General features: G+C 42.0%; 5 protein-coding genes and 2 long non-coding RNA genes across 22 annotated transcripts; 3 read left to right on the top strand and 4 right to left on the bottom strand.

The window, feature by feature from the left end:
- Positions 1 to 11,819: 11,819 nt before the first annotated feature.
- Positions 11,820 to 17,260, bottom strand: LOC136290714 (uncharacterized). The gene is made up of 3 exons (XR_010721327.1): positions 17,157 to 17,260; positions 13,524 to 13,602; positions 11,820 to 12,239 (listed from the first exon to the last, which is right to left on the bottom strand). It is a non-coding gene; the product is annotated as an uncharacterized lncRNA (long non-coding RNA).
- An 18,857-nt stretch (positions 17,261 to 36,117) lies between these two features.
- Positions 36,118 to 42,199, top strand: LSM6 (LSM6 homolog, U6 small nuclear RNA and mRNA degradation associated). The gene is made up of 4 exons (XM_066185039.1): positions 36,118 to 36,204; positions 37,149 to 37,261; positions 40,386 to 40,499; positions 42,014 to 42,199. Exons 2-4 carry the CDS (start codon positions 37,168 to 37,170, stop codon positions 42,046 to 42,048), a joined length of 243 nt encoding a protein of 80 aa, XP_066041136.1. The 5' UTR covers positions 36,118 to 36,204; positions 37,149 to 37,167; the 3' UTR covers positions 42,049 to 42,199.
- Positions 42,200 to 48,936: 6,737 nt separating this feature from the next.
- On the top strand, positions 48,937 to 57,856 carry REELD1 (reeler domain containing 1). Its single transcript, XM_066185038.1, has 7 exons — positions 48,937 to 48,996; positions 50,200 to 50,420; positions 51,156 to 51,378; positions 52,969 to 53,120; positions 53,847 to 54,132; positions 54,768 to 54,831; positions 56,882 to 57,856. The coding sequence occupies exons 2-7, from the start codon at positions 50,201 to 50,203 to the stop codon at positions 57,473 to 57,475; spliced, it is 1,539 nt and encodes a 512-aa protein (XP_066041135.1). The 5' UTR covers positions 48,937 to 48,996; position 50,200; the 3' UTR covers positions 57,476 to 57,856.
- Positions 57,857 to 63,753: 5,897 nt separating this feature from the next.
- On the bottom strand, positions 63,754 to 67,196 carry LOC136290711 (acrosin-like). The gene is made up of 7 exons (XM_066185037.1): positions 67,126 to 67,196; positions 66,674 to 66,880; positions 66,079 to 66,344; positions 65,702 to 65,847; positions 64,931 to 65,220; positions 64,298 to 64,621; positions 63,754 to 64,180 (listed from the first exon to the last, which is right to left on the bottom strand). The coding sequence occupies exons 1-7, from the start codon at positions 67,194 to 67,196 to the stop codon at positions 64,063 to 64,065; spliced, it is 1,422 nt and encodes a 473-aa protein (XP_066041134.1). The 3' UTR covers positions 63,754 to 64,062.
- An 8,064-nt stretch (positions 67,197 to 75,260) lies between these two features.
- On the bottom strand, positions 75,261 to 214,242 carry SLC10A7 (solute carrier family 10 member 7). Of its 10 annotated transcripts, none has more exons than XM_066186519.1 (14): positions 214,066 to 214,242; positions 210,574 to 210,656; positions 206,416 to 206,552; positions 201,985 to 202,060; positions 167,736 to 167,774; positions 122,169 to 122,204; positions 111,676 to 111,759; positions 101,269 to 101,434; positions 98,279 to 98,330; positions 96,641 to 96,714; positions 81,209 to 81,354; positions 80,814 to 80,860; positions 78,425 to 78,522; positions 75,261 to 77,955 (listed from the first exon to the last, which is right to left on the bottom strand). In XM_066186519.1, the coding sequence occupies exons 1-14, from the start codon at positions 214,163 to 214,165 to the stop codon at positions 77,846 to 77,848; spliced, it is 1,248 nt and encodes a 415-aa protein (XP_066042616.1). In that variant the 5' UTR covers positions 214,166 to 214,242; the 3' UTR covers positions 75,261 to 77,845. The 10 variants fall into 10 exon arrangements, with proteins under 10 accessions (XP_066042616.1, XP_066042617.1, XP_066042619.1 ...); XM_066186520.1 differs by having other exon boundaries at positions 78,425 to 78,519; XM_066186521.1 differs by lacking the exon at positions 78,425 to 78,522 and having other exon boundaries at positions 77,874 to 77,955.
- A 1,783-nt stretch (positions 214,243 to 216,025) lies between these two features.
- LOC136291447 (uncharacterized) lies at positions 216,026 to 232,747 on the bottom strand. 5 transcript variants are annotated; one of them, XR_010721540.1, is made up of 7 exons: positions 232,614 to 232,747; positions 229,614 to 229,786; positions 227,108 to 227,267; positions 227,005 to 227,037; positions 223,100 to 223,411; positions 221,787 to 221,888; positions 216,026 to 221,076 (listed from the first exon to the last, which is right to left on the bottom strand). It is a non-coding gene; the product is annotated as an uncharacterized lncRNA (long non-coding RNA). The 5 variants fall into 5 exon arrangements; XR_010721539.1 differs by lacking the exon at positions 227,005 to 227,037 and having other exon boundaries at positions 216,027 to 221,076; XR_010721542.1 differs by lacking the exons at positions 223,100 to 223,411; positions 227,005 to 227,037 and having other exon boundaries at positions 216,026 to 219,876.
- Positions 232,748 to 241,850: 9,103 nt separating this feature from the next.
- On the top strand, positions 241,851 to 244,039 carry POU4F2 (POU class 4 homeobox 2). 3 transcript variants are annotated; one of them, XM_066185035.1, is made up of 3 exons: positions 241,851 to 242,083; positions 242,249 to 242,293; positions 242,737 to 244,039. In XM_066185035.1, exons 1-3 carry the CDS (start codon positions 241,992 to 241,994, stop codon positions 243,686 to 243,688), a joined length of 1,089 nt encoding a protein of 362 aa, XP_066041132.1. In that variant the 5' UTR covers positions 241,851 to 241,991; the 3' UTR covers positions 243,689 to 244,039. The 3 variants fall into 3 exon arrangements, with proteins under 3 accessions (XP_066041132.1, XP_066041130.1, XP_066041133.1); XM_066185033.1 differs by having other exon boundaries at positions 241,851 to 242,297; positions 242,747 to 244,039; XM_066185036.1 differs by lacking the exon at positions 241,851 to 242,083 and having other exon boundaries at positions 242,268 to 242,303; positions 242,747 to 244,039.
- Positions 244,040 to 260,425: the final 16,386 nt, after the last annotated feature.

The following is a 260,425-nucleotide window of genomic DNA, read 5'->3' as shown; positions in this document are numbered from 1 at the left end:
GTCCATGAATTCTTTCATTCCTGAATGGCACCACCTTTGGAGCAATAGATCATTGGTATGCATCACTCTGATAAGGTATTACACTAATATATCATTAAAGCAACAGATGTATTAGTGTAATACATCACTGGGACAAAGCACTCTGATGATGATGTATTCCTGAAAGGATGGCACCATGCAGAGGAGATGAGGCCCAGGAGAAGACTTTTGCTCTGTTTAATAGAATAAAAGGCATGCCTTCCTGGCACAAAAAATGTGATGCTCCCTATAAAGATACGGCACTGCTATTAATTGTATTCCCATTTGTACTGGTAATTTGAGGATCATATGGCCTGGAAAAAATTTACTGTGGATGAGGAAAAGATGTAATTTAAAAACATAACCTATCAGACTATTTCACAGTCTTTTCCCATAATGTCTGATCTCCTCAGCTCTCCGAACACCTCATCAGAATCCTCCCTGTGTTAAAAGCCTCAAGACGTCTATCCTGTTCTGGAGCAATGAGGCTGTGGGAATGGTTCAGGGTAGCTGGTGATAAAATGGCCTCAAAGAGTTTGCCTGAGGAATGGGGCTCTGCTAGATAAACAGGCCTAGGCCAAGGAAATCCCTAAAATTGGCCTTGAAAGCTCTTGCTGAGTCACTGCTTCTGGAGGCAGGGATTATGCCACAGCCCCCATGCCAGCCAGCACAGGGGTTGTATTTAAATAGATAGAGAGCCACATCCAGCTTGAGGCACAGGCTGGCCAGTTCTGTCACACCCTCTGTGTATCAGCCTGCCCCAACCCTTCCCACCTCTCTGGATTCCAGAAGTCCCAGGTTATCTCACTTACCAGTTCAGGGATATACTTCAAAGGAATCACATATATTTGATTGCAAAAGGTGTGTGCTGATGTATGAAACAGAGGGGAGGGCTGTGAACAATCCATCCTCTGAAGCAGTCAGAACAGAACAGAACACTTTGTGTTCTGTTCATTTTGAGCCCATAAAATTTCTCACACAAACTACAATTCAAATGATGAATTCATCTGAAAAAAAAAATTTGCTTAAACACAAGGTCCATATTACAAAACCTTTGGTTGTGTGGAGTTGGGCTGTATTCCTCAGCCCTTGTAAGGCAAGGGAAGGTTCAGGTTCAGTGGTGATCACAGTTGGGTCCAAAATGAAATTGAGATGTAAGGCTGAGCATATTGTCCAATTTCAAAACAACTCTGAACAACTGCAGTATTAAGTGGTAAGAGCAGGATGGCTATGGAGAAAGAAATAGAAAAATAAGAATAAAGAATAAAAAGAAAAGCTGTGGAAAGAAAGCAAACAGAAGAGATCAGAGAGGAGTTGGAATGGCAAGGATAGAAGAAAACAGGGCAGAATTCTTTCCCCCACCCCAATTTACAATGTCCATTTCATTATTCAAAAGTTATAGGCAAGCACACACTTTCCAAAGTATAATAGAAACAAATAGGCCCCCTGGACCCACTTTTACCATCTTGTCTCGTCTTATCATAAACTAACATTTATACAAAGAAGGGACAACGATCTACCAGATTAATATCAGAAAGTTTTGCAGGCCAAAATGACTACAGAGGGGATGAAGCAAATGGGAATCAGGATCAGGAAGATTTGGAAATCTTTATTCTAGCAGTGTGGTATTGTTTTGCTTAAAGGGTTTTATTTTCAAAATTATAAAGCAATAAGGCAGCAGTATTAAGATGAAAAAATAGCCTAACCAAATCTCTCTTTTTTTGTCTCTTAATAGGACTGTTGGGACTCTGTTAGTACTTTCACAGTCAGACCTATGTGCTCTAGTCTGGGGAAAGTGGGTGATGTAAAATAATTAATGTGTGGCATGTCTTTATATAATTTAGTTTTACAGTCAAATTATTATCTAATTCCTGTCTTTACCAAATGCTCTCCAGCAATCTTCTATTATTCTATTAAAAATATTAGCATAATTGTTGTATAGCAAAAGGTACAGGATTGTTTTTTCCTTTTAATTTTTTTTTATTTCTATTTTTTCAAGTGCATTTTTTTCCTCACATACGAAGTACAGCACCAAATTCTCACTCTCTGTAAATGAAATTGTCCTAATGGACGTATATTGATTTATTGTAGCTGAAGATCTGTTTCACAATTTGACTGGTATCACACACAGGGAAATAGATGGAATCATTATTTCTTATTTTTTGTTTGGGTTTGTGACCCATTTCACAAATGATGAAACCCAGTGCCTTGCAAGTTTGAGTTGAACAGATGCACTATGGGGGGAGATGATATGTAAGATCTGGAGCCTTCCCTTTGCTTTTCTAAACAGATGAGTATCTGCCAAAAAACCCTAAGCTCCAAAGTCAGCTATGTATTGCGCAACTACTCAGCTCTACAAAAGAAATGTTACTACAGCGTGACTGTTGGTATTATAATCTGGTCAGTGTCCATGCAGGTGTGCTCCCACTTTGCAGAAGGAATCTAGAAGTAGTTAATTTCCAAGGTGGTATCTTTTCTATAATACTTATCAACCTGTGGACTGCAAAACTCTGAGAGAGCTAAAGGAAATGCAAGGGGAAATTCAAAGAAGCAAATTTATTCTAAGTAGGTTAAATTTGCCACACACCTACACTGGAAATCAAAAAGGATTAAATCCCAGTGATTTATGTGAGATACAGTTTTAGATCTTATATCCATCCTAAATATTTCCCTCAACAGTTTCTTCTATGTCTTACTTGCCTTCTATCCAATACCCTATAGTTTTCTATTTCACTTGGAAACTGAGACCATTCTTTGAAGTTTTTCTTTTAAACAGAGGAACAAATTATGCAGTAAGTCTCTGTACAACCTGTCGCAACTTTTTCCTGGAATTTCAGGATGGCCAAGACTGCCACCAATAAAGGACCATTCAAACATAAGAATCATTCTCTGGGGTAAGACCAATGGATCCATTCAGTCTGGTATTGCGTCTCTGACAGCAGGGAAAAAAATGGGGAGGAGGGGGTGTTCCGGCAACTGCTTTCATTTTTCCATCCCTGGAGGTCCACGGGAAGTAATAGGCACACCTGGGGCTCCTTTTTCCTGTGTTTCCCTCCACTTGTCTATCTATATATTATTTATATTCTCACCCTCATACCACTTCCCCCTTTTTTTAAGATACTGCACCTGGAGCTGTTATTGCACCTCAAACAGTAGGGTTTTTCCTCTTATTTTTGACCTTAGACCTGTCTCCCTGGGAAGTTTAGGGGAGTGGGATAGTGGTGGCTAATGCCTGGCCCATAATAGAGAAGCCTGAGGGATAACAACAAAAGGAAAAATTGTTTCAGGAGGGCATGTGACTTTGGCAACAATTGGCAATGTATTCCTCTTCTACTGCTCCAACATCCACTGCTGCTGTAGAGGTTTTAGAGGTTACATTCCTCCCTAATCATTCCAGCATCCCTTCGTGCACATCCATGAAGTTGTCTAATTCCTTTCTGAGCTTTCTGATGCTAGGAAGATTTAGCTAATCCATTACATCGGCGATTTTGTAAACCTTTATCACATCTCCCCTCACCCTTCTCCCCAAAATGAAGAATATCAGGTTTTTTTCTCTCCTCACAAGGCTGTTGTTACATCATCACAAGCTTTTTGACTGGCCCTCTCTGTGTCTTCTTTGCTTTTACTGCCTCCTTCTTGGGAGGTGGAAAACAGAGAACTGGGAGCACCACAGCTTTGTATGGTGACAGAATATCACCTCCCATTTGTACTCAGTACTTTTCTTGCATTTGTTTTTTGTTTAGGTTGGGTTTTTGAGGGGTTTTTTCGCTGCCATAGCACCATGGGATCACGATTTCAGAGAATTGAGAGCAATCACTCCAAGATCTCTTCCTGAATTCAAGAGTTCAGCACCTCTCTTCTGAGTTCTACATCATGTAGGTAGGGATTAGATTATTTTTCATAAGATCACACTTATCCACACTAAAACTTGTGATGCAAAATCCATTAATATCACCTTCAAACTCCAAAATTTCACTTTTCATTATCTTTTCTAGCTCTTTGATGAAACACTGAATGAAATTGGTCCCAGGACATATTCCTGGGGGACCTTACTGTCAATTCTTTTCCATCTTGGAAAACACCCATTAATTCCTACTCTTTCCTTTGCTCAGTTTTCAGTCCACACAAGGACCTTTCTTCAAGGTCAACTTTACTTTCTGGAATAACCTTAGACAGCTGGACTTAGATTATGTAGGTTCCTTTCCAACTGGAACTATTCTATTCTATTCTATTCTATTCTATTCTATTCTATTCTATTCTATTCTATTCTATTCTATTCTATTCTATTCTGTCCTTTGGAACCTCAGCAAAGGCATTTTGAAAATCCAAATAGATTCTGTCCAATTGGTCCTGTTTGTTCATATTCTTATTTTCACCATCAAAGAACTTCAGCTTAGTGAATCTGTATTTCCCCTTACAGAGGCCCACCTGATCCCTTCTCAACAAGTCAAATTTATCCATTGCTTACCGATCTAATTTAGTATTACTATTATGACTACTAGAGACGGTACCTTACCATTATGCTAGGAATGAGGCTGTCAGGATCCATCCAGAGGCTTCTGGTAGATGGAAGTTGGCAATTTTGCAGATGGCTGTATACTACCCTCCAATACAGTGGCTCTTTGTTCTTGTATTCCACATCATGGCCAGCAGTTCTGCAATTTCATATTTGAGTTCCTCAGGACTCCTGGGTGGATGTTGTCTCGTCCTGATGACTTACTGACCTCTGACTTGTCTATTTGGATAAACACATCCCATGTATTTACTTCAAATTGATCTATTTTTCTGACTTGCCTGCTACAAAGAATGCAGCAGAATTGGGAATGAGACAGTTCCTGCTGTAACAAACAACTGAAAGAGTTCACACTGAGGTTCCTTCATCTGCTGCAGCCCCTTCTACACCCTGGTCATAGTGTTGTTCCACTAATCCTCATCTAGATTCCTGCTTCTGGTGTATTTAAAAATTTCCCTACTCTCAGCTACAGCATTCTTTGCAGGGCTCTTTTCACATCCTTTTTAGCTTTTTCTTTTTGAATTGTGGCCCAATTTTTACCTATGCTTCTAACAAAACTTTTAACAGCTTTTAGGTTTCTTTTAGATTTCTTTTTTTTTTTTTTTTTAAATTATTTGCAAGGGAGAACTGTTAGAACCGAAATACCTAAAACCTCAGAAAATTCCAGCCTCAGACTGGACAACTCACACTATGGAGTACATGATCACAGGACAACCCCAACACCTCTGGCAGCTCAAAAAGACATTCTTTATAATCCTCACTTTCAGCTTGCTGGACACCAGAAGTGAAAAAGGGTCCTGAATGAATCAGTGACTTGTAGGGATCCATGCAGCAGAGGAGAGAAATTAATCTAGTTAAAACACAGAGCAAAAACTACATCCAAAGAAAGATGGGGAATGGATTGGGAGAAATATGCCTGGATGTGAAACAAGAGTGAAGGTCAAGGGCGGACACTGAAAGGTGGCAGACAAATTGCTGCATCCCACTGCCAAAGCCAACAGTCACATAAAGGAAGATTATCATAAGGCAGACACTCTCAAAGGACTGAGATAAAGGTGTACTGCAGCACTGACACTGGCACTTCCCAATCCTGAAGGCTTCATTCCATTCCCTGATGGAACATGCTGCTCATATAGCTCTGTGTGGAGCAGACAGGGAGGTTGTCCTGCTGTCACTGCCGAAAGGAGCCAGGCCATGCCGGTGGTGAGGGACCGCTCTTGTTGAGCACCTGCCATTGGAAGAACTGGGCTGCACCTACTCTGAAAGTGTCACTCCCAGTTCAGAAGGGAAGTAAAAGTTTAAGGAACAATTAGGCTTCCTACCAAAGCTGGAGCATAACCAGTAGACTTGAAGAAGTCCCTGTAATTACACTGGTGCTCGCAATTTTGTTCGGGGCATTTTTTCCCTACCTGTCTTGAGTTGGTTGTCACCTTCATTTACTTATCTTTAATGATTAATATAATTTTAAAATTATATTAATTATAATAATATAGTTTTAAAAATTATATTATGAATATAAATTGCCACTCTTTTTTTCTCTTTCTTTGGCATGGTAAGTGAGTTTCTGTGTGGATATGACATTTTTACAGAGATGTTAAATAATCTGTTGGAGGGTTTTCTTTTTTCCTTTTCTTTTTGTGTCAGAAATGAATTAAAGTGAGAAACCTTCAGAGGTTAGTTACATAATTTTGAGGATTCATACACATGCACATACTACACTTTGTAAGTTCTACCATAATTCAGTGCATTCAAAAGTATGTAATGTTTCAGTGATGCATATTTTACCAATATGTATAAATCTAAGGCAATGTACATTAAAATGGGATGTCTCCTTGGTGAAGACTTGAGAGAAATAAAGTAGCAGCAATGGTTCCTTGACCTTTCTTTCTTATTTAAAGATTAAATAGGGACTATATGGCTCTTTTGAAAGCCTTTCTGCATCTTTCCCAGTGGCATAAGAGGTCAGTACAATCACCAGGACCTGACATCCTTTCCTCTGTTATGGAAAGTCCTTAATAATATGCATAGTTAATAAAACCTAATTGCATAATTCAACTGTAATCTCAGTCATGGTACTTGTCAGTGTGTCAAACCCATCTTTCATCATAGGTACTTCTGTGACATAAGTCCCCCAACTCTGTTTGACTTCTCTGTGAGTAAGAATGTGCACTTTTAAATATTCAGTAATTGTAGGTTCTTGTCTAAACCCAACCAAATTTGGCACCCTGTAATAAAGTGAAAGGTCATTTCTCATTGCTGCTTCTCTGAAGGTGACATTTCTTTGGTCTAGCTTCCTGACACTGTGTAATTCCTCCTTCTGTTTATTTTACCACTCTGGTACCTCATTAGCCATTGCAGAGAAGGAATTTCTTTGACTGTGGTTTGCACAGAGGACAGAACATATCAATATGCACTTAAAGAGTGTTAAAATGCAGACTATGTAAAAGCCAATGTTTAGGCACAACTTGGAAGTGTAACTTAATGAACCAACAGACCATAGCAGCTTCAAAGCACTGCAAATATAAGAACAGAATCAATACTGAGACTCAGGATTGTTGGTAGGTTGCTTTCATTCTTCTGCAGGGAACACAGTTGATTTCATTATGTCTAAATTCTTCCTAGAGAGATTCCAAATCTCAGCTCAACCATACCATTCTGCAGTCCCTGACAACCTCTCCTACAGAAATAAAGTGGGGCCAGAGTCAAGCTGTACCTGCCAGGTCTGCTGAAAACTGCCTTGCTCTCCCATAGATTCATAAGAAGGAAAATGAAGTAATTAGATTTTGCTGGCTAGGGACAACTTTGGGGTACCAACACAAAAATTCCACAGCAGGAGTGCTGTTCTCCTCCTGCCCTGCAAGCTGAATTCCTGGTGCCCTCCTTCGCCTGCTTGAGTTGAAAGACAGAAGGTGACTGTGTGCCATCACAAACCCTCACCCCAGCATCCAGCATTCCACTTGGTTTTTTCCTGGCACAACCCTCAGATGGAGCCAGCTACATTTCACCTAAATCTACAGTTTGGACAGTCCTTTTCTTCTTCATTGGCAAGTCTGAGTCCTCTTTTCCTTATAACATACGTTTTTAGTTATTTTTAAAATTATTACTTCAGCTTTGCTTTTTCTAGGTGAACCATGACAAAATTTCTTAGTCTCTCTTCAAAGGCTTAATTTTTCAACTTTTTGGAATTTCTGTTGCTGTCAACTAAACTCTTCCCAACATACTGAGGTAATTTTCAAACCTGGGCCCCACAACTCAGCACATCCTTGCAAATGAGGCTTGCAGAGGACTGTCAAATAGAAAAATTACCTTGCTTGTCTCTGCATATAATTCATTATCATAACTTGTACAATACTAAGCTTTTAAGGACAGTGTCTTGTTTTTAATTCATGGTTGGACTGTGGTTAGTTTTTTTTGTGTTAGTTTTAATTTAATTTTATCCTATCCTGTATTTTTTTCCTCAATTTCTTTCCAAGAGGTATCTAATAGTAACAAAATTATTATATCTTTTGCTCTCTGCATCAAGGATTTTGTTTTCTTCTAATTTTACTCTCAGCTGTTGTCTCCCATTAGGTCTCCCACACGTCTAACACTTAATTTCTACAGTAATTTCAGCTCCTAACAAAGTTCAATGTCAAAGATTGAGTCTTCAGTGAAACACGTTGAGAAGGAAAGGAAATTACAATGGATGGAGAAAAAGAAAAATCACCATTATTTCCCTTAAATTTTCTGTAAAATGAAAAATTTCTTCTACACTTCAAAACTGAGCAGGAAGGACAATTGAAAGAAAAAAAAAGTGATACTTTCTTTTCCTTATACTTACTTCTATTCAGAAAATCTGCCATTTTCTACTTCTTATACTACTTTCTGGGGAAAAAAAAGCTAAAAAACCAAGCGAAACACAAAACTATGTGGTTAAAAAAACCTCTAATGCTTTCATTAGAGAGAAATTAAAATCACAAGTTGTAAAGCTAGACATTAATAACCTGGTTTTTTTTAAAAATTTCAAGTCATATTAAAAAGCAAATAAAAGGTGTTAATCATGTACACCTTTTCTCTTCCCAAAGGGGCAAGGCAAGAAAAACCCCAACAACAACAACAAAAAAATCACACAGAAGGTCTTTTAAATTTAAATCTAGGAAAAAAAATAAAGTTATAAAATTTCTTAAGAGAGATCCATTAGAGTTTTTGGGGTGAAGAAAATAGAAAAATTTAAAAGATAAAAAAAAAAATCAACAAAAGAACCAAACCAAAACCCCACAAAATATTTACTTGCTAATATAAAGTAACTACTTGCCATCTTTTGTTATTTTGCAGAGTAGCCTACAGTGAAATGGAAGTACTGAAGAATGACTGGAGATTTATCTCATACCAGCCTGACTCCTACATTGCAGGTCAAATGAAGACCACTGTGTATTATTACCTTTAAAATAAAAATGGAGCCTGTAAACATACATTTTAATTAGGAGGCTCAGCTCTCCCTGCCTTGACTTCCACGACACGTCCACGATTGCAGACACCGGTGGAATGCTCAAATGAGATGTGTCACCTGAGAGATTCCCCTATTGCTTCCTGTGCTTGGTAATAAGGAAAGGTTAATTGTGATCCTTTGTATTTCCCAAGAGAGACCCAGGAAATGCAAAAGGTTCAGGTGTCTGTAAACACAGAGGTGTTTGGAAACCTGTGCCAAAGGTGGTTATTTTGCTGGCCTTGCCCCTTGTGTCCTGTAGTTCTCCACGCTGTCCTTCTGACAACATCCCCTGAAGTACCCATAAAATTATTTCACAGGACACTGGAGTGTCACCAAGGCTAATTGACTTGTGCTGCTGCAATGATCCGTGGCTGTATACATCCAGACAGCCAGCATTGTTCCCAGCCAAATGTATACACACATCTGGAAGTGGAAACTGGGATTTGAATCCATAACCTTTAGTTCCCCAAATGCAGGTCTTTATGCAGAGAGTTAAAAGAGCAGCTGTAGTCACACAAAAATACTGCCGTTCAGGAGGATGTTTACCCTGCCGAGGTAAGGAGCAGCAGCGTGTGCTCACTTTGGCCAAAGTGACAGATTTCCCAGGGAAATCTGCTTCTGGACAAATGCCACGGTTTCCTTACCTTCTTTGGGGAATCTGTGCCTGGCTACTACTGAATAGCAGATTCTGGAACCAGACTGAACTGCCTCTGTATCTTTTGCCTCTGTGCTTCATTTCCTGGTCTTCTCCTTGTACAGCCCATTCTTCCTTTCCCCCATGTTTTCTCTGACTTACACAGAAATACAGTTTGCAAGTACATTAAAGCTGCTTAGATCTAAGTATGAGGTGCACTGCTCACAGCACAATTACTGATATTTTGTTAATAAAGTGAACATGTTCATAATTGTTGTAACGTATCAGGCCTTAGTACAATTCATTGCTAAGCTCTCTATCTCATGTAATACTCCAGTCTAAGGAGATCCTTTAGGATTTAAATTTGTATTTAGAAGGATTTTCAATGCTTATACTTTTTAATTATATAATTAGGGATGAGGAGGAGGTGTTTGTAAAAACTTTCTGAAGGATTATACTAACACACTCCCTGTTGAGGCAAGATAACCTCACCTGTCACACCACCTGAATGAGGAAACTCGTGCAGTTACAGAAGCAATGCTTGTTACCTTCAGGAGCTTCCTCAGAAACCAGAAAAGCTGTTTGTATATGGCAGCAAAAATAGGCAAGTAGTGTTTCAAGTGTCCTTTAAAGAACTAGTCAAAGCATTTGCTCTGGTTATAGCACAACTACCCTATTGTTTGGAGGAAAGCAGGATTACCTGACAGGACTCTTTGGCTGATGTCCCAGGATCCAGATCTCCATCCCAGGAGCAAACACTAGGCAACCTGCTTATACATTCACTCATTTCCACCTCTGTGCACAGCCCAGGAATCACACTTGGAAACAAGTTGTCCCCATTTGTTCTCAAAGAGGCACAGAGATTCCTATTTTCAGTGACCTGCGTGGCATCTGCTGTGGTGACATGACACCAGGTAAACCAAAACCCTATGGCCAGTGCAAGAGAGGTGGTGCCATTTCTGTCATACTGTCCTCAATATGGCAGTTAGGGACTCAGTGGGAAGGCAAAGGATTGAACGTGTCTTCCTGGGGTGGAATACTGCACAGCCAAACCAGGAGACAGGTGATATCTCTGTAATATGATACAGAGATGTTAGAAATGAAACATGAGTCCATACCTTACCAACAGCTACAGCTGGGCAAGACTAGTACTGAACAAAAGCAAGATAGAAGAAAATGAGAAAGGTAATAATTAGCATAAATAAAGGCCTGTCCCACATAATCAAATGTCTTAAATATAAAAAATGGATTGTATACTGATTTTTATATTTTGCAAAGGTAGAACAGCTACAGTTATTTTGAAATCATTCAAGGACATGAGTCAGATTCCTTCAGTGTTGTTATTCCTATTTTTAATCAAAATGCCACAGTGTGAAGTGCAGATATCTTAGTTTTGCTTTCTCATAGTATAAGTGCAGAATAACAATCATTAAATCAAATTGTGCTTACTAGCTTTTACTGCCTTTCACATCTAAATAACCCAAAGCATTTTGCACATCAGAAGGGTCAGTGAGACCAGGCACTCAGCAACTGTCAGTGTGAAGATGCCTGTAGTGACATCAACCTGCTCAGGACAGGAAGCCAAATGATACTGAAATTTATGAAGATTGAACTTAATTACCTAAAAAGGCTTGAGACAGGCTAGGACTGCTACCCTTACAAAGAACCTTATGTGCCAAAAATGACACCTCTCTAACAGTTCAACTCATTTCAGAGCTAGGACTGCCAGGTATTTGCTAACTCCTTTTATCTCCTGGTGCATATGCGTGTGTTGCAATGATTTACCATTCGAATAAAATCCCTTTCCAGCTTAATGAAATCCAGATTTGTTGCAGCATCAAGATGGCCAGCTCATAAAATATCACTCTGGTTCTTTTTTCTCCAAACATAGGGCAAAAAGCTCAACTTGTACCTAACACTAAATACTGTACCTGGTACTGAGCAATTTCATGAATGCCTGTCCCCATTGCAGGGTGATTTTGACTCTTGCCTGTCTGTTGTCCACAAATAATGGTCCTAATGCATTGCATAGCTCTTCTATAAGCACTGAAGTACAGTTAAATACCAACATAAAAGATGTGACAAACACCATAAGAAATGGGAGAAGGGGAGGGGGGAAGAAACCGAAAAAAAGAAAAAAAAATCAATTTTAATAATGGCTTGACAATTACAATTAAGTAATCCAAAGCTCAAGCTGAGCATTTTTGTTACACACCACATGAATGATGTTTGTACTTTGGAACCTTTAAAATATTTAAGCAGAGAAGAAATGAAATGAACTGCAACCAGTTAAGGTCATCCATTTAGGACAAAATTGATAAAATATTAAAATGAAAGAAATAAATTTTCAAACAGAGATACTGAGGCTTCATAGAGATGTATTATTCAAAGCAGAGGAACATGTGTGACCTCTAGGCTATTACATAATGGAGAAAGGATATGACAGTTCAAATGTGCAGGAACAGCAGAGGCAGAGAGGGAAGATGGATTAACCATTCCATGAGGCAGTGCTAGGCTTCCAGGGTCCTTTAACTGGACCTCTGTATTACAGCATGGCACTCTCAGAGCCAGTTCCAGGACCCCGCTATTGCATTGGCCTTAAAAACCTGTGGAAAGATCATGGATTTTAACTAAGGATTGATTTTGTGTCTAGATGAGCTTGCTGGTTCCCAGGAGCTGCCATTTACAGCAGGGGTGATCCCAGGCTGCTGAGTTTCAGTGTGTCAGCTTCTTCAAAATCCTCCCTCTGTCCTTACACATCTTTCCATAGAACAGCCTGGAGTGAGGACAGCAGGGGCTGGCCAAGGTGTAATCATCACACTTCTCCCTTGCTGTGGTCAGCTTTGCTGGCTCACAGCCAGCCTTCTCCTCATCCATCTTTGCCCTAACAGGCCTTGAAGATGCCCAGTTTATGCTTGGGACATCTTCAAGTGGATTGATCAACTCTAGCAATAAATGTTTCCATTTTAATTTAAGGCCAGAGTCAGTATTTATTACACAGGGTTTATTATAAAATGGGGTTTTGCAAAGATCTCAACTCTTTTATATCTGAGGTTTTGGAGATAAATCTCCCCAAAAGAGATTTATTTATTTTTTTGAAGAAGGAGCTGCCTAAAATGAGATGTATTTTTAAATCCCAGAAAAATCTGCCTAACAGCAAGGTCTATGCTCCTTTGAAAAATTAATTTCCACCGAGCAGAGGGTTCTTGCCTTCAAGCTCAGTGCTCTGAGGCAACTCCATTGCTCTCCTGTTGGCAAAATGTGTCCAGTATTCACACAGCCAGAAAGGCTGTGCCTAACGTAAGGTTTGGAACTGCACGTCAGGTGCCAGGTATCAAAAAGTTAGGGCACATAATGCCAGAGCTTTTTCTTGGATGCGTCTTAGCCTCCCTAGAGGACATACAAAAGCACCTAAAACGGTAGGAAAATTAGTGTCACTGACAGTCATTTGTGATCTTGAGTCTTCCAAATGTTTTTGATCCTCTTCCCATTTTTACTCAGTTGCAATCACTCCATGTAAAAAAATAGATCTTTGCATTTGCAGAGTAAGCATTTATTTCTAGCTCTCAAAGCTCCTTCCAAAACTAAGTATAAACATTATTAGCTTGATTTTATAGCTGTCTTAAGTGGAGAGAGAGGGGCCATTTACAAATGAGCTTCTATGCAAGATTAGGCCTAACCTATGATACTTCTCTGCTCCTGGCACTTCAGGCTCTTATTATGACGAAGTGTTCCCTCAAATAATGTAAAACTCTCAGATTGAATTTTAGGTATCCATATATTTTACCCCAGAATTTGAAAATATGACCACATTGCTTGTGCTTATAAATTGTCAAAAGTGATCAGAGAATACGACCCTTTGAGTCAAAGTTAATTTTTTGTTGACATACCTGGGACAGACCAGGGTGATCAAATCAAAGGTCCAGGCCACCAGGTACCATTCCTCCAGCAGAAGCCAACAGCAAATGCCTAAGGAAGTGAATAAGAAGTGGCAAACATGCACATCCTATAGTTTCTAGTGATCTAAGATTCAGGGATCGTTTTTATAAGTATTTTTTAAAGAGTTACTATCTGTGTATATTTGAAAGTCCCTGATAGGCTTCACTCTCATTATGTTGTCTGATTACATTTTCAATATATACAAAAAAGTGAGATTCATAAAATCCCGTAGCAATGAGTACCACAGTTAATTACAAATTGTGTGAAAAAAACCCCTCCTCTCATGGTCTTTCTAGATTTCAGCTGGTATTCCTCCTTCTGCTTAATCTAGCAGAAAAAAACCCCATGGATATTGGTGTGTGGGAGACTGGTCTCAGAATTACCTAGAATAAAACCAAGAAATATGTTTTAATTAAACCAATCTGTCTCCCTTAAAAATCTGGTCAAAGGGATTTATATGGCATAACTGAAGAAAAAGTGAGCTACTCTTTTCAGATAATAGAGGAACAAAACTACAGGTAACTTGGGAAACTCAAACACCAACTTTTTTGAAATTCTGCTGAAATATTCAGCTATGCCTTCAGTGCAGACAGGAATTTTGCAGCCAACATAATTTTTAAAACGGAGATAAGTATGGGGGGGGGGGGGAGGGCGGGGGGAGGGAATAATAGAGCTTTCTATTAATGGAAAGCAGTCAGGCTGCAGCCTGAACTGTGGTGTCTTCCCTCCCCATAATCATGGCATTAATTACTTCATAGGTCAAATTATGTTTCTGTTTGAAAGAGTTTGGCCATCTACGTGAATCAGGGCATGCATATTTAGATCTACTGTATCCTCCAGCACGGGCTTTTATTCTTGTTTGATGCATGCAGGCTACTAATTTAGATTTTCATTGAAGATGGCTATTTTTTCCTCTCCTGCACAATGGCAGTCCAGTTCCAAAATACACAGAACAAGCACACATTAAGTGAATCTGAGGGCAAGTATACTTTCTCCTTTGACCATATGGATGGGATTTTTCTTTAAAATAAAAAGGCCAAAAAGTGACTGGAACAATGCCCAAAGGGGAGAATAGAGAGAGATATTTAAAGGTGAGCTCACTAGATTTATAATAGCAGGGGACACTATCATCCTTTCCAGCCAGCTACCCGGTTAGAAGCAATGCTTATTTCACAAGAAGGGCCCTGGAGATCCTTCTTTAGAAAATAATAGCTACAACTATTAATATATGGGGGAAGCTGTAGCAATCCACTTCAGATATTGATAATAAATTACATTGTTCAGATATGAGATTACACACTCCAGGCAGGCAAACAGAAGAGCAAGTTTTTTGTGTGTATCAGTGTTATTTAGAAGAGCTGCTTGGAAAAGTTTTAAGGAATTAGAGTGCTTCTGTCCAGAAAGAAGAGCCAAGAGCTTTGAACAAAAATACTGCTCATCATTTAAGCATATTAAGAGCCTGGATGAGGCACTAGCTCAGGGCTCACAGGGAAGGTGCTGCTTCTTGTGTTAAGCTGATCCCACTATTTGTGGGAACAACTTGTGAAATTACTTTGAATGTATCAGAAGACATAGAGAAAACATGAAAATATGGTAGCACATAGCAGGGCTTCTTCCGTCAATGAAAGCCCTTTCACAGCAGCATTAGACTCATCTTTAAGAGGGCCAGTAGTGGCCCAGCAAGCTATCCACTAAAAACCAAGACAAGCAGTCTTGGTCTCAGAACTTTTTAGAGGATTAGCTTGCTCCCATGTGCAAAGAGGTGTAGGAATTTTGTTGCTCAAAACTTAAAATAAGAAACACAATGGGGTAGCAGGAAATAAGCCTGAAAATGCCAGGATTGGTAAGTCTAAGCACATAAAAAAATACCATGAGCTTGTTTTAAGAATTACTGTACTTCAGAACCCTGTGATGTTTCAGTCATCTGTCTGGTTTACTGGTGTCGAGATAAATGGATTCAATGTTTTTACATTTTTCTCAGCCACAAAGATTACACATTTGTTTATCTGTGTAATGATATGCTCACATTACCACAGCTATGGGAGCTGAGAGCTGTACAAGCCCTTTAAAATAATGACTTTGTGGATAAGGTTGTGAGTGTTATCATGAGTGAGCTCCAGAGACATTTCTGAACTCTGTTCAAGATCCCTCTCTTCTGACTTCTGAGCATACAGTACAAGAATTCCCACTGAAGCCCACAGAAGTTAAAATCCCTTTTACTTGAGGTGTTCAGTGCTTTGTAGGATCAGAGCATAAGCAAGGCTTACAAATGAATACAATCAGAGATTGTTGGGGTTTTTTTAACTGTACCTTTTAAACTGTATTGCAGTCTTTAACACCACTTTTAAAAAAAAAGTCAGACTGTAAGAGGATAAGCATAATACAGCAAGTTTGAAAAATTCCTTGACTCCCTGGCACCACAGATTCAAGTCTTGGGGTCACTGAACCCTTCACCTTTCTCAGATAGATAAGATGACTACTGCAATATTTAATACAAGATAAGCCACACAAGCATTTGACTGGATTTGACCTCTCAAACAGCTTACAAACCCAAGAGCCTGTGTAACCTGAACCTCCGCAAGAAAATGGATATTTGTACATTTTCTGTAGCTCCAAGAACTGGAGACCGTGGAAACATCAAATATCATAAGACATGCTGAAGGTGCTATCCAGAAATACTGCTGAAGGCACTTCTTTAGCTGTATCTTCAAGTATCAGTGGCCAAAGCTGCTGCTCACCCAGGTATGAAGAGCAGGCTGAGCTTTAGGAGTCCATACATCTGCAAAGCTCCTTTCCAGAAGCAGTTGCACCTCAGAGACAAACACCAGGCACATGAACTGCAGGTCAGATCCTGCTCCTAAGTGACAAGAGACAGCTCTTTGCATGGGAAGCCTGGATGGGTTCCCTGTTGTCCCACATTATATCACCCCACTGCCATGTAACTTGGTGTGGCAAACACTCTGCATGGTCAGATATACAAACATAAAGTTATGTCCTTCACAACCAGAGAGGAAACCCAGAGAGCCAAGAACATCCCCCTCACATGATTTTGCTGTCCCAAGCATTGTCCTGGTGGTATGAGCTCTAGTCCACCAGAGAAGTAGGGCAGGAGGAGACAGAAGGCTGCAGGTGGGCAGCATGGACAGCCACAGGCCTGGCCACACTCCACTGACTCTGGCACTCTCCCTTAACCAGCTGACCAGGAATCCTCCAATTCTTCACCCAGCTTCTGTACAAATATTTCTACTCACGTGAAGCACATATACAGTTTTCGAGCACATTAACCCTGTCTTCCCATGTAGCAAGGTTTCTCTCAGTGGCTACTGTCACAAAGGAAAGGCACTCAAGGGTTTGCCTGCCTACTTAGCTCAGGTTTCTCATGCACCAGCAGATGCTGCCATTCACGCTGCTGTGGCATCCAAATCTGCTCTGGAAAAAGTTATCTGTTGGTAAGGACACACATGGCTTGTCTACAGCTGAGGCTCTGCTAGTGCCACATTCAGGCTAGCAATAGTGGAAAATTCTGAAGTGCAGGCAACCTCAGACAGACACAGAAATAAACCACCAAATGTCAACAAACTTACGCAAAGCGTTCCCATTTCAGAAGCAGTAATTCCTTAGGAAAGTATTTCCATTTTATACTTCATACTTCAGGGTTCACTCCACATGCCTCTGAAAGTCCACGATGAAAAATTCTTGTCTTAATCCAAATGTCCTCTAAATAGCAATGGAATTTTGAAAGTGCCTGTAAAATGTCAAAAACCTGGGAGCTTTTTTTCCCCTTCTGTCGTGGCATCAGCAGAAATGTAGATGACACAAATTCAAACTACGTAGGTGGAACTAAGGCCCCCCTCCTAGCTGAGTTTTAAACAACAGAGATGTGTGTCTTTTTTAACATGATTTACGAAGGCTTCTGGGGAAGTCAAACCACTTTGGCTAAGAAAAACTAAACCACTGCAAAAAAATTAGGAAGAAGTATTAAATTTAAATTATTGAAGAATTTTTATGTGTTCTTAATGCTGTGCTTATTTGAAAAAAAACATAGAAAATAATAATTAGCAAATCTATTATTTCATAATGTAATTGTATTTGTCTGTACAAATATATTAATTCCTGTTCCAACTCTGTCCTAACACAGCATTGTTTGTATTTGCAGGTGGTAGGAAAAAAATATGTTACTGTTTGTGATTGAAGCTATCTTATCAAGGACATATTTTTGGTACTGAAAACAAGTAGAGGAATAGAATTTTATCTAGCCCATAATTATTATTTTTTAAGAATGGAAAGTAGGGTACACTATAGATCGCATCCGGTTATGTGATCTGGAATGAACTGGAATAAACTCTTATTTGCATGTTTACTTTTCTTTTTACTAAATGATTGTCAGTGTGGTTTATTTTGCCTCATCCTGCCTGATGTTGCACAAACTCTTCCATGCATTATTGCAAATCAATTCAAGCGTTTTTGTCCAAACCATTTCACGTTACACAATTCAACATTTAAAAGATGTGGAATCAAACTAATCTATTGCTTCTGTAGTACTAAAGTTGGTGCTAGCTTGCACAATCCCAAATCTGAAAACACTTGCCTTAAGTTATGCAAACAGCCACAATTACTTCAGTGGGTCCTCTGACATACTTAATTATGAGTGGTTTCAGGTTCAGGAACCTGGTGAATCTTCACCATTTCTGTGCTGGTGCATCCTGCAGGTATCTATTGGCAGCAAAATGCTCCTGCAGAGGAAGAGATGAAATCCAAAGGCTAGGCAACTGCTTGCAAGATGGATAAATACAATCAACTTGCCAGAGGTACTTCCTTTGTGTCAGATTGTTGCAGTCAGGAAGACTTGACAACTTGTGCCTTCAAAGGCAACAGTTCAAGGTGGCTAAGATCAGTTTCCTCAATCTGACATAACCAGGTATTAGGGATTATTTCCCTGACAGAGACAACGAGCTGACCTAGATGCAGAGGCAAAGGTTTTTTATGTGCAAATGTTACATGTATTACTAAAGTTATAGGATGCTTTTAAAATCAGGATTAATATTGCATGGTAACGGTTCTAAATATGCGTGCAATGAAAAATAGGTAGCCGGTAACATCTGAGATCTGCTGACCCTGATGGCAGTGACAGTAAACTGCTGCTGAAATAGTCCAGGCTGACAAAGGCACAAATATGCCATTGCTAGGACCAAGTCACCCGGTCACTTCCTTCTTGTTGTTACCTGTAAGTCAGCACTAACTGGGTGTTACTGCCTAGTATGCAAATGCTGTGCTTCTATTATAAACACAGACACAAATATATATATTGCAGGTATAAAATACACACACACATACTTACATGAAAAGAATATTTTAAATGAGGATTCCTTGGCCTTCTAGAATTTGCAGAGACATCTCATTGCCTTCTTCCAAAATGCACATCTCGGAGTTAATTGGTTTCATTAATTTGACCCAAGCAAAGCTTTTTTTCCACTTCTGCTTGGGTGATTTTTTGAACTGAGCTTCTAGGTAAGCTCTGTGCCAGCCATGAATAAACCAGTTACAGTTAAATGCCGCCCTTTCTGTGAGCTGCTGTCCCATGGATTACTCACCAGATGGATTTGGTAGATGAAGTCCAGTATGATGACAGAGTTCCTGTGACAAGCAGAAGACAAGGCATTACTGAGTTAATTTCTACTGTGTTCCCCTCTAGGGAGTGGTGAACTCCTGTTTGAGCTGATGGTGGGACAGACTCCAGCTCTTCTCCTGTGAACATATTCCAAAGGACGAGAGACAATGTTTCCAACCTTTTATTACAAGGGGCTTCTTACAGCAAGGTTTAATTCTGAAATCTTTCATGTTAGCTCAGCGACTTCTTCTCCTGCAGTGTGGAGACTTTATGTTCTGTGGTGTCCTATGCTTTCTTAACCCTTTCTTTCCTTTTGACCAAGCTGGTTATGGCAACATTAACAAGGTGACGACACCCCAGAGCTGTGTCTCTTTCCCCTACATTATTTAAATTTCATGCAACAAATGGTATACATTAAAAATAAGGAAGAAATCCACTTTAAAATATTGCCCTAGGATGTTCACCTAAAACAATATTTCCTTCCAAAAAAGACAGGATGATGATTTTAATGTAATGGCAAGATCTGAGGAACTTAGTGATTATTTGATTTTACAGTGGCCAATAGCAATTGAATATTTCAATGTAGACATGCTACATTTTAATGTAGACATTAAATAGACATGTTCTCTGTCCTAAGGTCATAAAACAGAGAAGGGAAAGATAACTATGAAAGAGATTTCAAGATTTCAGAGTGACATTTAGGTGAGCAGCTTTTGTGCATGTTGAATATTTTTGTACATCTGGAAACGGTGCCTTTCATAAAACAATAGAGATTTTTTCAGATATCTTAATAATAGTGTGAATTAATTTTATTTGGGGTTTTCTTATTGAAAAATTAGCATATTTAGTTCTGATATACTTAACAATATGCCCTAGGGAGAAAAATTAAGGAGGCAAGAGCATGTGCAAATAGAGTCAAGCAGCATGAAAATTCTTTTTGACAACAGCGTTCTGGTGGAACCAGCTCAAGACACAGGAGAGGCAACCTGATGAATTTTGTCCCCAATAAGCAGCGTTCAAACATAACGGGAATCAGCAAACAGAAGCTTGAAAATATTTACACATATCCAGACAGAGATGGAAAGTTCACATCCATAATGAATGGTCATTAGGGAAAAAAAAAAATCAAAGCAAAACAGATTTTTAGACAAAGCCGAATTTAAACCAGGGCTGATTACAGCTGCTTTAATGGCTGAATCCAAAATTTGGCTCAACTCTAGTTAAACCGTAATCTGACAGACTCTTTCTATTACAATTCTCTGCTGAGTTGTTCAGTTTGTGGAAGAAGAGTGTTTCTAGCATTATAACTTAAATTATAATAACTACAAAATCACTCTTAAGATGTAAAAGGGTAATAGCAGGCTCATTTACTAATCTCCATAGTTTACCCAGGATATTTTTTGTCCAGGAAACACAAATGCTACAGAGTTTAGCAGCCTGTAAAACTTACAGGAGTGATAGTCCATCAGTTACCTTCTCAAAAAAACGCTGCAGTGTATGTAACCTTCTTAAATTCCCTGGGGTTTTTTTATTTTACAAATGGTGAGCCTGAGAAGGGTTTTGCCACAGACAATATTATAAAGGGTTCAGACTTGTGAGTGACATAAATAAATGGTTTCCAAACAGAAGTGCACATACAAGAAACTGTATATAGATGACTTCTGTGTGGCAGATAGTGTAAAGTTGCCACTGTCAATGAATGGACTTTTTAAAATGACAGTCTCCAAAGTGGTACACACAAGACAGACCACTGGGATGAGGGAAGACATTCTTTCTCTGTGCCTCATTGATAAATAATTTTTTAAAAATCACTTTATCTATTTAATTTTCAACTCATCCTTTTTAAATTTCTATTTTGTGCATGTTTTATAATATATAAAAATTAGCACAGTAGCACATGTATATCATTCATAAATAAATAATTGATTGTACATAGTGTGGGAGTGTATTTTTTTGCACATAGGGGCATATGATCCAAAAAGTTTGGAGACCAGCATTTAAGGATCAGCCCCTGACTGACCAAAGTGGCACTCCCATTATTTGACAATTCTTCTCTAAAATGTTGAAAAATGTCTGTTGGGACTTCTTGCAAAGATCAGTGAAACAAATGGAAGCCTTTTGTAAAAACTTCCAGTGGATTTGGATCAGACCTGTCAGAATTACAGCAGCAGAGGTCAGAGGAAGTATCTGTCACTCCTGAATCCTGTCCTACTGCACTGCTGACATTGCTCTCCACAAAGTATTGGATAGATGCAGAAGAAAGAAAAAGTGCTTATGTGTAATTCTGCAGAGCAAAGGAGTGGGTTTATGGTGAGCAAAGTATTGATATGGGGCAAGATAAACACTTCTTGGATCACAGTAAAGGTTACAGTTAGCAAAACAAATTTAGCTGCCAGCTCTGTACTTTTCCTAGCATTACACAACATAATCATAACACTCAGAACACTTGACACTGCTGTTACAAAACAGCTAAATGCACAGCCCACTAGTTTTGACAAATTGCATTATATCATCCTAAAAAAAGGAAGCCATCTTATTCCTTAGCCCATGCCTTGTCCACTCAGGGCACAGCATTGCTGCTAACAAGCAGCACTTTGTGGTGTGAGGCACAGCCCTCTCCTGCCATGGGCTTCCTTTATCACTGGCAGCTGTGTCTGGGTGGCCACTGATCAGCAGCAGCTTCTCACTGACCTCGGGCCCACAGCCTGGGCAGGAGGTGTGCTCATCCTTGATGCCAATCATGCTGTCCCTCAGGCTGCTCAAAGGCATGTTCTTTTCTTGGATCTGAATGATTAAGAAGGGCACCTGAAATACAGTTATTGCTGCCGCTGCACTCTAGAAACGTGGCTATGTAATGCAACACTTTTATGCACCAGAAACGATTCTATCGCTAGAAAAAAAGGAGATGCATTTATTCAAACGTCTAAAATCAATCATCAGCTACCAGGAATAGATCATGTCTGAAAAGCTATTGCTTGTCCTCCTCAGTTTCAGTAGTGACTTCACTGGAGGTCTGCCTCTAACATGCCTAAGTGGAATGGGCGGGTCAGAATGAAGACGTTTACAGCATCAGCATATTTTTCTTGCTGTGAACCTCCCTCCGCTAATTGAAACTTCTTTCCAGGTCTCTCAGCTGGCTTTTGGGTTCCATATGGATCTACTGCACCCCTCTCCATTGTACCATATGCAAAAAGATGACTGACACTTCCTGGACATTTTAATTTAATAAACCACATGGTTATTAGTGATAATTATAGAGGATATCATTGAAATTAGATTAGCTCTGGAAAAGTGCACACATATAAAACCAGGGAAACATTTAACACTGACACATTACCAGTCCATTTTTGTTAGTATACCAATAGGACTTTGACTGATAGGTCTGCACTGGCCTGTCCTCCAGGCACTGCCACACTTGTGCTGTGGCTGCTACTGTAATTTCAATCTATACTCCAGGGAGGGACTCAAATGATTTCACAGGGTGCAGAGGGGCTCATTCATTAGTCTGGCCTCATAAAAACTTACTCTACTGCAAACATCAAACTGGCTACACCTATTTTAATGCAATTAAAAGGCTGCATAAATCAATGTCGCATCAAGAATTCCCCTTTAGACACCCACTAATGATCTGAGCTCTTAGGAGGGAGCTTTGTTTTCCTTTCCTGAGTGTCAGCTCACTACATCTGATTGGCCTTCCAGAGGCAGCAGAGCCAGAGCCTGCATAGCCAAGTGGCTACAGGTACTCTCTGGCATCACCAAGGCTACGGTTAGCCTTGGAAGCTGTTCAACACACTTGCTTCTCTCCCCACTCCTGGCAGAGCAGGTGTGCTGGTTTTGCCTTGGGGGGCTTATTTTTTCCCACAGTTAGCTGATGAGGGTTTATGTTTTGGATTTGTGCTGAAAACAGTGTTTAAAACACAGGTATGTTTTTGTTATTGATGCCAGGGCTTACACAGAGCCAAGGCCTTTTCTGCCTCTCACCCCACCCCAGCAGTGAGGGGGCTGGGGCTGCACAATGAGCTGAGAGGGGACACAGCTGGGGCAGGTGATTCCAAGTGACCCAAGAGATATCCCATGGCATAGGGAGTCATGCTCAGCATGTAAAATAAGGGAGAAAAGAATCAGAAGGGGATTTACAGAGTTATGGAGTTTGCCTTCCCAAGTCCCCATTACATGTGATTGAGCCTGGATTTCCTGGGCATGGCCAAACAAGTGCCTGTGCTTGGGAAGTGGTGAATGAATTCCCTATTTGGCTTTGCTTGCAACTGGAGCTTTTGCTTTACCTCTTAAACTGCTTTTATCTCAACCCATGAATTTTCTCACTCTTACCCTTCCAATTCTCTCCCCCATCACACCAGGAGGGAGGGAGAGAGTGGGGCTGAGGTTCTGGCTGGGGTTACACCACAACAGCAAGCACTGCTGACCATTTCTGTATCTCACTGCTGCCCTGCCTCAAAGATCACTGCTACTGTTAGTGTAGCAAAGAGGCACTGCCTCCAAGCCCTTCACAATGACAATACATGTCCTATTATGCACTTTCTACAAAAGAGGAGTCACAAAACGTTTAGGTGGCTTATCCAGGATCCAAAGCAACATCAAAGTGGTAATTCTTACGTAGCTCTTGGGGAAAGGAGCATATTTGACTGAATCATGATGCCTCCCAACCATAAATTACAATACTTGGATTCAGCACTTTCAAAGCTATGAGCTGTTTGGTCTCTGACTGATGATTAATGAAATAAACTGCTTTTATCCTCCAAAACCTGAAGAGAAATGGGGTATATTGCAAGCCTGTTTTATGAGTGAGCCCATTGTGGAACAGATAAAAAAGGTGGTGGTTCCCAGGAAACTTTTCATTACAAGCCTAACCAGGTAATTTTCTGGAGACATGCATATGATATTAAAAACAGAAACTCCAAGGAAACAGAGACTGGCAGAATCACATCATGCATAAAAAAAGCTAGGTTAAACTCATACATCCCCATCCACAACCAAGAGCCCCCCACAAAGCCCCATGGGGTGCACATGAGGCAGGGCAAGGCTGCTGAGGCTTTGGAAGGTCTGCCACACAGACAGGGGGATCCCAAAGCACAGATCAGTTTCTACCCTTCCCTCTTCACCAACAGCACCCCAATCTGCTGCTCACAGAGGAGAACAAGGGGGAAGGGCACAAAACCCACTGGACGCCTTCAGAAGGCTTATGTTTATCTGAACATAGTTTCTATCATTGTTTTATAGTCTGGAGCATGTCAACAGGAGATAAAGAGGAAAGATGACTGAGGAATTAAATTATCTGTAGTGCTGAGCAAGCCTTTTTCAGCCTACTGTGGTTTAAATTTGTCACCTGACATGATAATGTAGAAGAGGTTATGTTACACTTCAGCTCAAAATGCACCTGCTTGGGAAGGCCTAACATCCCCCATTAAAGGGGACAGGGCTTGGCCCAGCACTGAGGTTAATACTGAAGTATTCCCCTGGAGCCAGGATTGTGGGTCCTCATTACCATCACCCTCTGAATGTTGCTCTAAACACTAACTGATAAACAGAATCAGTCTGTTTCAGACCTCAGAGACAAGCAGATAGAATTTGAGATGGCTGTCCTTTGATAGCCAAAGAGGGCAATTATAATTTTTTTTCTTGTGCGCATTAGGTGTCGGCAGAACTTTAATCAATCTTCATGTGATGCCAATAGTTCACAGACAGAGCTGCAGTGCTTGAAGGAAATAGGTTATCTTTTCCCACTGTGAACTGCTAGCTCTGAGGAGTGTTTGATGCAAGTCTGAAGAAAGTGCACACTCTGAATCAGGAAGGACCATTGAGCAGGAAAAATTAACAAAACACTTAGAAATGACTGAGCTCGGCTGGCCAGTTTTCCAGCTATGACCTTTAATTCTCCATAAAGAGAAGGTTCTTAAAAAAAAGAAAAATCAAACATTCTCACCAATATGGTTAATTAAACAGAATGGGGAATGTTATCACATGTGTGGAAGGAATCCAAAAACAGTTTGGGTAGAAGAAAAAAATTGCAGTTATAACCCAGTCTTATTTAAAGAAAAAAATATTTCAACATATGGTATAATATTTCATGAACCTGCGAGAGTAGTGTAAATATATAATTGCATTAAACATATATAAATATTGCAGTAAATATTTTAAATAAAAATAAACTGTGAATGAAATAATTTTTCCCTAAAAAATGTTATCAAAATACTCAGCATATACATATATATATATATTTAGGGAGAGAGTCAAAGGAGCCAAGTGTTGTAACTTGTAAGTCATATTAAGTAACTTATATGAGACTCACACTGATTAGTGCAGATTATCTGGCTACATCTGACTGTCCTGGTCTAGCAAGGATGTGGTCTGACTGTGCAGGCCAAGGGCAAATGAAACCATAGGCACTGCCAAGTCAAGACGTTAGCACTGGATTCTCATGGTAGCTTGCTGTCTCTAGAGGTGAAATTTGGAAATGAAATGTTCAAAAAAATGAAGCTTTGGTACAGGCGAACCAAGGAGGTTATGTCGAAAATAAGTGGTTGTCAGCGGGCTGATCCTAGTGATTAATTATAGGCTCAAATTAATTATATAGCTCAATTGAGTGCCCCTTTCCCTTAATGTCTTAAGAAGGACAACAGGAAAACAGTATAAAAAGCAATTGAAATTGGCCTATTTGCAGTCATTACCCTTAAACCTGACAGAGTGAACAGACAGGGTCTGGAGGTCCTGTCACAAATCTGAAATCTCTAAGTTATTACATCAGTTAGCTGTGTTCCATAGTAGCCCACCATAGCTAGTGTTCATAAATAAGAAGTTGTGTTTGTAGAAGTTAATTTCTATTAAGATTATTTAAGAGATCTCATGACAACTTTCATAACTTCACACAGGACATGATCTACTGCTGAACTCTAAAAAACAAGTCCTGCTTCTGACTGTACCCTCACACTGCCATGGCATCCCGCTGCTAATACTTACAGTGCTAAATCTAAGTTTAGGCTTGAAGAATTAGATCACACTTCCTTTTCCCTTTCATCACACTAGAAGGTGTGTCCTCCTTACCTGAGTACTTGGTTAAGTATCTCCTGGCTGTTCTTTCATCAGCAGAAAACGATGAGCTCCTGGTCCAATGTACAATTATTTAAATATTGTATTAGCATTGCACCTAATGGTCCCTTGCACTTGGCACTGGACAAGCACATCGCAGAGGCAAAGTACATTGCCAGATAATTTCCAATTCAGTTATGAATGAAGATACAATAGATGGACACATCATGGAAAGCATTAACAAACGAGACTGGTTAACGTAATATAGAAGATTGAAAAATGTTGCTTTGATGTGGCTCTTCTTCCACACTTCATTCTTCCAAGAAATGTTAAAAATAGCTAAAATCCCTTAATTTCTCCCCTAATAATACTCTCCCAGGTGACCATATGCCACAGGGATGCTGCATGATCACAAATGGGAAAAATACCAAAGATCGTAAGGGGAATGAGTCATGAAGCAGCAAGACATATTCTAAAAATATTTACAAATCCTTAGTTAGAAGAAAATAAAAAAAAGGCTGCTGCAAATAGCACTTCTTGGACAACAGGATCCTTTGTATAGACAAACAGCACACGTAACATAACAAATGGCCAGCTTTTCACGTGAGACCAATCTTCAAAGAGCTTCTGAATGTCTCTCTCCCGACTTTCTCCTTCAATTTTTGCCCAAACTATCTTGAGTCTTACATATGGAGAAGGAATAAGCTTAATCGGGGCAACTGCAAGCCTTTCATCAATTCAATTATCCAGTAAAGGGCTCACTCGTTGAACTCAGCCATAAAGTGTTAGAGTCGCGGTGCTGCTCCTGTCTATCAGCTTGTGTCCCTGAATTCTTTGTACCCTTAGGGATGTTTTATCTTTTGAAAAATGTGACAGTCTGCCTTTGGAGACTGGCCTCGGCACAGCTCCATAACCAATATATTGACAGATATAAGGCAGTGTGGAAAGAGAAGCAGTTCACGACTTGCGTCTGTCGAGCTGATTTCCTCTCTGGACGCAGGACTTTTAAAAGTTATTACAGGGCCTTTCCAACCATTACCTTACATTAACAACATCAGATTTATTTTTATAGGGATCTATGGATCTACAGCAGTATCACATTGGACCTCATTTCCCAGTATTCTTACTTTTTGGAAGGTGTAATTAAAATATTATCATAACTCTGAGCATACACAGGGCTTACATTGAAAAGGTACCTTTGCTGTTGGAATAACAGACTTAAAATGGGAGAAGAATTCATTAATATTGCCAGTATTTCTGACATTTTCTACTGAAATGTGACTTGATTGTTTTTATATGTAAACTTGAATTTGCAGTTTCTCTTCCCTCCATTTTCAAAGTAAATGAAAACCAATCACATCACCTCTAAGAACATATTCATCTATAAAAATTAAATTCAAAAGAACACAGGACTAGCAGTGGAATATTGCAGGCATCCTCATGAGGTCAACCATCATTTCTGATTTTGCAGGACACACAGATATGCAGCTGTATTGGCATTAAGTGCCTCATGTTAGGGATAACTATACTAATTGTTCAGTGCTGTGATCTTCTCCTTGTTTTACCTTACCTGACCATCACTGTTTCTGTGCCCCAGCACCCTGGTTAGGAGAACATGATGGTTCAGAGCCTCGTCTGAAAACCATTTTCATTTAAAATCAGGATTTCTGCAAAGATAATAGAAAACAAACTAATTACTTATGTTGTTCTTTCCCCTCCTAATTGCAATCCCTTCGAGATCGAACTGCCAAAATACCAAAGGACATAATATTCAAAGTTGGTTTTCTGAAATTTTAGTTTGGGGGAAGCAACTCTCTTGAGAAGATAGCTGTACCTATATATATGACAACGTATTTTAATTTCCTGTCTTTAATCAAAGTCACCAGCCCAATGCTACCACAATGTACCTATTGGACCTTGAGATTTCTTGCTATTTTATGGCCTTTTAATCTTATGCTCTTGTATATGATGTTTAAGAATGGTGCATCTTCAGAATGACATGATAAAAGCTTTCAGTCAGGAGCTAGGAGTGTGTTTAAGAAATGCACATTTAAAATCAGCATTTAAAATCATGGGCAAATATTTCCTAGACAAAGTAGTAAATTCTCTGGTCTAATGTAGAATGAAATAGGTTTTTGCTACTGGGTTCCTGTCCTTTCTCTCAATGAAATAATCATGTGTCCAGGTAATGGTGGACTATATTGCTGTCAATATCACTTTCAAGTTATTAGGTCCAATCAATGCTGGATAAAAGGAAAAAGGGTGGTCAACAGGCAATCTGGCTTTCAGTTTAACACTCCCTTGAGAATTTTCATTATCCTTTCCTTTTCTGTTCTCAAGGTTAGCTCGAGCTAGACTATTTGTAGCTTCAGCTTCCTGCAGATAATGCACATCCACAATAGCCTTGCTCCTCCAACGTCAGAGTGCCCTTCCACCTGAGTAAGCAGAGTCCCGTCTTTTTTCTATTATTTGTGACCTTTTCCTGGGTTAAAAGGTGACTCCTGAAGCAGACAGGTTTCACTTCTTATGGTGATTGCAGTGCAAAAAAAGCACGCTTCTACCTTGTTAGAAGTGACATCACTGTACATAAAAGACATCATATCTCCTTTCATATTAAAATGCCTGTCAGTTCTGCTGCTCGCCGGCTGTAAATCTGCCACAGCATCCTGGGCTTGGGAGCTTTCATTATGAAAATATGGAAGATAAGCACTCTGCTTTACTGTCAAAAGGAAAAAGTAGTCTGGTAGTAATGAGGTTAGTTTAAAAATAAATACACGATTCCTTAAACATAGATTACTTGATGTGGGGCAATTTTTGAAAGCAATCTTTTTTATTTGAATTCCTAAAAAATCAACTTTAAAATATAGTATGAGTGAAGCATGCATATACAGTCCTGTAGAATTTATTAATGCATAGATTTGGGATTGCTCATGCAGTAAATCATTAGATTTTCCTTTGACTTTGGCCCTCCAGCCTTGAGAGAAATGACATACTAGAATTTAACCTGTTTTCTATCTCTATATAATAGAGATACAAAAACACTTGTATGTTCTGCAAGGCAGTGACAACACTCAGCTGTTGTGCACTTGACTGTAGAAAATATAGTCAGTAGAAAAATACCTCCTAAACAGCAAAGAAAAATACAAATAATTATTGATCATTTTCTCTCATGGCATCTTTAGGATCTTCATATTACCTTCCTACAACATAAAGTTTTCATCCATTGATCTGAAAGCACTTTAGATATATCATTCTTATTGTTTTACAGAGGGGAAGATGAGACAAAGAGAGGTGAGATGATCACAGCATTTGAGAGCAGCTCGGCAGCAGAAGGGAGAACAGATCCTCCCTCTCTGGACTAACCTGTCCCACACTCAAGTTGCTAATTTCCAACTAGAAATTTGCACTGTTTGTTGGTGTAACCCTGAGGCGTTTACACAGCATGTGATTATTCATTTATTATTAATTATTCAATAATGGGATAGATTATCACAGATATTTATCATTACAAAAAACCAAATTAAAAGTCTCCTTATCCACTTTGTGTGGATTAAAAGTCTCCTTATCCACTTTTTTCACACTTTGTGTGAACACACTAATCCAGTGTTATTCCCAATTTCCACCAGAATTCCCTCCAGCTAAGGAAGCTTCAGCATGTGAGCATAGCACGTGTATTTCCACATTTCATCTTCCAAATGATATCCTCCATTGCTGATACTCTGTTTGAGGAGCCAAAATGAACAGCAGTTTAAGAGCTATTTACAGACAATGAAGTCTTTCACCTCCCAGGCATTGATTTTAATGTCCAAACCCTACATCCAGAGACAGGAATACATTTTTAGGTTGTTCTGGGTGCACTACGCGGAATCAATTGGTAACGTCAGTCCCAAGTAGACAAGCACACAGATGAGAGCCATGGGGGGAAAAATCCCCAACAAAATAAAAAACAGAAAAAGGAAAAAAAAAGAAAGGAAATTATTTGGATGAGGAAGGAGAATGCATAGGAAAAATGTAGTAGCTGAGGAGGTGACACAGTTAGGATATAACCTGGTGAGGCAAGACCAGAGGATTGCACACGTCATGTCACTCAATGGAGCTGGAAGCAAAACGAAACAAGAACCAAAGAACAGCACGTGAAGACAGTGTGCTTCTTCCTCTTCCACTTTCTCCTGGAAGGAGAAAGGATTTTCTTCCCCTTTGCAGCATGAAGTCCTGTGCTGTAGAGCAGACCAGAGAGAAGTAACGAGAGCTGTAGTTCTTCAACGATCCAAGTCATAAGGATTAATAACCCATTTTACAGCAACGTTGCCAACACCTTCCTGGCCACAAAAGCCTGCAAGGAATGATCAGGCTTTTGCATCATCCGTCTTCTGCTCAGAAGAAGCTTTTGAACCTTTGCAGTTCCACAGTCACAAAGCCTGTCTATGCTGAGTGCTTTCCTAGCATTCTCCACTATTTCCAACATCCACACAGGTCCAGCAGCAGCAGCAAGGGTGAGATTTCTAATGCCAGGTGGTCTGGATGTCTGCAGGCACTTTATGCTACTGCCCTCTCAATTTTCCAGGTAGGATCAGGTGAGTGAGAAAAGATGAGTGTTTTTTTTTTTTTTTCTTCCTCCCTAAAGCTCCTACAATTCCTGGGAGTGGTGGAGCTGCACTGATGGCACAGATGGCAGTTTTGCCTGAAAGGCGTGAACCAGACTGTGGAACAGTGAGTCAGTTGCCCTGCATCATTCTCCTCTCCTAGAAGATAACATTCCTCCAGACCTGTTATTGCAGATCTGGAAGAGTTAGTACCTAACCTTCTCATGTAATTTTTCCAGGAATGCATTTTTTCTTGTGAAAGCAGAAAGACTAAAGTATAGAGGAATATTTTCTGGCATGTGTGAACACCAGGGAATCAGATCTGAACACTGTGTTTGAGGTTATACTACATCTGAAACTGCAGGCCCCAGGGACTGGGCCACAGGAAGTCACATCAGATTGACAGATCTATATTTATAGATAGAATCTTTATTTTCTCTAGTGTATCCACTGAATTTATATTAGAGTTAAAAAGACAAGAGAGTTGTATAATGTATTCTGCGAAAAATTAACTTTTGACTTAATACAGAACTTCATACTATTGTTCTGTTCCTAGCAAAATAGTTTATTTCATATAGATATAACCTTCTAGTCTTCCCTTTTGATTTTACCCATTTTTGTTGTTATATTGCAAAAGAATTGCATTCTGTTTCATTCCCTTCACAAAATGATGAGTTTTTAGTCAATAGGCAGAAATTTGGGCCTATTGGAAAATACTAGCTCACAAATTCACTAGGAGTGGCCTAACATTGACATTAAATTGCATTTTATTTCTAAAGAAATTGAGCTCTCCTGTTAGTAAATGGTGATGGTAACACAATCCCCATTATTCTAAATGCTTAAGGTGGCTGAACACACTCAAACCTTCCTTTTTCACTGAAATTCAGGGCAAGGTATGTACTGTTATTACCACACTACAAATCTAAATCGTGTTTACTTCATATCCGCAAGTCTGCATCAAAACAAGATCTAGAGAGCTGGGAACCAACAATGTTCTGCAGCAGCAGGTCAATTTAAAGCGATCACTTCAACTCCTATCTGTGCTTAAACTTGATACCAAAGTTTTCAACCTGAAATTCTGAATCACCTTCATCAAACTGGACATGGGAAAGTTTACACTGAAATGTCATCTGGAATTGCTACTCCACAAGCAAAAAATATAGAATGTGTCTTTACCCTGATGTAAACATTCTATAGAGTCTAAGCACAAAAGGCTTTGCTCCAACTCCATCATATCTTAGAATAAAATCTAGCTATATAGTGCAAAAAGGAATTAAGTGGGGCTTCCAGCCTTTGCTTAATAGAAAGCACAAACCTGACATGATCTGTCGCACTATATTTTAACTGGCTAGAAAGTAGGAGAGACAAACATGTGACAAAAGGTCACAGTGTCACTTAATGGTCACTTAAGCCATATAGGAGGAGATGAACATCCCAAGGTGGTGAGCACAGTGTAAGAAGTTGAAGACAACTGAATTTTGTTAGGCTCTTCTATCTAAAATCTGTAGCACAAAGCCAATACTTTTTTGAGTAAGGTTCCATTCAAAACTACATTAACTTTTTAATTGAGAACATGGAAGGAAGTCAGTGGTTCTGATGGTCTTAGCACAGCATGGGAAATAATGCAGGATAACTAAGCCTCCGTTTACAGAGAAAAACATCTTTGAAGTTTTACTGCACAGGCACAGACAATCATCCACATGCTGAGAGGCCTGAACTCTCCCATCCAAATGCATGCAAAGGGGAATATCAGACCTCTTAATGCCCATGATAAAGCTGTGCCCTTGGGAAGCCAAGGAGTGCACTCCAGGAACTTGGAGGGGGTTAAGTGAACTCTGAAAGCTTCTGAGGATCTTCCTTTCTTTTTTGCAGAACTGAAAGTGTAGCAGACATAGAGAAAGCCTCAGGCTGAGTTCTTACATTTGTCTCCCCAGCTCCCTGGAAGAACTGCTGACAGTTCCTTGTCCACCAGGAAGTTTGCAGAGGTGGAAAAGGAGGAAGGTCCCAATACTTCCTTTCCTTCTCTTGCTTCTTCATGCACCCTTCAATCCCTTAATGTCCTATTCCTCGCACTCAGAGCATCAGAAGAAGACAGTTCTGAGAAGCGCAAATCACAGTGACAGAACACAGCTCCAGAAGGAAGGTTTTGAGACCTCAGGTGTATTTTCAGTGACTTACAGAGGCATCCTAAGTAATGGAGGAGTAATTAGCAAAACTTCTGCTGGCTTCAGTGAGAGCAGATTTTTGCCTCCTGCCTCTCAAACCCCAGAAAGGCACTATCATGTTTACTTCAGGGCCCTCAGGAAACCCTGCAAGAGCAGTGCTAATCTTGAATGGCAGAGCTTCTCCAACACTATTTCATGGAGGCTGACATCTCCTTCTACCGCCCCATTCTCAGAGGCACAGAACAAGAAGTGTTCCCCTGGATTTGGAACTTGATCTTAGCCTCTTACTTGATTACATATTTTTTAAAAAATGCTCTTTTTCTTATTTTCTAACCTACGAAGGCACCAAAATTAATTGTTAAAATCATGTGACATGCTGTGATTTGGGCCAGAGTGGATTTGTCCTCTGACACAAGTTTCAGGTGAGGACTGTGTAAAAGATTGTGGCTTTTATTCATCGACTGAGTGCAGCTGGGGATTGTTCAGCCTGAATTCAAAATGTGCCACAGACATTCTTTTGTCATCTGGATTGTTGTTCGTCTGCACTTAACTTATAAAAACGATGTGCAATTCTCAGGAAACGAGAAATTGGACACTCCTTCTGACCCACTCTGTGCTCTCTAGCCATTCTCACTCTGAAAATGCTTTTATTTCAAGTGGCTGGGAGAGAAAAACCTTCTTAACTTTGAAGTGGGTTTCATCACATTGATAGGGGGGAGAGAGAGTGAAATCCCAACACATTTTTAAAGTTAACGGCAAAGTTTTAATTACATCCTCTGAACAAGGATTCTGTGATGCTTTATGTTTAAGAGTTAGCAATAGTACACGATCCACAGACTTCCATCTTAAAGTTCAGTTGACAAAGGCCAACACAACTCTTTTCTTTGTAACTCTGTAACCATTTATGTTTGAGGTGAAGATGTTAATATGGAAATTTTGTGAGCTGGGAACGACTGCGAACTCTATCACTGTAATTTATGACCTTTCATCTGAGGCCAAATGTAAAGGCAATTGCAATTGTTCTATATCTCAAGGCCAGCACATAGCAGATGTGTGAAATTTGGAGTGCTAGACATAAACTTTTATTACCAAATTATAAATAATTTCTATCACTTACAATGTTCACCTTTCAAGTTCATCTTGATTAAAACGCAAGGGCAGCATCTCGCTGATTTCCATGAGCTACACAGCTGAGAAAGCTCTACCACGGTACACTAGGAAAGGATAATGCAATGCAGTATTTAAAACAATCTACTGAGAGCCAGGCGTGCAACATTTTAGATCAAAATACTTTTTCATCTAGAGGACAAGCAAACAAAAGATAGTAATTACCCAATGACATATGAATTCTAGTTTCACTCTTGTAGATTTGGAATCCATAAGGAATCCATTTAAGGTTAATTTACCTCTAGGAACAGCACATGAAACTGCTTTGAGATCTCTGGAAAACCAAGGAAAATTCCCCAAGATTCGGGCTCATGGTTTGGTCTCAAACTATGAAAGAAGGGAGCTAAGGATACAAACCTTGCCAATCTCAGTGCCCACGATTCAGATCTGATGTGCTTGTGAGGTTCACAGGCTGTGACGCAGGAAAATACAAGGATTTTGTTGACTGACAGCAGACAATCAAAGTGTCCACACACATAGAAACTGTAATTAAGTATAAGCCTCAGCTAGCTAGAAAGCAGCCCATTGAGCAGAAGGCATAACAGCTCATCAGTTTCTGATTGCTTGGAAAATAACGTTACAAGCTCTGAAGGTAAACTTGTAAGAAATGAAACAAAGGGGAAGGCTCACAAAACAAAGTGTCCCTGGTTTGACTTGCAAAATTGCCATGCAAATTCATCAGCCCAGACATGAAAGTTTTATTTGCCCAATCTTTCTACTGGAGATTGGTAACAATGAAAAGCAGAATATTCCATTATCAAAGCATTACTCACTGAAGCCAGGCAGCCAAATAAAACTTTGCAAGTCTGCTCCCCAGAGTAACTATTTTATGTTCCTTTTCTGCTTCAAGTACTAGATATAATCAAGCACAGTTGGATGCTCCTGATTAACATGACGGTTGCCTGGAAACACAGGCATAGTGTGGCCAAACTTCCCTGTCCACGTCTGTGATGGAACTCTGGGACAGGCAGGTGAATAAGGTTGGGTTTGCAGCTCTTGCCTCTTAAAAGCCTTGTAGTCCAAGCATTGGAGAAAAACTTGTTACTGGGCACATGTTCAAAAAGAGAAGATAACTCTAGAAAGAAGTGAGAATACAAATCTGTGTTCTGAAAAGCTACGGCATGTTTTCTTTGTATGATGAGAATTGAGAGGTTTGGAAAGATACTAAATCAATAATGGACAGATTAAAAAAAAAAACCCAACAAGACAAGACAGTCCAGAAGCTTTCACAGATGATTAACTCTTGACACAGCAGTAAATCCTAAAAAAAAAAAAAAAAAAAGAAAGAGATAGCTGAGGGAAAGGAGTGAGATGATGGGGAGAAGAAGAGTAGGTGAGCTCAGTTTCTTATTTTGCGAAGTTATTTCCAGGTGACTTTTTTTTTTTAAAAAAAAAACCCAAACTCTTACGTTTCTATGTTCATTGATTCCTCCGTGAAATGACCTCAGCACCTTCCTGTCTTGTCCTGGACAGCATGCCTGTGAGGTGCTCACCTTGTCTCCCATAAGGACAAGATCATTTGGGAATTACCAGGGTCTCATTAGAGTAGAAAACAATAATGTACTGGACCGTGTTGGACATTAGGAGGAATTCTTTCACAGAAATGTTGATCAGACATTGGAATGGGCTGCTCAGGGAGGTGGTGCAGTCACCATCCCTGGAAGTGTTTCAAGGAAAGACTGGATGTGGCACTCAGTGCCACGGTTTGAGTAATAGGTCTCTGAGGCCTTTCCCAACCTAACTGATGCTGTGGGGTTTTTTTTCCACAAGACACCTTTTTCCTGTAAGATTTCTCTCCGATGGGGTGTAATTTAGTGCGGAATTCTAAGCAAGACATTAAAACCCCGCGCATCTCCGTGAAGGGGCCGGGACTCCTCCCCGGCGACGCTCCAGGGTCGGGCGAGACTCGCCGGGGTCCCCGGGCAGGAGGGGCGCGGCCCCGCGGCGCGTTCCGGGCCCTGCGCGGGCTGTCCCGCCCGGCCGCCGTAGCGGGGCGGGGCCGCGGCGGGCGGGGAGCGCCGGGAAGGGGCGCGGGAAGCGCCGGGCGAGGCGGCGGCCGGTGGCGGTGAGTGCGGGGCCGGCCCGGGCCCGGCGGGCTCCCCGCGGTGGGTTGCCCTGGAGCCGCGGTCTCCGGCCGGCACCTCCCCCGGGGCGCTGGGGCCGGGCGGGAACGCGAGGGTTCCACGCGAGGAGAGCGGCTCCAAACGCGCGTGTGGTCCGGGAAAGGGACGCTGCCCTGGGGGGCCAGCATCGCTGGTGGCGGTGGGCGTTGATGGGGAAACTGGGGATCCCTGGATTCACGGCTGGAATTGCCCGTTGCCATTTGCCCCAGGAAGCAGCGAAATGAAGTCGGCACCGTGCGGGTGTTTTCTGCCTTTGGCTTAAAACGCGGAACAGAGCGATGTTAGAGCTGAAATCAAGCGAACACTGACTGAGAGCGGGTCTTGCACCAACCCGGGTGCGCCCGCTGCGTGTTTAAATCGCAGCATCTTTCCTCTGTAATCTAATCACAAGCCTTAGCTTAGTCTTTTCTACTATCTGAAGGCATGCTTTTAAATCCATGCTTTTCTTCTGTTTGTGAGCTGAGATCAAAAGTACTTTTGCTGTTCCCGCACCTGTATACTCCCGTGTACAGAGCAGGGACGGACTGCTCCCTCCGCCCCCCAAGACATGAGACACCTGTTCATGGCTTAGCCCTCTAAAACCACTTCAGCAAAAGGTTTTAGGGATGATGAGGCCTTTGGCACCGTCGAAATGTAAAAGATGCGCAGTGTAGCAAACAAGAATTCTTGGTAACACTTTGAGAAGTAATAAAAATCCCAAAGGGAAAGTTTAATGCAATGGCTATAGGAGCTCTGTCTCCCCACCTCAAGCCTTAAAGTTTTGCTTTCATCTCCTTCAGTATTTTCTCCTACTGAAAGTATTACAAATCCGGGGTCTGCCTGTCTGTACAGAGTATTTAAAACAATGTGGAAGCACATCTCTTACCCTAATGTTTTCACTTCTCAGCTTGCCAGAGAAGATCAAGATGAGTCTGCGGAAGCAAACCCCCAGTGACTTCCTAAAACAAATCATTGGAAGGCCAGTTGTTGTAAAATTAAATTCTGGAGTTGATTATCGAGGTAAGTTCTCCATCTGTCTCTCACAGTGAGTAAAGTAATTCATCGAGGAGGCTGGAATAGGTGCATTGATTTTGAAAAGAACAACGGTGTGATCCAGAATCATGGAGTATGAGAACAGCAATCTCAGAATGGTGACAGTAAAAATAGAAAATCAAGTCTGGAGAAAGTGATAAAAAGGGGGATAACAACAGTGGATTTAGAGATTAAAATAACTGATCTAAATCATTAGTGTTCTTGGTCACAGGTGATTAAACTGGATGATTCTGAGTTTCTAAACTGATACTTGGAAAGATTTTCTGGCACTGCATATAACTCCTGAAATAGCCAGAAACACCCCTTGTTGGAACTAGACCTTTCCTCACCTTTCTGTTCTCAATTTAGATGTAATACAGAACTTGATCCAGGAAAGCTTCAGAGTAAACCGTGCTGTCAGTCGTAATAGAATTCTTACACAAGGGATGAAAGCATTTTTAACGTTCTTGGTTAAACAATTGCCTAGACCTGTGTTGGATCAAGACTCACAGAGATACAGGAAAAAGTTTAGTGTAGCTTTTGTCAACTTCATTTTAACACAGCCCATCAGTTTTATCCCTGATTTCTCCAGCCTATCAGTGTACCTTCATGTATATAGGATTACAGATTTTTTTTAACCAGTAGATGAAACTTCTCTGTGCAGTGAAATGTCCTGGTCCCGCTCCCATTTAGAGAAGAGTATCAACCTGACCAATTTTTTATTAGTATCCAAACTCAATCATAACTAATCACATATCTTCTGTTGTGCTCAATTAAGAAATTTTACTCTGACTTACTGACTTCAACTATGGTTCTGCAGCAGCTCCCTTCTTCAGAGAGGTTTATGTCAAGTGGCTTAGCTTGGCACTTGTGAGAGGAGACTTGTTTGTGCTGTGACAGTTTTAAATTGTTACTGTTCAATGACAGAGCAACCAGGGCCTTCTTATCCCTTCCTGTTTCTCTTCAGTGCCACTCAGCTGACAAAATTTGCAGTTTCTCATTTCTTTGAGAACCACATTGTCTGAGCGCTTCAGGTGGGGCTGGGGGCTTACAAGGTTCTCTGCCTCTCTGTAAATTCTTTAGGGCAGGAGAATATTATAGAGAGAGCTCATTAAAGTCAATTAAAGCAAGTCATCGTTTACCTGAGGGGTACCCAGAAGGCAGGGCCAAACCAGATCTGGGTTTTGCTGCACTTTCTATTTTCTTTGAGACCGTTGCTACCTCTCCCTTGGTAAGATCCATTTGTAAATGCTGTAGATGAACTACTCAACCTTCCCTTCAGCAAAGCTAGGTTAATGTGCCTACAGTCAGATACCACACTAATTGAACAAGAATTCCTTATTTGTCCCTGGATTTTTCACCCCCCTTCCCCTTCATTATTTCCCTGCACTCCTTTGATCCAGTGACACAAAATCCGTGTAGTGTTTTAGGTTGAAAAATACGCACTTGGTTTGTTTTCTGCAGAAATGTGACCAGCAGTTGTAAAGGGCAGACATTTACAGAACAGCATCTTGGGCTATTGTTGCAGATATGTCCACATTCTCCCCCAGGGTGTGTTGATGATTTTTTGGTTGCCTCCACTCTCAGAGGCCCCACATGCACCAGCGTGGCCGCATGCAAGTATTGATGTGTCACTGAAATGTCTTGAACCATTGCCAAGTGCTGCAAATATCCAAGGCAGGAAGCCCTGGGAAACAATCAGGGATACATTAATGTATGATTTCTGTGTGTAAATATGGATATGCACATTAAAACATCTCCACATACAGATAAAACAGTAAATTGCTAGCCAGGAGGGGCAGTGATAATATTTGATGCCATTAGTGGTATAAGAGTAAACACAAAAAAAAAGGAGGAAGAGAATGAAACAACCACGAATGCACTGCACTCTAGGAATGAGAGTCTGAAAATACTGCATTTATGGCCTACTGAGTGTAGCTCAGGTAAATCCACATAAAGTCCAATTTGAATTTTGGACAAACTTTTTTTTTTTCTGCTGTTGTGTGTATCCCTTGGGATTACTAGAGTGGAAAAGAATCCTGACTTTGGTTTGGAGTTTTTGGTGCATTTAGTGGCACTTCATGAGCAGTTTTTCCTATGTCTGTGGAAGCAGAGGAGAGAAAAACAGAAAGGAAAACAATAATTATCTTTAAGCCATGACAAGTTGGCAGAAGATGTTGAATTCCTGATTATTATCTAGAAGATCCTGCAGTAACACTTCTGAAAAATGAAAGTGTGTCCTGAGTTTTCTCCCTCTTCCTAAGTACAGCCAAGATCCTGTATTTCAAGTTTTACTGCTAGGTAAATAGCTAGGTGTTATTCAAACAGAGGAAAAACATTATTTAAGTAGTATTGGCTGTGCAAGGATGAAGTCAGGCAAACCCACGTGCAAGAGGAAGAATAAAAAAAACAACTTGTAAAAAGCTGCATTACCTATGTGCTACTAAAATGCGTATTTTCCTGATCCAAAAAATCATCTAATGCTACAAATGACAGGGTTTTTTTCATTAACTGCATTATCAAAACAGTGTAATTTTATTTCTGTGGGAAGATTTCAGTGGCCTTTGTTGACAAATATGTAGAATTTTGTTGACATCAAAATAGAGACTTGCAGCCAGTGTTCTTCTAGCTCTGTAAGCATGAAGACAAACATGTGTATGCTGTCCTGTATTAAAAGGGTTGTTTTTTCAGCTATATCCTTCACAGAGTTCTGTTGACAACTCAGTTTACATAGCTTTGTCCTTAGGTTATGCAGTTACACTTAATGTCACAGGTGGTTTTTTGGTGTGTGCCCAAAACACAAGTGAGAAGGGACAGCTTAAACTTTCAAAGTGGAAATTGTCTATCTTTTGAAATAATGCCTTAATAATATCTTTTTTTTTTTTTTTTTTACTCCTACAACTCTTACACCAACTAATAACATTGCTACCAGAGTGCCTGGAATTCCTTTCTCCCAGCTGAATTCTTTGAAGAAGTCTGTCCATGCTTGGGTTTTTAGTTTGTTATAAGGATACAGGGGTGGGTTTTTTCCCCCTGTACTATTCAGACACAATGCAATTTTATTTTAAAATAAGTTCAAGCTGATTCTTTTTTAAACTGCCACTGTTTTCAGGTGTCCTGGCTTGCCTGGATGGATATATGAACATAGCTCTGGAGCAGACTGAGGAGTATGTAAATGGACAGTTAAAGAACAAGTACGGGGATGCATTTATCCGAGGAAATAATGGTAATTCCTAACTCCTTCTGTTACTGCACATTAGAAAATTGTCTTTTGATATTCTGATTTTGAGGGGTGGCTGAGGTGTAAGTAAGCTGCCTGTAAGCTTAAAAATACTCTTTCTTGGAAATCTTTACAGTGTTTGCTTTTTACAGTTTCACTTTCCAGGGTCTGTGCTCTTCTACATTCCTGTGGCCCTTTCTTCCTCTGAACCTGAAGTTCATTTAGAGAAGCATGCTCTTTTCTAGCCTTCTTGGAGCTTATTTTCTACTGTTTGACAGGCTTACTCTTTGCACTTACTAATGCTTGCTTAGATGGCCTCTGCACCATAAGAGTCTGTGTTTTTTAGGCAAGCTGCTGCAAAAATTCATGCTACAGTGCACATATTACAGTGACACAAATATTTTCTGGTGAAGCAGTTTTCCAGGACTGAATGAATGCTTATCCTTAGTCCCGGAGGCTGTTTTCATCTTTTGAGTAAAGATTTTACCACCAGTCAAAAAAATCACTCATGCTTTAATATCAAGCCTTTGAATATCTCAGTGCAGTAGGTGGATTTTAGTGCACTTCAAGGACAATCCCAGGCTCCTGAAATGACTCTCTGGTATCAGGCTGTAATAACAGGACATACCAGGGAGAAGAGTATCTAAAAATAGAAAAGGTTCACAAGTCAGATGTGAAGAGACTTGCAGAGGAGGTAAATGAAGCAGAGTTCGACCAAGTTGCCTGGGAAGAAAATGGAGCTCGGCAAGGAGAGATGGAATAAAAAGACGCAAGAACTGAATCCCATGTTAGAAAAAGAGTCAAAGAGAATGTGGCACCAGTGTAAAAGAGCATTTTGGGTGGAGAAATAATCCTTGAAATGAGGCCAGCCCTTGGTTTTTGCAAGGCATTTGGACTGTTAAGCTAGGGACTGGAGTGACATTACAGCTGGAGAATCAATTAAGGAAATAATCTGTTATGGAAGTTAAAACAAATGGATGAGAGGCAGAAGGCTCAAGAACAGGCTGAACAGAGAACTGAAGACATGTGGCAGGTTTAGGGGCACAGTATCATTTTATGTTGTTGCTGGATCTGTTCTGGGGATATCATCAGGCAGGCAGGAGGGAGATGCCTGTTCCTTCAAAACTAATCATTAGCTTTGCCTTAAGTGCTTGGGATTTCCAGCTTTTATGGAAAGATGACAGCATTAGTGACTGACACCTGTGTTTCTGCTGCTGAGGAACACTCTCATGCTCCCCTCAGTAACACTGCAGGGCACTGCCTTTGTTCCTGCTCTGTTCAGCCTACATCTGCTGGAGCGGAGTTGGGCTATGAATAAAATAAATACTGAACCAAAGTAATACATAATGTTTAGAGCTAATGGCATCTTTTGAAACTTGGATTTAAAGGTTGCCTAGCTTTATTCGTGCTGAATGGGATCTGTTACAGTGTCAATTTATATGCCATGAAAATAAGATGTTTTAAATAAAAAGGCTTCTGCATGTTATTTACCCTCTTCTGTGTGCCACTTTCTCTTTCAGTGTTGTACATAAGCACCCAGAAGAGGAGGATGTGAAGATGCCAGAAGGAGGCTGTTTTTTTTTGTACTTGTGAACCTCTTGGAAGTGATGAGCCCTATTTGATTTGTAGTTCAAAATCCACAGGTGAAATACACAAGTGTTTAAGTATTTTTTTAAAAATAAATGTAAATGTGAGTGTAAACTGCCTGAATGCTTTTGTTTCAAAGCATTGCTGTGTTCCAGTGTACAGAAAAAAAATTAAAAGTGAAGCATGTATTAGTGCTGCAAGACTAATTTGAAGCAACAGCTCATTTAATTGTGCTAACAGTTAAAAAAATACTGATTGGAAGGTAAGCAGGCATGGAGTAATTGCAAATCAGGGCCCTGTATTGATGGCAAAACAATAGTTTAACTGATGGTGGAAAGGGAAATACTGATGGTTTGGTGACAATGACCTGCCCCTTTTGGAAAACAGGGTCAGCTTTAAATGCCAGTCTAGTAAGAGTCATGGGCTAAAAAGTTCAGCTGTCCAAAAAAATCTTGAATTGTGGATTGAATCAAGGGATGTAACAGTGACACTTCAACAGTTAGGGGTGGGGAAAGAATTGAATCAAATGGAAGAAAAGCCTTAAGGGTGAAAAGAAAGCTCTGTGCCAGCTGAGGAAGTCAGTCAGAGGTGAAGAGCTCTCAGTTGGTGTGTCAGTACAGCCTAGTAGCTACTTCACCTCCTGCCTGTGTACCCCCCACCCTCCTCTCCTTGGGGTGACCTTTTTCTTGTGCTTCTCTACCAAACACAATAGACTTCTTCAGTAAAAAGCAATTTTAACTAAAACCTAAATCTACTCCTGAAAACACACGAGAAATCTGAAAGCTTTTGTAAACATACCACGTGTCCTCTCCAGCCAGTTCCTACTTTCTCCCATCCACTTCCCCCACAACCTGGTACCATCTCTATATTCCCTCTGTCCAGCCAGAAATGGGAACAAGTGCATTAGAGTATGGGGTATGCAGTAGGGAAGGGGAACCTCTGAGCCAACAGCAGGGAGGGAACCTGTATTTTTCAACAGCGTTTCCAGATAAAAAAAGCACAGTGAATAAATGCAGCTCAGTTTTACATGGAAACTTATTTCAATTTATAAAGTGTATCCTTTTACATGCTGTCAGCCAAGGAAAAAAAGAACCCAAAGCAACTCTGAAAATCCAGATACTCCTTCACCGGAGTGTTCCTGCACTTAATATCACACACTCAGAATGTTTTCTTCATGACAAAGTTATAAGTTAGGGTAATATACATCATGGTGAGGTTATTGCGTCAATTTTTTTTACACGAGCTTTCTGAAGCCTGGCTTTATTCTTTGGACAGTTTCTAATGCCTGCAGGAACAAAAGTACTTCTAGTTGTGGATGGATTAACACAAGACAACGGTGTGAAAATAGCATTGTCCCATTCTTCCCAAGTAGCAGTAACTCTGATGCAGGCAGGGAATAGTAACATTCCAGTTATCAAGGGGAGAAAATGTGAGCCGCAAATTTTTAATTTTACTGTTTTTTTTAAGATGAAGAAATAATTCTAAATTAGTTTGCAGTCAGTAGTTAACCTTTCCACATTAAGCACTTCAGAAGCCATGACAGAACACACAAATAGAGTTGCTACTGTACAATATGCTTCAATAATTTATCATTTTCTGACAAGGGTTGAAAAAGGTCCAGGATGTAAGACAAATCACCAACTTGCTCTTCTGTAAGTGACTTTTTTTAAAAAAATGAAGATGTACCTCCAAGTGGGGCATGCAGTTTTTCATTTGCCTTGTCATCTATATGTAGCTGGCAGGTAACTGTCTGCTTTCAGTTCTGGAGACTGTCTGGTTTTTGTTGTTTGTGTTTTTGTTTGAATGTAGGGGTTCTTTTCCCCCTCTCCACCTTTCCCTCCCCCTGCACACACCTTCCCATGTATAGCAACACACTTTGCAGACTTTGATTTAACATCGAGTTTGCATTAACTTTTTAACCGTGGTTCTGTTTCTACAAGTCTAGTTATAGAACATGTTTCAGTTGTAATTTGCTACTACTGGTGGTCTAATCACATACTGAACTCTATACAAATACTATGTTGTTTACACAAGGGTTTTTTTTTAATGTGTTTTAGGTCATGAAGTCACTATGTGAGGTAGACAGAAGATTTGCATTGAAGGTCAGCTGTTGCAATTCATATTTAAATTTTAAAGGTAGCAAAAGAAATGAAGCATTTACATCCCACAACCACTAACGTCCAGTTTATTTTACAAATTCTCCATGTGACATCCTTTTACCATATCCTGATGCTCTTGCCCCAACTCCTGTGAATAAAACAGTTTCACCTGGGGATCAAGCTCGTTTACATCAGAGCTGACCACGAAATGTTAATATCTTGAACAACCTGCAAGCATTTGTCCACCACTTTTCTTAGAAGCATGTACCCAAAATTAAGTTATCCAAAACTAACAAAGTTACTGAATTTCAAAGACTAAAGCCACGCTCATGTTGCCAGTCAGTACCTTTGTGCAATGAGATCACACTGTGAAACCACAGCCATTCAACCACTACCCCACCCTCAGCTACACATTCAGTTCACAGACACCCTAACAAGGGTAGTAACTGTAAATTAGCTACATGCCCACATCCAGCACAAGTGTCTTGCATTTGAAAAGCCAAACTGAGCCAGCTCTTAGAAACCTGTCTGGAAGCAGCAGCACAGCATACCCCATGGAAACTAGAGAAAGCCTAGAAGAAGGAAGCAGGTACTCACTGTGTGGTGGAGCAGCCAAAGCCAAGTCACTACTAAAACCTGCAGTGCCCTAGAGTTGCCCCTATATGAAGGGAGCAGAGCATGCTAGGAAGGTTTTCTTTTAAAGGTGTATACCCTGATGATCACTCACTTTTACAAATTGTTTCCACCTGGTTTCTAGTTCAAAGGGAATCTAATGCAAACCACTCCGAACATCATTCGAGTTCTCTCTATGTTTTTTGTGATGTTACAGTGACAGAACAGCTAGTGAGAGCCCTTCTGGGTATGACTTGGCCATTAGTTCCTCAGGCTTTTTCACAGCTCTGAAAACCAGCTGTGCCCCACGGCTGTGTTGTTCCTGGGAGATAAGAAAGCATGAAAGTGTTTGCAAAGTGACAGCCTTGCAATTTGTGACTGATGGTACCACAGCTGCCTGATCTTTAACATCCCAACTCACACCCATGGCCAGCTCCAGACCTGCGTTGGTTTTGAAAACAAGCAAGCTGTGGAGTCAGCAGTTTCAAACTCTCACATTCCTGTGCCAAACTGTTCTCCAAGGCTTGAAATCAGAAGGGAGGGGGCATTTCCTGGGCTGCTGGACTGACCCTGAGCAAGGGACCCTTGGCCACAGGATCCCCCAGCCAGGCCACCTTAAGGGAGCTCACGGGCAGCTCCCACTCTGTGCCATGATCACACCACCTGTCTGGCCTTGCCTTTGTCTAACAGAGAAGCAACAAGAGATCATTCTTTATCACAGAGGGTTTGGTTTGTGTGTGGAAATTGTAAAATAGCTCAAGTGGCGAAAAGGGAGAGCAGTTCTCCATGGATTGTTTGCATCTGCTCTGCGCAGCACACTGTGGGAAAATCAGTTCTGACTGATCCTTTGTGCATGTGGGGAGCCCAGCATCCGAGGGCATGTTCATTTTACCTGCTCTCTCTACTCCTCATCTTACTCAGTCTTATTAAAGCAATCATTGAGCTATTTGTTGCTAGGCCTTACCTCTCTCTTTGTCTCTCTCACTCTCTTCCCCCACCTCAACCCCTCCTCTAGAGCAGAACAGCTGCCCAGGTTGCAGTAGTTACCAAATAAAATAAAGGGTTATTTTGGCTTGAATTTGTAAGGGAAAGAGGCTCACAACATACGTTGCATGCATGTGTATGTGCAAGTTCATTGCCAGCAGTGACATTTTAGACATTATCACACTTTATAAAGTGACAGAAGAACAGCAAGAATAGTCAACTGGATAAAAGGGGAAGGACCTGCCAGTGCTTTTGCCGACGCCCTGCCTAACTAGCATCAGAAAAACATCCTGGTCTCCCCAAACACAGAGGCACAGACATGCATTGGTCAACCCTGAGGCGCCACTTTGCAGAGATCATTCTCCATTCTCCCTTGTGGGACCACCATGGCTTTTTAACCACTCATCTCACAGCTGGACACTGTTCCTTGTTTTAAAGACGACTTGAAATATCCTTATATAAGGTGGTGCTGCCAGCTTTGCTGGTTTAATGATCAGCTCCTTGTGATATGAACTGAACCGTTGCCACCTTCAAGTTGTCTACTTGATCAATCTGCCCACTCTTCTCTAAGCCCCCTCAAACTTTGTTCACAGGACTCAGGTGCCTGCCTGCTGACCAGGAGGGACTTCTAACTCGTTAAAATCCTTATTATCTTGCAGCAGCAAACTATTGCCCAACCTGTCAATGAAGCAACCATCTAGCTCTGGAGTGTCAGCTCTGAGTTTCTTACGTCCATGCCCATATTACATACTGAGCTCCACTGCACCTGCTCCACATCTGCTGTCCCTGTTGTGCCCTGCTGATGTGGAGATGTAGAAACAATCTGCAAGAAGGATAGAAATTCTGGTCCAGAGAACCTGCAATGTTATGGGGTTTATACTCCTCCTGTGCATTTATCAGTGACATTTCAAGTTATATGGTTTATACTCTATCTTAATTATCAAGTCATTACAGAGCATACACAGTTGTCCTCAGTGTTATTTCCAATTCCCAGCTGTAGTCTGTGGGTATTTTTTTCTTCTAGAAATCCACTACACAAATGCTGCTGGAAAAACAAAAGGCAGGGTGGAAGTTGTCTTATGTCCCCTTCTCCTGACAGCTTCCTACTAGCAAAGACATTCATGACAAGAAAAAGCAAACCTCTCTCCAGCTCCAGCAGTGCCACGTGGTCTGTCTGGGCCCGGCTGAGCTCAAGTGACTCCAGCAGGTCACAGCCCTGGCCAGAGAAGGCTGAGGCAATGCTGTCCTGGTGGGTGATGCAACCAAAGGCTCGGAGAGGGCTGTATTTCTTACTGGAAACATCTGCCTGTCACTGGGCATTTGAATGAGCAGTTCTGACACTGCTGGTAGGTGCTAGTGTCACGGTACTGACTGTGACAGGCTTTTTCCATCTCTGAGGAGGAGATGGCTGTGACATTTGCTTTGACTGTGGCCTTGAAGCCACTGAGTTCCTGTGCTTGAGAGCAGGCAGTGAGGATGAATGCTGTGTAAGGCCGTATTTCAGATCAGCCCAGCAATTAACACTGTCCGGGCAGTGCCATCTGACTGGTGTTGCTGAACCTGTGAACAGCAGCATGCCATGCCCTGCCCTGCCAGAGGCTGCTGCAGCCTTGAAAGTGAGCATGGACAGTTCAATGCTGCCCTACATCCTCTGCTGTTACACATGGGTTGGATCTGTTTGAGCATCTTCTCTCCACAGCTTTGCTCCAGGAAACACCGAACACTGCTGTTTCAGGGTCTGCACTTGGCTGAGTTTCCCCCTTTTCCAGGTGGGAGTCAGTGGACAAATAGACCTCACTGATTTTAGGAATAAGTTAGGAAGGAAAAGCCATAAGAGACTGGCTGGTTTCAGGAAAGGATTAGTCATAATACAGCATAAAGGTATTCTCTTTTGTGTGTGAAGGATGGGCAATTACAAGCTGGAACAGAATCAAGAATGCAAACTTGTCCTCCCTCCCCCTGAACTATGCTCTGCTTCCACTGAGAAAAGGAAAGAAAGCGACAAGACTTACATTATATCTTGAAATTCAGTGATTTTAAGGTGTCTTTCAAATGCAGAGGAGAGCAGATTGATGAGAGCCCAGTACCACCAGTTTCCACATTTTCCAACCAGTTTAACAGCTGAGAGCTCAGCTGTCCGCAGCAGAACTTCAGTGCCAGCCCAGCATTTTGTATCTCTTCCAAAAGACAGGCTGTAGAGCAGGGCAGGCTGATAGGAACAGCACTCATATGGGAAGCATTTGCAATTTTGCCCCCAGTTTTTGGGGGTGTCCTAGGCAGAGGTCAGGATGCCCCCTCTGGACAGACTCACACAATGGTCAGATCGCAGGGAGGATTATAGATAGGCACCACTGGCAGAAACGAGCCACTGGCAAGGAGCAGGGCAAGCCTGGTGACAGTGGCCAGGGTCATCAGAGAGCCCTGATCACCAGAGCAGTCTGCAGTGACAAGGGACAGGATCAGCTCTGCCACCGACTGCCAGCACAGCTGCAGCAAAGTTCGGGCAAAGGAGCAGGGCTGACAGCCTGGACATGAATACAGCTCGTGTGCTGGGGGACAGTCGCACTTAACAGATGTTTGGTCCCCTGTGCCAGCTTCGGGGGATTTGTGGGGTGTTGATGACTCCTTATGGCAAGGCTGGCACATGGGATGAACCTTCCCAGCCTGTGTTGCAAAATTCTGCTTTGACTGCCAAAATTAATCCCATGTAAGCATGAGAGAGAGGGCACACTGCTCGGGGGTCATGGAGGGAGCTGATGTGGCTTGGCTTTGCTTTCTTCAGTATGGACGAGGGGATGTGTGAGGTGGGTCGGTAAGAGGGAAGAAAATGTCCCATCATCCTGCACCTCTGCAAAGGAGTTTCAGGGGGTCCCACACAAACCCCACGATTTGCTGTGGGTCTCCCCCTTCCCTTCCCCGATAGTTGTCTTTGTTTTCATTGAAGAAACTTGGAGATTTAACACACACACACAAGAAAAAAGAAGGAAAAAAAAAAGAAAAAAAAAGAAAAAAAAAGGGGTAGGACGTGAAGAAAAAAACTAATATGATTAATGCAGGATTTGGGCGCTGGCAGAGAGCTGCTGTGGGTGGTGGGTATTAGCAGTAACAGCTGCTGCGCTTCCCATTAGAGGAGCATGCGAGGAAGGTCCCTGAAAGGATGGCTCTCCGGCAGGCTGGCAGGGCAGTGGTGGCAGCGAGCCCGGCAGCGAACGTGTCCCAAGGTAAGCGCCGGCGGCACCGGCAGCCTGAGCCCGGGCAGCCCCGGGAGCAGCGCCGCTCCCCCGCGGGGATGGGCACAGGAGGACGGTGGGGCTGGGATGGGAAACGGCACAGCCGAGGCAATACCCAAGGAAAAGAGCTGCTGCTCGGGGCTACTTCCGTGAGCTCCTGCGAGAAATCTTATCCAGCAAGGGATGTTTAGGTGTGCCCAGAAGGGAGGCTGGCTCCATGAAGAGGAGATAATCTTGCCGCTAGTCCAGCAGGGCTGGGAGAGTTAGCAAAGGCTCCTGTGATTCTCACGAGCATCTTCTGGCACTCAACTAGTTGGAGTGGCAGGAGGCTTGGCTGTGGAAGGTTAAACTGCATCCATCTGCTTGCTGCTTTAGGCTGGGCATAAACTGTTTCGCATGCGGCGGTGCTTCATTAGTCGGCTGGCAAGTTTCAGAACTGCTTGAGAGGGAGGGAGCTAGACCTCCTCAGCCTCTGTTTCCTCTGATTTATTTATGTTTACTCATTGATTAAGTGTAATGACATCTCATCTAAGGCAGGAAAGGCTGCATGTTGAAAAGACGGTAGAAAGCACTACATTAAAATCAGGAGCACCTGCTTTGTGTTATCCATTACAAAGAATGTCACACACTCATCCTTCAGCTTCACTTTGAAAAGTGCATTTTGAGAAAGCAGAAAGGCACAATACTCTGTTCAATCTGGAAATGTGTTTTGTGCTGTCAGCGCAGGGATGTGGCTCTGTGATGGCAGGCAGGGACAGGCTCTGCCCTGGGCCGCAGCCCCGTATGTGATGGTGCCTGCAGCGGCTCTGCAGGTCCAAGGGGCAGATGTTTCCCCTATTGATCAGGCTGTACATTTGGGCTGGGAGCGGTGGAGGGTGCTGACTGGCTGCACAAAGCCTGTTCCTCCTCCTAAAACCCACAAGACTTTTGACAGCAAATCTTCTCCAGCCGCTCCCTCCATTGGGAGCCTCACAAGAAATACATCTTCTTGTGGGGGGCTCTTCCCTCTCCCAGCCTGAACGGTTCATTTCAGAATGTAAATAGTGGATTCCCAAAGTGGCTCCAGGTGCCACAGAGATCACGTACTCCCTTTTGTTTAAAGACAGTGGGGAGGGCGGCTCTGGAGATCAGCTGAATCAATGGCAGCATTTGGGAAGCCATTTGAAGTGAACTCCCCGTTGTTTCCTGCTGTAGGATGGAGGATGGTGGGAGAGCCCACACTGCCATTGTTGGCTGGGCCTGCACCACCCTGTGCTTGGTCTCCTGCGCGGCCGCCTTCTCGCAGGGCGCGAGCCTTTCCGCCTGCACCGACATGATGCCCAGGCACCTGAGGGTGCAGCTGCACAGCTCCAACAGCAACTACGTCACTGTCCACACCAACACGACATTCTACTTCCCGGGAGACAAGGTGCCAGGTAAGGAACAGCTTCTCATTCCTGCATCTGAAAAATACACGGTAACTTATCACAAGAGACGGAATTAATCCCTGCGAGGTCTGGGAAGAGGGATAACTGCTCTGAGTGACTACAACACCTCTCTTGTCATGAGGACATATTTACAGAGGAATTCTGTTTGCAGCATGGGTGCTTTGGGTGGGAGTTGTTTGTTCACACATGAAAGGCACAACCAGTGCATAAAGTCACCTTCCCAGCCCCTCTGCACCACTCAAAGGGGTCTGGGTGACTCACCTGACTCTTGGGCATGGTTGGCAGCATTCCCCATCCCTGGCATTGCTGCTCCTCAGGCAGATGCAGACAGAGCTGAGAGGCACCATTCCCCGGCTTGGCCATTTGCCCATCTACCCCTGTGCTAAACAAAATCCCTCTGAGAGCAGAACATGAGCTTTTGCATACGGACAGAGCGGTGTCCAAACCTCCCTCCTCAAAAATGGCTGCATGCTGCCTGATCTAATGTGGTTAACAGCTTAGCATTAAGGAGGGATGGGGGGAAGACTCCGGGGAATCCTGTGTGCAATTACATATTGCGAAACCAAAGGTAAAAGTCTGGCCTTCTGTATCCAGCATGTCCGAGACAGTAAGGTGTTTTCAGTAGTGTTGCCCAAGGTTTTTTTCTGGGAACTCCATTGCAGTCAATTCCCTCCATAACAGCAAGACAAATCCCTTAGTGTCCTGTGTTTTGTCTTCCAAAAGTGACAGTAAGAAGCACCCGGGATTACATGGGCTTTATGCTGCAAGCTCGCAAAGTGTCCAACAACGAAATCGCTGGCACCTTCATCTTCCTGCCTCCCGGTTCCAAGCTGCTGACTTGTTCTGAAGATGGTGACACTGTCACACACTCGGACAAGTCACTGAAGAGAAACCTGTCCTTCGTATGGAAAGCGCCAGACCAACCCATTGGAGACATCAAATTTTTGTAAGGACATGCTGGTTCCCAATCAGAATTTGTGTTTTCTCAGTTGCAGGCTGTCCAACACAGTGGTTTATGTATCTTGAACCCAATATAGCTAAATCCTTACCAAATGCCACAACAGTATCCCAGCTGGTACATAAATCACCATTAAAATCTGCTGCCTAGTGCTGCTTCGTATTTACATGGTCACTGTTCTCTCAAAATAGATACACTAGAAGATGACAGCTTAAGCATTTTAGGAAACAGAAATATTAAGGCATAAAGAGAGAACCGTGACCATGTTGCCTGTCTTTGTCAATAATGCAGCCCATAGGACTTCCCTGCCTGCGGGATAATCTTGTATATCGCTTCTTCTTAAAAAAAAAAAAAAAAAATTCAATGTAAACAGAATTACTCAAAATAGAGAGAGAGTGAGCACTGTGTGTCAAAACTTGACATCTCTATTTTGCACCAAAGTCCCAAGCTGTCCAAGTAGGTTGGTTCTGATTTGGTATGAAATTAAACATCTTCTAACTGACTGCCTTAGAGAAAGCACAGTGGCTTTTCATTTCAAAAGAGATTAAATTGTTGTACTTCAACTTTACAAAACCACTTAGAAACTGCTTGGCCAGATCCTTGGCTGCTTCCCAATACCTAAGTGTCCTGTTGAGTGTTGTGGCTTGAGCATCTCATTGTGATTTGAGAAAATTCATTGAAACAGAAATATTGCTGCTTGGAATTTCCAATCTTTGGCCATTGTTTTAGATCAGAAAATGCTATTAAAGTTTAAAGAAATATTATTAAACTCACAAAAGTACCCCCAAATAAACCCAAACAAATCCCAACACGAACTAGTCCTAGCCACCCACTCTGATACTTCCTTCACACTCTGGCTTTTGACCCTCCAAGCTGATATCTGATAGAGTCTCCCTTTTTACCCTGTCACAGCATCTGGAAAAACACCTTGTAATGCTTAAAAATGCCTTGTAAGTGTCACCTGGCACAGGAAAACCCAGGTTGGTTTCCCCTTAGATAATTCTCAGAAGCAGCTGAGCAATCTGAGCTGAAATTCTCTCAAAATCTCCAGCTTAAATAAGGCTCTTGGAGTGAAGTTAAAGGTTGGCCAACACAGTTTTGGCACCTGACAAAAAGCAGAGGATTAGGCAGGCTCAAATATCAGAGGGCTGAGAAGAGGGACTTTTTCTTCCCCTTACCTTTTCTGCTGTTTGTACAAGTGACATTGGCTTGTTTTAATTAATAAATGCCACTGTTGTTTCCCTGCCTACAGAAGATCATAAGCATAGCTAGTCCAAGTTTTACAAATCTACTTCTATCAGCATGATGGATGTAATACAGCTTTTTAAATATTTTTTTAAGTTCGTACACATTTTTTGGCCGAACTTAATTATTAATTGAGTGGTGATTCTTCACCCTGAATCTTTCTTATGGGACATGGTACCTTTTATTTGTAATAGAGAACGTACAACAGGCTAATATTGTAAAATACTTTTGCATTGGTTCTCTCTTCAGATTAAAGCAGTCTTCGTGATTAGCTAAACAGTCAGATGTTATTAATGCTATAGAGCCAGTACATTCTTGATTATATTTTAACAGCATCTCCATAGTCCAGTCATACTTCGTTTACTGGGCAAAGATTGAATCTGCTGTTGTGGCTCAGGGAGGGCAAAACAAGACTCTTGCTGACAAGAAGCCCGACACCATAGCCCCTGCACCCCCACAGGGACCAGCTGACCCTCACCCCACAGGTACGGTGAGCAAACCTTGTTGCTTCTTACTAACAGCCCCTGCAGAGTAGTTTTACAGCTTATTCTGGGCAAGTGTCCAACACAAATGGCCCAAACAAGCTGGGGGGACCCATGGAACTCCTGTGTCCGTTGAGGAGATCAGTGATGGCCAGGGGGAGCTCCCTGAAGTGAAGCTGTGGGCCAGTATTTGACGTGTGGGTCAGTACATGAAGAGCCAGTTCCAAGGGGGGCACCAGACAGTTAAATGGGGCTGCCAGATCTCATGATTTCAATGCAAATCTTAAAATACTTTACCCAAAACCTCAGGTCTTGAAGAGAAGGAACTGCAAGCAGCAATGTTGCCTAAACAGAGGAACGTATTTGTCTCTTAATGTGATTATTGCCCTCCAGGTATATATTTAGTTGTATTTATGCAGCCTTTGGTCAGTAAGATGCTCCAAGAATTTACTTATATCCAAATCAGATGTACTTCTCAGCAGTTCTGGCATGGCACCAAGGCTGAGTTTTAATTATTTTACTTGATCATTACACAGGCAGCGAGCTTTGCTTCTTTAATTTCCATGTGGGTTCCCTCTTAAAAACAAGTGATGTGAAAATAAAAGAGTCACTGTTACAAACCTTCCTGGCAAAGCTTGGCACCGAGTGGGATTTGAAACAAACAAACCGAAGACAATAGACTTCTGCTTCTGTCTCCCTGATTTTTGTTTTGTCTCCCTGCTGGACAAGGTCCCATGTCTCCTGCAGCTGCCACTGGCTCCCTGCTGCCTGCCAGCCCCACTGGCATCGTGGCAACACCAGCACCGGAGCCAGGTTTTGGTGTGGGGTCGGACACTCACCCCATCGCTGAGCCAAAGCAGCTGGCCCGGACATCGCGAGCTGTGTCCGGCAGGAGCATCCGCTCCAGAGGTGGGGGCCTGGAGCCATCGCTTCCCACCCAAGATGTTGGAATGGTGGATGCCTTGCAAGGTTCCCTCTCCCAGGACAATGCCTCCAGCTACAGCACCTTCAACGGGTAAAAACTAGGTGGTGGGAAAAGCTGTTTCTTCAGTCCTTGTGGGCAAGGAAAATAGTACTAGTTACCCTGCAGATGAACAAGGAAGATACAGGAAGGTGTCTGCGTGTAGGGGGAAGTGAGAGGGTGTTTGTTTGCTGAGATTTTGAGAAATAATCCTTTGGATATTGCACATGAAATCCAAAATTCCTAAGAACCCAACACTACGTTGCTCGGCACAGTGGGGGACTGGCCAGGTGGTGGGAAAATGTGATAAAACCTATCGATTGTTACAACAGTTTACTGAAAGTGCATACAAATATTCAGTGAAACAGTGAACTCTGCAGACCTATTTCACCATCTGAAGGGAAAAGGGAAAAAAAAGGATGCAAAGCAATTATGAAATTTGGGCTTGAGGATGTCCGCTCAGAAGTCTTAGAAGGTTTGGGCTGCATGAGCTTTCATGCAACATTTCATACTGTGGGTGAAAATGATGGGGATAGGAATCAATGATCAGGCATAATTCAAAATACAGCTTGTATGATCTACATTGACTGCATGCATTCCAAAACCGCTCTAAGGAGCAGCACTTCTTGGAGTGGTGTGAGCCACAGGTGTCACTTGCTAACCCTGCCTTTCCTCTGTCCATATTTCAGAGCAGGAAGCAATGCCAGTGCTGCCACCCTACGCTTGTGTTTGATGTGTACGGACAACAGGAAGGTAAGCACCAGGGGCAGGGAGAATGCCCTAGCAGCCATGTAGGTGTCATAAGTGGCTAAAACTACATCCAGACTGTTAATAGTTTTAAATTATTTTTCCTTAACTGGAAATTGGGGTTTATATCTCTTTCTAGTTTGTTTGGGGGTTGTTTTTTTTGTTGTTGTTGTTTTGTTTTGTTTGTTTTTTTTTTTTATTATTTTTGAGCCCACTGCCTGGGTTTTTAAGAAGCCCATCTTTCCCTTATGTAGATGGGACTACAGGTTGCTGGAAATGTGTGTGCTTAGAGATACAGGACACAGAGTTAACAGGGTAACTCCACTATGCAGGTGATGGAGAGAAGAAAAATACAAGGAGCAGAAAGAACTAGACCTTGTTTCCAGGATGCCAAAGGAGGAAGAGAAATAAACTCTCAGAAAGCAAAAAGGAAAGGAGACATACACCACAGAATGAGCCAGAAATATTTAGGAAGGAGCAAAGGACAGAGAACAAAGTAAAGGAGGAATGTGTACCATGAGCACCTGGCATAGCCATGAAGAGAAGTGGAGAACTGGGAGTAGATGGAAACCAAAGGGAAGGATGAGTTATTGCACAAGGCAAGGTCAGAAGAACATAATGAACCAAAACACTGAGAAATTAGGCAAGAATGGAGAGGAGTATGAAAAGAAAGAAATGAGTTGAGAAAGGGCAAGGACTTGTGAGGCAGTTCCATTTTCTATCCCAAAGTCCCAAATCCTGCAGTATATCCTTACAGTATGGCATTTGCATTTTAAGGGCAAGTGATCCATACACATGCAATCCTAACTTTGCCAGCCTGCTACTTTACTGTTTGCAGTTCAGCCACTGAAAGTCTTCTATTTACTACTGTATTTTAATAGTGCCTTCAGAAACCATCCCTTCCACAAAGGATGCTCTGACCCTCCACTACTTTGCTTCAGAGCTTGCCAGGGCTCCTACCTCAGCTTTGTGCTCCTGTCACACTGTCTTCCCAGGAAGCTTTAGAAATCACTAATGATGGTAGAGGGTGAGAGTTTCTCTGGTGTAATTAATGGATGTGTGAAAAAGCCTGCTGGGCTGGACAGGCTGGAGATGTGCCAGCTACTGAGGGCCAGATCCAAATCTCAGTGGAACCAAATTAAAAACTCCAGCACATTTTACGGGTTTTGGATGGGGGCTCAGGTGCATAGTGGGAATGGAAAAATTCATTGGGGGCCTCCTAAATTGCATGCTTGTTCCCCAGTTAGTCTTGGTTGATACCTGCAGCAAAGCCTGGGCTGTAGAACTGGCGTGGAGCAGCTGGCATTTTGTGACAGTTAAAATAAAGTGCATGGAACCAGGCAGTCCCCAGAAACAGGCCCAGACAGGAACTGTCATTCCCACTAAAATGGGTGGCTAAGCAACACAGAGGGGCAGAAGATTTAAGACTGGCTGTGTAAACTGAGAAAGCAAGACAGGCTTTGGGGAGAGTTTATAGGTTGTATGTGAACGCTCCAAAACAGCTGATGGCAAAGGCCATCCCAAGTCTCCTGTGTCTGTCCACTCCACAGCCTCAGAAGGGCAATATTGAATCCCAGTGGGGCTGTGAGCCTACATAGGCAGCTTGGCTGGGAAGATCACACCTGCCCTTTCAGCATGACCCTGGTGGGCCCCTCAAGGTGGCAATTGCTTATTAAGTGATATTATTTTGTGATAATGATGCCTGTGAAAAATACCACCACCACAACAGAAATGGCAGACGTTTAGTTACACAAAGCAGTGACCTTCCTCTCTACCTGTGCCCCTCCAACCCACACTGCCTTTACCCCTGGGACCAACTTGAGTGCTTTTGTTCCTCCCGTGGCAATTTTGGTATGGATGGAGCAGGGTTACATCGGCTTCATTTTCTAAAAGCTCCTGAGTAAACAGGGAATAGAGAAGAGTTAATCTAAAGCCAGAGGGACACATGGGCATCAGAAAAAGAGCTGAAGTGTTCCATGAGGCAAGTAGCGAAAACTTAATCAGCCACCTTTTCTCTTCCCTCACTGCACGTTTTGGCATGTTTTTACTTTCTAAGGGCAGTACCGAGAGTGGGACCATCTCGAAAGCCTCCCTACGTGTGACAGCATCTCCCTCTGCCCCGCACATACCCACTCACCCGGGTGACATTGCTGCAACCACATCCTGGCTCGGTGAGGCCAACGCTGCTGGCAATTTGTCCTCGGCTTCAAGGCAAATGGCAGAAAGAGAGCTGGCACCGCAGCCAGAGGAGGCAGGCACCAGGGGTGAGGAGGACAAGGATGAGCAGGAGGCAGCTGGGAATACCCTGCCATGGGTGACCAGACCAGCTCCCCAGTCTGCTGTTCCCGGCAAAGGGGAAGGCCCTGGCAGAGGAACCCGACTCCTTGCAGCCCAACTTGGCCTCCTCCTGGTCTGCACGGCCGCGCTGGGGCTGGCGCTGGCGGCTGCCGTGCGCTGTGTCTGCGCCCAGCACTGCCACAAGCGGGCCGAGGTGTCCTTCAGCGAGCCCGATCCCGACGTCATCGCCATCACGGAAAACGGGGAGGTGATGCACTTCCGAAAGATCCGGGAGAACAGCTTCGTGCTGGTGCAAGCTGAGTACAACTGGGTCAGCCCCTCGAGCAGCGGGAAGAAGACAGTGGTGGTTTAATCCCTCTATGTGCTGCCATATAGGCAAACAAACCCAAAGCAGCCGGCTCAGACAGAGGTGTTCGGCAAAAGTATCTAAACTGCAGCTGCTGAGAAGATAGAAGCTGATAGATTGCTCAGTGTGTTACACTTACTGCAATTAGTATTGTATATCTGCTCATTAGCTGTCACTGTGGCAATGACATGCACTTCCTCTGTTGCCTTAAGGGTGTGGCCAAAAATAGAAAATCTTCCTCTGCACTGTGGGATTGACTCCTGTTTAACCTCAGAAAAAAAAGTTTCTAGTGTTATATTTCTTTCTAGGAACTACAAACCCAACCATTCCCATTTAAGAGCTTACAGGTTTGACTCTGCGCACTTGGTATCCCTCAGCTGACAAATATTTGCCACAAGATTTCAAGTTTCAATTTGAAAATAAAAAGCAGTAACTCATTAGTGGAGAACATTGATCCCAAGAACGCTGAATTGATCCATGGAGTGGAACGCAGGATGGCAGACACCAGCTTTTGGGGGAGAAACATGCCTCCTCATCAGGTGCAAATGGAAGAAAATCTTTCCTGTCCATTTGCACCTGATGAAGAAGCTTGTTGAAGCCTGACAGCCAACATTTATTTAGTCTTTTATTTTGAATCAGCTTAGTGACACTGTGCAGAAACACAGACTGAGAAGTACCCTTCGCAGGTCACTTTGGAGATGCCCTGCAAAGGCTGCATGGGAAGTTAACACATTTTTGTGTTCTGAGCTTGTGCAAACTTCTCTCTGACCGTGTGGTTTTCTGCAGGAGACCCCTAAAGCAAACCTTGGAAAGCAGCATGATCCTGGACACTACCTAAGAAGGAGAGCTGATAACAGCAAGGGTAAAGTTTTATTTTACTGCAGCTTTAAAAGAGCCAGAAATAGACCTGATCATGATCCTCTTGAGATGTACATTTTAGAGCCTTTCAGGGAGCAGGAATTGACACTTCTGGTGTCCTTTTCTAAGGTGGATCTGTTCAGAGCTGATCATTCCCAAGCCACACAGTGGGGGACAAACTTACATTTTGGTGCTGCAGCCTAATTCACAGCCCACAGCAATGCCCCTGAACCAAGCAGGCAATGGCAGGACTCTGATGCTTCACCCAGCCTTCCTGGTGACAACTTCCCCTCTGTCAGGAGGGCCCTGTGGCCATCTCCATGCTGGATAGTCAGTCAAAGCCCTGCTCTCACATCCTCCCTTACCTCACCACTGCCTTCAGAGGAGGCAGGTGGGACATGGGTTCTCCTGCTCCAGCTCCAGCATGATGCACAGAGTACAGCTTTTGCTAACAGTGCCTTCCATTAGCATTCAGAAAGAGCTGGTTTCTGACCATAGTGCTGCACTGTGATCAGTGACATTTGTGCTGCACACATGGACAAATTTTTATCAACTTCACTTCTAGGCCCAGTGAGCCCTGGGCAAAATAAATGAGTAAGAAAAGAAGTGTACTCACAAATGCAGCTTGCAGAGATGAGCTTGATGCTCTTAACCATTGCACTTTGATGAGAAGGGCAACTGCACCATAGCCCTTTGCTGCAGGAAAAAACAAGGATAGTGCTGTAATTGAAAAGACAAAAGTTTGGTTTAGGACTCAGAAGGATGCCAGGTGAATGGTTTATATTCACTAATTGAGCTTATGCCTTACCTTCCAGTAAGTCTCCAGGTTGTTAAGCACACATCTAGACACTTGCAATGGCTTTCCTCTCCAGCGTCATGTGCCTTAGAAAGAAATCATGTTTCTGCAACCCAGTGTAGCTGAACTGTGCAGTGACTAAAACAGACTGCATTCAAGTCATTGTTAATGCAGCAAAAAAAAAAAAAAAATTCTAATTAACTGAGAAAATAGGTCAACAAACCCTTAAATATTTAAAGAACTATCACATATTATTTTAAAAAGTTTCTTATGATGGCGTAGCTGTTTATGAATAAATTACAAACACCTATAGCCTCTTCCACTGTCTCACTAGGATTAATGTTACCAGACTGCTCCTAGCCATAAAACCAGAACCTTCCTCTCCTCAGCTCTTTCCCCACAACCCAGCACTGCTTCTTTCTAGGCTGACTAGAGCAAGGGAGGGCCTCATGGAGGTGTTTGACTGGGAGAGTGGCACTTCAACCCCATTCTGCCTTCTGCCAAATTGATGTGCCCCAGTATTATTAGTAGTAAGACCAGTAATGGTGGGATCTGAGGGATACAGCTCCTCTGAATTAGTAATGAGTTTTGCTACTTTGCGGCTCTCTTGGCTGAGACCTAAAGTGCCTCTGTTTTTTTCTTGACTTCTGAATGATGTTCCTTTTGTTGTAGTTGCCATGATGGGAGGAATGGAGGTCTTACATCTTCTTAAAGTTGTTAAAAACACGAGCACTGGTTAATTTATTAAAAGGCAAACCACCCAGACATCCCCATTCTTAACTGACTTGCCTTATACGGAAATTAGTCTGTGCTCATGCTTGTAACAGATTTCTGAGAAAAAAAGAGTCAGAATTAAGAGAACAAAGGCACAAACCATTCTTTTTACTGGAGAGGCAAGTGAAAGACTTGCCTTGTTTCCCTTTCCAGGTGCATGACTGTGCTGGTCACAGATGTTCTGCTGGAACTGGGGATCTCAGTTCCTCCAGGGCAGCTCAGCCTGCAGTCACCCGTGGTCCACATCAGGCTGTGACTTCATCCCCCAGTGAAGTGTCTTGGTTTGGGGTCAGAAGTACTGAAAGCAGCTAATGCACACCTATCCTGAGCCTATCTCCCCACCAGCCAAACAGGCATCAAACACAGTTTTGGCAGTAAAAATGTCCATGGCTATGGCAATGCTTGAGCTATCCTAACTCTGGGAAAAAAAAAAAATTAGAAATAACAAAATGCAATGTAGAGAGGTTGCACTAAGCAAGACAATTGATCCAAAGCTTAGACATCACAGACATTTCCTGCATTGGTTGAATTGCCACTAGTAAGCAAAAAACGTCAGATATGCACAGATTTGGCCAGCTCCAGAAAGGGTGACAAGACTCACAGGAGAAGCTCCAGGGCCCTGTGGGCCCAGCAATCATGGTCAGCAGAGATGTGCAAGCTCAGGCCCTCCCAGATCAGGGTGGGATGCAGCCCCAGGCATTTCAGAGATCTGGCTGGCTGGCTTGGCCAGCCCTTTTGGCACAGTTTCTGCAACTACTCAGGACCACAAAAACCAAGGAAAGCAAAGCAGCAAGGTCAGGAACCCAGACAGTAAAACATTCAGCAGATGCATGTGTTATTTATTCACTCAGATTTAAATAATAATGACAAATGCCTGCAAAAAACAAAAGGAGATACTCTAACAATTCCTGCAACATTCAGCTCCAAGAAGACAGCTGCTTAGCAGCAAAAACAAATAACAAAGTAGCAGCCTGACCTGCAAAGCTGATGAACGGCGCTACAGACTCCTCGCTCCTCCTGGCAAGCTGGACCTTTTCACTGCCCCAGCCAGGCTCTTTAGGGTCTTTGTGTCTGGACAGCTCTACAGGGCTCCCTTCCTTCCTTCGCCTTCCCTTCTCTCTCCTGCCAGCTCATCTAAGGCTACGAGAGGGCAGAGAAGGACTTGGGGAGTCACAACTTCCCCTGGACCAGGAGCTGCTCAGAGATCTCTCCCAGCCCCTTCCTGCCACCGAACTGCTTCCCCTTCACAGGTCTTGTCTTGGCAGCCCTCTTTCCTCACTAGTGTGTGTGTGTGTGTGTGTGTGCGCGTGTGACTCTCGCAATAAAACATTTTGCTACATGATGTATGAAGGACCGTGTCTCAAACCACATTTTACTGTATATTTAAGTGCCTGTTTTGCTGATTTACTACTGTTCTAGAGAACGTCTCCCTCCCCGAGCAGGGCAGGCCCGTAACGGATACATCAGCTCTGACTAATGATTATTAGTACATTCCAAGGTTATGTCCCACTATCAAATAATGTGTAGGAGGGAAGAGAGACTCCAGCTTACTCGGCTGAGGACAAAGATCACAGATAGTCTCTTTCAATCTTCAGATTGCAATATCCATTACAGATTGCCACCTTCTAATGTCAAAGCATAATTTGTTGTGGAGAAAATGTGTCGCTGTTCCAAAGGTGAGTCAAAGATCAGCCTGGCTGTATATCAGCGCATGTTGATGTACATTAAGAACTGATGGCCAGGTACCAAGGACATCGGGCAGCTGGTGCAGAGGGAACGGCAACAGACGTGACTTGCTGATCCTTCCTGAGCAAACACACGGCCCGGAGTGGGAAAATATTTAACCCAGTCAAAGTGAGGTGTCACCAGTAATTGCCAGTGTCTAAGGCAGCACCAACGCGACGCGTCAGAGGCAGCGGCTGCCTGCAGCGGTCTCTGCCCGCGCGGCTGCGGGCAGGAATCGTGCAGTACCTGCGTTCCCGGGCACATCCGTGCGGGCCGGGCCGCGGGATCCATGCCCAGGTGTTCCCGCAGGGCAGCGCCGGCCGGCCCGCGCTCCCGCCGCCAGGGGGCAGCCTTGTCCCGGCGATGGCGGCGCCGCGCTCCGGGCCGGGCCCGGCGAGGCGGGAGCGCTCGGGCGGAGGGAGGGTTTGTAATCCTTCCCTGCACTTCCCGGAGACATTTCAACCTACGTGGTCTACATTCTGTCTTAATTATCAAGCCACTACAGAGCATACACAGTTGTCCTCAGTGCTATTTTATATTCCCAACTGCAGTTTGTGGGGACTTTTTCTTCTAGAAATCCACTACACAAATGCTGCTGGAAAAACAAAAGGCAGGGTGGAAGTTGTCTTATGTCCCCTTCTCCTGACAGCTTCCTACTAGCAAAGACATTCATGACAAGAAAAAGCAAACCTCTCTCCAGCTCCAGCAGTGCCACGTGGTCTGTCTGGGCCCGGCTGAGCTCAAGTGACTCCAGCAGGTCACAGCCCTGGCCAGAGAAGGCTGAGGCAATGCTGTCCTGGTGGGTGATGCAACCAAAGGCTCGGAGAGGGCTGTATTTCTTACTGGAAACATCTGCCTGTCACTGGGCATTTGAATGAGCAGTTCTGACGCTGCTGGTAGGTGCTTGTGTCACGGTACTGACTGTGACAGGCTTTTTCCATCTCTGAGGAGGAGACGGTTGTGACATTTGCTTTGAGTGCAACTTTTAAGTCACTGAGTTCCTCTGGTTGAGAAGTATTTCTTCCTAATATCTATACTAAACCTACCTTCACTTTAAAGCCTCTTACTACTTGTCCTTGTAAAAAAGTCCCTCTCCAGCTTTGGTTTAGCCCCTCTGCAGAGCTCCCAGAACTTCCTGCTAACCATTTGCAGGAAAATAGCCTACGTGGCATCGTGGTCTCTTTGGGAGGTTCACTGGCACCCTGCTCTCTGCAGCTGCTTTGCAGCAGCTCCTTCCCAAAAAACACCCACTAGAGCTCATGGCTCCTGCAGATAGCATGCATGTGTCAATCTGGTGACAGCCATGGCAGGTGAGCAGTGCAGCACAAGTCAAATATGCCAGAGATACCCAAGCAGCGTCACCCTTCCCGTGCAAAGCATGGATGCAGCACAGTCCATGCTGGCCACAGCAGCCGCCTCTGGGAGGCTCCCTGTCCTGGATATCTACAGGAGCTAGTGCTGTTCTGGGCCCACACTGACAAGGGCACTTGCGGACCTGGAATGCAAGGCCAAGGCCTCAGCTTGTGAGACTGGCTCCTTGATCCTCCCTTCTTCCTATCTGCCATGATTACACATCCCCCTCATCTTTCTCGACTCCCCTCTTTCTCTGCCCTTCTGTCCTCCCAGCTATCCTTTCCCCCTGAATCCAAGGTTTGTCCTACCCGTGAACAGACTTGGTGTTGCAGGTGCTGTTAACTAGCTCACCTTGGCCTTCCATGGCATTACAGATGCAGTTTCCTGGGTCCTTCTGCTCCTACCCGGTTCTTCTCCCCAGAAAGACCCCAACTCTTCCTTCAAGCATCTCTTAAGTGTGGCCACCTCACACGTCAATGTCCCTTTGCTACCTGTGAAATCTTGCTCTACCTTAGGGCACTGTAGCTCCTGTCAGCTTCTCCCTACCTTTGTGACAGTCAGCAATTTTGCTTGCCATGCTCAGGAGCTTTCCCAGGTCTGCTACATTAGCTAAGGCTTTTGCCAGGCCCTAGTCACCAGCCTGTGTGCCTCAATGTGTTCCCCCCAAGGTGTCTGCATGTAGCATTGTCTTCTCCTGTCCTCTTCCTAGCCTTGATATGCCAGTCTTCTCCATCCTGTGGTGGCTCTGAGCATTCTCCTCTCTGACCAGGCACAGTTCCAGCCCTTTGGAGTGACTCCCTTTGTGCCCAAGTGTTCCAGTGCAGCCTCATTTTGCAGGTTCTGGGCAAGCAAGAACCAGCCTTGCCCAGGAGACCAAACTGGACTGAAAGCACGGTGAATGAAAAACATATGCAACTTTATTTCAGCAACTAAGTCAATGTTTGCGTTTGCATGCACGCAGAGGAACAATGTGGGCAGGACAGAGCAGGCCTTCAGTGCTGAGGTGGCCTTTGAATCAGCAGGCTTTGCCTCAGCAGGAAAGTCACAGTCCCATGCAATCTGCACTGGATCCTGTCCATTCTCCTGTTCAAACTCTAATTCCCTGCAGGCTCTTCAGGAGCTTCTGCATCTGAGTGAAGAACTCCATCAGCTTCTTGAGTGGAAATGGGCAGGTGTTAATCTCTTCCGCTGGTGGTGGTATTGAACTTGGCTTCTGAGTGGGCAGTGTTGGCTGTGGCCTAGGAGTGGGGAACACTGTCGGCCTCGGCTTCTGAGTGGGGGGTGGTCTTGGCCACGGCTTCTGAGTGGGGGGTGGTCTTGGCCACGGCTTCTGAGTGGGAGGTGGACTTGGCGACGGCTTCTGAGTGGGGGGTGGTCTTGGCCACGGCTTCTGAGTGGGAGGTGGACTTGGCCACGGCTTCTGAGTGGGGGGTGGTCTTGGCCACGGCTTCTGAGTGGGAGGTGGTCTTGGCCACAGCTCCTGAGTGGGAGGTGGTCTTGGCCACGGCTCCTGAGCGGGTATTGGTCTTGGCCACGGCTTCTGAGTGGGAGGTGGTCTTGGCCACGGTTCCTGAGCAGGGATTGGTCTTGGCCACGGCTTCTGAGTGGGAGGTGGTCTTGGCCACGGTTCCTGAGCAGGGATTGGTCTTGGCCACGGCTTCTGAGTGGGGGGTGGTCTTGGCCACGGCTCCTGAGCGGGGGGTGGTCTTGGCCACCGTTCCTGAGCAGGGATTGGTCTTGGCCACAGCTCCTGAGCGGGGGGTGGTCTTGGCCACGGCTCCTGAGCGGGGATTGGTCTTGGCCACGGCTTCTGAATGGGGGGTGGTCTTGGCCACAGCTCCTGAGCGGGGGGTGGTCTTGGCCACCATTCCTGAGCAGGGATTGGTCTTGGCCACGGCTCCTGAGCGGGGATTGGTCTTGGCCACGGCTTCTGAATGGGGGGTGGTCTTGGCCACAGCTCCTGAGTGGGGGGTGGTCTTGGCCACGGCTTCTGAGGGGGCCATGGGGTGTTTTTCTGATGAGCCCAGGGTTGTGAGGTCGTTGTTTCATGACCCCATGCCCGAGAAGCCTCTACTTGTGGAAGCTGTTCCATCTGGACCAGAATCCAGTCATAGAAGTGCTGAACAGAAGTGTATACTCCAGGCCGTTGTGCTCTGGCGCAGCCTCTTCCCCAGCTGGTCACGCCAACAACCCAGAAGAAGTCAGCACTATTGTCTCTGCACATGAGTGGACCCCCACTGTCGCCCTGCAGAGGAGCAGAGGGGATTAATGTGGGGCTGTGTGGCCCCTGTCAGCACTGGGGCTGCCTACTTCTCTCTCACAGCCCCCACCAGAACTGTATTCCCAGCAGAGCAAGGCTCTGCTCAGGTGCTGGAGCCTCCAGAAGCTTGGTTGGGAGCAGGCTGGGGGCCTATGAAGTCAGGCTCTCTTCTCAGCTCTGCACAGTGATCCTGGATCCTGATCCTGGACAAATGTTCCAGCATTGGCATCTGGATCTCTGGCCTGCCAAGAGCACTAGCAGGGCTTTCTGGGCAGAGTGCCAGGCCTCTGGGACAAGGGAGGCCCTGGGCTAGGCCTTGCAGATGTGGGGAATGGGTGGGAAGCCCCAGTAAGGATGGAGAGCCGGGGCTGAGAGAGTGACTAGCCAGGGAAAGCAGGGGGTGGGCTCTGTTGGGGCAGTGCTGCCTGCACTGCTGCGCGCTGGGTGACTCGTCACACACTCCTACCTGGCAGGTGTCGATGCCACCCTCCGGGTAGCCAGCACACAAGTTGTGGTTGTGGATGTCCCCGTCGTACCACTTGGTGCTGTTGCACATCAGGACACTGATAAGGCGGACCTTGGCCTCCTGCAGGACATCACTTGTGCTTTGAGCTGTGAGCAGAGAAAGGAATGAGGACCCAGCAGCTTGCTGCCACTTTCCCCATCTGGGGGTGATCCCCTTCCCAAGGGCTTGGCTTTGCTTCTACAGAGGGGCTGGAGCTCTCCGTCCCTGCTGTCTGCCTTTAGGGAGTGGGCAGCCTGACTGGCTTTGGCCTTTACTGTCAGGAAGCCTGACTTATCTTCCCAGCATATCAAGCTTGCCCTCCATTTTTGGAAACTCACATCTTGCAGTGGTGGCCCCCCATCCAGCGACATAGCAGGTGTCCAGCTGTGCCACGTTCACCGTGACGTTGGGCACACAGGCCAGCTGGATGTAGGGGCTGCACTGGACAGGCTCGTTCAGCTCCAGCAGCGCAATGTCGTTGCTCTGGTCGGCAGGATTGTATTCCTCGTGAACCAGCAACCGCTTGATCAGGCGCACCTCGGCCCCAGGGCCCGGCTCAGTCAGCTGGGTGGCCCCGATCACCAGGCGCATGGTGCGGATGTTCCTGCACACGGAGAGAGGGGTGAGAGGGAGCAGAGCCTGGAGCTGTGGCAGCCCAACAGTGACCAGCCTTCTGCTTCTCAAGGCAGAGAGGAAGGCAGCACTATGAAGGTGGTGACTGCTCTAGCATGCCTTAGGCTCTAGGAATACCAGCTGGAGGCTGCTAAGAAGCAGTGGCATGTGCCCAGCCTTCTCCTAAGCAATTTCCCAGCTGGGGTCTGCATTGCCCAGGCTCTGGGCACACTGCAAGGAAATGAGAAGGGAGAAGCAAATGGCACTGCTGATAGGGCACCTGCTGATGTGGGGATGTCCCTGTTACCTGCTCCTCCTTACCTGGAGTCAGCAAAGCAGTGGGCTGCTGTGAGGACCCACTGTACACTGATGAGGGACCCTCCACACAGATGCCCCGTGCCAGCAATCGAGGAATCTTGGATGCTGACAAGCCAGGGCCAGGCCCCTGCCTCAGCATTCGTGCCACCCACGACGCGTGTCATGGCTTGGTCATCATCAGTCGTCAAGGCCGGGATCCCACAGCTCCCTCTGCAAGTAGAAAGTCATTTCCATCCCGCTCCGTGGCCTGCTGCTGCTCCAGCAGAAGCTCCCCACAAGGTGTGCAGAGACAGCAGGCCAGGGAAGGCCGCGGGGCGCGCGCCTGTCCACAAGGAACTGAGGCCTCCCCACGGGGTTCAGGAAGCTGTGGCCTGTCCACAGAGGACAAGCGGGCCCTCTCCAGGGAGCCCCCAGAGTGCCGCCCAAGCTCCCTCCCAGAACCCGGGGACACTTACTCGCAGGTGTTCCACAGGCCCTGCAAAGGCCTACACGTGGCCAGGAGGACAAGGAGGTAGAGCAGCAGCATCGCTGCCCGCGGCTTGTGTCAGCTGCAGAAGTGAGACCTCTGTGCGCCAGCACAGCCACAACTGCAATGCCCACAACGCCTGCTGAGTGCCCTCAGCCCTGGGCTGATGTCACAGAGCAGCCGGGTCCGCGTTGTGAGCGCCACGCCCTTGGAAACAACACGAAACTTGAGAACGGTTTTCAACGCCTGCCACAGGCGGGGACATCTCACAGCACACCAGGCTGCTCAGAGCCCCATCCAACCGGGCCTTGAACATTTCCAGGGATGGGGCAGCCACAGCTTCTCTGGGCAACCTGGGCCCGTGCCTCAGCACCCTCACAGAGAATTTCTTTCTCATACCTATACTAAAAAGCTGCTGTCTTTCAGTGTGAAACCATTCCCCCTTTTTCTACCACTACTTGCTCTCACAAAAAAATCCCTCACCAGCTTTTTTTTAGGCACCTCTGCTTGCGGGATGAGGGTGTGCAAGCCCTGAGGCACGGGGAAGTGCAGATGCATTTGTCAGCAAGGTGGAAAATTTTGCTTTCATTCCTTAAAATGACAATGCAACTGACTTTAGGTATTGCTATCATGTCAAAGTCCATTTGGTCATGTATGTGTATCTAAAATGGAGAATACCTGGGTCCCTGCTCTCCAGGACGACTTCTCAGCTGCAGTCAGCACTCTCTGTGAAGGACAATAAAGTGCTAAGTGCTGCCTACAAAGAACAAGGCATAGAGAAAACACTGATGAAAGCACATGGTATTAAGAAGCATTGAGATATATCTGATAAAATCTAGCTTTATTTTCCACGCCAGCCCATATATTCTGGAAGCCTCCTGAAATGCTTAACCAACTAAACAGAAAAGAAAATATGTAATCAAAATGGCACCTAAATATTAACCTGCTGACTGATACAGATGTACACAATTAATCTGTGTACTATATTATAATATGTGCATTATATATTACATTATTTTAGTTGCATAGAGCTTTCCATGTCTTTCTCTGTTTTCAGACAGAGCAAGGAAAAGACACACACAAAGAAGAAAAAAATGAGAAACTTGAAAAAGAGTCAAAATCTGTATTTGCAAACCAAATTAAATTTTTGGACACCTCAGTCTTCAGGCACTTTTTTTCCAATCTTATTAAAAGTGCCCAGTTTTCAGAGAGTACTTATCCTCCCAGAGTGATGGTTACCTGATGTGTCAGTGCCAGCTGAGCATCTGCCATCATTTCTTATTTTGGGAAATGTAGGCCCCATGTGTTTACACTTCCTCAATCTCTTTCAAGGACTTGGCAAAAGGTTTGCACGTGCATTGGTTTTACTTTTCTGAGTTGTTTTCCCATTCTTATGATCACCCTTTTTCTCAGTGAGAGGTTGAATTTCTGGTGTAGTAATATCCATCCACATAAAAATGAGGGCTCAATACATTTTAAAAGGGAGGGTCATTTAATCATTGATGAAGGTACAATATTCTGAGTAAGTCTTAAAACCACCAGGGGTCACACATGGGTTTCTTCCTTCCCCTTTTTCTCTTCCAGCCTTTAAAAAAATTTTAATTTGTTTGTTTTTTTGCCAGTACAGCTGGATTTTTGATTAAAAAGGGAGCTAAACTTAAGGTATGGAAGATGCTGAAAAATAATTGCATTCAATGTTTGAACAGACCTAGAGATTCTAAACACTAATATTTAGAATCATCTAGTGATTCTAAATATTTTCCTGTGAAAATTAATGGTGTGCCCAGAATATGAAAGGATGCTGGTTTACGTGATTTGGTAGATTTATAAGGTATCATTTTAATGACAAACAGGAGAAATTAAAAGTATGTGAGTGTTTTTGGTTGTTGTTTTTTTAGGGGATTTTTTGGTTGGTTGGTTTTGGGGGTTTGTTTGTTTGTTTGTTTTCTTTTAAGATGGATACAGCAGTCAACAGATTTGGAGAACTCTCATACAGTGTTAACTGAGTAATGTCAGCTAGAACCACAACTTCTGCTGCCATAAGGGTCATTTCATTGTTCCTGTCTTCTAATTTCAGACTGTAGCAGCATCCTCTGTGTGTGGGTACAAATACTGGTATCTAGGACAGATGTTAAGTACATATTAGTATTTGTTAATTCATATAGTTTTGAGGTATTATGTTTTGCCATCATATGTTTTGGGACACATTTCAACTCTAAATCAATTCCCAAACAACAATCAAAAAAGTAACCAAGGGTACTTAAAAACTAACTGGAAGTGGGTGATCAGACTCTTCCATTAATTAGAAAAAAAATCAAAGAGATGATGGAATGCGTGCTGCAGAAGCACCAGTGACTGCACCAAATAAGCTCAAATCAACAAAGAGCTAATTAAGTAAATACAATAATTACCTACAATGTATTCTTGAAAGATAAGAAGAGCACAAAGTATCTACAAATTCCAGAACAGAGGGACATGAAACAGTGGAGGATGCTGGAATATTTGAGGACCTGGTCAGAGCCCTGGGCCATGACCGACATATAGACAGACACACGGAGACAAAGGGTGTCCAAGTTGAAGAGGTTCAACTCCACTGTCAGCTCTGGCTCCTCAGGAGACTTGGGGTGCTCCATAATACTGGGGAGGGATAAATAACTGAGCCATTCATAAACACAAACCAGTTACCTCCAGTCTCCAGGTGTAGTCAAGCTCCCTAGAAACTAAGACTCCATGCCTGCCAGCCCCCTCTCATTTTCCAAACTGCAAAAAGTCAAACAATAATAAGGCCCAGGACAACTGTCAGTCCAAATTTTTCACTTCAAGTCGAAGGACTGATTTGACTTTTGATTTTTAAAGGACAACTATCATGGCTTTGAAGCAATAATCTGCAGAAGAGATGAATAGCACACTTAGGATCTGCATGATTTATTTGGCAAAGCCTATTAGTTCTTTCTGGAGAAAATTAATAATAATTCTCATCGGTTTGTCAGTGGGAATTTAATGTAGGCTAAAAAGTCACTGAGAGTTTTCTTCAGATGGAAGTCTGTTCAAAACAGAACAAAAAAGATGAGTTTGAGAAAAATGCCTAATAAAGTCTTCTTTAAATGAAAACTACTCAAGACTTGACTGTTAATCAAAAGAACATTACTTATCTTACTCAGCATCGCTGTACCAGAATCTGGCAGCAAGTTTTAAAAAGGAACCCTTTTCTCTTTCTTTACAGACATAATTCATAACAGCTGAGTTATTGGCCATGAGAACTCTTTCTACCAATGTATTATGCTTCTGGGATTGTTCAGAGCAAATATTTTGTCACTAGGAGAATAAGCTCCTACATTGAGGCTTCTGGAAAAAAAAAAATTAAACCACATTCAAAGTAGCAGCTATTCAAAGAATATCACTGTGCCATCTTAACAGACTAAATTTTATTTTCACTAGTATTAAAACATCCTGAAATTTCTCACTAAATTTATTTTTTAAACTTAGGAAGCTGCTGCCTGCCATACAAGCAAGCATATTTATACATATACCAAAATTCAAGGTTCACATTCAATTCAAATATAAAAATTCGAATGGGATGAGTTAGCAGAGGGAGTTTGCTTTGAAAGTGGAGAGTTAGATAAGGAAAATACATTCGTAAAAATACGGGAAATATCAAATTATAGAACACAGAAGATAATAGTTTAATATACATCATGACACACATGGAGGAGTTTTTCTACATGTACTATGCACCTTACTTTAAAACAACACAAAAAATCCCTACCAAAAAAATCTTCTGAAAACTGATACCAGCAAGATTTGAATTTTGTTGGGTTTTTTTTGAAAATGCCCTGATAGATACTTAAAATGAGATGGTTTGGAGCATTTATATGTGATAGTGTAGGTATATACAGCTCTTTATGCCTTTTATAACCAAAGAGGTTCCACGTTAGCGTTCTGTGTCACAAATAGGCGTTACCTGATCACAAACACAAGTCGGGCAGCGCTTCTGTTCTGTTCCCTGACTCACACAAAAATCTCACATATCACAATTCCCTCTGTGTTTTTACACCTGGAGAGGCCAGAGGGAGGAAGTTTGTGACCACAGGATGGCACGGTACTGTGGGATTTGGCTCTGGCTCCGGGAGAGATCCACGCGCAATGCTCACAGCCAGCTGGGCTGGAGAGATACAGGCTTCTCACATTAACACTCCGTGAGCTGCAGCAAAGAGAGTTACCTGGCTCAAAGAGATTAACTGGCTCAAATTGTGTCATACTCTTATTTTTAGCATGCTATTATGTCTCTGGGATATATTTTATTTATCAGGAAATCGGACCTAAACAGATGTTGTGGCTGTTTTCTAAAAAAGGGCTTTATGCAACTCACTGTGAGATACCTGAAAGACTGTATGTTTTGGGGAAGGGGCAGAGTGAATGTGTGAGGCAAATATAGTAGTCCTGAGCTGCTTTGGGGAATTACAGTTAATTTTTCAGACAAACAGAGACCTAAAATAGCTCAAAAAAGGGTTTTTTTGTAATTTTTATAAAGAAAAATAGAGGTTCTCCCAATATTTCTCTAATTTGGAAGCAATATTATGAAACAGAAAAAGTGAGAGTTTGTTGGAGAACTTGGAAAAATTTGTCAACAGCAGTATGGGATTGCCCAAAGGACTGACAGTGACTCTAATGGATCCAGCAGTGAGCTTCAGGTCTGCATCATGTGGGTGTTCCCCTCCAGGGGAGCTGTGAGTAAGGACTCACAAAGAACACAAGAACTGTAATTTACATGGGTTAAGTTGTTCGGCGTCAGCACAAAAAGCTGACTTCTGCTTCCTCAAGCATCATCTTGGAAGGCTGCCCTGGTTTCTTGGCTACAGGACAGGGTCTCTAAGAGAGCTTGGAGAACAGATGAGAGCATCATCTTAGCGATGACACCAGGTTCAGTTAGGGACAGCTAACTGGGAGAAGCTAGAATAAGGAGCAAAAAATTAAAAAAGGGAAAAAGATACTTTATCACTTCATCAAGCACTGTTGACAAGAAGTGGCAAAAGTACACAGGGAAGGCACTGGGAAATAAAACAGTTTTGTGACATCTTGGGTGTGGGCGGTGCAGCAGACAAAGGATAGAAACAGGGAAAGACTCCAGTCACAATGCAAAGGAACAGAGGGAGCACAGAACTGTAAAAGCGTTTGTCAATAAGATTTCATGCCCAATTATTGTCACAGGACTCTCAAATTTTATTTCCTGCATTTGTCCTGGCAGAAGGCCAGTTCTCACATGACCTCCATAATGTTTTAATCCTATCAATGAAATTGTCTTTCCTTCAAGGAAGCCCATTTTCTTCCCTTTCAAGACAGCTGATTTCTCTTAGAAGTTGGAACTGTTTCATAAGAAAACTGACCACGAATAGTAAGTTTTCTCTTACACAGATGAACCAGCACCAGCATGCCAACATCTACAAGTCTTTGATTCTCTGACTGTTATACTACATGTAGCCCACCCACACAGGATGCCACGCAGAAGCTTTTTTCCTTTTTCTTACCTGGGTATCAAATGGTTGTGCCAGGTGAAGTTTGGAACACAGGCAAAGAGCAGAAGAGATGCACCAGCGCAGGATCCTTAGGAGATGCGTGGCCTCTTCCATGGGCTGCAGCTGCTGGCTATGGGCTGTCCCTTGGAGCACAGATCACAATCAGCTCCTAATCTCACACCTGCTTCTGGCTGGGGCTAGCAACACAGTCAAAGTTCATCTGAACTTACCTGGCAGCCTAAGAATTCACAGGTTATTTCGTGACTTAACCAATCCAGGTGTTCCTATCAGCTCAGCAGGGCTCTTTTCTGCATAATAATTCCAAATAATTCCTTTGATTTACCTGCCCTCCCTGCCCCTGACTATGGTCAGAAGGGTAGGTGGCAGGGAGCAAAGCCTGATTCAGCAGCAGCTATTGCTCATTTTCTTGTCACTCTATAGGTCAGTGGCTGGCAGAAATCTCTGTGCAAATGCATCTAAAAATATTTTGAAAACTTGGCCTCCACTGATGAGAAAATTAAATGGTGACTCATGCTCCCATCAGCTCCAGACTCCATTACTGCAATCTGATGGACTGAGAAGCTGATGTCCCACCGAGACTGCAATTTGCTTGGGGAGCAGCTGAGAGGCCTCATCGGCATTCCTTGTTTCCAACACATCTCTCTTGTCCTTTTAATCACTAACAAATTTAATTTCACTTCTCACTGAAGATCTCACTCTCCACCTTTCTGGCAAGAGGAGCAATCCAGAGGCTGCTTTCATGACCTCTGCTGCAGCTTTAGATGCCAGCACAAAGCAGACTTGCCTGGAGCAATGCCTCCAACCTGCATTTCCCAGCATTGCTTTCTCTAGTCCTGCACAGCTTGTCCATGCAGCTCCAGAGGATTCCCTACCATCCTGCAAGGTGCTCTCTGTTAAATGAGAATTTTACAGGAACAGGACACATCGACTTGGAGGAATTTAAGTCAGAGTGCCTCCTCGTAGAAGCTGCAGTCTAATGATCATGAGCAATAATGTGGTTGAAGCAAGAAAATGGCAAAGAGGAGAGTACATCCCTCTCCTGGCATTGTTCTGACAGGATGCTGGAAGTTTTGGTCTGGGAGACTGGGCATACCCCACAGAAATGGGAACGAAAGACAATCAGTTTGTAAGATGCTGGAAAGGGCAGGCCATCAAATCTAAAGTAAAATACTCTTCATTTACTCTCATCATGTGCTACATTATCCTCGAGCTTTGTTAGAACGATGGCAGGGCTCTTCAAACAGCTTCCCTGGGGAGACTGCTCTGCAGCTTAACAACCTTGCACTGGAGATGTGCAAGTGTAACCAAGGGCAGAATTTAGTCTCTTGTCTATTTAACGTGTTTGCAAGGGACTGCCTTGTGTTCCTAGCACTTTATAATAATAGTAATATAAATGCATTTGGATTATAACCAAATGGAGAAACTATGATTTAGCCCTTTACTGCGTTGTAATTCCCAAACGCATCAACATCTATTTAAGTGCAAAACAGTCTACAGTTTACAAATACAAAGCTGCGATTGTCTGCTGTAAAGGTTCTGTATGAGATTATGATTCAATACAAAACACAATTCAGTGTCTGAAATTTCATTTTTAATGGCAGAATAACATCAAAAAAAGTAGCTCTTTCTCCATATGCAGTCTTGCAAAAAAAAAAAATGTATCCCAGGGACTTGGCCCTTTCTAGTCATTTCTACATATATAACTGCTCATCTCTTATGCACGTATGCACTCGCACATAAATCAATGTGCTTGCAGACAGACCATATTTCATCTTGCCTTCTAACCTCCCGCTGTCAAGATATTTCCACAGAAAAATGTACACAAATAAAACTAACAGCTCCTTTTTCCCTGACTGCCAGAGTAATGTAGGGGACTACTTCTGTAAAACCAAGCTCCTTCTGCTCTGTGAACAAGCACAACTGTGCAGCTTCTGCTGAGAACTGCCTTTCTACCACACAACCTGTTCACATTAACTAAAGGATCAACGAGAAAAAACACAACCACATCTTTGATTTTAACTACATTACAAATTGTTTACCTTGGTAAGTTACTGGATTCAACAAAACCTCTTCAATTTAATGCACAAAAAGGGAAATAAAATGTTTGAGTAACTCAACACAAAGTGCTAACATAGCCCATGACCTCTGAAGTGCTGTTTTATTGTTTGGGTGGGTTTTTTTCCACCGTTATCATTAGCTGGGATTATAGAGATGCAGAAATAGGAAGTGTTGATGACCAAGAAAATCTTCATGTTGTAACATGGGCAAAGTTCTCATTTGCCATCAGTTTTGTCTGATTATGTGTAATATCAGTTACATTTAAAGACAAGGAGTTGAAATATTCCCAACTGTTCTGTCTTTACTGAAAACCTGGTTAGGTTCAATGCATTAATTTTCAATTGATAACAACTAGCAGTATTCTGAGGACTTCCTTTCCCCACGTTCATAAAGTATTTCCAGACAGTTAATGGATTTTTTTTAAAAAACCCACCAAAAACCAAAAAACCCACCAAAAACCAAAAAACCAAACAAACAGTTTAAAAGCTCACCCACAAAAGAATAAAACAGATAACAGAGGTAAAAACGTGACTTAGAGGATAAATAATTTTATCTTGTTTTCCTTTTAACAAAATTGAATTCAAAACGATTCTGTTTATTAAAGACATATAACAAGTCATAAAACAAACATCTTAACAGTCTTAACAGAATTGATGTGCACAATTCAGTTTCATTAAGTATGGATTTAAAATATGCATTTCAGTTTAGCTTGATATTCCCTTTAGACCAACACCTCCAACACTCATACACAATATTTAAGCTGCCCCAAAGCAATCAACAAGGACTTTGTAAAGACTCTAACAAAACTACATTGTAAAACAGTTTGAAATATTCTTGAATGTAGAAAAAAAGCTCCCCAGAACAAAGGATGCGTTCAATGGAATCTAAGCAAGTTGTTGGAAGTACCGAAAGGCAGAGATTCAGTACACAGAGGTAGCTCAGTAAGGGTACTCGCAGTGTTCTGACTATTTAGCATTGACACAACCACAGTCAGCTACTGTCTGCTTGAACTCTTCCTATGTATTTTAAAAAAGGGAACACTGCCTCTGGGCCTGTTGTCTCACCATTCAAAACCAACAGAAAGTCACTGATTTCAGTGGGATTAGGTTTAAGTCTTTATGTTCTCTGGAAATTCAGGTTTATGGAAGCAGAACAAAAAGAAACTGTCCTGAGTTTGGAAGCAGTCCCCTGCTGCAAGTGGGGTTTTTAAACCAAGAGGAACTTTTTCCCATATGGAACCAGTTACCTCTTAGAATGCTTAAGGAAGTGGAACGTTGAATTTGGCCCAGGAACTCCAGTTCCTTGAAGGCCTGTTGGTGGATCAGCCTGTGCTATCTAGGGATGCACTGATGAAACTGTGAGCTCACTGCCCACTGCCCAGTGGGAAGAGAGCAGAGCCCTGGGGACATGGGCAATGGACAGTGTCCTCAGCCCTCTCAGCTACTCAGCAGGGAGAGCTTGATCCCCCTCCAGGGAAGGAAGGAATTCAGCATGTGCCACCTCCCATACCTTTGTCACATGGTCCTTTTACTGGTGTGCCAGTTCTGAACAGGGTGATGCTGTCAGCTCCCCATAGTTTCTCATACAGATGGCGACAGGGAGTGGCCATCAGGTAAAGCACCAAGGATTGGTACCAGATTACTTTTTTCCTGTTGATCACAGGACTGGAAGTAACAGACTAGGTAAACCAAGCACAATTTTTTTTTTTTTAAATAAGGCAAAAGGATATGAATTTCACATGCCTATTGTCACACAGAAGATCTTCAGCTTATGTAAAGGGTTACAGCCTTATCAGAGCTCCAAAAATCTCCATTTGCTAAAGATTTGCTCTGAGGTGTTTGTGCTCAGCCACACCGTTAGCTGCAGCGTTAACCATGACACACACGGAAGCTCTGCCTTTATATCAATCCCACATTGACCTATTTCTTTCCTTACTTAATATTTTAATGCACATTTGCCAGCACAATTTTTGCAGATGGGCACACCTCCCAGTCTGGACTAGAGCACGTTCCTGAAATCTTCATCTCCCAGGCAAGATGTAGTGCTGGCTGCATATTTAAATATATGCCTGTATTCCTTTCTCTTCAACACCTAGAAATAGTATTTTGTATTCTTTTTTTTAATAAGTTTATCAGAAAGAGTAATACTATTTTTTCAAAAGTTGTGATTGATTGTCAAATGAATTAGGATAGGGTTTCTGTTACTATAAGGATCATTTTAATTAGCTAAAAAAAAAAAATATTCTCAACTTTCTTGTCCTCATAAGTTACTATTCATTACCAAGGCAGCAATAGAGAAAATATAGCTCGGCTTACTACAATAAAGGCTCTGTTTCAGCATCCTAAATTCTCTGTGCAGGTTTCTGTGCATTGCACAGGGGGAAGGAAAAGAAAAAAAAAAGAAAACCAAAAATTTGTGATCTTCAGGGGTATATTATAAAACCGTCTCCTAGCTGCAAACACAAATACTTCACTCATAACCCAAGCACCAGACCATTTCTTTGAAGAAGCTTATGAGGCATTTAAGATATACAATGGCACAATATCATACAATGGAATTGAAAGAATTTTCTTGAGAAACCATTAACTTTGAAGGAATGTCTAGACAACTGTGTCAACAAATGCAAATAATTCATGCTTTTCAGCTTCTATCCATTGGATGGCCCCATGCTGAGTATACACAAACTCAGAAGAAAAAGGCATGTCACAGTCATATGACTAGGGAGTGTAACAGAGTCACACAGAAATTCAAGTCAATCTCAGAAAAAAAACCTTCAGAAAGCTCTTCCCCAGGGTAAGCCAGCAGTGGGATAGGCTTCTGGTCATTTTGGCTAGTTTAAAACAGAGACTTGCAGCTGGTGCACCCTGGCTTCAAAGCAGGGGCAATGGAAGAACCAGCTGTCAGTCATGACCATTCACTTGGTTAGAAAAATAAACTAAAGGACTCCAAAATACTGTACAACCTCTTGCAGAATCCAACAAAGTGGCTTCTGAAAACAACACTTTTGCCAAAAATGCATCTGTAAGGCACTTAACAGGTATCTTTTAATATATATATATAGATATAGATAAAAAAATAAAATATGCACTGAAGCAACATTCACAAAACCCAGCTGTGTCAATTGTCCGTGTGTACAGTATAGTACATATATACATTCACTGTGACACAGGCCATCTCCACAATTATACCTTCACGGGTGCTTTGGGCTGCCTGGTTAATTTCAGTGCCTGTGAACAGGAAACAAGACAGTCACTTTTTTATACCCTTAAAAGACAAGCAACAGCACAAGGTAAGATTCTCATTTATAAGGGGCAACAAAACACTGCGTGTACTTCTGAGAGGCTGAGAGAGGAGTCAGCGTGCAGCTGACAGGCTGTGGGTTCTGAGATGATGTTTTGGTCTCTTACAGCCCATCACAACCTCCACTTACACAGACAGCCCTAACAGAAGAACCGCAAGGACTGTGGCTGCAGTGCCAGTGAAGGAAGCAGAGATGGGTCTCAGATGCCTTTTAGAAAGCAACTATTTGAACCCCACTCAAACCACTCGTGACACAGATAGAAGAGCTTCAGCCCCACTTAAGGAAAGACAGTGAAGAAAATTTGTGCCCCCTGCTTCCTTCCACACGGCTCAAAGCCTGCTCAGAGGATAACCACTGCTGTAGCGGTGGATGGCATGCACCTCTGATGTTTATACCTTCCTTTCTGAGAAAAGGTAAGAATAAGCCGAAGTCCATCAGTCCAGAGGTGACCTTATGCCAAGGGACACCTGACATCTTTGTAGCTCTATCGCTGCTGAGGAAGAAAGAAACCCCTTTCATTTTTGACAGCAGAGTCCAGCTCCATGCTCCTCACAGGGCTGGCCAATTCTGGTGGCTGAGCTGTTTATTCAGTGTGGGTGACAGAAGTACAACTCAGTGCTCATGCTTCCAGTTTGGCAGGAAGCAGCCTCTCTAACTAAGGAGAGAATCGTGATACGCCTTAAGAAGGTGTTGGCTTTTCAGCTGCTCCTGTGCAGCAGTGTGGTCACTGGGAAGGGTGCTGGCTGTTGGCGTGCTCAGCAGCAAAAAAAGCTCCATGCCTTCTTAGGTGGGACAAATTGGCCCAGGTGAGAGAAAATTAGAGAAATTAGCAAATTCCTGAAATTTGGAACCTTTGTTTTTCGGAAGTTTTTTGGGTGAAGAGCCCTGACAGGCTGGCATTTGTCTGACTTCTCGTTTCCAGCAGGTTGGCTACACAAGCAATTTTCAGTCTGAGAGATGCCTGATGGGGCTTCCTATTGTAGATATTAACCTTTAATATTGTACACTTAAAGCTTGTAAGCACTGCTTGAAAATCACTCCAGCACAAATGTAAACCCTTAAAAAAACCCCAAACCTTTAAAAATAAATGGGCTATATTCTCTCAGAAACACCAGCATTTAACTATTGTTAAATCCAGCCCTTTGAGATTAGTCTTTTGGATATTATTCAGCAAGAGACTTTGGAGAGAGAGACATCATTCCACACTTTGTTTGGGGAAACAATTTTTTAACTTTGTAGTTTGGCAGATTCTGCTGCCATATTTACAAAGTAGAAATACCTTAGTGTAGATGAACCTCTAAATATTTAAATTCAATTTCATACAACCGGATCACATGTACTATCATAATTAAGTAAGAATGTCACTGCAGTTGAGTACTGTGACTGGATAACTGCCTCCCCCTGCAAGAGAGATGCCAAAATGAAGCCAAGGTGTTTGTAGAAAATAAACATCAAGGGTGATGATGACATGTTTATTTTCAAAGCAGGAGACCATTATCCAGTCACAACATTCACTTCTATTATACTTATTGCAACTGTACCAGACCCAACCTCATTGATTTTTTTCAAAGAGTAATTAAAATAACATTTGTGAATAATACAGAAGACCAACTGAAGAAACCGCTGCAACAGAACAACAATCCCCCAAAGTGGTTCTACAGTGGCATTACAGTCTGCTTAGCACAGGAGGTTTATTTGATGCTTAATGAATAAGAAACTAGTGCTGGTGAACTGTAAATCTCTCCAGTACTGATTGACTGTTCTGATGCTCTGTTTAAAGGCTGTTTTAACTTGCAGCAGCTGACAGCAGCCCCTGAAGGCCATTACTGCCCTGAGAATCAGGGAGGTCTGGATGAGCTCCAGCCCCACTCCTGAGATGCTGAAGACAAGTCAGCATTGCAGGGATTGTTCTGTCACAAGCAGCACTAACTTTAGGCTGTCTTTCTACAGGAACAGCATGCAATTTTCTTTATACCACCTGTAAAGTCTCTTGATAATTTCTGATAAAAAGAAAACCCATGATTTTCATACTGATGGATAATTGCCACTGGATTCTCAGACTTTCATTTTCAGATACTCAGATCAGTATATGTTAACAACGCCTGATTTCTGAACACAGTTTCTGAAAACAGAGATTTCCTGCTTTTTACAGTTCAGGCAACACATGAAAATCACTGATTTGGGGAATTTTAGCATTCAGGATAGCATGGTTACTTCAGTGGTGTGAAGCTGTAAAATGACAGCCACTGAGTTTTGCTGAAAATTGAAAATGTGAGCGTTAGCAATAAAATTTCTCCACTGCTAAAGGAGAATGCAGGGCGCTGATGGGGCTGGGCTTCCCACAGTAGGTCTCAACCATCACTGAAAATGGCTGCCAAAGGTTGCTTCAGTTGCTGCAGCTTCTTGATTTTTATTATCTCAGAACATTAAAAGACAGCATTAAAGTCGATTTCATGGACTAGCTTTTTGCAGGGTGGTTATTCTGAGAACCTGGCTAAAACTACCGCTATTATTTCACATAGATCACAGAATGGCTGTCAGATGTCAATACCTTCAATTTGTACTGAAATAAGCATAATTTGAATCAGTGATGTTGATTTCAAACCCTCTAGTTTATAGTCTGTAATCTTACAAGTTGTCCCATACTTCAATTTCGGCATGAAATGGGATGCCACAGACTGCTGTAGACTTCTTGGTATTGTAAAGGGTGACCCAAGTGGAGGGGAAGGGGAAAAAAAGGTCTCATCCTGCTTCAGTCCAGTTCAGAAACTGTCTTTATTTTACCTCATTTCCCCAGCTCCCGTGCCAGCAAACACATCTTTGTCGCTTCTCTACAAAGGAGATCCAAAGCTGTGATTATTAGTCAGCTAATGGATGGAGACATTCTTATGGGACATATTCTGAATTCATAATTTGATTGAATTTGAAATTTGAATTAACTGTAGAGGTCTAACTTCATGCTTTGAACTTTTCCAGAAATTTTTTCAATCCCCTTTTCAAGTGGGATAAAGTTCTGCACTTTTAATTTGATTCTGCTGTGATTATCACTGTTATACAGGAAGCAAGGAAATAAAAAAATCCCTACCATAGAAGGAACCCCAGGAGTTTAGGACATGTGTTTAGGTACTTTTCCCCTCACAATACACTTGCCATTATAAATCAAATCCAGCAATTCTTACCTTTTGCCTAGAAACCATCCAGGATTTTATTGTTGGTACCAACAGACTGCCAAGAAGGATCTGAGCAGGATGATAGATGAGCAAAGGGACGGAAATTAAGGACAGGTGTTCATAACCTGCAAATACTATCTTCAGCATGGGAATCCCTGCAGGCAGAAAAACAGGAGACAGACTCTCACCTCAGACTTTGAGCTTCAGATAAAAGCAAAGCATTTTATGCTGCACTGACATTTAAAAAAAAAAGAAAAGAAAAGAAAAAAAAGAAAAAAGATCCCAAAAATCCCAAAATTAACTGAAATGTTTTATACAATAAAAATCCAACCCAAACGAGCAAGAACATGAAAACAAAAATACATGGCAGGGAAAGTTCTGTGGCAGAAAGGGAGAAGTAGGGAATGCCATAAAAGATCTTTTCTAATTTTGCTAATATTGCAGCAAATAAAAACTGCTGCTGAAGACTTGATATGCAATGCATTCTGCTATAGCATGACTGTTCAGTTGCTGAGCAGAGTTCTAAACTGCTTATTAACTACTTCCTCTCACTGGGCTGTTCTGTGTTCACATGATTGTCCTCCATCCAAGCTGCCCCACTCCTGCTTGTAACCCCTGCAACCTTTTGTAGGTCATGTTTTCCTTGTACATTCCCTCCAGCTGGTGAGCATCCCAATGAGAGCCTTCCCTGCCTTGACTGATCCATGAGACAGAAAAGGTTTAGTCAGCTGGGTGAGAAATGTGAAGCGATCCTGCCCACGAAGAGTTAGGCAGCAGCTGGAGTTCAGAGGTTGCTGGATGCTGGAAGAAGTCAGTGCTAAGACCTAGAGATGGGCCATTTTTCCTAATTAGCACTCAACAGTGCTAATTCTATCAGACATCTCCAGGCACAATCTTCCTGCTTGATGATGTGATCTGTAAAATTAAGTTTCATTCCCTTTTGCAGTAAGGAAACTAATTGTGCCTACTTTGAGCACATTACTGCTCAAAATAATCTGTTTAAATCTTGGAACTTTGCTACTATGCTCCACACAGTACAGGTGTGGGCAAAACCTGCAACCAGCTCTGTCCTGCCTGACCAGATATTTGCACAGCTGCCGGCAAGAGCAGCTGTGATTCCTCAGGGGCTGCCTGAGAATGCACCTTATTTTCTCTCTCATCTTAAATGTCACTCTAGGAGTCCTATCCCAGCATCAACCTTGAAGTGAAGCAGACTACACACAGTTTTCACAGAGCTCATCCAAGTGTCTCATAAAATCACAGAGTGGTTTGGGTCGGAAGGGACCTCAAAGACCATCCTGTTCCAGCTCCCTGCCACAGGGACACCTTCCTCCAGACCAGGTTGCTCCAATCCCCATCCAACCCGGCTCTGCCTTGTCTCCTTTCTCAGTACTGACAAAACACTGAGCTTTGTGCCACACACCTTCCATTTCCCTAGGAGATCAGCCAAAGCTGTCATATTCATGGAAACTTTTCTTTATATCTTGGATAAACTCCCATTCTCAACCCCATTTCAGCTTTCCTTTAATCAAGTTGATGCCTCCCTACGTGAGCAAACAGCTTATTTGTTGAATATTACCACTTCACCAGTGCCCCACTGTTGTTGACATGTGTCTAGGCTTGCTGAATCTTCATGGTGTTTCCACAGTACCATTTCTTGTAATTATTATTAGCTTCACCACATTACACCACTAAGAAATCTCATGCCTATGCTAGTAGCCTTTACCTATATAATTTCCTTCAAAACAACATCATGGACCTATCACACAATTGCTTATTATTAACAATTGTAATTTCTGGGGCTTGGGAATAAATAGTATTTAGATAGAAATTAAATGGGCATTTGCATTATATTAAGGCATATAATTTACCTCAAATGCCCATCATACTGTTTTTGCAAATAGAATGAAGTTTTATTGCCTATTTCTACATCTCAAGTTGACCCTCGTAGGTCCTTTTCTATTTTCTAATCCCAGAAATACACACTAGAGTCCCAAGCTATGAACATGCTGTATTTCTGTTTGTAAGACAGTACCTGGTGTTTTGGTAGTGCAATTTTATCCACACTAAAACATTTTAGAAAGCTGAAGAGGGCTCCTACAGAGAACCCGAAACACTACAATGACTAGCCTAAGATCACACAGAAACTAATGGCAGAGATGTGAACAGAATGCATCCGGAGTGACTGAGACATGCTTTAGATAACTGTACATTTTCTGAAAAATATAAGAAATTCCATCCTGAAAGGTAAATTCTCTAGAGAAAAACTATTTCTGTAAACTAGGAAAAGAAAATTAAAGTTGTCAAATATAAATACAAAATACTATAATTAGCATGACAATATAATTAGATCACTGGGTAGAGAGGGGTTCTTAATTCACAGCTTGTTTAAATACATGTCACAACAATAGGTTCCTGGAAGCTACTAATGTGCAATTAAAGTTCCTATTATTTACCAGGAAATGCTAACTGGTGAAAAAAAGAGGTAAAAATCATTTTTGCAGGTAACGACTAGTCTAATGGAAAGAAAAAACCCAACCTTGTTGCCTTTTTATGCACTTTCTGATCTTTGTAATTCTAACTTTGCCAGTGTGTAACTCTCTCAGAAGAGATTTCGTGACAGAGATGCCCATAGTGTAGTCACAAATGCTTGTGTCAGTAACATTACCACAAAGCTAAACTGAACAGGATGAGCTGTATTTATTTTTAAAAATGCCATCTAAACTCTTTAGTAGCAATGTGCAGTAGCTGCAAGCATCAGTATGACTGCTAATGTTTTCCAAACATTTAAAACCCATGCAAATATCTAATTAGGAAAAAAACATGCCCTAATAGTTACCTTTACCTCTTTTAAAATGAAACACAGAAACAACTACATTTTTCTCATATATATATATATATATATATATATATATATATATATGTATATGTATATGTATATATGTATATTTATATACATATATAAACACTTGGAAAAAACCAAACACTGAAGGCTCCTCATGCCACAAACCCCCATTCATGCTGCTGTGGTTTATGGAGTTACAAGCTTTCACCAATCTGATTCAACTCTCTGCCAAAGACCTTCACTCACTGAATATCACGAGACCTGAGTAACAAATTTCTCTTTGTGCTTTGGTGCTAAGTTGGTCAGTTTTGCTCAAAGTGGGAGTTTAACAGGTATCCCATCCTCCTCCAAAGAAAGCAGTGGGATGAGACAGCAGCACCCCACCTGACTTGAACTACAGAGAGCTGCAGCAGAAGGAAGAAAATCCAAAGATGGTTTTACAGGTATCCCTTTCGAACAAGATCATCGATATTCCCAGCTTTTTACCCCAAATTTCCCTCTTCCCCTCTGTTTGGGTATGTTTCTCCTACCAGTGCACCCCCATGTTCCCATCTTCCTCCTTGCTCTTTGGCCCTGGTATTCAGAGACTTTTTCTGTTTGTATTTTCTCCCTCCCTCCTTTTCCCTCCTCCACTCCCATGCTTCCAGCCTCTGAGGGTTTGCTTCCCAAGACCTTTGATTCTACTCATTGCAGCCATGTAAGTTTTGGGTACTTCCACTAAAATCATTCAGCTCCACTAAGGGCAGGGGAACCAACATCACAGCCCCACTGCAGCTGAGAGAAGACAGGCCTGTGACAGGGAGCACAGTTCAGTTTTCTCCCTTTTTCGTGTCCTCACTCAGCCCTTTTTTTTTCCACATTAAGCACTTTGCAAACCTGAGGAAAACAAAGGAAACACTGTTTATCCATGACCTTCAACAGCAGCAAGGAAGAGTGAGAGGACTGCTCTTGCAGGCCAGTACAGGAAAGGCCGCTTTGCTCTCTGTTGCTCCAGGGTGTTCCAGGTTGGCTCCAAGGCTGTAGGTTATCTGCCCTGGCCGAAGGTCACTGCTTCTCTAAAAACCTGCTCAACTGAAAGCTACTTCATCCTTCCCCCAGTTTGCACCCAGTATAGCCCCCCACATCCTCCCCTTTCCCCTTTGCTACTTTCACTACTTTCCTAAAAGGCCCATGAAAATATTATGCTGCACTTCACTACATTTAGTTAACTGTAAAATAATAATAATAAAAAAACCCTAAAAGATTTGAAGGTATTTTTAAGATAATTTAAATATAGGACTCTTTTCATCTAGCTATCACTGCAGTAATATAAATGAAGCAAATTAATTTTAATGCTCCAAGGTACTGATTCTGTGTCACTGTCACTGACAGGATCCAACTAGACTTTATGAGATGGCATTTGACTTTATGGAAGTGAGCACTATGCACGCATTTACAATTTTACAGGGACTTTAAGCTGTCATGCTGAAAAATGTTTATAAAACATTAATCAAAAAATGCCTCTTTAATACAATGCATTGTCTGAAAGATGTTAGAAGGCACATATTGTAAATGGATTCTTTTTCTGACTAAAGTAATTTCTACCAAAAGCCTTTCCCCACTGCTATACAAGTACACAGTGTGGAGAGATAAAGAGCACTTTCTCAGCACATTACTACCTGATCCAAACACTTGGGAAATCACTAATGTACAGCATGCCATATTTCCATGTCACACATGACACATTTGTCTAAAATTACCCAACAGAGTTTGACATTGCAGCATATTCCTTAGCAGAGCTTTCAACTGACATCTGCCAAGCAAGAACTTCAAGTAGGAGCTTTCTTCTTCTAACAAGCAAGTAAGAGTTTTCTTTTATCCTATACCCATGATGGAAATGATAAAACAATAAGTACTGGAAATCAGGGTGGTTTTTTCTATTTTAATATGTTTATTTTATGCTCGCTGGATGTGTAAGCTCCCCTTAAAGCACTGTTTCATCATTTGCTGTTTTCTCTCACATTGCAGTGGGTTCAGAGAGCTTAATAGAACATTTTTATTACCACCAAGACACAGGCCATTATCTCTCACACCCAAAGCAGAATTATTGCTAGTGCTCTACTTCCATACTTCACTGTATAGGTTTTTTCCCTTCAATGTCTTCATAACAAACAATTTATCCTAAACCCTGATTGCCTACATTACTGAAACACATTCCACATCACAAAACACTGGAGGCGTTTCTTCTCAGGAAAGGAGATTTGGGGCAAAACAAAGAGGTCATCCTAGGGCTGTGGAACCACCAGGCATTCAGGAATCAGAATGCCAAAGAACCCTTACTAAGAGGCAGTGGAAACACTTGGAAGAAAAGCTTTAGCCTCTCAGTTTTCACCTCTTCCTTGCACTTGTCAATGCATTTGAGAACTCTCAATTGCCATAATCTTCAAGTGTAATACACAAAATGAATCAAGTGTACAATGGTAGCTTCTCTGATGCTCTCCATGCTACTCTCCTTCTGAAGGATCCTCTCAGGGACTGATGTGAAAGGAACATTACTGGTCAAACAGCTATTTTTTTTTTCATCTGAGAAAAGGCCTGTAAAGAGGGGCATAATACTGCACTGAACCTCTCCCAAGCTGCCAGAGCAGGGGGGTTCTGAACTCAGGCTGCAAAGACAGAGCCAAATGAGCACCTGAAATTTGACTGCCAAGTTTCAGAAGAGCTCTGCATGGAACCCAGTGACTGCACGGTGGTGGGAAGGGCTGGTGAGATTCAGGACAAATTCCCCAGTTTAGAGGATTAGAAGAGAGTTGCTCATGCAGAGAGCTGCCAGAACAGCACAACACGGCTCATCTCACTTGAAAACTTTCTTAAGGGTTTCCCTGTTTCTTCCCAGGCTGTGGTTAGTTTTGAGGAAGCAGAAGGTCACACACTATGCCTGTCCCCAATGAAGCCAAACCAGGGATAGATGTTTCTTGCCCTCGTTCAGACTGAGCTATGACATACTGAGATCACGATAGAAGAAGATGCTTTTGACAAATTCACTGTTTTCTTTTTCCTACATCCATGCCCTCTCCAAAGCACACCCTGAATTCAAGTTAAATGCTTTTCCCTAAGGACCAATTTCTTTCAGGTATGGGAATAATTAATGATACCTGACAACCTCTAAAAATGCAAACATGTGTTTGCTCTTGAGTATTCCTGTTCCAGCCAAAGAAAGCACCTTTCAATGTGAGATCACCTTACGTTGCAGGGAGAATTGTGCCCTTTTGCCCACATACATGCTGTATGAAGAAGACTCATGCCTAAAACATTCTCAGGGGGGAAAAAAAAAAAAGACATTTTTATTTTCCAGTATGTTTTCATATTTCAGGTCAGTGACAAGTGTAATGGAAAGCAAAAACCAGGCTCATGGAGTGGTAAAAACAAACATCAGAGGGGGAGATTACACAAGGGACTGTGGGATGTTAAGAGACTCTGGAAGAACTGCAGGGGAAAACTGCAAAATGGAGGCTGCCCTCACTCAGTTTGGAGGTGTGGACCCTAATCTTCAAAACCATTTCCCTCTCTTTGGGAAAGAATAATCCCCTTGCATTACATTGACTAATTTACCTCTTTGCAGGACTAGAACTACTGGAAAGGCTCTGCCCTTGATCAATGATGTGGCCCCATACTGGCCATACAGTTCTGTGGGATTCAAGGATTTATGCTATGTAATAAGAGACTGGACTGCTCTAATATTTAAGTAAAGGATGAAGAGGAAGAGAAAATAATGAGGAAGAGGATTTTCCTTTTGCTGTAACTCTAACAAGAATTAAAAAAAAAAAAAAGAAAAAACCTAATATGCTTTGAATGCTTTTGCTCATTCTTTATCTTCAGGTAACTACACTCACACAGAAAACAGTAATTCAAGTGCAGTGTACGTACCGTTACTAGGGAACAGCATATCTTGATACTATCAAGGTTTTAAGGAAATAAAACTGCAAAAGCTGGGAGGAAGAGAAAGAAAGTACAGTTTGTCTGTTTCTGGGGTTTCACCGGGTGCATTCAGATTGGAAGTGATGTTTAATGAACAGCATAGGCAATCTTACCAGCCTCTAACAATGAAACATTTAACACCAACAACTGAAGACTGGTGCCTGAGACTCCAGAACACCTCCACCTGGCTGGCAATATGGTGGTAGGAATTAGTTAACAGGGAATTCAGGAATGATTTGAACCACCATAAGTCATTTTTCAGATGTGACTTACTCTTAATTTGGCATCACAATGTGGACCTACAACGTTGCAAACCCACACTCACACTTCAGGGCTTTTTTATTGCTTGGATATCAGCTCACTCTTCATACACATGCCCTACTCAAAGCACAGGCAGCAAATTGATAATGAATTGCAAATTTGCTAACAATAACTAAGTTACAAAGCTAAAATTAATAGAATTTAAAATCCTTTTTAGAGGTTCAGTACAGGAAACCTACTAATGAAAGGAATTCTGGACAAAGGGATGGACAAGCAACCTAAAGCCAGGGAGCTGAGATGTGATGATTTCCTTGAAGACTACTGCCCTTCGACACACTGCTGAGACTAAGATTTCACAGTATTGAAGTTTTGATTATCTAGATTTATCTACACATATTATTTAAAAAAAAACATTGAAAACATGTTTAATAGTTCTGATTATATTTGTAAACACAGGCAGGAAAGGTTTATGCTCCAACCTATTTCATACTGTCTTTTCATCAGATTTTTTTAAAAAAAGCTTTTCTCCACCTATAACCTTGATGCAAAGGAAAACATGATACACAAATTCATTCTAAATGGCAAACAAGGAAAACCTTTCTTTTCATAAAGGAAAAACCTATAATTTTTCCTTTATTCATCTAATTTCTGTAGCCAAAAAATAAGAATATATGAAGCCAGAAAACCTTACTGCTCCGTTTGGGAAGGCATTTTAAGAAAACAGCTCCCTACACCTTGAAATCCTATGGGATACTATCTCCTATTCTAAAACTCTGGGGATAGGGTTACGTGCTTGCAGTGGTCATGGCAGCTTTTAGAGCTGGATCCCTGTTCCAAACTCCCAAAGTATCCTGCAAATAGGAGATTTCTAGATTTCGCTGCTGCTGTCGATTTCTCCCGTGTTTGCACCCACTGCTTTAGAAGCGTCTGGAGTGAGCAGCTCAGACTGGCTGCCAGAAGGTGCACTGAGAGCAGCAAATGCAGATACAACTCTCTTAGGGAGACTCAACATCATCTTCAACAGTCGCCAGCTTTAGTATGGGTGACACTTGTAGCCTCTGCCAGCTTGAGGTGGTAAAAAACCCCAACTTGAGTCATGTCCAAACATGGATCTTCCCAAGGGTAACCTGTCAGCTGTCTGCTGAATATAATGTAGTTTCTTGAAGTAGATAAATTAACTTTAACTGTTTTAGGTGGGAAGGCAGAGCTCCCGTGTCATTATCATTTTACAGACGGATATGTGTGTTTACTTTTTTTTATTTCATTATAAAGAGGTATGACCTTGCTGTCATTAAAAACCTGCAGTCTGGTTTTTAGTGTCTGATCCAATTACGTGTGCTTCTGGAAAGACACACAACCAAATAAATAATTGGAGAGGTGCAGCTCTGAAATGACAATTGTTATTCATCGATCTCTTTCTGCAAGTCGAGATTGAGAGATGTAAACTTCAAGTGAATGAGATCTCCTGGGTGAGATTCTTCAGTTCAAACACAGTAAACAACTGTTGTCCTCTGATGCACATTTTAGTACTGCTGCAGGCAAACTTTCTAAATATTAATAGAAAACCTATACAGATGAAAAGGAAGCCCTGGGAGCTGGCACAGAGTTTCTTGCCACAGTCTAGGTCTAATCAAAGAAACACATGTTTCAGGTCAGAAAGGAAAGGAGATTCCCTAATTTGCTCTAGTATTTCCCCTTCTGGAATCACAGAGAGGTCAAAATTGACTAAACTGCAACAGATTAAATGTACTAGATTGTGATACTTGTGGTTAAAAAAAATCAAACCAAGGGAGAGCCAGGTATTCTGTGCCCAAAAACCACCATAACTCACTGGATTATGCCATTTCCTACTGTCAGACTGGCTTGCCAGCACATTTCCCTCTGCCAAGTTCAGACCCAGGGATGCTCTGCTCTGAAAGAGGCAAACAGGGGCCAGTCACATATGAGTAACGAGAGAAAATAAGAGAGATGCTGTGGCATAGATGATCCCAGTGACCACAGGCTACCCAAAACTGTCAGTTTGACTTCCTGTGAAGATAGTCCCTCCACATGAGGGATAGTGTAAGTATTGCAGAAATGCTTTCATGTGCAAGATAGCATCTCACCCTGCGGAGACTGGTGTGTGCAAGCAGGAAACACTCACCCTATCCCCAGTTACAGAAATCTTCTGTCTATATTTCAGTTTGCTAATATTCTGATATAGATAAACGTATCTATATAAAACCTTGTATTTTATATATCAGATATACATGGGTTTGCAGCTGTACTGAAAATAGGTAGCAGCATTTCCCAGGCATTTTTTGGGGTCTGCTGAGAAAGAAGACTGACAGTTTCTTGGTGATAACCTGACTGATAATAGGGTGGGTAAGAAGCAAATGTTGGCCCTAGAAGACTGCCAAGCTAGGAAACGTAACTCGCCTCCCTACAAAAGAAAGATGCAAACAGGAGAAAAGGGCAGTAGATCAAGATGCTTCTGTTCTCCCCACTACCATCTCATGTAACACAAATCCCTTGGTTCTTATTTTCCAGAGACAGAGAGGAGAATCACAGAGCTGAGGAAAAAGCACACACAATAACTTGCTGTTCCTTCCAAGCAAATGCTGGGAAAAGACTGAAGTGATGAGAAAAATATTTCATTTTGGCCTAAAGAATCACTGCATCAAAACCTAAAAAAAGTTCTAGCAGTCACTAAGCCTACTCCTGAGGGATCTCAGAAGCAGAAATGAGAGAGTTCCTAACAGCAGCAATGAGGGGTCCAGACACAGCCTTTAGAAGACACTCATTCTTTGAAGCATTCTCCTCCCATCAGCTTCCCTTCTGCCCTGAGGGACAGCACCCACAGTTCTAGGCAGAGGAGTAGCCAGATCATTTTTACTTACATTTTACTTACCCTATCAGACACCTGGGGAAGGAATGAGACTAAAAGCCTGTAAAAGATACAAATGCAAATGCAAGAACTACCATCACCAAGAAGTATGACAGGATGCAGTAACGTCTCCTGTCCAACACTCATGGGAAAATTCTGAAGGTAAAAAACAGCATCAAAAGTCTTACTCTTGGAAACTTTCAGAGGGTAGTTAACCAGAGTTATTTTCTATATCTTTATGTGAAAGGCAGAGGACCTTGATGAATAACTGCCTTAGAGGAAAGTTCTCTGCCAGGAGCAGAGAAAAGCCTCTACACTCCAAAAATACCAGAGAATAGCCTGAATACTTGCTTAGGGCAACACACATGATCCTGCCATCTTACCTTTCTATTACAGAATGATTAAGAGATGCCTCCTTTTCAAAATCATCCACCTTTTATCTTAGCACAAGTTAGAACACTTTAGCATTTTTCTGTTTAAAGGAGAAAAGTGATTATCACCATACAATAAAAAGAATCTACAATGGACTACTACAGCATTTCAGTATATTATTTATCTTGAAAAGTCTTATGAGGTGATATCTGTAGAAAGCACGATAGAAAACTATAGATAGCTGGAAGCAGATTGGAGCTATATGTGAGCATGATGCCCTCTGTCCCACTGTGCAGCTGGGGAGCTCGGGGGAAGGCATGGGCTGATTAATCCACAGCCTGGATGAGCCCCTCACAGACATTCTCCTCTGAATCTACTTGTGCACTACATCAGGCTTGTAAGAATTGTTCAAGTACAGGCCATTGCTCAAATACTTGAGCAGTAAAAAGCTGAGTATTTAAAAAATAAATTTAAATTAAATTAAAACGAGCCAAAAGAAAGTTGGTGTTTCGGCATTTATTTCTAGAATGAACTCTATTCTTGCCTGAAAGTATTTGGTAGGCTAGAAACTTTGATTGTATTACTTGAAGGGCTTCATGGTGAGAGAACTGCTACATTGCTGAATCCTAATGAGGAAAAATACATCCTCCATCACAAACAACACCCTGATCTTACTACTAGGTAGGGTTATTTTTGCTGTTTTGTTTTACCAGTCTGCTGTTCATCATACCTCCAGTACCAATATTTGCCCTTGAGGTAGCCAAAATAGGCAACAGTACTTTGATCTTTTACTGATAAAATAATCTTTACATAGTAAATACCAAGAATTAAAGCAAACATACATTTTCTGACAATCCTGAATTTTCCTTTCAGAATTGTAACTTCTAGGTAGGAATTCACTCTGAAAAAAATAAAATAACATTCTGTATTTGGCTGCAACTTTTGTGCAAGTGCAAGCAACAACTGCAGTATTTTTTTAAATGAGCTACAGTGATAGCTTTGCACTTCCTTGAGGCCTCTTCTCTTCTCGCTGAATGAACTCCAGGGAATGGCATCATGTCGGGCTTTCCAGATGGATTATGTGAAGCCATAGCTCAATGTCATTTTCAATAGCAAGGCTCATAATTAAAGGTCAAATAGTCACTTCATCTGCAATCAATCAATAGAAGAAGTACTAATACTAAGTACTAATCAATCAATGGCAAATGCACTAATAAAAGCCATGCATCAAATGTCTGCATATGTGTGTGCTCACATGTACCATGCATATATGTGAGCAGGGAGAAGGAGAGAAAGGGAACAACACGGGGGTGAAAATGCCAGAGGCCATTGTGGATACTATATTTATCTTGGCTTCCTTGCAAGTTTATATCCTGCCTCACTCATTAGGTGAAATGCAAATAAACATTGCTTTTTTCTGCTTGTGTGATGGCCTGAATTCAAACCCCACCTCTATGCAGAGGTACCAGCTTGTGCTCCCAACTAAGGAACACAAAGGCACCTAGCCTGTGTAATTTGTCCTTACACAAACACGCCCTGCACTCTGATCTTTGAGACAAAAAGTGTGTCAACTGTTCTGTCTACAAAATAAAACCCAGCATATGGGAACAGCACTCATCTCCGTACAGAGCAAGAACTTATTCATGGATGCAACAGTGGAAGTGGCAGTTGGCCTCATGAGCATGCACTGCATGGGAATTAGTTGGTTTCATAATATGGTGTGGGAGAAAGTGACTTACAGAAGTCTTCTCATGCCTCTCTTATTACCACTTCTAAAGCTTTAAAGCTGTCAGCTCTTCTCCCACTTTAGTTGGTGCCATTCTCAGCTCCCCAGGGAATGGGCCAGACATACCTATTTGGAGTTTCACCTGCCAAGCTGAGAGAAATCATTTTCAAAGTGAAAGAACAAGTGTTGGGGGGTCATTTATACACTGACACTGGAATCTTGAAGACAAACAAAGCAGAGCTCCACAACGGGTGTGAAATGAGAGCATGAGTCGTGTTTGTGCTTTCAGGCACTGCAGTGACAGAAGGAGAAGGAAAAGCTCTCTCCACCACAAGCAAGCAGAAGATCTCTCGTTGCATGGCTTATAACAAATACCTATGGACAAGCAGAAATGTGCCAGAACAGCAAAAGAGTAAGGGGCAAAATGCCTGTGTTTGTCTTGTTTCTGCTAAGACTTAAGATTTAAGTGTCAAGATTTAAGTGTTTTAAGGGTTAAGATTTTAACCCTTAAAAAGGAATTAGATCTACTCTGCTACCACCTTCAGCGAAAGAAAGAATGCTGCCTGCTCTGGTTAACACATCTGTTTGCATCATCAGCTCAGGGGCATGTCTCATCATACCCTGGCTTTATAAAACCCAATACTACTTATTTTCATACAGATTTGTTTTTATACAGTTCTACGTCATCTGGAACTAACACCAAACAGAATAAAATATCAACGGTCCCAAATTCAGCCAGCTGCAACTGATACACAGCAGGCACACCTGGACACCCATGGAGCAGGGGTGCACACAAAAACAGCAGGTACTTCAGGCTTACCAAGGACAGGCTCCCAGGGGACTGCCAAAAGGAGCATTGCCCCATCCCTCTCCCAGGATGACTGGAAAGCAATCTGCCTCAAAGCTGACAGACAGAACAGTCTACAGCTGAGAAACAGCCCCACAGTAGAACATTCCACTATCGACCTGTTTCATTTCAACCTGCACACTTAGACATGGGATATCTGGACTAGGGAAAAAAAGGTATTTATGGCTGGGGAGAAGATGCAGGAGCCCTTGAAGTCAATGTGGCCAAGGTATTTTTGCCAGTGTACTCAGGCAAAGAAAGCTGCAGAATACAAAAGCTGGCTCATGAGGCTATGCTAATACAAGCAGTAACTTGAAATTGGGAAAATGTGAGCCAAAAGGTCAAGGGAGATAGGAACCTCAAACTACATTCTTCTAAAAAAGAAAATAAAATAAAAAATTGAGAGTGTAGTAGCAGAAGAAGAGTGAACTGACTCAGCTGTGTGCACAGAGTCAGGTCAAGACAGGCTGCTCATGCAGCTTGGATGCTTGGTAGAGTGAGTAAAAGAAACGAACAGTCCTCATTTTTTGGAGGATGATGGCAAGCCCCTTTAGAACTTAAATATTTAAAAAGGCTTTGTGCTTATTTTCTCAGTGTCATGGCAAGCTGGCCGAAATATTCAACACAGCATATATAAAACTATTCTCACCAGGGAGAGAAGGGGAAACTTGCACATTTGTGCTGTTAAACACAACCAGCTTCTCCAGCTTTTCTTCTGTAGTATCTCAGTTGTGCCCTAAGTTCACACACACCTGCAAACAGCAAGCACAGCAGTGTGGTATGACTTATGTGTGCAGTTGCTTTCTACAAACACAAGTGTAACTGTCCTGAATACATGCTCATTTATTAGTCCAAACTCAGTTTCATAGAACATTTGGCTGGAAAAGACCAATGTCATTTAATCTATGTTCTGCTCCAAGGCAGGATCAACTCCAGCTATTTAACTCCCATCTGAGGCTTGTCTACAATGATAGGAGATTGAAGACATCAATAGGCAACATATTCCAAAGCTGAACTGTTTTACACTAGACAGTTTTCCCTGATTGTTAGCTTAAATCATCATCACTGTAACAAAGTCCTTCCCTTTACAAAGTCCACTGTGACAGAGTTCCTTCCTTCCTTGCATCTACCTTTCATGCATTTGAAGATCACTGCAGTATTTCAGTTATCTTCTCTCAACAATCCCAAGTGCTTCAATCTACCTAGGGTCACGTTTTTAAGGTCTGTGATCATTGATGTCGCTCTCTTCTGATCTCTTTCCAGATAGTCCACGTAATTTTTGAATTGTGGAGCCCAAAACATTGTGCAAATATCAGAAGCCGTAACATTCTAAAGCCACACAACTTTTGCTACTTCTCTGCAACCCAAAGGACCCTGTTTGAAAGGATGGTAAGTCAGTTTAGTATGCTGTGTATTTGACAAAGCAATGGGGCTGTTACTCATTTCCTTGTTCTTCCTACACTGTTAAAATAATTTATCCAATGACTTGGTTCAGTAGTATTCTACAAAATAAAGTTAAAACTCACTGATCTATAATTCCTCATCTCTTTCTCATTTCCACTGTAAAAAGAGACATTTTATTTGACTTTTCCTTGTCTTCCAGGAACTCCTCCACTTCCCACAGACTTTCAAAGGCACTTGCTAACAGTTCTGCAGCACAGTCCCGGCTGAAGCCAGGTGAAGAACCCTGAGGTGAGTTTTGCTCTATCAAACCGACTTGGAAAACATTTAAGTCCCAGCTTGTTCTTCCCCTGTTTCAGGCTGAGTTCTTACCTTTGTTACTGACACTAGGTGTGTTCCTCTTTCACAGATAAACTCTTTTCAAGAGTCAGATATTCAGTCATATATGCTTTACCAAACATCTGTTTTTATAATCTGAAAACAGTCCCGTTGTGTCCCTGACTGAATATAACAGATGAACCAGAAGCAAATGGTAAGCTTTTCTGATTTACCAGTATTTTGTGAATACCCATCAGAACATTCTATAATCACTTTGGGGTCATAAGTGACAAATACTTCTGTGATGTTTTGATACATGAATTCCAAGAAATAAAGCTATCCAAAGTAACTGTAGACTTCAACACATACATTTTGCTCATGTTAAGGAAAAGAGTTATTTTCTATTTGTGATTTCTGAATATACTGTGTCCTTCGATATTCACTTGTACATCCCAGCTTATAGATATAAGATTTTACAGTCAAACTGGGCAGATACACCTCGCAATCTCTTCAGAAACAAACCTGAAATTTTATCAGCATTGGATTAGGCAACAGAACAGAATGAGAACAGAAAGAAAAATCCAGCTTGCCACAAATCAGGTGGTCTCACTCAACAACTACTAAAATTTCAGCTGAGAAGACTGTGTGCTCTGCCCTGTAGGAAGCATTTATTTCATCTGTGCAAGAATATTATCCTACTATTAGTATCATTCTGGTAGCAGTACTTGTCACACTAAACCCAAAACCATTTAAGCAGAAAAAACAGCAACCAAACCAATTTATTTTTTCAACACAGCAAGGCATGAATGTTACGGTTGTTTTGCTTACAAGCTCATCTCCTGACTTACCCAGGGTGAGGGATTTGTGTGTGGAACAGAAGACAATAGCCACTGTGTCTGCTGGTGTGAAAGTAGAGTTATTCCTACAAAACAAAAGAGTTTTAATAACCTCTGATAGCAAACACCTTCTTAAAACAGCATCTATCAAATTTATTACTTTGAGGATCCATATACACGTTCACATCACTTTGATCAGTCTAGTGATAGAAATAATTCCACCCATAAATGAACAGTAGTGTCTGATTTATTTTTTTTTTTTTTTTAGCAGAACTCTCTCTGTTGTGGCAAGCCCTCTAATGATTACACTCCCATGTGAAGGATAGGAATTTTGAAGACATGGTGTGTAGGACACAACTTTATTCCAGCCAAGTTTATTTTGTCAAACAAGCAAAAATATCACAGCAAGGGCTGCTTGCCTCCACAAAAGAAGAGAGAATGACCCATGATTTCTTTTCCTAGTATGGAACAGTAACAAAAATGCTCAGTTTGGGCAATATATTGAGTCTACACTAAGGAGTTAGTTTCTACTTCAGAGAAAAACTAACTGAGGGTTTAAACACTGGGACTAAGGCCAGGAGGGGTGTGAAAATAACATATATACATTGAGAGAGAGATATGACTGGCCAATGAATCACCCTTTGGTCCAAATTAGAAATAATTCCATGAGGTTGTAAATCTTCACCATACTGAGTTGGTTGCTGTTTAAGGCATTTTAGATTTCACAGTGGGGGCATATCTTCCCCCCAGGTTAGGTCTAGCAGTTCAGAAGTTATTTAAAAAATGCCTTTTAAGGCCAGGATATGATCTTGTCACAGAGAAATTTTCTTGTGGCACTGAAAAAAGCCTAAGTAACTCTAAGACACTGTACCCTTCTTCATGATTCTCCCTTATGGATATTATATAATTTATATAAAGCATATGCCTGGAGTCTGCTGTATTGTGGCACTCCCCTTTCAGCAGAGTGCTGCTAAAACAAATCCTCCAGTAAGCCTGAGTGAGAGGACAGCTGTGGCTACTCCAACCAGCACCACTGATGCCCTGAGCCACTGGCTAACACCATTCTCACAGTACTAGTTTTTGAGAAGTGAATGTACAACTGTCCTTCCTGGTTGATATTTTAAAAAAGAAAAAAAAAAACACCAAAAAACCAAACAAAAACAACAAAAAACCAAATGCTCTACCAAACATTAGTTCAGGACAACTGTCTTTTAAGAATCACCATATAAATGTAGCAAATTTGACATATACAGAGAGGAGCGAATTGCAGCCCAGCAAATATATCTTGAAATGTAAAAAGTCAAACTGAGTTCTCTCTCTCATATGTCATCAGCATGTCTGCAGGGCAAATTATACCTCCAGTGACATCTGTGCAAATCCATTTTTTTCAGTGGATGAGGTATAGCAGTGATTGATTGAGATTTAACAACTCTGTAATTAACACACAAGAAAGGACAGAATTCAGGTCCTGCTCTCTTAGCCTATGAAACTCTAACAGAGAAAATGCAGTAAGGACAATACGAAATACCAAAATGAGGTCACCCCTATTCAGAAACCTGCCTTTACACATTTGCATAAACTTTGTCACCCAAACCAAAGATATCACACAAAAGAAATATTCAAAGGTTGTGATTAGGCACATAAAATTACCTTGTGGAGAAGAGGAAAGTCAAAAACATGAAGCTCATCTGAACAGAAAATACTGAAAGAGAAACAAGCTAAAATTAGACCACAATAGAAATTACCATGTCTATGCCTTTTGTTCCCATACTACAGGCCAGAAACAAGGCTGGACCAAGTCTAGCCAGAGAAATCCATTGACAGACAACCTTTAAAGACTGCCTGGAAGAACAATACAGATCATTCTATCCAGGGAAGCTCGAATTAATGTTATGGCTGCACAAGTTCTTCCTGGGTAACTCCTCTGAATCAAGTATTTCTTGACACGATGAACGGCAGGAAATTGGGCATAGGCTGCACGCCTCTTTGTACAACTTTTGCTTATTGGGTTGACAACATAAAATCTGTCAGACGTGCTCTGGTTGCTGGGCATTTAGACTTGGTATTTTGCAGGAGAAAGCACAGTGTGTAAGAACGATCCAAATAAATATTCCCAGCCCTGGGTATATCAATCATGATCATTCATGGGGAGAGGAAGAGAAGATCATCATAGATGTTCGAATTCTCTCTGAGACAAAGGCTAATTCCTGGGCTGGGCAGTGTGTGTCAGACACTTCCTTCAAGCTCAGTCAGCTCTGTAAATGCAGGGAGTTGTGAGCATCCCAAGGGGAGCTCTTCTGTCTGCCAGCTCTGCTGACACCCACAGGGGCTCTGGGGGGCACAGAGCCCTCCCTTGGACTGCAGAGATACCAGGAGAAGCCAGTGGCTCCCATGAGTAGCTGCAGAGACCAAATGTCACCCCAGAGCACGGGGACTCCCCACAAGGCTGGAGGAGAGACCCCGTGACCTGCACAGGCCTTTTCTGAGTTTGTGGATTTGGGGAGAAAGGATTTTACTTGCAGCAGAATCTGGGGTGGGTCCTCTCCCTATTCCTTGCAAAACTTGTGAATGCAATAAGGCTGACATGACATGCCCCATAGGGCAGTGCAAGTCAAGACAATGCATTTGATTTTGACCTCAGTTTACAGCTGGGAAACATGGCAGGGATATTAGCTATTACCAGTGACATTTTCTATTCTCCTACATACATTTCCTAGAATGTATAAATGTCACCTCAGCATGCACTTAATTCCTCCTTCGTGAACTAAGGGAGCAATCCATTGTTCCTGAATCACAATTTTTCTCCAACTAAGTACAATAATTTAATATGCACAGAAAAAACCAATCCCCTATTACACATAATTCTGTAAAGCAATAAGCATGTGTTGCTACCAATTATTCCTTGTGAATATTTTGCCACGGCTAGAATATTAGCATAAAAATTACATAAAAACATTAATCAGCAGAATAACAAACTCAGTTTCACCTCAAACTTCTCGTGCTAATTTCACTTCCTGGTGTAACACAATACAAGCATCCACCCAACACATCCAATGGTGATACAGAAACATTTTCTGGAATGCAACATGCATACCCATCTCTAAAACTTCCTTGGTTCTTGGTTTTATAAATATTCCAGGAAAAAAACCCCAAGCAGTTGTCCAATATATTCCAAGCAGTTCCAATGCTTATGTTAATGCTCTTACTAAGAAATTCCAGTTATGCACACTGGCAATGAACACGTAGATAGGATTTTCAGTGTATTCCACAGCAAATGGTGCATTTCATTCTGCATGGCACAAGTACAGAGTTGTCTTGAAGAGAAATAAAGGCCAAGCAAGGCAACAGAGGCAAACGCTGTACATCGGCTATTCTGGGAAGAAAACGCCTTTTTTAAATAAAAAAGAATTTTTTCCCCCCCAAAGTAGTAGTCGGCAGAGTAACACAAAATTACTTCATTCTGAGTTTCTCTGCATGTTAAGTCCAAGGAGAAAAATCTCTGTACCATTCTTTTTTGCTGAAAACTCTGCACTGATTTAAATGCAAGATACTTCTTGGGTGCCAGTGCAAAGAAGTGTTTATTCCATTTCAAAAAAAAGCTCCATAGCATTGCCCCCTACTTCTTTGCTTTCAGAATAAAACATTGATATAGTACCATTTAGAATTACATGTATTATTTGACACAGGTATAGTGTTTCATAATCCAAAAAAACGCCACAAATAGGACAGAATTAGGATCTGATACACAAAGGGCAGGGGCAAGTTTCCTACTGGCTTTGGTAGAGGTCAGATTTGTAGAAGATACATGATTTTTATTAGACAGAAGCACATGCAGACACACACCTCAAAGCAGGTGATGGACTGATTCCTTGAAATCTAACAGTTTTAGAATATGAGATGTGATTTATGCTGAAGTATACTGTAGTTACCTCTCCTCCATGCAAATTGAAACTCCCGTCTGTGGACAGTCTGAAGCAAGCTGGGAATTCCCTGCTGGGAGAGGAGACGGTGCCCGTACAGCACTGTCTTTCCCTGGGAGGGAGGGATCTGCAAGAATGTTTCCAGCTGATGGCAAGGATACCAGCAGCCTATTCTCACATGGATGTTATTTAAGGCTGAATGACTTGAGTGCTTCTAAAACAAACTCTAAGAAATGTGCTCATCCACAGAAACAGATCAACACATTCAAACTGCCAACTAGTTTCTAGGTTTATAATATGCTAAGGAGGAACAGTTTAAAAATTATAACTGCGCTTCTGAGTAGCAGCTCAACCCCAAATCTTGCCTTGCTGTTTGGAACGTGCCATCTGTGTATTTTAGAGCTGTTTAATTACAAAGAAGCCAAAACCAGAAAGCCAGTAAATGCTTCTAAAGTACTACTATGCCCTTTCAGAGAGGAAGGGCCACAGAGCAACCTCAGGCACACCTAAATAGCAGGGTTCATTCCCTTCTAAAAGCTTACTTGACCCCCCGAAATGCATGCAGCTCCTAAGAAGTTTGGCAATCTGGTTTACTAGATGCTTCAGAAGTTCTAACACCATGCCAATACCACTCCCCCACCCCAGCTCCCCCACTACATGTAGCTTGTTACAGACCTGAAACACGCAAAAAAAAAAGAGTCATTTTAGGGCTGAACTTACTTATGAACACGACTATAATCAAGCTAAATTTATCCAGGTCGATATTTGGATTGGCGAAAGTATCGCAGAAGGTTGTGTAGATGATCATCAGGAGCACACAGCTGCTGATAGCACCAAATGGAGGCTTCTTCCTTTCAAGCCAGTCCTTGATGTATCTTCGGACAATCTGAAACACAGAAACCAACAGGTTGCCTCTTTTCAAAGATGCAGGGAGCCAAGTTGGGCATCACAAAGTGAATCTGACAGCGGAAAGACACAAAGAGAAGAGAGTAATTTGGATGACGGCCACAGTGGATTTCAAAGCTTCCCTGCCACACAACTCTTCTTCTGGGGAATTTAACATTTGTAGTGCAACTTCCACTGGGCGTCCATAATGAGAGTATATTTTCAAGTACATTCAAATCCATCCTTAATCATGCCAAATGTTCTTTGCTAGCTGTCACTGAGACATGCCCATTAAGCCTCCCCAAAGTTTATCTCCTCTGCTGATACTAATGGATGTATGTAATTATCACAGTCCCCTTTGCATCAACAGACAATTCCAAGTGCAACTTTGGGAATCTTAAAAATCTGACATCTTCAGGAATTTCATGACGGTAGATAATCGAAAGTGATCCATGGAACATTTTAATATTTAAATAGCTAGCGATGCACCAGAAGTTTTTAATTAAATTATAACTCAAGCTTGAAAAGCAAAAGTGCATGTGTTGTGGGAGTTTAAATAATTCAAACTCTGAATATCTGGAGTTTTTGTAAATCCAAAGACAAATGCCATTTGCACGCTTTTAGAATACCAGAATTAACACATGAAAACAAGGAAACCTACTGTACTTAGCGGAACTTTTGCACTTTCAGGAAACGGAATATGAAGCAGTTTTTCAAGAATTTTTTAGAAACTACTATAAATTTTAAAGCAACCTCTCAACTTTCAAATTATGCTGATACCACAGCGCTAAGCCTCAGCAGATACAATGCATCTATTTTAGTCCTGCCCGGGGAGTCGCTTTTAGTTTTTCTGTTTACTTTATATGGTTTGAAAAAACTTTTTAAAGCTTTTATCATACAGCTGCAACTTGTGTTAATTTTTCAGCAATCGCATTATCTTGCCTAATTTCTCCTGAGGCCTCCTGATGTTCACTGTTACCACGCTCTTTTGGAAATCAGAGCCTGGGATCCTGAAGCACTTGGCTCCAAAGGTGTCTCGTGACCTTCCCTTAGTGGTGCCATTAGCAAACATCACCACCGCTGGTTTAATAACGCAGAAAATCTTAGAGGTATTCAAGATTAATATCAAGGCATCATCACCAATGCTACCAGAGGACCCTTTCACATAACAAATGCCAAAGCCAGGGGATCAAGTTGCTCTCAGTTTTCCTCACTGCTTTCCTGGCTTGTTTGTAAGCCTCTCAGCAGGGAAGTCCTGGGAGCAGCTATCCCAGTCATCACAGCAATGAGACTCCATCAGGGTACACACTAAAACTTTGGCACGTGGGCTTCATGCCAAGCTGAGCAGGCTGAAGATCAGCACTCACCAACCAGCACTTGGGGGCTTCCTGCTGATGAAAAATAACAAATTTGCAGGAAAATATCTAATGGAATGCTCAACGCCTCGGCGAAAAAACGGAACTTTAAAATATCACACCTGCCAGATGTTAAAGAGAGAAAATAACAAAAAATGTAAGGTCAGACTTCTGAAAGAGCCTCCACTGGTGCACCTTCAGCTACTGGGTAGGAATAAGACACTGCCTTGATGAGACACAAGAAAGGGAAGACATGCAGGGTGCAATGTGAAAGACTTCTAATAGGAAGTTCAGATTAGTAAAAGTCTGAGCAAATTTGGGACTCTAATTATCAGAAGCAAAAAGCAAAGTCTTTCACTTCTAAAGTGAGTGGGTTTTTTAAAGAAAGTTTTAAAAAAAATCCTATTATCCTTTAAATTGTCACATTGGGGAAGAAGAAAAACTACTTAAGGCCATCTATTAATTTATGGTCTTTCCAGAAGATTTATACTGAAAGTAACGAGATGTTGAAAAAGTAAAGTGATGGTTCATTATGCCACAGTACAATTTCTAGTAGAAGTATTTAATACAAAAACTATAACCCCTGCGCTTTTTCAGGTTCTAATTATAACAGACATGACAATAATAACATAATATACATATTTATCCTTGACTGACATAAAAGAAATAAAAAAAAAATTAAAAAAATGAAACTGCAATTATTTCCTCATAATCTTTAATTGAGTGATACCTTCTTTAAATATCCACCTCCACCTAGCCTGGAATTTTTGTGACTCAACAACCATAAATACCAGTACAACTTCTTACTGCACAGTGTATTTAAAAAAAAAATTACATAGTCAGACCCTGAAGAACTAAATTGTAGCTCCAGGAAATCATCTAATCAACCCAGTATCATGCTACATGTGCACAAAACACAGACAAAATACATCTTCTCTAACACAGCATCCCTTACATTTTGATCTTCTCACAAGGTTCAACATGGTCTCTAATTTCAGAGGTCAATTCAGCCTATAATCACTGATGAGGTAACCTAAATTCTTGTATAACTTGAGGGGAGAAATATAACCCTACAGAAGCTCATGTCAGCTGATTCACTTTGACTGAAAAACAATCCATTTGTTATTCATGCCTGGCAGAGTTGCTTCAGGACAACGATGCTTTGAAAGCTTTTTAATTCTTAACCCAATTCTATAACTTTTCAGGGTAAACATGGAACTACAAAAACCAAAATTGTGACTATTTGTAGCGAAATAAAGATAAATGCCACAAAAACAATAAAGACAACAACGCATTCAGGGCTGGGGCTGAGATACTAAAGCTTCATTTGTCTGAAATGCAGTGAAAGCTAACACAGTCAGCTTTGAATGTTAATATGAACCACTGGTATCCAAAACAGATGCATCACACTGATGGAAAAGAACAAAAAGGGGATGTGTTGGGTTTTGTGGCAAGGTTTGGTAGCAGAGCAGGCAACAGGGATGGCTTCTGGGAGAAGCTGCCAGAAGCTTCCTTAGTGACTGATGGAGCCAGCGCCAATCAGCTGCAAGATGGATCCATCCCCGGCCAAGGCTGAGCTCAGCTGTGATGCACTGTAAAGATTTTCACGCAGATTCAAATGCCAGTCCCAAAGAGCAGGGAAAGGCTGACCCAGAGGTTGCACATGAAAGAACATGAAGGTGAATCCTTCCTTCAAACTACAATTTAATGGAGAAAACAGCGGGAGAGAAGCAAAAGTTCATGGTAGGTGATATTTTATAAATAACCTGCATGATGAAAGATGCTGATAAACTCACAGAAAAGTTAGACAATAAAAGAACATAAATGTGTCCAGCAGGCAACCAGCTCCTGAAGACTACATTCTGGCAATCTCCAAAGGTTTTAGAAAGGCATCAGCTCAAATTTGCTTCAAAACACAGTTTCAGGCTCAAACTTTCCTCTTGCCCAGGATTTAATTTTTAACAACAAAGAAATGTAATTACACTTGAATTAACAGTAGTGTCCCCATTTCAATTTAGTTCTTCTACCAGAATAGTTATATCCACAGTATTTTTCCTACAGACTGCTCTGTATCCTGCCATAACCTCCTTGTCTAAACACCAACCTCCCAAAAGCAAACGGGCTCACTGCTCAAATGCTGATTTCACTTAACATCCTTGGGCAAAGAAACATGATCTGCCAGTCCAGCAAAGCAGGTAAATAATGTTCATCTTTTATTAGACCATACGTGAAAATAGCAGAAGGTGTGTTACAGAAAAACAATTCACTTCCCTAATAGTACCTTCAAAACAGTCACACTGTATGCCCAGAGAAATCTGTCAGTAAAATACAGCTAGACGGTTTCCACCTGTCTGCCCAAGTGCTGGACACACAAGGTAAAAAATGCAATGAACAATGTAATTCATTAATGTTCATTATTAATTGAACTAAATAGGGCAAGAAGCCTCCCTCCCCCCACCCCATATGCAATGGAATAATTTCTGACTTTAGTCATGCAGTACATCTCCTAAAAATTACCTAGATCTGTAACTTATTTGTTTATTAACACAAAGAAATGAAAAAAAACCCAAAAAACCCAAAACCAATAACAACTCCCCTAAAACTAAAATCAAACAAAACCACAAACAAACCCCCAAAAACAAACAACAAAAAAAACCCACCCCAAGACACCCAAACAAACAATCCAAGCCTAAAAAATCCCAGTGGAATAGATAGGAAATCACCTTTTCTGTTTCCAATATACACAAGAGTGTCTCTTGGTATTTACATCACTATGCAAAATAGATTTTCCCTGATTCTACCAACTCTTTTGGACCGACTTCCTCCTTAACAGAATTTACAGTGGTTTTACTGCACTTCTGCTCCTTTTGTTGATTGTGTATTGGTATGTTCTTCTAAATACCTGGGAAGAACACCTGGGGCATTACCATCTCAGCAAAGAAACAAACACAAGTCACCTTTTCCTTGTGTTCAAGCACAAGAGTAAACAAGCTGAAACTGCTGGATTATGACCACACCTAAATGCAGCAGTGACCTTACCTAATTTGTCTCCTAAGGTAGGATTCCTAACTCATTTTTAATTAATATTATTACTACCTATAGCAACAAACTTTTGCAAAGAACTTAAAATTGTAAAATTTTCTTTTGAAAACCTTTGAGTCAGGCTAGATATTTTCGACAGTCCAGAATTTTTTCCGTATCTCTTCTTATATAATGATGGCAAACCAAGAAGCACAATTGCATGGAATATTGGGAACTATGTCAGTGAAGCCTGTAAGACATGAAAGGTGAGAAAAATGGGAAGAAAATCAACTAAGATGACAGCAGCTGTAAAAACCAGTATAAAGAATCAGATCCTGGAATGGAAGAGACATTAACTGGGTTGTAGAAATGAAATAAGATGCTAGGATGGACATCCTTCACAGATTTCTATAGCATAACCAGCCTCCATAAATACAAGGTCTGCATGCCAGTTCAAATGCACAGACCCTTTTACACAGCCAAACTTGCATCACTTCAGCTGGATCCTGAAAATTTTAGAGGGATTTTACCTGTGTGAAGGCATAAATTCCTGTTCCTGAATACTGCTGTAAAGTGTCAGACCCTGTGATGGTTCACCTGCATTCCTAGGACATCAACAAATGTCAAATCTATCCTTATGCTACAGAGTGTGCAATCTAATGTTTCTTTTCTGAAGACAGGGTGGAAAAAAGCCATTTTTGCAATCTGAGGGGGAAAAAATCTTTTTCTACAAGCATCTTGGTTTTTTCCCCTCAGCTCACCAAACTCCCCTAAAAGCTATCTTCCTCCATTATGTCAGTCAGTTTACTCCCAAGAGGTAGCTCTTGACACATGCACACCTTTAAAGCAAGGTTTATAAAAACCTCATGAGGGCACTTTCAAAATTAACTTTCACAGTCTGGGGTAATTTACAACTGTTGCTTTAAAACCTTATAAACAGGTACAACACAGTAAAAATGTGAAGGGTGCCTGCAGCAGCAGTATGTTTCCTTCATGTTTTGCGTTCTGTGGAAAGGAGGCTCTGTTGCCTCACCTTTGAGTCAGGTGTTAGTAGGGAGTGAACTGTGCTCTGAAGGCTGTTTATCTGCTTTTTTTATCTGCTTTTTTATCCTCTGCAACAAGCCCCTAGGAGAGCTCATCTCCCAGGGTACCTCTCCTCCCTACAGCTCCCCTGGACTCTGAAGATAATCAGGGCTACTTCTGTGTGGATTTTAATTTACAAGAACAGAAAGATTTGACACTATTCCCCCCCTTTTTTTTGATAACCGTTCTGTTAATTTTTGTTTCCCCCACTGTAGTTAAATAGTTCCTTCTACTCCCTATCAACTGCCACCTACCTTCCCCCTTTCCATTTCTCATTCTTTAAAAATAAATACCTTGCTAAGCTTTTTTGTTTCAATTTCACTTACAACTTGTATTGCAACATAGCACCCTTTTAGACTTGTGTTTATAAGCACAGCTCCCAAATGCTGATAGGGTTCCTCTGGAACATTTTGGGCAACGAAGCAGAAGGCACTTAAAATCCTTTACTTGTAGGACATCAAGATGTTTTTTGGCCGTGACTAGGCTCAGTGAGGATTTCTGTACAACTGGTTTCATTTTATAGATTTGGGAAGAAGAACTATACAGAATCATAACATTAATTTTAGCTTTAGTTAAGGTCTGTTTAATGTGAAGTGCCCACTTTACACTGGCAGACAAATCACCAATGGGGCAACTAGAGAATGCATGAATGATAATGTACAGACAAGCTTTTTATTATTTATTCATAGAAAACAGTGGGTTTTGGTGTGCTGCTTTGAAAAATGTTCAAACTAGTAGAATATAATGAAAGCACGGTGAAAATTCTATTTCATTAACATTTAATCATAAATCACTCTTTAATATAAAACATAAAATAAAAGTCTGTCATAAGCACTTAGGTGTAGGGAATGGAGAAAGTCTGCAAAAAGGGGAGAGGAAACATTGCAGTGGGTTTCACTGTTCCTGTTATCTGTCACTTCAGAAGGAAAAAATAAGCAAAGAAACAACAGTCTCCAGCGAAATCTCACAACTGGTCACGATGAAACTGCTTGGATATTTCTCAAAACCTTACATTTTGATGACTAAAAGTATTACTAATATCTATGGACAGGGAAACAATGATTGTAGGAAAATCACAACAGCTTGAGAGCAGCAATCTTAGCCAGGACTCTGCTACCCAGATAAAAAATAATCAGAACTTCAAGCTGCCAGAGCAGATTCAAGAATCTTTTCCATGAAATATCTATTACCATGTTTATCGTGTAACAAGTATTCTCAGATCCCCCTTAGAGGTATACAAGAGTGATGCACAAATAACAAGCTCTTACCCACTACAGATCTTCAAGGCTTATAGTAAATTAGATCTTTATAAAATAGCATAGATTGTGTCCCTTTTTGAGACCTCTTGTCAGAGGGGTCTTATTTGTTACTCTACAAATACAAATGCAATATTGTACTATCAATACTGATTTGAGTAACATCAGCCTGTCAATTAGCAGAACATGTCTGTAGACACTGAGGACACAGGCTACAAGATTTTTTCGGTTCAGACAACCTGCACATCTCTGACAAAGAACAGAGGGATTCTTCTTATTGGGGACCATCTATCAATCAGTGCTATCTGTGAGACTCCATGCCTTTCTGATAACATAATACCTTCTTCCTCCTTTAACAGTTCTTTCTTTCCCTAAAGAATGGGCCACCATCTGAGCAGAGCCTGTACCTGCAGCCCTTTACACATTTCAATGTCAGCAGTTAGAAGAGCATGTTTGACTCCTGTCAATAGTAGTCCTAAAAAGCTAAAAAAAAAGTTCAAAAACCAGTAGAAAATAAGCATCAATTACACTACAGTGACTTCTTTCTCCCAGCCATCATCAAAAATTCTGACAAGGCAGCCAAGCAACCAAAACTCTTGATCCGTTTTGCCATTAAGCAAACAGAAAACCCCAAACAAAACAAATCTAAAAGCACCTTCTTATCTGCTTTGCTTATATCCCAGGGGCTGCTCAAACAGCCAGCTCTGCAGCCTGCTTCAGGAAATGAGCATTTAGGCAACACAGGTTTTCCCAGAGGCAAGATTTTTTTTTAAGGAAAATAAAGGCCTTGGAGAATGCTTCCTTTAAGCAGCCTCCTCTGTTTTACACTGATGTGGTTTGAGCATAAAGCCCCTGTTGAACACAGATGAGTTAGGAAGCCTGAGGAGAAGCAATCCTACAAGCAGGCCGGTTTCAAGCTTGGGATTTTTTTCTTCCAAACAAGCTCTTTGCTACCAGGCATTCTTCCACTGACTTTTCTGCTGAACAGTATGGCTGCAAGTGGGAAGAAATTGATGTGGGCATGAAATGATAAATTTAAATTAATTGCTGCAGGTGTCATTCAGGAATGGTGGGCCATCATCTCCTAACACATCTGGAACCCCAGAGTGAGCGACCTGTCATTCACAAACATGTGAAGGACATGTACCACATGAAGGACAAGGAGACCTATCACTGGATCTTTTGGTATCAGTCCTTTTCTTGTTTACTGTCTTCCCGGACTCCTGCCCATTACTTTTGGATATCCACATTCAGAAATGGCTTCTATTCCTATCTAGGCAGGTTGGTTTACCTTTGTACAGCTCTATCTAATCAAGACAATCCATGAAAATGACTGGCATTTCTGATCTGTAGCTTCCATTAGCATTTCTTCTCTTCCACATCCTCTGAACAGATATAGTCGAGTGCAGTAACATCAGAAACCAAGTCTTTATGCTTAGAGGAATGTGAGCTACTTCTGTTGACCTTTCACTTCCAGAAACTGCTTCAAACTCTTTTAAAGAAGAATCATCCTATTTCTTGTTGGAGTGTATTTATAAAAACCCAAACTATTAATTTGCCATTGAGAGTTACACAAGCTTTAAGATTCTCTATTTTTTCTTTCAGTCTTTATCAGAGCTCCTAAATCCCATCTCAGTTAAGCCTCATCACAATTCTGATTTTGATGTTGTGATCACACAGAGCACTTCTTTCATATGCCTACTGCTCAATTCATGATACTCAGCCTTATTACTTCTTACAGCTAAAAGAACACCCAACTCCACCAATTAGCTCACATATCTATTTCTTATAACAACTTTGCAAAGCAACATTCCATTATATTTACAGATGAAGGTTGTCTTGAAATTTTGCTATCACTTTGTCCAGCAATCTACCATCATCTTTGGGCTTATTACATCACATTACAGCACAGATGCTGATACTCCATGGCTATAGGACACCTTATTGCTAAATCTGCTGTTGTGCATTTGTTTTGTCGAAATTTCCACCCAAGGCTTCCAACTAACAGCTTCCAAGGCTTGGACCTTTCAGAAGAGGATTTAAGTACTTTTGCCTGTCTGCTTTTGCTGGACACTTAATTTTGATGAGGTAAGAAGGCAACACAGAGGTAGGTTAATCAGCAACCCTTTGTCCTAATTAATATGGAAGCTCTCTGACATTTAATTAAAAGCATGAGAGCAGTTCCACAGCCTTCAGGGAAACAGAGCTAATGTCCATTTTCCAGATAATATGGTTGCAGAGAGGTTACACAGATGCTGATGACTCCTGTCATGTTTATCATGCTTGTCCCTTTTTTAGACTTCAATGTGTGTTTTTAATCAAAAGAAACTTCCAAAGGGATTTGTTAATTTTCCGTACGTGCCAATTTTGAAATGTGCAATTGTAGTTTGATACAAGACTGACTGACTGTCCTGTGTAGCACAGGCAATGACAGATATTCTTAACCTTGTTCAGGGTGCTCCTTTATAGCCTCTGCTTTCATTCGCCTGCATTTTAACCATGCCTTCCATTTCAAAGTCTGCTTTAGGCTAACAAAATTCAGAAGGTTCCAACTGAACCCAGAGTTCAACTAGATGCTAGAATGAGCTGCAAATCCCCCTGGTACTCCCTCTGTGCATTCTGAATGCCTGAGAACAACAAATACTTACAAGTAAATAAAAATTAGACTTCAGGTGTTTTAGCGTCCAAGAACAGAGACAACAGTTATGACAACTTTTGGTCTTACTATTGTGGTTTTCCACCATGACAGGGGAGAAAAAATAACTAATATTAACATTTGGGAACAAAGAGACACTACAGAGACAAGGATCACAGAAAACTTATATATGCAATTAGCATTTTTTACATTCAGTAGAAGTTTTCTATCATATGCCGTGAAGAATGAGGCTTTGTGTGAACATACGAACAATGAGTATAAAATTAAATGTTGAATAACATTTCACAAATATCTTTCACCCAGTGTAACATGATACTCTATCAGTAAAAAAGTCACGTAAAAAGAGTTTGCAGTTGTGCAACTAAACCCCGAATTGCAAAGCATAAGGAAAATGGCTCGAGCAGACTTAATTTTATGATTTCTTAACTTGTGACCGCTTAGCCTTTATATGTTTATTAATGTTGAGATTTTTTTATTCCTGTAATTATTAGCAGATACTACACAGGGAGGAAGGACTTCCATCACCCCCAGGCAAAGGGCATGTGACAAAAGGACTGTGTAGTATTCTCAAAGCTCATTTGTATGGGGCTGGAATTTCTCACAGCCTGGGCTGCCATTTCTCCCACTTTATGTTCACGAGCTGCCTCCTCTCTCGGCAGAGGCGCATGTTTGTGGTGGTGAGGGACAGATGCTCAATCTCAACAAAGATCAATGTGGCTCCAGGGAGCACTGTAGCATCTTTTCCCTGATATTAGACTTCACTATCCTGAGGCTGTTCCTATGTGGCAGCTTATCAGGTTGCCAGTCTGTCTTTCAGATAGCTCTCTTTATCTTGTTTTTTTAAATAAGAATGTATATTTAAAAGACATACCTGTCCAATAATAAGAGGGACTACAACAGTCATAAACAGCTGCGAGAATATGGATGTAAAAGGCACAGAGGAGGATGATCCAAGCTACAAAATAAAGATACACCATTAACTTTGCACTTTTTCTTAGTACCTGCAAATTTCATACATAGATATTAATATGCATTTTATTTTACACATAAAAACTGGGAACTATGTGCACTGGAAGTAGCTGCACACATGTTTAATAGTTAAGTCACAATAAAGCGTTTGGTGTTCCACAAAACAGAACTAAACCAATCTCTGATTATTTTATAACCTAGGGTAATATTTCCATCAATATTCATTTAATTGAAAACCTGCTACACATATATGTCAAGTAAATTATATAAGCATTTGTAGGATGATAGTCTAAAGAGACAGGGAATGAATCCTCCTAACTAAACAGTTAGCTTGACTTACTTTACCATTTATACAAACATCAAGCAACAGAAGTCAGTGTAGTTACTTCAATAAATAAATGAAAATAACGAAATAGTGAAGACATCATTCACATGTTTTATTTCAGTGCTGTTAAAAAAGAGATATACTGGAAGTACAGAACTATTCTTTTGTTAAGAATACTAAACCAAGAGGCTTAGTCCTCAAATAGGTGATCTCTCTAACTATAATTGCAAATGCTAGAAGTATTTTTTTTAAGATGCAGGTAGAAAACAGGAACACACACAGTCAGTGGAGTTTTTGGAACCTGCTTCAGAATGTTTAGGAAAATATACAGTATTTTTTACATTCTGACTGGACTTGTTTTAGGCTAAGTAATTGGAAAGTTTCCTTTAATGTAATTTAACACCTCTTTAACAGCGCTGGAACACACATTAAGCAACATACACTTAAAAGACTGAGTAGCATTGTCAGAGCTCCCATAGACAACCACTTGCTTCACTATGAGGCAAAAGACACAACATAAAGGTTTTCACAGATCGACTCTATTTTGTAATTTGCATTTCACTTTAAAGATTCTCAAAATGACAACAGAATACAGAACCTTTTCAGCACCATCTAAACGATGCTGATTTCCTAAAACATTCTTATATACATCATTGTCATAAATTATACTCAGATTGGATTATACTTATCACACTTACCTTCCATTCCAAGCTACCTGCATGACAGACAAGGTGATCATGCAATCTAGTAACTTTCTATAAGCCTGCCTTGAAAAATCAATATATGGCCATCCAAATGGGTTTGGCATAAAACAACATTCTCCATAAATTTAAAGAATGGAAAAATCAGAAATTTTATACAGTGAAGCCTTTTACTTTAGGCAGAAATGTACAGATGCACTGCTTTTTCTGTACTTGTACGTTTGTAAATGCACTGCTTGTGAAATGGGCTAACATGCCTGTGGGGGATATCTGGGCAAACTGAGCTTTTGGTGCAGGCAAATGGCATCAGATTTCATATGTCCCTTTCTGAATAACACTCTGGGTGGAGAGTCTCAGGAGGAACGCACAAGAGCTGGCTCTTGTCTGTGTGCTACCTCAACTGGCAAGATCAGCTAAGACTCAGTCTGACCGTTTAATAAATTACAGTATCTCGTCACCATCACCTCCAATAACGTGGGCACATGGGAGGGGACCTGAGGATGATACCACAGCTGAGAATTTTGGTCTGCAGGTCGGGACTAAGGGAGCCTAAATTTCCCATGGAGTCAACAGGGAGAAGTAAAAACTTGCATAGGAAGATTCAGATCACCCATGAGTACCCAAAGTCTGCCAGTGCAGCCACACTCCCAAGGGACACAGGGCACTCTGAGTGTTTCCCTACAGAGAGCACAGGCCTCCATCATCCCCCCATGCATGATCTCCTTGTTGTTTTAATTCTTGTAAGGAGCTTCTGAAATTTTAAAAGGTTCTTAGTTTTTCAAATGGTATTTTGACTTATTCTTACGTGCTGAGGAGCTAAAAGCATTACTTACTGTGTATTCCTGGAAGCCTTTTCAAGTGAAAATGAAGATTTTTAAACTTTAAAATCTGCCTGGGCCACAGAGGAGTCTATCTAAGCAAGCTAGGACACTTGCACAGCTTCACAGAACTGGCAGTGACTCCTGTGCTTTTCTATAAAAATGTTGATTGGACTTTGCACACTACTTTTAAGTTTTGAGTTTTATGCTCAGTGGATGCACAATCAGTTTCTAAGTCAGGAATGAAAAACTATTCAAGAGCATAACACACTGCTGAAAAAGGCACAGTCTTGCCAGCTTTTAAAAATATTACTTCAAATGTAGCGTCTTCAAACTGTTGGGAATTTTTAAGCACTTTGTGAATATAAGGATATATTCTGCTTTGGATGTGGGACTTTTGGTATTTGTTCTGCTGTGTTTTTTACACAATTACAAACTGAATTAAAGGTACTGATATCATGTCTTCAAGCAGACTCCTAAGTTTGTTTCCCTTCTGTATATTTCGACAATCGTTTCAGTGGGCTGTTTTTTATCAAAATCCATCTGCTAGATTATGTCTCTCAACTCTTATATTACCTTAACCTTAAATTTATTTCCTGAGAGAGACACAGAAGGTATAAGCTGAAGAGAAGGCATGAACTTCCCAACCACACAGAAAATAAGGACATTTTAACCCAGACTCTGGACACACAGTGGCTAACCATGAGGAATCAAAAATACTAAAGAACCCAAAGCTAATGGAAGCATTCTTTGATCAGGGCCTCCTCAACATTTGCAGCATGAAAACTCATCAGGCTCACAACTCTAAGTGTCCCATGGATTCCCAGACATCGCCTGGGTTCCAGAGTTCCTTTGAACGTATCTTTTGGATATACTTACCACGCTTGTTTAGAGAAAGAGAAGTGAGATTTAAGGAACAGAGGAAACAAAACCCTTCATATAATGTTAATTAAACCTTCCTTCACACTTACAAAATGCAAGTATTCTGTCCAAATGAATAAATAGGATTTCGCTCAGGTTTTAGTTGGATCAAGCTAAGTTCTGTGCTCCATTAGCTGTCATGAAAGTTGGTTTTTTTTTTTAAGAAACTACCCACCTAGTCGATGTACATTGCACAGAAATTAGTATTCTGTTAAAGTGGCTGATTATCTTTGACTGCCCTCCTTGTTATAATAATCTCTATGCCTAAAAATGAATCTTTCTTCAATGGCAAACAGACCTACTGTAAGAACTGGCATAAAGACATCATTAAATCAAACTGCTGATTTATAGCTGAAAAACCCCCACCCCTACCTGATTGGAATGATGCATGGCAGATAAAATGCATGACAGAATGAAAAAGAAATCACGAATTTCATGCCACCATGTTGTCTATGCTTATATAGGAACATTTTTAAATTTTTTTGATACTATGAAGAGATTGCTACACACCATTCTGGATAGCAGCATTTCAGTTATAGGTTTAGTAATAAGCCAGCCCTGCTTTAATGGACTCACTCTTCAAGAACAGACCCTGAAAATTCTTGACTGGGGAAAGACACTTTTCACTTAAATAATCCGAGTGATTGCAGCAGGGTAGCTCAGATATGCAGAAAGATAATTCCAGGCAAATCTTTCCAAACAATTCTGTCACCATGCAGTACTTCAAACCTGACGTGCAGCATTCTTGCTAATTTAGTCCTGGACCTTTCTTCTCAAGAGACTGCCTGCTTTAAAAAAACTCCAACAAATAATTTAGTGGGTTTCTTTATGAGTTTGTGGTAGAAGCGCTGGCTTATCCTTAATTAAAAGGCTGTATTTAACTAGATATGGTAAAAAAAACAAAGAGCAAAACCCAACCCTCCTTACACAAAAACAAGACAATTCCATCTCCCAGCCTAGACTGTCTCCACAAGCCAGATGCTCCATTCTCATCTTTCCGGCTGACCAGACAGGTACCACAGTGGGTGTTTCCACGTCTACACTGCCATGGACTTAGAAGAAACACATCCTCCCAGTCCCACCAAATTACAGCCCAATGACACATGTACTGCACACATTGTGTCCACTTTGGAGCAGGCTGTCCTTTGGGGGCGGTTTTTACTCTCCCAGTGCTCTCCTGCAATTAATGCTTCCTCAAGTTGCGTCTTTGTGCTCTTCACACACCATCAACCAGCTTCAACCTCCCCAGCTGTTGAGCACAGAGGAGGAAGTGAGGCAGAGGTGAAAAGAGGGCAGATCTGATGGAGAGGGGCACTACTGGCTGCTCTTTTACACAAGATACTCAATTTTAAGCTTTTCTTTTCCACATTCAGGTGGAAAGGTCTGGCAACTCTGACACGCTCTTTAAATTTTGCATTCAATGCTGGATTGTCACTGCTTCTGGTAGCTCTCATCCCACCCAGATCCAGCTGTCTCAGAGGCCTGTCTGGAACACCCCATGCCCTAATCCCTTTACATCCTGTTGTGGACGGCAGGCCCATTACAAAAAGGCCACGGAATGCAATGCACTTTTGGAAAACATGTGGATGGGATCCTGAGGGCAATGAACAAGAGTTACCAGCTGAGCAAAGCCCTCCCTTGCTTTGGACTCTTTCCAGAGCCCTTACCCTAACCCAGTCATTGCAGAATATTACAGTACAGCAGAAAAATATCCACAGTCATTGACTGGTACCAAAATAATCCACCAGGAATGGGTGGAAGGGAAGGGGAGGCATGTCACTGAGAATGGCGTTTCTAAATAACATGTTTAAACTTAAAAATAATGTCAAAACCTGCAAATTGTCTCTTCCCTCAGAAAGTGGCGAAGGTACAATAGAGATTGCATCCAAGGCTTTGGCAGTCATGTATTTTAACAAAGAGATCTTTCACCATTAGTCTTAAAAATTAAACTTTAGTCCCCAATTCTGCTAAATAACTAGATATATTTTAGCATATTCTATATGCTTGTGTGACTGTGGGAGTTGATTTGGCACAAATGAAAATGTATCTATTTGTCTACTTATACCCTCCAGTTCTCTTGTCTACTAAAAAAAATTTTCACATTCAGAAGTACGGAAAAACAAAAGCTGACAATCTTGACGACTTTTTTTTTTTCCTTTTTTTTTTTTTTTTTTTTTTTTTCTGGCTTGGGCAATGAGACTGTATATTTTGGGTTCCCCTTGTTAAAGTGATCACAGATGCTTAACCCCCTTTGGGTTCCCCTCTGACACATTAAATACCAAGCCAATCCAAACACACCTGTGGATTTTAAAGCCTTTTATAGAGCTTTAAAAATAACCACAGATATTCTTCATCTGAAATACACCAGAGCTACTCTTCCACTTAACTGTGGTGCAATGATCTGGAGGGTGAATGTGCAGAAACAAGATCAAGTTTACAACCCAGAAACACCTAAATGGGAATTAGATTAATACCCTTGGAGAGCTGGGACTTAAGGACTAGCATCCAAAATTTCTGCTGCAAACAAGGGGCTGACTAGCTGGAAGGACATAGGTTGGTGAATACAGGGTACTTAAGAACCATGAATATAATTTATCCATGAAAAAGAAAACTGTGACGTACCAGAAGAATAAATCAGTCAAGACAGGGGATACTGGAGACATTGCATGAGGCCTGGATAAGCCCTTGGTGAAGCAAATTGCACAACTGTGCAGGATTTGTATCACCTGGGCTGAAGGAGGAATTAAACTGGAGCAGGTGCACAAAACACTTCAGATTAAGGGATTTGTTTTATGAATTTAATGATTAGAAATGCATGACTTGTTCAGCCTAGCAGACTGAAGGCTGGCAAAGAAAAAGTCAGAGCCAGGGAGATAAATTTCAGCGAAATGCTATTCAGATGTATAACACTGGCAACAAAGACAAATGGATTACATATCTTTAACCAGTATTTACTGGAAATTAGTTTTCTGTTTATCAGAGACACAAGTTTCTGGTACTGCAAGGGTACTGGAGGGAGAGCAAAAATCCTTATGTTTAGGTTGGATCGTGCTCAGTTCCGAGGTGAATTGCACAGCATGGAAAAGAGGTGGATTGGGTGAGTCAGGATGGGATTCTCCTGGTAGCCTGGTTCTATGATCCTATTAAAGATGTGTGGTTAACTTCTGCCCCTGTTGAAGCAGGTTGTGCATTTGAAAGGCTCCCCTAGTTTTATATAGATGAAAATCTCAAGAGCAGTAACATGTAGAAAAGCACCTAGAAAAATCTACAGTATTTTGTGTGTGAGTCAGGAACAAGGAAGGCCCCTATTATTCTCTGTTACTTGTTCCAATTTAAATAACAAAGCCATAAAAGTGAACGTGAAAAAAGCAATAAAATGATTAAGTAAGTATTTCACAGTGGTCATTGAAAAGTTCTCGTTAATTGTAAAGAGTTTGGATCAGATCCGAGAATTTTGTTTTCCCAGTGATTAAAGAAGAAAGGAAACAGTGAGGTAAATAACCAGGTAGAAATAATGATGCACTTTAAATCTTCCACATGAATGAGTTGATCTGTTAATAGCTAATGCACTGTGCTGCTCCCCCTCCCTTCCCCCCCCCAGCTGTAATCAGCCTTTTGTCACATACCAGTGAAATCCATTAGCTGCAACTTCCTTATCAACTTCCAAGGCTTTCCAGCTACTAAGATATTTGCATATTTAACGATTCATTTGACTGGTATCAACTCTCATTTACCAAGTGCTTGAGAAGAAAATCAAGGCATAGGGTGTAGAAGTTCTGTTTAAAAACAAAAAAGTACTGACAGCTCCTTCCAAAACACAGATTTATCTGAATTAATGGGATTGGAGTAGACTTGGTAAAAAATCTGAGAAGCATGAACAACTTTTGGACCCATATTTTAATTTAATGATTATAAATATAAGTGAAAGCTCTTCAGCATTTAAATCAGCTTCGAATTTCACTTGCTTTATTTATTTCACTTTTCTCTGCACTACTTGCACCAAATTTCCTTCACTTGGCCACTCCTGAATTATTTCAGCCGTGCTACTTTCTAGTACTTGTGACATCACCACTACAACGCCAACATAAAAATAAAAATTCAGAAATCAAGAACAGGAGCCAGCTGATAAAGCCTTGGGAAGATTCTGTTTTGACACTAATGTCATGGTAGTTTTATTGACAAAAGAGCTAATGGAGGAATAATGCCTGACAGTCACACAGAGGGTTTGCCAAGCGTATCTCTAAAAACACACATGAATTTTGTATTGGGTCTTTAACATACCACATTAACTGCTTCTGAAGAATGTGAAGTACATAAAAATGTAAAACACTGACTTATCTCTAATATTGTTGATGTCTTTCAATAGAAGTACATAGATTCACACACTTTAGACTTCTGCTACTTTGATAACTAACCTTGGAGAAAACAAAACTTATTCTTCTGCTTTAAAATTTTTCACCACATATGTTAACTCCAGTTATATACAGTTTATGGGACATTTGCTCTTTGTAACATCTTTGCTGGGAATACGGCAAATTAGCTGTTAATAACAAGGGTTAACATGAGGATGATGATATTGCTGATTAACAGATCTGGGAAGAAAGATTCAATATCTTCCTATTAGGCAAAACGCTAATCAGAGGTATCTGTGACAAAGTCAGATCTTCTTTATAAAGTTCAGCTAAGCATCCTCATACAGTCCAGTAATTACAGGCATAGTATTTAAGGCTTCATTACATTAATCTGAACTTCTTAGAATGTTAATTTTGAGGAAGATTTACACCAGACGTTTCATAGCAGAAATACTTTACAGAAATAAAACTGACTTCCTCTTCAACACCATTCATTTAAGATGATAAATTATTTGCATTAAATGCTTTATTTATTGTAGCAACAACATGCCTATATCAATGTTGTTTAGACAATTTACACTTATATTACTGGGCAATTATGAACAAAAAGGCAGCTCACAACATTATATTCTCTGGTGCACATAGGGCAAAATAAAAACAATAACTGCTACCTCAGGTTAAGCTGTATAACAAAAACAAGCTGATAGACAACAGTGTATTTTATTTCTGGCAGCACTAGAGGTATTTTATGCACTGTACACAGGGAGAATAACAAGGATCAACACTAATGCAACAGAGCATTCAGACTATCATAGCACAACTCTGTGGAAGAGTTAATGCTCATGAGTACCAGACTCAGGAACTAAAATTCATTGATGACATTGACTTGAAAGGTCCATGAATAGCATTCAGCAGCTCAGCTCAGTTATTGCAGAGGTAAATGAAAGTTTTGTTTTGAAACTTGAAAATTCCACCCTGTATTAATTAAGCATCAAAGCTAAGTTGTGTGACTAAACTGACGAGAAAATTCCCGATAACCAGGAATTTTCTAGCCAGTGTTTCTCATTCCATAGTACCACATGAAATGATGAAGCTGCAGGTTGTAAGCAAGCACACAGAAACATGTGAACTGTGTGCCTGAATCCACTATGTGTTCACCAGGCCAGATGCATCGAGGAACCTCAGAGGCTCACAAGAAAAAAAGGTTTCAGCAGTCCAAGCCACAGACTGTCACAGGACATGGGAACCCGGGTTGTGCATGTTCAGCCGTCCTAAATACCTGTCACTGGATAAACTGAACCTTCAGAGAAGGCAGACCTCATCTTAGCAAATTGTCCTGCTGGGCTGACCAGAATACTGCTCTTCACGTGTGAAACCCTCAAGGAAGACCTCAAGAAGTTTTCAATATTTACATACCACAAGAGATGTCCTCAAGTTTTGGGCTTTGTGACAAAACCCCACATTTTTTGTAAGTCCCCTCAACGCCAGACAAGTTTGTTTATCACTCTGATGACAAAGCAATTCACGTGTGTATCTTCCTCAAGAAGAACAAGTCCATGTCATGTTACAAACCATCCGACAATTAATGTGAATTTTACACACTTCTCATACAAATGCTTCCAAGGTTGGTAGGAAGAACAGAGACATGATTTGCCTTCCTGTTCTTGCACACATGAAGCTTTACCATCTCTTCTGAGAAGTAACAGAGAAAACTGCTATAGGGCAGAATATCTTGTTATCTGCCTACAAAGACACCAAAGAAAAGAACTTTATCTTGCTTGAAAAGATTATACAGATCTTTCCTTAACATTTCAGTTTCTGCAGAAATTACCCCTTTGGACTATTCAGTGCACCAAACTCAGTGAGGTAAAGCAGGGTGAAAGCTGTCAGTGAGCAAAAGTAAAAAAAAAGCTGAAGTTTCACTTAGAAACAAGGGCACAGGTCTCTGAATGAATGTCTGTGGAAGAAACACTTTCTATATACAAGAGGGAAGAGGATTGGAAAACAGCAAGGCAGACCATCCTGAATCAACATATTCAGTGCAAGAATAACAAAACATCCATCTTTTTTTTAGAAAAAGTTCTCTTTTCCAACCTACAGTAAGTCTATGGTCCCAGGTGTATTGAGAAAGCTTTGCTGGTGTGTATCAATACATACAATACAGTCAGAGCAGCTTGTGTGTAAACACAGCTACATCAGTGAATTACAATTCGTTCTAGTAAAATAAAAATCTTCCCACACGGTTATTCTGAGGAAGTAGTTGATGCTACAGCCACTCTCACAGTACTATTTATCCCAGTTTATACTGCTGTATTTGTATACACTCCATATGTTGTTTAGGCACCCCTGCTATAAAAAGTGCATGTCTTGCATGCCACATACAAATTGTTTCAGACCGACTTCTCCCCCTTCCCAGTGTGCTGGCTTACATACAAAGCCAAAAGTAAGACAAACATAAAAGAAAATGTGTGTCTTCCTTGAAATCCTTGAGTGCTTCAGCCTATACTCCCTGCTCTTCACAAAGCCACAGCCCTCAGCAATTTGCACCACACCATTTATACCAGCAAATCCTCAAGCACCAAGATTTCCTATCTGACAAGGGATTTACTAAACACCACCACCCACCTGCAAAAGCCTCTCCACTGCATGCTAATATCCATGCCTTTAGAAAACATGAAAATAAAGCTTCATCTCCTCTCTTTCTTTCAACCACAAGCTGCAAGGATCCAAGCCCTCAATGGAAGGGTAACAGCTGAACTAACAGGAATGAAGCAGCATTACATTTAGTGATGCACAGGGGCTCCAGTAATCTGTCTTGCTAACCTCTAACACAAAAATACCCATAGGCTTAGTTGCCCTAAAGCAAGGCTCTGTTTATCTGAATAGTGCTTTTCCAGCTGTTCTCATCCACTTCAGATCAGTGGCCTGTCCTGTCCAGCTCCTGCAAGTGAAAGCTCTCCAAGAGCTCTCCTGACTGAGTTATCTTCCTGCCTGGCAAGTGTTTGCATTTTGCCCAGCCTGACCAACAGCATATGACTTTACACTTCTGTAAGAGCAACAGCTTTTGGTCATCTTAGAATGAAGTGAAGGTGGTGTTTACATTCACTATGGTACATTTTGATGGCCTTCCTGGGAGACAGCTGATTTCAAATATTGACCAGAAAAATCTTCTTCGTTATTTATGCATTGTGAAAACCATCCAAACTTAGACCTTAAATATAATGTCTAACAGGCACAAGATTACCCAATAACAGATATATTAATATAGTGATACTTACAAAAAGTAAAAGCAGAAGTGGAGTTACAACAATGCCCTGGAAGAGACAAACAAAAACAGTCTGTTAGTCAGGGAAGCAGAAAAATTTTCTTACCTCAGTACATGGAAATACACAGACATCCTTTAACATCATAGAAATTAAGTAACAAGCTCAACTCCGCTCTTCACTGAGCATGTTCTTTAACATTCATACAGCAATCATTTTATAAACTACAGTCAGTATCAAGTACCTTTTTTTACCTTTTTGCACCTAAGCCCCCCTGTTCTAAAAGATGTGATATACAGAAACATGGATCATCTATTTAAAAAAAAAAGAACATATTAAAGCTCTCCCCTCAGTGTGCTGTATCTTAACTTCACTAAGCAGCTCCTCCTTAGGGGGAGACTTGATCAAGTCCCATGCCACCCAGTCCCAGGTCCTCTTCTGAGCAAAAGCTGCATCAACTGTGATGAATTAGGTGTCGTGACTGTGTAATGTAAGCAGATATTCCCCAAGGAAATGAGCTGAGATCTCAAAACTCATTTCACTTGATTAGACTTCATGTCTCACTGGTAGAAGGCAAGTCTTTCATCTAATTTAATCACACAGGACCACCTCGGCTTTCCACATTCCCCAGGCAGATGCAAGCAAAAAGATTTGTTGTCTTCACTGACAAGGAACAGGTTTAAAGCTGATGATTGGACAAAATAGAGGATTTTAAGTTTCATGAAAGCAAATCTTAGAATGAGTTGTTTGGGTTGGGAGTTAACATGACATGCATCACTTTCATTGCTGCAAATAGCAATTCCCCATCATCCTTCCATCTGACTTCAATATTTTATTATTGCTCAATAAAATGATTCCATCATTTAATGCATGCTAATTCATAGAGCTGGCTCAGAACTTCCCTAGGCCAGGACTATTCTTCATCCAGATAGGTCACAAGAATAGCTAGCTTTTCAGCTACTCACAAACTTTATTTTAAAAGGACAAAGGTCCAAACCATGCTCACATTTATCTAAAAGGTTGCTTATTTTATGTTTTATTTAACTACAAGTGAAAAACAATTGACAAAAAAACCCCAAATGTCCCCTACTTTTCACTTAACTTTGAGTAACATGGCTTTACTTCAATCTCTTAGAAGAAAATATAAAGAAAACCCTTAAACAACTAGTTTTGCATCTGCTTTCTGGGTCCACAAAAAAAGAAAAAATCACAGATTCAGATGGACTATCAGCCACAGAGAGTTCTTATTGTGTTCTTAAAACAAAATGCAACAAATAAATGCCACAAATTATAGCAGACAGGAAGGATCAGGGAGGCAACAGTTAAGCTGTGCAACTTGAAGGCTCTGCAGAATTTAAAAACATATTTCAAAATAAATAATACATGCCGTATCTGACTGCCCCACAGCCGAGCTATCCATAATAATTTATCTTTTTGCAAATGTCACAATTGAGATAGATCATAAAAGACTGAAAAGAGAAGTAGAAGCAGTAAGAATTGCTTCAGGGAGTCACTCACTATTTACAGGAGGTCTAGACCAAAATGCAGATAACAGATATGAAGAAATATAGGTGTTCAAGTGCAGCAGCTGGAGAGGAAGAAACAAAAGTTGAGGGAGGGAGGAGACATCAAGGGCTGAACTGACACTTGCAGAGAGCAGAATCTATGAGGAAGAACTGGTTGCTAGATCTGTGTAATGTAGGGACAACACAGACACTTCATCAGAGTGGCCGAACTCCAGCTTTTAGGGACGACTGCTCAGAGTACCTGGGCCACACTTTCCCCATTGACAGCTACACTGCACACCTCAAATACTACCAGACATTTCCAAGTGCTTGAGTGTTCCCTTAGCCTCCTCTAATTTTGGGATGGCAGAACACCACTGCAGCAGGGTTCCACCTTCAGGCTTTTGCACAAGTGAGGAGGAGCATGGATGGAGCAGGAGGTGATGCTCCAAAAGCATCCTGTACACCAACTGAGCATTGAGTGTAGGGAGAAGAGAGCACTGCCAGCTCTCCTTTGAACCTGAATGAACTCATTGATCCAGCACCATTAGCTATTTCTTATCTGCTTCAAACCAAACCAAACCAACTTTTATCTGGTTGATAAATCAAGATGGTGTCCTTCCTCCCAGGGATTGGAGCTGTGACTTGTTACTTAATTGCTTTAGAAGCTTGCCCCTATTAACACAGTGGGCAACAGGCACTGCTAATTCAAAGCATGTGCCACAAAAGGAAACTATACCTCTGTGACAGTAACACTTCTTGTAATTCTGTAAGTGGAGAGCAAGAGAATCCTCTTACACTCCATAAAGAGATTCCTGACTGAGCATGCTGCAAATCTAGCATTCAAAAGGTCAATTTTAGCCATTTTTTATTAAATTTTGCTACTAAACCTGGTGATCTTAATAATCAGAAGTGGGTTTCCTGTTGCCTCACCACAGAAAGGATTTACAAGGTTGAACTTTCCCATTTGCAACACACACACAATTCCCTGGGAAGCTAAACAATTACCTGACAGAATAGACAAGTTCATATTAAAAAATACATGCTGTTGCTGAATCAGAGTAATTTGATGTTAATGTTTTATTTTGATAAGGAGTGCCAGTTTGAAAAACCACAGGGATTACATTAAAACCAAAAGGGTTTTTTTTTCTTCAGTCAGTTGTGCAGTGGTGGCTGTGATGGTTTACAGGTGCAAGCAGAGCACAATTTACTAAAGGAGGGAACCTCTGTTACCCAACCAACTGATGGAACTGCTAAAGAACAAATTTTGGGGATGTGAAGCCCATTTACATGTTAACTTGAAAACACTGATGTGCTTTTATGTGCTGAAGCCCTTCTCTTCAAGTTTCTGCCCCAGATATAAAGGAGGGCTCACCTGACCATGGTGCATCTGTCCAACAAAAGGCATTACCTTTCCCTGCACACAGCACCTTGCTTCGACACATTACCTCTTCGTTAGGAGCATGCTCCTCAATGTGCTCCTGAGCATTATGTGATGCATCTCAATTCATACCCACTAAAGAATAACAAATAGAGCACTTCGAGTCTAAAGCCTACTGACAGAAAATACAGGAGACAATTTCCATTTTGAAGGTAAAGCCCAAAGTCTGATTCACTACAAATAAAGAAAATGTGGAAGAAAACAGTTACTCCACGCTCCAGCAGAGGCTTCACGAAGATGTGCATATTCTAACACTGGCACTGTAGCTGCTTTCTAAGATTGCAGAGAAGCACAAAGGAAGCTAAAAATTAAAATAAAGATGACCATTTCTAAGTCCATTGGACACTGAGACTATCAGAGAGGAAAATGGAACTAAATTTGACGCTTTTCCCTGCCTTGCTTTCCAGGCAAGTGCTGTCAAATATATAGTGTATGGAGATAAACAGATTGTAGGTTAGCACTCGCAGCAAAAGCTGAGCATCTGCCCTTGAGAATGCAAGGTCATTACACAGTTTTAGCATCTTCAAAGTTCGGGGGGAGTGTTAGGCTTCCCGACTGCTGCCCACAATGGAGTCAAAGTTGTAAAGTGACTGCCGTTTGCTATCTGCAGAAAAACTTTCAAGAAATCCATTTACACCTCTGATGTGAAAGACTGACTGAATATATTTCAATGATTTACTGGAAAGGGCAGAAAAAAATCTCAGCCTGACATGAGACACTGATACAACATAGGAGTCTGAAGAGTCAGATATTTGGAAATATCTCCCTACAGCAAAGATCATGAAACTGATTTTATTTAAGAGAGTTTAAATACAGGTTTGTGTGTGCCAGCATGCACATAAACGTACATATTAACAAAGGGATGTACTTGGAGATGCATTTAATTGTTATTTGCTTTGATTAGAAAAAATTGCTAAGAGGTTTTCTATAGGTTTCATCCAGTACAGCATTGCTGCAGAGTAGGCATTAAGAGGTGTTTATCCTCCAAAAGAATATACACAATCAATACATGGAATTGGCTGCCAAATCAGACAGGGAAGGGAAGTCACCTAATGAATTTGAAACTATGGTGGCAAATCATTAAGAATGAAATTATGCAAATAGGAAGGGAGAGGTGGGCACAGATCCAGAGGGACACATGGTAGAAGACAAGTAGGGATTATTGTAATGAGGCATGAAATACATGTGAGGTTTCCTTCGTTTTCTTTACCCACAAATTTCCCATGCAATTTTTCATCATTCTTACAGGTCATCAGTACGACAAGCATGTGGCAACTGCCAGTGAGAAAAACCTTAACCAAAGTCACGTCTGATTTGTCTAAAGAAGCAGGGCTAGAAAGGAAAAGAAGGGTTTTCTACTAAAGGTTCTGAACAAATGCGTATTTTCTGAACTCAATTACCTACTCATGCTTAATGCTGCAGAGGTTCCTGAAAGCTCCACCAGAGCAGGACACAAAAGAAGCAGAAGTGTAAGCAGTGCTAGGTAAAAATTTACTGAGTGGCATCTCCATGCTACTACTGATAGGATAAAGTGTAAGAAAAAAGCTTATGAACGCTGGATAATATCATGAGAAGACAAGCACAAATGAAAAATGAAACTCAGTCTTCTTCTCTGTACGGCAGTATTTCTCAAATGACTTTATTTCAAGAGTTGCTGGCACTTTTTGGAAAAGAAAGATCAACCAAAGAAAAGATTAGCTCAGTTGGTGAGAGTATGGAGTTAATGACTTCAAAAAACCCAGCCTGCACACTCCACCGCCCAACAAACAAACAAACAAATAAATGTTCCAAACACAAAACTGTAGTTTTTATGATTACAAAGAGAGAAACTTTATGTCAAAATATGTACTATTTCTATTTCTTATGTCTTCTTTTTCCTTTGATTTTGTGCTTGGAAGTGTGTTTTCAATTTTTTTTTTTCCTTTATTTTTAACAAGGTTGCAGAAAACTTTATAATGTTTCACATTTTAAAAAGAGAACCCTGCCTCTAGAAAAGTGCTTCTAGGTCCGAATTAGGCATGTTTGTGAGCAACAGGACAGCTAGTACCAAAGTTCTGACAGAATACCAACGTTCTCAAAAAACCAAATCAACCAACCAACACAAAAAAAAGAAACAAACCAAAAAACCCCACCCAAACAACAACAACAACAGCCCACAAAAGAAAGAAAGTGGGCACTCCTAAAGACAGAAACGCTGATTGTTCAGTGTTTTCACTATCATGACAGAGTTATGCTGTGGTGAAGACCACAGCAGCACTCAGAGCCAGCTCTCAGTCTATTCAAATCAAGGAGCGCAAGAATCCCACTACCCTCACCCCCTCAGACTGGTCACAGTTCCACTTCACAGCATCACCTCTGAGTAAACACACTGTTTATAACCTGTGATACCACATTATTCATCACCTCGAATAAACCGATTTAAAGCGTACTCCCATGTCAGACTGCTTTGCAGTAATCTGAACTTTAGATATCATTTATAGGATGATCCCTTCTGCTAAAGCACGGCTTTCACACACCAAAATCCTCAGAAATTACCTGCCTTCTCTTTTTTCCCACCTGTCCTCATATAGATTTAGAACTATGCAGAACCTCTTGACAAACATCACAGATCAAGACAAAACCCCCTATGCTAAATATACATACTTGGTTCCAAACCAGAAGGGCAAAATCCACCAAAAGTCAGGTTGGGACCAAGTTCTCGTGAAACCACAAGTAGGCACTGAATGCAGAAGGGACATAACAAAAAAAGGCCTGATAACAGGTGTAGAGGCAACTGTGAGTTTTACATATCTCAGTTTTTTAGTACTAAATCATTTGAGCATGAAGATTTCAAATTTGTGACTGAAATTATTCCAAGAACATTTCAGTGCCTCAGTATTTGGATCCAGTGGCTGCAGGAGCCTCACTGAGAGACTATCTTTTTATGGGTTCTTTAAGCAGCTTTTAATATTTTTGTAAGCGCTGCTATACACACTATGCTGTTCATTTAACTTACTTAAAGATGGCAGCAGAGACGACAAATTCCTGTTAATTGAGATGTTAAAATTAATTTTCACAATAAAATATGTTTCCCTCCTGTTTCTAACTTTATCCCAATGTAGATGATGAATGTTTGGTTTTATCTCTTGCAATCTCAGACATTAAATTCCACCTTTCTCATATTCTTGTAATTTCAGCCATTTCCCCAAGATGCAACTTGGTGTCCCTGTGTTGCTCCCCCATGGACATCACAGAAGCTCCTGGAGTCAGATAATTACTTGCCTTTTGTTTTCCAATTCAATTATTTTCAAAATAATTTCAAGTGTAAAACTCCTACTATACATTCCTCTTCTGTCAGCTACTCTAATGACACTGTTGGTTCTGAGAAGGCTTATACAACTGCAATTATTCAAAATAAAATATGTAATTTAGCTCTTTATGTCTTGTTCTATATGAAATGACTGTTCTGAAAGCTGGAGAGAACAAAGGCTTATGAACTGATGCTTTTTAGGCTGCTTAATACACCCATTCTCCCCATAACAAATCAAAGGAAAATCTGAAAAGATATTGAAAATAGTATGAAGTTAAGTTCACACACTTTTGGAAAAAATGATAAATAGTGTACCCAAGATAACAAACTACAATACAAAATCTAAAATACAATTCTGTGTAACTCCAATTCAACTATAATTATAAATAAACACCATCACAATAGCTATAACTCATCCAATTAAGCCAATATTAGATTTTAATAACAAAACTGAAATTAGAAGCACTGCGTCAAAATGGCTTTTGATTTATCAAAGGGGGCAAAATACACCAGATTTCATATCAACTATGAGATTATACAGAGGGCTTTGTAGCCCCCAACAATGTCTGTTGTTCCAGACATTTTCCCACCTTTGTTCTGTTGTATTAATCTAGTGCCCCCAGTTGTGGGAATGGACATTAATTTGAAAAAAAAAAAAGAACAATGAGATGATGTTAAAAAGCTTACCAGCATCAGATAACAGTAGAAATCAAAAGCATTTCCGGTATTTATTAACAATTACTATTTTCAGATGTTCCTCTTGCCTACATTTTATACAAGTGTGAAAAAAATGCAATCAAAAGGAACGTGAGCTGCGAGAGTTCAGCTCTTGCAACAAAACAGATCAGAGAAACAAGAAATACCCTGATCTGAACAGTAACACTACCACACTTGTCACAGATGAAGTGTTAAGAATAAAGCCAAAAGGAGAGAGCATTTTTTTCAGTACGGTCAAGGAGTGAGTTTCTGGTACCAGACTGAGTGTTAAACCAAGAAAAAGAAAAGAGTATTTCAGAAAGGTAAAACTGGAGGTAAGCCCAGTTTGCCTGGTTTTCCCAGCAGAGGGCATCTTAAACACATTAGAAATTTTTCTTACACAGCAACAGAATAGTTCAGAACACAGCAGTAATGACCCTGAAGTTCTAAAGCAACTATAAAAACTTCTTGTTGCTTCACAGGAGATACAGGAGTAATATCTGGGACAATGCACAAAACACAAGTCTCAATCAGAGTTGGAAATGACCACTTCCATCAAATGACCTGTAACCATCAGTTAGGTGGGAGCTGGCTGGCAAGGTGTGGAACAGCCTCTACAACAGGTGGGATCCCAGGTGCTGCTTCTGGCCACACTTCCCGAGTGCTGCAACCTCTCCACAGCAGCTCCACAGCTCTGCGTGTGACCAAGGAAATTCCAGTGGGCCTTTGCTCACGTTTCTGAAACGGGATCAAGCCATATCCACCAACTTCCTGCAACTTTTTCTTGCCTCTCTCTTGTGCAGGGCATTTAACTCAGCTGTCTTCTTGCCATCTTCAGTGAGTTCAAGGATATTGTTGAGCCTGCTGGAGGTACATTTTTCGCTTCCCATTTCCTCTTCAGTTGCTTTTGCTGACCATCACTCCTGGCCTCAAGAGTTTCTTCCTCTCCTTTACCTTCCGCCTCAATGAAGCCTTTTAAAACTTCATCCTATGCAAATATTTCTCCTAATTCCAGCTGATTAAACCACTGCCTGTTCCTATTCAAGTCAATTTCTCTTGGGGTGTCAGCAGAGAACAAGACCACTGAGGTATGTCAGGAAAGGAGTTTATACACTGACATTAAGTGGACCTTGGTTAGAGGAGACGTAAAAGTGAGAAAGGAACTTTTTAATCACACCCTTACTCTTTTCAGAGTGACCTGCCTGTCTTTGCAAAGATCACTTGGACACAATCCTGTAATTTCTACCACTGCAAGGAGGTCCCACACCATATGAGCATGACCTCGGTGGGACTGAGGAGGAAAGGCACAGAGCTTGTAGGATTAGGGTGTCTGTAGCTGTAAGCACAGCCCTTCCTTGAAAAAGGGTTTAAGATATAATAAAGATATAACAAACTTAATTACATGTGCTGGGGTGTACTTCAAGTGCAATGTATATTAGTGCAGTGTTAAAGACGTGCCACAATTTATGCTCTGTTTTGTACGTAGAAAATAAAAATGCAGTAGCAGTAACAAATATGTTTCACGAGAAAAGGTCATTTTTGACCAAATTTTTAAGTCTGTTTTCTTGAAGAAGAAAGCTTAAAAGAATCTAAAATTCCCTTGTATATGGACCCATGCCAAGTCACAGGCAAATCTTAATTTAAATTACTAAGAAGCCATTCCCAGCAAAGCATGCCAGCCTCAGCACCTCTGCTCCCACAAAGCCATGTGGCACTAGGACAGGATGGCACTAGATGGTGCTGTGGGACCTTCCAGGGAAAACAATCCCCTCATAAAACAGAAGTTATTGTATTGTTCAATTAGCCAGAGAGTTGATTCTGTATCTTGAGACACACTGAAGAGTACTAAGTCCCAACAAAAGAAACCAGACCCACAGAAATGGAAGGGAGACACTAAGTAAACATTCTGCTTTGACTGACACTGCTTTCTGGAGTAGCTAAGTGCCACTCCTCCAATAAAAGGCTTCTTGCCTCTTCTTCCCAAAGGAAAAGGATGCCGTTTTTATGCTCTGCACCAGCCTTGCTTTAAAGGGTTCTAAACAGAATTGAAACAGTCCCAAGTCACAGCTCCAGCAGGCAAGGTCCCCACAAGCCTTTCCTATCGTTCTTTGCGACTGGACCTCACAAGCCTTTAACAGACACCATTTTATTCTGGTCAATGTTTAAAACATTACTTTGACAAAATAAGATTTGAATTAATGAAACTTTGAATGAACTAATCTGTGCATTTACTTTTCCTCCCATGATGATCAGCTGTGTGAAAAAAAACCCCAGAAGCATAAAGGAATGATTACAAAAACCTGAGGGGAAAGCTATGGCAAATTCTAGAGAAATGAGCAGTTATAAGCAGGTATCAAAATTGATTCTACTTATTTCTTTCTATAGCTTTCCATGTAATTGAAAACTATTCAAGTAGAACGGGTTCTGTATAAAGATACCACCAACAGATAAAGCAAAGCACATTTTATTAACATAAACACTATGTTTAAATAAACTGATCTCCTTCATTCTTCTTCAAGCCAAGAACCTCAAACAGTGCAAATATAAACACTGTAAAACTGCTCCTTGACACATGCAAGAAAATAAAAAAAATATATATATAATGGGCAGGAGCATTGTGCCAATAAAAACCTATGAGGGTTAATTATGGACCCATAGTAATAATACACTTAGCATTGCAAAGGTCTCTTAGTGACCTCCTATTCAGAAATACCACCTAAAACTTACCAGTAAAGCGCTGGCATAATTCTCCACTCCCCCAAATGCGGGTTTTATCTGCAGTATCCACGCAATGAGATACTATCCTCCTCACCCCTAATCAAACCAACAGCATAATTTATCTGTAATTATTGTTATGGGTTAGATAGGTTACATTGGCTTTATCGGAAAAATGTCTCAGCCAAAGTGCTACCTGTACTCTGTAAGGTGAGAAATGCCCTCCAAATCCCCCAGGATCCTTCAAGATCATTCCTAAGTCTCCTGGAAAGTTAAGCTATCATCAATTAGTTTCAGAGTGAGCTCACTCGTACAGTCCTTTTTTTCATCTTTAGTCTAAGCGCCCTGAATTGTTTTAATAAAATGTAAGACAAAGCTCATTTAATCTCTTTCCACTGTTATCCTCAGGTAGTATTTTCACTCAGCATTGAGTATTTCCAAGGCCGAACCCAACCCAAATGCACAGAAGCCCATGCATAGACACAAACCCCCCAAACCCAGCCCCCAATATGGTAATCTATATTGCTTGTGTTCTGTGCTGCCTGCCTGGCCCCAAGTCATCAATAATGAATAGAAATGTACAGCTACAGCAGTAGCCTGTGTCATGAGCTTGTCAGGGATTTTTGAAAAGGAACAAAAACACAGGTCTGCCATTTGATTGTGTCGTCTTCTGCAAACGCAGGAAGGGCAAAGCAAAGTGGTATTTAAAAAGGGGTAATATGATTAACCCTGTTTGTATGAAATGAATGCTTTCCTCAGCCACATAGATCAGAAAATTATTTGCTTGCAATGCAACCAGTATTCTCCTAGGCCTGAGAATTCAACAATAATGTTGATTCTGAGCCCAGGGAGGAGAGATTTTTCTATTTTAAGATAATGAATACATACTCAAGAGGAGTCAAATACCACAATTTACATAGAAGGAAAATGGATTTCTTTTCTTAGGAATTCAGCAAGTTCAGTATCGAATAAATTTTGTTCTTGAAGCAGAAACTTAATGCATGCACATATACACACAGTCAGTGAAAGCAATGGCATTATTAAAAATATGCAGATCCTCATGAATGGGCTAGAAAAGATGAAGAAAAAAAAAGTGGTACTTGCGTTTATTATTTCTTTTCAAATATTCCCAGATACATTTCTACAGATATTATGACTGTGGTCTTACAGGAATGATTATCTCACATTTTACAAACAGAACACACCAGCTGGTACACTACCAATCCACCCCCTTGGGAGGGTGGGTGGCAGACTACAAAATGTCTACAGGACACACACAAACTAAACTGGTTGAAAACCAATAGTAAACTCAAACCTTTCTTGCTTTCTACATCTGCATAAATTCCAGAAAAAGTCCTGCATTAATGTATGTAATTAATAGAAACATTAACATCTGTAGTAGATGAGTACATACTCTCAACTTTGGAAGACTCAACTGAAGATGCACCCTTGTCTTCAAAAAACCTGGAACTAGACAAACTAAGGTAATTTATATAAGAAATGAAACTATATAAACACAAACTTCCAACCTGGCATCAAAAGCAAGACATCTCAATTCAGATTACACTGCCAGGCCTTCTTTTCTAGAAGCCAGCAATAAGAAAAAGCACCTGGTTTAAACAGAACTGAGGAAAATCTTCAGAAAGCAGCAATCAATAATACAATTTAACCAACCGACTCTGCGTTCTGACCTAACGTTATCTTGTGATAACTGTTTTTAATAGCCGGAGTGGGGTATTACAGTACTCAGCTGAGCTCGAGTGTGCATAAATCGCTGAACGTTCACGGGTTGAATATGTTATTAATGACTGTGAATAAGGAAAAAGGACCATAAACCACCTTTCTGTGGCAGATAATAAAATAACTGCCTCAAAATCAGAAGCACACGCTCCAGCGCACTAAGGCTGAAAAACACCCAAACCACAGAAATGTGATTGTGCTAAAACTAACTGATTAAATTGGGATCATTTGCTTACAAAAGAAACTTTGTCCTATTTAAAGAATTCCAAAATTATTTCATAGCAGAAAACGTTCCCTTTCAATTCTAATTCCAAATGCACTTCAGCACGACTACAGTAAATATATTTCATTTTGCAAATTCTATACAGTCAGTAAAAAGTTCTTTTCTCCTAGTGACATCTTTTGTGGTTTTGTGAGCACTCAGACACCCCTCCTCCAGCCTACTGCCCAAACACAGGTTTGGCGGCACAAAACTTCTGCCTTGTTTTGAATATCCCCGCACAACACACAATCTACTTAGCACACATCTTAAAGTGCTGAATATGCACATCTGCAACAAGAAAATGCAGGGGGCAGGGGGGTGGTTCTCATATGTGGTAGAATGGGCCAAAACCTCATTCTTGTTATCAATGCCATATGACCCTTGGAGCATCTTGCGATTTTTGTTTTTAAATCCATCTGCCTCACACATGTTCATTTTTTGGTGTGTTATTCACTAGATACAGATCTCATGTTCAAAAAAAGACCAGTGCCTTTGTTCAGTATCATGCCATTGCTCAAGTGACGATGGAAAGGCAAAGAAGTCAGGCAGAGGCACCCTAAAGAACTGCTTAAAAAAACCCACCACAACAACAACAACAAAAAAACCCAAACAAGAAAACAAACAGGAAAAGAAAAAAAAAGAAAAAAAAAAAAAGAAAAAAGGGAGGAGGGCAGCAAACAAAACTGGGCTTTGTACTTCTATTTCCTGTATGGGTTGTGCTGCTCCAACTTGCCATCAGAAGGAGGCTGCTTTTCCCCTGTCTGATACAAATACTGGTTTTGCATTTAAATCATCTGCCCCGAAATGTGGGTCTTTGATTCAGTAACATAACAGAGTATTTCCAGAGGGGAAAAATTGTTTCTGAAAACAAAACAGTCCTAGTCCAGCAGAGACTGTCTAGGCAGGGAAGGGAGCTGGTGTGTGAGACTGGAACCAAAGGAAGGGAAAATATTTCCCTCACAGCCCCCACAGCAGAAGCTTTCTTTGATTTCAGCTCTTAAGAGGTCTAATGGCAGGACAGGGTTAACTTGGAAGGTGTTTCTATTTTACAGGAGGTAAAACAAGAGAATGACTGAAAGATGTTATCCAAGATTTCTACCTTCCTCCTCTCAGAGCAAGAGTCTTCAGTCTACTTTGTCCTCAGGGAACCACAGCGCCAGAGGTGGCTCTTTTGTGACTCCTTCTCAGGCTTTGCCCCAGCTCTTCCCAAAGAACCACTGCCAAGGCTGGAAGTTCACAGTATGGGATTAGATCATTTGTGGACTTCTAGTTACAGAAGCCTCAGTCATCTGGATCCAGAATAATTCTCATCCTACAAGAAGAATGTATTCCTTTAAAAAGTGGAATCCCTTGTAATTACTCAGTTAAATGACATGTCACACACATTCACAGAGCCTCATTAGCTGAAGGGAAAAAACATATCCCTAAGGCCTTTGATTTTTACTGAGGTTTTCTAGCATTTTAGAACCAACAAGAGATTTGTTTGCGCCTATTTTGTGTGCCTAAAACTTTTCATAAACTGTCTCACCTGGTGGGTGGCAGAGTGGACTTCTCCACAGAAGGTGTACAACACTGAACTGAATCACTTACTATCCATCCCTACCCTGAACATGGGAATTGCAGGGAGAGCAGCAAGATTTAACATATCCTAAGATAAATAACTGACACGATTTTCAAAGCAGTTCTTGGATGCTCTGTTTGCCTCATTGATCTAACATAAATCAGTGATATGCAACCTAATAACACCTTACACTCCATTGTGATCTACCACTGTGAAAATCACAAAACCAACTCATCACTCAGCTCAATATTGCTTGAAAATCATCAATAGTTACCCATTACAGGGCAGTTTCAATACCCATAACATGGAAGAGTTAAACAGCCTCATCTTGGTGTTAAATATTGGTTCTGCTTGAAAGTGAGAAACACACCTTCTGTCTGCCTAGGTATGAAAAGTATGTTTCTTCAGAGAGCAGATCCATACCCACCAGTTTATTCAGTACCAGTTTATTGTCAGCCCTTTTCATTTTAAGTGTTATTTCCATGCGAAAAAGCCACAATTTCATGGGTTTTTTTTGTTTGCTTTGTTTTGTTTTTTTTACCAAAGTCTTACTGCATACTCTCACACAGGTGAGAAAGCCAAAAATAACTGGTTATTTTCAATTACACACAACTATTTCATTTCTTTTCCAAAGCAGCTTCAGGCGATGCAAATGCACATAATACAGGTTGGCAGAACACCCCAATGGGCAAATCAAGGCTCTATTACAAAAAGGCCACAATGCCATCATCCCTCCCATTTCTGGATCAGACAAAAAGGACATCAGGCTACCTCATACACAGAGCAAAAATAACCATCCTTGGGATGGTTACTAGAATATATATAATTATAATATATATAATCCAAATAACTTGGGATGGTCGTTCCCAAGGTACAAGCTATCTAAAGACAGACGTACTTTTTTTTTTAACCACACTGTTTTACTGAGAAAGTACACGAAGTAGAGAGTTGAAAAACCACTTGACAGATGCCTACTAGAGATTTACATGCACACACACACAAAAGATAAAACTGCTGAGTTATTTTTTTATATATCTTACGTAAGAGGGGTTTTAAAATGTAAATATTGTACTTAAATTAGCATTTCTGGTTTGCCTACAATCAAAAGCCTCTAACATCACAAATCATGACAACGAGGTGGCCTAGCAACCTAGACAGACAGACACAGGAAGTTCAGTCAGTCAGTAATAAAAAGCTTTGGCTGTCTGGCTTCAGGGAGAAGAAAATTGCTTGGATGATCACTTCAATACTCGACTAGGTGATGCACTATTTTATTCTTTCTGATAGCTGCAGTTTAAAAGAACTCAAAACAGGAAAATGTACATGTAAAGGCTGAGCAAAGATGTGGACTGAAGCTTTATTTTGTTTTGTTTCAGATTCACACTTTTGATAGAGCCTAGGGAGCCAGAGAGAGAAGAAAGGAAACTGTCCCCAGCGCCTGACAGTAACAAAAGTGAAAACAGCTGCTTGAGTTGCAAGCTACCTGCAGAGTGGCTCTATGAGCAAGGGGCTCTGCTGGGGGGGAACAACCTCTGCAGTGTGAGCAGGCATCACTGCAGTGCACTTGCCAGCAAAACAAAACATACCTATCAAATCACAGTCGTCATTTAATTGCTTATCACGATTAACTGAAAATACACTGTCATTCGACTCACCAGCAAATCTACATCTAAATTTACCCTGTGGTAAATTTACAGTGCTATTCATGAGGGACCCAAGCCTGACCACGCTGCTGAGCAGCTACAGCTCCTCCCAGAGAAAGGAGGCATTCCACCCCTAGCAGGAAGGTTTGTTTTTTAAAAGAGGTGTTCTCAGAGCTGAGGATTTTTTCTCCATCCTTCTTCACTCCAATTACATCTAGGCAGTAACAGTGCTAAACTATGCTAAAAAGAAGCTTTAAATTCTTCTGTCAACATGACTGACTCTTCCCTTCCCTAGTCTTCTTGAAGCCCATTCTTTTCTTTTCTGCCTCACCTCAAAATCTTTTCCAAAAATATTAAACCTATAACCCTTCAAGGAGCTGACTTCCAAGTAGCTAACATTTAAGCCTACACTCAGGCAGAGGCTCTCTGCACTTTTTGCCATATATATGTTTTTTCAACAACTCTTATTACTTAATCATGAGACCAAGAAACACCTTCTAACTCCATTACTAGTATCAACACTGAAAAAACTCCCAACATTAGCTTGTCTTCAGTCCCTCACAACTACTGGCAGCTCACTCAGACAATTGGCAAATAAACCTGCTTTGGTCATTTATCCAGCAAGCAGTGATTATCAAGATGAACATTTCCAGATCTGACAAGTAATTGCTGTATTAAATACCATAAGAGTACATTTCTCAGAAGCTGATGGCCCGTCCACAGAATTCTTATAATTAGCAGCAATAATCATTCTGGGTAAGTGACTATTCTCTTCCAAGGGTAATAGCATCTGCTTACATAAAGGGGTATTTTTGGCATATTCTCAAGGTCTTCTTTCTCCTGCTCTGCTGTCAGAACTCTCATTATGCACAGCACCTACAATGGTCCTGCATACTCCAGGTAATTAGCCGTTCCACTAATCAGAGAGCATCTCTCATTGCTGCAAACATACAGGACACTGGTTGTTCCTTAACCCTGAGGTTTCCTTTGCTCATTTCTCAAAGAACTGACTCAACACTGGGTACCTTGAACTACTCTTTCAGTGCACACAATTTGGAGCTTTCCAAATAAAATCATTTCTGAGTATTTAGCTGGAAGCTGAATTTAAAGACATGAATTATCGATGTTTCAGCTAAAATGTATCCCTGATCTTTCCCTTTCCTCCTAATAGTTAAGAAAATAAAAGCTCACAGTATGTTTCTCTGTGACCATCTTCACGTGCCTTTCTGCTTGAAAAATTGATCTCCTTAGATAAAAACTAATTTACACCTATGATTTATTAAGACAAGAAACTCGTGTTTAGAAGGAAAAAGGCTGCAGTAAGTGTCTATGCTCTGACAAATGGCAAAAAATACAGCTGATTTAACAAATGAGTGCTCAATCAATGATGCACTGAGGCACATGACAAAGGGAAGTCAAAATCCATTACATTCAAGAACCTCCTTTAAATTCCACTTCAGTGCACTGACCCTGTTGCTCAATGCTAAAGACTTTACAAGGTTTTCGGAAACATTTAGAGAAGCTTTTGTTTTGGCATTCGCTCAGCTGCACCTCACAATTAACACTGCCAGACTCCTCTCCAATCAATTATTCATTAAGATTACGAGCATATCTTTGGAGCGCCTTAACTCCACATCAGAAGCGTGCGAGGGATGATACAACCGTGTGTGCTTTGCAGAATAAAAGGCAGACTCTGAGCAGGTTTTAACGTTAAATGAGAACAAGGCTAAAAGAAGCGAAATCAACACTTTTAGTCAAAGTTGAGCTTCAGGCGAGCTGCAGGCAGCGCACAGCGTGAGAGAATTTGGCTCCAGAAAGTGCCCATGTGTTGACAGCTGAATAAGAGTTTGAAGGCTTAATGGTAAGAAATGTTCCTTACACTTTACTTACTCAGTTAACTACTCATCTTCTCCAGCTCTGACAGCTGATGACACAAACCCCACTCAATTCAAGTTTTACCAGTTGCTGTACAAACATGTTTATTATGGTTCCCATGGCTAGTATTTTTATCAGTCAAACAAACAAACAAAAAAAAGCAGGAAATAATTTTCAGGATACAACTATCAAATATATTTGTGCTGAGAAATTAGGAATGCAAAAAAATCTGAAAGCTGCTCAAACTATAGAAAAAACCCAAATAATTTGAGCCATTTTCTACAACTATAATACGTAAAATGAGCAATTATCAATTTATGGTATGGTAGAACCTACTCTATTAAACGTGCAGGTGAGGAAGATATTGGACCCCTTAACATAATTTAAGCACATAGATTAGGAAGGTTCTGTTTTAAAGCCCATGAGAGATCTAACTTGGGCTCTGAAGTTAGAAGGTGTAAATGGTTCTCCCCACAGCACACAGAAAAACCCTATTATCACAGAATCCTTTAGGTTGGAAAAGACCTTCAAGATCCCATTGTCAAGTTGAAGTTCCGAAGTTTTCAGTTCTTGTTTGTATTCACCTGTTCTACCTGGATCAGAATGAACGGCCAGATAGCACAGTAGGCAAGATGAGCCTAGAGTTACTTGAATTTTTGCATTTCTAAACATCACAGCATGAGTAAAGTCTACAAAACAAACAAACAAACAATCACCAAAAGAAAGAAGAAGAAAATAACATTACCAAAGACAAGCAAATGGCAGAGGCATAACTGTTCAGGCGCTCACCGCGCTACCAGAGCAGAATTGAGATTTCTGAATCTGAAGTGGTATTTAATAAAATCTCATAATCTAAGTGTGAACAAGTCTGTAGCTGCTAAATAACATGTCAGTAAAATGCCAGAGGTGCCTAATACTCCTCTATTCTGTATGCCCACAGCTGCTGCTGTCCTGACTGAGAACAGCAGCTCTGTGTTTACTTTCTACACATAGTGATAAGCACATCATTTACCAAAATCTGGTAAATTTTGGTTTTGGTAAATAAAATATCAGGTCATTTGCCAAGGACTGGATATCACGTTCCAGAACCTGATTTTACATTATAGAAACAATAAAAACCCCCCAACTCATCAGCAGCTGGAAGCAAGAGCCAGGCAACGCCTTTGAGCGGCTGCAACAGATCCAAGCACTTCAAAATGAAGTGAAATTATGCTCATCATGACTACACCTTTCTCCTTAGGTTATCAAGTGGCTTAAATTCATAACCCTCACCAACTAGATTTCTTGAAGCTACCCAATTCACTAAAGACAGACAGATGCCTAGAAACATTTAAAACAAACAAACAAAAATAGAATAAGCAGCTTAGAAGTGAAATTCCCCTTGAAATCAAATTAGGTACTTTGAAAAGTTTGAAAAGTACCTATATCATGACTTTACAAAGCATACAAAAAGCTAATTGTGTGCTTCAACAGACAACTGTATTCCTAAAATAATATTCATTATCACACATACTGTAAATATGTGCAGAAAATCTCAATGTATTGAAATCTTGACAGCAAAAGAACTTAGTGTTATCAGACCAGCATTACTGTACCCGAGCCAGCAACAAAGAGCTTTAAATTGTCCTTGGAAAAAGTCTGCCAAAAGGTTTGAATTTGCTGCACAAAATACCAGCTTTTAACCTGCCTTTTGTTCCTGTTACACTTCCAGTGATTTCAGAGAACTTGGTTATTCAGTAATAATTGTTTCAAGCAGAAATAAAATATTATGATATCTCCCAGCAAATAGACTGATATTTCAACTGAAGTACAGTCTAAATGCTTACATGATTTCCTTTACTGTCCTGATTTGTTCTTTTTGTTCAGAGGTAGCACTTGCATATGTTATCTCTGCTTTTGAAAGAGAAAATAATCATTTAGATTCATATGTAAATTCCATGTTCCTTCATGGATTGTCACAGCAATGCATGACAGACTGTACAGCATTAGCATTGAAAATAAAGTATCCTAAAGGAAAAAGAAGAGAGAACAAGACACAAAAATACCCTACTAAAAGCATTACCAATTCTCTGCTCAGCATCAGAGGCCTGAACACAAACTACAGCTCTGCCATGTAAAGCTCCCAGCTGAGAGCCCTTTTGGACAGTTGGGTGTCAGGAATTTCTGCTGCAACACAGAGGTCTGTGTTCAACGACCAGTTTTGCAAATGCTCACTGTGGAGCTCCCCATCATTTGTAAAACAGATCAAAGGGTCCCACTCAACACCCCCACCCTGTTTATCACTGTGTACGTAACCCTGCCCTCGGGGTGTTTATGAACAATGTTTAAAAGGCAGCAATGCGCACAGCTGATCAGACCAGCAGCTGATCAGTATTTAATCACCAAATCCAATAAGGAAACAAATGAGGCAGAGCACAGGGGTGGAAAACAAAGGTAGGTGGAAAATGTTAAATGAGCCACCAATTTATGGAAGATAAAAGCACTCTCAGAAACAATTTACAGAACAATTTTCTTTTTACACGTTTAATAAACATTCTGTCAGAGTAAACGAAATCTCAGAAGCTGGAAGTTTAAAAAAAAAATCAATTAAAATGAAGTCACAGGGAATGGTGGGGAATTGTTCCTGGCAGTTATTTGATGTAGTATGGTTAATATTTCTAGTCAGGCAAATTAACAGTTTGGCTGCTGTAGACTTGCACTCACACAATACATAACCTCTGAGGGTTTGTTCTAAAAATTACAGAAATATATGCATAAATACTGTTATGTAGCTACATTTGAGATGTACAGTAACAGTTATTTACTACACAGACTCTAACACAAAAGGAATTCTACACTGCTAAAACCAGCTGAGAAGAATGTCTGCATCTTAAAATAAAAGTAAAAAACACACCATTCATTCCACAGGGTCCCATTTCACTTGCAAAAAAATATTTTGAAAGCTCTTAAATAAAAATCTGTTTCTCCAGCCAACTGTATCAACAGATGAGCTTTTCTTTAATACCATTCTGCTGTATAATTTGTACTGTGCCACACTATATTGATTGGAGAAAATTCCAGCGAGGCAGTGTCAGTTTCTGTTTCTACAGGGAAACCACTGAGCTGAACAGCGAGGCTCCTAAGGTCAAATCAGGATGCAACTTGTGTGTTGCTACTTCAAAATTACATGGGGCTAATGAGGAAAACAATGGGACGTTCACAGACATAAAATAAATGTCACATTTTTTCTTCACTATCCTGTTAATGCAACTTGAACAACCACGTGAATTAAGGTTTTTACTTTTCATACCTTTTCGTAAATGAAGCCATTTATATTTGCAAGCAGAAGCTGTGTTTTCTTCCTATGCTTCAAGTCATTTGCTCTCTCTGCTGCGCTGCCAGCCAAGTGTGGCCACAGAAAAATCCATTTATCTTCCAGCTTATCCTGAGATTCTGCTTAGGAGAAGCTGCTGTTCCTTGGCTTCTGTAGCTCATGTTTGCATTAGAGATTTACCCACCTGCACTTCAGGTGCAGGGAGGGAGGGAGAAAGCAGCTTATCTTTATCACAGCGCTCTTTGCAAGCACATTCCATTTCACATGGATGGTGAAAGTACAGAACGGCAGCTTGATGCAACCTTGCCTTGTTCAGAGGAATGAAAAGGGGAAGAAACAGGAATGTTTCACAGGAGAGTTCACATTCATTTATGTCTGAGCTGCACAAGCTGAATAACTCACTCTCAGCTGTAACAGAATATCTGCCTGCAGACACCAGAAGTGGAATACAGAGTACCTCTAGTTTAGGTGTTTGGACACCTGTGAGTCAGCAAGTAAAGGGAGTTTCAGTCCTGCCCGCTTTTCAGAAAAGAAGATTCCTCCTGTCCTGAGCCTTGGGCCCCTGGAGCCACAGCTCCGCGCTGACGCTTGGACAAGCCTTCATCCCAGCTCTCGACCTGACATACATATTAATTCTGGATTAAAATACTGTGCTGCTGTCGTGCTATGGGCTTTGCCCATACTGACTGAGCCTGGCACTCCCTGTCACTGACATTCTTCCCTCATCCTGCGACGATCTCAGAATTACACAGAGGTTTGTAACACAGAACTCAAAGCCAGACAATGGAAAGTTTCCACACCTTCAGGCTTTTAAGGTCTAATGTAAAGGTATGAAAATTGAGTTGACAATACAATGAAACAAAAGAAATATATCAATAAAAACAGTTGTATTTGAACTAAAGAATGTGCAGACTAAACAAACTTCATGTTGGCCTGAGGCATTTCAGATATGTCATCCTTCCTGCCCTCCCCCACAGATCACACAAGATATTTGAGTTCTGTTATCACGCACATGCTCAAAATAGTGAGCACAGACTGAAAGGATCAGCAATGGTTTTTACAAGAACTGTGCTTAATTATACCTTACTTTTTTTAGTGGCTACTGGATTAAAAAAAACCCCACCCAAAACAAAGCTATTATCTCAGCTTGCTCAGTGTCTCAGAAAGACTAAATGAGCACAAAACAGAAAAGTATCTCCCACCCCAACAACAGCATGAAGAATGTCAGAAGTAATGCAATTAAAAGAGCCAACTATTAAAATAACACCATCTCTCAACTAGCTAACTTTGATTTAATAGAGCAAAATAATTTAGCAGAGAACAATGCACACTTGCTAACCTTTCATACCGTGTTAACAGGTGGCAGTACATTTTTCTTTGATGTTTGTTGTGAAGTCAGATTCAAAGAGCCTGTTCAGTTATTCTTTGTTACCTTTATATTCCCCTCTGCTATCAATAGCTACATTAAAAAACCAAAACAACTCCCCCCCCATTTTTAACCTTCTGAGATAAGCCCGCCAGTGCACACAAGCATCATGTAACCTTTTTTTAAAGTTATAACTGAAATTACACGCTTTTGACTGCTGACAGATACAGTTTTGTACTGAAGTTTTGTTTGCAAAATCAAGATATATAGCTGAAATTATCAGAAGGGATATAGTTAAAGGAACAAATGGACAAAGCAGAGTAAGGACAGGTTACATACAGAAGGCTTTGCTCAGACTGCTCCTGTCTGTTCCTTACCCAAAAGCCAGACTTTAGACAGGCTTCCTGAAGTGAATGATCTCAGTGAGTGACAGTCCTAAACGCACAGCGAACAAATGCAAGCTTTTCTGATGCCCATCTCTATCAAGCTATATAGCTGTACTTTTATCCTGCATGTAGTATTGTTTATTTCCAAAGATTTGCACTCAGTTACCTGTTTTGCTCTTGATGTGTGAGACACTGAGATACCAGTGCCCTATTATTTCAATACAATGCCTCAAGTAGTAGCAGGGAAGCAGAGCTAACATATGGGAGAAATGGCAGACTCTTCTGGTTAAATCTAATGAAAGAACCCTCATCCCAGACATCTCTTTCCTTAAAACTATTCTTTCACAACTGGATGCATGTATGAGGGCTTGAAGAGAAAACACGACAAGCTCACAGAAGATCAACCTGTTGAAATTCATTACATATACAGAAATTGTAGAGTAATTTAGGGAATACAGAGCTGGAGAGTGTGAGGGAAAGGTGGCATATAAGAATAACCTGAACTTTAAATATAGTGCTTGTTACCTATCTGCTCTAGGCCACTGATAGAGCGGGAATATTCAATCAGTTCCAGTATAGCACATTTTGTTTGCTGCAATACAGTTGCAGCCATCCGTGTATAAAGTTATTTTCATCAAAGGAATATACTGTTTCCCCCCCAGACTCATAATACAACTGAGCAGCCACGGAATCTCTCCCTGTTGTTTTATTACCTACAGACTAGAAGAATTTCAGAAATTAAGAAGACAGATTAATTACACTACAATTTAATTAAGTCTTTGAAGAATAATGGATCCAGCAGAAAGCTCTGTAATAGTATGACCGAACTGTGAAAGAACAACGAGTTCAAACACAGCCTAAAAAGCCACCAACAGCACAGAATCTCCCTTTCCACTGAAGTTCTCAGAATGCAGAAATCAACACCTCCACAGCAGGAGCCTCAGTGACCACACCTGCAGCTACCTCCTCCAGGACTGCAGGGTCAGGGTGGATTATCTCAAGGATGCCACCTCTGTTACAAATCAGGGCCCCTGCACGGAGCAGCCGCCTCTTGCGCAGCCAAGAACCACAGCAGGCACAGAATGAACATTCCCAGGGAACAGAGGGAACAAAGCCCAGCCCTGCACTGTGTCCTAATGAATCAGGATGTACTGCTGGTGGCTGAGGGATGTAAAATGTCCAAGCACTTGGAGAATAGCCCCAAGCTCTTCCCAAATGATGCGCTCCGGTATTACAGGCCTGCTAGCAAAATGTATCAGGCTCTCCTGTACATGATAGTTATTCTTTTGGACAAAGAGGACAGACAAAAATAAACTGTAGAACAAAATCTGATACCTGGTGGAATAATAAAGGTGTTCAACGGGGAAAGGTTTTCAGGCACGGCAAAATTCTGTAGAATTTCAGATGGCCAGGACACAGGCACAATAAATGCAAATGCATTCACTCTCATAAAAGTGTGGGAAACTTGGAAAAAGAAAATTCACCAGTATAAACATAAAATCTTGTTCCAAGTGCTCTGAAAAGCTAACTATCAGTTAATAGGTATATGCAAGAGAAAAACCACAAACTGACAGTTTTTGAAAATGGCATTGTGAATGAGCCACGACAAAAAATGCATTTTGAAACTCTATGACCATCAATGGTCAACAAGGTATAAAAAACTTCGTCATCTGTGTATTGAAATTATTTATCCCCAACCTGCAACGTGTTTAGTCTCAAAATTAAGGACAATATTAACTTGTAGGGCTGTTTGGTTTGTTTTATGAAATCCAAACAGTCCCGAGTATAGGAGTTATGTTAGCTATTGGTTCTACATTAAGGCATCTGGATGAGGTGAAATTCTGCAGATGGATGTATTTATCTTACTGGTATCAACACATTCCTGTCCAAAACCAGGACTGCACTAATCATACACTTGCAAGCCTTTGAAAGGAAAACTGTGAAGAGCTCTCTAGTAGCCATCTGTCCTTCTTATGCCAATACAATGTAGACAATTATAGCAGTATTCCTTTCAACCTCTTGAACAAAGTACATTAAAAAGGTTTGATCAAATCCTCTTTATGCAATATATGTCACATTCAGTGAATACAAATTGATGACCTTGCCCTTTGCCCTGGTAAACTCAGTCTTTCCTCTGTGAAATGGCATATTTGAACACGGTATTTTCTTAAATACTGCCCTGATTGTATATGGAGAGAACACAGGCAGATAAATGTTAATCAAACAAGTGAATGAGGTTTCTTAAATGCTCTTCTTTTACACAACTTTAACACTCTCTCACCCGCCTCAAATCTTCTGCATAATGAAATACCAGACAGGGATATTATGCAAGTATGTTTTAAAAAATGGCATAAACTCAAATTATTTAACAGTACCGTGAAAACAAATCCTCCTTTTTGTACCAAAGCACCAACAGATTATCTCTAAAGGGAATACTATTTTTTAAAAAAAGCTTGAGCACAAATTATGTTTAATAACTTCCAGAGCTATGGACGATTCATTAGGCTGCTGTGCCTGAAACAGGCTAAAGAGCACCTCTCCTTTTTTGTTCAGTTTAGTATGCAAATGGTTGTCAAACTGCCAGAGTAGCTGGTTGCACTGATTTTTCTACACTGCCAGTTAATCAGTCTCCTATTTCATCTGTATGCAACCTTCATACACACATGCAGGAGAAACAAAAACTGAAAACACCCAGATAAGAGCTTACCTACAAATTATCAGGGAAGACTCAGCACTAGAACAGATTTATTTACATTATTTGCTTTACAATAGCACTAAATGGTTAGATGAACCAATGTGCAGTGAACTGCTTGCATTTATCAGGCAGTCTCTTCCTCCAAAAGTCTATAACCTGGCTTATGAGACACACATTAAAAAATCCCAGAGGACAGAAAGGGAAGCCAAGAGACAGATAGATATACGATGGGGTTTGTCTGGTTTTGTTGGTGCCCCCTCCCCCTGCTTTTTTTCACTCTGGGTTTTTAATAAAGAGCCCTTAAGAGTCACAGAAGTTACAAGTGATGGTAGAAAGTGAACAAGCACACCTGTCTGCTCTTGGGCTCCAGAACAGAATGGATTAAGTAGACATATAGAGACAACGTTCAAGAAATTGAGACAGAGCTTTGTAAAGTGCACATCCAGAACATTCAAAGCATTTAACACAAAACCACGTGTAACAGGCTGGCAAAGACAATGGATTAAAAGGAAGTGTTAAATACAAAGTGTTATTGTCATGCTGACTGCCACCGCTTGATCATCAGGAAGTCAGGAGGCAGCATTTGATAAAGCTGGTTACTAGAAGGAGAAACAAAGAGCACTCCATCTGTGTCACATGTATGCCACAGCTCATATTAGCAATGAAAAATACAGAGAAGATTGTGCCTTTATTCATATTTTAGGGGATAAGAAGACCTTGCTGTAAATAAATAAGGACTGACAATTCTTCCACTTTGCCTCATTGAGCAGATAAGATGGAACAGAGGTCCTCTCTGGAGAAGTATAGCCCACACTCAACTGATACATCACTGGCACCCACAAAGGGCATTTCTCCCCTGATTTCTTACACAAAAAGCAGAAGAGTCTGGGCCACATTTGATTTAGGTACTCTAGAACACTTTTCTTTGGATTCTTTCTTGTAATATCCATATCTCTCAGAAGCATTGCCAAGTCTTAACTTTGCTATCAAACTGTGTGACATCTCTCACAGATATTCAAAAATTAAACTGGAAGCCCTTAAACAGCTAAAAAAAAAAAGGCAGTGCCAAAAATATATTAAGTGCTACTTATACCTCCATTTGGTACTACATATATTTAATCTAAACTCTTAACTTCAGCATTTGATAAGTAAGTGATTTCATGTAACTTTATCTTAAAAATATTTGCAGTTGTTCCATTCAAGCAAAAGGGGTTTGAAAGCCATAACATTTTTCCAGCTGGCAGGTACTCATACTATTTTTAAAAAGATCATTATTGTGTACATAGTTTGCTATTTGGACTAGAGAGGGAACCCAATAGAATCATGAGAAGGACATTATCAGAAAGACTATGTAAGGAAAAGTGTATGAACTTACAGCATTTCCACTTTTTTAACCATAAGAATGGAATGAATTACAGAAGCATTTCGTTTGGAAAAGAGCACTAAGCTCATGAAGTCCGACCATAAACCCAGCACTGCCACATCCAGCACTAAACCTTCTCCCTCAGTGACACATCTGCATGACAGTTAGATACCTCCAGGGATGGTGACTCCAGCACTTCCCTGGGCAGCCTGTTCTACTACTCAACCACCCTTTCCAAGAAGAACTTTCTCTTAATAACCATGTAACCTGGTGCAACTCGAGGCCATTTCTTCTCATCCTATTGCTTGTTACTTGGCAGCAGAGACTGACCTCCACCTGGCTATAACCTCCTTTCAGGTAGCTGTAGAGAGATAAGGTCGATACGAGAGTGATATGAAACATGCTTGATTGTTTTTTTTCTGGCTATAGCTTGGAGCGCTTCAATACTTGACAAGATAAACTTCAAAATATACTACCACAAAAACCCAGAAGAACAATTCCACCAAAAAAAGCAACTGCTCCTTCTAATCCTTCTGGTTTGTAGCAAAACATTACTTTAAGAAACCTTGCACTTTGGCACCAGACCAGTCCTTTCCATTGATTTTCATCAGGGCAGAATTCCACCTTTTAAGTTTACACAAGGCACAGTTTCACTTCAATCTTCTCCAGCAAAAATTGTTATCTTTAGCCTCCCCTCCTTTGACCACAGTTAACCATCTTCTCTTCTTCAGTCACACATGAGACCATTTCTAAAACGGATCACAGACGTGACTGAGTGGGGGAAATAAACCTCTGGTTTTTGTTTTAAAACTCAGCTCATTTCACTGTTCTGGTCTGAAACACGGCCCAAGAAAACAACATATTGGCACCTTTTTTTGCAGCATGAGAGCGGCATAAAGCAGGGTTGTCGCCTCTTAAACTGACTTTGTCACCAGAGAAGTCTGTGAGGAATTGCACCTCAGATTAAAAAAGAAGAAAAAATATTTTTGCTGGATCACACTTTCCTTTTGAAAGTGCTGTTAAAAAAAACAAAAACAAACCCAAAAGTGTCTGTAAAAAAACTCTGACAGTTGCTGGACACAAACATTTGTCCTTCTGAGCACCCTGCTACTATCTACCAAAAGATCCTCAGAACCAAGTTCACTAGAAGCGTGCCACTAATCACATTTAGGGAAACATATGCTTTATTTGAAACATAATCCCTCACAACCGCAGCATTTAAAGCACGTTTCTTGCTGTAAGCAGCAAAGCAAGAAGTTTAGTGATCTTCGATGATTCCAGGCATCAGCAGAGGTCTGTGATCCACTGGCATGTCCTCACCGAAACACACAGAACTGCCAAATGCCCATTTGGGGCCACAGTAGAAACCATTCTCCTGCCACATTTTCTCCAAACAAGGCTAGCTCCAAACTCATAACATTCCTTTTAAAAGGTCAAGTTCGTTTTTAGACTTGCTTGATGTTTCTTCACTTTTGTAATTCCACTCACCTGAACAACCTATAGAAATCACTGCATTTCTAATGATCCCAAATTCATCTTAAAGTGACTCTGGTTTGACTACCCAAAGCATTCCACTCTGCCCCAGCCATTTCACCACTGTTCAGGGCTGCACAAAATAATATCTGCACCACTCAAGCCTCCCGAAGGACGCCAGAAAAAGAACTTACTGTGGCATGCACCATAAAATCAAGATCTGGCCTAATAGTCTCCAGCTGCACTGACAAGCAAAGGATGGACCCTCAAACCTGCTCAGCAGTTTGATTCCTGAAAAGGTTACCACATCTTTGTTAGACAAGACCAAATTTTTATCCCTCCAGTTACACAGAAAGAAACTGACAACTCTCTAAAGAAGGCATTAGACATCCATGATGTCACTTCCAGCAGGTAAATTTACTAACTCTACTTAAGGACTTATTTCAAAGAGTTTCTTTCTGGTGAAACAGAAAAACCCTGCCTACTTTTTGCACTCAGTTTTACTTCTCCAGACACATTTTCAGTGCTCCTTAAGAAGGAAAACATCCATTAATCAAGGAAAAATAATAATTCAAACATGTAAGTACATGTATAAGTTCAAAAGTATATTTCCCTCTCTAATACTGTGTTGTCCTATACAGCAATTCTCCATCCTCCTAGTGGTTTCTCTAGTCCTTGTGATACAATTTTTTGCCTGTCCCTTAGGGATGGCAGTGAAGAGAACTTCCACTGATGATCCACTGCTACACTGACCACCACCACCACCTTCTGCCAACAGAAACAGAAACCTCCCTGTGCTGCCAAGGGCTCACACCAAGTGGATGGTGTGGCCGCCAAGCAAAGAAGACACACCAGGGTGACTTCTCTCCACTACAACAGCATATTTTCCACTAATTGTGGCATGGACTTTGAATTACTTAGATGTGGAAGGCTTGGGAAGAGAATATCCGAACTAAAGAAATACGGGGTGGGAGCTGAAATGACCACTCCACACCTTTTGTGGCACGTAATGAGTCCTGGGAATCAGTCAGTTTTGAAAGGGCTGGTTCTTTTGTAAGCAAGAGAAGTCAAACAATGCCAAAAAATAAGCCCACTGAGCTAAGAAGGCAGGAAAAATGGCCTGACACAAATGCAAGGCTCCCAAAAGCAGTGACAGCAGAACAAAGGAAATAGAATCTGTGATTTTACTGAGGGTAAATTGCTTGTTGTGTAAAACTTGTGAAAAATAAACTCTTTTTTTGAAGTCTGTGGTTCTTTGCTTTCCTGAAAAGTGCTCCCTGCTAAGGGTAATTAGAAAATCAAAGCCTCAACTCATCACTAAATTGTGGGGGGAGATGTAGGGAGGTGAGATAAACCAAAAATAATCAGCATAGAGAACAGGTTGGCTAAGCCTTGAATGAAATCCTTGTTCTCTGAGGCTGCATTTCCACTTTTGAAACCAGAGGCTAAGTTTGCTTGCAGAGATACAAGCCTGTTCAGAAACTCAGCAGTCCAGTTCTGTCCATTTCCTATTTTTGTGTGAGATTCTTGCAATTTCAACTAACTGTGAGTTTTACCAGGAAACAGAAAGTGGGAGATGTCACTTTTCACAGACAGCTCTTGAGACGCTCTGCACGACAGCACTTTCCCTTGCGTTTGCCATTTTCCCTGGCACCTGTGTTGCGTACTGTTGTTCTCTGGACTAAGATTCCCGTTCCATGGCCCAGGACCCAGGTTTCCTCTACTCACAAGGATGAAGCATAGCCTAGTGCCATTTTCTTTTCCATCTAGCCTCTTACTTCTATTCCCACATTCTGGAATACCGTGTTCTCACTAAGACAGCTCTCTGATAAACTGGACTACTTCCATGGTTAGGATTTAAAAGCAGAACAAAGCACAAGACAGCCACGCAAACATGGAAAGGGAGATTTTAATACTCAGACCAGGTCGGTCTCCAAGCCCCATCCCACTGCTAGTTCCGCTACTACAACTCTGCTTTGGCTTCTGTGGAATTACAAAAAGGCTTCACTTCCCATATTAAAACAAGACTGCCAGCGGTGGAAGCCAAAGCAAAGAAAGATATCCCTAAACTACGTAAAGACTAGTAAATGAAAGTGAAAGGGAAAAGAAAAATCTTTAAACTGTCTCTTCTGCACAAGTGTTAAACCGATGTTTCAATTATTGATATCTTGCAATCTCGCTTTCTCGAGTGGCCACTAAACTGGAAGCTGCCCAAATCTTTATTTTTACTTCAAGATAACAGTCAATGACAAGTCTCACAGCCTTACCTAAAAAAAGTGAGCAGGCCCCGTGCAAAGTAAGTTTGCAATCTGGGACCGCAAGTGGAATCACTGTTTTTCAATAGTAATTTCAACAGCGAACAGTAACTTAATCTAATTGAAATCTGGAACAAAGGAAAAACCTACTCCTATTTAAAATCAACAGCCTCAAAATGGCATTTATACCAGCATATTAAGAGAAAAATGAAGCTTTTGTAAATGGGCTTGCTTAACATGGCAGTGAAATATTCAGTGTGAAGTACTTTTATCTTGTTACATAGAACAAATGCAACTTGTATAACACCACTCCAAATACTAAATTGCTATGAAAAAGAACATGCGAATGTGCCTATTTGAATTCAGAAATAAAAAAGAGTGAAAAATTATATCTGCTGAAGTGAAATTAACTGAATAAAAATTCTCTGTGGCAATACTTGAACAGCCTCACCAGTCAGCCTATCAGTTGAGAAGGCTGGGGGGAGGAAGGAGAGATATTGCATAAAGTGAAAATACAAGTCTTCTCTTATAAAAGTCAATACATCATCTTAAGCTAGAAAAAAATGGTCCCTAAACATCCGTAACTACAATCAGTAATTGTCATTAAAAGCTCTCATTATACAGAATAGGTGTAATTAGAGCATCTTGCCCGCACAGGGTGCAGCACACAGAGAATGCTGGAAGGATTCATAAATTAGTGCCAAATCAGTCTCATTCCCAGCTACCACACAATCTGCTGTAAAGCAGAAAAATTGTATTTACACACATTAAGGCAAAGCCCACTGGCCTCTACAAAATTAGCCTAAACACGAAATGCAGTTATTTGAGGGACTCCCTATTTCATTATGTGTCTTAGGAATAAAGGGATAAAGTTTGCCATCAATAACGCTGAACATATCTGCTGAACCCCGCAGATTCCAGGGCATTAATAATTTAAACTCTTATGGGAATTTTGTCATGGTGGAGATAGGACTTGTCTGCAAACGGAGCTCAGGGGATGTTCAATATGATCTATTCTAGTATACACACACAATTGCTACATTTATCATGATGCAGAGGAAAATGGTTCCTTCTAAAGGACTTCAGGAATGTTTCTTCTGTAATTTAGACAACAAAAACTTCAAGCATTTCTAATAAAAATTTAAAAATCCCAGGTCCTATAAAGATACTATTGTAAGAATTGCACTGAAAGGCTTCTTTTCTCCCCCCTCGATTACTTGTGCATGTACAGTGGTGTTTTCAACACATTATAAAATGGGATGGGAAGAAAGGAATCCAGCTCCTGAGAGTAATGTTGTCTGTGCAAGATGCTACTGCCAGCACAGATAGTGTATGAGCTTATGACCTACGAAATAAAGCTGTATGACTCAAATATTTATGCTGGTGCAAAGCTAATAGCTCTGTATATAACACAGTCAGTTACATGCACAACTACTGGACGGCAGAGCAAAAATCCCCTTTTGCACGTGTCAGTGGAAAGCATGGAAAGAACAAATCTTTTTGAAATGCTTGTGGTATTTGTGCAATACAGAGTAAATTCAGGCATTTCTACAGTAGCCAATCTAAGGTAAATGCTAGATATAGACACATTCACTAAAACAGGCTCCAAAATAATTAAAGGAGGAAGAAAAAGCTTCCTTTCACAGCCAAGCCCTAATTCTTAGACTGCAGTTTGGAGAAAAAGAACTTTTAAAACATTTCTGTCCACATGCTTTTAGCATGCCCGCGTTTTACCTTCCCTATGCCAGGCATGTACAACCTGATGTGCACCACAGCTCCTGAGTGGCAGAAGGACAAATGTTCCCCTACAAAGATCAGGCACTAAGGAAGCTAGTGCAGGAAAACACCTCAAAATAATTCCTTAATTTGCTATATTTCCATTGAAATAATATGAATATATAGGTGATCAGAAAGAATATTAATGGTACAAGGAATGCCTCAACATCTTAGTCCAGCTGATTAGCTTTTCACCATGATTTAAAATAGTCCCTGTAAAGCCAAGAGAACAGCATCCAAATCCTCTACAAGATTATTGGCTGATTGCCCATGAAAACTGAACTCTGAGTTCAGTTCAAGAAATTTATCATGCAACGTCATAAACCAATTTTTTTTTATTGGGATATTTGTAAACAGAAACAGTCTGGAAAATGTAACTCAGAAGTTTTTCATAGTCTGGAAAATGTAATTCACAAGTTTTTCATCGTAGCAGCTTTTACTTGATGCTAACACCCTGAAGACCTATGTTCCCATCCCAGCATAAACAAGTTATGCGAGTGCTGGCTCAAGTGATTATCTGGATGAGGCCTTTTGTGTTTCTGATGAAAAAAAGAAGAGCCACAGGAACAAGAACAAGAGGGAGGCAGAGGACGTGTGGCAATGGTACAGAGGGAATAAATCTGCAGGACAGTTGAGGTGTGTGCACCCTTCTGCTGGAAACAGGAGCCCCCTGGTCAGGGCAGCCTCAGGACAACCCTGGTTCAGCCTGAGTCAGAACTTGCTGTTCCTCCTTCTGCATGGAAGCCAACACAATCCCCAGAGATCTGCCCGTCCTCTCTCGCTTATCCAATGGATCATCTTAATTTAGATCTCCTGCTCTCCAGGGCTCTCTTGTCCCAAAATCCTGCTTTGTCACAAACCTCTTTCTAATCTGCTTGGACAGTTCAGTGCTTGACCAAGCCCTGATGTCTGATGGATCACCCCCTCGCTAGTTCTCCAAAGAGAAAGAAACTTCTTACTCTGACAGGGCTTTAAGAAATCCATGGTCCAAATACATTACCAAAACATTACCTGGACAGCCTAGGGACAGCAAATGCCCCTGCAGAAAAACATACACCTACAAGTCCTAATGTATATCTCACTACTCCAGAGTGTTTGAACAGCTTTATGAAACAAATTGATAAGACTGTAGTGGTTTTTCCTATCAGCCATGGCCCTTTACTGCTCCTACAGGAAAGCACAGTAATTATTTGGAAGAGGCTGTGGAGGCTTTTTAACAGCTTATAAAATAATACCAACAGCAAATAAAATAAATTATACCTCCTACCATACATTACAGACTTCATAGTTTTCTGTGTATTATTTGATAATGCTGGCTTGGGATGGTCTCAATACAAGTTCAGCGGGCACCGGACTGTGCAGTTGTCTGAATTAGCATAACAATTTTAATCCCAAGAGTTAAGAGAAATCAGATTGAAAAATAAAAAAAGAATCCAGCATAACGCTTTGTAAGCATTTATGGCGCAATAATTATGCCACAGCTTGACGTAGTAGGACCTCACACTATGTTTTTCCAAATGTCTTTGGAGTGACGTATCCCAGTTCGACAGACATTCGTGAATGAGGGGAGGAACAGCCCTCCACTTCCTCTGCTTCAGGGTAAGCAAACTGAAATGATAGTAATGATGAGATTCTATTTTAACTCTCTGACCTGAATACATATACACACTGACTGGATTTTGAAACTCTAAGACAAAATGGCAGATGGGCCAGCTTTGCTGGGACGCCCACACTGGAATTAGGAAGGGAGGGGGGAAGAGGAAAAAGCATGCAACAAAACCATACTTATACTTTTATTAACTGACTAAACTAGGCAGTAAGGCAGTACTCTATAAATATTAGGCTTCATCTAGATTTTATTATTTTGCAAGCTGTTTGCGTTATAGTGATGCTCTTAGCTGTACTTTAACTACCTACTAAAAATATGGAAAGCAATAGTAATAAATATATTTTATACATGAGTTCTTGAATCAGTTCTTTGTTGGGGACACTACACAGTCTATGAAATGAATCTGTAGTCTTTGACTCTGTGTTAATTGGCCTGCAAAGTCAGGAAGACGGAGAGAAGCTGTTTCTCAAAGTCAATGACCACAAAAACCTTACCAAAACGCTAAACAGGAGTTAAGGCTAAAGTGAAATTGACACTGTTATTTCGCTAAATGCTTCATTGTAGCGCATTGTCTGTGTTACAAATGCACCAAGTGGCCTTTCTGGGGAGTGATTAATTCATATGATTTTGCACCCACTGTAGGGAACACCATTCTGTAGCACAGGGAAAGATACAACGATCACCACTGAAGGAACAAAAGCATGTGTCTCTAAGCAACAGTTATCAGAAATAAGAAAGAAATTGAGGTACATCTAGGTGCTTATGGAAAACATAAGCAACCTCTGGGATTTATCTGTTCTTATGGAAAAAAAAAATAAAGTAAATGCCTGTAAAAAAACTGAGACCCATTTGTAGCCTTTTCAAATTTCCAAAGACTAGTTTGCCAGCTGCATGCTGACTACTTCCCAGGATGCACTGGACAGACACTTGAATACCTGTTTCACTTATTACAACCAAGCTTACACAACCATATACAGAGTATTTACAGACCATGGACTAGTTCCTCCAGTCAGAGCACAACTGCTGCCAATACAAATACCATGCCCTGTGAGCTGATGAACAAAACAGTATTGTCTATGTAAAAAAACCCAACAAAAACCACAAAACAGACAAAAAAAAAATCAAAGAGGCAGTTCTTGCATAACAGCATACCTTTAGAACCAGCAGATCCAGGGACTACTTAAGAAATAAATCCTGCAAAATTTCTCCTTCTCTTGCAGTAATTCTTGGTGACAAAGGACAGCACCATGTCCCTGTTGCTGTCTCCCCCGCCAGTCAGATGTGAGGTCCCACCACTCTTCCAGCAGCAGTCCAGACTGAGAACAACACTGGCTGGCTGTGTGCTGAGCAGGGGCCTCAGTATTGCTCCTCACTTTAAGAGACTCCGTCTTCCAATCCACTTCCAATTTTAATTTGTCCAAGAATTAGACCTCTTACAGATTGATTACTAGCTCCAGGCACCTGATAAGTCATGACAAAATTAAATTCACAGTCTAGTACAGTTTATTAGCAGGTTACTGAGCTGTTGGAAGAAAACACCCTCACTCCTCTACCAATGCCTTCCTCCCATGCTTCACACCACAAACACAATGAGGCACCTGTACATCACGGAGCATAATGTCTACACAAAGCCTGTGAAGTCCAAAAAAGACTGACAAGCAAATTAACACCTTATGTCACTTTGTGTGGAAGGACCAGATGCAGATTTCCCAGTGTCTGTAGATTTGTACAGCAACACTGCTAACACGCAGTCTCCTTCCTTTACAGAAATTGCATTTATCCACAATTGTGTATTTGCACTGCATGTTCCTATAAAACGCCTAACTGGCAAATAAACCTACACTGTGGATTTATCTACCTGCAGTACGTATTCTCTTTCCAAGCAAAACTCACACAAGGAAGCAAATTCTGTCAGCTGTTCGTCATGTAATATTAGAAAGACTACGGGGGAAAATTAAATCATAAATGCACAAGGACCTTCTTCTTAACTGCTGCACTATCTCACACAATAAAATTAATTATTTAACTATCTGAAACTTCACATGTGCAGGGCACTGCAAGTAGAGCAGTGGCATTTTCACTTCAAATTTATATAGTCTTTAGTCAGTATACTTAATCTGCATTTCTAACACCTGCTTCAGTCAGCTGTGAAGTGCAATGTTATCTATAAAATTTTCTTTCATCTCTGTACTGTCCATCCAACAAAAAAAAATTATGAGCGTGGATAATTATTTGACTTTTAAAAGGATATGAAACTTTTCACATGTTTTTTGATCACTGCTTGAAAGACAAGCTCATATATTTGACATTCCATTTTATTAAAAGGTTTGAGTTTTTCAAAAACCCTTTCCCATTAGTCATGTTATCTAATTCTGTGTAATATAGTTCTCCTTCAAACAGTTAACATTTGCTTTCCATACAGTAGTAAAAATGTGGTTAAGAAAGCAGACCACACTTAAACCATGAGGCATAGCAAGATGTGCATTTTCAGACTATCAGAGCTTGCCTCAAATGCACCAGGAGGAAGAAGCCAGAATGACTTTTCCACTCAGGTGGGCATCAATGCTGGCGCCTGTAGCTACCACAGCACAAGATGATAGGGAAAGAGTACACAGAAGGGGTGAAATCATGTGCAGCTTTCATCCAGCAGGTTTATGCCAGGCAAAAGGCTGCTCCCAGTCATCCACAGTCTCAGTCAAGTTAAACACTCAATTACCAATAAAGATATTCAAGGAAAGTGTCCCATGTTTAGCTTTCAATACACTGGTTGAAAGAAAAAGGTAATATGAAAAACTTCATATAATAATGTACAAAATTTTCTATCTGACACAGTCACCTAATTTAGATACAAATATAAATAATTTTCTTGGAAAGTAAAAAATGGCAAGTTTTCAATCATTTCACCCTTTGCAGAGCACACTGAGTTTGTCATAGATAAAGCCAGATATTCATCTAGTCTGATCCTCCACCAGCTCTCAGGGAAAGGACGTCACATGAACATCCTTGCCACAAGTTATGCTGGAGCAACCAAGAAGGTACCATCAGAAAATAGTTTAGAAAAGGAATTTTGTCATACAATCTTTTTTTAGGAAGTAGAAATGACAAATACAACAATTTACTTATCATTGTAGGAAAGTAATCAGGAGGAGGTGGAAAATTGGAATGAAGGTGGAAGAAACAAGATGCTGGGAAGTGCATTTGCTCACGTGCCATGCCAAAAAGTTGATAAACTGTAAAAGCAAGCCTGAGCCTCATTATCTCCAAGATGGTTTGGATTTTTCTGGGTGGTGTTTCAGAGTGTGTTTTTTTGTTGCTGTTGTTGAGTATTTATGCTTATTTTTTGGTTTTACAAGAAATTAAAAGGAAAACTCTATGCCACCAAGAGAACAGTGTTAAAAGAAGCCAAACAATGACAGATCATAAACTAAAACAGTTCCCTCCCTCCTCCACAATCAATGGTCTTTTCAAATATGTACCGTTAAAGATGAAAGTTGAAGATTGTTTGGATACCTACAAAGAAGATAAGGCAAAATAATAATGAAGGGGGACTCTCCACAACAACACAAGTACAGCTATCAAAAAGAAAGAATTCATGAACTACTCATACTGAAGGGTCATGATGGTTTCCCAAAACTGACTTTTAAAAAGTCAACAATAAATAATAAACACAATTTCCAAAGGAAGCTCCAGTTTTATAACCGTGCCTTGCTTGCTAGTTGAGTTAAAGACACTGCGAGAGCTTTTGACCTAACCTCTGGCACCTCCGCTAAGACAGTATTTGTCACCCTGACAGCAAGGGGAATGATTTCCAGCCCCTCAACTTAGAGTATTAATGACATCAGTCTTGTTTTCACCCCTAGAGACTGAGGACTGCTGAGTTTTGAACAGGCACTGTTCAGTCAGATAGAGAAGAACCACAGGAAAAAAAATCCAGGCAGCGATTTAACCTGTTCTGGGCTAAAAATCACCAAGCTTAATAAATTAATGTGTTTAGGATATTCTTCCTCCCACAAAGAGTCAACTAAAGGTAAAAGAAGGTTTGTATAGAACGATGCAGCGCTGGTGTTGCTGTTTGTACTACGTGCTAGAACTCAACTCTTGCTAGCTACTGAACGCACATTTGGTGGTCAGAGAAGGAAAAAGAGCTCTGTGCTCTCTGACAGGATAGTGAAGGTCACTGCTCAGCACACCAACCAGCTCGTGTTTCACAGCACACACACACAACTGCTGGTTGAAACAACTCCTTGCAGTAGCACTGCTTCAAGTGTTAATCAAGCACAAAACAGGCACTTAAGTATCCCTATTCCCAAGGAAGGGATGATTTCTCTCCACTCCCTCTCACCCCACACACACTTTTCTTATGCAGGTGACTAAAAGCTGCAGCGCAGAGGAAGGAACATTGCTCCATTTCAATCAGAAGCTAAAACTTTCGGGGAGAACATTAACAGCAGATTCTAAAAACATTTTCATTTCCTTTTGATGAATTTTTTAAAAGTGAGGGAGAAAATTAGATATTTTGTGCATTTCCAAATCTGTCTGCAGGGAACATTTACCCTTAAATCAGGCCAAATGACTACATGTTTGTGTACAACCACAGCCCTAGAGGAATGCAGAGGAATGCTTCTTCTAGTATTAAAAGATACTAGAGAGGGCAAAATAAAAACCAAATCATCTTTCACAGTGCCTCCCTTCTCAATTTCTCCTTGATGCACCAACTTACCTAACATAAAGAACCAATATATTCAAACATTTGGTTCCCACAGACACAACTACATTCTTGCAAGAATTTTAAATCTCTTCCTTTACAAATAAACTGTTCAAAGTTTTGTAGCGTACATTTTCACCCTTTTTAAAAAAAAGCACACATACTTCTCCAAGTAGTTGTCAGAAACAAAAAAAAAAGCAGCTTTTCAATGCAAACATTTTTTAAAACTAATTTTTAGTGATATGACACTGTTCCATGAAACAAAGTTCAGTGACTTAACTAGAAGTCAGACACCTTGATCTTACTTTATAACAGAAAAAGTGATATTTCTCTCTGTTAATTCCACTTTCTTTATTTTGGAGTGAAAAAACAGGAAACAATTCTAATACAGAAGATAAGAAAACATCACAAAATAAACCCAGGACCTTTCAACTTCAAGATCTGCACACAATTTCCAGCCTGGGACAGTTGTTTTTATTTGTGGTTTTTGGTTGTTTTTTTTTTCCCCCCCTTTCAAGTTCTGACCAATAACCATAGTAAAGCAAGCAAAACCAGAAAAAAAATAGCCCCAAGCAAGTATATTCTTTTGACAAAAATATGATATTTTCACAATAGAGAGGACAATGAAAAATCTTGCTAATTATGACATATGTAATCTTAGACAAACTGATTTTATGCTAAAACTGTATCAGCACAGATATGATTTGCACACTAATCAAAGCAATCACCTGATTATATAATATTAAACACATATATTTCCTTCTCTAGATGTTCTCCAAATCACAGTTACCAAAGACAGACACTCTTCTGATTCTGTAATTCATTAGTTTCATTAAAATGGATATTTTTATAAATTTCCAGTATTCAGTCTCCATTAACAAGAGAGATGACTGCACCGCAGTCACAGAGGGACTATCATTTCCAGTATCCCCACACTATGTGATCTGAGGAAAGATGCCAGATGGCAAAGTTTAAGGCACTTTGAGTGTCCAGACTTGGCTATAGAAACTTCTCTCCCTTCTACCTTGCAATTCCCTAAGTGACAATTGGGCTAGAAGAATGAAGCTGCTTCAGCTCTCACACTATCTTTCCAAAGTGCAACAAACACCCTGAGTTCTGCCTCTATTTTCTCCAGCAATATCCACTTTTGCTATTTGTTTTACTAACTCAAGAAATGCTACTGGCACATGCATCCTCAGCTCTCTCTTTTCCTAAAAGCCTGCTCATCCAGGGAAACAGCAATGATGGGGGCAGGATTCAACCTACTGTCTCGAAAGCCATCACCAAGTACCAAGCCAAGCAAGTGCACTAGGTGAGGTTGCTGACCAAAAAAATGTGCAAGAAAAAAATCCTACCTGTCTGCTGTGATATGAGGAAGTGGGAAAAGCAGAATACCCAAATATATTTCTCTTCTTTAGAAAGGTAGCAGTTACTTATTTTCTGGCCTCAAAGATAATACAAAGAGATATATTTAATGGCCTACTTATTACTATCTTTAAACAAACTTTTTTTTGGCAGAACTGACTGCTTAAGTCCCAGGAGGCCAAGCAAGATTAATTAAATGATCAGTAGCAAAAGCTAATCGGAAAACTGAGAAAGCCCTAAGACCAGCTACAGCCCACATAATTTCTACACATTTGACAGCTAATGGTTTCATTTTTTCTTGTTAGGTAGATTTCAAGGCATTTTCCTCTTGGCCACTGTAAAAAAAAAAAAAAAATACAGGGACTAATCATTTGCCTTCTAGAGGACACTGTTTTTTGAGACCTTGACGGCACATTTTCTTTCCTCTTGGTTATGGTTACCTACCCTCCTTCTCTGTAACATTTCAAAGATAACCACCAGCAGCGTTGTTATTTGTTAACTGGTTCTTTCTCTGTGCTGGCTGGCTCTGCAAATCCCTACTGACTTAACTGTCTCTTCAGACCAACTGTGTCACCAGTGAGACCACACAGTGGGTGTTACAATACTCACATTTCCAGTTATCCTTCTACCTGATTTCTCTCAATCCCTTGGGAGCAAGATCTCATTTACTTTTTTTTTTTTTAAGAGTCCAGCATTAGTCATAGACAGCCTTTTTTTTTTTTTTGTTATTATTATTATTTTATTTTGTAAAATATTCTACATCTCATTCTATCTGACACCCATGCTGTCAGTTTGGCTTTGGGAGGGAGAGAGATGATCAGTAAAGGAATACTGGGATGGGTGCACATGCCCAGCAATCCCTCAAAATAATCATGTGTGTCAAGGCTCTTTTTCTAACCCCCTGCTAAAGGGTGTCTTTCACAGGGAGCTTTGTTATTCTGCCTTGCTTGTACCAAAATAGTACAAACTAACTAAAATGCAGGTATTCAGCTGAGAATGCTATACATTGGAAATTAAAGTACACAGTAAGAGTGAAGGCCTACACCCTTTGAAAAATTACTAGGCAAACCTGGAAACAGCCAGTGATGCCCAAGCTTATATTGAGATTTCAGCTCCAGCCAGCAGAAATCAAACTGAGGATGTTAAACAACAACAAGAGATCTGAGCACTAACTATGAAAAAAGTTACAGTAAGGCAAGATAAGTGGCTCCCAAGATTATTTAAACTCCAGGGAATATAAACTTTTCTTGCCTGGTTCATACTATCTGGCCCAAACACTCACTGCTGCCAAGATCTGCCATTCCCTTCCGTCATGCCAAAATCAATCCTTCAAGGATAAGGTGCCTTCCCTAGCAGCTGATTAAGAGGGAGAACTTGCTCAGGACTTGGAGAACTACCCCAATCAAATCTGGAGCAAAGACCAGCAGCACCTCTGTACTGCTCACAGAGCAAGAAGAGACCACTTCTGAAAGTGCAGTGGCTCACCATAAAGCAGCCCCACTTTGAAATTAAACAAGACTGAATCTAGAATTCAGCACCTGTTGTGAACAGACTTCCTGGCAAGATTTCCTCATAAACAGCTAGCACAATAAAAAGGGAATCCTAGATGACTGCTCTGCCCCTTTCCACACTGCAAAGACACAATTAAGAGGGAACAAAGGGGTATACAAACATGTGCCTGATTTTAGAAAAATATTTACAATGTTTGTACTAGAAATACTTAAGACAGATAAGGATATTTATTATCCTACAAATAACTAAGATAAAAGAAGTGATAATAAAAAGAACCCAAATAAACCTAAACCATTCAACATCCATTAAGGTAAAACAAAGTAAATAAATTCAGCCAATTGGTTATTTCCATATGGTTGGATTTCTTTAAATAGTAATGAAATCATTGCTAAAAAAATCCATTGTTATTAAAATAAAAAAGTTGGCTCAGCCTACCAAAATTAGATTTGTAAGTTGCTGGTCATTCCCATAATTAAATCTGTGTCACAAATTTGCAAGAAAAATGGACAGTATGACTAATGCATTTACTTGCAGCACTAGTGCTGTCAGGCTGTGTAAATCATTATGCCTGCTAAAGCAGACTAGATAAGAATTCCATACATTTTCATTAACCAACTAAGCTTTGTGTATATGTGAGAAGCTGACTTTATTCTCTGCTAGCTTTAGCTTGCATTTGGAAGACCATGTAAATAAAAACATTAGCCTTGATTTGATGAGCCATGTGGCTGCTCCAAAAATTATTTGAGCTTTTAGAACATGAACCAGCTCCAGTCCCTCTGAGAGATGGTCAGCTAAAAGAACAAACCCACACATACTCCGTTTGGACAAAGGAGATTAATGGAATGATAGGTACCTGAAATGTGTCTTATTTCATCTATTATGTTTCAAGAGAGAAAGAAAACCTAATCCAAGACAGCATCGCAGGAAGTCTTAAGCAATGCTCTGCTGTTTTCTCAGGAGTCCTGTGGTCACCAGAGTCTTTGGAATCATCTCTTTTCCTCTTGATTTCCTGTCACCACAGCCCTTCAGCTCTCAGTTACAGTTCCTTGTTTAAGGTGAAGCTGATGGCTGTTCCTTTTCACACTAACTGTTCATCACTCTAAGGCACTGAAGAACCAGCCTACACTGACCCACACCACAGGCTGGATATTCTTACGGGATTCCCAGCCCATAGACTCAAGCAGAAAGGAAATTAATGAAAGGTAGACAAGACTGGTCTTGTCCAGCAGTGCAGAGCATTTGGTGAGGACACCGTGCTCTGGAAGTCCATCTCCCACGCACAGGGCAGTACACTGTCACTGCAAACTGAGTGCAGCTCTCAGCCAAGCACATCCCCAGTGCAGGAGCAGCCTCAGGGACAGGTGGACAAAGTCCAAAGGAGCTGAACCACTCAGGCAAACACCATGGAACAACCATCAGCACAGCATGTCTTGCAGTCTCCTGCCTATTGCTCTGTGATTTGGACACTTGCAAGTATTTGTCTTCTTTTAGAAGCAGAATAGAAATGCTTAGGAAGCATGGCAATCCATACAACGTTAAGAATTTCAGCAGACCTACACCTAACATTCCAGGCAATTTCTTTAGCCTTTAGGTGCAAAAATATCCTCTCCTCCAAGTGGAAGTAGCTAACACAGTGCTTTCTATCTTAGCACGTGCATGCAACCTTGTGATAACCAACCACTCTGTGTGAGTAAAACACTACCAGATTATATTAAAACCCCATTAAGAGGAAAATCTGAAATCACTTCTTATGTTCCACAATTATTGTAAACCAAACTGCTTAAATGAGGGGAGGAGATAATGATATTAACTACCCAACTCAGAACAATCCTCTGTGGTATGAGCCTAAATATTCTCTTGGCTGAAATTTATGTAAATTGAATTCATCTATCGTTAGTTATTACTAATCTAGCTATATAAAAACACTTTTCTGTAACAATTAGTTTTTTCAAACACTGTGTTTTAATTAGACCTGGGACGTTATTAAACTAAGTCAATAAAATAATGTAAATACGTACAGTATCATTCCATGCACTGTTTTGTCTGTATATTCATAGGAATATGGGCTTTGGTGGAGTTAAAAAGGAATTACTTTGTGGTTGGCTGGTAGTTTTTGTAAATCCCCTTACCAGTGAAAACACTCCCAGGTCCTTAATCTAAGTGCATTTCTGCTCATCAAGACATATTTGGCATTTCTACATTTTGCGTATGACAAGGTGTTCTGTTTCATCTGAATAAGCCGATCTTAGTATCATTCTAACATTATACTGAGTATTTTCCTGCGGACATTCTGTTTCACCACTTACTTTAATTTAACTTCTCAAACACTATTTCCTAGTCTTAAGGGAAAAAGAAAAAGGTGATGGAGGCAGGAGAGCAATCAGCACAGCACATCTTTCAGCCCTTTTAAATCAGCCTGTTTGACACTATCACACACAGGCACTGGCCCACAGGGCATAGTCTGAAAAGAGAAAACACTGTCCTGGCTTTGTCACAAGTGTCACAACCTGCCAACGTGTTACACGTGGTAAGACAAAGAACATAAGAAAAACTCTAGCCTTGCTGAGGTCAGAGCCTTCCAAACAATCTCCAGGACATGTGGAGGTATAAAGTTTTGGTCACAAAGGTCCATAACTCCATCTAAGCCTGTCCACATACAGCTCATCATTAGAGACTCCTATAAAAAATGCAAATGTGATTTAGATTCACCATGAACTGAAGATACAGGACACAGGTTCTCCCCCCACAGCCAAATCCGTAAGTTAGTCACCAATATAAACTGACGGATTCCCAAAACCACTTCCACCAGGACCTTCCATTATCTTCTCAGAAACAAGCCAATTATTCTCACACTTTATAGAACAGTTTTGACTTTGAACAAATATATACACACACACGAACACATATGTATTTAGTGCTTTGCCAGTTTTTCAACAGCAAACTTTCTTTGAAAGTGACCACACACTTGCCAGTGCTCCACATCTGGAGCTGCTTGATTCAAGGTCATGTAGACCCACACCAACCCCTACCACTGTGAAACTACTGGTAAACAACTCTGTCTACTTACTACTGTCCCTGGCCTACTATCACATTTCAATCCCAAGGTCTACCCTATCAACTTCATAACTGGAAAAGCCTGTAAAAACAAACCACTCAGTAAACATATTTGTAATTTGTTTTTATGTCATACACAAGTATTCCCTACGTAATCAAGATTTCAAAGTAGAATTACCCTAGCAAGTATTTAAACGTGTGGATATATTTGTGTAATTTAATAGTAACCAGTATCCTTGCCGTGCTATTCTAAAAAAATCACTAAGTAGAATAAATCAGCTGGTACTACGGTTTCATTCTAGCCGATCTTTAATATTGTTGAGAAGCTTTTTCTGGGAACTTTGTAAGAATAATCTTTACTGCAATGCTGCTCCAACATTTGCAAAAAGACCTGAAGGGAATAAAAAGTGGAATGAGGTAATTACATGTAAGTGGAACTTTCCAATGATCACGAACCAAAGAACAAGAACAAAACCAAAATTACGAGTATTACATGAAGACAAAAACTACTTCAGCTTCTTGAGCTCAGATTTCTTCAAAGAGCTGCAAACAGCTACTAGAAATTGAAAATATGTCTCTCTTGATTTACTAAGAGCCAGCATTGTAGTCAGATGCAGTGGAGCCTAAATTCTTACTTGAAGCCAAAAGATGTCTCCAAATGGTAGCTGAACTGAGCTGAATTGAGCCTTCCCAGAAACTTCTTGAACTGAAAGCTGGAGACAGCAGAGAAACCAGGAGCTCATGCCAAGCAACAAGAGAAAATACCACGCACACAGACTTAAGAGTTTTTCCAACACTTCCACAGTTTGAGGCAGACCCATGGAAGGAGGACATAACAGACAACAAAAAAAGGACAAGTACTTGGGAACTGATATTTTAAATACGTAAGTGGTCATCTATACCCAAAAAACTTACATCCACCCTCCTAACTTCAGCCTAGTCCCTCAAAAATGCAGAAGTACAGCACAACTTCAAAATGCCACACGTACAGTTCCATATACTTAAGCTCCTAAAAGCCAGCTTCTCATTAAGAAAAAAAAAAAAAGAGCCATGAATAAAAAGTGAGTTTTTTTGTACTCACAGTTTTGATTTCAATTTCCTAATTTGAATTCTTTTATCATTCATTCATTTATCACAGTATAAAACCAGGACACAAGACTGGCGTCACAAACACATACTTCTAAACATGCATAAATTTTAGTAAAGAATAAATTCAATTATTAGCTGCCTAAATAAACAATCACAGTAGTTTGCCAACACATAAAATAATTTTTTATTTAATACTCATTAGTATCTCCCTAAAGAACACATCAGTAAAAGAAATCTATTCTTCCTTTCTTCATAAATATATTTAGTGTTCTTTACAGTGTCCTTTCCAAATGTTTGTAGACCATCAAGACCACAAATGCTGCTTTTTCTTTTTAAAGAAACAGTTATATTTACAGCTGGATTGATTGCTTCCCCATATCTAGCTATTTTAGTGTGTTCCTCAGAGACACTGAGTGGCTCCACTGACAGTAAAATATGCTAAACAAATGACAAGTCACTGAGTAAATTAGCATCTACTCTCTGATCAGCTGGGTCATGTTTTCTTTTCAAAATCCATGGCCTCTTGATAGAAAATAATGAGTATTTGATGGGCCTTATTAGAAAAATCAATATATTGATGCCCATGTCTGAAACATCTGCATAATAATAGATTCTGTTAACCCATTAAGGAGAAAATTAAGATGTGTTTACACATTATTAATTTACCACGAGCAGAGAATTTATTCACTACCTTTCTCAAGAGTTTAACAAAAAGAAAAGAAATTGCAATATCCGTATTTACGGGCGTGGTGACAAACTGAAAGATGATTCCAATTTTTGCCAGCTGAATGGCAAAATTCCACCAATAATAATGTGAAAAAAAACCAAACACACCAATGATCCTGTTAAAAATGAGACTATTAAAGCACTTGCTATAAACACTGTGTTACTTACCAAAAAACTTCCAAATGCAGAATTAAATATAGCAGCTGCCTAGAGAGAAAAAAAAGGATAAATATCACCAATGGTAAAATAGCTACAGTGTGAGAACAAAATGTTCTTCCCCCACCCACCAAGCTATTAGATTCTCCAAATACACACATACACAGAGACCATTAGGCAGTTAGCCACTGCTTAAAAAATTGCCAGTCGCCTGTAACTTATGAAGACTGATGGATTCTGGTTTATGCATTCATAAATAATGTGCTGAAATGGAAAAAAGTAAGAGGAGATGAAAATCCTCGCCGATAGACTGAAGAGGAATATCCTCGAGAACTAAGAATATTACACAGAACCTTGGTCTCACTACTCGTGCTCTAATTTTCCAGGAACACTTTTATATACTGACCTGTTAATTAAAATATACATTACCTGATTTAACTAAAATACTGCATTTTCATACGCTTTTAACAATTTTAACAACATATTCATCTGGTAAATAAAGTACTTTAATAGTTCATCATAAAGTATTGACAGAGAGAATTTTCTGTAGCTTGAGAAACAAATTTAAAATCAATAGGAATAACAAAAAACCCAACCAAAAAAACCCCACAATGACCCCATACTTCTGAGGCCAAAATGTCATTACTTTTCACTCCATAGTCTTTTAAAACATGAAAATAAACAATTTTGATAATGACTTAAGAAGTGTTTGTGCTTACCTAAATATCCAGGAAATATAAGGTAGCGGTATTATTTCTTAATATGAACTCATTAAATTCCAGGAAGTGAAAACTTGAGTCTTGCATAGCTTTCCCCAATTACCAAGAAAGAACAGAAACTCTTGTATGGCAGCCAGTCTGATGACGAGAAGCCACACAGCAAAGGTAAGAGGAAAGGGAAGAGAGAAATCTACCATTTACGTGCCGATTTAGAGTCAAATTAATCACCCTGGACACTTCCAGCTACAGATTAATAACAGGAGGCTGCTAGTGAGTTGAGCAAGTTTGAATAAAGTCCAAAATCAGGGTAGGAGCAGTAGCTGAACCTGCCTTCTGCTCCATAAGAGGATGCAATGAAAATGAATGGGTAATGAGATCCTTGGCTCTAGAGAGCTTAGCTTTCTTATTCAAGTTTATAATTAATTCAAAGCTTTGATAATTTCATTAGATTCCTCCTCTGCTGGCCCTATCAATAAAAGATGGCACTGGACCACAGCTCCTCAGTGGCCCAAATACAAAAACAAATGCAGACTGGAAAACCTTTGCTGACTTGCTCACTAACAGGGACAATGGCATATGGCACTCCATGTTGTGGAGGGAGCATCTGAATAGATACAGCTAAATAAAACATTATAGTTGACAGTTGTAAACTACAGTAACATATTTCAACACCTCTTTCTCATCAGCATTTCTTTCTTGAACATAAAAAAAAAAAAAAAAAAAGAGGCACAAGTCCAAACAGCTTCTCTTGCCAGAGATCATAGCTGAAAGGAAGCGTGAGTAGTATAAACAATTCTTCAACAAGTGTGAATTAAATCAGGATTTTCTATTTGTATTTGAAGCTATGCAACTGATACTTTCATGTAGCAAGGTAAAGACACATTATACCCATCTACACAAACCTAGAGCATGGCTACCAATCCTGATTTGGGGATCATCTAGAGATATGACGTTATTTTACTTAAAACAGGCTGCAATTCCACTTGCAGGACAAATTCTGTATCTGGAAATGTGTTAAGGAGAGATACTAGATGGTGGTATTTCGTCCATTATCAAACTTCTTTCCTGATCCATCCGGAAAATATCTGGATTTTTCAAATAATCTCAAGCACGTAACAGGGACTAAGACAACAGTCTTGGACAAATCTGATGCTTCAGTTGTTTAGCCAGACATGTGCAAAACTCATAATTCACAACCACTTCCGGAGTACACTAGTTTACAATTTTTAACTCCCTTTCTCTGAAGTGTCAGAAATTATCCATAGCAGATGATTAAACACTCATTACAGGCAAAAGAAGAGAAAAACATCAGGAAGACTGCAAATTAAGATAAAATCATCCAGATTATTTGCCTCAGTGAGGGAGGACTTACATATGTCAATTACTCTATCTGTAGTTTTCCTTGTAAACACTTCCCTTGCAAAATAAACTCAGAAGTAATTTCTTCCCATACTCACAAACCTGGGGCTTATATTTGTAATTCTGGCTCAGTTTAAATAAACTGAATAACTGAAACAGTAAACTGAATCAACTGCTCCAATTTGTAATTAAACATACCTAGTAGCATAACCCTCTAGAATTTAAACACTTTCGTGCTTCCAACTCCCTTCTGTCAAAGGGACACATACCTCACAGGGCATTGTCAAAATTAATTCAATCCTGAAAAAGCACTCTGAAATCCTTAGAGGGATGATACAAATAAACATTAGCGCTGACACATGATACAGCCAGGCTCTTCATTATCTATTTGAAACATTCATTAGTCACTATTATTGCATCACTTTTTTTAGTGTTTGCTCTTTTTGTGCTTCGACTGTTTGCAGTCAGCTTAAATGAAACAATAAAACATGAAAACATTTGGATGTCTTTATAATACTCCAAGTTCAGATTTGCATGTGTTTGCAAACCATTCATTGCATTTACTATTAGTACGAGGGGAGGGCTCTCTATAAAATCCATAGTGAAATCCTTTCAAAAGGTAAGTGCACAGCCATGTATTGAAATGCAAGGTCAGAGCACGTTCAAAAGCAGCAGTGTCAACAACTAGACAAATTTTCTATGTTTGTATCAACTCAAGAGACATGACTGAAAGTCACTGCCAGGACTCTTAACAGGCCAAGTACAGAAGAGCATGGACAGCATCACTTGAGTTAACAATTGTACATATTAGCTCCACTAAACAACAAATTCACTTATTATTAAGCAGGTACAATTTCAGTCAACTCTGTATGGCACTGGGCTTGAGTAAATTCTCTCCTGGTCTACATTTCCAGGGAGAATTCCAAATGAGAAATGGCCAGGCCACCTCGGAAAGACACCTATCTGGCAGCAGTTGGCCGAAACTTTCCTCTTCTCATACCAGTCTCTAGCACAATGCTTCAACTTTCCATCTCTCACCTTATCCTCGAATACATGTATGGAAAACACTAAGATTTCTATAGTGACAGCAACAAGATCCAAGACAATCCCCCTGGCAACAAAGGTTGGTAAAAGATGGAAGAAAAAGGCAAAGCAACTACCAAGGGGCTGAGCATTCTCCCCCCGGTGTGGATCCAAATGTAGCAGCAAGTACACACAGCAGGCAAGTACACGTGACTGGGCAGCAAATCAAACAAGTGTATTTAGAATTCAAGTATTAAATACAGAACAGATTCTGAACTTTATTTCATGGCCTTGTTTTTGGTACCAAGCTAAACTATCTTGGAATTTATGAGACTAGATATTGTTTTGATAATAACGTAGCCAGACTACATCAAACAACAGGAAAAGACAACCTAGCCACATTTGGAACACCTGGGTCAAACAGCAACATTTTATCCTTGTCAGCAGGATTTCAAAAAAATTGTTATCACAACTAAACAGGAACTTAAGTGCAGATACAGGGAAAGAGCAGTGTCTCACAGCTTTTTATGTGGACCTCAGGAAAAAAAAAAAAAAGAGATCTTCTCACCAATATGAGTGTACTGCTTCAGTACTAAAACATTTGATTCTTGAGTGTCATTTGGCAGTTCTTTAGGGAGACAACCCTCCTAGATGTATTTAAGCCTATGCTTACCTCCAGGCACGCCACAGCTGGGACAGCACATGCCATGGACACCAGGGCCAACCCTCAAGTCATCCCTGCTCTGAGCAAAGGACATTTCAGGGTCAAGGCCACAGTTGCAGAGTAATGAAACCGAACAGCCTCAGAACATCCTGGAAGGAAGCAGCCTGGGCATCCTACAGAGCTGTTCTCTGTGTGTCTGCCATTCCCTGCAGTTAAAACCTGAGCACTAGGGGGATGTACCACACACTAGTGGGATATACAGCTCAAGCATCAGCATTAAGACTAATTATCCTATTTAACAAACACGGCACATTGAAGAAGAAAGAAAAAGCCAGAAATGCAGAAAAGAACTGGGGAGTGACAAGGACTCTTGCAGTTCTAGTGCAGGATTATGCAGTAGAGGACAGGGAACACGATGTGGTAGTGTAACATTTTACAACATCCATACTATTATTGCAAAATTTAATACAACCATGTCTCCTATTTACAGGAGAAAAAAAAAAAAAAAGAAAAAGAGAGAGAGACAGAGACTGAAGAAAGTGATGAAAATAGTTTGACCAAACAGGACAGAAAAGGAAATTTTATGTACCCAAAGAGATCAGTGTAGTTCAAAAAGGTGGAAGAAGGCAGGATGTCAGTAACTTGAAGGAGTTGGCAGAGTCCCTTTAAACAACGCCTTCAATCTCCTATTTAAATATAAAATCTCATGTGAGCGTTACCACAGCTCATGTCTTAACTGCTGTTTCCAATAACAAGATGTTACATCTCTGTAGAAAGCTATTTGCCACAGCACTGTTACAGCAAACAGAATATAAATATACCTAATAAGGTTTAATCTGTGTTGCTGTTCATAATTATTCATCTGAGTTCAGACAGGAAAAAAAAAATCTATATATTCAAGTTCCTGGTTTCGAGGACTAAATTGAATCAGGTGTCCTCTTCTCTTAAGAAAATTAAGTTGCTTTTGTGCAAGAGTGTTTTAATGAGAACAGAGCCTGCCGACATTGATAAATGGGAATGACACCAGAGAGAGCATGTAAGCAGGACAATATGTGCATGTTACAGTCTTACAGGCTATTTTTCACTGACTATCCTGAATGACTTCGCTGTTTCTTAAGGGGCCTATTAATCTCAAATTTAGTTATTACACAACGTTTATTTGAACATATATTCTGTGGATGATGACAGTTAATAAAGGAAATCTTTTACAAGCTGTATTTTTACATATTGTTCCAACTGCAGCTCCCAGTCATTCTACTGTATTGATGGAATAACCTAGTTATGATGCAGCTTTAAAAAAGGCACATATATTCAGATTCCTTCCTAAGCATATGGGGACTCTTAAATAACTGTTAAAATGCATATAAAAATCCTGCTCCAGCATGGCAAAAATGAAAGAGGCAGTGTTAACTGCTCAACCCAGTCTCCAGAAGCCCAGTTGCCCCCTACAAGATGAAGCACATGCCTTTTTAACACTCAAGCATCATCTCTGGGAAACAAATAGGGTCTAGATTTGACTCTGATGTATGTACGCTCCATCCTGAATTCAACAGAAGCTGGAGAATACATCTTACACATGACTCCAGCCTACGTGCTGTATGTGGGATAGGCCACCACAACAGTTGTATTACGTTTACAACAAAATAAAAAACACACAAAACAACATGCAACCATGCAAACACACAAAATAGGAAAAACACAGAACCCCCACAAAACAAAGCAAGCTAAATCCCACAAAACTTTGACACCAACTAAATTTTGGGTCCAAAGAAATCTCCCCAAAAAAAAAGCATGCTGATATTCAAAGTCTCTTAAAAAATATCAAATTACTCTAATTATTTTAGTAGAGTAGAAATGTATACAACCTTATGCTCTTATTAAAAAAAAAAAATCAAAAAATCAATAGAATCACAAATCCACACACATACTTGAAACTTACACCCACCAACCAAGAATCCCCCAGTAAGTACACCAAGAAAAAAAAGCCCAAAGTATGGAGGGGATCATGTATTTATCCACTGCCATGTCCCCTCTGCTCCAACACAATTTGCTCACTGGGAAAAAGATAGCAAAGATATCACCTAATCCCCAACCTGCCCCTAGAGCTGTGCTGACAACACGAAAACATTGCTTTATTCCAACCATATTCAATAACCATCAGTTCCATGGAAACAACACTGAAAAGGCACCAGAAAATGAAAACAGAATAACTAATCTGTTGTTTGTTTGCATTTCAGCAGGGGGAACATCATCCAGAGAATGACGCTCTCTAAAACACCACCCTGAGCTCTCTGTTCCAGGCTGCCAGTGGTTGCCATCACTTGAGCAGAAGTTGGTGCTGCTTCAGGCACAGCATTCTGCCACAAGCAGGGCACAGAAACAAGCTGGGGCCTCTGCTGGCAGAGAGTTACTGCCTCTTACCAGCAAAGTTGTTTCTGTTGGAAATCAGTCTTTCATCCCCCTATTTTTGTAGTTTCTCATATCCATCACCATTTTTGGTAAAGAATATTTACAAATACAATAACATCTGTTTAAAGGGATGCTTTTTGGACACACTTACTATGTGGTTCTTCCCACTGAAGGATTTCTCTGTTTCACCAATAATTTCAGAAATACTGAGGCAGATTAAAAAAAAAATATCCTGCTCACTTTCTTTTTGTTAGAAATGCTAACTTGTCTCTACTGACAGCAACTGGGATGACTCAAAGGAGTTCTGGAGTGTCAGCATGGTTTTTCTCACTCAGAGGCAGGAGGAGGTGAAGAAAGAGTAAAAACCAGGAGAGTATATGCATTAAAGTGTTGTTTGGTTTTTTGTTTGCTTTTTTTTTTTTCCCCAGAGAGTAAAACCAGAATGCAAACATTTGCTAACAATTCAAATGGCAAACATGAATCATTCAGGTCTCAGGAACGTTTATGTATCACTCTGCAAATTTCCACCAATACTAATATATAGATGAGTAACAGGAATTCCATGTTTAGCAAAGGTTGAAAAGCAACACTACTATATCTCATTTTACTTGAGATTACTTGTATAACTGAGCTGAATGAAAATAAAGACTTTTGCCATCAGAAGGATCACAAGAATGAAGCCAGGAGGAACGAACCTCTGTTAGGAGCTGGAATGTCCATTTTCACACTGAAAGAACCAAGATTTGGTCTCCTCAGATACAGAGGAGATGAGAGGCTTCATCAACAGTGCCTCACTAGCCCATGCCATCAGCTGTACAACGTCACTTTGTTCACTTTCTTTGCTTTATCCTAAATGGCAAAGATTTACCCACACCAGATACTCCTGTGGCTGTGCAGCAAACCAAACTTGTGTGATCACAAGAAAAGCAGGAAAAAACCCCCATCTAGGTCATATTCAGAAACACAAAGATAGGCAACACACAAAACTTGTGCAAAGCTTTGTCTATCCCTTCAGGTTGCCAGGGTTAAGGGAGCCTTCCTCTTTCTAGCAACTGTGATCCTCTTTCTTTTGACAATGATAAGGGCTGTAAGCAGAGACAGCCACCAACACTCTTACCTCATCCTTGTGTCACAGTCATACCCCAAGCCCAGGAGTACCCTGAAGATCTAATTTAATTTTCCCATCCTCCTGTCAGCTGCAACTCAAAACACAAAATCACTCTCTCAAGACACAGTGCCTTCCACTGTTGGCTCCTACGTCACACACCCCCAATGGGACAGTGACCTGAGCACCTACAGTGGACTTCTGAATACCCACATGAATAAACAGAGGCAGTTTCTCTACTTACAAATTGCAAATGTAAACATTAAGATGACTGCCCAGTGCCAGTGTAAACATTGGCACAAGCAGTGATTTAAAGCTGACAGGCTCGTTACAACACAGGCTTTCTCATACCAAATACACACATGCATAAACGCCATGCTCCAGCATCTGACTTAGTCCTCTACAAACTTCACGTGGCTCTGACACACCAGAAGGCTCTGAGTTCCTGGAAAGGCATCTAGTCAAACTTTTTGTACGTATTTTTCCCCAGATGGAATGGAAAGCCCCTTTCCATCATTTTCTTAATCAGGGAAAAACAAGGCAACTTCTCCCTCGTGCTCACATATTATGAAGTGTAAGCCTTTGCTGCCGCACATTTGGCCAGTGAAATGTGGTTAGAGGGCAAAAAGTTAAGAATTTAACCAGTCATTGGCACTTTGGTATCAAAACTACCCAAAGCCTTATGCACATCACGCATTTCTTAGAGACTCCAGGTTTATTACCTTAGCAGTGAAAACACTGGGTCTCACACCAGAACAGACAGACTGCTGAACAATGATTTAATAAAGGAGGCTCAGCTGAACAGTAGTAAATAGCCTACTTGTTCTTCTCTCATGGTCAAACACTTCATAACTGTAAGAGACTTTCTCTCTTAAAAAAAAAAAAAAGAAAAGACTGTGGAAGGTATCCTCAAAAGGATACAGAGCAATAACAACCTCCTGAACATACTTTTATTTAAGTTCACATTTTCTGAGATCTTAAGCTGTGATAAAAACACTTAAAGGTCTTGTCCCCTGATTCTCCTGGAGACACATCATCCATAACATGATTAGAGGTCTAGTTAAACAATGCATCCCCCAACTCCAAAGAGTATTACTTCCCTGTTGACGTGAAATGAAAGCACAAGGCCACTTTTTAAAAGGTGCCCTTTGCATTAACTGTGAGGCTGTGCCTGCACCAGTATTTTTCTATAAATATCCCACTGTCATATTGCTTCCTGGGCAGTTAGTAGCAGAACCAGACATTTTAACTGCTATGCCTTCAAAACCAGCTCAGAATAGCATTGTTATGAAAGTCACCGTCACTACTACCACTGGCAACAGCTTCACTATCAGGAGTAATGCCAGGAGATAGGAAACAAAACACTAGTGCAAGGAAGGCCGCAGCATGGGGAGGCTGGCTGAAACAGCAGCTTTGTAAAACATAAATTAAGTGTGGCCCTTTGCACAGATCCATGAATCCTGAGCTCTGGAGCTCGTGTCAGAATTTGTCATCTCATCAACAAATGTCCATATTTCAAAGAAGGACAATTTATTTTTTCTTAACCTAGCCCAAAGGTTAGGCTTTACTATAAGCCAGTATTATATGGTACTGGAAATTCCCTTTTTATGAGCCCAGGCAAAGCACTGCACACTGCAATATTGTGGCAGAGGTAGAAGAGAGAGAAGAGGAAAAGAAAAGTTGCATACAATAAGCAAGAGACCAACATAACAACCACTGCATTAAAGACAAAAAGGAACAATCTTGATGCACGCAACCGCATTCTTTGAAATGCTGCTCAGCTACTTTCCCTTCTAAATTAGCAATTCATATAACTACAACTTACACATGCACAGAGTGAGAAAGTGCCTAAATGTGCATCTTTATACATTAAATATTGCCAGAATACGTCCAAGAAATTCAGCAGCGGATCAGTAACAACTGAAGGTCCAAGCTACTTTTCTCTGACCACAAATTAACTACAGCATTAGTTAATTACCACCACCCTTCTTCTGAATCATGCCCAAAACATCTTTAAATTCTACACAGATGGTTGCTCCCATTTTTCAAGTGGAAAATCCTCTAATCTACATTCTCTACTCCAAAGATGGTAGAAGGGGTTTGTCTTCCATGCAGTGCAAGGATTAATACTCAACTGTCAATCAAGTCTAGGTCAGGAACTTGGTTTCACAACTACCTGATGAGCAGCACGAGTACATCATGAACTAACAAAGATGCCGAAACTGTTCTTTAGAATTTTCCTTCATTATATGTATATATTTATAATGTAAACATATATATAAAATACACAGCAACTCATTAGAAACTAAATTAAAGATATTTTTATTACTTTCTTAAATTTACTTGACTCTCTAACGGGTCATGTAGACTACTATATAACCACTGCTTCTCTAAACAAAAGGTGGAGAGAAAACACTAAAGCCTATGGGTTTCACATACAGAATTCTACTCCTGCTCTGTAGAGAGCAGAGCATCACCAAAAGCTGTGATGGCTGTGAGTTTGTTTTACTGCAAAAAGTTAAAAACTTGCCATTCACATTGAACATGTGCTTCGTGGCAGAATTCACTGAATTTTCCATTGACATCCAGAGCTGGCTGAAAACTGGAATATGCAGCGTAAGGGATATTGCAGTATTTAAACATATGATTTAACCCTAAGATCCCCCTATCTTTACAATTGCTGTTTTTGGTCCCATGTTTGATATTTTCTTTTTTAATAATTTCATTTTGTTATTTTGCTGCTTTCAGCTGAATTTCTCCCATGCCTACTGGAAGATGGCCTCTATGACTGTTGCCACACAAAGCCTTCCAGCTGATCCACAATGCAGCACTGTTATCAAATTCTTTAGATGCACTGTGAAGACACAGCCAGGGAGATCAGTTTACCACAAGAAACAGAAACATGGAACACCTAAGTTATACTGAAAAATCTGGACCACGTGAAAATGATTTGCTAGCAAAACTGACTAAAGTTAACCTGACCGGGAACAATATTTACAAACAGATCTTCCTGAAAGAAACAGGAAACATTTCTGCAAAGTCTAAATTGCATAAACAGGGGGAAGAAGAGAGAAAAAAACCAACCAAGAATGGAAACATTCCCAATTTGGGAAGGTATGTAGCTCAAGTTCTGTATTCCCAAAGCTGTTACTCAAGAACTACGTGCAGATACCATTTGAAAGAAAAACCAAGATGCAGTTTTTGAGAAATACACTCCTTCAACAAGAAAGCAAGTCTTTAATATCAATGCTCCTATTTTTCAGCATTTTGTGGTAAAAACTGTCTTCTCACCTTAACTCATAAGCTGAAGAGACAGGTACAACACATTCTGATTTACCTACAAAGAACTCCAAGGACACCTAGATAAAGAAATCAATAATTTTGTGTTAAGTACCAAGGCTCCAGCAGGACACAGATAATGCTACTACGTGTTCTGTGATGGTTACTCATGGGCACCCAGTCAGGCAAGGGCTACAGAAATTCTCTGTCATGCTCAGAACATCCTGTATCTGCACTGAGTCTGCAGAGGCAATCTAGATCCAGAGCTCTTTTTCACCACACACTACTTCAGTAACATAAGATGCATAAGTGGACAACACAGTGCAAGAAGAACATTCCCAACTACCAGGTCAGAAGTGTGAGAGCTGTCAATTTTTCTGCACAGCAGGAGGTACCCATGCCAAGACAGACACCTTCTTAAGAGCAAAGCAGAGCAGCAATGCATGTGAACACAAAGGTAAGGAGCAAAACTGGGATACCCAGATGTGTGAAGAGTAGAAAAGAGCACATCATCTATCAAAAAAATTTTATATCTGACAAATTAGCTGCATTTTGCAAAAATAGCTTTCACTTTCAAAAGTTCAATTTAGAGAACAGCAATTTCTTTGACTAGTCGGTGATCAGCACTTTGGGATGTAAAACAGACAAATAAGGATGTCAGAAATCCCACCTGACTGGTATTTTGAACCACGTTTTGCCACTGATAGAAGCTTGATAAAAGGCAGAGAAAGATTCAGTTTATCAGCCTTATGATCATGAGGAAAAAAAACCCCAACCAAACACACACTAAGCCCCCCCACATCTGTCTATGGAGCACATTTTCATCTCTCACATACATTCATTCTAAAACCCAGTCACCGTTTAGTCAATTGTACTGCAGGAAAGACCTCAGAAAAAATATCACAACATCGTCACCATCTTGTTGCATCAAAGTTCAATTTGCTTTAACACCATAACAAATGTATTCCTGTAATCTGTATCTATATCCTACTCTCCAAGTATCAACAAAATTCAGAGTGATAGACTTATCTACAATACATAAAAGAATCATATCACCACTACAAGCTGTAGTGTAGCAATATAGTGGCAAAGCATGAAACAGTAATCAAAGTCCTGAAAAATACACCATTGTCAGCACTGTACACTGGTACCAGTGTGTTATAGCACCTCGGTTTCAAATAAATCAACCTAAGTGCCTGCTTTGGTAAGCACTTCAAATTCACTGTACATCAGCATTAGGGGGGGTAATGCACAAAGAAACAAATCAGGGAATGGGACTTGTAAATAACAACTCAATTAGCAGATTTATATTACTCATTTCCTAATAAACTTTCTATCCACACCTACATGCAAACCCTCCTACTGCCTTCCCCCCTTCATTTACATATCTGTGCAGGCCTGCTCTTTTTTCTTGCGAGCCCCTTTGCCCTTTCAATCATGAAGTATATTACTCCACTGTCAGAGCAAAGCAGTTCCTAACAACAGGGAGCCCAGCTGGGATAGGAAGAGGGCAGCAGGCTCAGGCATTAACATAATAATCCAACTGTGTTCCCCCAGGCCCTTAGGGCACACAGCATATTAGGCAGCCCTCCTGCGCCGCCCGGGCCAGGCTGCCGGATCACCTGCCCATCAACCTGTGGCAGTCGCCCCCACCTCGGCCGATCCAGCTCCTGCCAAGCCCTCATCCCAATTACCTTCCCACAAAAGGCACATGTCCATTTTCCACGCCTCAACGTGCGTGCTGCACATCCTTACTTACTCCATTCGAATGCACCTTGCCGTGCCACTTCCAGCAGACTCGCTCCCTTGCCTTTTAACTTCTGGAAACTCTGGGGATTGGAACAGGATCTACTGCTGCTGCCAGCAGGATCCAGACCTTGGAACAAAAATTCAAATACAAAGCAGCGCTCTCCAGATGCAACCTGCAGCCCTACCTAGCCTCTGGATTCTACCCTGAAAGAACGAGCAGGGAAAACCAAAGAGGCAGACACATGCCTTTGTTATTTCTGCGCCGTGCCATGCAAGGAAACCAGTTTAGGGTGGGCTCGCTTGTTCTTGCTGGGGTTTGGAATGCTGGAGGATTTTCAGCAGTAAAGTTATTTCACAGTCTTTGGTACAAGGCCTGCCACCCTACAGGACACAGCTACTGATTAAGGAACAGAGCCAGTAACAAGATTTCAGTGTAAAAACACATACCAGATATTTCCAAGAATCACTATAATGCTGATTTCAGACACAAGACCTGTGAAACTGTCCAATTTAAAGAAGGCTTAGAATTGTACTACTCTCCGCAATTAACATTTCTCAACACCTAAAAAATATTCCCACATTTCAAATGCTTCTGGTAGCAAACTACAACTCGGAATATTAATTTGCACATCCCCTCTATTAAGCCCTTAAAATATATATATACACACACGTATTATGCAGTGTATTTCAGTGCAGTTCTGTAAAAACCCTTTATTTACAGTATATATGCTGCTTACACAAAGTACTTAAAGAAAAATAAACACAGTAAACCAGTATTTTCCTCATATTACACAAGACAACCACGGAGACTACTAGGAGAAAAGCTTTTGATTCTTCCATAACTTTTATTCTCATTAAAACATACATATTCTCTAATTACTCTTAACAATGGAAGGCACAACAGAAATGTAATACCGTCTTGTTAAAATAACGTTTTGCAGACTATGCAAAGCCCAATTTACTAGATCACTTGTGAAGCAAAATTTCCCTAACCTCATTAATTTTCATTAATCTAGCCCTCTCAAAGAAGGAAATATTCAGCAGCAAATGTGCATTTTATTTTAAATGCTCAGTAGTAATATTACCAGTACAAAGAAGTGTTAAACATAGTAATCCATGTCACAATAGCCTGTCAGAGAAAGACCACGGAAAACAACATTAGCCATGTAATTTAAATATTTTAGAAAGCAATCCTTAGGCAAGCTGGCAAGCTCTGCCTATTACTATTCCTCGAATACATAATGCTAACAAAAAGTATACATTATGAAAACCATGTCACATTTTAAAAACATTTGCTTACAAGCAATTAATTTTCCCAACACAGACGTTCTTTTCTGCCATCACAGCCGTAACTTGTTAGCAGCACGCTCCTCTGAGCTGGGAAGGGGGCACAGTTAAAGCAGCCCTTTGCCTGGAATCTATGCTGCGTCACAGGGTCACCAATAAAACACCAGGATAACCCAGGGGTTTGCTAAGTACTCTATATAGTCAGGAGATTTCTTATAGAGCCACAAGCTCGTATATTACTATGACTTGATTTAGATTTTTAGGATCTGCAGTTTAGAGAGGAAGGGCTTTGTCAACCAGCTTCTGATCCTTCCATCATCTCTCCTGCCACACAAGGAAATTCCCATCATTGCTGGCATAAAACTGAATAGCACTTGGAAAATTCACAACAGCTTTTCTCCTTCAACACGTCTAAACATAGATGACTTTGCTCATCCAAAAACCAGGAAAAGGAGCTGACATTTTTAATTACAAGAGATTATAAGAGCACTCATAGCTTTCTGGAGTTTGTCCTAAATTATTTCCTTTCTTCTCCACATTAGAAATCAAAAGCTCCACAAACTAAAGTAACAGCAAGTTGTTCTTGACATGCTGGAAAACCAGATATTCTACAGCAAGATGTCTCTGCCAAGAATTTGAGTGTAATCAAGTCACCAAGCAGCTTTTGCTTGTGATTACTCACGTGTGGCCATGTGCAGACACCTTTCAAAAAGTTGCCACGTTAGTTACATTCCTCATTTTTCCTATGAATTCCAGTGTTGTGAATGGAACGTAAGACTGGAAATAAACTTGTGAATGGAAACAAAGACCTTCCTATTTATCTCATTACATGATCTTTAGATCATGTCCCTGCCTCAATTACATCAATATGAGATTTTTTATTTGATTTTACACAGCCCAAGGTCGTAATGGCTCAGGTAAGTAAAAAGTCAAGCCATGGCTTAAGTTTCTCATACAGCTTGGGTTGTCATGGGCTGTTTAAAACAGTAAACAACCCCCAAACCACTAAACATAACAATGGCAGTATGAGCAAAATAGATACAGATACAAAATATATACAGATTTCAACTGACGACTTAACTATAAAACACCTACATATTCCCTTGAAGTAACAAACTACCAGGTCCATGCAGATGTTGCATTTTAATTTTCTGCATAATTTTCCCTTCGATTCAACTCCAATTTTCTTTTCTTTTACAACACTTACTCTTGCTGACTGCTTCTGGAGCCCTTCCCCTTTCATATGGCTTTATTCTTAAATACCAGACAGGACCATATTAGTGACACAAGTGTTTTCATCACTACACAGCTGTGCCAGCAGGGCACCCCTGTCATCCCTAGATACCCAACAGGCCTAACCAGAGAACAAGGTTCCCACAGATTTCGAGGGGGCTGTGTCTTTACTTCCTATGTTTTTTCCTTCACATAAGTTATTTCGAATTCATAGACTCTCTGGTAATAGAAGCACTCAGAATGAGGCAGTAGTCATTAATATGCAATGTAACACCTTAATGTACTCAAATTTATTCAGCTTGTTGTGCTGGGTTGACCTTGGCTAGATGCCAGGGTCCTACCAAAGCCACTTTATCACTCCCCTCTTCAGCAGGACAGGGCAGAGAAAAATATAACACAACACTGGTGGATTGATATCAGGACAGGGGGAGATCACTTACCATTACAGGCAAAACAGACCTGACTTTGATAAGAAATAATTTTTTCCCTATCAAATCAGAGCAGGATAACAAAAAATAAAAATCAAATCTTAAAACCACCTTCCCCTCACCCCTCCTTCTTTTCCAGGCTTAACTTTACTCCACAGTTCTCTACCTCTTCCCCACCAGAAGTGCAGGCTGACGAGAAACAGGTCTTATAGTCAGTTCATCACACACTACCTCTGCCTCCTCACACCCTTTCCTTGCTCTTGAAGGGGACTGCACAGCCTTCAGAAACTGCTACAGTGTGGGTCCTTTTCTATGGTGCAGTCGTTCAGGAAAAGGCTGCTCTAGGATGGGTCCCTCACAGGGTCACAAGTGCTGCCAGCACGAGCTCCTCTCTCCGTGGATCTGAAAGTCTTGCCAGGAGCCTGCTCCAATGCAGGCTTGCCCCAGAGTCACATCCTCCTTCAGGCATTCACCTGCTCTAATGTGGGGTTCTCCATGGGCTGCAGGTGGATCCCTCCATGGGCTGTAGGAGCACAGCTGCCTCACCATGGGCTGCACCATGGGCTGCAGGGGAATCCCAGCTCTGGCACCTGGAGCACCTCCTGCCCCTCCTTCTTCATTGGCCTGGGTGTCTGCAGGGCTGCTCCTCTCATGTATTCTCACTCCTCCTTCCTCACTGTTGTTCTGCAGAGACTTCTGCCCCTTCTTAACTACATTATCCCAGAGGCACCACCAGCACCTGCTGATGGGCCCTGGCCAGTGGCTGGTCCATCTTGGAGTCAGCTGGCATTGGCCACTGGCCACTCCACTTCCAGCAGCTTCTCACAGACTATGCCCTGTAGCACCCTGGCTTTGCCACGCAAATCCAATACACTTGTATATACACTTGCTTCTGAGTCCACTCGAAGACCTGCATTGCTCTAAAGCCAGTTTTCTGTAAATCCAAATCAAGAACTGCTTTACAGGTCCTTATAGCATTTCATGGTACAGAAATTTGCCACATGAACAAGAAAGCAGGGGACAATCTACTTGCAGAAAATATCAGTAATTTCACCAGTTCCAAATACCAAGTACTTGTTTAACAGCAACTAGCATCTCATAACTTCATCTCTCAACATAAAAAGTTGCTAGCATGTAAGGGAGAAGTAGTTCTGCAGTGCTTTTCTCTGCTCCTGCACTGCATTGGAATCTCCCACATCACCTCAGATCTAGTCACCTTTTTACTTAAACTGGTGAGGTGGCACTAGTGATCAAAATGTATGAATTTTACCAGCCCGAAAACCCAGGGAGATGTCTGTGCCTCTACTTCTATAGGCTCATCTAGTATTTGCTGATTGCGTCACATTCTTGCTTGTCAGCAGCAGTGGAATGGCTTCCAAGAGCTCTAGGCAGATAACAAAAGAGAATGAAGTGAAAGGAATTCTGTTTCAGATACACTGTGAATCCATCCAGTAGGGCTCTCCCCAAAACCTCAGCTAGGGATTCTACACCCTCCTGGGAAGGCCCCTGCTGCCTTTGTGAGCTAACTCAAAGGGAGGCACTTTCACACTGACTGGCCTTTGCAGACACAACTTCATGGACACCTGGATTTTACCTATTCCAGTTCTGACTGTAACCTTCCACAGAGCAGTGCAGACAAAAAAAACTGCTGCAATGCCGCACAAAGGAACGATGGAGAAGGAAAAGCAAGAAAAAGGCAACCCACAAGGGTTGTGCAAAACAGAACTGAAACGTTATGAAGATCTCATTTCTTTATGTTAGGATAGCCAGGCAGAATCTTTTGAGCAGCAGGCAGCTGGCCAAGCATAGTGCTTGTGCCTGGAATGAATGGCAACAAATGATCCAAAATCCAGGGTGCCACCATCCTTATGAGAACAGCTACTGCCTGCAAACCACTCCTGTGCAGCTGCCCCTTCCCGTGCACCTCTGAGAGGCACAGTACCTGTCTCCATCCTATTCATATTATGAACCTCATTGAAATTTTCCGATAATGATTGGCTGTACCTGCTGGTAGCCATAGGTTAAATAACCCTGGTTCACCAGAGAGCTTTTCCCTCACATTTCTTTAGATGGCGATTTGTTTTAAACAAAGCTTTGGGTGTGCAGCTGAACAGAAATGGGGACAATGGAGCAGCAGACATGGCTGCGTTGGAAGATGCAGACAGCATCTGCCACACCACCTGTGACAGAAGTGAAAGTATATAAAAAAACACAATAGACTTTCAGGCAGGTCAGCTTTTGGGGTTTCTTGCTCAAATAAAATGGTTTGAAGTGAGACTGTCAAGCCTGAAACAGACAAATCAATTCAACCCTTTAACGCACTCCAGGGATCTTTTCTTCACTTAGTGCTAGCTCCAAAATGCCTGTTAGAATTGTTAAACACCTGCAATATAGATATTAAACCACACACAAACTTAGTGTGACCAGAAACTAAACATGCACATACGGTATTTGCCACACATGATTTGTATAATGTTAAAGATGGTGAAATTGCAGTGATCAGAACAAACAACAGCTATCTCTGATAACTATACATTATTATTCGAAAGTCAGGGAAAATTGTTCAGTCTTCAATTCTACAACAACAGAGAACATTATTACTTAGCAAAATAGATTTTCAACTCGCAACCTTCCTATTTTCACCTGAAGATAAAAAAAAGAGAAGCACAGAAGGCCACAGTCAGGTTTTCCTCTCTCTAGGAGTCACTCATTCCTAAAGCACTACAAGAATTCAGAGTCAGCACTTACAGTCTCAGTTTGTTATTTCAGAATTTGTAATACAAACAAGTGCTGATCGCTAAAGGTGTCAAATACTAAAAGTATTACCATTTAATTAGAAATATCAATAAGAGAGAAAGCAATGATATGCAGACATCCCATCCCTGGAATTAGATACTAATTCACTTTAGATTATTAGGAAGCAATAAACTAAAATGACCACCCTGACAAGTTGACTATCATTATTGACACAGTTCTGGATAAGAATGACACTAGTCCAAAGGATGGCACAGTAAACAAAGAGAAATAAATCATGCTCACTCCTGACATTTACAAACGACCATGATAAAAAACCATCTGAATGAATTACATAAATTTGCTATTATGACAGTATTTTATTTACTTTTTAATTTTTTTATTTTTTGAACTAACATGTAATGGTATCAAAAAGAACAAATAGTTCTTACAGACAGGACTGTACTGGAAAGAAAATTTAACCAACAAAAGGGTTAATTAGGGATACAAATTTTCTCAGACTGTTAATAATGGGAATGACACATAGTATGTGCCCATAAGTAATTCTCAGGTATCTTTGATCTTCAGCCCCCAGCGATTACTGTTGCCTACCATACCCTGGCCTCTGGGACTCTTTCAGAACCAGACATCTGGCTACTTTGTTGTTTTAGACTAATCTCATCCCAGGAGAGCTCAAGAAATGACACCAGGCAAGGAGGGTCCTGGCAAGGGAAAAAACATTACGGTATCAGCAGATTTTTTGAGTGGACTAGAGTATCAAAATCGTCTGCAAATTTCTATAGGGAACCCAGGGCTTCTCGGCTCTCCAACACCACTTTCACACAGAACACCAGAATGCACATGATCCTGTTTTAAGGAACTGTTAATCTCTTTGGAGAAGCTAATGAATGATAATCCAAGCAAGAACATGTGACAAAGGCAAACAGAAGTTTAAAAAAAAAAAAAAATCCTTTAAGGAATGGGTGGATTCAATGGAGATTTTATTGAAAGACCAAGACACGCTGCATGATCAAGCATTGTTTTTCAAAGCCTGTTAAAAAATATTCCGACACTTCAAACACTATTTTTGAGTTATTTGTAGGTTTTAGCTGCCAACAGTGTTATCCCTGAAGAATGACCCTCTGACAACTGCAACAGATCCAGCTGAGTGCCCGACTGCCTGCTCTGGGGCAGTCCACAGGAGTCAAATGGGCAGTAAACATGGACAAAGGAAGGTTTAAGTTCAAGGCCAAAGGAAGGTTTAAGTCCAAGGCCAAAGGAAGGTTTAAGTCCAAGGCCAGGCTCTCTCAGCATCAGAGGCTACCTGGGTTTTCCCACAACCTCTAGTCCAGACTCCCACCCTGTCCAAATCACTGTAGGTCTCAGATGAACTGCTGGCAGCTGGACAAGAGCTGTTGCAGGGATCCCTGCAGAGGGCTCTTTTCCTATTCCTACAGCAGAGCTCCTACATCCCAGGTGTTTCCAGTGCTCACTCACTGCCTGCACTCAGCAACACAAGGAACCAGAGCATTTAGACCTGGAATAAACAGAAATCTCACATGTGTTTTCCTGAGAGCAATTAAAAATGCCCATAACAACAAACATTATCTGAGCCATGTAATTCCAATAAGCATCACTTTTAAAATCCAGGGGTGGCACATAACAGCAAGAATTCACTTCTCTGTGGGTGTCCTTTTGTTTCAAATCAGCCACCACACCTTTTTTTTCCCCTTCTATTAGAAAGAGCAAGCTAAAAAGAATGGACACAAAATAAAGTCAGATTCTAATACTTTTCTCAAGGCAAGCCCTTATGACTTAACTTTGCCTTATTTCAAGATATTTTCAAAGTGCTCAGAACAAAGCTATGACAAAATCTCTGAATAATCTGCCATATCACACCAGTTTCCAAAGTAAACCTTTAGCAAGTGCTACAGACAGAAGCAGTTTGAAAATCATGTGCTTTTCACTGGTGATCCTGCTGTTACAGAGCATCCCACTCTCTTTATTTCCTCATTTCTCAAACCACAGCTATCCTGCTTCCTTTCCAGCCACAACATTCCATTCCCAGTGGGACAAGCTACACTAAAAAGTTACCCCAAAGTATTTAAGCAGTTTCCTAATGCACTGTAACATTTGGACCAATAAGAAAAGAACCTGTGCACCACTGTCTTTAGCTGCATCATGTTAACAGTAAATTAACTCCTGAAAAATTCAGCATACTTCTGAGATATTCAGAAAGATGCTAAGCTATTTCTTTCTGAATATGAACTAAGCAAATGCTCCTCTGCCTGTATGGTATGCTGTTAGAATGAATGTGGGTTAGTCCAAATAATTACATTTTAAAATACTGGCAGCACCAGGACGACACAAACTGGTTTTTATGCTCTCTATGTAACATGTGCTTAACAAATGTTTGTCTTAAAAGCTTTGCTATGATATCAGCCTGTTAGAGTTTCATTGATGACTTCGATATCTTGCAAGTAGCTATGATGTTTGACACAACAGAAACAAGAAAAAGTCATAAAACATTCCATACCATCACAGTAAAAACTTGTATTGGACTTATCAACACATCGTCTACTGCAGAACAATCCAGACTGCAGTGTAACAAGAAAAGTGCTGTAAGGCAGAACAGGTCAAACTAAGGCGTTTTTGAAAAGCATGTGACTTTACTGGTGAGTTGGCATCACTACAGGTAACAAAAAAAAAGTGAAGCTCAAACTAGGCAAAATTTTAATTTTGGTATTTTATGCACTGTAGATACCTAATACCTTCTGTCTTCACCAGCCTTAGAATTCAAATGGGGTGCATCCCACACAGTTGCCTTTCCCTCAACTCCTTTTAAATCAATGATAAACAGAACTCCAGAAAATGCCACAGTATCTGCTTCACAAAAACATGCAGAAAAAGACAGTAAAAAAGGAAAGAAATCTCACACGAATTCTACACATCAAAAACAGTAAAATTTAAACTATATACATGCTCTAATGAACATTTCTCACAGTGCCTAAAGGCACATTCTTGTAAGATTGTGTTAAATACTGCAGTTACAGCCTAGACATAGGTGCTACAGCCTTATTTGCAAGGCCATATGCCACCACCAGGACTCCAACAGCAAATGAGCAAATGGTCCAGAACATAAATACTCCTCTGTTTACTCTAAGTATTGATTTATGTTCTGTGGGTATCCAAACATCGGTAGCTAATGCTGCCTGGCACTATCCATTATGAACTTACAGCTCTTCTGTGAGGTTTTCTAATAGTGAATAAAGCTCCCCACAGCCCTTCTCCAAAAGCTCTACAGCTGCAAACAGAAAGCACTGTAGCATGACAGGAATGCCAAGATGTCCATACAAAAGCAAATCAAATATGAAAACAAACTTCAGAGAAAAAAGGACTGCCTTCAAACAAAATCCATGTTAACACTTCTCCTAATTTGGAAATGAAATTGAATAGTCCCCATTTTTCTGTCAATACAGTGGAACAGAGAGAGGAAAGGCCCTTTGGACATTAGTAACACCACCATGAAAAAGAACTCCTCCAAGAACCTAGTTAGTCTACACCAAAAAGGGTTTAATGAGTAATATTTTAAATGGCATATAGTTCAAGCACTGATCTCACTGCAGAACCATTAATCCCCCCCAAGTACTAAATCCTAACTAGGATTCAACCCACATATTTGAAAGGCTGTCTATACAGCCGGTACACGTTCTTTCCTCTTTCTCAATCCAGGGCATTTAACAGTTAGCTCTATATTTCACTGCTGACTACATGTACATACTGTACACTTTTTCATGGTTTAGGTATTTTATTTCTATGTTTCATTTCTGTCTGTATGAACAAACCCAGGAGAAAACATCCATAAACCACTTTGATTAAATTCTCCTGGGTTTTGGAGGCTGCCTTCGCCTCCAATGAAAGCTAGAGGAAACAGGCTTCTGAATGTAGATGGAAGAACTACACATTTCTTCCACTGGGCAAAGCTCTGCTTCTTATCTTGTAATTACACAGTTTGTCAGCTAATAAAATGACTTTACAGTCCTCTAATACCTGCATAAGGAGATAGTAGAGGGGCAGCTTAGTGATGTTTCCTGAGGAACACACTTCCTAGAGATAAGTTACTCTAACTTCAAGATAATGTCATAAACTTAGCCCATAAATAGAGCTCCATCTTTGGAAGCATTTATAGCACGAACAATACTGATCCTTCATTTTTACTTCTCTATTTTAAAATTACAGGCAGTTTCAGTCATTTGAAATAAAGACCGTATTTTCAAAAAGACAGTATTTAACATGAGAATACAGTGGACAAAAATGCAGTGCTCTACTTATTTATGCATCCACTTGGCACTTATGTCAGCTTCACACTTTTGCATCAGGACACCACTTCACACCAATTGCTGCCTCTAGAATCCACCTACTAGAAATCACATAGATCCAATTTTCCTCTGTGACTCTCACCTACACTGATCCAGCCCATTGCTTTGACTTCAACAGAAGAATATCAGATTTACACTAGGATAAAGGAGAAGAATCATGCCCAAGTTTCCAGGTACCTTCACTAGCAGCATAGGTGTTCTTGTGCTGGCAGCAGCTGGCGTGTGCTAATTAGAAGGAAAACCCAGTTCAACTATTTCTCGTTTTGTAAAAACATCTAAGAAATGAGATGGCTCAGAATAAAGTCTCAGCATATTACAATATGTTCCACAGGAGGAAATAACCTGACAAAATGAAATTTTCCATTGCCTCGCATCACACAATTTAGAAGGAAATTGAAGCCTGAAAGACAGGAAATCTCTTTAAAATCTGCTTGTATGGCAGATCTGCATTAGGCTGCAAAAAATATTAAGAGTATTAAAAGACACTCTTGCCCTCCCACTACTCACAAACCAAACAAAAACACCCACAAGCGGATAAAGAAACCATGAACACAGCCTGCTGGAAGTGTTGCTAAATGAGCCACGCACCTCACAAGATACTATATGATAAGCTAGCATGACAAGCCATTCATCTGAGTGTAAAATCCTCCTGCAAGTTGGAAGCACTGACTGAAATTAAAACCAGACAGTCAGGGAAACCGAAGACAACTACAGATTTACACTGTGGTTTTATACTAGTAGGGAAGATGACAAACAGCAAACAGAGGAGAGAAATTAAAATCAGTCTGATCACTTAGACGTATGACAGAATGCTTAGACAATGTGCACAAGGACTTAGATTATGCAAAAATAACAGATGGGGGAAGAACTGTGAGGGTGGTAAGCATAACTGTGCGGCTAAGACAATGAGGAAGATTGTAGACATTCTAAAGACAAACATGCATATCTGAATCCTGATCACAGACAGAGCACAGCGGGCAGACTCACAAAGTTCCTCAGTTTAAAGTATCCTTACATTCCAGGAGTTCATATTTACATAAAACAAAGTTACACAAAACTCCTGCATAAGCTGGTGGTTTAAATTTGCATACATGTATACTTTGTTACCTATAGAACTGAGCTAATTAAATGGAATAGTCTAAATTCCAAAAAAATTTGAATTAAAATACTGAGGAATCAATTAAAACAAAGAAATCAAGGCTACAAGGTATGCATTTTGTTGTTATTTGCAGAAGATGAGATAAAACTCTGAGTTTTATCTACTGGGAGTTTCAGGAAGGTTTGGAAGCCCAGAAGTAGCAACAGAGGCACTCGTTATTCAAGGGGCCATGACAGCAGACTCCTTGTGAAGCAGAGATACTCCAGAGTGACTTGTTCGTAGAAGGGATTTGAGGACAGCACTGTACAATAATTTGGAACTTTCTGTATATTTCATACCTACAAATACCATCTATTGTTCTGAGTCCCTCAGATCATAAATTACAGAGAACCAAGCCATGCAGAAGTCATCAGCATAGGTGCTGCAAGCAGTAGTCCCAGTATCAATAGGTCACAGACATTTGTGATTAGGCTTAGAAACAGAAATGCCTCACAACTGCACAGAAGAGGTGGCACTGCTGGTTGAGAAGAAAAGGTATAAGAGAGACCATTGACTAAATTATTAAAATGTACACCCTAGAGGACATAATCTACACAGAAAGTCTCACTCAACACTGATATTCCAGGCCATTTGGGTAAGGAAAGTACAGCAAGTGTTTTTGAGATTACATACATGACATTAACAGTACAGAAAAAATTGTTATAGGATATATTTCCTAAACTGCAGGACCACAATTTTAAAACAGAAGCATAAAACACATGCATAGATCAGAACTGAGATTTTATGCCTAATTTTAATGCTGCCATTTCTTGAATTACAGGTAACCTATCAAGCCAGTTTATGCTTCCTCTTCTTATCAGACTTCTAAGTAATCTTGTAAGCATTGAATATATGAAAGGTTTCCCAAGAAAAACATTCATTTTGAAACAAAATACTTTGCTCAAGTAGAACACAACTTGATAGCCACTCTTAGAGCTGATTTACTGTAGCTCCAGTTACAAAATCTGTAGAATTAGCTAATATTTTCAAAGAGATTAAAATAACACTTGCCAAGAATATGTATGCGCTTGTCATTTGCAGTTGTAACTGGAGGAACAAATACCTTTTCTTAAGGAGGTAGAAGGATTTAAGAAAACAAAACAGCAAAACATTGAATTTTAACCCAAAAGTGAAATGGCATGAAAAGAGGACTAAGCAGACTATTCTGAATAAAACTGCAACAGCTGAAACTTTCCTGCAAATGGAATCACCTTCATGACAGCAAAAGCACAAACAGATTTATTTTTGGTCATGGTTGTTTAATGCTCATCTTTTAAATGCAGCACATCACTGGCAGGTTTCACCACTTCTGCATGCAAACAGGCTGAGAGCACTATAAACTCTGTAAGCAACTAAGTGCTGCTACAGGCAGGGATATTTGCAAAACCAATCCCAAGGTGCAGGCACAGAGTTCAGACTCTACTCTTGGGCAGGTTTCTATTGCTCATTGGTACCACTGGAATGTGTGTACACATGCAAAGTTCCGCAAAATAGAGCACTGCGTTGAACAAACAGACAAAGGAATATCTATTTCTAATGACAGGATAAAAATCTAGGTCTCTAAGAACCTTAGTTCCACTTACGCTTTTCTGCCCTGTTTCCCTTCACCATGTGTTCTTTCTGATTTATGTGAACTATCAGCAAATAAGGACATGCACACACACGTGCTTTGATTGATTCATTAAGATCATTCAGGTTTACTAAATTATCTTCCTATAGAGGGATCGTTATTATTAAGGTAGCCTGTGTGCAATGGCAGAGACAGACACACCTGAAAAACTAGGAAGTTTTTTTAAAAGTCTTTACAATACAATTTAAATTAAAAAACTTCCCCCTTTCCAAAGGTGGAAATAAAGCCATGACAGTAGCAACGATTAGGGCCATTCTGATCTCCAGTATCCGGATTACAGGCTGTAAACTCAATAATGTGAAAACCTCAGTGAACGTTTCACGCCCCAGTATTATGTCTCAGAAATAACTTTTCAGACTCCATTATGTCCGCCATGAACTTGATCTTTCACCTCTAGTGAAAATCCTCTTACAACTATAATTCTAAAGTTAATGATGAGAGATTTCATTTGCTTTCCAAGCACAGATAAAACCTTTTTGAAATACACTCTCACTGCCATGACCTTGGTCTATGACTTAAGAGTTCACCACATGTAATAATTTACTTTGTCCCATAGGGCTCATTGAGATTTCCTTTTAAAAGGTTTTGGATATGCAGTTGGAGCTGGAGCACTCGCACAGCACGCCTCAAGTATACATCCCCGTATACATTACAGACATTTTGCAACCATACCATTAAACAAAATGAATTTCGATCATTAAAAAATATAACAAAAACAAACAAACAAACAAACAAAACAAACAAACAAAAAAAGTCTAACTAAGCAAAATCATCCAAACGCTAGAAATTCAACATTTTGGGAATCCTGTTGCAATAATCCACAATACCTGCTAGAACAGGCAGTTGCAAAATTTCACTAAAGTAACACACAAAAATTGGCAAACTAATTCAGGAAATACACTGTTGCTCTCAACTTACCAGCTCAAACACAGCTCAGTTCCAGCCCAGTGACACTCTCTTTAGCTCATGTGCCAGATAATTATCAGAATTACTGCATTAGACAACCTGGTTAGCATATGGCTGCTGACAGGCAAAGCTTCTCTGTTTGCTTAGGCAGGTCTTACTAAACATGTCTTTAGTATTAAAAACAAATGGATGAAGTCAGACCTACTGTATCCACCTCAATTAAAGACAAATTTTTTGTTCCCCTGAATCTTGGGGAAAATCCCTCCTGGTGCCAACTCCCTGGGGATGCATCTGAGGGCCTGGGGCAGGGCAGGATGTGGAGGCAGATAGCACAGACCTGGGGAGGTCAGGCTGAGCCTGGTGAGGGATCCCCTAGTGCCAGAGAAGCAAGGAGCCTGTAAATGCAGCTTGTTTAGGGGGTATATACCATGAGGTACTGGATGGGTTGGCAAAGATTATGTTTAACAGCAAAACAACTTCTCCCTCATCACAGAGATTAATTATCAGGGGCTGCTGTGCTTCCAGGGCACTCCTTCACCAGTCTCCTGCCCCTCAAAACTTCCATCTTCTCATAGGGACTTCCCATGTGAGTACAAGAGTTTAAGCTTCTGCATCAGCTATTCTCCTCCCTCTGCTAATCTAGAAGTGGCAGGAAAGTGGATTTCAAATAGGAAAGGACATATTCATGAGGGAACGTGAAAATCCTGCCTGAGCAGGAAAGCACCTGAGCAGGGGGTCTGCATGTCAGAAAATGGATTCTCAGGAAACACATGGCTTTACTTCAACACATCCAGAAACACTTTATCAGCAGCTTGCTCTTTTCAGACTTCATCATAGGATCAATATTTTCCAGAAATTGGAGCCTAAAAAATGCTTTGGACTCGGTAAAAATTTGCTGCTCTACTGCTCTCCACACTTTTTGCCACATGCTCGAACTAACAAACAAACAAAAAGTCAATTTAACAGAAAAGTACAAATAGAAAACACTTCTAAAACATCCACACTTCTCCTATGAAATGATTTTAAATAAATTTGGGCTTATTTGGTTGTATATAAAGTAACCTAAGAATTTGTCCTGTTTTCACACAAATGAGGTTTTCCTTATAGAACGTAAAACACATTTTCTTAACACATATTGAATAAATTGACAAACAATTTAGAAGACAAAAACATTCACAATGTTTTCATGATCACAATGATGAAAAAAAAATAGTAAAATAAATTTAGTTTCCTTAAAAAAGAATGAAATTTAAAGAGAATAATAATTTCAACTGACAGTCCTGCTTCATGTTTTACAGCTTTGATTTCCACAATTCAGGACTTAATACTGCACACTCAAAAAGAGAGCTAAAGAAAAGAAATTACGGAAATGTTCAATTTGCTTTCTTTTCTATACATTCTTATTAGCCACTAAGCAAAAATATTCACGCCAGCTAAAAGAGTGCTTGGATAGAATAGAAAAATTTTCCAAGTGAAATGTGCTGAAGCTTTTATTTTAACACAGAAAGGGTAAAATCAAGAGAGAGGAAACAATGCAATTATCTCTTTACAAGTCAGTGTTCAGAACTCCAACAGCAACGCTCTCCTTGACTAAACCCACTAAAGAAATTCCTAAGCGGCACTTTTTGTTCTCAATAGACTTGTTTAATTTTGATGTATCTGCAGTGAGCTGTAAGGCAACAGGTGAGGGACAGTGGAACCAGAACCCAGCACATCCCTGGGTTTCAGTGCCAGCAAACAACTGCACCGCTCTGACAAAAGAAAGGTTTTTATTAGAAAAGCACCCTCACACAGTGAATGCAGGTGCTCAATAGAATTTAGACTGCAAAAAACACTCCACTGAAAACAAATCACTTGTAACTTTTTGAATTATCTTTATAATTTTCACTGCCCCCCAAAACAGCCTTTAAGCCTTCAAAGGGACAGCGGGTAACACTTTCCTTGCTAGCAAAATACCTGATCTCTCAAAAACAGGCATAAAATTAAATAGCAAGGAGTCCAGAACCTGAATTTTAGAGCACTAGACCCCACTCTCTGCAAATACTTTAATATAACTATCTCTGAATTGTTCACAGTTAAAAATGCTTGCTTTGCATACACAATGCATTTCATACAGCACTCACTGCTAAATAAAGGAAGCTCTTGCACAGTGTAACTTCACAGTGAATTAACCTGCAGACCAAGACAAATACAAAACCACCTTTCTTTAAAAGGCCACTTTTGTCAAGCGTGAGAGCAAGACTCTCCTTCTGTCCTGGCTTCTTTATGCCACAAACAGCTTTCAGGGTCAGTGATTGTGCCGCAGCAGACAAAAAACTGGCTTCCCAGCCAAGCACTGCAGAACAGCAACTGCAAAACCTCTAAAAACACTCTTACAAAGTCAGATCTAGGACAGTTGTGCAAACACAGCTGTAAAAACACAAGGCTGTGACGATTCCAGGTAGCTTCCAGCCACAGCCCAGTTTAGCGCAACTTAAACAGGCTGTTTTACAGCATTCTGGATTATGGCACAACTGCTACAAGGGAAGGCTGAACATGCACAAGACTGCAAGTTCTGTTTTATACATCTTAACTGCACAACTCTAAGAGTCTTGCACTTCCCTACTCTCTTGCACTCCCAGGACTTTTTCCACTGGACACCTTATGAGCCATATGAAAGACCCTCAGAGGTACCGGCAACCAGAGCCAAGATTAAATCTTATCCCAAGTCTAACTCAACCACTGACACCTTGGGTTAGTAAATCAGCTGCTTTTCAAAGGTGCTGGAGAATCTGAAACTTTATACAAAGTGAAGAGCTTGGAGTTGAAGGGCTTGACTGGGGATTTCACACACCTCACGTTAGCCTGGATTTGCTCTGCTGAATTAAGAGCAGAGGAGTATGCCTTTGAAAATCCCCTTCCCCCTCAACACTTCGACCAGTGGGTTTCTACTACAACCACTATTGATAAACAAAAGGAGATCAGTGAGAGAAAGAAAAAACCCCAAAGACCCCCAGTTGCTTTGGGTTATAGAAAACTTGAGAAGATATGAGGAACTCTAGAGATAGCTAATGGAGCTGCATGACTGGGACACATTACAGGGATGAAATTCATATTGTAAGTAATAATTTTGGCTCCTTCTATGCATTGATGGATATAAAATGCACTCACCACTCAGGGAAGGAAAAAACCCCAAGTACCAATAAATAGTTCAATAAAAACCATCTGCTCAAAGCACAGCAACGATAAAAGAAAAGTAAACTCTTAGGATACATAAAAAACTAGACTGCAATACTAGAATAGAGTGGGTGAGTTTAATAGCACAAGAGCTCCTATGTACATACAAAGCTTATGCTGACACAGTTAGTTCTTTATATTTGTACATGTGAAGTACAGACATCTTGCTAAATTTGTCCTCCAACGCTCATACACTTCCAAGTGAATTCAGTGTAGTATCTAATAGTAGAATTATTTAATTTTCATTTAAAATTGTTTAATCTGTGTAAGCAGACAAAATTTACTACTTAGGAAAGGAAAAAAGAATCACGATATTTCTTTTCCTTTTACAGTATCACATTTAAAAACAATAGAATTAAATTACTTACCCTTTCATAAACAAATGCTGGACACATTAATATTTTAAATGTAATCTGGAAATCAAATTTTAGACAACACTACTGACTTATATTTAGAGAGGAAAAACTATATTATAGAAGACAACTGAACATCATGACACATTTAGTCATTTAGTTTACTTGTAGACTTTTTTGAATTTTGTTTCATAATGTTCATGTGTTACCTTCCAAGGGTAAACACTCATGGTACACTGGTGCATCAGTCAGTGTATGAATCACAAACCATTAGAGCTTGTACTTCTTTGTATTCATTTTATTTTGTTTTCTAAAAGGTTAATGTACATGTATATACAGTTCAAAGAACTTCAGATATTTTTAGAGAAATCAATATCTTTCCTGTGGCTTTACAGTAGTGTTAGAGTTCACTTTTTTATTTCTACTAAAAAAAAAACCCAAAAACACGGAGACAAAGGAATTTTCCAGTCTTCATTTCTCAGAAACTATTCTTGTGTTATGTTTTTCAAAATATCATTTAAAACTATAGTATATAATTTGTTGGGTAAATGTTGCTGCTCTCCCTTGATTCTTTCCCAGAAAGGCTAGCTGTGGACCTTGCAAATTGGTACTCAGTTTTATGTTCTACATCTGCTTCAAAAAACAAACCTAAAAATCAATAATAGAACTACTTCTTTACTTTATACCTTATTTCATTTCATGTTCATCAGAACACCTTTCTGGCTTTCTTCATTGTAGCCTATTTCATAGTTCAAAATCTTGTCTTGCATATGCAGCACCTTGTTTTACAAAAGGGCATAGCAGAGCCACATTAAAGTTGCAAAAAAACCAAAACATCACCTTGACTGAGAGGATTTGTACAAACCGTAGCTCAACTGAACAATAACAAAAAAAAACCCTCAGTGGTTGTGTTGTGTATGAGACAGCAAAATAGCCAAAGTATTCTTCAACAAAATGAGCTGTCTGCAACGATTTATCTGTACAATTCCATCACAGCTCCTGCCTGTTATGTTACACTTTTCAAAAGTATGTCATTAAGCTGCCATAAAAGTCATCACAAATTGCTTTTTCTCCCAAACTGATAATAGACTTATAGATCTAATTTTCAATCTCTTTTCTTCATTACTTTGATTCTTAAGGAGAGTATGACATTTGCTGTCTGAATACTTTGTAGTAATATCTGGCATCTCTACAGCACTTCTGTCTGAGTACCTCAGAGCTTTTAATAGGTTTATCTTCACAGTGCCTTGAAATGCTGACATATTTATTTGTCTCTATTGCAGACTTTTAAAGAAATTGTTTTTATAATTCCACCAAAAAAACTACAAGACTTGTCGAGAAGAAGATGACACAACAAAGCCTTCAGTTCTGTGTCAAGCTACACCATTAAAATTCTGACCCTTCATATTACAAGAGCAAAGAACAAATGTGAGGCCCTCAGGTTTTCAATCCAATTTTTTTAGCTTCATGGACTGTCCTCTACACAAACATAAGACTGATTAACAGAAACAACTAAGTAATTGAGAAAATATCAACAAAAATTAGATTTTGATTCTTATGGTGATCCCTCCTCATTTTTCACCAGTCAACACCTGAACCTTTCCTTTTGTTCATATAGGGCTTCATCTGTATCAAACTAACATTCAGGGCTTGAAACTGGCTTTGGTAATGAACTAAGTGTATTTGTGACAAAAGCTAGGAACAGATTGGTTTAGAAAGTTGCTTGCAGGGTTAATGAAAGTAACACAGGAAAAGATCACAGGAGCAATGATGGAAAATCAGGGTGAAGGAGAAACAGAGAGAAGAAAGAAAGTCTCCCTTTTTATTATCTCACAACCAAATTTTCCAATTATTATGCAGCAAAATCTACCACCCAAGTAGCCTCTAATGATGTAGGCCACTTTCTAAGTGCTTGACCAAATACTTAATTACCCTGTCCCAGGCCAAGAAAATATAAATCTCACATCAGATTTTTTCAGCCCTGATCTTCAAACACTTCACAAATGTGCTATTATGCAACACCGCCCACCCCAGAGACACAATAACTCACTCTGTTTTACCTAAAAGGTTGATGACAGAGCAAAAAATAGAGACCATGTTTGCCCAGCCCCAGATGTACTCCTTCTACCATGACACAAAGCCTGATATTTCTTGGAGAATAACCCAAGTCCAAACTGACTATTAACAGTCACTTCTACTTAGACAAAAAAACCTAAACTCCTCTACACTGTCATAACACAGGCAACCACCACAGCTTTAAAGTGCTGTGCTTCAGGACATCCAAAGAGCTCTTCAGAGCAGTTATTGAGGGTGTGCCTGTACTCTACAGCAGCAGGACATTTCTCAGACTAATGAGTTCACGTGGAGCTTCCTTGCTATATTCCTTCTGAGCAAGTTCATTTATCTTCATATTACATTATGCAGCGTAGATACATCCTCAGACAAATCAATTTCTCTAGGTAAGGGATACACACATGTTGAGGCAAAAAGCAGTTTAAGCAGCATTATTATGAACAAATGTTCTCACAGTAGAACCATTTGTATTTCCAGTTGACTCCCAGGTTTAAATTCTTCATGCATCAGAATGGATTCAAACTGAAATGGGAAAAAAATGCAGTGTTCTGCTTATATCAGAAAAAGAAATAGATCAGTAACAGCTCAGGTGAAGTTTGGCAAGGAGAGATGCAAGACTGTTTTTCTCCCCTACATGAGGGATGTGATTTGCTGATCTTCAGAAGAAACGTAAGTCTGAATGACAAAGAAACATCAAATTCCAAACACATGCTTGCATTGGAAACATGCTCAAGTTTGGCAATAACTTTGCCACATGCTTTGTCTACTCTGAGCTGTTTAAAGGGAGTTTTCCTTTTACAGACTCTCTTTGAGCCTGACTGAGAATACTCAGTTCCCAAGACCAAATTCTTGATTCACCCTCTCTGCTGTCAGCAACTATCTGTAAAACTCACTACCAGGTACGGATTTTTACATTCCTTCGACACCTTCTGTTTGGCACAGAAGAATCAGAGTTTAAAGCTCACCTTTTAAGTGATTTATACAATCATGTAAAAGAAACCAGCCATTTTTCGGCTGGTATAAAATGCACATACCCTCACCATCCCTGAAAGACACTATCATTAAAAGGTGCATTCTAATGGTCAAGAAACTAAAGTACCTCTCTCCCTCCTGCACAATGTATTACATTGCTTTCAACCAACCAACCTCACTGTAGTTTTTTCCAGAGGATCTTTACCCTGTTCAGAGGGTAGAATCAACAGTGCTGAATGAGTACTCACTCAATACTTCATTTAATCCTCACTGTTCACTATGTGGTATCTTGCTGTAATTTACAGCATCTACATGTAGAATCAACTGGAAAACCCCTCATTTCTCTGTTGATCACTATTAGGTACTTGAATTATTTCTTTATAGTAACTACTCCCCAGCACCTCCATCAGACAATTTTATGGTTCTTTTTCCAAGGTAGCAAACTGGCAGACAGTGATGTGCATCAGGATTGCCCATAATTAGAGATGGTTGACTTGAAATGCTTTGGGTCTCTCTTCAGAGGATAAAGCAATTAAACAGCACTTTGTCAGTACAAAGTACAACTTCAATCTCTTTCAGCGCTATCGTGTGTTTTCAAAGCTGACATTAATCGGTCCCAAGAGCCTGAACTCAGAAAATGAGAAGTTCACAACTAATGGCCATATTTAAAACATGTGGTTGAAGTGAACCACCCAACCTCACACAGGAGTTCTAGGGCTGAATTAAGATTTGCCTTTAACCCTTAAGAATAGCATCCAACGGCCCCAGGTGTAAATCCCATCTGTCAATGTTAATTCCCTCCTTTCTTCACCCATCAGGTCTCCTCCACCTTCAGCAGCTACAAGGAAGCAAATCTAAAGGAAACAAGCTCATTAATTAGCACAGCTGGATTAATTTCCTAAATGCCATTTAGCTGGCCTCCCTGAAAACAGCAAGTGCTATGTGGATAAAGCAAGAGTCTGAAATTATACCAGAATATGCCATTTTAAAGAAGAAATTTATCATGACCAAACTGAGTTTACACCAACAACTTCTATTCCCGCATTTCCTATCTGCTGAGAACTTTGCATTGCATCACTATCAGAGAACTCCACATTCCCTGAATTTTCACTTTATGCAGCCTCAAATAACAATATAAGATTTAAATCCATGCTTGTATTGCTGTATCACTTGCTATATTTGCAGCTTGAAGCTGGAGAAATTCCTACTACAGGATCTCTTAATAGTGAACACATGCAAAGAATCTGTGCAAGGGCACAACTTGGTGCAAATCTATTGGTCCATGCAATAACTACAACACAGCACAGGAACATTACGGGGTTAGGATTTACAGTGCAGCAACCACCAGAAATCTCCCAACATTAATTTCTATCAGAAGCCCTTGCATCACTTCAGAAAAGCGAGTTTCTTTCAGTTTCACCAATGCCAGCACATAACATATCACTATTTTCCTTATTTGACACCAAGAAAACACCCAAGTCCTAATTACAGAAGGCTTTACAAACCACAACAGCATCACATTTCTGTCTGTGCTTTGCCACTTGAGTTCATCATAAATAAATACTTGTTTGAATGCCTATTTAAAAAAGCCAAAATGCAAACTCACCTCATTCCCACCAACAGCTTTGGTTAAAATTACAGCAGAAGACACGGGAGGTGGCATGCAGCCCACTGTCTGCAAGCTGAAAACAACAAAAAGAACGTTACATCCCTTACAGGAGGCAACCACTAAGCAACCTACAACCTTAAAATACCAAATAGCTGAGTAGAAAGTCTTATCACCTGTGCAGTGCAATCAGTTTCCAATCAGTTACAGCCCTGCACTAGGAAGGGCACTCCTGCTGGCAGCATTTCTATGCCATCTCTCACTAGCCACTACAGTGAAGACTCAAGTCACCATGTAAAAAGCACAGACACTAAACCTCTCTGTGACTCCACTTCCCCATGTGTAGTACTGTAGCTCTCCTTTACAAAGGTGTCTATACATCTATCACAGACTTCTAGATAAAATCACCTGACTGCCATCAAATCATCAACAGTTTCCTCTTATGCTTTAGAAATCCAAGATATTTTATTATTGCCATGGTTTGTGCAGCAAAGTTATTGATGTGTAGAGTAAATGCTGTTGCAAGGTAAGAAAAGAGTGGTGAGCTTTCCTTTGTTTTCAAAGACAGTCCACAAAACCACACCAGAATAAATTACAATTACATTTGGGGCTAAGTAAAATTTTTCTTTCTGAAGAAAAACTGTGTTGACTTGGAAGGAACAGTAATGCATGGAATAAAATAGATTGCAAAATCCCCAGAAGTGTGGAATCTACATATGATTTCAAGAATTGGAGCTTGAGATTCTAATTCAGAACAATCAATTACTAGTGGTGAACTATTTTGCATTCGTAACCACGTCAGTAGAACCCCTGAGAAAGGCAGTGTCAAAAAGCTGCAGCAAACAGAAGTATTAAATCCAGGCACCAGGGTGCACATTACAGTGCAATTGATATTCTGCAAATATACAAAAAGCTTAAAGAGAAGAAACAGGTAAGTGACAATGACAGTATTCCCTTTGTCAGCTACAGACACTGTGGGAAAGGAAAGAAGCAACCAATGTAAGCATTATATAAATCCAACCACAAGGTGCCAAGCACCACCTTGGAGGCACAGAGCACCTTCAGCTTACAGTGAAACAAGCTACGGCAGCAGAGTTGTCAGCACATGGCAGAATAAGCTGATATTGAAAAGAAAAGAAATACAGGAAGAAGAAATGGGGCAGGAAAGTTTGGAAACATATAGAAAAATATACAACAGACAAACAAACAAACACATGACAATTCTGATGTCCATCCCCTACACTGTGATACTGTTATCTCTCTTCTCTGTGGCAGCCAGCTCCTGGAACTTCTCACCTGCTCTAATAAGGAGTGGATTAAGTTCAGAGTTATCCAGAGAGGTACAAAACGTGTGCAAGGGCATTCATGTCAGCTAGCAGGCATTTTCCATACTATAAGGGAAAGATTTAATCATGCAATCTCTGTTAACCCTCTCAAATTGAAAATAACACATTTGAGATTAAAACCAAAAATCCCTATCAAGGAATATTAATCTAAAAAAACCTGGTACACACTAAATGGACATATTTTTAATTGAGTGAATTGAAACATGCACCTGTAAACTTTTTTTTTTTCACTTTGTATCAACTACACAATTCTACCAATATACAAATAGACTCCTCTAACGCCCAACAGACTACTAGAGACAACAACCAGCCAACTAATATATTCCACTGGATCAGGCCATGCTATGAGTACTAACATCAGGGGTCCAAACACTCGCTGTTCTGCTGACAACACTACAGACAGCTGAGCAGTAGGGTCTCAAGTCACATTTTAGATGTGACAGTTCCAAAGTCATATCTTATACCCAATCTTTGCATCTCATGCCTTACCACCTGTGCTGTAAATGCTATAAGCTAAAAGTGGAGAAGAGGTGAATCTGTGCATACATTAATAACCTGCTTCATGCTCCTTTTCTAATAGATGTTGTCAATGCAGAACCTGGTCAGCTAACAAAAAAATTAACTTATAAGATGCTTGGGAGGATGTCAGTTTCTCCTCTATTTCATACATTTCAAAATAATTGCAAAGCAACAAATCTCCTAGTATCATCCCAGACAGAGAGGGGGGAAAGAAAAAAATCCCACTCAGCTGTAGGAACACAGTGAAAGGCTGGTACCACCCAAATCTGCCTCTCAAATAACACTTACAGCAAAACAGACTGCTAGAGAGGACAGGAGAATCTACCATGCAATCTGATGCAAAATGGAAAAGGTCCTGTGCCCCTCAGGCATAATCTTGTGTAGGGAGCAGTGGAGAACTGCAGTGCCCAGGGGAGCCACCCTACCAACGGGTGCTGCTGCATGCCCTTGGGAGCACATGCCTGTTTTTCCAGGCCTTTTTGAGGGCTATCAACCAGCCTCCACTGCATGCTGTGCTAAAGGTGTGATAAGGAAGTAACTTTGCCAAAACCTGTCTTGTTCCCTTCCCTGTTTTCCTTAGGTACTTCAGCATTTCTAAGGGAATAAAAACTACAGCTGTGGGGCATTAGGATGAACTTCTGTTTCCACAGAGCTGCCACAGCACAGTCCCTCACATCAGCTCCTCACACACACACAGGGACCTGCTTTATTCTACAATTAGGACAGAGCTCAGTGTCTTCTGCACCTGCATCACATTGTACAGCTCTCAGTGCAGTGGCTGCTGCCCTCAGTGTGTCCTGAAAAGCAGTATTTCTCAAGAAAACACTCTTGAAAAAAACTCCAACCAAACCACCTTAATTTAACTCCTCAATCTGATCATTCTTTCAATCAAACCTCAATAAAACAGAGTTACCGCACTAAAAGAAAAAACAGCCAAATCAGAAGCAGTGGTTCAAGGAAGAAGTGCTTGAAAGGCAGCTTGAAGCAATCAGAAGTACAGCAGCTCACCAGTAAGACACTCCCATGACAAATGAGCCTGGTTTAGGCCTCGCATTTAGAGAGATAAATGCACAAGCATTTCTTTTCTTTACAAAAATACATACATCCCTAGTTTTATGAACAGTTTTACAGGTGTGCATGCATGTACATACAATTACACTCATGCACGCAATAGAGCATGTCACTTAAGTACTAAGCACCAAAGTGGCATAGGACTTATGGGAAAGAAGGAATGAGAAATGCTTCATGGAACCAAAACCACCACAAAAATCTCTTTCACCTTGCACTTCAGAAACTGAAGCTCCATGGATTAGGAAGGAATTTCAGCTACTGTGGAAAATCACATATCTGTCCTAGCTGAGAAAAAAAAACCTCACAATTATTTTACTTTAAAGAATACCCTTTACTACAAATACCTAAATGCAAATGAACATCATATAGTAAACTTGTTAGTTCCTTGCTTTACTGACACTGTTAAGAAAAAGAGTGTTAACTTTTAATTGATGCTGTCTCAATGTCACCTTTTCACTCTCATTTGGACCAATTCACATTTGATGGAGCACCAGGAGAAGCCTCTTACAAACAAAATGAAATGCTCCTTTAGGTTTAGGCCTTGTAGAAACATAAACATGAGCAGCTTTTTCATTAAACTTTTAAGACAAGGAACTCCCCAAGCAATGCTTCAGCAAGCAGTAACAAGCAATGGGGATTCTTTCAGTAGTTTTCTGAAATAATTGATTTTTACATTCAAACATTCCAGTATACCTGCATGGCACTAAGTATTGACCTCCCATTCAAAAAAAATCCAAAACAAAACCAAAAAAAAAAAAACAAAAAAACAAAAAAAAAAACAAAAAAAAAAAAAAACAAAAAAAAAAAAAAAAAACAAAAAAAAAAAAAAAACAAAAAAAAACCAAAACAAAACAAAAACAAAACCAAAAAAAAAACCACCAAAAAAACCCTTTAAACTTTTTTTTTACATTACACAGCAACTCTCCCTAGTACACCATCAATGCAGCTTTGCACACTGGCAGTGTACACCCAAGATTTAAAACACACTGTTTTCATGGGAACTTAGTTTCTGCTCATCACAAAGTTCTTGTCCTAGAAAAACTTTACTCTTTTTTCCCCCCATAATTTAGCTGGAAGCAGATACTGAACCCATGCAAGAAATGCTCGATACAGACTACTTTAAAACAGAAGACAAGCATGCAACACACATAGTATTTATTCACTGATTTATCCTTTTCCTTCAGCACTCCTTTTCTTTCCTTCCCACCTTCCTTTAGACCCCACACATCACTTCAGCTGTGTTTTGTGAAAAAGAAAGCTAACCTGTTGCAACCTCCCAACACATAAGACTGGGCAGACTTTCTAAAAATGAGACCAGGCTCCTGAAGGAATAATCTTTGTTTTCATGTACTTTGTTTTCAACAGCAAAGTGCTGAAGCACAAAAAAACAACCAGTAAAATCTGTTCACAATACAACAAAACACCAGTTGCAGGATAAGCAGCCCTTTAAGATGACAGCTACAAATATATTTCACTCCATTATGCTTAAACATACCCTTTTAAAAGCCATTCATTTATAGGTGTGATTGATAACAGCTGAAGAAAGACCCATATTGCTGTTGGGAAGAACACAAGTGTAAAAATCTGGACAAAAAGGTGTAGTTTCACATGCATCAAAGCACTTGTCAGCTCCTGCAAAAGAAAAAGAAGAGAGGAAGTTGCAGTCATAACAGCTGAAGTAAGATCATGTTTGTGCTTTTAAAACTAGGATCAGCTTTATAATACAAAAGGAGCGCATGTCAAAAAAGCACCTTTAGGGATCATTTGATATCCTCTTTAATAATGAAGTACCACATAAAAGCTGTCTGCTCCTGGGCACCTTTCCACAAGAATTGTCCACCACTTCAATAATAGTGTAGCTCTCAGAACAGCAGCTTTTCAGCAGGCAGCCTTAGCACTTTGTCACCGCTTCAAAACCCCTGTTAAATGCACTGATGGCTGTTTACTTTAGTGACTTCTGATATCAAGGGGCATGAAAACTTGTAGCGAGCACATGATTTCAGGTTCCTCTGTCTAAAGAGAGCCACAAATTGAGATTCTCATTTATACTGTTAAAAAAAAAAAAAAAAGTTTATGGATGTTCATATTACCAAGCATTCATTTGTGGTGCTGGGGTTTTTTTTATGTTTGCTATTTTTTCCTTAAAAGCAAAGTAATCTGTGGCAGACTTTGATTATTTAGTGCATCAGCAGATAGGAAATCTATAGGAAAAAAAAAAATTTGGCTGATGAAGAATAACAAAGAAAGGATACCAAGATGTAACAAACTAAAAACTTAAATTTCGTAGAGAAATTTCATAAATTTTAGAGAAATAAAGTGCAAAGCACCACTGGAGACTCATAAAACAACAAAGAAGATTTTAATTTTAAATAGTGTAAGAGCACTCCAGAGAGGTGATCAAGTACCCTTAAAGGAAAAAACTCTTCAGCTAGCTCTGTGTCTCTCAGTTTCTGCCTTTTCAGGCATTTCAAGGACCTTCTACACAGGTTTTTGAGTACAAGGGAAGAGCCTTGCACATTTCAACTCACTTCAAATCTTGCAGATTGAGAATAAAAATTCCTCCTCCTTTCTCTCAGAGTAACTCACACTCTTTTCAAGTAAACGGTGCAAAAGAAGTGATGGCACACATTCAAAATCTAATTTGCAGGGATTCTCCAGCTGACACTCCAGATGCGCTAAACATATCTATCTATCTATCTATCTATCTATCTATCTATCTATCTATCTATCTCACATACAGAAGTACACTTTTAATTTCATATTTTTGCAATTGGAAAAGGCCTCAAAACCAGGGGGTTTCAAGAAAGCTCTGTGGTACTTCCGAAACCAAAACTCAAGACAAAAAGAAAGTCTCATTGTAACTTCCAGGGAGGAAGGCAGGTGATACTACACAGCCAACCTACTGCATGGAGGAATGCTGTTTTAATGGAAGAAATCTTTGCAGATCTAAATTACCAGTCTTGAAAATGTCTCCAGTGATTGCCTTTGATTCATTTAGAATAGTTGTTATTATTATAAAAGTATGTCTTAGATTGGATGGTCACAGAATAAACACAGGCAAACAGCTTTCACCCTCTTAAACAATTTACAAGGGCTTGTCCAAAAATACATCTGCCACCTCAAAGAACTTTCTGGAAGCTGCCAGTTGTGACTCTGTTTCTGCACACCAGACAGAACAGGTTACCTTGTCTTCCCCAGTACATCACACCCTTCAGGGATATTATCCCAGCCTCCCCCTGGCTGCTGTGGGTCCCTGTTGCCATCCAGCCACGCTTCCGATAGTCACAGCTGGACTCCTCTGAGCAAATGCCCACACAGAGCAAACAGTGTTTCCAGTGGCTTGCCAAATTCCTCCTTGAAATGGATAACTCAAGTATGTGATTTAATTTCTGGGGCCCTACGGGAGGTATTTGCTTTCAAAGAGCGAGCTATCCAGTCACTGCAAACTGAAATAGCATTATATTAAGGTGGAATCAAATGTTCTTGTCAGAGAACACACAGTATTTCTACAAATGTAAGAGGACCTTGGTCACCTCCGGTTCTGGAAGTGTAACAAGGCTATGCACAGACAGGCCTTCCTTGAATGTTGCCAATTATTCTGTAAAATGCTTTCTGAACACATTAGCAAATTTTTTTGAGCGTGCACTTACACAGCAGATTAAACCAGAAGCGTAGCCCTAAAAGAGCATCAGTTATTTCTGATTTTGTCAGATTGACCAGAAGGCCTCTGTTAACACTCATAAACTCCTCATCCTGTCATAAAGCATACCAAACACTAGTTTCCAGCTAACTAACACATTATCTAAGGTAGAACAGCTGATACACAGGTCAAGAACAAATAAAACCAAAACCAGAAACCATATACTTGGCAATCCAATAAAAAACCATATTGAGTAATAATACCAACTTCAGGTTGTGCCTTAAACAACTAAAACATGCCTCAAAGTATTTTAATACAAACATGACCTGGTCACCTAACACATATAAGGATTGTTTTTAATATACACTCAAGAAAGTCATAGCACAAGGTACAAAGTGAGAAATTATTTTCTTCCTCTGTGTTCTACCCCCATGGCAGAAATTCAGGAAAGGGCTAGCTTCTTCATGAAGCTGGATAACAGCACCAGCCCTAACTGCTGCTCCTTAAACAAGCTGAGATCAGCTACCTGGACATAAACATCATGTCCTGTATTGATTTACATCAATATATTGCTTTTAGTACCAAAGATGGAAAAAAGTTATGTAAGTTCAAAGTAAGACATGACACTGCCCAGAAAACTGTCAGTCACTTCTCATTAAGTGGAAGAAGTTAGATGTAAACTAGCATGGAGGATCTAATCAAGACTTTGACAATGCTCCTGATTTCTCTCACAGCTGCTTTACAAATACAAGGTTTCAAGGATACAAGTCAGTGAAAGGGAAAGAAATTCTACTTTTTTTTTTCTCTGCATGCAAAGATTCCTAAGCCTGAAAGAGGATAACTCCACTCTATCAACACTACTCAGGTTTGTGTTTTGGGCTCTCTCCTCTGTGGAAGAGCCCATTCCCATTAGGATTAGTTACCATCCCAGGCGAACAGATAACAGGATTCTTCCTGCATCCACATAAGGCTGCTACAGAACTGACTAAAGTTCCCCAGCTCACTTACAATGTGTCCTGGCAGAACTGGAGGCTCTAGTGCCAAAACTGCCAGGAGACAGCAAAGGAGAGGGCAGCCATCAACTCAAACACCTTCTCCACTTGGAAGCTCGCCACTATAACCATGATACAGGTGGAGAGACTTTTTTTGCTGTTGCATGCACAGTGTTCACTCAAATCCCAGTTCACCAGGAGATAACCGGACAAAATTGTGATGATTCCTTCAGGCATTAGTATCATGCAACTTATGAATAGCATCCTCGGTTAGTCAACAGCATAAAGGAATCAGAAAACTAGACTAGCAGAGATGTCCAGTGTTTCATTTCAACTCTGCCTGCTCCTTCTCTTCTTGGCACATAGCCATCATTTCCTTTCTCCATGATTCCTTTACACACCCCTTTCATCTCCTCTGAATCCCAGGCTGTTCCTCTTTGAATAAGGTGTGACACAAAATTTTAAACAAATCTCAGGGCCTGTGAGATGCACCAGAGTGTAGGCACCTCAAATCCACCTGAAATCCTATGGGAAAAGATTGCCAAGACTTTGCAGTTGGATATTGACACTGTATCTGCATAGGGACCCTGTTGTGCTGATCCTAGCTGCTGTCCTGGCCCTACCACACAAGGTAACGAAGTCCCCAGGTCTTTGTTTCCATCAATCCAGCAGTGAACAGCTGCATCTCACCCTCATTCGGGTCTGGGACACAACCAGGGTGTAGATCTAGTCTCCAAACTGTGCTCATCGCTTCCATTTAGTTAAGACTGTGCAGAGACAAACCACCCACCCTCTGTGGATGGGTGACACTTATTCAAACTATCCTTCTCGTCATCTTCATAACTTAGTGAAGCACTTCCTGAAATTAAGGAGGGTTATCCCTTAAACATCTAACATTTATCTTCTCTTGCTAGCCATCCTCCCAGCACCACCACCATTGCAATTACATTCAAATCTGATCAAAAGGAACATAAACTTTTTTAGAGCATAACAGGAATGAAGCAATGAGAAATGACAGTACCTCAGTTTTTAAGGAGAGTCCGCTGTTAAAGAATATAGCTGAAACGGCAATGTAAGTTATGGTAATTTCTGGTTTCAAGGGTCCTAAAAAATACAGACATAGAGAACAAAGTGAACGACAGTCAAAGAGACAATGACATGCATATACTAAATCAGAGTAAATGAGAATACTTTAAAAAATACCTGGAGAAAGTCTAATCAGTAAAGACTCCATTAAAAAGAATGGCATTTCTATCAAGTTACAGAAAGCATGCTGTTCATTTTAAAATAAAAGTAAACCAGTGGGTGCAGAGTGAGTTATGTCAACATGTAAATTTGACTTCCATGATTAGAGGCCACTGGGAACTCACAGCTAAATTCTGGAAATTTGAAAATAGGGAGTCTTTCACAATTCTGTCATCAGAGTATCTCTACAGCATCAGCAAACTCAAACCATACACTCAAGTAAAAATATTACCTGGTACCTTCAGAGGGCCATTAATGTCCCTCACATAGCTCCCTCTTACTTCTTGCCCTACAACACACACACCTGTCTGCCTGCCTGCACAGAAGAACCCAAATCACACCTTGCAATCATTTCCTTGGGGCAATACAACTCTGTGTTATTCCTCTCACAACAGAAAATGGTTCAAAGTGGGTCATTCCAGCCCCACAACAACACATTTCAGACACTGCTGCAGTGAGACCAGCAAGGGCAGATGCCTGCACTACCAAGGGTTCCTCTGTACTAAAGGCTTACATTTGTATATATTTAGATACTTTTTTTCCAGAAGGGAGATTAAAATATAGTCTTTTTTTACACTCCTATAAAAATGATGAATTCTCTTAATACACTTTGCCTTTAGAGGCCACCCAGGCATAAAACGTATGTGCTCATTTTTTCATGAGCATCCCACCAGCTATTATGTTAGAAAGAAAATAATAGCAGTCTACTTAGGACCAAAGTGATGTCCTTACTCTACAAGTGACCCTAGGTTGTCATGAGCAAAACTGGAACAGCAAACAAGCCAGTCTTGACTGTCCAGAAAAGAACCTTTCTGCTCCCTCAGATGAATGATACATTGATGGTCACACTGGAGTAAGGTCAGTGATCCTTAAATCAGAGGGACTTGATTGTAAATGTCAAATGTGCATCCCAAATCATTTCAACCCAAATCCTACTCTCAGAGAGAACTCTGTTGATAAACTCTGTGTGTGCCAAATACACACACAAAAACAAACAAAAACAAAAACAACCCCAAGCGACACATATGAAGACTAAGGTAAAAAATAAGACAGGAAATGCAAGAGTTACAGTTGCAACAAAGCACATGACCAGTTGCAAAATTATGGCATGTTAACTGAATAGATAGGGAAAAAAACCCCCAAAAGATTATATAAATATATAGCTCTACAGAAAACTTTATTTTATAGACACAATTACCTCTTTTTTCTAATCTTTCAGAAGATTAGAGCATCTATGTACATGCACATACAGCAGACAGAGAGTGGGTTAGTCTGGCTAACAGAGGGGTTCTTCCAGGACTCAGTTTTTTCTGGTTTATGGTTTTTCACTGGGCTACCTGAACTCCTCCCAGGAGAAGCCTCTACTACCACAGCAACCACACACTCGTGGAGCACAGGGAACTCCGGTCACAACAGAAAAATTCTTCTCACGAAGGAACTAAATGGGTTCATTTATCAAATAGGAAAACACACAAAAATGCCTTGGCTTATGTCATGAAGTTGACAACACCACAAATCTTTGTTATTTATGGCACAATCTTCCACAGGAATGGATGCTGGACCATTCATTCACTAAGGCTCTGCAAATTACCGTGCATGGCTTTGTCAGCTGGAAGATGACAAACTAAGGTTTTTTCATGGGTTGATACTTCCCACCCCTCACCTCTTTCTGCTTTTAAAAAGAAGTATTTTTCTTCCTCAGAGCACTGAGATCCCATAGTTTCAAAGGACGGGATACCACTCTGGGGAACAAGTTCTCACTACTTTCAATCAATGCTTCCAAGATTTTTCAAGCAAGTTATCCCAGGAACAATACTGTGTCAAAGCTTGACATCTCTTTGCAGCAGGATAATTTAATGAAGTGCTCCATCATTGTGCTTCCATGCAGGAAGTGAGCTGAGGAAAAATCATCTCTTATTCTAGCTAAAAGGATCTCCCACATGGCTGCTAACAATTAGCAGGGCACTCAAAGCAGAAAAGGACAAAAAACCCTAAACTATCACTTTCAAGTCGTCTCTAAGGTCTGCTGAAAACATAGCACAGATCCTGCAAGAAGCTCCACGTGGGTTCTATTCACCTCTGCAGAACAGCACACAGATGTTAGAAGGGATCCTTGCACAGCAGGAATTTGCCTACCCTGAACTCCATGAAGTGCCGGAGCCTTAGTTGCCACAGCATGTGTTCAGAGCCACATTTTTTCAAACACTTTCTTTTTTTTCCCCAGAATCTAAGAGGTGGGAAAAGTTTGGCTCCTCATTGAGAAGCTGTCTATCCTCAAACTTCAGCTCTGTTAAGAAGAAAAAAAAAAGGAAATAATAAAAAAAAAAAAACCCTGTGCCTATAAAAGCGCAGATAGATTCTTCCTCCTCTCACATAACATGGAACTGCTAGAGGAATTCTACTGAAGTGTTCTACATCCCTTTTCTTAAGCCATGACAGAACAGTTAGGAAGAAGAAATACATAATTTAATTTCTTCTTGAAATCTGTCAACATCTGGAGCCGAAGTTCCAATGGAAACTAACCAGCAGACACCCCCAGCGTTTATACTTAAGAGATACATTGTTGATGTTTAAATAACAGTGGTTATTTCATCAGCCCTTGTTCCGGGAAACATACGAGCCCTCCCTGCTTAGCGAAGGACAGATCTGCTTTGCCCCCCTGCACGCATTTTTTACACCACCACTTTCCACAGGATCAGTTTCCCTGTTTCCCCTCCACCTTCCATGAGGAAGTAAAAGCGAACAACAACGAGACAAAAAAAAAAAAAAAAAAAAAAAAAAAAAAAAAAAAAAAAAAAAAAAATCCAAAACTTTAAAATACAAGTGTTCTACTATAAAGCGAAAGAAAAGGTCTGGCCGAACACAGCGCCTGAGAGTTTACCACAATACACTTTCAGCTACACCTCCGGGGAAGCTCCCGAGCTGCCAGGACTTCACGCCCACAGCTCTGGAAGTTATGACTTGGCTGAACAGGAGCACATTCAGAGCCAGTCACTACTTGGCTTCCATCACCCCTAATCCCAAAAGAGCAGGACACTCCCGCAGCCACCGGTACAGCGCCGAGCAAAGACCCGGGAACACACCCGGGAGCAACACCCGGGCTCCCGAGGAGCAGTGGCTGGGAGCAGGGAAGAAGAGGAGCCGATGGAGGGCAGGGACCCCGCACGGGCGGGACGGGCGCGGGGGCAGCGCGGCCGCCGGGAGTTGGCAAAGTCCCGAGGGCTCCCGGTGTCCCCCCGGGCTGCCGGGGCACGGCGCCCGCACTCACCGCCTTTGACGCCGACGCCGGGCTCCAGCCGCGCCACGGCGATGACCAGCACGATGCCGAGGATGAACCACTCCTTCCGCAGCCGCTCCAGCGGCCCCATGGCGCTGCCCGCCGCCCGGCGCGGCGCGGCTCGGCTCGGCTCCGCCCGGCGCGGCTCGGTCCGGCTCTGCCGGGCTCGGTCCGGTGCCGCTCGGCTGCTCGGGCTGCTGCGGGCGCGGGGCGGGGCGCGGCCCCACCGCCCGCCGGCAGGGCCAGCCGGATCCGCTGACGGGAAAAGTCTCACCCACAGCCGCCATCGCTACCACGCATATCCTAATAGGCGCGCAGCTCCGCGCTACCGCCCGCCAGCCCGCCCGGCTACGGGCGGCCGCGGCCCCCCGCCGGCTCCGGCCGCCCCCGCCCCGCATGCCCTCGCCGAGGCGGACATCGCGGGCGGCGGTGGTGGGAACGGGCCGGCGCCGTGCCTGCCGTCGCCGGGCGGGTCGGGGGGAGCAGGGGCACGGAGCCCGTGCCGGCGGGAGGGCGCAGGGCTGGGCGGGCGCGGCGCGGCGGTGCGCGCTGTTTTGGTACATTACAACGCCCGCGTGACGGGCCGGCGCTTGACGCGCGGGGGTCGGGCGCGAGCCGGGGCGGGATCCGGGATCTCTCCGTGAGGGCGGCGCGGGCCGGGGCCGGCGGGGCGAGCACCGACAGCTGCGCTCCCCGCCGCCACGGGAGCGGCAGCCAGGAGCGCCGGCCGGGCGGGGGCCGCCGCCGCCTCACGCACCTGTTACCGGGGTGCGCTCACGCCCGCCCGTCCCGGCGCTGCGCCGCCGCCGCCAGGGAGAGGTGGATGGGGATCGCCCTGGAGTTCCCATCGAGCGCCTGCCTGTCCGTTCTGGGCAGACCCAAAGGCACCTGCTCGGCCCCTGTCGCGACATGCCGACAGCATCTCCCGAGCCCGGCCAGCCACTTCCCAGTGGCGGGAGGTTCCCTGCTTTATCTCAGTGCTAAAAACGCTTCCATTAAAACAGTATCGTAAAACTTCATCGTGGTGCTCCACCCGCGCTTTCCATTCCCCTTTCCCCTCTTGTGGCGCGTCCCCGATGGAGTCATCCCCCCGCCCGGCCGCGGCCACCGCGCCCCAAGTCGCACCCACAGGAGAGGATAAAGCAGGAGACTGCCAGCGGCTCCCCCCGCGGCTGCCCCGGCCCGCAGGGCGCTCCCGCGCACGGCAGCTCTGCTGCGCGATTCCTGAACATTTTGGGGAAGTTCATCCTGCACAGCCTCTGCCGATGTAGTCAGGCTTCAAGGAATAGCCCTGCCACTGGCTTTTTGCTAACAAGGAAAGAAAGGGTTATAGCTGAAAGCTCAGCTGAGCTCCAAGCTGCGTGTATCCCTGCGTGTCCTGGGAGGTTCGCTTGTTTAAACAGGGATAGATCAGACCCGAAAGGTTTGGATACGGGAGGGAATGTGCCTCCTCCCACCCGCCAGCGGATCCAAACGGTGCGGTTTCAAATGATTACACATTTCACTGCTTTACTAAAGTTGACTAGAGTACATGTCGATCCTTGCTCCCTTCTCAGGAGGGAGACAAATTGCAAAACCTCATTGCACTTGCCCTGTGCAATCGCTGCCGGTTGGCTGTTTTGGGAGAAAATAAATGCATCGTGTTCATCTAGAGCAAGCTGTGATTATAACGAGTGTAGGATTTGATTACTTGCAGGATTTGATTGCTGCACAGGAGAGATAAATCAGATGAAGACGTACAGTTGATGCTCATTGTATAAACTATATTAAATCTCTCTGCAGATACTCACTCACAGGAGGCCCTAGTTCCAGGACATCTGCACCATTCATGGATCAGAGCATGCACACCTTTTCCCGTGTGGCTCTGAAAGCACACCAACATGGGCATGATTTGAACACAGCAGGGGACCAGGCAGATGTCCATGGTTTCCCAGGTGGTTTCGTTGTGAATTTGTACACAGCCCTGGAGCTTTTAACAGAGGTGGGAAGGAGACTTTTCACCCTGCTCCTAGTGGTTCCAGCCGGGCAAGATGCAGAGACCTCACGCACCGGCAGGGCTAGAAGGCAGGAGCAGATTCAGCATAATTAGCATAATTCAGGAAAAAATACAATAATAAACAATCTGTTTAAGTCAAAAGTTATGCACTCAGAAGCTGGAAGCTGAATTTCATAGTGAATGAAAATGCTGCAGTATCAATTCCTGCAGAAGCTGCAGAGGGATGCAAAGAAGGGGCAGGTAAGGAAGCTGCTCAGTCTGGCAATAAAATTCAATCGTGCAATAAAGACAGCAGTTTCACCTTGCTTTTGCATCGTAGTTTTTACATGGTAGTAAATATCCTGCTCCTCACTCTTTGCAGGTGGATACTAATAATGAATTTCTAATCTTCCTCACTGTTCAAGTTAATTGCAGTTAATTTTGCCAACAAATTTCAGGTATTTTCTCACAGCAGATCTAATTGGCAAAAGTTAGAAACCTCAGGTTCAGTCCTAGGCTCTAGAAGGTGCTTCTCAACTGTCCCTCCAAAGGGTCACTTCCAGTGCACAGTCCCAAGCCTGTTTCTCTTTCTCCAAAGAAGGATGAGATATCTCACTGGGTATTACATTTAGAATAGTTAAGAAATATATGCACTAAAAACCACAAACAAACAAGAAAAGCCTCCAAAACCAAACGGTTATCAGACATAACAGAACTTCTGTCTACACTCAAAATAAAAAGATAAGCTTTAATGAGGCTCTCTTTTGCTATTGAGTGGATGCTTTGCCTTTAAATGTTTTCCAAGAGATCTGAAGCCTGCAGTAAACATCTTTTGTCACCTGAGTTACAAAATACCCGGGTTCACGAGGCTCTCTTCTTCTGTAATCTTTAAAATCATATGCAGATATTCTAAGCTGTGTGTTGAAAGACTTGTACAAAGATATTTTACTTGGTTTGTTTGGTTTTTGTTTTTGTTTATTTTAAAGCTGTCCTGCTATGACTGTGGTAAGCATCTATACCTCTTAGATGAACTAGATGAAACTGATCCTGCTTTTAAATGAGGACTCTGTAAGCCCTGCCGTGTCCCACTGGAGTGGAGCAGAAGGGACGAAAACACTACATGTGAATTTTATAATTGGCAGGACAATCCTAAATCTGTCTCCAAGACAGCATCACTGTTGCTATCAGAGAATTTATCATCCATGTGGAGTCATTTGGTCCCTCCTAGGGAGGGCCAATCCAGCATCTGTCCTGTCACCCAAAACAGTCTCCTGCAACATTTCACATTCCTCCTTATGTTCCTATACAGATAATATATTCTAATCAAACCCAAGGACTTAAATAGATCTGGAATGGTCTGGCACATGTGTATGTTTATTCTCTGTTACTTTGTACAAAAACATTTTGGAGTATATTTAGCTGTGGCTTAGACATAGTACAGAAACAAGAATTTAGCTTCTCTCTTATTTCACATGACCAAATTTTCATTTTTGTTCAACTGCAAACATACCTCAAGGCTTCCAGGCGCTTTCCTGCCTCCAAAGGCCCTTCTGCATAATACATAAGCTCTGTGACATGTAGCTACATGGCAGCAAGTTTTTGTTGCTCACAGGTAGCCTGCTGAAACCAACAGGACTGTTGGTGTGAGCAGGGACAGGTTTTCATGTCTGCAAAGATATCTGCAGGACTGGACATTTTGGGGCTTCACATTTTGAACAACAACCCTTGTGTGGTTGGAGCCTATTCCTTTTATGTGCCCAGCCTGTGATCTGCACCACATACCTCACTGCCTAATAACTGCAGTTATTTGAGGGAATGTGCGAGGATTTTCATGCTCCTGAGTAGCAGATGTCACCTGATTATGCATTTAGACAGGAGAGATTTTAATATAAAGGAGAGGGGATCACCAGATAAAGGGAGCTTAAACGAGAGGAAGAGATAGTATTAAATAATTTAGCTTGAAAAGAACAAAGATACTCAGAATGAACAAGATAAAGAGAGGTGTTAATTATAAATAGGAAAGTTGAGGAGAAAAAGTGGAAATATATGGAAGGCGGTTTACAACACATTTATATTTCTCACAAGCACTTAGTGGCATGAGCTCAGATTTTCTCAGAGAAAATTGAGGAGATTGCTGTACTGATCCCATTATCTGGATTTCCTAGTGGAGGAGGAATTTACAAGTCTTTACTGTGCCTTGGTCTAGGTGCTTATACTGCTTTAGGCATCTGCAAGGGATATTTTGGTTCTTGCTACTGAATATTATTGAATACCTATAATCACTTAGGTATTGCCAGCTGCAGGACTTACTACCCTTAGCATAATGCAATAGCAGGAATTATGTACAGGTTCAATTTAGAACAGCACTTAATGGGACTTAAACACACATATAAGTGTGCTTTTCTAAACAGAAGCTGTGAGATAATGAAAGGTTTTGTGAATCTTTGGGTTTATTATGCTATGATCTTCTTCTCCCTCAGATACCTTAAATGGAGAATATGTTTTTGTTTTTAACTTGTAATAAAAGGTCCTCTTCCATATTTGGTTATTCAACAAATGAGCGATTTTTCTTTTACTTAAGAGCTCAGTGTGAAATTTTCATGAGATAATCTCAGGTATTAGGAGGACAATTTAAAAGACAACAAGAGGGTTTTGCTGATCCCTTTTCTAGAACCTGCCTGTTCTTACCAGAAACAGAACCTCGTTTACTGATGCTCCACTCATGATATTCTCTTGACTTCTCCTAGACTACCAAGAGACCATATAAATTTAGAGAAATTTTCATGTTTAGCACTTTTTCACAGACATACAGTCTCCCAGTAGACAGCAAAGCTATAATGTATTCAGAAGGTTGCATTAAAAAATTAAATAAAAAAGGAAAAGAAAAGCTATTGGCATAATAAAGCTGTGCTTTTGATACAAATTATGGGCTTCCTCAACTGCAATTCAAAAATGGAAGACAATTTAAAAAAAAAAAAAAACACATGAAAAGCTGTACATATTTAAACCTGAAAAATGAAAGCAAGAACAGGAAATAGCTTACCTGGATGATTTCACAATGAACAACTGCATTTAACCTATTAAATAAAAGACTTCAGAGATTACATGGGGATACTTTCATATCTATTCCTCCTTATGCTTACAAAAATAACCTGCTAAAATTATAATAATCAAACCAAAACACCTACATCACGAGAATTTTCACTACAGAAGTCTGTGCTGCAATTTTACAGGGGATTTATTCCTGGGTGTGGATGTACAGATGTGCAGATGCAGAAGTTTTACAATGCTTTTAAGGTAATTATCCACTCATAATGGGAAAAGTGTGTAAATCACAGAAAGCAGAAAGAGGAGAGCAGTCACACTAACCCCTCTAGTGCTGAAATCAGGAACCTGTCCCAAAGGTCGAGTTTGAAAGGAGCAGCCACCAGAGAAATCAGCTGCTAGAAGTTTCTAGGAGGCTTGCCTTAAGGTTGTTGAAAGCTGGCTTTTTGGAGCTTCAGCTTTATCTTCTGGAATGTCCAAAAGGAAGGACAGCGCATGCTCCAAATTTTTGTATTCTCTTAGCTGGAAAGAAGGTAGAGCCTTATTTATCTTGCATCTGTCCAATTTGATTTTAATATCACTGAAGAGTTTAAAGATTCAAAGAAACAGGTCCAATTCACCAGCTTCCCCGAGGGAGAATGCCAGAGAAGGCTTTACACTTCCGGAGATTTGTCTGTTTGACATCATCTTGCAATGGCACCTGTTGTTACACCTCTTGGATCTTTGCAGGTCATTGCCGTGTCCTGTTTTCACCCCAGGCCAGGACCCAGTGCTCCATCAGTCTGGAGAAAAGCGAAGTGCATTCCACAGGAATCTTACAGACACATAACTTGATCTGCATCGAAGTAAATTCCACAGTATTGGCAAATATATTCATTTGATCCCAGCCTATGTGGCCTTGATTTGAAGTGGACTAGAAGTGATGTCACAAGAACACTGAGTGCTTCCAAGTGCTGCAAATGTCAATCCTGAGAGGAATGTTCCCACACATCCCCTCCTAGAGATGCGTGAGAGCACATTAATAGATGGGCTCTGATATGTCTGATGTTGATCGGGTTCACATTTATGTGAAAAAATGTCAAATGATAAAGAAAAAAAAAAAAACAAAAAAGTGGAGCCAGAAAGGGAGATAAGCTACGGGGAAATACACTAAGTAATTAGGAAAAATACAACCAGAGAAGAAGAAATCCTTTAAAAGGATTATCTGATAACAAATCAGATATTATATCTGTCAATACATAAAAAATGAGGTTGCTGACAACTCTTCATCCCGCAATCTGCAGCATTAATAAGTCATGAAGTATTAAAAAAACTGGGACGCTTTGTGCCTAAAACAGTATCACACGAGGACAAGGGAATAAAGCTGAACTAAAACAAAGGACACAATTGTGTTTTGCTGGCAAATAATGACATAAATGAGAAACAAAACCACGGAAACAAACACAACCCCTGCAACCATCAAATAGAAGGAAGACACGACTGCCTCAGTTCTTTGGCAGTTAATCAGATACAGATCATGAAGTCAGCAGTATCTGATGAAAGTTTTGGACGCAGCTGTTATTCCAGAAGTGTCCAGCCCAAACTGCTTATTTAAACACTAAGAAGGGGATGGCAGGGGAGCAGAGGATAAAGATGACACTTTAGATAGTTTTGGGATCCAAACTATCCCAAGGTAAACAGCACCTTGAGGGATAGAGCCTGAAGGGAAAGTCATTTCTATCCAAGCCTACTGCCCTGCTGCTCTCCTTGCACTGTGAATTCATTTCCTTTACTGCTGCCTCACTAAGCAGGAGACAAGACTTTTTCACCTCTGCCACATCCAGGGCTCAAACATCCACCACTTGCTTTTTGGCAGAGCCAACAGCCCTGCTAAACCCTCTCATCCTCCTTTCTCTCGTGTTCAGCATCTGCCTCACACCTGTACCAGGACACTGCTGAATAGGTCTACTCCTGGGACACTCTGCCTTCTCTTTTTCCTGTTCCTAGAGAAAGCAAAGAATTATTCTTTTGTGAAACTGAAATACTCCTACAACATAATCGGGGCTTGACAAAGACTTCCAAGCAGCACTATGCCCTCCCTGCCTGACATCTATCCAGCTTACGCCACACAAGTCATCCTTGGGCGATTTTGTATTGTTCATTTCCCAGGTCTCATCCAATCTCCCCCGTTCCCTTCCATGTAAAGCGGCTTTAATGCCACAGCCTTGAGCTGCAGCAAGCGAGAGAAGGAACTAATTTATTTTTTTACTAGGTACAAGTCAGCCAGCAAGCACAGTAGGGAAGTTAGAAACAGAGCAGAGATGGGGAGGGATCCTCTGGTTGGGGTTTTTTTCAGCAGAACCTAAAGAGGCTGCATTAGGCAGGGCCTTACATTTCCTTTAGAGGATGTGCATTAAGCAGAGCTCTACTCTGATCCCTTTAGGAAGTGGGAGAGTTATGATGGTGCCTTTTCCCTGAGAGCATTTCTAAGCTTTCCTCATAGGAAGCTCTCCTTGTGGTGCATTCTTAAGTAGATCAAATGTAAAGGAAAATCCCAATTCAGAATTAATTGGCATACATTTTTTCAGGAGCTGGAGGGATTCTGAATTTCTTCCTTCTAGATGAACTTACAACACTCCTGCATTTGAGGTTGTACCTGTCTGTGGAAGGAAGCAATCACAAGACCTGTAGCAAGGCACATCCCCGATTTTACCTCTCCACCCTGTTACTCAGACTGTCCAGCATGGTGTCCATGGTCCAAGTGTAACTCCAGCTCCTTCTTGCAGTCTTTGTTTCTGTAGGTGCTGTTCTCACTCTGGAGACAGTGATATAGAAGAAAAGCCATGTTTGTAATTAACCATTTCCAGCATCCCTGCACAGCCAGAATCAGCAGTGAAGCAGATGCTTGGTGGGGGAACAAGACTTCTTTTTTAAGGGGGTCCAGAGTAATAGCTTAAAATTGCTTAGTGCCTTTAGCTCCAGGATCATCCACACCATGTCCTTGCCTTCTGTTATTTTGTGAAACAAAGCAGAGGTGTTTCTACCGTGACAGACCATTGAGTCACACTCCTGCTCTGGGAAAATGGCTTTCCTCTAAACGTGCCCAAGCCACTGGCACATCCAGCACTGCCTAAGCAGCACCACTCTCCATGCAGACAGGTATTCCCGCTTCACCTCCCGTCCACCAGCTCTCTGGGTGCACAGCAAGCTCCATCTGAGTCACGCAGTAATAATCATTGCTTATATACAAGATCCCTTGTGTACTGTATATTAATGTCTGGCTGGTAATTTAATGGCACCTCTAGGCATAAACAAAAGTTTATTAAAACAGTAAGTAAAATGTTCCCGAAGACTGGCCTGCATTTTTAATTTTCTATTCAGCATTCCAAAGTACAGAGCCAGCCTTCTCATGCAAAAGGAAGGCTACAGAGTTAACGCCGAGTCACTTGGCACAAGTCAGACATAACACAGTCTGAAGCAATAGGATGCTTCATTTATTCTCACAAGCCCCTTTTTTTCTGGTCATATTTAGCAATAACAGCCATACAGAAATGTGAATTATTAGGAAATGTGTACAACTCCAGAAAGCAGCAGCATATTGATTACTACTCACTTTACTTGCCATTTCTCAGCTAGGATGCCACACTGCAGTTAAAACCTTAAATCCCTGTCAGCAGTTGGCAGTGCCCACTGTAGTTATGACTGAGTCATGCTCTGAACCTTGGGCACATAAAAGTGACACCATTCCTCCCCTATGCTTTTCATTCACCAGATGATTTTTTTACAAATGATTTAGAGCTCTAAAACCACCAGGTTTCTTTGCTCATAACCTAATTTCTTGAGCTCAGTAAAATGTGTATGTGCTTGCTAATACATATGTTATTACACATTTACACTGGGCAAGTAGGTGGACACATTTTTTAGACAACATTTAAGCGGAAACTTGAACTGACTTTCACATTTTAGACTGAAGTTGTGGAGACATGAAAAATTCCAGTAAAAAATCTGTCCATAGAGAAAACTCACCGTGGAGATGCTGGAGCGAGCAGCTGTGCTTTTAGCAAGTCTCTTTTCAAATCCCAGCCACACTTCCAGACTGCAGTGACATTCCCCCTCCACTCCTCCACTGTAATTTGGCGCACACTAAGGACCAGGAAGCATTTCTCAGCTCCCAGGGCACATCACCACCTCTTTCCACAATGAAACACAACCCCATGGTGCTCAACTGGCCTCTTCGTTTCCAGAGAAAGGCAACAGGAGCATTCAGACTGAACAGAAGGTGCAAACACGTGCTGCAACAGGTCCCATGGATGTGAGCATCCACAAAACTTAGGGAGCCTGGAGAAAATACAGCTGTTCTCAGATCTTTGCTTGGAGCCTCAAAACTTTTGTCAAAATCTAGAATATTTATCTACTTGCCACCCTCTACGGCTACCCGAAAGGAGGTTGTAGTCAGGTGGGGGGGGTCAATTTCTCTCCCAAGTGACAAGAGGAAATGGCCTCAGGTTGCATCAGGGGAAGCTGAGATTGCATATTTGGAAAAAATTCTTTACCAAAAGTGTTGTCAAGCTTCCCAGGGAACAGGCTGCCCAGGGAAGTGGTGGAGTCACTATCCCTGAAGGTATATAAAAGACAGGTAGAAGTGGTACTTAGGGACATGGTTTAGTGCTGGGCTTGGCAGTGCTGGGGGAACAAGTGGACTGGATGATCTTAGAGGTCTTTTCCAACCCAAATGATTCTGTGGTCAAAGAACTCAAGCAGCTGAGAAGTCACAAACAGCACCAGCAAGGATTAGGAGGAGGAGAAAGACTACAACTGTTATGGAAAAAAATGCCCAGAAGAAATCCTTTAATGCCTGTACAGAATAAAAACCTATTCTGTAAAAAATAAAAGCATTTATTGTGCATCAACTGCTTTTTTAAATGCACCATTCTTCAGCTTTTTAATTTTTAGAACAGGTTTTTCCTATATTTAAGAGACAACCTAATATAAACAGATTTGCTATTGACCTGTTAGCCTTAACCTGCAGAGACTGGCGTCCTTTATTTATAGCAGCATGATTTTAACTTTTTAAAAAATACGAACACCCATGTTCAGGATTAGATATTAAAGCTTTGAGCATTCATCAGTAAGCACAGGACTCCAAGTCTTGCACAGAAATCTCAGGGGGTTTTTTTGTCTATCAATATTTCGTGGCACAGCTCACATGAGAAAAAGCAAAAGGGTCAGGCAACAATGCCAGTGTGTGATGTGCACTTTGTGGCTTATCTCATTCCCAGTTACAACATCAGGGTTGATATGTTATCTGTCATAAAATGCTGCCACAAAATATTCAGACATAATGGACTAGATATGCAAACAAGAGCTTGCATGATCTGGCCCAGAACTTAAAAATTAGGCAAATTAACACTGCCTTTGCAGCCTTCAGACTCACCCTGGCAGTAAGTCCCTGACATCCTCACAGAGGTCAAGGGGTCTTCCACATGGGATGGCAATTCTTATTCAAACCATTCCCTCACATAAGACATTCAGTGCAAGTCTCTCTTCTCTGTGTCTTTTCTTCTAGAGAAGAGTTAGAGTGTTTAGGATCCTCACCATTAAAGGAAAGAATTCATTCCCATTTTAGCATTTTTAAATCTCCCCAGTTGTGATTCAATAAATTCTTAATATCACGCTGTCTATGCAAGGTCCACCTTTTATCTCCCCTGCAGAACAGCTGTGAAGATACAAGAGCTGAAATTTTAGCCCCAGTTCAACAGAGTACTCACACACACATTTCAGGTGCTGCAGCTGCTAAAGAGGCTGATTTACTTAAATGCTCTGCTGAGTTAGAGACCTGTGACCTTATACCATATGCAACTTTAAACTGAGCTAATGGCAGTTACAGATATATGCACTGACATAAACCACTGGCTTTCTCATTCCAGGAACAGAAGGGAAAAAGGAAAACGTTGGTCAGAGTCTGGAAGCTTTGCATATTCATACTTCTTACAGTTGTTAAGTGTTTGAAAATTCAGGTAATGAGCATACAATACTCAGGCTGCCTTTGTATTGCTTGGGGGTTTGCTATCCTAGTAATATCTCTACAGAAACCATTCTATCAAGACAGGTTTTTTGCCCTCAAATTGAATTAGCACTTGTACATTGAAGTTTTCAACATCACCCATAAGATTTTTCAACTTGTCAAAAGAATCTGCATGGTCTCTAACCATGAATAAAAATGATTTCAGATATCATCTTTATTTCAAGTTTTATTTCCTGGGATTAATCTAATTGATTGTGCTGGTGGCTTGTTGAACAGCTGCTGAAATAAACAGACTATTTGTCTTTCTATGTAAACATATGGGTACCTGGTTTAATTAAAGTTCCTACCAGTGTTGAAGGGGAAAATGTCCAACAATAACAAAAAACACCCTGTTTTCCAAACTGACACCATAGACCTGAAATTGCAAGAACTCTCTTCATTTTTTCTCCTGCTGATTTTAATAAATCTTTTATCATAAAGACAAAAAAATAAAATGCAGTAGACCATATATAACCTCATTTTTTTATATATACCCAAATGCTCAGACAAGGCATGCATGCTTTTCTCCTCGTTAAATAGGAATAACCCCATAAACCTTTACTTCAACATAATCACAATTTTTTTTTTTTTGCTTAGCAGACCTAACCTTGTTTTGCATCTTAGATTACAATCCCATTAACCCTTTTTATGGCCTCATAACAGACCAGGGTCTAAACCAAAGACTGGAGGTAAAATACAGTGAAATGCGCATCCCTTTGGCTTTAACCCACATTTCGACTTTCCCCAGGTATCTCTAGTAAAGAAAACAGCATTGCCAATAGGAAATAAAAGGAAAATATAGTTCCAAGATAATTCTTCCTAAACTCTTTAAAAAATTATTTAGTTGCTTTAAGATCCTTAGGCATCTTGATTTTCTTAGCTATTCTCATACGCACAATCAAAAAATTATGGGCTGGCATGGAGAGAACACAAGCATAAGTAGGTGGAGCCTCCAGCACCAGGGTGGAACTGGGCAAAAAGAATTGCTTCTGTAATAAGATGCTGGCAAATAATAGGTACATACAGGATCAGTTATTAATAGCCTTTTATGCATGGATAAGCACCACTCTGAGCAGCATGCATGTGCACAAATGAAATATTAATAAGCAGCACACAGTTGTTGTCCAAACAGAAGGAAAGCTGCACAGATAAGAGTTAGAATCACAGAATCTCTAAATTATTTAGGTTGGAAAATACCTTTAGGATCGAGTCGAACCATTAACCCAGCACGGCCAGGTCCATCACCAAAACATGTCCCTAAGTGTCACATTTACACATCTTTTAAATACCTCCAGGGATGGTGACTCCACCACTTCCCTGGGCAGCCTATTCCAATGCCTGAAAACACTTCTGGAGAAGAAATTTTCCCTAATATCCAGCCTGAAGCCATTTTCTCTGGTCCAGTCACTTGTTACCTGGCAGAAGAGACAGACCCCTATTTGGCTACAGCAATCTTTCAGGGCATGTAGAGAGTGGAAAGGTCTCCCCTGAGCCTCCTTTTCTCTAAATGTATTGCTAAAATTTTCAGAAAGACAGCAAAGACTTCAGAAGAGACACAACCAAGCTATGGCTGCTGAAAGAAGTTATTCATTTAATGGCAAAAGTAAGCTATTCCCATTCTCTCAGATCAGTATACAATTTGGGGGGCTGTCTATCTTGGGATAGCCTATTTTTACCCTTAACGGAGGAACATAAAAATTCTAATCAGTTTTCAAATCTCAGGAGTCCAGAGAGAATTTGCATATCTGCATAAAGAAGGACCTGGTATAGAAGAATAAAACAGGAATCTCGTGGATTACACCAACTCAGGTGGGATGCTGCTGTGGTCAGTTCCCCAACAGAATTTAGCACAGTTGGTAAGACCTACCTTCTTTCAACCCCTCCTCTGGAATGATGCCAGCTGTAATTATACATTATAATGAGCAAGAATCCCGAATTCACAGTAGAGCAGTGAAGTTGTTTCTTCTCACCTTCAGTAATGTATTTCTGCCCTCCTTCTTCATCTTTGCTGTGTTGTTCTGTAGTTTATGTCAAACAAGTCTCATTCTTCTCATTACAGACAAAATTCTCTGCTTGTTGAAGTGCTGAGAGAGCTAATTCTTGTTGTTCTCACTTGTTACAGAAAAGCTCCTGCCAAAGGAACCGTTTGGCTTAAAATATTGTAAACAACCTCTCCTCCTCTACCCGCCACCACAGCTTGCTTTTAAGAAGTCTGTTTTCATAAACAGTACGTCTTGTCTGCTCAAAACAGCATAACTGGGAGTTGCCATATCAAATACATTTATAGAAGATGGCAGCAAAGGAATACCTTGACAGACTAATGATGACCTCCTGCAAATCAGGCACTTAAAAGGCTCATTTCCCTGGTTAGCATATTAAAAAGTAATGGCTGAGTGGCACTGCTTCCACTCACTTGTCAAGGGTAAAACCTGCCCTGTGGGCTACTGTGGAAACAACACCCAAACTCGCCACAGAGATGGCTATCAAATAAGTCAGGGGGATATGAAATACACAAGTTAATGTCAGCTTCCAGCAGAAAAGACTGAAGCTAGACCAAAAAATACAGACCTGCTTGTTCCATCACACACCTTGCCTTGGTAATGCCCATGGATTTCTACAGCGTTTCTTCCAGGTTAAAAGCAGGGTGGGAAGGATGAACTTTTTTTAAGGAGAAAAGCTGTCTTTGTATCTATCTGGGTGTTTTACCTTGGTGCCTAAGCACTAGTGTCTTAAAATACAAATGCACACAAAACGATTAATGCGCTAAAGCGATTTTAAAAACTAACTGTAGCTGTTATTTAAACAGGTCTGTGTAATTCCTGATGCAAGTAGAAGGGGCAGAAATTGCCTCATGCCCACAACTTAAGAGATTCACTGCCCTGTGGTCTTGCACTTAGATTACCACCATTCAGCCCAAACTTTTGAACCAGAGGTAAAAATGAAGTTCATTCTTCGAATTTGATTTATTCTTCCAGACTTCAAAGCTGGGCAGAAAGCCATGGTAGAAAAGGCAAACAGTGAAATCTTTATTCTATTCAGGTTAGTAGAGAAGGTACTCTAGACAACTGAAGTTAACCCCGGCTTTAGTTTCCAAATTCAAAGTCCTGACCTCATGGAAGTCCTATTAGCATTTCTGGAAGTATCAGAGCCCAACACACTTCTGCTAAAATAACCTTTACATTTAAGTGCAGGGATTACTCACAGGGGTCCCACACAGACCAGCAGGTGCTGGGTGACGTTGAGTGAATTAAATTAATTCTTCCTTGGACAAAACTCATGCTAAAGCCCACTGAGCTCCTCCAGGTAGGAATGAGGTAAAGCCATATGCAAGGAGGTAGGGCTGTTCCCCAGAGATCAAAGATTAGTGTTTGCAAGTGGGAGAGCAGAAGGAATTGCCCTAAAAAGCAAATCGTTTTTCCACATAAACAGAAAAAAAAAACAAAACCCAAACAACCAAAACAGCAGAATAAACAGCAAACTCAAACCAACTGGAATGATGCTAAACCAAACTATGATTAACCAGTGTTGGGCTTGGTATGTAAGACACTTGCAATACCATCAACTTCCAGATAGGTATTTTCTTTAGGCTTTTGTTTTTTGCTTATTGCTTACTAATAAGAATAAAGTTTCTGTCACCTTTGAGTGAAATGCATGGGCATCACAGAATCATAGAATGGCTTGAGCTGGAAGGGGACATGGAAGATCATCTAGTTCTAAGCCCCCTGCGTGGGCAGGGATGTGTGTGGCAGGACATGCCCTTGAGGTTTTGTTTGTGTTCCCCTCCCACTGGAAGGTTTGGAGAAGTTCCTGCCTTTGTTTTCTATTTTACCTGCTGTATTACCCTCCACCTCCTGAAGTTGCATGGGTTACTGTTTATTCATCACTTCGCTTTATTAAGATGCAGTTCGGGTTTTCACCTACGTCGTATGTTTTGCAACCATGAAATAAAGATTTAAAAATTCAAAAGACACAAGAGTGTAAAGAGCCTTTCAGATGCTCTCTGAAAAAGCCTCAGCAGATAGAGCAGTTCAGCAGTCCAAGGCTGTTACCTGTGACCTAAAATAGCTTCTAATGCAGCAAATTATTTTAGATATCAACATTATGCTGGAATAAATGTAGAACTCTTTCTACATTTTTGTCATGTTCTGGTAAAATCACAGGCCTGACAGGATTTCTTGGCTAAAGAGTCCACATGAAATATGTTGCTAATTATTTCTACACCTCTTCAAAGGCTCAGTGCTGCGACTTGTACTTCTTGCTACTCTTACCTACCCAGGCCCTAAAGTTGTTTTTCAACCACTGAACCGAAACCCCTTCGAGTAACAAGTTTATAATAGAGGTTCATAAACCTGGCAGTGATTAACAGCACAGGTTAATCAAATGGGTGTAGAACAGGCTTTTCCTCCCTTTTCCTTTAAAGGAAACTGGCCCCAAGTGTTTCTGCTATGTAGAAATAAATTTGCAATTAACTTTTACCTATTGGTGTCGTAGTGGCCTCTGAAGACCCCAGCCAGAAGCCAGCACTTGTTGTGCTTCTCAGCATGCAAATGTGCACCAGAGGAGAGCAGACACTCTGAAGAGCTGACAGCTCAGCACCATCCCACAGCTGAGCTCCAGGGGCCAGGGATGGGCTCTGCCAGGATCCACTCCTGCATGGAAAAGAGCAGGCAGCCTCATGCTTCTGTGTCACCCTCGTGACTAAAGCTGCTTGATGATTAAAAATAATTAAGAGCAGTTGTCTTCCACTGACTTTGGTTGGTCAGCTTCTTATGAAAATCGACATGATCAAGTCCACCTACTGCCAAATCTCCTGTGTTCAATTTACTGCAAGACCAACAGGACATAAGACTCCAGCATGCCCCACACACAAGGAATTAGTATCTGATTTCAGCTGTTTGCAATCAGACTCTCACTGAACACGATCGAGTAACATCAGGAAAAAGGAGTTTGTGGTGGTTACCAGGCTGGATGGCAGCTGGGCCTAGGAAGTCTGAACTTCCTGAAACTTGGAGCCAGTAAGAAAGTTCAACCAGCCGTGAGAGGCTGATTTCTAAACCCTGAACCCATTGTTTATCAGTCAGTTGCCACAGCATTTTTGTGCAGGATTTTCTGGAGCATGATCTTGAAATAAATGGGATTAAAATCTTAATTCAATCCCAATTCAGAAAAAAAAAATTAAATTCCTGGGCTGCATTAGCTAAGTGCAAAGACGAAAAACTCTTTTGAATTAGCACTGAAATGCATATTTGCTTCACCTCACTAGGTCAGAGGGGTTTTCTCCTTGTGTTAATTGCTTCTAAAAATTGCAGACTCCAACCACCCACAGTCTGGGTGTATGACAGGCCGAACACCCAACACCTCCTCTCAGGACTCTCCCTTGCAGTTATGCAAACCCCAGAATCCCCTCGCTACCAGCTGAGTTTATGATAACGAAACCACCACATTAATCCAGAACAAACTCACCCTCCTCACGAGGTCCTGGCAGCTCAGAGGAACAGCAAGCACCCCTCACCCCCTGCCTGTATCTTTGGCCTGCTGGGACCTCTCCTTTCTCCCCAGCTGTCAATGCTCAGGACTGGAGCATCCAGGTGCTGCTGTTTGCTGCATATTAGGATGCGCAAGTAATGACTGCACTGGGGTTACTCTGCTCCCTTACCCTCACCCCAGCCACTCATCAGGGTGTATTTTTTTAATGCTTAGTTGTTTGGGGTTTTTTTTCTGCTTAGATTTTCATGTTTCTATAGAGCTCCCCTATTTCACTTTGTTTTGGTGATGGGCATGAGATTTTTATATCAGCAAGTCAGAAGAGTGATTGAGACCTGAGACAGAAGGGAGTAAGCATCAGTCCTCAGTTCTTGGGTGTGCTTATTCCATACCTTGGACCCGTCCTGAAGGAAGATTTTCCTTCTGCAGAGTCAAGGACTGACAAAAATTTTAAAACCCCAACCCCTTACAGCGCTATCTTCCACCACACCAGAGGAACAAAAGCTTCATCCCGAAGAAGTAGTGCTTTACTTTTCACCCTCTCACACCAAGTACTCTCTGTCCTCTACTGCTTTTCCTATGAAACACAGACCTTTCGAAATAACAAAAGTTACCCCCAGAAGGCATCTGCTTCCTGCTCACATCCTGCACTGCCATCACCTGTGATCCCAGTGTCCTCTACCTGCTTCAAAATGCTGTTCTCATTTTTCATGACAGATTATAACAATCAGGAGCAGATTAAAAAAAAAAAAGCGATTTGCACATAAGCATAACCTATTGCTAGACTTCAAGTAAGTTATGAACAGCAAAACTTTAGCAATCTAAAAGAGACAAAGTTGCTTCTCTTTCAGATAAAGGCCAAAGTTCTCATTTATGCCCTGTGCCATAATGAGTGTTGGGGGTGATTTATCTAAAAGGGGATGTTCCCTCTTCCTTGCTCCCACTTAGTCGAACTATCAAAGAGGGGGAAGAAAGGAGTTGGCAAGGACATCACAAAATCTGAAATAATTTCTTTGTTAACTTATAGTTGGGAGTTTTTTTGTTTTTTTTTTTTTACTACTGGAAAGGTTTCAAAAAACTGATGTTGGAGCCCTAACCTGAGCAATGCTATAACCCAAAATCTTAATACTCTGATGGATGCCAGCATAGGATTTAAGGTCCAATTCATACATTCATTTACTAACAAACTAGGGAAGTGCTAACTTACATAGGAATTTCTGATTGCAAACACAGAGGGGTGATGATTTCAAGAGGTAACTGTGTGCAAACACTAAAGGACTGAGTTTTTGTCGTCTCTGATTCATCAGCAATTTTTTTAACGGGAAGAATAAACAAAAAATAACAAGCAAACTTCCCCACCAAAATAAGACTGCAAATTCCACTTAGCAGTTCCTTAGTTTTAGTACTACTAACACAGCTTGTCTTTCCTCTAGGTCCAGCTCAAACTCCGATTGGATAGCTGGCCTTTGACTTGACAGGACCTTTGCCCACCAGAAATGCACCAGTCCTGCTTTCATCTTTCATTTCCATGGCTTTTGCTCTGCAGATGCCAGGGGTACCTTAAGTTCCTGAGTTTGAGGGAAACCAGCAACTGTTCATAGATATGGAGATCTGTTGTTTTCCACCATTTTACATGGAACAGCTCAATTTATGAGGAAAAACAAAAGAATTGATTATTGCAATGAAATCTTACCTTACAACAGGTAAAGCAACACCACACAAACTCAAATAGTGAATTGCAGCCTGTTTTGAAGCCAAATGGAACATTGGACTGCCTCTTTTTAAAAAAAGCAGATAGTCTTGCTAAAGAGCAGCACATCTCAGCTCTCAGAAGAAAGCTACCCAGCTATTCCCAGGTCTGGCTGAATTTTTAAAGAACACTGAAATGTTTGGAGCACTCACACATGTATTAATGCAGCAAAGATACTTCCAATTGACTCAGTTTTTTCTGACTTTAAGTGGAATAAATAAAAGCAAAATCTAGTCACGTACCTTTGCTGAATCAATGTTTCTTCCCTCCCTCTTTAACCAGCTTGGCTTCTTTATGCACGGATAGCGGTCTTGGTTAAGGTCAAGGCTGACACAGCAGCTCCTTCTGTTGCCTGACCCACTGTCACCACCTCTCACACCAATATAATGCACATGTAAAATCGTTATCAAAATGTTACCAGAAAGATATATTGTGCAGGTAGAGAAGAAAGTCTGCTAGCCCCTGCAACATCATCCATTTTTATTATGCCACATTATAAATTACATTTTTCACCGTGTATCTTAGGCATGGAGAATAAATGCACTAACCCTCTAAAAATAAGATTCCTCACTAAAACCCTCTACAGAGGACACCAGTCCAGAGCACACATTTACAGCTACATCATAAATCTCTGGTAAAAATGGGATTTATAAAAGCTGTGCTGACACAGCTTATCTACAAGATTGTGAAAACGACAGCCATGTGTAGAGAGCTCGCCCTGCTAAAACACAGCTGTATGAATATTGAACATCAAACCCCACACGAGTCCTCTGACCTCTGCAGCAGCTCCCAAACCACCCCTGCCTGCCCCTCTTCCCAAGCCAGGCTCCCACTCACAGCTGGAGCACAACTGTGAACCAAATAGAGCAAAACTCTTTTCATCAACTTCCTTTCCCTCACTTGCCTGAAGGATGATATTCTTTCTACCTACCTGTTTTGGGTTTTTCTCACCACCACCTTTTACTATCTAAAGCAGCTGGGCTGCTAATTGATTCAGTGGCTTTGACCTCCCTCACTTGTCAGCTTCCTGAACTTTTCTGGTCTTCTGGTCCATTCTTAAGTGTTCTGAGCAAAACCCTTCTTTGGCACTTGACACAAGCCCTGCCAAATACTGTGACACGCCATGAAACATCCTTCTGGGGACATGGAAGGGCACCAGGTGTGAGAGAGACATGAAATGAGAATCACATTTCATTCCAAGATATACCTCTTGCACGATCCTTGCAGTAGCTGAGTCCCAACACTCTGCTGGGCACCTGAAGGAGGATTTGTTTTTGGCTCTGGTGGAGGAGAGGAATTTTCCTAATTCCCTATAAACAGGCAGTAGGGCCAGGCAGTAAGAAGATGCCAACACCAGGGTACCAGCCAACACTCTGGAAGCACTTCCAGGAGTCACCCTACCCAGAGCAAACTTTCAGGGCTCCCCAGAGCCATGGGAACACAGATGAGCTCAGGCTGTCGCTGGTCCCTAAAGCATCAACGGGACCACAGAGGAAGAAGAGGGAGAAAGAGAAGGGCCGGGGGAATCCTGGTCCTGAGCTCGCCTCCCCAGCACCTGGGCTGCCTTGACCTCCCAGAAAAAAACCCAAAAACTAAAGAAAAGCGAAACAAAATCAAACACCGCCCCCCCACAAAGCCCCAAACCCTCCACTCACCAACACAAGCTGCATTTAACTTCCCGATTGCCCCAGCTGTATCTATATGGATGGCAGGGGCGGTGCATCCCACCCCATCCAATCCCACCCCGGCCTCCCCTCCCGACTCTGCCCTGGAAAGCCTCGTGGGACCCCGCCCGACTCCAAGCCGGGCACTCCCGAGCGCATCCCCCTCTCACTAAAAGCCATCGCACAGCTGTCAGCACTTAGAGCAGACAACTTCGAATGGTTGTAAAAGCTTCTTCAGATCCAACCTCCTCATTCGGAGATATGCGCGAACATTATTAAAAATTATATCAAGCAAAAAAACCCTGGAAACTCTACCCTTAATAAAAACCTCGCTAATTATCCACACAAAACTAACAGGGAAAAAAAAAAAAAAAAAAAAAAAAAACCAAATGAAAAAAACCCTCCAAAAAAAACCCCAAACAAACAAACAAAACCAAAACCAAACCAACCACAACAACAAAACCCAAACCACCACAAAAGGCCAAAACCCCTCCCCACCATGTTGGCCTACTTTGGGCTAGTGTGTCTAGACCCAGCAGGAACATTTTCAGAGGCAGGCGAGCGCACTGGGAGCCCAGGTGACTGGGAAAGACAGGGATGCTGCAACCTGTTAGGAAGAGTTTCCTCATCTCATGGGTGTGCAGCAACAAATTCACTTACCCAAGGAAACATGCTGGCCTAAACATGGAAAGCAAAATGCATTTTACTCAAGTAAGTTCACCGTGTCAGGGCACCTACCAGGCAACAGAACTGCTAAGGGATTAACGAGTAAAAATATGATTTGATTCCACATTTTCTCTATATGCACAGCAACAGACACAGAGTCACACAGATGCAGCTTGACGATTTGAAAGGCTCCAAATGACAGCATCTCTGGGTTGTCCCTGGTCTCCCCCGTCAAAGCAAACAGTAAAGCAGTTAAGCATGAATTTAGTTCAATTAGGCAAAATATTTCAAGTAGGATGTGTGGATAGAAGCTCTTGTGAGTACATGCCTCTACAGAAGTTTGTGTTATATGCCAAGGACTGAGTTGTCTGCATTTTAAACTCTGCTTTGGATTGGCTGTACATACACCTGTCAATTATTAATCTCCTGCTCTCTTTTTTTTTTTTTCTTTTTATTTTCTCTTTTTTTTCTGAGCATCATTTTTTTTTCTTTCTTCAATTTTTCTTTACCTCCGTAGTACCATTTTCAGAGCTGTCTTCTTTCCTGCGTGTCTGTGTGTTTGCAGTTCTCAACACAGAACCATTTAATAAGCTTTGATGTTCCTGGCAAAACTCCCATTGATCGTCTTGATTGCCTTTGTAAGAGATTTCACTGGAATTCGATGGCTGTCTCAGGACTGGGGAAGACACGTGATAACACAGTCCTAACCCGCTGCTTCCAACAGGAAATGTTGATGCGAGCTGCAGATGCATTTCACAACTTGATTTCATTATATTAACAGTCTTCAAAACGTACAATACTTCATTTACAAAAAGGGCTAGGGAGCACAGGTGGATGCCTGCCCAAGCTCCGTGTGGGAAGGGAAGGGCTTTGATGTGTGCCTGGAGGTTGTACAAAAGGTGGAAAGCATTTCTGCTGAATTTTAACCAATATAAAATGAAGGGGATTTGTGATCAGCTTTGAATAAAACTTAGCCGAGTGTCTGTGCCCACATGTAAGGTGCACACCCCCCGACATTATCACTGCTGTTATGCACAGATTTATCTCGTGGGAATTAAAGCCTGGTTTTCAAGGACTAGGTCAGAGCTCAGTGTGCCTGGCCTTGCAGGGACAGATGCTCCGGCAGACATTTCATATTTCCTGGAGATGATGGTCCTAGCGAGGCTTCCCCACCAGTCAGGTTCCAGTCCCACCATGCTCTGATTGTGTGAATATTGAATCAAAGGGAGAAAACAGAATAATTCCCAGACATTTTCCACGCCCCATTGATGGAGGAGGATGAGTCCATGCCAGACCTCAGCAAAACTATGGAGACTGTGAAAGCACAGTCCGTGACGTGGCACACACCAAATGCCACAGACCACATGACCCTGTCTCCCCTAAATAAGTATTTTAACACACCATTTAATGGTTCAGAGGTACAACACCAACCCAGTGACACAACTGTGCCTGCTCAGAATCACAAGGTTTTCATCACCTTTTCCAATGCATATTGACTGTCAGTTTTTTCTTCCTGGCTGGAAGGAGAAGGCTGCTGGTGAATCCTGGGGACATGGAAAGAGATCAGCCAACACCTTGCAGGGTGGAAGGGGGAGAAAAGCAAATCATTTTTTTTCTTGCAAACACTGAAGAAGTAGATGGAAGACACAGAAAATTTACAAGGGCTAAGAGCTCTGAGCTGAGGACGTACCCATGCTGGTGATCAAATTAAAAACCACAACATTTTCCCTCAGTTAACAGCAAGCCCTGACAGATATCTGAAATGCAAGCACCATCTTTCGTTGCACCGAGTGCCTGGCACCAGCCTCCAGGCACCAGGCTGAACACACGTGTCCTCATTGCTCCAGTTAAATGGCACACGGAGCCAGGGAGAGAGGAATCTCGTGCTTAATTAGGGAATGTGTTTGGAATATGATTTGTGATAATACATCTATAACAAGGGGAATTAATGAAAATAATTAATGAAGGCTAATCTAAGATACCAGGGTTTTGTCTAAATCAGCAAGAGTGGAGTCCCAAGGACATTCACAGTGTGATTTATAGGATTTTTTTTTAATGATCCATGAGGTCTTAATGCTTTCAATGCAAGCAGGAGCTGGGGCGGTGGTTCGGGAGGGCTCCCACCCGTGAGATGGTTTGTAAGGTGAGTTCTGTGTTCATGTGAGAGTTAGATCTGAATTTATCTGCTTCGTATTATCCAGTGTTTCTTTTCCTTTAGAAGCCACTTAATGTCTGAATTTCCCTCTGTACAATTTTATCTTGATCTGTAAGGAAGAGCAGTGAAGTTCACTGCATATCCAGCTGCTCTGATTGTACAGTGTTTGCACAGCAGGTATATCTCAAAAAACCCCAACAAACCCACAAACAAACAAAAACAACAACAACATACAAACAAAACCAAAACAAAACCCCACAAAAACCCCAACTCAAATCCAAACAATCAGAAATACAGGCAAAATCACAGCCTTGCAGGACACTCACGACCCTTGAGCTATAAAACATACAATGGAAATTTGAATTAAAATGAATGTATTAAAAATAACTTTGGTTCTGCACCATGGCCAGCCAAGCAGGTGATTGCTGTGCTGATAGCAGCTAGATGACACAGAAGAGGGGTCAGGATACTGCCACTGGTATTAGCCAAGGCTATGGATGAAAAAGGCCTTTCCTGAGGTCTCCAGGACTGGCAGAGCCTTGGAAGAGCCTGAGGAGGCATAGGAGTGTTCTTGGTCTCCCCTGCCACACTGGGCCCGCCTCAAACAGCAACTCCAACAAAGAGGAGGGGTTGAAATCCGTGCCAAAATGAATGCCAAAAAGCCCTGTACAAAGACAGGCCTTCGCTCCACCTCCACTCTCCCTCTTGGAAAAGCAGTTTAAGAATGGTGTCCTGGGTGCTGTGCAAGAATATGCAGTGTGTGTGAGCAGAGGAGAGAAAGTGAGGGCTGGATGGCTCCTGCTTAGCAGTCTGCTCACATCGTTCTCCCATGAAGAATATTCAGCTTTCTTTGTCTAAAATGTTGAGTGGTTATGAATAGTAAGGATAGACTATCTGTAATTATTTTTAAATTATTAATGGTTTTGTTAGATCCTTTCACTTCTACATTAGGTTTCTGTTAATGTAAGTTAAATCAAAATGTACTTCAGTTTCCAGGCAGCTCCCAAATGTATTTTTCATTCTTTCATAACATTACTTCAAGTTCTCGATGAGGTGTCTACGATAAAGTTTGCTCCCGAGCCGGCAGGCTTCCAGTCCCAGTGAATTCAGCGACAGGCTCACCAGGCAGGGCTCTCGTCAGCTGGGCTGGATGGCAAATGAGAAGACCGTGGCTGCATTGCCAATCAGAGTCCCACTCCGAGCTTCCAGGTGTGATACTCCATCCATGAGGAGCGCGGGATCCACGGGAGGATCACAGAGGGGGAAATTTGTCAGAATAACTGAGTTACTTTATTGGCACTTTCCCTCACGCTTAGGAGACTCAGCTTGTTATGCCAGGCACTCCTGATCAGAAAATACATACGGAGTGCCTGGCTCAGGGCTCAGACCCTGCGGGCAGTGAGGGGAGGATCCCGCTCGCCACCCTGCCCCAGGAGATGCTCTCGGATGGGGGAAGAGAGTGGCACAAATGAGGATTTCTCCTCGCCCCTCAGCCGGGGGTCCGCTCCTGCCGAGGGGGGCGGCGCTGGGGACAGGAGAGCGCGGAGTCAAACGCGTGCATTCAACACAAACGCCACGGGGAAAAAAAAAAAAAAAAAAAAGCCTGGATAAATTATGCGGAGGGATTTCTGGATTTCTTTCAAGTAATTAAGTTTCGATTTCTTGCATTTATTTTAGTGCCAGGAAGCACGAGGCGCCACGGACGGCAAAACTCTTCATTGATCGTTCCGAGCTTGAAGTTTGACTTCGTGACTTGACTGGGCTGGCGGCGGCGGCGCGGCCGCACATTTGGAGCGGGGGAGGAGATTTGGGAGAGGGGGAGCAGGGGCCGGTGATGCCGGGCTGGAAGCACCGAGGGGGCCGGGGATGCCGAAGCACCGCCGGCGTGCGGGGATGCCCCAACGGGACGTCCCGGGGCGGTGCATGTGTCCGCACCCGCGGAGCCCCCGCGGCGGCGGGGCCGGGCCGCCCCCCGTGCCCGCAGCCCCGGGGGAGCGCCCCGGAGGCGGCGGGGGCCGGGAGCGGTGCGGGGCACCGGGCGGCAGGGCCGGGGCCGGCGCTGCCCTGCCCTCGTAACAAAGGTAGAGTTTGCTCAAAGTGTAGCCCGCATCTTAATGGATTAAAAATTCATAGGGCGCATTAGGTTCGGTAAAATATGAATGCGCGTCTTTAAATTTTAATCGTAAATCAGAACATGGATACATGAGAGGCGACAGTGATTTCTCCCCAGATGTCTGCGTGGGTCAGGGTGTGGGCGTGGGTAAGTTGGAGGGGGGGGGCTCTCCTTTTATTTAGGCAGCCCAGCGGTGCGCAGAGCCGGCTGCGGGGCCCGCGGGGCCGCCGGGGTGCCGGGGGGCGGCGGAGGCTCCGCGGCTGCTGCGGAGGCTCCGCGGCTGCTGCGGCTCCTCCCGGCGCCCCTCCCGACTCCGGGCGGGGGCTGCGGATGGGCAGCGCGGGCGCTCCGCGAAAAAACTCCAACACCCAAACACAAACAAACAAACAATCACCAGGAAAAGGGGGGGGGGGGGGGAATGGGAAGGTGCCGGGCGCTGGAGCCGCGGGCAAGGCGCTGCCGGCAGCGGGCAGAGCGGCAGCGCGGCGCCGAGCGGGGTCGGAGCCGCGGAGAGTCCCCGCAGCGCGGAGAGGCACCGCGGGGATCCCCGGGGTCGGCACCGGGGAAAGTTGGCCCAGCCGTGCGGCCGCGCCGCTCCGCGTCCCGGTGGCGGCCGTTCGGAGCGGCGATGAGCGCTCGGCGTTTTGGAGATCGGCTGTCAGTTGCTATTAAAATCAAGATTAATTCATATTAACGATATGCGTTCTCAATTCTCCCGTGTGACAGCATACATTAGAACAACTATTGCGAGTAATTAAACTCAGTGCGGGAGGGGTTAAATGTATAGCGGGGGGCGGGGGGGGGGGGGGTTCCTCCTCGCATTTCTCTCCGCCAAAGTTGAGCCGGAGAGCCGGGCGGGCAGAGCCCCTTCCCCGGCTCAGCGCACCCGGCAGGCTGGCTGCCCTCGCACCTCCCCGTGCCAACAAGGTATTATTCTCTTCCTCTTCTTCTTTTTTTTCTTTTTTTTTTTTTTTTCTTCTTTCCCTTTTCCTTTTCCTTCCCCGGGAAGCGGGCGCTTTTCCTCGTTCTCCCGCACACCTCCCGGCACGCCCGCGCCGAGGCGCGCAGGGCTGCGGCCGCTGCCGGGGAGGCGGGGGCGCGGGAGCGGCCGGGCGCGCTGCGGGGACCCCGGCGGAGGGAGGCGGGGGACAGCGGCCTCCCTGCCAGCCCCGCCAGCCCTGCCAGCCCTGCCCGCCACGGGCGGGCCGCGCCCCGCGTGGGCTCGGCCCGCGATCGCCTCAAAACGCGCAAAATATTATTATTGGTGGCTCTTTCTTGGGCGTTGGAGATGCTCGATGCTTTAGACTAATTAGACAAGCCAAAAGCCTTTTGAAGATTAAGCAAATTGGACAACCCTTGTTAATTAGAACATAATTTAAAGTTTGAAATTATATCACTCATGAAGTAGCCTAATTAGTATGACGATATGCTAATAGCCTACCGAGACACGAAGCGCGGAGGTTTGGCATGAACTCCTTAAAGGCTTGCAAGAAAATCCTCTTTCCTATGTTGTCATTAATAAAAGATTTCTATAGACTTCAGCCTTTCAACGGTGACATACAATTTATAGTACACACAATGCATTAGCCCATAGTGCTGCTCAATTTTTTTACTATTATGAAAACTAATAAATTCGTCAAGCTGAATTAAGCATACAAATCAGATGAGGCATAACAGATTACATATTGAAGCGCCGTGTCTCCCGAGCCTAAATGAAATTTCAATCTAATAATTCCTTCCTGGCCCGGCCATAATTTGTTTAGAGATGTTGTTCTACTTCTTTCCAAGCGCTATTCACACCATAATTAAATGATACTCAAGCTTTTAACTTTGATTTATTTCATTTCTCCGAGCTGGCGACAGTGAGAGCTGATACAATGTAATTTTTTTTTATTTCCCTTAAAATTACCAAGTCTGCTGTTTAGGTGAGAAATTAAACACCTAAGCACTTATTTTAACCTTTCTGCTGCAAAGTGAAATTCATGGAAATAAACCCGACCACCTCCAGGAAAACTGACTTTCCCCGATTTCTTTTCTGTTTTCATTTTTTCTTTCTTTTCATTTTTTCTTTCTTTTCTTTTTTTTTTTTCTTTTTTTCCCTTTTCCTTTTCTTCTTTTCCTATTAGACAGGCGTGGGAAATTGGCGGGATAGCGGTGCGCTTTTGCAGGAGGATCGCTCCGGCTTCCCGCCGATGGGGAACGCCGGTGGGGGCAGCCCCCGGCCGCCGCTCCCGGCCTTTCCCCCCGCCCCTGCCGCCCCCCAGAGCGGTGCCAGAGCAGCGGCGGGACACTCTGGCTGCAGGTGCGTGCTGAGCCCGGACGGGACTTCCACCCCCCCGGTTTTAAAAATATTTTTTTCTTTCCATGGAGGGTGGATTTGAGGCGGTGGGGTGGTCGCTTCCCCCTCCTTTTTTTTTTTTTTTTTTTTTTTTTTCCTTTTTTTTCTTTTTTTTTTCTCTCCTTTTTGGCTTTTTCCCTCCCCTTTCCGGGAGGCGACGGGGCGCGGCGGTGAGTGTGGGAGCACGCGTGGGCGTGGGAGCGGCGGGGGGCGGGCAGGGAGCGGCGGAGGAGGGGGCCGGGGCCGAGGAGGCAGGCGCGGAGGGCCCTTCCCGAGGAGTTGGGCTGTAGTGACAGGCGAGAGGGGAGGGGAGGGAGGGGAGAGAGTAAAACCCACCGGCGCGGCGGCAGGGAGGGCACTTCGCGAGAGGCGAGGGCCGGCGCCGGAGCGGAGGCGGCGGCGGACAGCGGCGAGCGCCCGGGCGGAGGGCGGGCGGGAGGCATCCCGCGCATCCCCCGCGCATCCCCGGCTCGCCGGAGCCGCCTCTCCCTCTCGTCCCCGGCGGGGCTCGGGCAGCCGGCTGGGGGGCGAGTGGGATTTTTTTTTTTTTTTAAATATTTTTCGGGGGGTGGGGGCGCGGGGCTCCTGTGGCTTTTCCGGGGAGTTCGGGCCCCCGGCCCCGCGCCCCTGCCCTCCTCCAGCGGCCGGCTGCTGGCGGGCCGGGCCGCGGCGGCGGCGAGCACCATGATGATGTCTCTGAGCAGCAAGCAGCCTTTCGGCCTCCCCCACGGCGGCGGCAGCGGCGGCGGCCTCCACGAAACCAAGTACTCGGCCCTGCACACCGCCTCGCCCTGTCCCTCCGCCGGCGCCGCCGCCCCCGCCGCCAGCTCCCCCAGCAGCACCGGCACCGGCGGCTCCGCCGGACGCGGCTCCGGCTCTGGCTCCGGCCCCGGCGGCAGCGGCGGCTCCGGCTCCAGCTCGGGCTCCGGCCCCGGCGGCAGCGGCGGCGGCGCGGAGGCGATGAGGCGGGCCTGCCTGCCCGCCCCTCCGGTAGGTGCCCGCCGCCCCGCCGCCCCACTTTAAGGGGAGCCCCTCGGCGGCCCCCCGGATCCGCCTGATGATTTTTTCATGGCCGTGCAGCAAATCACCCGGCGCCGCCGGGCGCTCGCCCAACTTATGCATGCGGCGGCTCTTGCCGCTTGTATTAATTTTTATGACCTGGGATGCTGCGTGCGGCTGGTGCGTGTGTCCGTCCGTCCGTCCGCCCGCCCGCCCGCCGCGGCTCCTCTGTGCGAGCGGCTGCGCGCCGCGCCCGCTCCCTCGCCCCGCTCGCTCCCTCTTCTCCTCTCCTCTCCTCCCCCCCACCACCACCCCACCCCCCCTCCCTTCCCCAGGATTTCTCTTTTAACATGCTGGGAAGGTTTTAGTGGCACGGCGGAGTGCGCGGGGAGGCGAATTCCCTGCTGAGCGTTATGTGTGCCTTCTATTTGCAATTGCAGAGCAATATATTCGGCGGTCTGGACGAGAGCCTGCTGGCCCGCGCCGAAGCCCTGGCAGCGGTGGACATCGTCTCCCCGAGCAAGAGCCACCACCACCACCCGCCGCACCACAGCCCCTTCAAGCCGGACGCCACGTACCACACCATGAACACCATCCCCTGCACCTCGGCCGCCTCCTCCTCCTCCGTGCCCATCTCCCACCCGTCCGCCCTGTCGGGCACCCACCACCACCATCACCACCACCACCACCACCACCACCAGCCCCACCAGGCGCTGGAGGGGGAACTCTTGGAGCACCTGACGCCGGGGCTGGCGCTGGGGGCCATGGCGGCCCCCGACGGCGCCGTGGTCTCCACGCCGGGCCACGCTCCGCACATGGCCGGCATGAACCCCATGCACCCGGCGGCGCTGGGCATGGCCCACGCCCACGGGCTGCCGGCCCACATGGGCTGCATGAGCGACGTGGACGCCGACCCCCGCGACTTGGAGGCCTTTGCCGAGCGCTTCAAGCAGCGCCGCATCAAGCTGGGGGTGACCCAGGCCGACGTGGGCTCGGCGCTGGCCAACCTGAAGATCCCGGGGGTGGGCTCCCTCAGCCAGAGCACCATCTGCCGCTTCGAGTCCCTCACCCTCTCCCACAACAACATGATCGCCCTCAAACCCATCCTGCAGGCGTGGCTGGAGGAGGCCGAGAAGTCCCACCGCGAGAAACTGGCCAAGCCCGAGCTCTTCAGCGGCGCGGAGAAGAAGCGCAAGCGGACCTCCATCGCCGCCCCCGAGAAGCGCTCGCTGGAGGCCTATTTCGCCCTGCAGCCCCGGCCCTCCTCCGAGAAGATCGCCGCCATCGCCGAGAAGCTGGACCTCAAGAAGAACGTGGTCCGCGTCTGGTTCTGCAACCAGCGCCAGAAGCAGAAGCGCATGAAGTACTCGGCGGGCATCTGAGCCGGCCGCGAGCAGCACCGACAGCGTCAGCGTCACCGTCCCCCACAGAAAATCCGATAAGCAACGACAACAACAAAAAAGGAAAGGAGGAAAACAACCCCGAACGACCCCAGCCCACCCCGCGCCCAACTTTCGGGGGGAACTTCCCCGCAGAGCCGCGCCCGGACCCGCCCCGGCAAGTACCGCTGGTTTTTATTCCTAACAGACCTCGCCCGGGTGGCAGCGGGGTGGCCACGATGCCATGGCTTTCTCGGGACCCAAACTTGAATCTAGAGTTGAGGCTTCGCACCGTGAGAGACGTCTCAAAAAAGTATTTTGATTTAAATAATAATAATAATAATAATGATTAAAAAAAACAGATGGCAGGTTTTTCTGCATTTACACTGCGTATTATAAATATATAAATATATATATATTTTTACTGTGGTTATTATCCTTTTCCTTCTCTGAAGTTATAACGCTTAGGGAAAGAGCTGATCCTGCTGTGTTCACTGGTCTTCAAAAGCTATTATTAGATTACTGCCAAACAACCCCTTGTAAATTATTAATTTATCTCTCTAGCAACTTCATTTTGTGCTCATTCTAATTAATTACACCTCTTTAATCTAAGTCTTGATAAAAGTAAAAAAAAATTGTTAGTGAGAATCAAATATTTTGTGTTGGTAGGATTTATGAACGTGAGCTTTTCTTCTGGATGTCCCTTTTTGGCCATTTGTAAATTGTCACCTGAACCTAAGGTATTTCTCTGGCGAGTATTCTTATTCGTACGGCGTCGGCACCCTATAGTAGATGTCCTACATTATTTGTGTAGCCTGATTCACTGTCCGAGGTATTTGTTTACCGCGTTACATATTTAATGGGGATTCCCACATTGTCCCCATCACACGCTGCTCCCGAAGTGAGAAAGGACGTGGCCGCCTAGGTGACAGCGCTGGGGGGCGGGGGGGTGGTGGGATTGTCGCTTCGGGTTTCTTGCCAGCACAATATCCGTCTCTCTCGATTTCAAAGGTGTATCGCGACGGAATTCAGACCGGCTCGGTTATTTATTTATCTATCCGGTTGCTTATTTATTTATTTATTTGCTCGGTTATTTATTACCTTTGATTGCAATACTTTTTCCACGGAGGAAAGTCCCTTTTTTGGAAGTCTGTTTGTAGAAAAGCCAAATTAAAATTTGTAGGGAAGGGGAGCGAGCGAGCGAGAGCGAGGCTGCACTGCTTGTAAATTCACAACCGGTTTGGTACATTTCTTTTTGGAACAACAACAATAAACTGAGGGTACTCGGTTGGGTACCTGTATGTATTGTAAATATTTCATTGGCGTTGACGCACATATAGATATATTCTTACAGATTTCGCTGTATCGCTATTCTATCCGAGACTGTTTGAAGTCTTAAGTTCTGTACATGACCCGATTTCGTTGGTTTTTGTTTGGGTTTCTTTTTTATTATTTATTATTATTTTGTCGTTTTTGTTTTGTTAATAGGAAGTTTATTTATTCTAGTAATGTACTAAGTTATTTTTAAATGTTGTTAAATCGTCTTTCATTAAAAAAAAAAAAACAAAGAAAAGAGGAAATTTTTTACGTTTTATTGGCAAAGCGCGTTTGCTTGCCGCTTTTTGGTTTTTTTCCCCATCGCCAGCCTCTGCCCGAGCTCCGCGCCGCCCCGGGGCCGGGGGGAGCGCTGGAGCAGCACCGGGGACAGCTCGGTCTGTGCGCGGGCACCGGGGACACGGGGCGTGGGGTGTCCCCGCTCCCCGCGCCGCTCTGTCCCCCCCACTCCCGGCCAGGGGGAGCCGAGGGTGCTGAGGAGCGAAAATTCCCCCTCCCCCCCCTAAATTTGAAAAGGGAAAAGCAATTTCCCCGTGCGGCGCTCACAAAAGCCGGGAAGAAAAAAAAAAAAAAAAAGAAAAAAAAAAACCGACGGCGGCGGGCGAGGGGGGGAGGGAGATCATACACGAACGGCGATTAAATATTCATATTTCCGCCCAGCCACCAGCTCCAGCTGCAGCATCAAAACCGCCCGGGCACGCCGAGGGTGCCGGCGGCTCCGCGGGCGCGGAGGCAGGGCCTGGTGTCCCGAGGTCCGGCGGGCACAGGCGCCGTGTCCTGGCCGCTGTCCACACCCCCGCCCTCCCCGCCAGCCCTTGTCGCTGTCGTTACCGTCGTGGTCCCCGCAGCCTTACCCCTGGGATGCCCGCCCTCCATCCGCAGCCGAGGGGGGAGCAGATTTTTGGGAGGGGGTGTCGCTGTCCCGCGCGCCCCGCCGGGACCCCCCCAAATGCGGGAAGTGCCTCCCTGCCCCCTCCCCCGTGGGCCGGGCTGCCGCGCAACCTCCGCGGGCGCGGGGCCGGTTCTCAGAGGTGAGGCAGGGCAGGGGGAAGCGGGGAAGCGGCCGTCAGGGGGCCAGGGTTAGGCAGGCCGGCGGGGGCAGGGCCGGGGAGGCCCCCGAAAGCAGCAGAGCCCCCCCAGACCGTGAGCAGGCGAAGGCAGCGAGCAGCGAACAGCCCCTGAACCGCCGCTGCGCCCTCTTAAATGAGCCATTCACTTAAAGGCTATTACGGGCGAATTAATAAATTACACAGCGAATTATTAAATCCAGATAATTACAAGGAATAAGTAAGTAATCATTAGTTATCTCAGCTAATTACTGTGGGTCAGAGCGAGCGAGAATGTGAAATCCTCCTCGGGAATTGAAATTAACTTTGCACTGTGAGTCTCTCTGCTTGACATCCCCAGTCTGTAGGCACATGGCAGCTCCCCTGTGAGCTGGGCTTTCTATTTAACTTGGAGAGAATGGAAATAAAATTAAGTGGCGACGTGATAATAGGAAGCTGCTTAGAAAGCAAACGCGGTGGGTTTTATTTTTTACCTTTTACTGCCTGGAGATAGATCGCTCTCTAGTTTGCCAAATTAAAAACCCGGGGCAATTAGCCGACTTCTCCCAGTACCTGCCGCTCCCGCACTTGTAGATGATTAACAAACGAAAAGGCACGGAAGAGCCGGGGGCCTGAGGGGTGTGTGGGGGTGCAGAGGTGCCCAGGATCCGGGAGAACCGGGCCGGGTGCCAGGGCAGCCCCTCCGCTGCCCGGGCCGAGCAGGGCTGAGGCACCAGCGCGCTTTGTTTTGGGAGACAATAAGCTGACGAGCTCTAATGAGGGTCCTCGCCTCTTCCGTTGATCTTGCGCCAGATCCTCCAGAAGCCCCCCCTCTCCCCCAACACCCATCCACAGCATCACTTCCCGGCTTTCCTTCACGTGCATCTTTTGTAAACAGCAGATCTATAGGCGGAGATGCTCACGCTGCTCTCGCCGGGCTTCGCCCGCATTAAAACAACAACAACAACAAAAACAACTGCTGTGCGTGCACGGCGAGGAAAAATATCTCGGTTGCTTTGCCTTTATCAATTGCAATTAGGTGGACAGTCTTCCCCCTCTTTCCTTGCTCCAGTCTGGGATGATAATTAAAATTTAATGAAGCCTGGGAGTAGCAGAGCTCTGTCTGGGGACTGTGGAATAGAATATTTTAACTGTACATTTACACCAAGTGTCTGGCTTCAAAGACGTGACTGCTTTTAATCTCGAATTAGAAAACCACAGACCTGAAATTAAATATTAGCCACCCTCGGCTCCCTTTCCTTCCCGCCACACTGTCACGCCTGTGTTTGCCTGCCTTGCCCCACGACACGCACACATCCGCGTCTCGGGTCTCCAATTACCCTCGCGTTAATAATAAATGGTTTTGCCGGGGTGCGGGTTTCCCCCTTTCTTTTCTTTCCCCTCTTTTTTTTTTTTTTTTTTTTTTTTTTTTTTTTTTTTTTAAATAGGGTTAATGCAATATTAATTGCTCGTAGCTGCTATAAGAACGCGCCGCGTTTTTCCAGGAACAAATCGATGGCTCGGGGCGGCGAGCGCGAAGCAGGAGGCGCAGCCCCGGGGCCGCCCGGGTGAGTACGGGCTCCAGCGCGGCCCTCCGCGCAGCTCCCGCGCCCCTTCCCGCCCCGGCCCGCAGCCGGTTGCTGCCCCGCTGAGCATGGGGGCGGGTCGTCGTTCTCCCTTCCCCAAATCCTCTCTCGGGGGAAACCCCAGCAGTGCCCGCTCCCGGGACAGCCCGGCTGCTTTGAGATCCCGGCGCGGTGACCGGGGTGGGGAGGATGAAGGGACAACGTTCCCCTCCCTCCTTTATGGTTGTCGTTATTTTGGCAGGTGACACCCCGAGCCCTCCCGGAGGAGGGAGCCCGGCGGCGCAGGAGGGGAACCTGCCCCGCGGCTGCGGCTCAGCGCGCCCCGCAAAGGTAAAGGAGGGGCTTGGAGGGAAGACCAGGACACCCCGCAAGTCAGCGGAGCGGGGGGTGGGGGATAGAAAAAGAATCACAGCCCACCAGCCAAAAAAACTCCCCCAGGAAAACCCGCGGGTTCCCCCAGACAGCCGGGACCCCCTTCCCAGGGCGGGGGAGTTGCTGACCTGCTGACACGGCTCCTCCGTGCGGGAGCATCCCGGAGGCCGGGCAGGGCCGGGGGTGGGCGGGCAGGAGCCGCCGCCGCTGCGCGGGGTAGGTCACGCCTTCCCTGGCCCGGGGCCGGACCGTCAGATGGCACTTGTTGACAACAAAAAAAAGAAAAAAAAAAAAAAAAAGAAAAAGAAAAAAATTAAAAGCAAGAAATAGAAAGAAACCAACCCAAACGAACAGATCAACCAAAACCCTGCCCCCAAACTGGCCACGACCCCCGAACGAAAATAACGGGGGGAGGGAAAAAAGAGGGGCTCGCAGCGCGCCGGGCGGCAGCTGGGACACCCCGGGAGCGTGTGTGTGTGTGTGCGGGATCCGGCTCCGCAGATCGGCCCCCGCCCCTGCCCAGCCCTCCGCGGGGCGCGGGCCGGCTTGGCCTGGGCCCCCCGCGGGTGCTGGGCACTGTCCCCCGCGGCGACACAGCCGCCCCCTGCCCCCGCCGCCAGCCGCAGTGGGACCAGCCTTCGGCCTCGTCGTCCCCCCGGCCCGGGAAAGGCGGGCGGCCCGGGGCCGGCGGAGCGGTGCCGCGGGGCGCGGGTGGCGGCGCGGGCCCGCGGAGCTGGCGCGGCGGCGGGGCCGGGGGCTGCGCGCCCCGTCGGGCTGCGGCATCGCTCGGCGGCGCGGCGGGGCCGGGCTGGGCTTGCCTCCCCGTTTATACAGAACAGGATCATTTACATAAAGTCCTTAAGGCAAATAACTGTTGGGGCTCTAATTTATATCTGATCGAAAATTAGCCGTCATTATGCGCTCCATTAGCAGCGTCTTTAATGTGCTTCTAAGCACCATTTGTCAAGCGGCTTGTTAATATCCTTCAAGTCTTTAAAGTTGAGAGCTCATTAAAGAGTGCGCTCTGTTATTGATGTAATTTAGATGAGTTTGGAGGAGCGAGTGCGCCGCGGACAACCTGGATGAGCGGGGAGAGGCTGGGGCAGCCCCCGGGGCCGGGGGAGCAGCACCCCCGGCGCGGTGTCCCCTCCCGGTGTCCCCTCCCGGCGACGCCGGGCCCGGCCCGGGGCCCGCTCGATGGCGGGGCCGGGGGAGCCTGTCTGGGCCGAGGCGGAGTAAAGCCGAGGAATGATGTGCAGACGTGACTCCGCCGCCTCTCCCCCACTCCATCGGAAGAGCATAAAGGCCAATAAATTACCTCCGCTGCTTATCTGAAAATCCATCTATCCTGTCGCTTTTTTTTTTTTTTTTTTCCCCCCTTCTTTCCCCTCCGCTGGAGGAGATCGCTTTTGCGCAACACGCAGAAGCCGCCCCTCGAGGGCGGGCTGGGGGGCAGCGCCCTCCGGCCCACGCCGGGGGGCTCCGGGGCCCGACTCGGCCCCTCCCCGCCCCAATTCCTGCCGAAACCAGGTGCCTGTGGGGGCAGCCCGGGCTGTGCTCCGTGTCCCCCCTCCCCCGGGCAGTGCGGGGGCTGGCGGAGAGGGTCCTCCCCTGCGCCGCCGTCCCCGGGCTTCCCCCGGGCAAAAGCAATAAAGCGGGTAATTAGACTGCTAAAGACGGATGTAAATAACGGGGAGGAGGCGGCGGTGACAGGCGTGCGACCCCCCCGGGGATGAGGAAAGAGCCCCGGAGTGCCCGCCCCGAGGCTCTGTGAGGGGTGCCCGCTGCTCCGGCGGCCGGAGGTCGCCGGCAATTCAGGAGGGACTCACCACCCATCAGAGTCCTCTTGACCCCCGGCACCCCCAGGGCGTGCAGGGCAAGGGCCGGGGCAGAGGGGCTGTGGTGGGGGGCTGCTGCAGCTACCAGCGGCCCTTCAAACCCCGCTGCAGCCTGGCAACCCCCCCGCGGGGGCTGCGAGTGACCTTTCATACAGGCTTCTGCCAAAGGGGTGTCTCCTTCACCCCAGCTCACAGGGACACACGGACACCCAAGTGTGATGTGTGAGTAGCCGCATGTGTGATCCAGCCGCGCTCAGCTCTAGGGCAGTGAGCCCAGGGGTGCTCCCCTTCAGAGCAGAGTGGGGCACATCCAGCTCTAGCCTTCACGTGACAGGTGGCTGCTCCTGACCAGCCAGACACACATTCTTGCACCTCCAGCATGAGGTGTCCTAGTCCTAGAGCCTGGAGATGACCTGTCCTAGAGCCACCACTTCCATACTGGTTCCCGAAGCTCTCTGGGTAGAGGAAGAGAAAAACACCCTCAAGGCAGTGAGCGAAAACACCACTGTGGGTGGGCAAAAGCATGAGGCACAAAGAGCCACCAGGCGGCCCGAGGGCGACGTGATGAGCTGTCCTTGCAGATGTGCCTTTAGTGATTGTCACCAGGAGCACACAGGAGCTGCAGCGCAGTGGCACATTGCCCTGAGCCGGCTGGCCCCTGTTCGCTTTGTCCATCTGTGTGTGGCATTTGGGGACAGAATCCTCTCAGGGTGTGTGTGGGTGGCCTGCTGGATTTGAGGAGGGCTGGTTGCGTGATGGGAAGCCCTTTCCTGCCCATCTTTTCACTCACTCATAGCTTTTCTCTTGCCTGTGGCGCCACATTATTTTGGAGGGAAAACCATGGAAGTAGGTGGGATAAACTTTGAGAACGTGCATTTTTTAGGGAGGGCAATTACAGGGAGATAGCTTTGCCTGTATTGAACAAAACTATTCCAAACCAGGACGTCAAACATTGACTTCCCTAAGCCAGACGGGGAGGGAAATCCATGGACGAGTCTCATGTTATGACCATGCCAACATTGTATAGCAGCAGTGGCTGCAGCTTTTGCGAAAGTAAAAAGCAGTTCAGTTTCTTGCTTTTGTGGGCAGAACTTGTGGATGTGCAGCAGCAAATGAACCATGTCCTATTCTAACCCTGGACACCCTTTTGGGGGGGCTTCTGGCAGTGACACGTGTGGCAATGCCCACTGGGTAGCAGCAGGGAGCCCCCTGGGCCAAAGAAATAAAAGCCTCCACCCCAGAGGTACACACAAACATACGGACACAGCAGATGTTATGTAAAAAAAAAAGCAAAAGGTGTCACCTTTTGAAATAGTTTTTACATCCTGAGTTGTAAAATTTCTTTCCTGATTGCTCTTCCTTTTAGAAACACAGGTTCTTTAAGAACAGATTCTTAACATGCGGCATCTTTAAAAATGACTGTGACCCTCCCAAATTTCTACTACAAAAAGTGTCTTACCACCCTCCCAGTGAAGCTGAGGGATCCTTGGAGGCCACCCAGTTCAGCCCCTCTGCAGCCTGGGCTAGCAGCACAGGTAGGTCAGCATCTCCTGGCTGTGCCTGCAGCAGGAAACGAAGCAGGGCAGGGCACCAGGCTGGCCACAGAGAGCTCTGCCTGCCCTGTGCTGGCCGGAGCCAGCGGACACCCCCCAGCCATGCCTGGCCGTGGGCTGGGGACAGTGTCTGCTCCAAGCTGGCTGTTCAGTGGTGCCCACGCTGTTTTGGGGAGGCAGGGGAATAGAGGAAGGGAATCAGCTGTCACGCAGTGCTGCTTGGCCCCAGGCTGGAGAACGGCTCCCAGCTGGCTCTGCAGACTGGCAGGGATGCAGCCACCAGAGACCACCCACCACTTACCTAAAGCTTTCTCTCTTCTGTAAAGCCTCTTCCCTGCTGGGGAGCTCGGGCTGTGTTCGGCCTGGAGCCTCTTCCCCTACCCAGCTGAGCTGCTTTGTCTCCCTGACCCAGGCAGCAGCACTTCCAACTCGTGGAATAGTCTGGATTAGACCCGGACAGCTGATGAGCTCTTGCCCCCACACAGGTTTGCCAGGCAATGGCACCAGGACTCGATGAGGTTCCGGCCTCTCCAAGGACCCTACTGCCTGTCCTTCGGATAATCCCAGAGCAGCCGTGCATCCCACATGTGTGCTGATGAACAGGGACACCTCAGGCACGGCATGGAGCCACGGGGCTGCTCTCCCAGGCAGCCCATGGGCATGAGAGCAGGAGGCAGCCCTGGGAAGGTGGGGAGAGGGTTTTCCTTCTTTCAGACAGCTGTTAAAATGTTTTCATTTAATCAGCCGCAGCACGCACGGCTCAGTTAAACAGCTGGCACCCGGGCTGATGCGCGGGGATGTGTAATTTTGATTCCTACCTTTCTGTTTCAAAGCTGTGTCGTTTTCAGCACTTTGATCCAGGGACTAAACTTATTGTGGCATATTTATGTATATGACATTTTCGTTTGCTCCTTTATTTATTTATTTCTGCAAAACACAGCACTGACAAGGTTCCTAGTGCCGAGGCAGAGGTGCTCTCTGAAGGAAAACACACAGTCCAAACTCCAGCGTGTGCTGCAAGAGTCCTCTTTTATACATGTCACAGACTCCAATGGCAGGAACCGTGGCAAAATGTGGAAGAGCTCATGCAGGAAAAGGAAAAACCAGGCTGGGGGTGAGTGACAGTGTATTTAATGCTGCATTCCAATGGATTGTTTTTTAGTTCTATAAGGATGCATCTTTCTAGGGTTTTACAATTCTTTCAGGGTCATGATGGCAACTCAGTGCTTTTATCCCTTTCTGATAGCAGCATACTGATCCCCACAACATTCCCAGGAAGTAGGGATGTGCTGCTATCCAAGCTTGCAGCAGAGGAAAACAGAGAAGTTCAGGATGGATGAGGAAATGGAAAGAAGTTTCCCAAGTCCTAAGAGGGCTCTTAGAACTGGAATCAACCCTACCCCATCTGAAAACACCTCCAAAAAACTGAAGCAGTACCTCCCTTGAATATCTCACTCCTAGGACACTGGCAGTATGAGATACTCCGTGAAATATCCATCCCTATGAAGCGCAGCAGTTTTTTTTAAAGCTCAGTCTCAGATGTACTGCAGAGGGGAGGCGAAAGCTTACTTCCCTGAAGTTGGGCTTTTAAGTTGGGTTCTCTGGTGTCAAATAAGGCACAAACTCCAGCTGACATCAGAGGATGGAGCATTAATAAATCCTCTTGCCTGGGGCTTTCAGTATGTGTGCCTTTTCCCTTGTGTTGGACACACCTGGGGTCTGTCACCTCTGTCCACTCTGCTGCACCTGTGGGGATATATCCACAGCTAAACCCCTTCCCCATCTATTCCACTTGCCTGAAGTGGGCTTAAAACACTTTTTAAATTGGTTTGAAGCTGGGGAGGTACAAACAGAGGCACCAACAGACAGGGAGTATCTCAATGTGGAGTGTGGTTCCCGCAGGAAGCCAGATCCCATCCATGACTGAACCACCTGAGGAAGAGATGCTGCTCACGAGGACATTTCAGCACCTGGGGCACCTCCTTCACCCTTTCCTGCCTCTCGGACAGCTTCTGTTCCAACAATCCTCATCCTCCCAGTGCAGCAGCAGCCCAAATGGTCCAGGTTGGCTTTTATTACGTGGGTCCTCCTATCCATGGACACACGTGAACACAAACAGCCCTGTTAACCCACATAGAAGCAGGGCAACTCGTTTCTGCAGAAACATTTTAAGCATCCTCAGCAACAGTTGTAGAAGGTCTTGGGCTTCACACTAAGAGAGACCTGATATGTTATAAATTTAACCAGGAAAACCCCAAAGGTTATGCATATATAATGTGTACATATATATATGTATGTATGTATGTATATATAAAGTCAGACCTTGAAAAGCAACAGAGGAATTGCAGGGGCTGTTCGTTTCTCAACTTCAGCAAAGACTGTTTGACTCCGAAACCTCCACACTGAATCCCTGGGCAGTGCTGACACCAACTCTCCCTCCACCCTTCCAGATCACTTCCCTTCTTTGCCCCTGTGGGTGTTTGTGAGCCAAGTCTTCTTGCCCAGAGGAAATCATCAGGCGGCTGGGCTGCTTCCTCAGGTTTTGTGTCAGATCTCAGTGAGATCTCAACCAGGTGCATGACAGTCTTTGAACTGTTCCTGATTGAACAGAGAAAAATCAGAAGCTTTTCTCACATAATGGTACCTCACATCCGAAGGAGGAAAACCACCTGCAATTACAGGAGAAATATAATACTGAGTGTGGCTCATTTTCAGTCCAGGCTTTCTAGGAAGAAGATGTTGCTCCACCTTTCCTCTCACTTCAAAATTGCAAGCCTTGCCTTGATCTGGGAAAGCACTGTGCTCAGATTACGGGCAAATACGATAAACCAACATCTCAGAACACGTGTAGTTCTTTATTTTGAGGTACCTATAGGCACTTTTGGCTGGCATTTCATCATACCTCAATCTTCTTTCTACCGAGGCAGAATCACTCTGATACACTGTAAAACAACATTGCTTGCCACCTTACACCCTAGGCAGTGAGCTGTAACTAAGATGCACACGTGCAACCTGATTTTTTTTGCGCCAAACACCTCTGCAAAGCCAGCTGCATGACAGTGACATATATAAGCCATTGTTTTGCCCTGCTGACACCCCCTGGTTAGAAGTACCCTGCTTTTCTGAAGCTGAAAATCCTCCTGAAGTACAGAACTGCCATAAGAATAAAAATTGCAATTACAGATCTTAACTAAATACACGTATTTATGTGTCCATTTCAATATTACATTTATTACATTTCTGTGGCAAGTTTTTCCATCGTGTGCTGTTCAGTCATGTTGGGGCAACTTGTTAAATAATGTAGAGGCACTTCATCATGGAACAACATCTGAGGTGATTTACATTCCATCCTTTAGCAGCACACCTGTAAATTGCTATAAATAATGCTAACCCCTATTAAGGAGACATCAGGGTGCTCCCAGACAGAGGGAATTAACGGGGAAGCAGTTGTGGATGATCCTGGATAAAAGCACTGCCGGTTGGGGTTGTTCCAATACACAGACTCGCACAGTCACAGCCAGGCCTGAAGGGGAAGTTGTGGGAGGTCCAATCAAGTTGTGGAATGGCAGAGTTTGGAAGGCAATTAGCAGCAGGCTGCTGTCCAGAGATCAGTGACATTCCAGGCTTAAGTACCTTTGTTTCTCTTGAGGCTGTCATGGAATTTTTACAAGCAAGATGTTTGTAGCAAAGTTTAATTTGAAAGAGCTTCTCACTTTTACTTCTCATCTGTATCACATCTTCTCTCAGCAGCAAGGATAAAACAAAGGAAGGCTATGAAGCATTGGAATTGTGGAGATGGAGGGCAGACTTTGAAGGAAGGTGAAGGAAAAAATGAGTCTAAGGAAAACTGGGGAAGACAGTGCAAATGAGGAAAGGATACAGTAGGCTCAAAAACATCAGATTTACTGTAATTTGTATTTGTGTGTCCACCCAAAGCCTTTTAGCTGGGGGGTGAGATTCTGCTATGAATATCCACCTACCTGAAAAAAGATTTATTTCTTTTTAATGATGCAATGCTGTATGTGGAAAATGGCGAGAAAAGACGACAAGGACCGGCCATGGCAAACCAGTCAAAACATGGAAAGCACTTTCCCCAGATGAGCGATCATCATGCAGGGAGGCAAAAAAACCCAGCTAAAGATGGCAGGACCATGTCAAACTACGAAAAAAAACGTTTTCAGCTCATGGCACTGTTATGAACACTTGTGTTTCAATGGTGTTGAAGATGATTTCCAGGTAGAAATTCAAAAGGCCCCTGCACAGAGATCAGGAAGCATAGGTATGGTGACCCATTATTTGGGGCTGCCACATGCAGATTTTTACTTCAGCTTGCAATACCTGTGAAGACATTGAAGCCTTTGCTTCAGAAGTTAAGAGCTGACCTGTCCTTCTGTTACAGGAGAGCTGTCGGGAAGGAGCTTTAGCACACACCTGGAACAGTCTTCAAAGGCTCAGAAATCAGAGGAAAAAGTAGAAGAGATTCCTCTTGTTTTCCTTGAACACAGCTCTGACCTGTGCCTGAGATGAGACTGAACCAAACTCACTCTATTTAAGAGGTGCAAAAGCCTCTTCCTGGCTCATGTTGTCAACACCACGACAGGCTCATGAGTCTGGATTTGGTTCCACAGAGTCTTTCAGCTGATGAAGACCACTATATATTTCCAGAACCTTTTTCCTTTGAAAAAATAGTTAACTCCAGTCTCACAGTCCTGAAGATATTTCACTCTTGTCTGATATTAAGAAACGTACAACAGGGACTGCAGAAATGAATCACAGCATCTGATGGTGAGATTAAACCCAGCAGCTTTCAAGGGAAAGTGCATTGTCTCACTGATGGAAATACCCCAGCTCCCTACAGTGGGACGTGGGATCTGGGAGAAACAGAGAGGGTGACTAAGGCAAGCATACTTCTTGCAAATATATTAGTTTAGTTTTTCTAATCTTTTACTTTCCTCACCTTTACAGCTTGTTTTTTTATTCACTTTGTATAAACTATGAATTTTTGTGGCACAGATAGTTATTTTCTTGGCAGGTTCCACAATCCTGAATTTTCTAGTCAGGAAGAAGGAGATAAAAACCCTAGAATATGACTTATAGGAGTGCCCCCACCCAGGAACACTGGTTGAACATCACCTGCTCCAAGGTGGTTTGGTGTGTGTATGGAAGCACAGTCTCAAGCAGGTGTTCATGTTTCTGCCAAAAGCAGTGCAGAACCTGAATGTGTCGGTGATGTTGCCCTCCAAGAACAGAGGTTTGCAGAAGTGAAGTAAAAGCAAAGCCCTAATTCATCAAAATATTCTAATATCACAGAGCTCCTCTGAGAGTATTAAGGCTCAGCAGATGTGAAAGCTCATTGCAATTCAGAATGTTAAAGGGGTTGCTGTGAGAGAGAAGCAACCAGGAGATGGAAAGTAGATAATCTTGAACTTCTCTTATCATAAATAAATTTTGGTTTAATTTGTACTGCAAGCAGCCAGCAATGCCAAGGAAACCTTTTTCCTGGTACTTGTGTGGGAAGAGTGTGTCTAATTGCCTCAGCCAAGTGACACCGAGGAGCCAGGAGGCAGACAACTCTTACGAAAGCAAACAGCAGAGATTAACAGTGACCACCGGGCTTCAGAGGGGGCTCCTTGAAGATGTTTTTAAAGGCATTGCTATGGTTAAGTCCAGATTTAAGTCACTACAATTGTAAACTGTGAACTTGTGGCCAGATGGGAGAGTGTTTTCTGACAGTCCAGGAAGACCAGGAGCAATGTTGCCAGCGATAGAACAGTTCAGTGCAGGAGGCAGCTGCCTTTCAAAGCTGATTTACCTCTGTGTATGGATAAGTATGTCCCAAATGAGGGGCTGCATGTGCCAGTTACAAAAGCTGCCTCCCAGAGACAAGGGCTGCCTCTCATCTGTCTGTGTGGTGTAGGAGCTCTCAATCCTACCTGCGTTTGGAGCTGAGCAGGAGTCAGGAGCTACTGCTACTCCCAGACACTCCTCTTAGGATGCCCAGTCTCTGACTCGTCTATGTGCTACTGAAAATCTGCTGTGCACTGGTTTTCTGTCCCACGCCTCCCATGCTGCAGGAGACCAAGCTGCAGAACTGAGCTGGAGAATGAGCAGCTGCTGGGGCTACTTGAGACTTGTGTCCTCCAGGATCCTCCTCAGCTCCTGGAGACTCCAGGCCTGTGTCAAAAGAGGACTCACACATGGAAATACCCATTAACATGTTTATCTTCAAAGACAGCACACACATGCTATCGACTTGTAAGCATTTGTGTGGCAAATATAGAGATATTACAAACAAGACACAGGTGGTTTTTTTTTTTTTTTTTTTTTTTTTTTTCCCTCTAGAGAATTCATTCTCTTCTTTGTGGGAGCTGTCTTCAGACATACCTGACTGAATCTCAGGATAAAGTCCTTGAAGCACGCCACTTCTGAGGGCTGAGTTCTCACCTCATGAGTAATAGCTGAACCTCACAGAACTACTTAAGACTTTAACCTATTTCTTGCATTTTTTACATGTATATTACTTCTTCTTCCAGTTACAATCTACTTTTTCCTAGCAGGAAACTAACATGTGGCTTTAGTAATACCTATCATCAATCTTATTTATTCCATCTATTTCCAGGTAATTATATATAGAGTATTTCTTAGTCTATATTCGGATGGCCTATTTAGAGATGAATGGATTCCTTCCAGAATGGCAATGACCTTTCTGTGACTCAAACATTAATTTTCTAAATGGCATCACAGGTGAAATACCTTATACATCATCATAATTAACAAGATACACCCTATTAATGGTCAGAAAACTTGCTTTTCACAGTTATAAACAGAATCCTTTCTGAGATACAACCTTCCTCTCTGCTACAAATTGTTAGTCAATACCATTGGATCCATCCACAGTGAAACCTACTCAAAGCCCTACTCAAAAAGCAACCTTAATTGCCAGCCTAACATATCCTAGGCACCCACAAAATGTAGATTTTAGAGACACTGCACTTCAGAACTATTCAGATATTCATCTGCTATACTATGTTTGACAAGTCTCTGGTTTGAAATGGACTGGCATTACAGGCTAAATTGATCTGCCTGCTTTCCTAACTTTGTTACAGTCAACTCTGTGATTTCCGAGAGCACAGAGAAAGGTGTAAACTGCACTCCATACTCCCTCACGAGTCCTCCTTCCTGATTGCAAATTAAGGGTCAGGGGATCAGGTGCTTTCTGGTAAAACTTAGGAGGAAGGATTGCAAGGATAAAGAAGGCGCCAGGGTGGAGAATAACTTTGTTCCATAAGAGGAGCTCCTTAAAGGAATTAAAGCACCTCTCATGAAAAGAGACAAAGGACAGAAGTTCCATTACACCAATGTGAGCTCTGATGCCCTCAGATCTTACGAGCAGGACTGTGTCTGACAAGAGATCAGCCAAGGGAAGTGATGTTGGGAGAGCATTGCTAATTCAGAGAGTGGTGATTTTTCTTCTGCAGCAGCACTGGGTCAATACTTCAGCCAAGTACAGTGAGCACTGTGCTTTCAGCTGAGCTGTGTGAGGTGTTCACTGTGGCTGCTGTGACCTGTGGAGCTCTGACCGCTTCCAGCAGCTGAGAGCTTTATTCCAGGATCCTATCCAAACAATGACGTATGGAACAACATCCTGCCTAACCTCAACCTCCTGGCCCCATTAATTTGGAGGGGGAAGGGCCTTCATTTTCCCATTGAAAGTGTCTGCAAGGGGCTGAACTCTGCATTCTGCCAGACTGAGAGTAACCCATCAGACAAATTGTTACTGGGATGGGAGACAGGAATATTTAGCACAATAAACATAATTTGCTCCCCAATTTGCTTCCTGACTTTCACGAACAGAACTCATACTTACCTTGCTATAGGATGATAAATTTCCCCTTATTTTTATTAAAAGCTGCATCATGTAAAAGTGTTGAAAAGTACGGGAGAGTTAATGCTCTAGGGGATTAATTCATGATCATTTTTCACAAGCATATCAAAGTTATCATGTAGTAACGATTGCAGATTGGCAAAAAATAGTGAAAATCATCATGCTATTTAACATAAATACACAATAACTTTTGAGACACATAAACAGAATGTTCAGTTCCTGCAGAAATACACATGGGGTTAAAAGCCATTAAGAATTTAGAAACTTGCCATTGATAAATTGTTAATTGTCCTTTCTAGAATATTGGTGTAGTTTATGTTATTTTATGTACTTTATTTTTTTTTTACTACGAAGGCCAAGTTCAATTTCTTTTGACAATATTTTGATAAAAGAAATTCCAAATATCTAAAATTAGCAGTCACGCTATACTTACAAAGATTAGAAGAGCTTGTAGATTAACAGGATTTTAAGACATTATTTTCAAAATTGTGCTGGTTTTAGAATGTTTTTTCTTATTTCATATCAATACTATTAAAATATAAGGGGGAAACTGAAGGGGTAAACAATACAGATGTTGTTTATATTTAATTTGTAGTCCTGTTTCTCTTTCTGGTTTCCATAAAATGTTTACCTCATTTTGGCACTCAGCAAAGAGATTTGTTGCCTATGTGTGTGCATAATTGCACGTGGGAATATTTCTATACAACTTTTCAGCCTTGCAAAAGCCTTCTAAATTAACATTGTTATAACAAGCATGGTGTTCAGACAATAAAAACATATAAACAAAATAATAAAATTGTTGCGCTATTTATATTTAAATTGCACGTATACAACATTTTGGATCAAAAATAGTCTAATAAGAGCTGGTTAATGACACATTATTACTATTCTTTAACAGGGAGAAACCCTATTGTCACATTTCAACCAAATACTTGGATTACAATCCTGAAGAAAACTGTGACTTGAGTTATTACCATGGCAAAAGCTGATGCTTGCTCAAACACTATCATAAAACCTGGTTTTATTTCGAATGGACCTCACTACAAACTCTGAGCCTGGAAACCTCCATTTAAAGAAAGGAATGGTTGGCTGTTGGGAGTGATAAAGCTTTGTTTGTTTAATTTA

Source organism: Chamaea fasciata, unplaced genomic scaffold (genome assembly GCF_029207755.1).
Source record: "Chamaea fasciata isolate MVZ Bird 193981 ecotype frontalis unplaced genomic scaffold, bChaFas1.0.hap1 SCAF_6, whole genome shotgun sequence".
In the NCBI taxonomy this organism is placed as follows: domain Eukaryota; kingdom Metazoa; phylum Chordata; class Aves; order Passeriformes; family Sylviidae; genus Chamaea; species Chamaea fasciata.
Note: the sequence above shows the minus strand (reverse complement) of the source record. Positions and strands in the feature narration are given on the sequence as shown.

What these genes read in the sequence shown, in the direction of transcription:
- SLC10A7 (XM_066186519.1), bottom strand. Translation starts at nt 214,165, where the DNA reads ATGGGGCCGCTGGAGCGGCTGCGGAAGGAGTGGTTCATCCTCGGCATC. An exon ending in TCCCTCTTATTATTGGACAG is followed by an intron (nt 101,435 to 111,675) that starts GTATGTCTTTTA and finishes TCTGTGTTTCAG; the next exon opens with ATTGTCCGAAGATACATCAA. An exon ending in GGATGGTTTCTAGGCAAAAG is followed by an intron (nt 80,861 to 81,208) that starts GTAAGAATTGCT and finishes TCTCCTTTGTAG; the next exon opens with AGAAGCGACAAAGATGTGTT.
- LOC136290711 (XM_066185037.1), bottom strand. Translation starts at nt 67,196, where the DNA reads ATGCTGCTGCTCTACCTCCTTGTCCTCCTGGCCACGTGTAGGCCTTTG. An exon ending in GGGGGCCACCACTGCAAGAT is followed by an intron (nt 65,848 to 66,078) that starts GTGAGTTTCCAA and finishes CTCTGCTCACAG; the next exon opens with CTCAAAGCACAAGTGATGTC. An exon ending in CCTCCCACTCAGAAGCCGTG is followed by an intron (nt 64,181 to 64,297) that starts GCCAAGACCACC and finishes TCAGAAGCCAAG; the next exon opens with TTCAATACCACCACCAGCGG.
- LSM6 (XM_066185039.1), top strand. Translation starts at nt 37,168, where the DNA reads ATGAGTCTGCGGAAGCAAACCCCCAGTGACTTCCTAAAACAAATCATT. An exon ending in TTCTGGAGTTGATTATCGAG is followed by an intron (nt 37,262 to 40,385) that starts GTAAGTTCTCCA and finishes CACTGTTTTCAG; the next exon opens with GTGTCCTGGCTTGCCTGGAT. An exon ending in ATTTATCCGAGGAAATAATG is followed by an intron (nt 40,500 to 42,013) that starts GTAATTCCTAAC and finishes TTTCTCTTTCAG; the next exon opens with TGTTGTACATAAGCACCCAG.
- REELD1 (XM_066185038.1), top strand. Translation starts at nt 50,201, where the DNA reads ATGGAGGATGGTGGGAGAGCCCACACTGCCATTGTTGGCTGGGCCTGC. An exon ending in ATTGGAGACATCAAATTTTT is followed by an intron (nt 51,379 to 52,968) that starts GTAAGGACATGC and finishes ATATTTTAACAG; the next exon opens with CATCTCCATAGTCCAGTCAT. An exon ending in TGTGTACGGACAACAGGAAG is followed by an intron (nt 54,832 to 56,881) that starts GTAAGCACCAGG and finishes TTACTTTCTAAG; the next exon opens with GGCAGTACCGAGAGTGGGAC.
- POU4F2 (XM_066185033.1), top strand. Translation starts at nt 241,992, where the DNA reads ATGATGATGTCTCTGAGCAGCAAGCAGCCTTTCGGCCTCCCCCACGGC. An exon ending in CCTGCCTGCCCGCCCCTCCG is followed by an intron (nt 242,298 to 242,746) that starts GTAGGTGCCCGC and finishes TTGCAATTGCAG; the next exon opens with AGCAATATATTCGGCGGTCT.